Below are 288,358 nucleotides of genomic sequence, written 5' to 3'. Positions count from 1 at the left end.
CCAGATCCATAACCAGGCATCTGCTTCCAATGAAATGTGATCTTGGGCCTTGGTGCTTGGTGAGCAGCGGAGCCCTGATCTGGAGCCCATTAGCCAGCTTAACCAGGCAGGGGCCCACATGCTGTGGCGTGCGTGGCGTAACATTCACTTCAATATACACAGACTGGGTCGTCGGGCTGGTTCTGGGTTTGGAGTAGGTCACAGCTTGTGGTTAGCTTTGTGTGAACAAAAGTGGGTGGAGAGGGCTAGGTACAAACCACATGTCGGACCAGAACCCCTTTCCTTGTCTGTAATCTCTTCACAAGCCAAATGGAACCAGATGGCAGATAGGGAGGGCTGATAGCGCTCAGACAAAGCTCCTCAGATGTGTGGTGTTAGAGATAAATCAAAGAAAGGCCTTCATATTTTTATTTTTTAAACATTTACAACGTTACTTCAGTGACCACTTTGTAACGTTTCTAAATGTGTCTCCCATCTCTCAGTCCCTGCAAAGAGCCTGCAGACACATTACAGCCTGTTGGACTGAAAGACACAGATTTATGTGGAAAGGGCAGTTTAATGATCTGTTTTGTTCTGTTTTGTCCCAAGCTATGCTGTTTGTGGTTCCGCTTTGAATGAAGTGTTGACACACATAATTGTATCCATTCTCGGTGCAGCATTTGTAATTTTCTTTGTAGTGTGCAAATGTTAAACACCTGCCTTGTGCTATTGAATAAAAGAGCTAATGGTGATGGAATGCACCTGGTGTTGCAGGTAGCATCTGCTCAACTGGCCAGCAGTAATGTTTCCTCCTATTTGCTGTGTGACAATTTCCATAGTTGAACTGTCATAATTATTGGTTTTAATTTGAAAGGTTTGCTCATTCAAGTACCATGGAACTGTGATAGTAATGGACTGTATTTTCATGGTATTTTACTGGTTATGATACAAATAGTGTAATATTGCGCACGTACACTGAATATTTTTATTTTGAGACTTTGCGTACATAACTTTGTTCCTTCGGAGACTATGAAGCAGTTCAGTTTCAGGGTCCTGCTATTGTGCATGCTGGTTCACTGTCACACTGTCATGGCCTCCTGGGACATTTGAAAAGAACAGAGCCAACGTCTATGTTATTAGTAACACCTGCACTTTTTCTATTCCCTGACAAGTCAAAACGCTATGAAAAAGGCCTGTTGTTATAATATTTGCAAAGACCAGCACATTGTAGCAAGTAACAAACATTAATTTGTGTAAGTGTACACATCAGTGATGGTAGCTAAGCATTTTTCAATTTAGCTAGTTCAATATCAGTATCATAATAGTAATGTCCAGCAAGTTTTTGTGACAGTCCTAATTATTATTAGATTGAAAATTAGCTGGAAAATGGCACCTACCTTTATAACTAACGTTACCAAAAAAGAAATGTTAGCTTAGCAAGATTAGCTTGTGCAACGTTTATGTTACATCATTCAAACTGTAATTACAAGCAACTGAACAGGAAAAACCTTTCACATGAGCCTTCTAGTTGTATTTCTTATTGAAGATACTTTCTCTGACAGCTATGATATCTCCCACTTAGTGGAAGAAAATTACTGGAGTCTCTACAAACCGATTGGAAAGTGGCTGCAAAGCCATCATCTCTGGCAGTTAAGTATAAATAAAATCCAATATTAAAACTAATACAGTCAATTCAGCTAAAAAAAAAGAAGCTATACACTGTTGTAGCTGCTTGTTAACTGGTGAAACCAGATACAAATATGTAACACAACAAGCCACTTTATGCTGTTTGCTGTATATGGTGTGACTACATGGCTAGCAACAGTATGTTGGAATAATTTGTGAATGCTTGCAATCGGAATAACAAGAGATTTTCTTCTCTTTTCTTCTCTGTCAACATGAATGCAGCATTAGGGAAAGGCTAGGTTTACCATAGTACATTATCATGGTATTGATCAAATTGTCATGTCAACGGTATTACCATAGTACAGTATTGTTAGAAAGTTCTGTTCTTGTTTTGTCTCTCTCAGATTTGGCTGTACGATCTGTTGTGTGTTTTAGGTAAATTCACACTGTCTTGCTGTCTCTGCCAAACAATGGTTACTAGCAGAGGGTCCAGTAACAGCACTTGGCATGAGTTTGGCTGAGTGTCTTCAATCCTGGCAGGCTAGCAGAGCTAAATCTGGTGCAGATTGGTGTCTAATAGCAGGGCCTGACTTTATTTGGCAACCATTTGCCCCATGGGATGCATTTAGCTATCATATTATTGTAATTTCTCATTAAAAAAGTCAAGGTGGAGCCAGGAGGCTAGTTTTAACTGCTGCAGCTGTGACACGTGTAATGCCTTAATACGCTTGTGTTGCACAAAATAGATGCCAGGTGATGCAATGATGTTTCATACCAGTGAGACACACACACACACATTCACACTTAATTCCTGCCCTTACCAGTCACTCTCCTGTTTTGCCTCATAGCACAGGAACGTTTTATTGCCAAATAACAAATTAAACACATTTTAAACACATTTATGGTTAATTGTCAAAGATTCATTGCAAACACCGTTGTGATGGTTTGGCTCTCACATACACTCCTAGACACTGACACACAGACATACTTTTCCATTGACCATTCGGATTTTCATTGACCCTTATGTGAGATCAGCAAGGTGCACTGCATGGTAAAATAAACAGAGCATTCTGGCTGTCCCAGTAGTATTGAACATGCCATTCATGCACCTCATCAATCAACTACTGTCATTTTCTGTGCTGTTTCTTCAGTGAACCTGGTGAAAAAGCAAAAATATGTCTTGTAGGTTTCCTCTTTTATGCCTTAAGTTGAATTAATTTAACATATAAGACAAAGATAATAATTAAATATATTATTTATTTATTTATTTATTTATAACAAAAGATATTGTCCAGATATTGATATGACCTTTTGCATTTTGTCACCATGTCTTTATTAGCATTATATCATTTTTGCTTTACAGCACAAGCACTGGATTCTCAGTGATGTCTGCCAGTTGCTGTTATTGAAAATGTAGTTCTAGAGTTGTTTCAGATCAAACTACACCAACATGTTAACTGTACGAAGGAGTAGGTCACCAAGTGCAACAATATAGCGCTTTTGTGTGGTTTTACAGTTCTGGACAACAATACTGTGGCATGAAGGCATAAGCTACTGTATATCAGGATTTGGCAACACAGACATTAGTTTTAGTCTCTAGAGTGGATTTGTTGATACAGAAAAGGTAAAAGAAACCCCATTATTCTTGGATGTTCACTTAGTTGTACAAAAGCATAAAATGTCCTTACAGACTAGGAAACAAAATACTAAAGTGGAGGTTTTCTTCAGCTCACTTACTAAATGGCACCACCTTTTGGTCTTGGCCTTGAGGCATTTAAATTATTATTTTGCTTACATTCCTCAGTTTTTAGCAATGCCAGCAGCTTGGCTCTAGGGATGACAGTGTCAGTCCGTCAGTCAGTCCACCACATTGGTCCAGACTGAAATATCTAACAACTACTGGATGGATTGTCACAACATTTTGCACACACATTCTTAGTCACATTCTTAGATGAATCCTATAGACTTTGGTGATCCTGACTTTTCCTGTAGCGCCACCAGAAGGTCAGAGTTTTCACTCTTTGGGTAAAATATCTCGACCAAATTTTATACAGATATTTGTGGTTCTCAGGCAATGTATTCTAATTACTTTGGTGATCACTTAAATTTTCCTTGAGCCTCATCATGAGGTCATTTTTGATTTGTATTGAAACATCCCAGCAATTATTGAATGGATTACTGTAAAACTTCATGGTCATGACCTTCATGGTCCCCAGAGGATGAATTTAAAAAACCTTTGTCCCTTGACCTTTTATCTAATGCCATCATCAGGTCGAAATTTCTGTTTGTCCAATAGTTTGGTTTATGACCAAATTCCTGCCAAACTAATGACATTCCTGTCAAGCTCAGTTGTACTTTGTGTTTAGTGCTAATTATGAAATGTTGACACTAAACTAACTAAACTAAGATGGTGAAAATTATACATGCTAAACATCTACATGGCAGTATTATCATTGTGAACATGTTAACATGTTGACATTTAGCTCAGTAAAGCCTCAGAGCGTGGCTGCAGAGTAATGAACTTGCAGTCCTGCTTGATAACATGAATAGGTGTACTAGTTAAATGAATAGCTTGATAGATTGAAATGAATAGCCCATGACATGTTCGTAAATGTCCTTATGTCCTTTTCATGATGATGAACATGTGCAGATCCTTATCTTTATTGGTTCGGCTGAACTTGACGGATGACGGACCTGAGGTGACAACTCTGTTATGACTAACAGAACTCGAGCAGACAGCCAGAAGGAAAGGCTCAAAATTAGTTTTGTTTTGTTTTTTCTTCACTTTTCCCTGGTTGAACCTTGCCCTTGCGTTCAAACCCCTATCAGCCGCTGTCTGTCCGGACCAGTTGAACCTGTTTTACTTTTGTTTACTTTAATGTGATTGATTTGTTTTGAAGTCTTAGCTTAGTCCAACGTGTTGCCTTCACTGCTCACATTTTCGTCCAGACTGCTCAAGGTTTATCAGCCCTAGAGGATTTGGTTCTGGGGACCACAGGCTTTTTTCTTTATTCATCGCCTGCATGGCGCTGTGCCACTCCAATCAAAACAGCTCCCCAAACAGAAATGTTAGCAATCTTTTGCGCTTTTTGTATGAAAGTTTGCCGTTTTGTTCATGGCATGTCTGTTGGTCACATTAGGCCGTTCTTTAAGGATGATAGCCAGATGATAGCCAGCCAGCCTGAGCTGGATTTGGATTCATGTCAAACACATAAGCAAACTTCAATTCATATTTGTTTAGAAATGAGTCTTAAAAAAGTAATTTTCTCATAAGTGAGGAAGCCTGCCAGAGCAGTAAGAGTACTTCAACATGGTTTCAGTAGAAATCAGCTTGTTTCAAGATTTTATAGAAATGACTTTCCATATAAATAAGACTGAATCTGGCAAGTTGCTGCATTGGAATAAAGACAAATCAAACTTCTATACTTGAAACAAGTTCTGTGGCATTGGAAACAAAGTGAAATCATCTCACTGCCCTGGCAGATATTGTCAGTTGTTTAAAGAAAATTATGACTCAATTACAGACAAAAATGACTTGCAGGGCACTTTCATCAATATGAACACATATTGCAGTAACAACCGCTAGTTGTATGCCGGATACAAGATTCAAAGAAACTACTTATATATGATTATGGTCACCTCAACTAACAGTAAAGTACAGTCCATATAATTAGAAATGGGATTCTGTCTTTCATCTTTGCAGTGACTTCATGTATGTAACACTGTCTTCAACTGTAGATGTTGCAGACAGATGCACTGCAGACATTGCAGCAGAACGCACATGCTGACAAAAAAAGTCTGTGAACAATGAACAATAAAAAGACACACAAAGCAACTTATTGTACCTCTATCAGCTGCTCAGTCTGCAGTGCATTCTCAAGAGACATGAGATTATATGTCTGCGGACTGACATGTTACAGATAATGGTTCAACCAGCTACATTCCTATCACACTTAACATACATATTACCCCCCTTTCACACATACAGCCTCAGGGACTGCAGAGGCGACAGGATGCCTGTCATCGTGAATTGAACCTCAATACATGTGCTTACCCAGGCTTCCAACACTCCAGACAAAGTGATGTTCAATAGGGGGAGTTGAGAATGATCCAACTTGTCCAAAATGTTCTCTGATAATTGAGAGTGACAACCAATAGTGCTTGGAAGTTTTCTCCTTTATTCCACTACGTAATGATGCTTAAAACAAAATGGAGGAAAAATTCATCATAATGGTCTGCAGCTTCCATAGATGTATTATAAGAACTGGATACTTGACTCAAAAATGGTGTCTATTCAGTGAAAATTGCTCACCTGGCATGAGCCAAAAAAGTTTCTAGCTTTCGTGTTGTGCAGCCCATTGAATATGCACGGTAGTGGTTCTCCCGCCCACAAGTTAAGTAATTGACATAATAATACACATGATAATAGACCTTGTGTGCAGTTTGAAGTGCGGGTAAAGGCTTTTTGGGCCACAGGGAATTTATTTGCTGCAGTACTATGAGTTGCCACTAGGAAAAATTGGCAACAAGACTGAGCAGCTGCGCCATATCCAGCTCTCCAACGGTGTCATTATGTGCCAATATTGTGAAAACATCAGAAAACAATTGCCCAGTTGCAGCAAAGTATGTAAATCAATGTTGAACAAGCCAGACTCATGAGATGTAACAGCCAGTCTGCTGCCTTTGAATCACACGTTATGTGTGAGTGATATGGATACAGTTCTCTTTCTCAATATATATAATTCATATAGCAAAACCAGTGAAATACTTACTTGAATTACTTATTTCATTATTGCCATTACCATTTATAATTAGCTTCATTTTTCAAGATTGTGGGTCTTTTAGGTATGCAGTTTGCTTTTCCATATTATCTTTGCGGCTGCTACTGTAGAGTCTCTGATGTTCTCCAAGTTTCCAGTTTTTGGACCTGGTCGGACAATGTGGAGTGTGAAATTTAAATCTTAAGCAGCATTACTCGAATGTGGTTTTCGTGTTGAAATGTTTCACCAGGTTGTCTTTAGTCTCATGGAGTGCATTTAGCAGACTTTGTTGTTGCAACTCGGCTACATTATGTCAGTACCCCATATTAGCAAAGCCAGCTTGTTTATTATCAGTGCATAGGATGAATGTACAAGGCTGTTATGGTTGAATTTATGCTTGCCATGCATCAGTTGATGGAGAGTTTAGGTGTACTGGGATGCAGAAGAGACCAGTTGTTGGAGTTCACCTCAGGAGCTCACAAAGGAATCTCCACACCTGTCAGTGCCACCAGATGTCCCCAGTCCTGCGTAATAATTAGCAATTGCTTAATACAACCAGAGATATTAGTTGTAGCTGCATTTTCTAAAAACCTCAGTACAGCACTGTAGCAGTTGAAGAATTTCTCACAGTATATTGTCAAATTGCCCAGATATCTTTCCAGTTTTCTGAGTGCTTTTCAAACAGACACCTACTTGGCTAATTGCCTGGCTGTGAGGATCAATCCTCATCCATCATCGGCATCATCATCATCATCTCACTGTCTTTATCCCCATTTTCTTAGTCTTTCTTAAGTAAAGCAATGATAACCTCGTTCTTGCGACCCAGCTGTGCTCCCATCTCTGCTGATTAGGTGAGAATGATGTAATCGTCTGTGGTCTGTGCTGCTGACAGACATCAAGAGAAAACCACCGCTATCTGTGCTGCTGGAGGCCTCACGGCCAGATACGTGCCTCTCAGTGAGGTTGTCATTACCATGCTGCCAGGCTGACGCTTGATGTAGATTGAGTTTCTATCAGTCTATGCAAAACAGGTCAGTCTGAGGTTATATTGTACGTGAAAACTCATTTCCCAGCGCTCAAGAAACATTTCGTCAGAGTGACATCCCATTACATGTTGCATACTAAAGAGTCCAAGCTGTCATTTTGGAAAAAAAGTTGACCTCTGTTTTACCTTTGTGCTATTCTTTTTAAGATAGCTGTGTGTTGTCTTGGTTTAATGCTGTTACGTGGATTTGTATCCATCCTCGCATCCCCAACTGCCCTTTGCAGTTATCTAGTGCAAGAGATGTCTTTGTGCAATATGTCATGAATGGACAAAGTGTATTGTCATGTCTTTTCCCAGATCAACTGGGATTTCAAGAACAGTCCATTATAATCACTATAGCCGAGACATGGCTTTAGCATTTACTGTATTCCTTGTGGCTAAGTATCAGTATAAAGTCAAGCATTACGAACAAAGTGACACAGTTTAACACAGTTGACAGCAATGAAGATCAACATAAAATGGCGAAACGGTAGCTTTTACAGCTAGATTAGATAACAGGTGTTTCACTCTTAGAACGAATGCTGAATTTTGAGCACCTGTGTGTGAAATTTCAGGGCTTGACAGAGTTTCATGTATAGTTTGTCAGAGACACAGAAACCACAAGTTTGCAGCTGTAATTGAAATACAGCCTGCTTATTGCGTTATATCATTCAGGCCATTTTATCAGGCTTCAAGATAAGAACTGTTAATTGGTCATTCACAGCAAGCTAAAATTGTGCCACATTAATGGCATTGCACACCTGCTTTGATTCGAAAACAGTCAATCTGTTCCCTGCAGAAAGAGGACTCAACTCCCTCCTGCTTTGACAGTTGTTGCACCTGTCCTGCGTCAGGTTGATGTGCTGATGTGAAGAGATTAAACACAGCTGTTCACAGACAATAATGGTTGTTCATGGTTGATAATGGTGATGAAGAGCGCTGTCTCACATTTCTCCCCAAAATCTGCCATAGATGCTTAACTGGGTTGAGATCTGGTGACTGTGAAGGCCATAGCATATGATTCACATCATTTTCATACTAATCAAACTACTCAGTGACGCCTCTTGAGTTGTATGGAATCACCTGCTTTTGTTATGTTTCTTCACCAGAAACCGAAACAAAGAGTGTGACAGAGAAGAGGAATGGGCTTTAACCATCACTCTGTCACCGACTACACTGCCCTGTCATGAATCTCCCCTAGATTGGTATGACCTTTCAGCCAGTCCTTGTTTTACTGGAGCCCTGAAGAGTAACCAGCTCAACTGAACTTGACTCTCAGGGTCAGGATTCATAGAGCACAGAGCTGTGCAAGTCTTGTAAAGCTTTTTACTAGAGTTTTTTTTACAAGCACTTTAATGGCTTTGTCAATGTAACTATGGTGTTTTCTTACTCCATTCCACTGTGGCCTTCACAATAACGATGACCCTAACAAGACAGGGCAGTGGTTATGAGGGCAGTGAAGACTTTTGAGGTCATGGGATTCACCAGGCCAGTGTGTTGCCCATCGGAAAGAGGTATTCTCTGTTGTCTTTTTGTCTTTTTTATGTTTCTTAAACTTAAATTTGCAAGGGACTCCCTGCTAAGATTGAATATTAAAGCAAGAAATAAAATCATATCAAGTCAGAATGATGAAAAAGTGAGTTCCTACTCACTGGTCAAAACATTACAGTGTAGTACAATACAGTACACTGTTTAGGGCTCCATTTAGTGATTATTTTCATTATCAGTCAATCTATTGATTATTTCCTGACAAACAGATACAAATTTTAATCTAAAAAATGTTAAAAAATAATAAATTGTAAAATAATAAAGTCCAGGGTGACGTTGTCAAATTGGTTTTATTGTCCGACCATTAGTCCAAAACCAGAAGATATTCAGTTTACAGTGATATAAAACAGCACTAAAATGTGCTGTCATTTTATCTATTTACATTTAAGTGAAAATCGTGAAACTCCATGTTGTAATTTAAATTACAGATTAAAAGGAAGTTGTCAAACATTTGGGTGAATGAAAACCTTTAAAACATCTATATGTTAAAAAGCTCATCCTGTAAGTTTTAACAAGGTTGTAAACTCTTATTTCACACGTTAGAGATACACAGTTTTTACCGTCATGAGTATTTGACAGAAAACGTGTCTATTTCACACAATGTTTAAGTTAACTCTGCTGTGTTTGCCACATAAAGACAGGCGCAGAACAGTAGACACATTGCACTGTTTGTACAGTGGTGACAGCAGCAGCACTCTGAGTGGCGCTGTGCCAGTATTACTGTGCAGTTCCCATACACTGATAAGGCCTGGATCCTATTTAATTTGTCAGTCTGAAAATACAATGGTGTTCCAGCTTAAAAAGAAGACATAGAAATGTAACATGAAACATAGAGTAGATACAGTGTCAGTTATGTAATTTTGAAACTCTAATCTGTTTTTCTACCGTGGTTTCTGGCTATATGTTTCACAGGTAACAATAACATCCATGAAAATAAATCAATAAACATAAGCGGGCTATAAATTAAAACTTAATTTCAGTCTGTTGGGAGAGTGTTTGAGGCTGATATTAATGTTTTCTGTGGAAATAGAGTGGCATCCTTGAATGGGAAAAGATTATTTTTTCATCCTCTGGTCATCTCTCGGTGAGCGCTGGGGTCTGGCGGTTTGTCCTCGGTCCAACACACACCCTGTTTTACTCTTTGCGTTTCCACTCCAGTTGAGATGTGTCTCTCCCTCAGTGTTCCAGCAGGCTCATTACCTGACTCACCAACCTCCCTCAGCCATCCAAAATCCCCTCATCTGCTTTCCTCATCTCATTTAAAATACCAATTTACTGGCCGCCCAGCCCTCCTCGCCCTCTGCAGCTTTATTTTTCTAACTGGTATGTAAGACACATGTAACACAAAGGCCTTCCTCCTCCCATCTGTTTGCGTGTTCAGCCGACACATTCCTCATCTGGCTGTGTGGTTCTTGGAATTACAAAAAGGCGGTCAGAACATGACAAGAAAGAAACAATAATTTAAATCGTGCTAATGAGCATGTAATCACAAAAAATTACCTCATATTTCACATTTCTGTGGTTGTGAAGTTAAATCTCACTAAATACCTTGCTTGACATGGTTAAAGAACTTCTCATGTTGCTTGGTGCCGCACTGTAGGATACAGGCCAGCGGATTGCCACAGGTGCTGTTTATGTGCCTGGTCGGAGTCCAGCTTTGCAAAGTTGAATTCTCCAGATGTACTGCAGCTTGTCTGTTAAGGCCCTTTCACCTCTTTCATCTGTTCTGCAGCCTCCTAAGGTGGGGTCCAGGGATGTATCCTGTCCCAGGAGCTGGATGTGCATTGTGCCTGTGTGTCCACTCAGTGAGAAATGAAACGTCTCTCATGCAAAGCAAACTGTCAGCCGCACATCTGTGAAAACAGGCAGCTTATTTGCTTTTGTTGAAATCTCTGAATCTAATAAGAAGCACTGTGGCATCTAACATGCAGATCTAACAGTTTGAATTATTTCAGTTGTCATATATAATTATTGTAGTGGAGTTTCTGTAGAGCTACAGATTTCTTATTTTCATTGATTCTTCTGTCTTTTCTGATTGGTTAATTACAATTAACAATGAGTACTATTAGGTTATTGTTACAAAAGTCAAATTGTAAGAGTTCAGAAATCTTTTTAGTTGATAAATGACTTAATCAGTGAACTGATTTTCCTTTGTTTGGCCTTTAATTGATAGTTTACCAGATGGACAGGAGGATTTGTGATTTTTTAAAATTTTTTTTTACTGTTTTATATCTTAAAATAAATGGAATATCAATGAGTAAAATATCTTCTTTTTGGTCTGCTATAGCACATAGCAAGTGACTTTATTTTAACTTAACTATAAACTTGCTGTATATGAAATACAGCCATTTAAATGTTATTGAAACAACTGTTTTTTGTAACGTAGACATCCAAAATATTTTATTTGTATTTAACCTGGTTTTATCTGGACAATTTTGACCAGCAGATTATCAAGTCAGTACTTATTGTACATATGGTAACTGCACAGATTGCATGGAAAGATTTGCAATCACAGCAAGACCCTGCAAATGCTACAGATAGCCAACTATACACTATTTATAAGTATTGTTTCAGGACTGGCTTTAAATCAGAAATATTCTTTGGTTGTCCATTTAGTAACGCTAACATTGACCTTAACCTCAGTGAGGGTGATCATACTTTTGGGGGAGTGTGTCAAACAATGGAACAAACCTGTGATGGATGGCCTGGATTCCCCACAGTCAGACTGACTCACCGGTCTCTCTCCTGCCCTCTGCCCTTATGTCATTCACCAAACATGAGAAGCTAATGTTACGCCGTTCAGAGCTATCTCATTTGACTGTTTAATGTCTCAAGTGCAGTACCTGTCAGTACATTAAAGAAAGGGGAGAAAAAAAAAATCAAATGGATCATTAAACTTGGCTCGACTAAATGCCTTAAAGTTGCCAGTTTCTGTTTTTACTGGAGCAGAGTCCTGAGTCCGTTCCAAAGAAAAGATTCATCATTTGAACGAGCCCAGCCTCTCAGGTGTTACAGTATATATTCCACTTTTTTAAACCTGCAACTTATGCACAGCAGTATCTTGTAATTCCCTCAGCGGATTATTAAGTCTGACTATGGGAAAGTCGTCCAGGGTTTTAATATGTGTTTTACTCCTCAGCATTACGTGGACACTAAAGAATGAATGTTTGTCACACTGCTCTTATTGGCCAGCTAAACACAGTCAGTATGATCTGCAGGATTTTGTTATATGTATTTCACTTAGCTGGTGTAAACTCAAACAGCCTAATTGAGATGAATATTTGACACTGATGACACCCGCTGTCTGCATTGTTGTGATGTGCAAAAACACCTCGAAGCTCTACAGAGCTATAAACATATCATTTGTGCAATGCACTTCACTCCTGCAAAAGCAGTGGGGAATGTTGACCCAGGGGCATGTTCATCACTCCATCCGTTTCCTTTGGTGTCCTCTGATGAATTTCCAAACAGGCGAGTTTAGAAACAGACCAGGGCAAGTGCTGACTGGTGCTCTTCTACGTTTCCTCTCCCTGAAGGAAATTTGTCCTGAGGAAACTCGGGCATTGTCTCAGGGAAGCTGTTGTGTGTTGAAAGCATTAGCAAGTCTGTAAGCACAGTCGTTTTTCACCATGGATCCATTGTGCCGTAAAATGGCATTCAGACATTAACAAAAAATGTTTGGATTATCCGCACCCCTGGGTCGTACTTAAATATTATTCATCCCAAGAGGGGAAATGAGAAAATGTTCAAGGGGGCTCAGCTTGGTCTTGTGAGGAAAACCTAAGTTTATTATTCTCATTTATTTTGCGATGATGGATTTTCACGTGTTCTTCTTCTAAAGATGGAAATATTTTAATAAACTGTTTGTGATTTCACCTGAGTTTTCTCTTCTTATTGTGTTTTAGTGTTGTTCTATATGAAAGAAATCAACTTAATGTATAATACTCATACTAAACTTTAAGGGTGAGTTCACCCAGAACACAAAAAAACCTACCTTCACGCTGTCTAGCCATATCTATGAGACTTCTGCCTCCAACACAATGTAGAAATAAACAAACAGCTCGCACACTGCAGGGCTCCAATGTCCACTTAACTTATTGCACCAAGGTGATGTTTTCGAGCATCACTGCTCTTCTCAGACTCAAGACTTGAGTAAATTAGAAGTGGACATTGGAGCCCTGCAGTGTGCGAGCTGTTTATTTGGACTTTTGCTCATCTTCAGCCCACCACCTGCCCTCTTTGGTTTGGATGTGCGTGCGTACTTCTAGCTTCCAACATAATGTAGGTCAGTGGAAATTTATTTGTGGTGCTCAAAACCACAAATAAAATTGCTAGTGACTCTGTGAGGCTGTACTTAGTGGTGCTTTCATGAGCACAATGACAATGCGAACATGCTGATGTTTAGCAGGTATTATGTTTGTTCACCATCTTAGTTTGGCGTGTTAACAGGCTAATATTTGCTAATTAGCACTAAACACAAAGTACAGCTGAGGCTGACGTGGGAATGTCATTAGTTTTGCAGGTATTTAGTCAAAATCAGAGCACTGGACAAACTAAAATTTTGGCTTAACTGTGTAAATACGCTTATTTTAAACCAATCCTCCATCTTTCTCCATTATGTTACAGATTTAGCCACTGTAGAGGTTATCTGATATATATCTGTCACACCTGTACTGTGTCTGCTGTGTCCACTGCAGCCTTATTTAAATGGTTTCAGAGTGGAGCCCAGATAGCTATACACTGAGTAAAATTTAAAATCTCTTCAAATAGGTGAAATGCGTTACTACACTGAGTATATCTGTACTTCTGTGAGTACATATAATTCTCCTTTAGTGTTGCATGTTCTTGCAGTTTATGTATTAAATACAGGAACCTGTGAGTTAATGCCACTTTGAGCAATAAGCATCACACCAGGACTCCCCCCCCTCTCCTTTCACTTATGCCACCATAATGTTTAATTTACTTTGCCGATGACTGGCTCCAGTGTTCTTAAGGCACGCTTTGAAGGGATTACAACGGCAGTTAAGTGGGAGAAAAAGAGCACAGGAAGGTTTTATGTCTTTTTTAACCCTCTAGGACTGAGTGATTAGTTGCTGTGGATAACCACTCTGAGAACCAGTCCTGCCGGCTTACATGACCATCCATTGAGGGACAAAGGTGCTCTAAGATTTATTTAGCCTAGAAAATAGCGCAATAGGACACTATAGATATTTATTCCCATATGATTAGAGGAAGTAGACTGAAGTAAAACAGACTGAATCTAAATTTACTGTTTCCAGAGGTTCAGATTATAAAAATGTATATTAATTTACAAGTGTAATGTCTTTTACTTGCTAGTGCTACAACTCTGGTTTCAATCTAGCTGTACCTTTCTAACATCATTCCTCTTAAACATACTCCGGATGGCACGGTTAATTCCCCCCTCCAGACTGCGCAAATATTTCTTGATTTTCCAGATGAGGAAATGTTGTAGCATATTCTGAGCCAGTGTCTGGGCCTTGTTACATACATGCTTGCTCGCAGCTTACAGCATGGCTGTTATATCCATTCAGACCATTTAATTACCCCTGTGTCCTCCATTGGATTGTAAGCCCAGTTAACAAGCCTGTCTTCACACAAACACATTTTTTACATAAGCTCACTGTATCCTCTGTATGGGACACCTCTTGAAATAATATCCTAACATGGGATCTCTTGCTCTCTGATACCCAGTCCTCATAAAGTCAGAAGTCTCAGGCTGTACTAACAGACGGTATTTCCATTAGGATGCTGCAGATGCATCTGTGAGTGTTTCACAATCTGCAGTTCAGTTACAGTTCAGTGTGGCAGTAGGTGTGCTCATCACTCAAAGCTTTGTTGATGAGTGACTGATTGAGATGTTTAGGAACACAGAGTATCTATGTTTCCTGTGTTCACTCCGACTTTCCATCTCTCATTTCCTACTTATCTGACCCGGTGATTCCTCCACCCTCGTTTTCCACCAGGGCAGGTGGAAGACTTTAATCTTCTGCCTATTTTAGCTGCACCCCCCTCTACTACAGCAGAGCCCAGTAATTGTACCAGCACAGTAATTGAGCTATCTGTTGGTCCGTCCCAGCCTATTAGAGTAATGTGATCCCACCACAGGACGGCGTGGCAGCCGGCTCCGCTTCCCCTGATTATGGCTGCTGGAGGTCAGCCAGACTAGAAGGCTGTGGCGGGCGGGGAGAGTTTGATTTAGATTGGAAGGAGGATGTCTTATCATGTCCCTGGTTATCGCCACCACCATTAACCACTGGCATGTCAAGGACAAAGGAATGCCTTCTTACAAATAGAAGTTTTATTTCCAAGTGAGATACACAACAATTGGAAAAAAGAGTGCTCACACTACTTAAAAATGACTCAAAGCAGTTTTCAAAGTTGCGTGTTGAAGAGCAATATTGGCTTGAACAGTTAAAACTGCATTAAGTGTGGGGTGTAATAGAACATTACATCAGGCTGACAGAAGCTTAATTCCGACTTACTGTCACCTTGTAAAGCTTTTATTGCCTGTGCTAACAGAAAGTTGCCTGTTTACACATCCAGCAGAAACAGAGCAACATTATCACTGAAGTCCAATATTCACTCTCCTTTTAGCTCTGTTTGGTCTATTGAGCTAGCAACTAACTTCTGTCTGTCTGCCATTTTATGCTTGACAGCATACAGTCGCTTTTCCAAAAGCTGCCTGCTGCTGCTGCAAAAGGGGTTGATAAGAGCCGTAGCACTGAACAATACAAGAGATGTGAGGTAAAACCAAAACAGGGAACTAAAAGAGCCTGTGATGAGCTTTTACTATGTTTTAAGGTAAAACAGTCTGTATACAACTGACAGGGATCAGATACGTAGACAGTCAAGTCATGTCAGCAGCCACACCATAAAATATATCAATCTGTCTTATTTGTGACTATGATAGTCAACAGCTTTTAGTCTCACAGGTAGCCAGATTCACTTTGCCCAGGCTGCCATGAATTAATATGATGATTTATTAAGAGCTCCATTCTCTCAGTCTCCCTTGGGGTTCATCACAGTGCAGACTGTGCAGAGTAAAGGATAAACAGTGGAAACGTGCCTGTCTGTGTTCAAGAAGGAAACGGGGCCCCACTGATCAGCTCATAAAGCCAGTGTACCGTAGAGAAAGTTTGAAGCTTTGGTCCGAGGGGGGAGAACGTTCAGTGTTCGTGTCCTGTATCAGTGACCCTCTGTGCCCCCTGCATGCCAGGTCTGACCCTCGCTGACTGACACAGCTGCCTCACATCCAGAACTATTACTGACCTCACTGTGGAAAGTCCCAATAGAATATATAGTTTTAAGCTATAAGGCTTTGGCATTCATATGCTGTGAATGTAAAAAAGGCAGTGAAACAATTGTTTCTTTCTGCTGAGGAGTGTGAATTATTTTCAGATAACTGCACAGCTCTGATGAAGTGGCTTCATCATGGAGCTAGATTAATAGCTAGAAGGCTGCTTGTTTCAGCTATTACTAGGGTAAGGCTAATCCTGCCTGTCTAGTATGAAATTAACATTTATTGCAAAGCAACTATTATACAGTTTGGAGGAATTTAGATCAACAGAATGATCAACAGACTTCAGTGCATGAAATCTCTTGTTCTCTAAGTGAAGCTGCATTGTTCTCACACCTTCCACCTCTAAACCAGAGGATTCCTGAATTTAGCCTCAATAACCCAGAAAACCCAGTGAGTAACGTTAGCAAGCGAACTAAGAAGAGACTACATGTAAATAAGACAACGTTAGAGTGATCTGGAGTGGCATTTATCCTCTTTTGGTGGCAGCTAACCATTTCAACACACCTTCAGCCCTCCAGCAAGTTGGCACATACCACACCAGGGGCCTGTTTCATCAAAATTGCAACGTCATGTTCATTTTAACACATTTAACCAAACAAAAGAAACACCATACTTACGACACATAAACAGGCATGTGAGAGGGCCGTAGGACGCTCACATGTCTGCAATTTGAGAGTGATAATCATTTGTGAAACCAGTACCCTTTGTGATCTACATGTAAACAGTAATCACAAATTGCTATCATGATATGGGCCCCAGTCTGTCAACTGAACACACAGTGACCAAACCGATAGAAGCCCTCCACCAAACTACCAGTAAGACGGCAAACAAGTTATCCCCCAAATTTTGGAAGTAAATTAGTGTTACTGGGATTAGTAACTGTAATGTAATTACTGAATTCTCAATTATGATCCCCTCCCCTACACTACACTTCTCATTACTGAAAAAAGTAATCACATTACTGTAATGAGTCACAAAGTAATGCGTTACAGCCCAACACTGAATGACGCATAACACAAAATAAATAATGAATCTAAAAGTAAAATGTAATTTGACTGTTTAAATGCTGATATGTTTACAAAGTATTTAAGTTAATTACTACTGATTGTGGACTGATTGGTTACGTCTTTGTTTTGACCCTTTTGCCTATTACAGAACCTGACACCTACTTGCTCCTACAATCTTTCCCTCCGTTCAGAGTGACTTCAGTGGTCTGACTCAGAGCTGGGCATCAGCCAAGTGCGATAATTGCTGCTAGAGGAAGTGTAGACTGGCTTTATTCTGGCCTCATGCCATTCCCTATTGTTGGCTCAAGTTGGACCTGAGCTTTGGTACCTACTGTAACAGTCTGACATAAAGTCTGTAAGCTCCTTACATGCTTCTCGGATGTCTGAGCCAAAACTAAATTAGTGCAATCAAGAGAGGTGTGGCCAAGATGTGATGCTTAGGGGATCATGAACATGGACTACAGTGGACTGTACGGCTTTCCTTCTTGGCCTCACTCTGCTCCACAACTCAAAAGCTACTTCCAAAGAAAATCCTTTTCCAAGTGCTGGTGTTCATGTTCACGCTGAAGCATCATCCCTCTGGAATGGGAATATTTTAATATTTGAGGCTTTTTCACTTGGAAAAATGCAGAGCATGCTCAAAGATTTCCTTTCTTTCACTTATGTAAAATGTTTCTGGTTTGAAATGACTCCATCTGTTAAAAGTTTAGTTGAAGCATAATTGCTGTCAAAGTGATTTGTATCAAAGAATGGATGACAGCATTGTATGACAGTATTTTTTTCTTGAGGCTAATTTGGCATGTACAGTCTAAATGGATGATTTATATGCTGTGGTTACTACCTACAGTATACAGTGTGTTGAATAAGAACCTTTCACGGTGGGCATCATCCAAAGCCCCCCACCCCAAAAGCCAGATTACATTCTGAATGTCGTTTTTGTTTGTTTGGTGAGTCTTCTTGTTCACATATGCATGGGTGTGTTGTTGCTGTTAAGGCAGAGAATATGAGCAGCTCACAGCCCTGCAGTCCTGTTCTCTGGCAGAGGAACTGAGGTTAGCATCAGGTTTCACATAGCACCACTGCAAAACTATCTGGATGTATTGTAGCTACATTGTCAGATCGTGCCATGATTTAAAGGGGACTTTTCCTTATCAGTCATTTAATTAATGTTACAATGTTGGATGTTCATATTAAACATGGCCAAAGTTTCAAATAATGAGGTAAAGGTATGTAGAAGTAATCCCTGTGAGCAAAAAGCATGGTTTCCAACAGTTTTTTCTACTTTCAGCTTGAACCGATGTCAACTCATGACAGATTTCTTTATATGGTTATCTGCTCCATACACAGCATGCAAGTTCACTGCTTCACTCAGCTAACAGTATGATGTTTTTTCCATTGTTTTGGGGGCAGTCACGCTGAGCGATGACTCAAGTTGAGCTGGCACACTTTGATTGTCTTTCTATTACACAACATGCAAAGTAAAATAAGTAGTTTACCTGTTGGAGGTGTGATGGTCGTCTGCAGCTCTTCATCAAACATCATAATCACTGTGGTTGTTTCTGCTTGTACTATTCCTCCCTGCATTATTTGTAACTGATCACCTGAACAAATATCTCCAAATATCTCCAGATGTGGTTGTGTTGACTGGTTTTTAGCACTGCTAAAGATGCTCCGCTAATTCGGTGAGGAACACATTTCATTTCCTTTAAATTCCTCACAATAAAAGTCTCCCTTTATTTAGTCATTTTAAAGCTTTTAATATGAAGCAGTAAAACAGGAAATGTTGGGTTTTTATCAGCAATAACTAAACACAACTCTGTTATGGCTGCCCCTCGGCAGGCTTCCGGAAAGCTGGCCAATCAGAACAGAGTGGGTTCATCGGGAGGGGGGCCTTAGAGAGACGGGAGCTAAGACTGCCTGTTAAGAGACAGAGGCTGAACTGAGGGGCTGCATAAAGGGCCAATATAAGATAAATAAGGAGTTGTGAATTAGCAAAGCTACTCTTTCATTCACTTTGTGATATAGAGTAATGGGGGGAATGTTTGTCTTGTTTTACTATGAAAACTTCTAGAAAAAAAATTCTAGATTAATCAATTAATTATTTGTTCTATATAATGTAATAAAATAGTAAAAACATGCAACCCACAGCGATGCCTTCAAATCCAAAATCCAAAGATTAAATTTAAGAGACAAAGAAAAGCAGCAAATCCATAAACACCATGATCAAAAAGATCATAGATGAGTTACATGTGATCATCCACCCAGAGAAAGTTTCCAAGTAATATCTGTTTACAATCATATACAGTTCTGGACTATCATCAATGAGAAGTTGTAATCTCATTGTTATCTAAAATTTCATTCATTGTCAGATATCTATTGTCAGCAATCACTGAACTGTCTCAAGTGTTAAACTCTGGAGTAAATCATAGTGGTTCTGGCAAATAATTGCTGTAGTAGTTATTGAAGTAGAGCAAATACAGAATTAGTGGGGTCTCTTTACTATTTAACATCTCTGGAGGCTTTTGTATTCTTCTGTATGACAATAGTGGATTATCATGAAGGTTTCCATTTATTAGACTACTTTCTCTTCAGCAGAAGACTGAAGACATTAATGGAACAGATCAGGACTTGGCATGCTCACAAAAAAGAAGAGATGCTTCACAATGACCGGGAGCATATAAAGAAGATCAAACACAGCTGTTGTCTGTGTTGGGGATTTTCAGCATTGTCTCCCTAATGCACTGTTTTCTTTTAGTGCTTATCTATTGTGTTTGTCTGTTTCTCCTAGAAACAGCTTTTTAGATTTTACATAGGCTTATTTAAAGTGACAGTTTGATTGTTGCGGAACTGTTTTTCTGACTTATTTAGTGTCGTACATGGATGCATTAGGTCTCTAAATGCAACTTGAAGGTATGTCAAAAAAGAATTCAGAAAAAATACTTCCAACTATAGAACTCAGGTGGCACAATGTTAATGTGGTTACTAATGTTGCATCAAGGCAACAAGGTCCTCCGCCTGCTTTCCCCCAACTCTGTTAATTCTGTAGTTGTAGTTTGGAGCGCTACAGATGACATGTTGTACACATGTTGTTACCAATTGCTTTTTTTTACCTGTTGGCACTGAGCTTCACCTGGAGGATGCAACACTTGAAAAGTTCTTTCAATCCCCCTGTGAGTTGTAGGTGCATCAAGGATAATGTGAACAGTTGTTTTCCATCCTACGAACACAGGTAGTTGTGTTTGTCTGAATGCATAACCAAGCCAGAGGTGCCACTCCTGGGACTCAAACCCTGAGTCTTTGCAAAGCCTATTAGCTGTTTATTGTCTACGGTATGTGTTAGCCTTGTGATAGACTAGCAACCTGTCCAAGTTTTGACTTGCATCTCACCTGATGCATGATCGAAAGCAATGGACTGTGAAAAGAAAATGTAACATCAGACTAAAAGTATTACAATTAAAATTGTAAAGTATTACAGGGGGAAAATTGTTTAGATTAGATGATAAGCCATCCAGATCCTGCTGTATTTCATTTAGCAATCAATTATACTAAGTAGAAGAGGGCTTAAATGACAACCACACTCATTAAACCTGCATTAATTGAACTTTTGGCCACTTGGGGACAGCAGAAACAAGTTGTGAATAAAATACTTACAAATCATCACCTTTTAAGTTGATATGGCGAACTTCTCAGCACCTGTCCACCTGATGAATGTGAGTCCAATATTCTCTCCTCTTTAGCCTCTAAATGCCCCACTATATTCACCAGCTGGTCTCTAACAGTGCCTGTTTGCCATTTGGTGCTGAGCAGGTAGTGTACAGTGGGTTTTTAGAGCTTTTTCTCTGAAAACAGCTGCCTACTTTAGCCAAAAATGACAGTATGAGAGCACTGAGAGTGAACCAAAACAGCTAAACAATGAGCTGAAACTCGCTATAAAGCTGATTAGAGCGTCAGATTTGGGTGATAATTCTCTGTAGGTTCATCAATACACATTGTCATTTGACATTTATATTATAAAGAGTATTGATTATAGTCGCTTTATATATAAGGGCATTTGTCTGAAATTGCACTTCTGCTCTTTTTCCCATGAGGTTTATATTTTGTTACACTTTGTTTCATGAAATTGTATTCTTTTTTAATTTAGCAGAGGTGGTCAGCAGATTTTAGAGTTTACATCAGCACAACTAATGAGCAATCAAAATAAACTTTTCAGCAATAATAATATATCTTTTTAGGGCAGCCTGGTCACTTACACTTGAGAGTTACAATGAACACACATTATGTTCAGACAGAACAGAGATTAAAAAAAAATGTGAGAAAAAGGGACAAATTGCAAAAATACCCAAAGACTGAGCTAACCCTGAAAGTCTTCACTGTTCACACATTTCCTCTGATGCAGGACTCAAAACATCTGTTTTACTTTTGCAGGAAAGAGAACAGGCATGACTGGCAGCCCCCCCACCACCACGGCCCCTCCCTCCTTACCCTCTCCCCATCTTAATAGCTTGATCCTTTGATTATAGTGTTGGAAGGAAAGCACATGAGTATGTTCCTAGCTTTTCCTTGAGGGCACAGTGTTGGCACATGAAATGCTCTTTCATGAATACTCCCGCACAAGTGGGGCTTAATAAAGACCATCAGAGCATTAGGCCAGTAAGTGTGTGAGAACATTTTCCAGTTCCTGTGGCTAAAAATTACCGTTCATTAAGACATTGTAGCATCAGCAATCCCACACACTTCTGGATTTGACAGAGGAGTTTGTGGCTTGTGTGATTAATGTTAATCTAGTTAGTATGGTTCATTGCAATTTGTAAATTGTTGGGAGCTTGTGTAATTGTGGGTAAACACAAAGCCTGATAAATTAAAGATTTTTTGTAAACTATGCAGTGGACATTTGCTTCCTATCTAAACAAACATCACTGCAGACTGATCAGGTGACTCTGGCAGAATATCAGTGTAATCAATACCATGATCTTGGCCGCGTTATAAAGACAATAGTACAATGATTTATAAAATATTCGGAATCTGTTTGACTGTTACGAGTGAAATGCATATTTCTACCATTGAGGTCATTAATCGTAATCATTTCTCAGAATAGGCTTGTGTGTAATTACGTCCATTACTGTCAAAACATTTAGTTGAATAATTAGTTGATTAACAGAAAAATCAACAAGAAGATTATTTATCAATGGTTTGGTGCTTCCATCTTCTAAAATGTGAGGATTTGTTACTTTTCTCTGTTTTATGTCATTATAAATTGATTATATTTGACTTTTGGACTGACTAAACAAGAAATTTCAAGATGCCACCTTGGGTTCTGGGAACTTGTGATGGGCATTTTTCACTTTTTTTCTACATTAATGGTTAATTGATTGATTTAAAAAAACTCAAGAGATTAATTGATAAAAAATGAATCACTAGTTACAGCCCTAATATCCTTAAAGGGGATATATCATGCTTTTTGTGATTGTTATATTGGATGTCTATGTTAAACATAGACCCCTTTACACCTTGCATTAAAATGCATTTTGGGTAATTGGATTGCAATCGGATAGTGCTTGATCGCGTGCAAGTACAGGTGTAAATGCACCCAAGACGCATTGAGGACGGATTGTGATTAGATCGGCCAAGCCACCTCTGGAGGTGGTCACGGTTGTCATACAAGAACTATGTGGGTGGAAACATGTAATTGTGCGCAACTGTTCCTTATCAGCGAGGTAGCAGTCATTAGCCAGTTAGCAAGATAAGCTACTAGCAAGAAAGCAGCAAGAAAGTGGGTAATGGGTAATTTATTTAACTAAAAAGTACAACAGTAAACACAAAATGAACTAAGAATATCATGGGATGAGATCGTCAGTAAAGTCAGTGGTGAGGGTGCATGTATACATGAGTGCAATGTGACGTGTGAGGAAAAGATGTTGGATGGCTGAAAACAAAACAACAATGTACAGGGAGGAAGAGATCTCGGCCAGAAAGGTATGAAAGCACCGGGCCCAGGTGCTTCCAAATAGGATGATCTGCTCTCAGCCCTCCAGGTACCTGCTGCATTATAGAAACAGAGTATAAACAGAGTGTAAAAACAAGCCAGGAGACCGTCACAGAGCTGGACAGAACGGTCGGATCTCAATTGGATCTCAGTGTGCACACTGGAGACACACATTAATACCAGGTATACATGTAATCAGGTTAAATCATAATGAGAGATGCATTTCAATACAAGGTGTAAAGGGACTAACAGTCAAAGGTCCAGAATTTGAGGTGTATGTATGTAAAAATGCTCCCTGAAAGTCAAAAGTCTTCAACCTGCTCTGCAAAATTACCTCTAATTCCTCCTTGTGATGACATCAGATTGTCCATGCATGCCTGCAAACGGCTGTGAGTTCCATAGTCTTTGTTGCTAAGGTTCTTGCTGAGGTTGTTCCATGTGTTTTTCATGTTGTACACTTGCATATTTCATACACAGGTGAACAATCACACAGTGTTTGCTCAGGAAGACCACTTAAGTCACTAATCTGATTAGCATCAGCTGATTTATTCATACTTCACAATCAGTGGCTCCTTCACCTTCACCAACCTTCAGTTGACTAGGGATATCCAATTATATTCATGCAGATGTGCAGTGCAGACATAATAACCCAGCACATCTAATTTTTACCCTGCAGATATCTTCAGATATCACCATTTGATGCTGCATCTGTTCCCCTTCAGCCTACCGTGAGCTGAAGTGTTTCAGGGACAGAGCAGACATGACGTCTGCCAACATCTTAGAGAAGCTGTTTCTTTCGTGTAGTCACTAAGTCACTAATGACAGTTTTTGATCAGCTTGTCCCCTTATTATCCATGACGCATCTAAAATCTTAATTTTAAAAGCAAAGTTCAGTATGTTCTCATCACATGAACCCTTTCTGGAGCTACAACATATAATTGTCAGACAAGAAAGTGACAGTAACCTGCAAATGGACTACATTTATATATTTCTTTAATTCACACACAAATGGCAGAAAGTTATACAGTGTATATAAGGTACCAGCCAAACCAAGGAACCATCGGGAGCAATTTAGAGTTAAGTGTCTTGTTCAAGCACAAGGACTGCGAGTAATGGAGTAATGGTACATTTGTGGAGACATGAGAAATCACAAAATATAGTCATTATGGATTATAATCCATTGGCCTTAGTTTTACTACAATGCAAAATCAGATACACAATATATCATTCATGTGATCATGTTTATCACATATGCCCCTTGCAATATGAGTACCTCTTCAGCATGACAAACGTGGGACTGGAGCGTCATTATAGCGATCAAGATGCCAGTTTAACACTAGCATCTGCAGCCATGGTTTGCAAATTTCTTCCTTTTAGTGAAATCACTGCATTAATAAGCAGAATTCACTTACCTCATGCTGCATGTCTCTGTTGAAAAAACTACTTTAGCTGCAAATTGTGAGTCTGTCATTTCATTTACTTGCTTTTTTGTTTCTGAGCCCCTTTTTAAAACTTGAAAACTGACATCTTGTTTACCTGATTAGCAAACTATTTGACCTCACGGCTGTTAGCTAAAGGTTAAGAGTGCAAAGCAAACCATTATTCAAATCATTTTTTCTCTCTCTCTCTGTGTCTCATCCATATATCTTTGAGGATTCCTGGAACCCTGGAAGGCTGGTATGTTGGAATTTTTAGTGCGACACCAGATATGTTCCCTCAGTGCCATTCCTCGGGGCAGCAGAGTGTGACCACACAGCGCTCTGCAGAGCAGGGATTTGTCTGGCTGTGCTGTCGGGATGAGTGTAAAGAGTGAATGGGTCTCTTAAGGGCTGACAGACATGGATTCATTTATAAAAGTGCTCGAGAGGAGTGGGGTTTAATCTGCTTGAGTGATCCTATATCTTTGGAAAAAGTCCGGGGGCAGTCTGAACATGTTCATAGTGGTTAAATCCCAGAGATTCATGCTTAAGTGCTGCTGTTATAATCTTTATGCACCCTGCTGCTGAGATCTCTCTTACATGAGGGTCTGTAGTGAAATTGATTTTTTTTGTGCCTGTTACTCAAATGCACCCTCTCTGTTAGCCTAATTAGCCTCAGCCCCACCCTTACTTTATGACATTAAAATTTATGTTTAGAATGATCTCAGTCACTTTCCAGGTTAGAGTGTGATCAATATACAACAATACCCGTCTTTGAGTGGTGACTCACTTTCCCCAAATATGATGAAGAGCTGTATTCATAATCCTCAAGAGGAGTTAATCAACAAACCCCACCTGTGGGCAGGACATGACGAATGGCACTACCTGCTCACATGGGATAAAAATAAAAGACTCCCCTGTGTACTTATGGGTAATGACAGGAAATAAGCCACTGGGTGAGAGGTAAAACAATGTTTGGCACTGTAGGGCACCAAAAAAAGAAACAAGAAAACCTTGAATGGGATGGAATTTGTAGCAGCCGTCTGCAGCTTTGAAAGGCAATGGCCCCATAAGTGGTTTTCCGCTTTTTAGTTATGCCATCAGTGGTCTGTTCACAGCATGTTAAGTTTTTTCTAAGTGGCAGCAGAAGAATGATTTGGTTACTGCAGATGGTCGCCGCCTGGTTCCCTCCAATCCTGAAACACAGCAGATCTCTCTGATCTCAGCTGTCTCTCATTCATTAAGATGCATATATACGAACAATTTAAGTCCAACTAAAGTAATCCCTCTCTGCAGTCAAAAATCATAGTGAAATCTGTTGTTAATATTTTGTATTACTTAAAGGAGCTCTATGCTCCGCTCTGTTTGTGGGCAATTTTCGTTCACATAAAAGTTCCCAAAGAGTAAAAACACTGCTTCAAGCTTTAAGCTAAGTCCTGCTTTCAGAAATAAGCTGACAAAAACGTAACTAATTTAAGAGTGTCAGTAGTAGGAGATCCAAAACAATTACAGAATATGAGGGAATGCTTTTACATGAAGTTGGATGCTAAAAATCATCTTTCTAAAGCAAACTGGTCTGTGATGGGGCAGCTGTCAGAGTGAGAGAAGTTTCCCAGCTACTACTGAAATGTAGAGGTTGCTGCGCCAAAATAAACCAACAATAATCATAAAATCTAAAAAACCTTTCAATAAATTGGCAGCCATGATCATGATAATATGGTGAACAGAATATTAGTTTTGAGTTTGTTTTATTTATATATTTATTTTTTGTTATTTTCGGTATCATATTTACACTCAAAATTAATTCAGATTAAGACATTATGGTAGCTGAGACGTATCAAATGAACTGCATATCTGAAACGCTTTACAAATTCAAAAGACACAAGCGCATTAACGGAAAATACAAATGCAAAAGCCACAACGGAAGTGAGCAACAACTGGTGTTGACAATGAAACAGCCCACTATTAGTGCCGGCGGACTATTATTGCCTGCACATGTGGAATAGGAAAGTTCTTGCCTGTTTGAAACTCACAGTTTGTTGAAGAAAACCTGCCAGCGAGCAGGATAGGTTCACAGAGTCAGTTACCGTGGTAACTGACCCAGCGGCGCCGGAATGAGTTTTGAAGTGGGGGGATGTCCCATCCATCCCTTGTCTGAACAGGCAGAATATCAAGTTATAACCAATCAGTCTGATGTGTGTAGAGGTGTGTGTGTGTGTGTGTGTGTGTGTTCTGCAGATGCCTGGTGTTGTTTTCAGGTGATTTCATGAAGGTAAAAACAGTGACTGGTCGTGCATAACGGCACTGCGCTCTGGTGCGGCACTTCACAGAGGCTACAGATTTATCAGCATATCCGTCCAGCTTCCTTCAGATGCTGCAGGGATTTAATGAACTGAAGGAGAAGCTTTTCACACAGTTTAAACAGCTGTGGACAACAGATACTGTCAGAATCACCCAGATTTGTTTACAGATCAATACAGATGATTTAACATTTCATTTCTCACTTCACTTCTTCTCAAACAGGCAAGAACCTTCCTCTTCCACATATGTAGGCAATAAAAGTCTGCTGGTTTCATTGTCATCAACCATTGTTGCTCACTTCTGTTGTGGCTTTTGTATTTGTGTTTTCCGTTAATGTGCTTGTACTTTTTGGAATTTGCAAAGCGATTTGGATATGCAGTTTGTTTGACCCGTCTCACATGATAATTGCAAGTGTTTCCCCCTTGTGAAGAAAGGCAGAGATGATCTATTCTTGTACAACAGGTCTGGACCACTCAAATTTATTTCACACCTAAGAGAAAATTATAGGTTTGAGAAAATTGATGATTGCCACTCGTATATGCATCTTAAGAACAAATCTGAGTGGTTCTTGCATGAGGCCCAATGATTTCTCTGCTACTTACATAATGTAGATGGTGGAAATGTTGAGCAGTGTGGCAGTTTGAAGATATACTGGTATCAGCGTGTGTGTGCTGATAAGAAATTGCAGTTCACAAATACCAAAGATATGTTTGCACACCAGAGACCACTCTTTAATAAACAGATTTAAGAAATCCTTATAAAAAAGTTTGGTTGCATGTGTTTATGTTAAAAAACGAATAACAGCCGATATATTGGTATCAGATTTTTTACCTCTCAAATATTGATATTGTTATCTAATATTCCAAATTCTGATGTCCATCCAAAACATTTTCCAAAGCTCTTTTTAGTATTTGTGCCCTAATACTGTAGAACAAAATTATATGTCCTTGTTTGGGTCGATGGTAACCTTTTGGGTCAAACTCTTTTTCCTTTATACTATTAATATATAAAAAGCCTTTGTAACAACTTCATCTGTATTTTCTCTTCAACTGTCTCTCCACAGATGAGGTGAACATTCTGCAGGAGCTTTCTCTTCAGGTGTCAAACAGCAGTAACGCCTCTATGACTGTGGAGGACAGCAGGTGTCCAGTCCTACAGGTGGGACAGTACTCCACCTTGGCTCTCCCTCTCCGACAGCTCTTCATTGACGGGTATGGTTTCATCTACACCTCCGTATGTTAACTCTTTATAAACAGTGCCTTCCTGCTGTGTGTAAAAGTGGAGGCCTTTATGTTTGTATGGCACTTACATGGCTTAATGGTGTGTGTGTTTGTGTTTAGGTTTGCAGATGAGTTCAGTTTACTAGTGCAGCTGCGGAGTCCTCAGAGGGTTGAGCGCAGTGTCTTTACCATGCTGAGCCCTGACAGCCATGTTATGCTGCAGCTGCGGATCAGCGCTTATGCCGTCATCTTCATAGGAACACAGCAACGGCACTATGAGTGAGCCCACTTTCACATTTGTCATTCATTTGTCATTATCTTCTTTCCCTGCTGCTTGTGTTCATTCACCATGCAGTTATATAAAAAAGGGACATAAACAAGCAGTACTTCCTGAAAGACAGGTTAATATCAACTTCTCTCTTACATTGGCTGGTGCTATTGTTATGAAGTCTTTAGATGTGCTGTCAAATGGTGAACACCCACAAAAGGAGAACAGTGCAGCCCCAAATTGATACAAATGAGTGTAATGTGTCTACTTCTACTTCTATTCAATGCTATGCAAACTCCTTAGAGCAGCTTTAAGAGGCTTTGATTCAGAGATAAAATTGCTCAATATCTACCAGTGACAGAACTCCAAACAAGTACATGCATTTGAATTTGAATGCATTACCTAATAACCAAAAAATCCAGATGTCAGAAGGTGATTACCACATTCATCTCAGGTAATGGAGGGCCGCTCATGCCCAGTCCTGTTTTCTAGGCTTCAGTGTATGCAAATATGAAGGGCACCTCTGTGGAAGTGTATTTATTTGCAGCATGTGTGTATTTGTTTCACTGTGTGTTGCATGTGTGTTAGGATGTCTCTTTGGTGAAATGATTTATTAGGTGTGTCTTGGCAGGTTCCTCCTCTCCGGTAACCGCAGAGCTCAGAGCAGTATATCACTGCAAGGCAGCAAACAGAACTGGGCAAAAAGATAGACACGCATGGATACTGTACTTATCTTGTAATCTTAGCACATGGTTGATTATATTTTTTACCTTGTTTTCATTTCAAAGCAGCATGTCTGTTAAGCATGTTCGTTGGTGGCCTCCACCTACAAGGTTCAGTTGGGTCTAGAGCCCAGTATTGGCCCTGAATGTAAGACAAGCCTCCCCTTTTCAATGCCTGGAAAAAGACTGCTAGAAGATTGTAAAACTTCTATACTAGTCCTGTTGGAAACATTTCACAGACATACTACTGGTATTAGTCTAAGGAAAAGTATAGTCCTCATAAGCCTTTTCTGTAGTAAGATCAAAGCATGAATTACTTCCATTAAAGAAGAATGTAAATCCCACATTTGTATAGCTTGTCTATCAGTCACATACTCGTACTTTCTCCTGTCAGGATCTTGGAAGCAGAATGAATTTCTTTGTTTTTTGAACTCCTCATCATGACTTCTGGTGGTAAATCTCTCATGCAGTTCCCTGTATGTTTCTGAAGTAAAAAGATTGGAAGATGCATTTGACTTGTTTTTACACATTAGGAATCAATTTTTCCACTGCTGCAAAACATGTTATACTAGCCATCAGAAACTCACGCAGGTTAAACTGGACTAAACTCCTAGCAACACTGAAGCTACAAACAGCACATCATGAAAAACAATAACTACTGTTGTATATATGCAAATGTCATCAAATATGATACAACCCCCACTTTTTAAAACACAAAAACACAATTGCCAAGAAAAAAAATCAGCCTATATGTAGGCCAGTATGTAATTGTTAGCTATACTGAGCCTTGTAGCCTCTTTTAGCTCATTGTTTTGAATTTACAGCACATTTACTGTATGTATGGTTCAGTCTCAGTGCTCTCAGTGAGCTTGTTTCCAGCTGCAGCAGGCAGATATTTATAGCACATAAGCTCTAATAAATCCACTCCACGCTACCCGCCCAGCACCAAACAGCAGAGAAAATTAGCAACTTTCCTCACTGTCTAAATACTGTGAGGAAAGTGAAACATCTAGCAGTCAAAAAGACAGATTTTTAGTTGGTAGACACCAAAGCAAAGCTAAAAGGAGACTTAATATTGGACTCATATTCAACTATTCAACATATTTGAACTACAGCCGAAACCTGACTGTTGAAAAACGAAAGGTTCTCATGAGTTGAGAGAAATAACATTTGTACTCATATTAGCTGTGTTTCCATTAACTACTTTATGTGTATTTTGAAGTATTGCAGTAGAAAAGCTTATGGAAATGCCAAAATTCGAAAAAAAAAACGTCCTCAATTTCGCAAAAAAGTTTTTTCACGCTCGCTTGAGGTGGAGAAGAGTTAATGCGCAAAATGGGTAATGGAAACACATTTGTCAAATAAATAATGACGTAGCAAACGTTTAACTCACATGGCTGATCAGCTGTTTCCGCTCTTAGCATCTTCTGGTGTCCTCCCAGATATTCCATTCCAGGCGTGAAACATGGCTAATTACAACTTGTCCAATTGAAACAAATTCCTGAAGACCTCTCTCCATTTTTCTCTCATCAAAGCAATATAACTATTTGTTTTGTTTCAGGTTGGCAACCTCTACTTCTTCTACTCTGTTTACTGGCAGATTGTTTAAGCCTATACTGCCATCTTCTTATGAAACTATGTGTTGCATAGCCTAGTTTATTGGCTTCAAACTAGTTGATGGAAACACACCTAATTCGCATTTTCCATTTTGCGACATTTCAAAACTTCACTTAGAATTCTCTTGCAAATCCAAGGGAAACACATCTATTGTCTTCAAAACTTAAGAGGCCCTGAGAGTGATTTGAACTCATCTCCTAGATGAAGATGTAGACATTCATCTCAAGACAAACAGAACTGAAGACATGTGATTACATAATGCTTGTGTGTCTCTCTCTCAGGCTCCCAGTCAGTGGTCTGTCCGATGGAAAGTGGCACCATGTGGCTGTCAGTGTGTCTGCCAAGCGGCTGGCACTGTATGTGGACTGCTCTCTGCTGGAGAGTGTGGACTGGGTGTACCACGGCATGGGGATCAACACTGATGGGCTACTCATGGTTGGAGGCATCATCGAGGGTTTTGAGACTCCATTTGAAGTGAGTGGTTTCCACCCAGTTTTATGTATATCTGTATATGTGTATGTGTCTCTTTTTTCTTTTCCCACTGATCCAAATAGAGAAATGAAGGCACACCCTGGCCTTGACACCATCCCGTATAATTATAAACCCCGCACCCTATGACCGATTCTGTTACTCTGCCCATTTCTTTCTAAACATTTACAAGATGCCTAGACCCACTGACCTCAGCTGACTCAACAATAAACTTCAGGATGTCTGAATGATCCTTGTTGGATTTTTAAATCTCTACTTTTAGAATTTTGGCCCAAATTGTTGTATTGCGTGTGCGTGTGTGTGTGTGTGTGTGTGTGTGTGTTTGTGTGTGTGTGTGTGCAATGATACATATTATTTGACCAGATTTGTTTATTTGTTAGGATGCCCATAAGCTGTGCCCTAAAGCACAGCTAGTCTTCCTGGGGTCCACATAAAAAAACATACATTTAACATTACAGTCAACACAAATGGCAAACATAAGACATATATTAGAGAATAACATTAATATGTATGTGTAAAACATACACTGATGATGAGTTACCAGCAAAAACGACAAATCTGCATATGCATAGCATTCTACAAATGTGATGTTCCTAGGTGTTTCCTTATTTGCTTTTTGGCATTCACCCATAATATCTGGCAGTAATCAAGCTGCAAGAGTACTTAATACAAGTTTAGTTAAATCAGGTGTAAGGTATTTTCTGCATTGCCTTACTACAACTGATGTCTTGCCCATTCTATTGACAATAGTGTCAATGTGTTTTGACCAGGACAGTGTGTTGTCAAGGGTGATGCCCAATAACTTGGTTTCCTTTACTTGTTGGATGGGTGTTTTATTTATAAAGAGTTTAAGCTCTGGCTCTTGCCTTAGAGAATGATTTGAACCAAATGTTATGCTTTTTGTTTTGGATATGTTAAGCATCAATTTGTTTTCAAGGATCTACTTTCCAACAATATCTGGCTCCCTGTTCAAGATGGTAGTCAGATCAGCAGGTGTTGTTGTTGATCCATGTGCTGTAGTGTCATCTGCATACATAGTTAATTTAGCGTTTCTTAGTATGCAAGCTGAAAATGGAGTACATCAGTGGGCCTAGTCAGCTCCCTTGAGGAACTCCATATTCCACAGACCTCCATTAAAGAAGACTCTGTGATCTATTTACCAGATAGCTTTCCATCCAGGCAGCTGCAGATGGTCTAAATCCGTAACACTCAAGCTTTTCAAGTAGGAGCTTATGGTCAATAATATCAGATGCTGCCGTAAAATCTAATAGGACTGCTCCACATATCATTTTGTTGGCCAGATCTCTGTACCCATCATCTGTCATTTGCACTAGAGCTGTGCATGTAGAGTGTCCCTTTCTGTAAACATGCTGGAAGTTTTTTTTTATCAGATTATTTACTGAGAGGTATTCTTGTATTTGATCAAATACTGCCTTCTCCAAGATCTTACTTATTGCTGGTAATAAGCTTATGACCATTAGGGCCACTAAATAATGTTTTCATGTCTTTGGGCAGTAGAATAACTTTTGCTTCTTTATGGATTGTTATGCAATAGCCAGATGATATTTAAAACAACTGTTGCCAGACAATAAGCCACATGTGCATATTCCAGTTCATTTGTATTTAGTATGAAAAGAAATGTATGCCTGCTCATCTTTCCAGCACACAAACACACACACATAGGAAAGAACACACAAGTAGTTTTCAACCCTGTGGCCCTTTCCAACCCCAGTCCCTTTTCATCATAGACACAAAGACGTGTAGCCTCTAATGCTTAGAAACCATGTGTTTGTTTTCATAAAGTATGCGTAGAAATCCCCGTAACCAGCTTTAACCACAATTTCAATTACCTCCCAAGCACCACTGTTACATAAAATTATAGAGGAAACAATGATGAGTGTTTGGACAGAGGATGAGTTCAGTATCCTCAGCCTCCCCTTGTTCTCCAGACAACATGAGGACATTTCACTTTACTTTATTGTCCCTTCAAGGGGAACTCGCCTTGTTGTGGCACAATGAAGTCAAAGTGTAGATTAATTGGAAAAGTCTGCATTACGTTACCTTGTATGTTCTTAAGTTTTTCCTCTTATGGGGCAAAAACTGACACATTTCCATTAGAAGCAGATTTTGATGGCCCATAATGCACCTGGCTTTGTGTTGCGGACATGCTGTCCCGGTTACAACAAGCACTCGTATAGCCTGAGGATCAGAACGGGCAGTGTAACTGTATCACAATGGAGGTAAAGAGAAGCATTATTGAATCCGCATCTGGATTTGTTCTCAGCACCAGATAAAAAATGGATTCTCCATTGCCTCGTTTCCCGTGTTGACAGCGTTTTGCTGAGCTTCAAGGATGGAGCACTTCTTCACAGAGGTGGTGACAGTCTTGTCCCTGGACAATCTTTGGTGTAAGGCAGCACTAAACTATACGTAACTTTACTCTGCTTCTATTTATAACTCTCACTGTCATCCACTCCACTGCAGCACAGCTGGAAGGGTCACATTCTGGTTCATTCTTATGGCTTAATACCAGAACATGATATAACAGAATCTGCAAGGGTTCATGAAATTCAGCATATTTTATATTGGCTTGAGAATCATACAGTGCAATTTCAGTGATGTGGGCTTATATGCAGGCCCATAACTTTCAACTGTCTTGCTTACTGTAAGGCCTTTGTCACCTTTTGTCATGAATTCATTAAAGATCCCCTCCAGACATGTATTAAGACATATAAAAATACTTGGTTGGAACAAAAATGTGTGTCCAATATGTTTTTTCCACAAAAAAATTAATCAAATTAAAAAATAAAATCCTTTAAATGACATCTACTCCTTCTCCCTCATTTAAAATTCTGAATCTTGAATACAAGGTGTCTCCTACTTCACTACTCTCAGTGTATGTGCACTTCAAGTTTCCACATCACACTTCTGTATGTTGCATATTGGACCACGATTTGCTCCAAACTAGTTGTGATGTTACAAATCATGCTCATAAGCCCACCCCTTAAAATCAGATTTTCAATGAGCACAGAGGAACTTTCCCCCTTCAGCAGATGAATGTGAAAACAGCCTTCTAGTGTCAAACTCTGCACATTTATCATTCTGCACAGTGAAGCTCAAACATCCAACTGAAGTAACAAGAAGAAAAACTTATTTTTGAGTGGAGTGGGACTTTAAATAACAATGTTTTGGTCCACACAAGGTATTAAGATAACTGGATGCTGTGTGATGCTTTATTTAAACCCCCACTTAATAGTTGCCAGGGATGAAATTACAACTATGGATTGTTTCTCATCTGTCGCAAACTTCTTTTTTTTTTAGTGTGTTTACTTGATGTTCTCCCTGCAATAAACAAAGAAATTGTTCTGTGCTTGGTTGAATGCTGAGTCATGTTCACCTGCAATGAAACTGATTATATATACTCAATCTCCATAGTTATGTTCATGTATGGCATACATTGGTAGGACCTATCAGTTTAATCTTTGTTAGGTTGTTAAACCTGCAGTGTGGAACTTTTACATATAAATGAATGTCCGCTACTTTCAAGACCTTGCCAAACAAGTTCACACAATGTCGATTAGGCCTATCACCACCAGATAAATCACTCTGTATTTCACAGTATACAGAGTTTTTAATCTGGTGTCGGTGGCGACATTCACGCGCTACTCGGATGACTGCATACAGAGCATGTGCAGTAGAGACTTACACCGGCCAAGTCGCTAACTCCTGGTTAGCTGTCTGCTAACTTGAATGGAGATAAATTTATCTGGCTCTTCTAGACTTTCCAAATATTAACAGACCGAATGGATCAAATTCTGGTAGTCAAACAATGCATTTTGTTCGGGTTGTGTGACCCTCAAAACAATTTATCCACCTTATTACAGCCGCAACCGTAGCGATGGAGTAGGCTATGGTGGAGGCTATGACATAAGCACAGTGTTTTTGTAATTACTGCCAGAAGGGGGAGACAAGTCCTGCACTCCAGCTTTAAGTCTGTTTTATAACTCAAGATCAATCACCAATAAAAATTAATAGAAATTCTTTTCCTACATGGAAATATACAGCAGATGTATGTGTTTAGCAGGCCTGTGTGTTGTTGGATGCCTCTATTTTTAGGGTATCATGGGATTTTTTCTGGCAGAGGTGCCTGAGATTTGGTTCCTCTGCAGAGAACATGAAATATCTCCGAAACATTATCTTTCTATATACAGCAATGCAGCTGTGCATCAAATAAAAAAACACCACCCAGATGGAGTTCCTTCAAGCCTTTTATGTACGTCTCCCGCTTTCCACTTGCCTTGGATCTGTTGTAAGACACAAACAGCTTGTTAAAATGGGTTGTCGTTTTTCAATAATGGGCGTCTTTGGCACTTATTAGCTGTATGATATGCACCGACATGCCTCAAGTTGGCAAAACGATGAGAAATATGCATTTTAATATTACAGGTACAGTTCATTTAAAATCCTTGCATGGTTTCATCATTTCATCTTGAAGTGACGCTTATCTGTCTTTAAACATACAAATTCACATGACACATACACACATGCCTGTGCACACACACACACACACACACACGCACACACACACAGATGCTCTCTCACCCACCGTCACATTCTCATAAACAAAGCCTGGGGACAGAGCTTTTGAAGTAAATGTCTGCTGATGCTTTGTTTGTCATTTTTGGCCTGATGTCAGAGAGTTACTTGGAAAGTCAGAGAACCATGGAAACTGCAGTGAGGTATATGTATGACCTGCAGTAACCTCCCTGTGTGTGTGTGTATGTGTGTATCCAGACTGTGAAATGTTCTTCCGTTCTTTGTATATTTTGTTTGCATGCATGAAAAGCTGTACAGTACAAACACAGCACACGTACTGTGTGAATGTATCGATTGTAAGATACAGAAGGATAGCTTGGTGTCTGGAGGTTCAGTCTGATTCAGTTTGTTTACATTTTAACATTTCAAGAGAGAACTGGAACACATGTATCGTGACCTCCATCGGCAAAGGTGGAGATATAAAATAGGGATGGAGTGTAGATGTTTAGAGAAAGTGATTGTTCATTTGTCACCTTCAAGACAACATGTTCCTAGTGGTTATTTGCTGGTCAAAAGATGTCTAAATATCTAAATTAAAATCAAGCTGAATTTAGTTGTAATGTGAACCTTTTAGATGTCAAGGTTATATATAACTATAGTTTTAACAACATTCAAATGATATTTCAGTGTGAAGCAGCTTGTAACATCTAGATATTGAAATGTAGTCATTGTAATGGTATAAAAACAGTAGTTATGTGCAAGCTAAACCTAAAAGGCCAGTTTTAACAAAGATCTCTAGACTTCTTTTGACCCTGAAACCACCAGAATCACCACCATAATTTCTCATAAAATATCTGTGTTTTTGTAAAAAGCTGTGAAGAAAACACCAAACCTGCGATATAAGTTGGGTAACTGATGTTATGTGATGTGTTGTAGAGTCAAATGTTCAGGGTGTATTAAAGTAGATACACAGGTGTAGCCATCTGTATTCATCAATACACTATAACAAGAAGCATTAGGTTGTGAACGCATCTTTACATTGTGTGTGCTTGACTCCTCACACTGTATGTAACGTTTCTGTCTCTGCAGGGTCATCTCCGACAGCTGACCTTCCTGATGGGCGACCCAGACGCCGCCCAGCAACACTGCAGCCACCACCCGCCCCGCTGCGGTGAGGCTGTTTCCAAGCCTCCCCGCTCCCCACGCACCAACAACGCCCTGGAGGTGAGGAAAGATAGATGGAAAAGGAAAAAGAAGAGATCACAAGTGAAATGAAGTCTTAGCATTAATTATTCCTTTGATTTATGCACACAGTGAGGCCCTGACATATAACTAAGGTGTTTAAGGTGAAGCTCATAGATGTCTTTTGAAGCCCGCATCCCAGACACTGAGACTCCTGTAGTTAATACTTTTACAGCAGAACCCGTCATATCCTATGAAGCATGATAAAAGATCATCAGAGGATTTAAACAAAAACTGCAGACTCCTGTGGTTTTGATCCAGTCTGGTGTAATTTAACAACTCTCGAGTGTTTGGTTGTTCATCAGTTTCGCCATGAACTGTGTTTGTTTGTGGTTTTTAAATTTAGAAATTGTCCCCACTGTTCCCACACAGAATCTACTGCTGTCCTCAAATGACCTGGAGGACCTGCTGGGGGATCCCAAGAACGACTCATTTTTGGGCTTTGGCAGAACTGTGAGTAGAATATTTTGGTACCTAAACTACTGAAAAATATTACAGTGCTATTTAAAGCTGTGCTCAAAATTCCCTGTTCATTTAGGTGTTAAACCCAACCAAAATAAAAAACATGCAGATGCCTGGTTTCACAGCTACGTCGCAGAGCTGTAGTTTGAGAGTTTTGGCAGCTGACCAGTCGTCATGGTGATTAGATCCAGCTGTGGTCAGGCAGGCATCTACAGTCATGTGTACCAACCACTGGTCTGCTGGTACCACTGACACCGTTTTTTTTTTTTCAGCCTCTGTCTGTAAAACCGCCAGTCCAGTGTCTGTCATTAATTACCACTGTAGTGCAGAGCCTCAGGCGTCAGAGGCCCCAAACAGCCAGTCATGTCCTTGACTGACTGGTCCACTTTACATGTGTGTATGTGTGCATATGTGTGTGTCCTGAGAGACGCCTGTGTGCCTGACCTGTCTGCCTTCTGGTCCATCAGTCTGTGTCTGCTCACTCGTCTTTGTTGTGGCCTGCAAAAGGGTTCATCCTGGCGCTGAAACTAAATATTGATGTTGATTAATTATAGCCAGGGCTGATTTCTTGTAGCTTCTATTGAAAAAAAAATCCAGAAATTGTTTATATATATTAAGAAATGTGTAAAAAAAAAAAAAAAAAAGGGAAAATAATAAAAGAATGTAGCAGTGATGATGGACCATGTTGAAAGTTTTTTCCACTTATTCACAGGGTGTATGATCAGCAGCAGCTAATTTACATTTCTTCAGAGTTTCTTTTGGGGACAAAAAAGCTGGCCAAATTTATGAACTACTTTTTGAAAAATCTGGGTATTGTTCTGTAATCAGAACAAAGTCAAAACAATGAGCCTTAGGGCAGAAACACATCACAAGTGGCAAACTGAGTAGAGTGGCTTCTTTCTTCTGTGAGAGGTGGAGAATCCTGTGCGTGGAGGATGATGGTAGGTGGTATGAAGCGCAGAGTTCAAGTAAATGAACTGTGACCTGAAAGAGGCAGAAAAAATCAGCATGGTAACCAGTCAAACCTGAGACCAGCTGTAAACTGTATTTACCGTAAATTAAAGTTTATTGCAGCCTGTTATTTTACATCTTACATGGAACTTCAGATGCAGCTCCTACTGAGAATCTAAACAGCAACAGCTGCGATTTCCTGGCAAACGGTGCATCTTCAGTGGTAACTTGTTGCATTAGAACTAAGCAGACATTGTATGAATTAAGCCCACTTTTAACCACAACTAAATGTAGAAGCAGGCCACCTTTCGTTCAGATCGGCTGTTGTTTAATCCTCCGCTTTAGGGGGTCACCAACACCTGGTTAACAAGCCTGGTGACAAGATTTTCACATCATGAATGATCAATTGAACCATATTGTGTGAGCCCATCTTTTCTGCCTTTCTTCTTATCAAATGAAACTGACTTTATCACCATAACTGCAAGCCCATTAGTTTCTACTTAGGCCTGATCTCCAGCCCCCAAATCCTGCCTCAGATGGAAATGTACCATGTTCAGGAATTAATGAAAACTCTTTCTTTGATCTTTAATAGGAACTTGTGTTGATGATGATGAATATGAAAGCGATCAGTACATTTAAATTTCACAGCGAGCCTCAGTTATGCCAACTTGTACATTCAGAAATCCGTTTTGTTATGACTACGCACACAAACCGTAGTCTCAAATCTCAGACCAAACAAAATACAGTTTCTGAAATACATATGGTTGTTTACACTGGCACTGACAGAATAAACCATATTTCTGGAATCAGCACATGTTTGGAATGGAAACACCTGCACAGACCAAATGCTTGGAAACGAAGGAAAAGCAAAGCTGGTTTGAATTTACATTTTGATGTCTATGCAAAATGTTTGAATTAATCAGCGAGGATCTGCTTCTCTTTATAGTATACAGTAGTGTGCAGCCAGGGGAGCGATTGCAATCCTGACTGTCAAACACAGCAGACCATACTGTGCCGTGCCAACCCCACCAGGCACTGAGTTTATCCATCAGGATGGCATTGGGATGCCTGTGTAGTGATGTAAGAGACGGAGACCTCTCCTGCTGTTTTGTGTTGTAGAAAATGTTTGCAGGAACAAGCTGCACCAGATCTGTCTTAAAGGTTACCGAAATTTCTGTCAGCTGGCTGTGACTTGTTCCCATTATCTTCCCATTGTCTTTCTTCGTTCATCTGTTTCTGTTTTTCTGTTTTTTATTGTGTCTGAATCTGTGTCCTCTGGCTCTGTGTGTGTCTTTGTCTCTTTACGTTTACATGTCTCTGTCCCTGTGTCTTTGTCCCTGTCTCTTAGTTTTAGTGTCGATCTGTTTTTCCCTGTGCTCCTTAGCAGTGTCTGAAAATCACTCGACCAGTCAGCCTATTTACAAGTGCACTATTGTTAATGCACTATTTTTGGATTATCAGATCCTTGTAATACATTATAGAGATCTCAAGAATTTATTACATTGTTGGACAGCCAGAGTGCTTTGAAGGTAGGGAGGCATCATATTTTAAAGGTTTAGTTGTACTGTATACTCTGCTGTGCATTGTGCTTGTATTATTTTTGAGATGACAGTTGTTTTCAAAAATCACCACAGCGATTAAAAATAGTCTATTCCACGAACAGTATATCAAGCGTTCATATTCATGTAGCATTTCATAGTACTATCAGTCTGTGAATGTCCTACATAGTGCCAGTGTGTGGTAAAAGGACAGAGGGTCAGATTTACTCAGGCCTTTGTGACAGTTTTTCAGGCGCCAATGTGACGCATTCTGCTCCAAACATGTGAGAGTTTGCGAGGTCCGTCTCTTTCCTCATAACATATACTGTACATTTAGTGCAAATGGGATTTACAAGAGCAACAAGGATGGTTGGAGTGGGGAAAAGAAACATACAAACATGCAGAAATTATGCAATTAGGCTTTTATCAATGGATACAACATCTGATTACTGTAATGCAAACAAATAGTTTTTGTTTCAGATATGCTCTGCTCTGAGCTGCTGCTCTTCTGCCCTCTCTTTCTGTCTCTCTCTCTCTCTCTCTCTCTCTCTCTCTCTCTCTCTCTCTCTATCTCTATCTCCACCAGTTGCGATGGTTTGTGTATATTTTGTGCGTCTTTTATTTGCCTTATTATATCACTTAATCTCCTTTTCATTTCCTGTGAACGTGTTTAATGCCTCCTAATTTATGAATAATTAGATATATGCTAAAGATTATATTATCAGGAATTTGTAGCTTCTTAACATCCACTGGGTCGCTGGCGACCCACTTAAGCCAGTTGTAGGCAGCTTAGCATCACGCAGTAATGAGTAAAAGCAGTTGGCACAATTTGGTCACTTGGAGACGTTTTGGAGAGATTCAGGGACACCAGTGACAACACAAACTAAAAACTCCCTAGCTCCCCTAAGGTCTGGAATTTTATACAGGTGTGGTTGACAAGATGTAGAAGGTATGTGGTGATTTGCATAGTTCTGGCATAAAGCATGTCCTAGTTATTGTTATTCAAATATGACTTAAATATGAAACACTTTTTTGAGCCATATTTGAACTGATGTAATTTTGGTTGTGTTTTAGCCACATGCTAAACAAGCACAAATCCAGAAACTAGACAATGTTCCATCTCAAATGAAATCTAATACATGCATTTTGGCCTTACAGTTCTTCTGTTATAAGTTTTCCATTTGGGTATGCCAAATGGGCGGAATTTTTTTAAAAAAAGGGTGGATGTTAGGAGGATAAGCCATATTTTCAGTTATAGCCTGAAGGTTTTTCGGAGGTAGAGTTGGCCAAAGCAAATATTTTGGGTTGAAAATCAAGTTATCATTTCTTTTCTGAGCTCAGTGATCTCGTAGAAATCCCACCTCTTCTTGGAGGACAGTACTAGGAGATGACTGCAAAATGAGATGCTATCTTACAAAGTCAGACGCTAAAGGCATTCATATTGCAGCTGCAAACTCAATACAAACTGCTAAGCACATTTCTGCAAAGCCTTTTTCTTAGTGAATCTGACCGAGACGTGCCCTCAGAAATTCCCACAATGGAATGAAAAACACAGTGATCATGGCTTGTACTTTATTTTTTGGTGTGACACCAGTCAGTGATGGAGCAAAATTATCATTCATCAAATGACCAAAATCAAAATTTACAGCTCACCATAGAGTAAACTGTTGTCTAGAGGTTACTGTAGTGTATTGAATCATGTAGTGATTGATGAATCGATTACAATTATCACAGTACAAACACTGCTTTCAGCTTCTCAAATGTGTGTTATATCAATGTAAATTGCATGCTTGTGGTCGGACAAAACAATCTATTTGAAGACGTCATCTTGGAGCATTTCCTGAAAGTTTATAGACTAAATGACTAATCCATTCATCTAAACACTAGTTTGCAGATTAATGGTCAATGAAAACAAATGTTAATTGTAGGTCATCATGTTGGAAGTAGTAAACAAGGGAGTGATTTTAGAGGCAGTCCTTGTTCCTCTGCAGCCTGTTTCTCATTAAATCCATACAGACCAGAGCTGTGGAGGTGCAGCCGTCCTGTCTCTGACTCTCCTCAGAATCTGCACATTTTAAAAAAAATAAATCTACTACATTAACAAGATGTATTTCTCTTTCACTTTTCGCTAAGGCCTTCTGCTCTAGTCTTTGGTGCGTAACATTTCTGACTGTGGGGCCACGTTGTTGGGATTTCCTGACTTTGATGCATGTGCTGTCTGGGGCCACAGGCTCCCTTGACAGGTGCTCTCTTTAGAGACATGGCACTCGAGCAGTTAATCTACAGCTCCTCCAATGTGCACTAAGATGTTAAACACTCCTGGAGGTCAGGGACCTTAGCTAAACATATAAGTACAAAGCCAGAGCAATGAACTTCAGAGTATATTGATGGCTTTGAACCCTTGAAATTGATGTGTCCTATATTAGTCAGAATTTCTTGCGCTGGTAAATTGTAGTACTTATGTGTATCTTTTAAATTATATATCAACAAAAATTCCAAGTCTTTGTTGCTTCCAACTTCCAACAACAACATAAAGCAAATGTGACGTTATGCTACTTTTCTTTAGATTTATATCCTTGTAAATTCTTTCTTTATGTTTGAGACTTGTGGTTAACACTTTTGACATTTTTCACAGTTTTCAGACATTTTATAGTCTACAAATGAATCATTTAACCCCTAATGAAATGATAATGAATGATTACACACCTATTTAAGTGCTTGACAGTGATTAGCATGTGTCTGCATGATCAGAAAGTTTTCAGTCTCTTAAATGGTCTGTGTAGAATTGTGGACTTTTTTGTGTATATGTGCGGAGAGAAAGAGCATGACAGGACTTGTGTTTGATTGTTTTTTCTACACTGAACATCACCATGAGACCAAATCCAGTTGGTCGGAGGGCTTTCACTTTCATAAATAGTTTGAACAACGTTTACACTTGATCCCTGAAGCTGCATCTGTCAGAGAGACACACACGCCCCTGTAGTCGTAATAGTCCCTGTTCCATATCCTATCACAGTGTTTCCACTCCTGTCTCTAGAGAGGCCTCTTTCATAAAACTTGTCAAACAATGGCTTTTTACTAGCAAGCTCAGACAAAAATAAAGAGGTGGAATAAAATTATTCATCATTTTGACACTTTTCCATGACTGTCAATCCACCAGGGTTTTTACCTTAAAGTAAATCTGTCAAGAGTTTTTTTATATTAAATGATTTTACCCAGGGTGGAATTTTCATGTCTTAGCAAAGCTCAAGTGTTAAAGGCTGATTATTGTTTTACCTTTTTCTAAAGCTGCTAATTTACAATGCTCATGAGTTGGGTTATTTTGGATTGACAACTGAAAGAGTTTCAAATTACCAATTAGATGACACTCTTTAACTAGCATTGATCAATTTTTCAGCAACTTGAGGATATATTATCACATCTCCTTATGAAGTTGATACAGCATACAGCAGTTAGCAAACAGTTGCATATCGGCACATTCGAGTTGTATTTCTGGCCACCTGGTGAATGCAAGTCTAATATTCTCTCTATGTTTAGCTTTGTTTTCCTCCATCAAACTCATGAGGGGAATATCAATGTCTTTAGTGGCTAATTGCTTTACTATGATCACTAGCTAGTTGTTAACTTTGTCTATCAGCCGTTGGGTGAAACAATGTTCATTCTCCGTTTATCTCTGGTTTCATCTCCACCAGCTCCTGAGAGAAATATCAGGCTCTTTAGCCTGCTATGTTTGTTTGTTTTCTTCCCCAGCTAGTCAATAACTTTGTCTGCTTTTAGCTTAGTAGAGCCTTAAGGTAATGCTTTTTCGAGCCGTTGTCCCACTCCTCTCTGACTCTTTGTTTCTCCATTTGTGACCCCTTTTTCTCTCACTTTCTGGCCACACTGCTTAGGCTACTTGGCCGGAGGCAGCAGCTGGCTAAAGCTGAGGTCAGAGGTCAGGGCCTGGTCAGAGTCATCCAGCTGGGTTAGAGAGAGTGCGATGGATAGGGTAGCCTGCCTTCACCTCTTGTCCAAATAGTTAGGGGAGATGATCTGCACCTACAGGGCTATCATTATGAATGTCATCACTGAACTCTGGATATTGTACTATCTGCTTGTCAGGAGAGCTGAACCAGTGCAAACTGTGCACTGCTGTGTGGACGAAAAGCTGATATCATTCCTGAGCTGTCAGAGCTAGGATCAATCGGTCGATACCTTACATTCTCATGTTTGCATCATTAGCCAAAAACAACATGTTCTCATGCCAGCAGAGGTCACATTCCTTCATTGATCTCAATACTGTTCACTTTGTTCTGCTCTTGTTCTCGTATACTAGTGGTCACCAACCTTTTCCAAGCCAACATCACTTTCATGTCCAAATATAGGCCAAGATCTACCATTCAGAAATATAAGAAATAAAAGCCCACAGATGTTTAAATGGTGAATAATGCTGCCTCTTTTCTTTTTCTTTTTTATAACCAGTCCATTTTAACAATTTTAATTCCAACTATTGTATGCTTTGTCAAGGCAAAATATGAACTGAATACCCTCACTTTCTCTCAAAATCAGCCTAGAAGGCAGAAATTAAAATATGAATGACTGCAACACATTAATTGCAGTTTATTTCAACTAGATAAAGAGAGCAATGTAAATCTTCTCACTGAACCATATGCCACATGACAACAAAAGGGAAATAAACAAGCAATTAGGTACTATACACAACATTTCACTTCAAACTATGCAAAATCTCTCCAAAGTTAGTGCTCTGTAGTTGGGCCCATAGTTAGAGACACCTAGTCTCGCACAGTCAGTGGGTCCTTTGCTTTGTTTTTATTTTTTCATCTGTGAAAAAGTCATCTCACAAAGATAAGTGGAGCCAAAGTAGGCTATTACTTTCAGTGCACAGGAGGAGAGGAGAGGAAATTCTTTCCTGTTCACAAGTCCCCAGTATTGCTGTCCTTTGACCTGGCTTGCAATTCAAAGTCTATTTGCAATTATTTCTATGTCCATTCCATTTGGTAAGGAAAATGCATCCTGCAACTTTCTTCCCAAATGTCAATGGGAAGAAATGGATTTATGATGAATTTGACAATGTCCTCCATGACATGAAACTCCTGTCAAATTCAGCTGCCACTTTATCCAAATGGGCACAGAACTTTTCAGGTTTAGCCTCTCTCACACTCTGCGCCAGTCTCCCCAGGTTTGGGAAATGTGTCAGTCTCCCATATCTCAACTGAGAGGTCCACAGATGCACTTTGGCTTTGAATGCATTGACAGCGCTAATCATGTGTGCCACCTCTTTGTCTTGAGTTGAGCTCATTCAGTTTGGCTATCAGGTCTGTAAGAAATCCCAAATCAAGAAGCCATGCGTTGTGTGACAGTTCTTTGTGCTGCTCATTCCATGCCTCCAAAAAGGAGTGGATCTCGGGCAGCAGGTCAATAAATCACTGCAGCACTTTTCCGCAACTTAACCAACAAACTTCAGCATGCAGGAGCAAGTCATCATAAGCAGCATCAACAGTTCAACATCAGCAGTTCGTCCAGTAAAGATTTGAACAGTCTGTGCTGCAGTCCTTTTGCCTGTATGGAGTTAACAATTCTCACAACTAGCATCATTACATGGGAAAAATCCACAACTTTGCTTGCAAGTGACTATTGATGAAACACACAGTGATAACTGTGGAACTTGGGTCTTTGTGGCACAAAACAATAAAACCACAGTGTGTTCCCCTTATAGCTTGTGCGCCGTCAGTTGTAATTGCCTCTAACTTATGAATAGGGATGTTGTTGTCATGCACATACTGTTTGAACTCGTCGATGTTCTCACCTCTCAACCTCTCCTTTAATGGCAAAAGTGTGAGGAAATCTTCCTTCGTGGATGAGTCTTCAAAAGCCATCTGAGCAAACACCATTAGCTGTGCAATGTCTGTCATGTCCACAGATTCGTCAGATTGTAGTGAGAAGCATTTGCAAAGTGATAAATCCCTGAGCACTTGTTGAGACACATCCTCTGATAACGACTCTATCCTTCTGGCCACAATTGGCCAAGTGTTACACTCACGATCGCATTTTTAATAGTGTCTTTGTTTTTACAGTCTTTGAATAAAGTTTCAGCAATGACAGACATTGCCTCCATCAGTAAATGTTTTTTTGCATTTAGCCAAACGGTAACTTACATGAAAGGAGGCCTCCATTGCAGCCTTTCCTTTGTCTGTGGACTTGATAAACAGCAGCTGTTGGACCTTCAATGCTGACTTCAACTTGGACACTTTGCTGGAGCGCAGAGCGCCTTTGGGTGGGAAGTCGTCATTGAATTTCAGCAACTGCTTGGTTACAAATTAGGCAGATTGGTTTGTCATTGACAGTTCCCATACGGAATGAAAGTTGTAGGTTTTTTGCTTTTTCCATACATTCTCCTCCATCTTAACTTGCTAGCTGGTTGCCAAACCAACTGACAGTAGCTTCACAACAGTATCGTGATCCAGCCAATCAGAGAGGTGAAAAGAGCATTATGTCCTAACATTTTCAGAGTGGCTGGATTGAAAAAAAATGTAAATGACATAAATTCCGGTAGGATAAAACGACCTTTTTAAAATGTTATTTTACTATAATTATCATTTTTCCTCTAATGCTTTACAATCTCCTTTGAGCTTCCCAAAGTTTGGCAAGTCGATCCCTATCAACAGGTTGGTGACCCCTGTCCTATACTGTAAATGTTGCTCTGTCGGAGAATGAGGTTGCTTAACACAACAGTTTCCTAACAACAAAGGGAGAGGAGCAGGTAGATGTGCTGACAGACCTCCATTTTCAGATTATAACTTCTCTAAATATGTGCTGTAGCCAGCCAGAAAAGCTCAGTAGATGAGTGACTCATGTCAAGTCGTCAGTTTTTATTTTTAATGTTAGATGGTATTCTGTCAGTGTGCCAGGCTCGGCTCCATGATGATGGATCTGCTGAAAGGAGTTGCAATTCTCTCAGGGCTCTTCTTTTGTGTTTGCTGAGCTCTGTGATTACTGAGTGTCATGCTTTATGATCCAATCAGAGGCAGAGAGAAGCAGATTATTTTAAGCAGTGTCGATGATATTATGTTATAATGTAATATTCCCTTCAAGGACCAGTGTGTAAGATTTAGTGGCATCTAGCAGTGAGGTTGCAGATTGCAACCAAATGAATATCCCTGCCCTCACCATCCCTTCCAAGCGTGTAGGAGAACCAATGTTGGCTGCAAAAAACCTGAAAAATACAAAAGGCCTTCTATAGAGCCAGTGTTTGGTTTGTCCACTCTGGGCCACTGTAGAAAAATGGCGGTGCAACATGGCGGGCTCTGTAGAAGAAGACCCGCTCCCTCTGTAGATATAAAGGGCTGATTCTAAGGTAAGGAAAACACAATGATTCTTGTTTTCATGGGATAATAGACTAATTAAATTCTACACACTGCACCTTTAAATATAGTGCTGGAAGAGAACCGTGCATTAGTGAGTGTGTGCATCAAAGACGATAATAAGAAGAAAAGGTTCTCAAAAACTGAAAAATCTTTGCTTTAGAGAAACAGCTAAAGTATGTAAATGATAATAATGATATAGTTTACAAAATACAGTTACAGACAAAAAAATAAATGCCACATGAGTTTTCAGCCTGTTACAGCTCTGTAAGGAGTTACTGTAAGTGAGCTATTTTTAAAAGGTCAACACATTCAATTGCTTGTTTCAAAAACACATATTTCACGCTGCAAGTTCCTCAACCAAACTGTTGGCATCACAGGAACATGGTACACTGCAAGACGAACATGTCAGAGCAACAACAGAAGAAACACAGCAGGATGCAGGACTCTTGTTTCCCAATACGGTATAATGAAGAAAAGACTAATATTAAAATGATCCCCTAAGATCCATCTGGTGTGGTGGATTCTGGATTGTGGTGCTAAGACCATGTTTTTCTGGGGTTTCCACTCAGTTGCAGGACGCATCAAAGGGCACACAGGAAGGAAATATGCTTTGTGTTTGCTGTTTTTTTTTTTTTTAAAAAAAGGCTCTGCACACTGTCAGGCTTTTCTTTTATGCACTTTCCCATAGATTGAGCGGTAACTTTTCATCTGCTTGGCGCGGTTCATAACTGCTTCCATAATAAAATTAAGTAATTACAGACGAGTCGGGAGGCCCTCAGATCACGGAGTACAAGAGGAAGTGGGTTGTTGAAAGAGGGGAGGCTTAGATAAGAGAGAAGGAGTTGTCTCTTTCTTTTTTTGTCACTAAGCAGCGCAGAACCATTTTCGCAGCATGAGCAACTCCAACATGCTCAAACTTATAATTTCCCTCACCAAAACTGTAATTAAGGATGGCGTATCTATGCTGTGAAGATAAATCAGCTGCGGTTTAATGCTAGGTGATGGAACATTGTCAGAAGAGTGCTGCATCAGCAACTTGCAATCACTCTCCTTTCCGTTTCTTCCCAGCGCTAACACGCTCCGCCAGGACAGAAATCCCAACGCTGCAGGTCACAACTCTTTGAATTCAATGAGGATTATGTTTTCTGTGCAGACAGCAGAGATCTCTGGAAGCCATTATGTGGTGGGGAGGACGAAGATGTGTCAGGAAGTTGTTGAGAATTAAAAAGAGAGCATTGATTTCCCCCCACACATCTGCCCTGCAGTTTTAAAGCACCCATGGAGGTTGTGTTCACCCCGAATCAATCTCCCTCTGCTCTGGTTTATTTATATTGCTGTTGATACTAGACCACCTCTCCTTTTGTTCCTAATAGACATGAAGTAATGCTTTGTGTGATGGGAAACTGCCCTGCTGCTCTTGACTTTCATGCAGAGGAAGACTCCTCTCTGCTTCAACCCCAATCCAAGCCAATGTCAAAGAATCCTTGGTGAATATTTCCCTTCAAATGCTCCCTCAGCTGTGGTTATTTCACTCACTCTGGTCACTGTGGCTTTCCCCTCCTCTAATTTCCCTATAGAGATATTTTCTTTCTAGGTTTTGTGCAGGCTCCCTGCAACCAAAATCCATCCATGTGTGAAAGCAGCAGGGATTCCCTCACATAATCTTCGTCCCTGTTTTCCTTCGTTCTGCTTCCAGAAGTTATTCACTCCAGCAGATTTTTAGTTGCCCATGATGTTGCGGTTGGCATGTTGTGCCAACAGCTCGGTGCGATCAGATGTTCACACTCACCATCAATCTAGTTTGGTTAGCTGAGTGCTGGCAAACAAATTGGACGTTAATGATTTATAGCGTTGAGAACATTTGATGCATGCTGTGACTCCTTGTGGGTGAAAGTGATGGAATGTATTTATGATTGAAAAGACTTCGGGTTGTTTTGAAATATAAATTGTCCCAGATGATTTTACTACATTACAGTTGTCTCTGTCAGTTTCAGTTTTGCTGTGAGTTTCACCTTATTCTTTCTCTGTGTTCTCAACCACCCTAAGGGCTAATCACAGTCTCTTACATATGCCGGATCAGATGTATTGTTTAGGCTATAAAAGATGTATAGCTGATACTAGTGGAAGGGTGTGTACCCAGTAGGTGTGTGGGTGTGTCTGCTTGGAGCTGGATCAGCCTCTTGTGCAGAGGTCTGCCTGTGGGTAAGATGTGAACAGAGCTGAGGTGCAGACAGACCTGCAGAGTCTCCTGCAGTCATGCTCTACCATGTTGGATGGTACTTGCTCCTGGGATGCCTGCTGCTGGATTTAGAAGGACGGCATGTGCAAGGTCAAAGGCGACAGAAAGGAAAGGTACTGCCTGGTGTACATGTGCTGCATTTATGGATGTAGATTTTCCCTTTTTTGACTGTTCTGCACTGACATAAAGGAGGGTGTGTAATGCCCTGCACACCACTGTGTTGCACACTTCGTGGTGGTGCTTTTATTGGTTTTTCATGGCTGAACATGTTTTGCTCTTTCAGCATGGATGACATGTATGTGGTTCATTTATTGGCAATTGCATCTCTTGAGAATTTGACTTTGAGGCTGAAAGTTCAGAGCTGTAGTTTTCAGTTTTGTCAGTGACTGTAGGCTTCTAATTTTTATCCACTGTGACTGCTAATTTAAGCAGATTTGGGAAATTTGATCAGTAATTCCAGTTCTTGTCTTAATAAACTCTTGGTAGGAACCACAGAGTCTTGCACACTGTCAGCCACTGGTACTGACTTCATTAACGATGTTTCAGTCCTCACAACTTCATCAGATATTATTGAATCATTGATTTGAATTTGTATGGATGCTAGGAGATGCCGGAGGCATCCTCTGATTAGTGGGCACCTTCCATGTGAAATTTGAACACATTTAGAGGTTAAAGACACACCACTCTCTCTATGTTATTGGTATTCACAAACATAAAGTAGACCAAATAGCCCTCTGTATGGAGGCTCTCTGGATAACTAGTGTGAAAATGGTAAGCCTGCAGATGCAGTGAAAGCACTTTGGCTCAGGTGCAGGAGCTAGAGGTTGCAGAGCTTTTTTTTTTTTTTTTTTTTTGTATAAAAAAATGTCACGGTCTTTCTTTTCCCCTTTACACACGCTTCATGATCTTATATGCCGGGACCACCAGGACATTTTGACCCCAACCAACAGTGGCATTTCTAACATGGGTGGTCCTGCGGGAAATAAAATCCCATACCATGATGGTGTTAATGCCGTGCTCGACGGAGTCACGATAGAAAGTCACACGCTCACTCGTGCACATATAACAATGCTGATGAACACATACACACACACATAAAGTCACATAAATACACTTTTAAGTATTCACATGCATATTTATAGTGATTTGACACAAACAATGCAAGTGTTGGTGGGATTCAAAATTAGAAACACACAGAACGCACAAACACAACTGTCTACTTTGACCTCATTGTCTGTTTGTCTCCACTGTGGCAGGCTACTGTTGCTGTTCCTTGTTTTTGATTCAACTTTGCGGACGTTTGTTCCTTTGTCATAGAAAATTATCAGCTTTTCTCCACATTCTTCATTTTTTGTTTTACTGCCATGCACAGTGTTCCTGCCCTTATTCCTGAACCATCAGACCACTGCCATCATGTGTTTTTCCAGGCCAAATTGCCTACTGCTGTATGCAAGACCCAGCCAGTCTGAGAGTGTCTGCATACCTGTGTCTTGGCTAGATTTACGGACCTTGCCATTTGATTAGCCCTTTGTAGGAGCAAGTGTTCATTGTCTGTGTGTGCGTGCGTGCGTGCGTGCATGCGTGCGTGTGTGTTGATGATAGCACTCTAGCCTGCAGCACTTGTGTCAGGTTGGGAGGCCTCCATGGATTTCTCATTGCTCATAACAGACAATCTGTCATCTATACATGCAGACAGACTCCTTAGGATACTTGTGCTGATGGAAGGACACAGTGGTTCGTAATAAACATTAATCTAGTCCAGGTGTGCCCTGTGGACATCTGCCCTAATCCTAATTTATAGTTTTCCCACAAATGTTTGAGAGTTGTAGAGAGATTGTGCCCCATACTGACGGGCTTTTCAAATCATGTTCCACTGCATACACTTAATAATACTGTAACTGAGACAATAATAAAAGATCATGTGACAGTGGGATGGATTAGAAAGTTCAAGTCTCTGCAAGTTTAACCAGTAGCTACCTTGAAGGTGGGAAAAGTTCACTGGAAAAAAACAAAGCAAAGCTACTGTATGTTATGCTCGAGAGAATGATTTGCATGAATGTTAAGTGTATGTTTTGTAATAAATTACCTGAAATATTCAGAAACAATACAACATCATTAAAGAATCCGTTCAGTTTACTGTAGTATTTTCAGTTATGTGAGATTTGTATGAATTCAAATGTTTAAGTCAACAAATTTACCCACTTCATCGTCTGAACTGCCTCCTCTCATTTCAAGCAGCCTTTCTTTTGTATCCATAGTTGATGTCAGTCAGTTTACAGTCTTAACTCATGCTCACATTGATTTTTTCCTTGTGAGATTTAACTTAGTCAGAAAATCAGAAATGAGTGCAACAGTGTTGCACGTTGACATATTACCATAACTGTCTGATGAATAAGCTAGCTGTCAGTTCTCAGGACTTCCGTTTATTATGTTTATGGCAGTGTCGATTCTTAGTAGGCAAGTGCTCTTCACTTTGTGATTTAACACTTGTCTCTTCATCTTTTACAACATCACCTCATATGATTAACTATGATCAGACCAAAAAAAGACCAAAAACTATGTCTAAATATTCTTTTGAGGAAATAATAAAGACCAGCTTTTCCATTATACTATTATAAATCAGATTTTGGGGGCTTGAGGGTTAGAAAAACTGATAAAGCACACATGCATGGCTGTGAAAATTCAAATAGAGTAAGAAAAACAGGTCTATTAAAGAAGCACTGAGAAAATTGTTCTGTTTATCTGCCTGCAGCCACACATACTGACACACACTGAACCACTTGATACCCTGATTGTTGTTCATTGACCTATAGATTGTAGTGAGCCAAAACCTTACTGTATACATCCACATTGTGCCCCTGCTGTACGTTTCCTCTGTCAGAGTAAATGTTGTTAGGATACAAAGGCATGAAAACACACGCACACGCGCACACACACACACGCTTTGCCTAGACAATGTTCTTGCTTGCTTCTGCCTGTAGAACGAGAGCAAGTATAAACATTGTCTTGGCACATGATATAAAGAGTCAAAGAGTTACTTACTGAGATTATTAGAGTTTTGTTCGATGGGACAACTACTCAGATTGACTGTATCCAGTGTGTTCTGTAGATTATCTTTAAAAGCTGTTTAATTTTAAACTGTATAACCTGATGGAGTCTTTAGTTGTAATTTTTGACTATTGATGGCAGTTGCTTGATGAGAGCTCATAGAGTTTTCCTTTTTCCATTCAAATTGTGTTAAAATTTCATCAGACCATTGTCACTGAAGTCAGAGTTGTCATGTAATAATTCGCTAAAATCATGTTAAGGATATTGAAAAACTGTTAACTTACTGAGTGAAAAGTAGGTCCTTAAGATGGATTTATACTTGTGTTTTCTCCTACAATTTTGTGAAGCTGTTGGTGATTGTGATAGTGACGACAAGCATTTTGAATAAAGGCTCAGTAATAAAGCCTCAGATCGGATTGTTCCCTTCCCATAATGCCATCCAACAGCATCTTTCATTAGAGCTGTCTTGTCTGTTAAATGCCCTCATCCTTAAGACACCATGCTCCCAGTTTGTTACTGAGGATTTCTGTCAAATATCTGAAGTCTGACACCTAACTCATGATAATCTTGATGACATCATCAAGGTTATTTTCTCACTCTTTGGAAAGCCCCAAAGTCCAGAGCCACAGAAGATATCATACAGCTGTTTTCATAAGCTGAGTTGTGCTCCCCTAGTAATTTGACCTTTCTGTGTAAAATTGGTGGAATGCCCCTTTAAAGCAGGATACAGCCTGATAATGTATTATATCAGCGGTATCAATGGGTAAAATTAAAAATAAATTTCATGGAGTATGTCTTCCTTTGGTGAAAAATTGCAGTATTTGACAATTATCGGCTCCTGACTGACTGGCTAACGTGTCACAGTACTCCATCTAAGTATGGCCTGGGCTGGCATTCATGGGGATATCTAACAGACTGGAGGGGAGATAAGCTGAGGGGACAGCGTTGACCAGAAGAGATCCAGTGTCAGCTTATCGAGTGGGGCTGGCTGCCTGACTGTGGCCTGGGATAAGAGAGTGAGAAAGGGCCTTTGTTTTCATTTGGGGCACCTTGTTTGGTCTCTGGCCTATCTCATCCCTCTGCTGGCCCTCGAGGGCTGGGTTTCACCGCAGATACAGTTTTTAGGACTGACTATTGTTCTAATATTTCAGATTTGATGAATGAAAGCCAGGTTCAACTGATTATTTCTGGGTAACATTTGGACATATCATTTTTTCTGATAATACAATCAGAGCATGCTCAATTGATTTTTTTTCCTTAAAATGCCTTTAACCTAGTAGGAAACCTGAGATTACCTCTGTAATAATTGTAGTAATTCATAAAATGTGTATGGTACCATTTCATTCCTCATGTTTGTTACTCACTCCTACTTCCAACTCTGTGTGCTTTTCCAGTACAGACTTCTTTTTGTAGGTCTCAAAGATTGGTGCTATAGGGTATGGTAGAGTATGTGAGTAACCAGCATGCCTTCCGTCAAAGACATAAGTTGTTGGTGGTATGATGCTGTTTCTTCATATTCGATAACGAAATATCAAATTATTGTAGTATCGTGTAAATAATTCAATGTGTGAAAAATCAGATTTCAGACCTAATACAGTGTTAAGAAAACTGGTTAAATTTAGTATATTTTTCTTTCTGCTTGTTTTTTCTGCTTCTCTCTGCAATCTAATAGTACACTATTGTCAGTGTGAGGCTGTCAGGCAACAGTAAAGGAAGTCACTGTGCATGGCCAAGAAATAGCCACACACATAACCTCTCGTGAAAACCACAACATGCCCTTTTACCCTACGGATTAAACAAACAAGATATAACTAGTGAACTTCACAGGTGTTTTTGCTATCTTTGGACAGAGCCTGGCTAGCTGTTTCCCTCTACTTCCAGTCTTTTTGTAATTTTTACAGTACACTTTGGCTTTTGTACAGATTAAACAAACTAAATAATGTGTTAATTAGTGAGCTGGAAGGATTTTGTTACCTTAGGACATAGACAGAGTAGTTGTGTCCCCCTGTTTCCAGCCTTTATGCTAAGCTAAGCTAACTGTCTCCTGGTTCCAGATTCTTTTTTAACAGATAGACATGACAGTGGTATCTTGACAACCAGTGCTCCCTTTAGATAATGGTGGTGTTCTTAAGTGGTCACTGCTTTACTCAATGTTTTGCTGCTCATCTGAAAGCTATCCTGTCACATAATGTTACTGCTGCTCTGAGTCTACATCCTCCCTGGGAGGAAGTTATTATCATCAGTTCCCACTCCCTGCTGTGCTGAATGAACCTGCTACTTCCCTTTGATGATGTCAGAGCATAGATGCCAAACAACACTTTACATATTTTACATTCACATAACAATCCATTCCATGTGAGTTAGCTGACTAAATAGGCAAATAATAGACCCTCGTGAGATCTGATGGTTACCTTTTGATCCACCATAAAGATATAAAACAGTTAATTATTGTAAAAAGTACAAAACTCTGCCAGTTCAGCTAAGACTTAAAGGTCCTTTAGCTGATTATACCGGCATGCAGTTGGTATGTGATAGGTTCAGTTACTGATTATTGTGACTTATTTGGAACTATATCATATTTTGTTGATCTAGTGCAAACTATAAACCTTTGATGTAAAAGGTTTTGTTTTCAGTGCTGTGTATAAGCTTATGTACTCTAAAAGGTACAACTCTGCTCTACTTTTTCTCTGAGCAGACACACTCCTTCTGCCTCCCTCTCGCCTCCTCCTGTTCTCCTGCTTTCCATATGCCTCTCAGCTCCACTTTAGTGCTCTCCATTTCAACCCATTAGGGTCATCAAACAAAATTTACAGCCCTTTGGTCCCTTCCCCCTGAAAGGCCTCTCTCACTCTCTCACTCGCCACTGCTCCCTGAGGCCCAACATTTTGGTGAACCATGGGAATGTGTTTTGATGTGTGTGTGTTTGTACGCATACATGTACTGTATGTAATGCAATATGTCTAGCAAAGGAAAATACCTAAGTCCTGGTAGTTTGAGTGTTTTTACTGTCACCTCTTGACACCACAGAACTTCTTAACCAAAGGTATTTACAGTGACTACAATCATGAAATAGTGTTAAGTTAAGAAAGGTACAATATATGGGTTTAACTCTTGGAAAGAAGATATTGGAGTGTGTCGAAATGGTAGAAAGCAGGTTATGGTAAAAGGTATTTATCATAAGTCAGTTTTAATCCCGTGATAGAAACTCAGGAATGACTCTGCTGTCCTGCTGTAGAGGGAAGTACCTTCCACCAGAGGGGGGATAAGATATAGAAGAGAGAAAGATGATGCAGGTGTTGCATAACAGGAGCCTGGGACTAAAGCAGCCAATTGTGCCAACAAGGGATGATATTAAGGGCTACGTGGAGGTGTAATGTTTGGGCTATATCCCCCCATTCTCTTAGTGCATCCGGCCCATCTTAGTACACTTGCACTAACATTTTGAAACCACCTTTGATAGGATTAGTCACTCTACTGGCTAATTGACAGGTTGAAGACAAGGTGAAACAGGTGGTAGTGGTAGTAGTCCACATTGGAGGGGATTCAATTAAACTAGAAGCATGGATGAGTAGACACTGAAGAAGGGTTAGTTACAAGCCTGCAACCTGTGCAAACCTGCAGGATCCACAATATGGGCCGTACATGCAGCTTGTCTGAGTTGTCTTTAACCACAACAAGGCTATTGATAATTGGATATATGCCACTGTAGAGGCCTTCCAGAGATGATCTTCCAAAAAAAAAAAAAAAGAAGAAGTCAGTCTTGTCAAGATTGATGTTAAATTTGTTTAAAATCCACATAGAGATAGGAAAAGATGCATTTTTTAGCCCGAGTATCAGTTGAAGGATAACAGAGGTACAGAGTTTCAGGTATTACAGTGGAATTTCAGTTGTAGAAATATTCTTTCACAGTTCAAGAGGGCTTTATTTTCATTATCTACAACACAACAGCAATGGTACCTCAACCACATTGTAACAATGACAATGACAATTGACAGTGAGGGTCAAAGATCAAATGGTGGTTCTAGCTGTGTGGACAGCATATTTAACATACAATAAGCATAGTCTTACTTGATGTCCTCACTGGTTCAGCTCCAGCAACTCAGTGAGAAACCACTGACTTGTTAACTAGAGACAGCACATGCAAATGTTTTGGAAAGAAATAAGACAAAATCAGTAGTGGTGTGCAGTTTTTGATGACAGGCGGGTCAAGGGTAACTGTCTTGAAAAGATGAGAAACTAATTGACTTGAAGGCAGATGAAATGATGCCAGATGTGAGAAAAGAGCTGATGACAGTTTTTAAGAAGGGAAGCAGTGTTTTTTCCGAGAGGGAGGGCCTGTTGTAGGAGACATGTTTAAGTCTTTTAAGCAGGAATAGTGTCATTATAGTACAAGGCTAAGATTTCATTAATTTATATTTTGTGTGCGAAAATTGGATGGTAATGCTTATTATGTCTGTAGTCTGAATAGTAATTTGATTTACTGTGGGTCATAGATTTTTTCTGAATCTTTCTGAGTCCGTTCAATCTGAAAGATCCTGTTATAGTAGATTTTGTCACGCAAATTTTCAAGTGACAGTTTTGATTGTGCTTCACTCATTAGAGGGTACAAGGTCTATACTTAATATCCAGTATTTTTGATTTACTATTGGTTTGCCTGACTATGGGTTGTTTGGAAATTACAAACTGCACTAAGTTTGTAATTTGCAATAACGTTTAATTCAGTAATCTTTATTTCCTCAGAGAGACTCTCCCTTTACAAGTTCACCACAAGAACAAAGCCACACAATAAGACATCCATGTCCCATCAAACTATTGACATCAGAACATGACACAAATCAGAATCTGAATGATCTTGAACGAGCCCTAATTCTTGTTCTTGTTTTTCAGCACAATATGTTCCTGCGACGAGGGAGTTCTCGAGGGGACGGGACGGTGCCTTCAGGATCCAATCGGAAAGGATCAGCAGGCAGTGGGGATGTCTTTGTGGTGGACGAGGACACTGACTTGTTGGATCCAACCTTCCAAAATGGCGGACAGGTCAACCCTCAGTGGAAACCTTCTAGAAATGGACTCAAGGGAAACCAGAAGGGGAAGCCTGAAATGTCATCTAAACATTTGGAGGAGAACATTACCACAGACAAGAAGGCTGACTCCGGTGGGAGGACTTCATCGTCGTTCCCCAGAAAACCATTTGATGACATCATTGACCTGGACACCGGAAACACCCCTAAAAAGCCCCCAGTGGAATTTCCTGTAGTTCCTAAAATCCCTTTAGATCCCAGAACGTCCCCTGACTCCAACAGACTCAAGGAGGAGACAGATGAACAGGCCAGGACTGTCTCACTTGCACCTGATGTCATCATCTCTGGTCCATCTGTGAAGGCAGTAGTTGAGGAGGGGACACCCATCACAACTCAGAGCAGCACACACACTCATCATAGAGTTGAGAACAATGGTAAACATCCAAACAAAAAACGCCCTGAAATTGTGACCATTGTATCCAGAGATGGAGACCTGGTCCAAGGCTCAGATGGCAAAATGTACCGGCTACAGAAAGGACCACCAGGCCGAATGGGTCCCTCAGGGCAGGAAGTGAGTGGCACCCTTATTTTAATGCTACTGTTTGCATCCAACTGTGATCAATCCATTTTTTTTCCCACAACAGTACAACAAAGCAAAAGTCCTCAATAGAGAAAGTATTGTTTTCGCATTTTGTATCACTGCAGTTTTGTGGATATTGATTACGAAGGCCTAAGGCTTGTTTCCCACTGATTTAACAGTAGATCTGAAGTATCATATCAGAGCTATCTGTTGTTGAATGAGAAAAAAATGTCAGGACAAGTCTTGTGAATGAAGAAAGTGTGACGTCTGTTTATGCTTCACAGCTTACAAGAGCTGTTCTCCATCAGCTGCCATCTGAATTTGATCAAGGGAGGTTACGCCGCTCAAACATATGTTGATCCACATGTCTTTGATGCCGCATTCAGAAAACCCTGTGGATTAGAAACCTCAACATTTTATCATAGCATTACACAACATGACAATCATGACCTCCGGCTGCCAAGTTATCTGATTGGTGCCGAGGAGTAAAGTCGATTGATGCTATTCAATCGGAAGATTTACCTGGCATAAGAGGTGGGTCAACACAGGGACTGTGGGGCAGACAGAACCAGACCCAGATTGCACATCTGGTCATGTCTGGGCCGGTCTCCAGAGTCACGCTGCCATAAAATCCACAGGATCACTCAGCACGATTACTGTGATTGAAGACGGCTGTAGGGAACATGAAGGAAGACGTCCTGTTGGCTTGGAATACAGACCTTCTCTCCCCTCATGTGCTGCATCTCAGACCTTGCTTGCTTAGCAAATTGCAGTATCTGTTAGCTGTATCATTAGCCTCTACAAGTATTAAAACTATACTACATTATTATTGCATTACATTATTACAAAATACTATTTTGTGATTGGCTTGCTGGTGTGTCAAAATCATAAAACAAGACATCTCAAACGAAGATGTGGTTAGCGGTTTAACCACCATTAAATCAGTGTGAAAGCTGCAATGCATTAATTTGCGGAAAACCGTAGCGTCAATACTTTTGTTTGAAATGGACCTACCCGTGAGTTAAACTGACTGCAAACAAACTTTGTAAAATGGATCATGCAGTACACTGTGAGGGAAATAATGAACTCAGTGGATAAAGTGCCATGGTTTTCCCAGGGTTTCTTTCTTGTCTTTTATATTTGTATATCAGTACACTGCATCTTGCATTAATACTTTTTTATTACAGTAATGCCAGCGTACCTCCAACATATACACAACTAATGTATGTTACCTTTTAGCTCAAACAAGCTGCAGATAATCACCAAACTTGCAGGAATTCAGTTTTCAAACCCCATCAGATGCTATAGCAAAGATGTAGATTTACCAGATTTAGGAATTTGTCCAGATCCCACAGGAAGTTTCACTATACAAAAATGACAGTGTGTGCAGTGACACTGTTGCTTAAATGTACAATTACTGTATATCCCAGCCATACAATCTTAGAGTGTTTTATTGGCATAGGTGTTGGGAGCAAGACTTAAAAATGAATAGCTTTCACTTTTCAACAGGCAGTCAAATAGGCCACAAACTGGGAGGTTTTACAAGGATCCAGTGCTTTGCTTGTCTCTCACTGGCTTTTTGCCTCTAAGCTTTAAATTTCTGAGATAAATTGTTCAAGACACAGCAGTTTTACAGTTTGAGCAATGATTTACTTGTGGTTTTTCACAGGGCTGTCCTGGAGAAACTGGTCTGCCTGGGTTTAAAGGTGACAAGGTAAGAGAAGCTTGTTTATGACATAATAGCCTATGATGATGTGTTAAGTTATTCTACTTGACTTAAGTGCACCTCTGTTCTGTGCACCTCTGAAAAAGAAGGGCCGTATATTGTTTTAAAGCTCAATATCACCTGAGACATTTTAATACCAACTGCTATAAACTCCTGTCCCCTCCTCCATTAAGTCCACGTGGCGATTATTTATGCCAGAGCCCCAAAGCTGCATCAAATCACTTCTATGATGTAATATAAAAATAAGGCTATGCTGTAATACAGAGAGTCCCATATAAATTGATTTGTCTTGCTTTAACATACAACTTCCTTTTCATCTCTCACAGGGTAAGACAGGCCCTGAAGGGAGTTCAGGAAAAAGGGGGCAGACAGGACCTCCCGGACCACCAGGTTTACCAACCCTCTACCTGTGGAGGAACACTGGTGAGGAATGGGCTGCCTTCCAGGTAAGATGGTAACCACAACGTACTCCTTATATTTAGTGCAATACTGACAATAAGTTGTTTTCCTTCTTTAAACAGGTTCTGTCATAGCTCTCCAACAGCCAGAACTGTCATTACACACGACCATTACACACGGCTGTGCAGCCCTTTATAGCTGCACACATATCGTTAAATATATCATTAATTCATCACATGGACTGTAAACCATCGTCAGCAGTGATGTCTCAGAAATATGTTCAATGATTAGTTTGTAGCACTCATATCTAAACCGACTTTACAAGGTGTGACACAACTAAAGATAAAATAAAAAGAATATGAACAGGAAAATACAATGTTGATTCCTATGTAAATTAAAAGAATGATGAAATGAATCACACAAGATGTCAAGGGAGTCATAGGAGATGGACCCAAATGCAGGATGCAGCCAGAATGAAATGAAGAATGTTGCTTTATTTAAGCTTGAGTGCAGGCAGAGCAAAACTGAACTGAATAAACTGAACTAACAAAGCAGAAAACAGGATCCAACAACACTGAACTTAAAACCAGGACTTAAATACAAACTGAACTAATGAAACAACAAGAAACAGGTGGCAAGACGCAAGGGCAGGCTGGGAGCTGATTGGCTGGGGAAGACACAGGGGGAAGGGGCAGGGCTAACGAGACTGAATGCAGGGCAGGTGTGAAGGGAAAAGCAGGCTGAGGAGGAGTACATGAACACAGGAGGGAAACACAAAGCAAGCAGAAACTAAAAACCCAGAAAACAGAGTAAGTAAGCTCAAGAAAGCATAAAATGTCAGCAGGCCAAATGCAACCACAAAAATAATCTGGTCATTAAACAAGCATTTTCATTCTTAACTAGGTGAAAGCAAAAGTATTACAGATTACATTTAGTTCTGTTAGCTCTTCCAGTGGAGCACATGTATACAAACTAGGCAGTTAAATGTCTGGACAAAGGCTCTATACAATGAGCAACAGTATCTCAAGTGGTCCTTTAATATAATCTGCAACCTATCTTATTTGTCCATCTCCCACTCAGTCTTACAAACAGGGAAAAAGTCTGAGGGCATCTGGTGGACTGATGGATAATCAACATTACATTCGTAAATGCGCCTTTGATTGGCATTTTACAAATCTCTGTGTAAAAATCACACAATCAGTGCAGTTGGTTGTCAACCAAAACAAACAATGTTTTACCAAAAGAATCCATCTCACTTCATATTTCATCTCCACCTCATCACATCTCCCTCAGATAGCTTTAGAAAAACATATGTATGTCTGAAGAATACGTGAGGCATGCACATTCTCACTGCACATTCTATGTTTATAAATACCAGTTTATGTGCGGGGTATGGCGTACGCATGGTTTTTGTGTGTATGCATCTTTTATGCATCTGGCCCCTGAACTTTGGTCCCCTAAATTCTCAAGAAACAGATCATCTAAGGGCTCTGATTCAGACTGGCAGCTTACACTCAGCATGAGCTATCAGTAAGGCATGTTAGACAAAATATGGACCAAAGCTCTTTCAACTGATGGCTCTTTCATCTGTACCTCTATTTTTCTTACAAGTTAGTAAAAAAGATAACATCTGAACACATACATCCACAAATATTGGTCATAAAAGCAGCTACTTGTAGAAAGAAAACAGACAGATACTTACATTTGAAGGATTTTAGCCTTAAAGTTTTCATAGTTATTAGGTTTTGTGTCATTTTTCTAGTTCATTAGCACTTTTAATATTTGCTTAGATCTTTAATCTAATTTCTCTGACAGTGTTGTGGCTTTTACTGTTTTACTGATGTAACATGTTTTATTTTAAATTTTGGTGTTGGAAATGCAGCATTCTTAAGAAACTGACCTTTAGTGTCAGTGGATAATTGGCGAATATTCAGCTATCTTGTAGTGTGTATATGGACTGTGTCTGACATCACTTCCTATATACTATATATTGCACTACATTTACCCTAAGTCATTTTATTTTATTGTGTGAGTTCTGAGTGTGCACATTTATTCACTATATGGGCTAGTGTCCAATTCCACAACGGAGCAAAAAAATGCACAATGCAATGCTTCACATTTTATAGATGTGAAAATCAGATGACACTGATGAAAGACACAAGCCAAAATGCATTGGTCTAACAATAAAGTTGTTCTATATACTACAAGTGTTGCTGGACCTCTTTAGACTTTTTTCCCTTCTCCGCGCACCTTGGAAGTAGGTGAAGTTGTGCCAGAAACCCCTACTCTGCTTCTGTAGATGCGAAAATTAATATTGTGTGACTCTACAGCTGATATTGATGATGAAAAACTGATGATGATTAGTGAGTATCTGAAATCTCAGTTTGCTGCTCACTACTGAGTAACTAGTTAGTGTCTTTTGGGAGTAGTGAATGAGTGAATAAGGGATTTCAGACACAGCCATACAGTATAGGCTGTGCTTTTATATGTTCTGTAAAACACCCGGATGAAGGCTTTGTTCGGAAATGCGATGGCTGAATTAAGAGACAGACCTTTTTTCTAGGCAAACATTACGTCATTAGGCATAATTAATGAAATGAATAACGTCCTGGTTCAATTTAGCTATTTAGTTTGCAGGCAGAATACCAGACAAGTGGAACTGGAGCAATTAAATATTAACGTTATTACCGTAGTTACACTTTCATGTGTCCGACAAGTCAAAATGTGAGAAAGGTCTATACAGAGACAACACGACAACACAGTGTTTAGCCTAGCTTAGCACAAAGAGTGGAAAGGAACTGCTAGTCTAGTTTAAAGGGTTTGCCAACAACTCCAAAGCAGTCACATTTACATGTTGATTCTTGTGTATTGAACATGAAGAAATTAGATATTATGGATTAGCAAGTAGTTTGCATTACCATGCTGAAGGGTGCAACCTTTAAAAAAAGACAACTTTTGAGTTGTTGGAAGATGTATTTCCACTATTGACATATGTAAACTGTTCCCCCCTGCCTCTAGTTTTTGTGCTAAGGGATTAAATTGATATCAGTCTAATTCCTGGTAAACTAGCAGATTTTCTTGTGTTCCTTTAAGCCTCTTGCCAGTTGAAGTCTCCAGATAAGATAATTTTTCCTTTCTCCTCTCTTCCTTTTATAATTTTCTATTTCAGAATGGGACGATTGCTTATTATTTCTCAAGAACCACATATATATATATATTTATCAATTGACAAGTGTATCAATTAAAATGATAATGGATTTATAAATTAAATGGTTTAAATCCAGACAGAAATTTCACCAGTAAGACTAAACAGAGGTTGAAATGCAGAAGCAGTTTACAGCCTTCCATTGGTTGATTCTGCTGCCAATCAAACGTGTCTGTTTGATTGGCAGCCTATTGGCTAGTTTTACTGCCTCTGCCTCTGTTTTTTCTCCTGTGTATGCTTGTTCTTCCCTCTCGGGTAGTTTAACTGAGCGGGGTGTGTGCCTTTGTCCTGCTCAGCAAGCCAGAGCCCAGAAGCCCCACCCCACTGTGATGTGATGGTGTTTGTATCAAACAGCCCCCGCTGTACTCAGACACGGAGCTGAGCAGCTCGCCGTTCACTTATTTATTCAAAGCTTATTAATATTAAATATGTCGCGTGTCCAAATTGCATCAAATTCGACACTGCACGTCCTTGGGTCCCCACCAATACACCCGTTGAGTGTGAAGCAGATCAGATAAACAGTTCTCGAGATATGCAAAGGACATACAGACAGGCAGATGAACTGCAGTGCCCATTCAAAACGTGTCTGAGACATCTTGCAATAAGTCTTGAACATAACATAGTCGAGCTTAAGTCTCCTAAACTTTTTCAAGTCATTACCACTATGGATGTAATCCCCCATCCAACCACAGTGTTGATTGCAATAGCGGAGTGGTGCTGTCTGTTTGTTTGGAGAGGCAAACAAACGTTACCTAAAAGACACACTGGACATCAAATGTTCTTTTGGGCTAAGCCATTTTACCTCCACCCATAAGACCCATACTATCAATACGACCTTTGACCCTGCAGTTATAGTGCGTGCAAGCTGATGCTTTGTCCTGATCTGTTTAATCTCTCTGCAGTGGCCACAGCTGTGTGTTGTAGAATAAACTCATCAGTATGTCAGCATGATAGAGAACTGCAACCCCAGAATTGAAAAAAGATGAGAGAAATAAAAGTCTGCTAGTGGTTTGTGAAGGCGAAGTGCTTTGAGCTTTATGTAGTCAGCCTGCAGAGGTCATTCACATACTGACCCTCATTCAGGTTCAGTGACAAAGCAAAAATAGATTTTTAACTACAGAAACTATGGAATTTGAGAGCTCATGATAGATTTCATTAGAAATTAAGACTGATATCATCCATACACTCATTTCCTTATGTCATTTTCTATCAGTTTATTTTCGTTTTTGAAACTGTGACATATTCTGTTTGTTTCTATTCTTCCTGTAGCAAACCAACTTCTACCAGTTACTCCGTGCTGGTTGGCCTGTAAGTATGCTGTGACGATTAATATCCTTCCTTTGTTGGGATTTAGTAGTTTTGTAAAGTCCTGTTGACCTGAGGCTGGTTTCTTCTTTGTGAGCTTGTAGAGTAAAGAGGGCCCTGCAGGACCACCTGGAGAGATGGGCAAGCCCGGCATACAGGTTAGAGATGAGCTCTATTGACAATTACAAACACAAATGACAAATCTCAAAATATCACACATATTTAGAAAAATCTTCCTACATTGATTGATTCTGAATTCGTGAGCAGTTTGTATTTTTTAATGATCTTCCTTATCAGGGGCCAACAGGTGAACCTGGGGAACGTGGACGACCAGGGATGCCAGGAGAGATGGTAAACACCCAAACTATCACTGTCTGATCCACGATTTACCAGTTATCAATCAAAGCAGTGTACATAAGATTTAGTACATCCTCACTTCACATACAGTACATATATCAGAGTATAGGAAAATGTCTAGGTATGCCCACCCTAAAACATACTTATCTTGTTAATGTTAACATTATCTTGTTATTGTTAATATTTTTTAACCCTTTTTCCTCTTAAAGCTATAATATCATAATAATATAATAAGTATTCCACCTTAAAATGTCTAAAAACGACTAGACCTATGTTATATATTTTGTTGAGTTGTGTACTTACATTACTCCAAATGTTTCCAACAATTTTCAAGCCCAGAGAAATCTGTCATTTTAATCAAGGTAACGGTCCGTTTCATTTGGTCGCCTGTCAATGGTGTCATACCCCGTCTAACCTGTCAGCGTTGTGGTTGTCTGCCAGAAACTGTCATAAATTGACTTTCTTTCTCAGTTTTAAGACACACTTTTACGATAAGCTTTTTAGATCTTGGTCGTTTTATATCTTTTAACCGGATGAAGGATTTTAGTCATCGGATGTCTGGATCTTAAGTTATCAGAGAAACAAGCTGAGCAAACGTTCCCAGATGTCCTGTGCTCGCCGAACAGCATTTGAGAAACACTGATTTTTTTATGTGAAACTGCTTTATTCAGTGTTTTTACCTTTTTTAATCCCTGTGTATGCTTGTTTTGGTGAGGAGACCTCTGCGGATAATTCTGCTCCTGGTAAAAACATCCTGAATGATGAACACTGAAGTAATTTTAACCCGTAAGCTGTTTAACAATAAAGACAACAACTGCCACGATCCCACACTACCTCATAATGTTATCAAACTCCATCTTTTGTTATTGTTTTGATTGAGAGACCCCTAGCAGCTGAAGTTACATATTGTTCGTTAAATATCTTGAGTTTCTCAAAATTTTGAAAACTTTTAAAGATTTTGCGTTTCCACACTAGATGACAATATCACTAGACGGACTATCACATGGCTTTTCTAACCCTTCATTGAACCCACCATTCAAGAATGAAACATTTTCTGGCTGTACCATTACTTCAGATGGAAATACTGTGTATATTGGGCAATATTTCATGCTCATTTACCTTTAAAACAATTTGACATATTTAATGTCATTGGAAACATTGCTCACCCACACAACATAAGTTTGAAAAGATGGACCCACTAGTGGATCCAGCAGAATTTAACAGTTGAGTGTTAAGTTAAATTATGTATAATATAGCTGTTGGAGCAGAGTGAGTGTGGTTAAAGGGAGTGGGTGTTGGCAAGCCCTCTGTGCATGAAACTCCCTATGATGTAACCATTCAAATATTGAGAGAATAAGCAATGAAAGTATTTTTATTGTTAAATTAAGAAGTTCCATACTTTTTTTGTAAATTTGATTACACCTAGGTATAGTTGTACCGGTTTTTAAAATTTATATTATTTCACAAGTTTCACATTCTCTCACCAGGACCTCTCCTCCTTGGCATTTAGTGCTGAGTCACATTAAATTTAAGAAACCTTAGAGTCAATTTGTTTGAGTGAGCAGCTTGTAAAGCTAGAGGTCGAGGTAATTTGAACTTACATCTCAAAATACATAAACATGAGTCCTGTGGCCTCATGGAAACTGAAAGCCTGTGCCACTCATTCTGTAAGATCTCAGCTGAGTAATGAGTTGATGCTGAGGGCCAAACAGCGTGGTTTGGGATAGTTGGAAACACTCAGTCGCCCATAGAACAGCTCATAGTATCTGCTCTGTGTAGAGCCCGTATGGCAGAGATTGATTGTTTGTGTGTGAGTCACTCTGTAGACTACATGGGAAAAAAAGCATATTTCTGCTTGTGCCAAAATAACCAGAAATGTCCTGTGGGTGATGTCACCTCAGTGTCTGTCAGTCACATGCATGTTTTAAATTGTTGGCTTGTGTGATGACTTTATGGTCTAGACCAAGTGGTTTCCAACCTGACTGGAGGGGTCACAAGATGAATCTCAGAGGTTGCAAGCTGATTAACAGCATAGGAAAACAGATTTTTTTTTCAACTTTGCTCTAATCTTTGCTTTTTTACTTGTGAATAATTTTTACTTGCTGGATAATTTCACCAGCTCAGGCCTCTAAAAATATTCAAATAAATCAAGTTTAGGAGAAAAAACTCTTTGGCAAGCTGTTCACCACTTGTAGACATGTACAACCTATGCCGAGTGGCCTTAAATAGACGGTGCTTCTATTTAAAAGGTTGCGTGCCAAAAAAGAACCACTGTTCTAAACAAAGCTCCACTGAATGGTGCAGTCTCCAGTTCAATCCCCAGAACAGTCGGATGGATATACTACTTTTCACTGTTTTGTATCATTGTAAATTGAATATTGTTTGGTTTTTGACTTTTGGTCAGTCAAAACAAGAAAGTGGAAGGGGTCACCTTGGGCTGTGGATAATTATAATTATCATTTGTCAGTATTGTACGATATTTTAAAGGGATAAACGATGAATCAGGTAATCACTAATTAAAATAATTGTGTGTTGTGTGTAAATGTATGAGCGTGTAGCAGGGCATCACTAAATAAGATAAATAAATAAACACTGCTTTTAGTAAAACTACCGTGGTTAAATAAAGCTTAAACAAACCCAACTCATCCATCATGCCAGCCTCTGCATGTATAACATTGTATCAATAATCCTCCACAGCTTAAAATACACCAGTGTCCCATGCCAGCACAGGTGGTTTATCCATTCACTGTGAATCTGTACATGTTTTCCACCTGTCTTCAGGCAGAGTTATTGCACACCTCAATCTTCTAGACAGTATGTTGTTATTCAGGTGATGCCTTGCCTGTGTGATGAATGGCTCCGCTGAGTGGTGGAGAGGGCCAGTGTCTACACAGTACAAACATATAATTTATAATGTAGCTTATCCAGTGTGAAGCTCAGTGCCGCTGCAGACTATTGTGATTTCAATTCACTATATTTCCAGTTTGTTAGATTTCACATTTTCTTTGTTTTACTGTCAGTTTTCTCTTTTTGTGTTTAAGTATCTTGTAAAAACAGTCCCTAACAAACTGATAAAGATGCAGTTGGTGTCAACAGTGGCCTACCTCTGATGATTTATGTTGCCTGACAGGGTGAGCGGGGTCTCAGGGGCCCTCCAGGACGAGCTGGGCCCCCAGGGAGAGATGGGGAAAATGGAGAAGATGGTCAGCCAGGGTCACCTGGTGTTCCTGGATTACCGGTGAGCACATTCTGTAGATGTAAACTAATTTTAAAGCATGAGAGTTTTACAGCTGCTAAATTGTTTTTTTTTTTTCCATCTTGTCTCTAATTGACATCAGGGCCCGTGGGGCTACAGGGGAGAACAAGGGTCCAAAGGGGAAAAAGGTGATGAGGTGAGGAATAAAAAGGAACAGCTGCTTTTGTAAGGAAGAAAAGTCAGTTCTGTTAAAACATTTAATTTACTATCTGTGAAATTATATAAGAACCTATGTTTATATTGTATGTGGGTTGAGCAACAGCTCATGAACACTGTCTTTCTGCCATCTTTTAATGATTAAACATTTGTGCTGATATTCTTTACTTCTGAGTATTTAGCGGTCACTTTTATCCAACACAAGTTCAACTGACTCGACTAATCAGGGCTGGGTATTGTTTTAAGTTTTTTGGTACTAGTGCTAACTGATACCTTTAGCTTTGGTGTTGATACCAAAATTATACTTTCCATATGTTTCTTTGAGAAATATTAACATGTTTTTCTAAAAAACTCTTTTCTGATTGAACAAAAGAAACTAAAGTTCTCAAATGTTTAAAAAATGTCGAAACATAAGAAGCTGTACATTAATTTTGAAGAGAGGAAATTGAATATTTTTGGCAAACTGTTTGATTGAAATCAGGAATCTGACCAAAGATTAAGTTAACAAGATTATAAATCAGACCAGAAAGCTAGCCAGCTTTAAGTTATTAATGGTTTTCAGTGCTGCAGACACATCTTGGCCGGTACCAAAAGATTGAGGCTTGGTTAGGTTTCATCTGTTGAACTATTCATGACAGAGCTGATGATCTAGTAATATTTCTGCCTTTAAAAGAGAAGCTGGATTTGCAGCAGGATTCATGATCTAAATCTACATTTGATAAGGGCCTTGTAGCATGAGAACTCCCCTCAAAATTTTAACACGTTCATGCATAACTTCATTTTAAAACAGATCAGCTGCAGGACTTAAAAATTCTTAAAAGCATCAAATTGTGTTTCCTCAAAGAAAGACTTGTAATGTATTAAAAAGTTTTAAGTGTCATGTATAAAAGTCTGAAATATTTTCTCCTTCCTGCTCAAGGTAGTAGTGTTATTTATAAACATATGTGTTATATATGTGAATGCAAGCTGGCAGGGGACATTATACATCTATAAACTACAAAACTTAAATCAAGCTAAATGAATGAATCCTTTTTCATTGGTTACTCCATCCATATATTTTATTATACCTATCCAGGTCTTAGCTGCATTGATTTAGCTAGTTATATCAGTAGGAATTATTGTTATATACTGCTGGGAAGTACTGAAAAAAATGTGATACAGTAATAAATAATTTCAGGCCGTATCGTCCCTACTGGTTTTCTAGAATACATTCATACTTTGGCCAGTATGATTATGAAACGTGTTAAATCACATTCTATGTGGTATTAAAAAGGTCTTAAATGCGACTTGGTGAACCCTGCAGAAACACTGTTGTTGCTCATGTGAAATTGATTAACGCTCATGTATACAGGGTAGGACACGAAGGAAATTACTATCACACTATAGATAATTATTTTTTTCTCTTCTTCCTCAGGGTCTCATTGGCATTACAGGTCAAAGAGGGGAATCTGGGGAACCTGGTGAGAAGGTACTCTTTGGTGCAATTTAATTATTATCATTATATAAATTAGAATTTGATTTTATACATACATGATTCATCAAAGATGTGGATTGCAATATGCTGTAATGATCTTGGATTGTGTTTTTTCTTTTTATAGGGCTCAACTGGTTTGCCAGGCCCACCTGGTCCTGTCGGGCCACCAGTGAGTGTCTTGTACTCTCCCACTTCAGCATCTGTTTTGTTCCTTTTTATATGTGCAACATGCCAGGAATAAGTGGATGTTATTCATTATGTTTATAATCCTTGTAGGGAAAGTAGGTGGTTAGTAAGCCAGGAGGATTTCTCCTTTATTTGTGACATGAAGCAGCTCATACATAAAGAACATTTTCATGTACAAGTGCAGTCTACTGGACAAGATGCCAGCACATTACAGGATCAATTCAAAACAACAAGAATGAGAGTAACAGCCATCTTTGTGTAATACAGTACATGTATATGTACTATACATGTACAGTACTTATATATCCAACTGGTGTAAAATAAGAAGAACAGGACAAACAATCAGCCTTTGTGAAAGAAAAGACATGCGCTTCTGAATCCCTTTTAATCCCTAATCCAGTCCCCCTTTGAACTTTGGTGCTTCCAGCAGTCAGGCACTGACTTCCATTTTGCTTTTCAGCCTATTCTCGGGTTTATTTTGATTCTACTTGGCATGAAATCAGAATCTCTGCCTTGCAGTATTAGCACAAGCACTCTGACCAGTAGGCAGCCTATCTGCTGTATTAACCCTCACTTTGAGTACAATGTTTTCCATGTATTTTAATATGTTGTTATTAAGCTGACATTGATTATATCTTGAATCTTCTCTGCAGGGGCCTCAAGGGATCAGAGGTGGCTACGGGCTAGAGGGGCCGTGTGGTCCTGATGTGAGTAATGAGCCATTCCACACTAGTTGCACATGAAGTTAAGCTTTTCAAAATAAAAGTTGTCAAGTTTTTTACTTGGCACTTTGTACTATTACTGTATGATTGATTCGTCTTCAAATGAATATTGTTAGTATTGTACTGCTACTTTACTGAAATTGAAAATTCAGTTATTAAATAATCACCTCCATAGCACCTGGAACAACTGGGGCCAGATGCATAAACGATGCATACACACAAAAACCATACATACGCCATTTCCCGCACATAAACTGGTATTTATAAAGAATGTGCAATGAGAAGGTGTGCACCTCACGCATTCTTTAGATCTTGCATACACATGGTTTTGCTGTTAATATTCTTTTTATATTATCCTTAGTTGTGTCGCACCTTGTAAAGTTGGTTTAGTTATGAGCGCTACAACCACATCACTTTTTATATTTCTGAGGTACAACTGCTGACGGTGGTTTACAGCTCCATGTGATGATTGATTGATATGGATGCTATAAAGAGCTGCACAGCCGTGTGTAATGACAGCTGTTCTGTTGTTGGAGAACCTTGCCGGTGCAACACAATTGGTGAAACGACATTTCTTCGTCCCCATTTGTTTCATTGACAGGTGTCAAGTGTGGTGAAGCAGGCAGCAAACTGATATGTAAACAGCTGGTTCAGGGCGTGTCTTCATCCATTTATGACTAATAGTGGGAGTGGAAATGAGGCTTGTGCACATGTGCCCAGTTCCTCAATGACTGAGATTTATGACACAGAACTACTGCATATGTACAGCTCTATAAATCTGACAAAAAGAATGTGTATGCATATTTCCGGCTTTGTGTGTACACAGAGTTTAAGTCATGAATCTACACAGAGTTTTATGCACCTGGCCCCAGGTGTTTGTGCCAAAAACAAATGTGCAATAAATTAGCTCATGTAGTTATATGTCAGCCCCACGCTAATCTATTGAGCTTGGCTTCTTTTTGTGGTTTAGCTCCAAAGAATACATAAAATTTGTATCATATTTCTTTAAACATATTTGAAGAAGCCAATTCTTAAGGAAATCAATGAGGTAGTACTGAAACCACATTTTTCGTCATTTGGCCACTGAAGACCTTCATTACGCTGCATGAACAGCATAAATGGGGAAATTTGTAAGCATCTATCTATCCATTTCTAAACCATTTATCCATGGGGCTGCAGCCTATCCCAGCATGCTTTGCACAAGAGGAAAAAAGAGTAGTGTTGGACATTTTGTGCATTTTTTTAAGTTGTACTGATTTTTTTTCTCAATGACTTGAATGAAGGTTGAGATTGACCTATGCAGGCTTTGTTTGGCTGTTGTACAATCTTTGACTAAGACTAAATTAGAGATGAGTGGTTAATGCCTGATTATTTTCTATTTTGGGTGAATAATCCTTTTGAAGTGATTATACAGTTTTATTCATTGTGAGAGATTCTGAAGTGATGGACAAAGTATCATTCATGCTGTTATGTACATATTTGTTACCAGGGGGAGAACGGACTGGATGGCCCCCCAGGTCTGCCAGGGCTGACGGTAAGCAGACAAACTGATTAGATGGCAGAATATTTGCATGTTTGAGCCAATTATGAATATACTGTATTTATAATATTTTTTTGTTTGTTTGTGTGTCATAGGGTGCACCAGGTGCTACAGGACAAGTTGGCGCTCAAGGAGTTAATGGCTCCAGGGTAAGATCGCAAAAGTGTTTATGTAACTCATTTCATCTGGAAGTAATAAATGGTTTCCCACATAGGACTGTGATTAGGGAGTACTTTAACTGTCATTAATTTTTCAATTGAGAGATTTTTCATTACACTGTAACCGTTAAAAATTGTGAAAAGTGTCCATCACAAATTCCCAGAGCCCAAGGCGACATCCTCAAATAGCTTGTTTTGTCGAACCAATGGTTGATATTTTGTTTATGGTCATATAAAACAGAGAAAAACGTCAAATTCTCATATTTGAGAAGCTTGAAACAAAGAATGTTCAATAGTATTTCTATTTGATTAATGACTTGAACTATTAAAAAATAATTAAAACTGTTGTTGACTCATATTCGGTTGATCAAAACATATTTGTTGTTGGTGGTGTTTCAACTCCAGCTATGATTTTAAAAATAAGACTTTCAACATTAAAATAAAGTAAATGTTATCTTATTGATTTGAAATTTCATGTCTGGAAAGTTTCATAGATCTGAAACTGAGCATTCAAACTGAGGCTGCAGGTGACTTCCTTTGTGTATGAATGGTTTATTTTCTCTTCCAGGGGGACATGGGACCTGCTGGCAGTGTTGGCCCCAAAGGCCCACAGGTTTACATTTTGTTTGGTTATATTTATGCAGCAGTTGTTTGAAATGTTTAGAGACTGTGTTTTACATACATTTTTCCTTCTTTTTCTTTTGACTAGGGGCCTCCAGGTTTAGAAGGACAGATGGGACCTCCAGGACTCAGAGGACAACAAGTGAGTAGAGTTCAAGGCAGGACTGTCCATAGAGAGTTCTGATTGATGGGGTGCTGTTTCATTCAGTTTGCATCATGTATAGTGCAGTAGGTTAACGTCAATTTGTGCATTTCAACAGGGACATTCAGGACTGAGCGGTGCTGCTGGGCCTAAAGGAGATCCTGTAAGTTTGTTCTCATCATGTTAATCATGTTCTTTTGTTTTAAAACTGGTAGTGTATATGTATTGTGTATCATTTATGTTTGAGATGCTGCAAGGTTATCTAGTTTCTAGAAGAATCACTTTTACGTCTAAAACCTGAAAATCGTCCCAATGTTGTAAATTAATTTGGTTCACATGGAGACATGAGGGGGGGTTGAAATTTCCTTCTGCTTCTGAAGTCTGAGAACCACTGATTAAAGCTAAGTTGTATCAATTGTTAATTCTACAGATAAGGGTCGATATGTTCATCATCTGAAGTCTGACCTTCTAAAAACAAAATATACAGTATCTTATCATTGTTTTCCCTTCTGTGTTGTTTCTTTTTCTTTTCATATCAGGGGCCTGTGGGGCCCATGGGTGTCCGGGGGGATCCCGGCTTTGACGGGCCAATGGTAAGTTGCACTTGAACATAATATTCTCCAGGGTATTACATCATTACATTGCAGTTACACACATGCAGGTACACACTATGTATGAGCTGACTGGATGTATGGAAAAGCGTTAAAAGCAGAACATGATGTTGGATTCAGTCTCAGGGATTTTTAACAGGTCCTGTAACTTTTGTCACCACAGCAGCTGTACCTCACAGTTCACAATGAAAAGCTGTAAAATATATTTTCACATTGACCTATACAGGCATGCTGCTGAGAGACAGCGTGCTGCTGCCTTACAGTGCCATCTACTGGTGATAGTGACTCTGTGAGACACTGAATTCACAGTTCCTTATTTACAATTCATTATCTGCTGCTGGGCTTCACTGAAGCGTAACTGTTTGCAACAGATGTATTCATTGACAAACATCATCTGTCTCAATAATATGAAGTTATTTTTTGTAACTTGTAGTTACAACAAAGAACAAGTTGATGCCCTGCAAAATAACTTCCATCTTTATCATCATTGTTACAGTGGCAGTTTTAAACAATACATTGTACTCTTTGGCTTTATTTACAGGGTCCATCAGGAAGCCAGGGTCCTATGGGTTTTTCTGGAGTAACGGTGGGTGCTGATGATAGATATTGCAAAAATTAATAGCCACAGTAAACATTCCTTTGACCATTTTCTTCTTTACAGGGTAACAGGGGGCCAGATGGGGACAAGGGAGATCCAGGACCTAAAGGCGACAAAGTAGGAATCTGTGATTTCCTGTTTAATAACACTGATCAAAGAGATTAATGCAATGTTATAGAGCTACTTATAAGAATGGTTTGACATTTTGGGAAGTACGATTATTTGCTTTCTTGTTTAGAGTTAGATGACAAGATTGATACCACTCTCATGTCCATCCGTTAAATATGAGGCTACAACCAGCAGCCAGTTAGCATAGCTTAGCACAAAGACTGGAAACAGGGGGGAAACAGTTAGCCTGGCTCTGTCCAAAGGTAACAAAATCTGCCTGCAGTACAAGCAGCTGTAAAGCTCATTAATTAACACAATATATCTTGTTTGTTTAATCTGTACAAAAACCAAAGTAAAAATACATGTCAGAGTTTACAAGGGTTATGTGCAACTAGTTCTTGGTCGGGTGCAGTTATTTCCTGGAGTCTCACAACCTCACAGTGACAACAAAACTCCAACAAAGTCAATAAGCATATTTCCCAAAATATCAACCCTCCTTTAACATCTCATGGATCATTCTGAAAGGTCTCTGTGCCTTTTCTTAGTGAGATAAGTCTCTCTTTTTTATCTCAGGGTGTTCAGGGGGCAGCAGGTATTACAGGTCCTCAGGGAGAGAGGGGCCCCACCGGCTTCCCAGGTTTCCCAGGGACCAACGGCCAGCCTGGCCCCAAAGGCACTGAGGTACAGCATACAGCACTGCTATTAACCATATTCTGTCTTTATAACACTAATCAGAATCTACATTAGTAGCTGTATACAATGGATGTGTTTTGACAAAAGCACTTCCTCGCACTTTCCTTGCAAGCTAGTTAGCAGACATGGAGTGTTTGTTGTGTTAAACTACTATTTCAAAGGTCAAGAATTAAGTCAGTGGGTGTTTTGTTTCAGCAGGAAAGTCAAGCTTAAAATTGTAAATGAAAGAAATTAGAAAACAAGTTCAAAAAAATACACCATTGGTTTAAGAAAATCTGATTTTTTTTAAAAGAAAAAATTCTTGAAAGATGCATTGTCCTATTAAAGTTTATTATAACAAGTTGATTTACACAAGCAAAACACAAAATAAACTTGTCAACCCTTTACAACATGACATTACTTCTTTATGTTGACATTTTCCTGCAGCATGATATTGTATAACCTGAGGCAGCCTGGGGGAGGTGAAAAGCGAGATAAGCTTGACTGATTTTATATTTCTTCATTCAGGGCACAAATGGAGAAACTGGCCCTCAGGGAAAACAGGGCAGCAGCGGGTTAAAGGTCAGTGATGATTTGTGCGTCTGAAAACCAAGAAATGTCAGATGACTTCATATGTTGATCCAAACGTCACACTTCACTGTGTAACATTAGAGCTTTCAATGGCCTCCTGCATGAAAATTTAACAGTCAAATTTTGTGAAGTGAATGAACAGCTTTGACTGCAATAACATGAATTTAAAGCAGCTATAATCCATATTTTTATAATAACAATGGATTAAATTACTGTGTTTAATGTGAAAGGGGTCCCTCGTACTGACGTACCCACAGAGAATTATCAACCAACTCTGCAGTTCCCCTCTACAGAGCTTTATAGCATCTTTCAGCACACAACTCCAAATGAATGCTAATGTCATTTTAATGTGTCTGCTGGATGTGTAAATAGCCAGCTGTTTAACAGCTCTCCATATCACTTAAAAGGTGATAACATGTCAGTGTGGTGTTTACAGCGTGTTTCCTCTGCCCAGAAATGGTGAAAAAAATCAGTTGTTTTAGGTTTAACATGCTGCTAACGGTCTCTACAATGGTCAGTAATCCAGAGGAATATTTAAATAATAAAAAACAGAAGATGAATAAAGCCTTTTCCTGTAGCATGCAAGTAAAAGTGAATACGTCACTGTGAAGTACAAGTTTTAATTGGAATCACTCGTCTCAGCTGGCGTCACTTTCAGCCTTCTGTTTGCAAGTGTTTACTTATTTGTTAAAAAGGCAATGACAGGATGAATTATATTTTGTCTGAATGTCTGTCAGACGCAAAGTAAACTCTTGATTAAAACATTTAAAAACCCAACTATTAATCCACTATTTACAGTTTCTCTAAAGACTCCTGGGATGTGTCTAAACTGTTTTTAGCAATATTGGACAACGTGTCGACATTCTTTCAATTGTGTGATCATTTCTGAGAGATTCCAGATCACCTGCCATCTTTTAGTCTAAACTGAAATTAATATGGGTATTACATCAAGTGTCACCTTTTTTGACTTCTGTTAAGATGTATATGATGAAGTTTAGTAATCAGCATCGACTCTGTGACATAAGGGCAATTATACTTGTATCATGTGTCATTTCTACTTTCTAATTTCTGCATAATTTCACTAATTTTAAGAACAAGAAAGCAATACAGAAATGAACACAGTAAACACAAATGAAGATGGTTTCATTGTGGACATTTATGTTCAGTCACTAATATCTTAACTTCCTTGAAGGGGAACAGGGGACCAGATGGACGCAACGGCAAACCAGGACCCAGAGGGAACAAGGTACAACACTACTGCTTGTAATTTATTTTTGAGTTCATGGTACTACCGGCAAAAATCATGAGCTCAGAAAAAGGAAACAAATCTATGAGGGTACTGTGGCTGTCCTTGAAATAAAAAAGAGGAAAAAAACATTCATAAATTTGCCAAATTAGAGCTAACATACAGAAACAAGCTGTTTTTGGTAATTATCTGCACAGATGGACCATTTTATTTCCCTGACAAATTGTCTGGCTTCTGTTACCTGATGTGTAAGTTGCTTTGTATTCCAAAATTCGTTTTTTTGGCGTTGATCTCTTCCTCTCTCTTTACTTTTCTCCAGGGTCGGACTGGACAGAGGGGCCACGCCGGCCAACCGGGTCCATCGGTATGGCTCCGGTCAAATATTCAAAATGTTTCTTAAAAAAACTGTATGAGGTCATAATCTTAACATATATATCCCTAATATTGGATTTTATTTCCATTTTTTTAAAATCAGAATTAAGTTGTTTTTGGTCGGCACAGTCAGTGGATTTACACTTCTATAGGATGAACAGTTTGCGTGTGTGTGTGTTTGGTTGATTCCTCCCAGGGTTTGCCGGGGCCACCTGGATCAGAGGGAGCAGAAGGAAAGCCTGGTACACAGGTTCCCATTCTCTATCATATTTCAATCTCATGACCTGTAAATGCTGTGTGTATCTGTGTGTCTTCTACTATTCTGTTATATTTCAAAAAAAATAATTACCTAAACTGATTTCACACATATTTTATGACTCATCTTGGTTTAGTCCCAATCTTGTATTTTAGAGGGTGGAGGGCTAAATCTTTATATGAATATAGAGGGAAGAGACACTGCACTGTACATCATCACATCACTTGACTTCTTTAAAGAAAAACAATGCTTCTCTGAATACAAGATGATATGGCTGTTGGGTATAAATTTTAAGGGGTGATATACTAGAACACTGCTAAGATGGAAATGCCCTAAAAATGTCAAAACTGACTCCCTAGTTGAGTGGAGGTTTCTCTTGTGTAGTAATTGTTGGTGTAGACAGCAGGAGGCAGTCTTTGTACAGTAACACTGTAGTGAGCTGTTGTACATTTTCAGCTCTACAGTAACATGATGTTTATCTCTATTTCCTTTATTCATCACCATGTATAATCCAATATTTAAACAGTGTGAATTGCTGAACTTTTAAATCTACAGTCAATGTTACCATGTTTCTGTTTTTAGTGTGAAACCTTATTTTTGTTGAACTGGGGTAGTGCTGAAAAAACAGTTGATTCATCAGTTTATCCGTGGTTGTAATTTTGATAGTGATATCGATCATTTAAGCCATTTGTCAAGGAAAAATGAACATTTTGAGATTCCAGCTTTGTGTGAGATTTGCTGCTTTTCTATATTTTCTATAGTATTTGAGTACATATTGATGTATGAACCTATATTTGGCAATTTTGTGACATTTTATTGACTAAATGATTACTAATTCAATCAGAAAAATAATCCACAGATTAATCGATAATGAATGTAATCATTTATTTTATTTTGTAACAAATTTTAAAGACTTCAAGACATCGATTAAGAAACTGAATTCAAGATTAAATGGCTTGATATGATGGAAATTCATGTGTTTAGTTCATGCATTAATTGTTGAAAGTGATGATATTTACTATTTGCACTCTGAATGACCTCTGCTGCTGGGAAAAATTACATTGTTGGCATTTTCCCTGTCTCTGTTTCAGGGTCCGTTGGGCGCAGCTGGCAGTGCGGGCAGTAAAGGACCGAAGGTAAGACTGTTAGCCTCAGAATGACCTCATTATTCAGTTTATGGCATCATCCCTCCAGATCACCTTTTTTGGCTCTATGCCAAAACCTGCAGGGTTCAACTGAATAAAAACACGTTACACTTTTTACAAGACAGCCCAGGATTAAATGATGGAGGAGTTTATAGGTTTATGAGCAGGCAAAGACAACAAACACTGCCAAAAAAATTAAAAAAAACAACAGGACAGATCAGAATCTGCTACCAGCCAGTTAAAGATATCAGGTGTGTAGACTTTTAGGAGTGGCTGGGGCTGATCAGAGTTCATGTAAGTGCCTGTGTGTATGTATCACAAATGCTTACACGTACTATATGTCATATAGACACACTATGTGGCCAAAAGTATGTGGACACCTTAACATTGCACCTGCAGTACCAGTCAAAAGTTTGGATACACCTTCCCGTTCACTTGAATGAGAAAGTGTGTCCAAACTTTTGACCAGTACTGTATATTACGATTCCAAAATCATAGGCGTTCATCTACTACTATATCAGCGTTTTTGGAATTCGCTCAACTTTCAGCCACAAGAGCATTAGTAAGATTAGGCACTTATGTTGGGTGTCCCCTTAATGGAACCAAGAGCCCAATCCATGAAAAACAGCCCCAGATATACAGTAATGCCTTGCCCACAGACTAATATTTGTGTGTGTGTGTGTGTGTGTGTGTGTGTGTGTGTGTGTGTGTGTGTGTGTGTGTTAAAACTCTTAATCTCATGAGAAAAATGGATTTACTATTTTAAAAACTCCAGATGTACTTCTGCTGAGTTTTGTAATTCCAAAATTTACAGTGATCATTAATTGCATTGCAATTACATTATTAATTGCTTAAGTTATTACAGACAAATGTAGCCCATCGTGTCTTAAATTAAACTCTTAATCACCAATATATTATCCATAATGACTTTTAGGGAGTAGCCTCATAAAATCCCATCAAATGAAATGGCCAAAACACAATTAAATGGCAGATTAAGCAACTATTAGTAAAATACTGAATGAACTAATTTAAACCAACAATTTAACAGCTCAGTGCATGTCTGTTAATTGCAAGAAATAAATGACAGTTTATTTCACATTTGCACTTTTATATTTTTGGTCAGCTTTGCAATTCTCCATGTTTTCTCTCATCCCACTCTTTCCCTTTTCACTTACTTGATATTTTATATATTATATGCTGTCCTTTGCTACTTTTCCAGGGTTTTCAAGGAATTGCTGGTGACAGAGGAGCAGACGGCCCACCAGGGTCTCTGGTATGTTTCATTGTAATTATGTTGCTGTATAGTTTGGAAGACAAAGGAACTTTAAACTGTAACTATGAAACTGGGTATTTCAGAGTCAAGGCAGGTAGGATGTTTGATGGAGACAAACACTTGGCTGTTGTGTCAAGACTTTTGAGATGCTGTTCATTTTTATTTTCTACACGTTTAGCATACATACAGCGTACAATCTGTAAATACAGCTATAGATTTAGGCTGGATAAGATAGCAGTTTCCCCCTGCTTGAGTGTTTGTGCTATGCTAAACTAAAAACACTGTGATATTGATCTTTGTCTCTAACTCCTGCTCAGACAACAAACAAGCAGATTAATTTAAATGTATCACATGCTTGATCAGCAACATCCTTATTTTCACCGCCAATGTTGCATTAAGGTTCATGGTGTTTGGACAGTGGTATTGATTGGTACTTTGGCCCTTTGGTGATAGAGTTTTTTTTATCCGACAGGGGCCACCAGGGAAGACAGGACCTCCAGGCTCACCAGGACTCCAAGGAGACAAGGTGACTCTGCAGGCAGAGAGCAATCATGACCTCCTTCACATCAACACACAAATATTTGTTGTATAAGCGTATATGGTCATTGTATGTTATGTAGATCTTAGTGGACCTTGCCATTTGATTAGCCCTTTGAAGGAGCAAGTGTTCATTGTTTTGTGTGTGTGTGTGTGTGTGTGTGTGTGTGTGTGTGTGTGTGTGTGTGTTTTCAGGGTTTTACAGGGAAGCCAGGCATGGAGGGACCTCAGGGCCCAGTAGGCCTGTATGTAAGTGATTCTTCAGCAGGGCAGATGCAAGGAATGCACCTGTACTACCGTTTCACAGCATATACAAATGCATACACTACATGAACAGTATATCATTGCACATTAAGTTTTTTTTTTTTTTTTTTAATTTGTTTAATCCTTGACAAAATTATCAATGTGTAGAACACTGATGTGTGCAGCTAAACAGAAAATCAGAGAGACATTGATTTGACATTTTAAATTAAACTTTTATGCAAGTAATTAATAAATACTGTTAAATTCAGTTTTTTTCAGTAACTTTAATGTGCAGTGAGATGATCATTATTGCCCTCAAGCAGTAGGACACAGTGACTCTATTATTTGACTATGTTAATTACGTTAATCAGTTCATAGCATAAATCATTATTATGTTAATGTGAGTTGAAGTAATTCAGTTTTTAAGCTTCAAGTTTTTTATTGAAATACAGGTGCAACAGGATGGCTACAGTAACTAAACTGCATGGTCATTTGGTAGTTTTGTTTGTTTCGTTAGAAATCAAACTGTTAGTACTGTGGAATGAAACTGTCATATATGATGCATATATATATATAAACAAGAGGTTTTTTTCAGAAGAAATCAGACCGAATAAGATGTAATAATGATTCAGTGGTTGTGACTGTATGGATTTAAGGCTCATAGTTTTCATTGTAATACAGCAAGGTTTTCTACAAGGAGCAGATTGGTTTCAGTTGATGTTCCTCATGAATTTTATGTCACCATGCACCATTTGGTGTTTTTCCCACTTCAAAAGGACATTATCCATTGGACTTTACAATGAGATAATTCACAGCTCAGAAAATTCCTCTAGAAAGTGCAGAGGAATAAATGTAGATGAGCTGATGCACCACAGTCCTTCTACTTAATAAAAAGTTATTACAAGTTATTAGTATTTACCCTACAATGGTATTTTAAAAAAATAATTTCAATCAGACTGACTGTTCACTTTATTGCCCAGACTAAATTAAAATACCACTCCATATCAGTGCTAAATTTGAAGCTAGTAGTTTGAAGAAGAAGTTTGAAGCTTTTAGCTTAACTAGCATAAAGACTTGAAGCAGGAGGAAGCTATCCTAGCTCTGTCCAAAGGAAAAGAAAATCTCATAAATTTACATGTTCTATCTTGTTTGTTTAATTCATAGAAAACCAAAGTGTAAAATTGACAATTTGTGGTTTACAGTGTTATGTGCTGGAACTAGCTAGGGTTAGCTGTTTCCACCTGTTTCTTGTCTTTATGCCATGCTAAGCTAACCGCCTGCTGGTCCTAGCTTCATAAAGTACAAACAAAAGTCCTCTTATTGAACTCCCTGCAAGAAAGTTAACTGTATTTTTTAATACTCAAAACTCCAATTAATGTAAGTATTGAAAAGCCTACCCATAGTCTGTATGGTCTATAAACTGTCACATATATGGACACTAAAAAATGTTGCTTTCTTTTTCAGAATACTGCACAAGCTAATAATGCAATTTTCTGGCAACGGCTGTGTTGTGCTGGATGAACCTGACCTGACATTAAATGATGATTAATTACATTCTTCTGTCTGTTGTTGCTATTACCATCAGGGTATCCAGGGGACTGTGGGCATGCGTGGTCCTCCGGGTTTCACAGGAGAAAGGGTAAGGTCATCTTTCTCTCACGTATCTCTAACAACTTTTGTTAAAGTACAGACTTTTTAGATTTACTGTTGAAATCTCTCACATCACATTAGCTGACAAACAATCACAAGTAATCTCTTCTTTCTCTTCTGCGCCAGGGTGAGCCAGGTTTAAGAGGCTTATCCGGGCCAGTTGGCAAGCCAGGACCTGCAGTAAGTGTAGTTTATTTTGGTTTTTTATTTCTTATCTATCAACCTCTGAGAAGTGCTAAGAGTATAGGAGGTGCACTGAGTATTGTACAGAGGATTTGATTAAGAGCAGCTATGATGGGGTCACACCAAGGAGGGATTGATAGATAAACCAGTGAAGTGTGCAGCTGGTGTGCAGGGACTGCCAGTTTATGGAGGCAAACAGGTCACAGTGATTGATTTTGTAGGGGGCACTGGTGGCAAATATTATGGCAAAGTGAGATGGCACGTCTAGCTGATAGAGGGCAAATAACTTCTAGCCTGTCCCCTAATATCCAGACTGCGCTCTAGGTCAGATCCTCAATGAAACAGTTCACTCTACAGTCTTTGAAGCAGAAATATTGCTGTTGACATCAGGATCTTTATTGAGGTCAGCATAGTTTACAGGAATTTAAATGAAACCATAGAACAAACTGCAAACTGCAAAGACACACCATATACAGAGATAGTGTGCAAAAAAGGGAGATACCATGGAAACAAGGACAAAATACAATGGCAAGAGGTTACATAAAAGTTAACTTTGCCACTAAATTTGCAAGTTTCATCTAAAGTAGACACATTGACATGTGACTGGCCTGCAAATCACATAACGAATGCTTACTGGATTACTTTGCAGTTGCAGATTTTGGCTTATGAGGTGAGAAGGCTTTTGAATGCAGGAGAAGTAAGGGAGTCTGATGCAGACTATTGCTTCTCTAACACAGTTATAAAAGTCCATAAACATACACCTGTATACACCTGAGTGCGAGCAGGCAGGTACACACATACAAACCTCTTTGCAAGCTTGCATCCACAGATAGAAAAAGCAGAAACTTTAATGAAGCTATACACCTTTCTGTTGTTATTTCTATGATTATAATAATTATTCAATAATTATTTCTAAAATAATTTACCTTGTCAGGACTGATGGCTTTTCTTCTGTTTCTGTGCCCTATAAATCAATTCTCCTTTTTTCCGGTTGGTTAGACTTGGGAATAAGACAGTCCCTCCTGCATGGAAAGAGTTAGTGTCAGTCATGGAAGTGGGTTTTCTGAAGTTCACTTCTTTTCCACAGTCCCTGCAGTGTCACTGGACACATTCTGTGCTCTCTCACATGGTTGCCCACTGCTGTGGTGAAATCTATCAATCTGTCATAGAGTGAAGTCATACTGTGCTAAGACGGTAGATTCATCAGCTACTGGCATGAACACTAAATACAATGGTAAACTGAATGCTTTTGTGTCCACATCACTGAATTAACTGAAAGCTACACTCATCATGGTAGACAATGATCTTGTCATCAAAAGGGACAAATGGACAAGCTGAGAAAGGTTCTACACTTTGCTGCAAAAGTTTAAAAAATACATATAATTTCCATACTCTATTCTCAAAACAGTCCTCACATGAGACAGAAGTGAGAGTTGTGGGTGCAATTAGCATGTTCTGACTTGCCTTGTCTGTTTTTCTTTTTCAGGGTCTGCCAGGTCCTCCTGGAGAGAAGGGACCCCGGGGACCTCAGGTGAGAGAAACTGAAACCCTAAATCAGAGAGAACAAATTATTTAGCTTCCCCCACATATTGTTGATGGACCTAAACTGTAATGCTGGTGTTTGTTTTAATGATATCATTGTGATTATTACACAGTATCAATTATTGTCCATAAGGATATTCAGTTTGTAAAAATAGCAGAAACATAATGTATATCATACACACATTTACAAGCTATCATTCACAGCTAACATTCATATCTTCTTTTCTTTCTAATAATGCTCAGAGAAAAGACATTGGAACAAAAACATTAGGGCTGCAACTAACCATGATTTTTATTATTATTCCTTGATTAGTCATTTAATCATTTTTTTCTGTAAAATGTCAGAAATGAGTGTAAAATGTTACATTTTTCCAGAGTAGAAGGCATCTGCAAATGTCTTATTTTGTGCAACAAACAGTCCAAAAACCAAGAATATTCAGTTTACTATCATGTACGACAAAAAAGCATCAAATCCTCAGATTTGAGAAGCTGTCACCAGCAAGTGATGGGCATTTTTGCTTTAAAAAAATATTATTTATTTATTTATTTATTTATTTATTTATTCATTTATAATAATATTATATATTATTAAAATGATTATTCGATTATCAAAGTAGATGCCGATTAACTTTCTTTCAATTGACTAATTAATTAATCGACTAATCATTGCAGCTCTAAAAGACATGCCAAGCCATATTACAAATTTTAAGTTATCCATTGTGGAAAAGGAGAAAATAAACACCAATGTAATGCACATGAAGAAAACAACAGGAAAACAATATGTCAGCTTTGAACTTTTTAAACTAACTTCAGCGTTAGTGTCACACTCACTGAAGCTTCTTATTGGACGATCTAAGGGGTTTTGGAGAAATCCGATCAGACACAATTAAAAGCTGTCCATCAGATTCAGCTACAAAAACACTATATTAAATTCTGAGATCCAGTCTGAAAGGACTAATGAATTCACTGGGAAACTTTCTCCCATTTTTTCCTAATCAAGTCACTAAAGTGGAGGTTTTGTTGTTTCTCACAGGGTCGACCTGGAGATGAAGGACCCAAAGGGATACAGGGGACACCAGTAAGTTACTGTTCTCCTAGTGAAGGTCATAGGACTTCATTTTCATAGTGGCACATTGTGTATTCCAGGGTTTTTTGTTTGCCAAATAGCATTTTAATTGGACGTACACAGTTTTCTTCTCATCTTTTTATTTTGGTTTTGTAACAGGCCTCTTTCACAGCAGACATTTTGAAATGTCATAGTAGGAAAAGCACAGGTGTTACTCAACATTAAAGGGGACCTATTATTCTTTTTCTTATTATCAGTCATATATATATATGATGTTACAATGTTGGATGTTCATATTAAACGTGCCAAAGTGTCAAATAATGAGGTAAACTTATGTAGAAGTAATGTGAGCAAAAAGCACCAGCTTCAGACTGTTCTGAAGGTTTCCAACATTTTTTCTACTTTCAGGCCAAGTCAACGTCAACTCATGACAGATTTCTTTATATGGTCATCTGCTCCATGCACAGTGTGCAAGTTCACTACTCCACTCCGCTAACATTATGGCATTTTTTCATTGTTTTAGGGGTAGTCACGCTGAGCCATGACTCAAGTCGAGCTGGCACGCTGTGAGTGTTTTTCCATTACACAGCAGAGTAAAGTAAAATAAGTAGTTTAAGTGTTGGAAGAGTGCTGGTGCTGGTCGTCTGCAGCTCTTCATCAAACATCATCATCACTGTGGCTATTTCTGCTTGTACTATTGCTTCCTGCATTATTTCTAACTGATCCGCTGAACAAAGACTTCCAAATATCTCCAAATCTCGTCGTGTCGACCATTTTTTAGCACCACTAAAAAGGTTCTACTAATTTGGTGAGGAACATGTTTAATTTCCTGTAAATTCTTCACAATAGAAGTCTCACGTTATTTAGTATTTTAAAAGCTCTTAATATGAAGCAGTAAAGCAGGAAATGGTGGGTTTGCATCGGCAGTAACTTAACACAGATCTGATATGACTGGCACTCAACAGGCTTCCGGAAAGCTGGCCAATCAGAACAGAGTGGGCTTATCGGGAGGGGGGCCTTCAAGAGAAAGGAGCTAAGACTGCCTGTTAGAGACAGAGGCTGAACTGAGGGGCTGCATAAAGGGCCAGTGTAAGATAAATAAATATTTGAACTGTGAATCATGCAAAGCTACTCTAGTGGAGACCCAGAATAAAAATATAGAGCTGGAAATGAGCATAATAGGTCTCCTCTAATGATTGCTCTGTTCTATTCAAGTATCTCAATAATGATAGTGATCCAGAAAGCACAATAACAGGACCCTGAAACTGAATCAGCTAAATGGAATTCAGTCTTCATTGATTTTCTTATTTACATATGTGCTTTTCCTCCTGCAAAATGTCAAAATACAGTACCAGTCTTGTTTGGACACACCTTCCCATTCCCTTGAATGAGAAAGTGTGTCCAAACTTTCGACTGGTGCTGTATCTTCCATGAAAAAGGTCCATTTGACTATTTGATGTGTCTGTAATTATCCAGCAGAAAAGTATTTGTACGGGTACTGCCTGCCTGCCCAGAGGGAAGAAGTCTGTCACAAGCTGCTGTTGTATTCTGAACAACAACAACAACAAATAAATAAATAAGTTCAAGCTTCTGTATATTGCCTCATCAACAAGTCAGACTTAACACATTTATGAAGCTCCTTTTGATCAGTACACATGCCTCGCACACAGTGAGAGACAGAGAATTGAACCGAATCACTTAAAGAAAACATAAATATTAGTGCAATATTGTTTCAGTATAATGGATAAGATAAATACAACACACACATATTGCTTACATTAAGAGAGAAATCATTTCATCATGTCATTGCCTTACCCGAGTATAGTTGAATGAAATGAGAAGATTTCATTGATTTATCACTGTACTGTAAATAATGACTACATGTAGAATATTATATAATAACATATATAACAATAATAACACCTGTTGATAACATATAATTCACACTCATTGAACCAATTATCACAAAATTAAGAAAATGTCACCACCATTCCCTGATTGTACTGATGTGCATTATGATTCATAAAAAACAGAATCAATAGTTGTTTTACAGCCTCTTAACAGTTTGTGTGTATGTTTGAATATATTTACATGTCCGCTTACATGCATAAATAGTCCAGCTGTCAATTGCCTCTTAAAATTAGAATTGACTAAAAATGAGTCACTATTGACTGAATTTTATTGATAAAAAACACACTTTGAAGCAACAACAAACACAAACAGGAAAGATCGCAGATTAAATCAGTGGATTTTGACTTTATAGTCAAGAGAATAAATTATTTCCAACTCGCTGATTTTGATATTCATTTATTTTGACTTGTGACTGAAATTTGAACATTGATCTCAATCCTAACAGCCTTAATCTCTATACTTATGTTCTCTGATTTTCAGGGTGCTCCAGGTCTACCGGGCAGTGACGGGGCCATTGGGAAACCTGGACCCAGGGGAAGTAATGGGCCCCTAGGACCTCAGGGGCCACAGGGGCCAGCAGGAATCCCAGTGAGTGGGTACTTACCATCGACTGCTGTTTTTCCTCATATGTCACTTCTCATAGTCTGGAAAGATGAAAATCCATCTATATTGCTATTTAAATACCAGACACACAAAAACAGAATTACAAGTTATTTAACAGCATGTGTGTTGGGTCTCCACAGGGCCTACAGGGTGACGATGGTTTAATAGGATCAACAGGGGAAAAAGGAAGCAAGGTAAACTACAGTACAAACAAGTAATATAAGTTATATACAGTAAGTTGCAATAAAATATGAGAGTTTTGTTCATGTAAACTTAATGTATGTTCAATTACTGAACTTTAACTGTAACCTCCAGGGTTTACCTGGCTCACCTGGTGATGCTGGCCCCAATGGACAAGATGGACAACAGGTTGGTTTAGTTGTATAGTGAAGTAAAGAAACCCATTTTTTCATATATCTAAATAATAGTTAACTATTTATAAAATCAAGTTACAAGTGCAGCAGATAAAACACTTCAAATTAAAACCGCACAAAACTAGAAGAAAAACAACATACCGACAAACAAGATAATGATCATGTAAAAGTATCTAATCTAAAACAAAAAATGTATCTAAATTAAAAATAAAGTGTGTTTATAAAGCTGTAATTTAACACCTTACTTCCTTTACACAAGCATCAAACAATACCTTGATCACGCTGCATTTTCAGCCTGAAGTTTGGAGCAATTTGGATCTTACTGTAGGGTGCAACATGATCTGTACATGATTTAAAAGCCTGAGATTTAACAGGAAACTATTTAAAATATAAGAATGCCTTTATTGTCATTGCACATTTCCAGTACAAACAATCAGGCACTGGACATCACAGAACAAAGAATTCATTATAGATTTCATAAAGCACAGTGCAGACCCCCTCCCACTATTCATTAATGGAGACTGTGTGGAAAGGGTTCACAACTTTAAATTTGTGGGAACCCACATTTCTGACAACCTCTCCTGGTCTGCCAACACCACGGCTATTGTCAAAAAAGCACAGCAGCATCTGCACTTTTCTGAGAGTGCTCAGGAAGAACAGACTGAATGAAAAGCTGCTGGTGGTCTTTCATCGCTACTCGATAGAGAGCATTCTGTTTTACTGTATCACAGTGTGGTATGCCGACTGCTCAGCAGTGACAAAAAAGCTCTTCAAAGGGTCATAAATACAGCACCAAAAAATCACTGGCTGCCCTCTTCTCTCCCTGGAGGACATCACGAACACCTACTACCTTTCCAGAGCCACAAACATTGTACAAGACTGTTCATACCCTGGTCACCACCTGTTTGACCCGCAGGCACTACAGGTCATTCAAAACACAGACCACTAGACTCATGAACAGTTTCTTTCCCAAGGCCATCTGCACTCCAAACTCCATCAAAAAGTAATCAATTCAGTGTGCAATATGGCAACTGTCCTTGTGCTACAACTTAATATTTACTCTTATAAAGTACAATAATATATCATTCTCACGAATTTCACACTGTGCAATAAGCACATCTATTTATGTGCAATATTTCATATTACTCCAGTGTGTGCTACACATATTTTCATTGATACACTTTACCATTTTACTATGTTGTGTGTTTTTAATGCACCAACCAGAAGCAGCACTCCTAATTTCATTGTATCTACAATACAATGACAATAAAGGCTTTCTATTCTATCTCTATTTCTATTCCATTCTATAAAAACAGAAATAATTGATACAAATAGATAAATAAATCAATATAGGCAGACTTTCCTATTTGGAATAATATCTGTCCCAATTGTGGATAAGCTAGGTTTGATATCTCTGTTATATTTTGAGAGAAAACTGTAACTGACACAGACGAAAACAGTAAATGAGATGATGTAACTTTACAAAGGGTCGGTATTTTGGGTTTGATCATCAGAGCAGACTTTTGGATCAGATATCACCAGTTTGTGTCTATATCTAGTCATGTAATATGACCACACAGGACATTTTACTGTTAGTTGATGACTGTTTTGACCTTCAACTCATCAGGGTATCCCTGGCCAAACAGGCATTGAGGGCCCACCAGGAAGGAAAGGAGACCAGGTCAGTGATTGCAGCAGCATTATTCCTGAGTCTTTGCATCACTGTTTGTTCACACAACAAGCGACTTTAAAAAATCAGTTAAAGTTTGTTTGGTTGTTTGTTTTGTACAACATGTGTATGTACACCAGCTGACTGAGGCCAAGGCAACACACAGGCTGTGTTAGAAATTGCATACTTACATACCGCCTGCTACATACTCATCAGTATGTACTGCATACTGCCTAATAAATGAACAGCCAAGTATGCTATTGCCAGCAGACTGCTCACACTGAGCAAAGAGAAGTACACCCAAGCAAGACAGTAATGTGATGCAGTTATTTGGATAAACTGACTACATATTGGGAATCTAAATGGTTACTTTCTCACCTGAAAAAATATTAAAACTTAAAAAAAAATGACATATTAACAGCTTTTAGCCTGGCTCAAAATCTCTTGCAGTCTGAAGAGATGCAGTGCATTATGTGCAGTAAGCTCACGCCACATACTCAGAAATTCTTGCTAATCTAGTATACATCCGGGCATTTCTCGTGTACACAAAATCCACATACTATGCAGTCGAAACGCACTACATACACAATTTGACGTCATACTTAGAATGAATAGTAGATTAGTATGCAATTTTGAACACAGCCACGGCCGATGATTTGATCCGATCCGATTTCCTGTCTTCTTCTGCCAATGTGTTTGACAGGGGGACCCTGGGCCTTGTGGGAAACTTGGTCCTCCAGGGCCACAAGGAGAGAGAGGACTTGAGGGCCTAAAAGGCCAACAGGGACCACCTGGACCAGGCGGTAAAGAGGTTGGTACATTCATCTGCTGTTTTTACAAAGATTATCTTCACTTTAAATGATTACAGACCTTCACACACGTGCTAAACTGCTGTCTCATAAATGACAGAGCAGCTCAGGAGTTGATTTTCCAATTCAGTGAAGACATTTAAGTACATCATCACATCAGCATTACCTCCATCCTGTTTACTTTACAGCATCAAACAGACAGTCCATCCAAAGTGTGTCATGTTATGGTAAACAGATGTGCTTGTTGTGGTGTTTTTCTTTTTTATCATTATTTGTGGAATGAGATTATTGTTGACTAAAATGTCTAAAGCTTTTCCAGGTGTTCCATGAAATAGGTGCAAAAATGTTTTGAAAAGCATGAAACCACCATCACTGCTACATAAACCGTGAAATTAACTTTTTGTGATGATGCCTCATGCCAGTGCTTAACTCCCATGAGGGTTTTCAAATGCTGATGATATAGCAACAAGATGAGCAGAGAGCTGGCATGGTTTATCTCAACAATCTCAACAATCCCTTCACAAGGGGTGTCCTCACTAAGTTTTATGAAATATGTCCTGCACAACCTGTAAATTTACCACCTTGAAAGTACCTGAAAGCAAAACACAAAAATCTGCCTTCTTATCATATTTGTATATTCAAATATTTTTATAAAGAATGTGTTGTCAGCAGAATATTTATGGAAGCCAACATGGCGCTTGTAGAGTGTGTAATTGCCTTTTAAATTAGTTTTTAAACTCAAATGTCCAGCTTCTCTGGAAAAACAGAAAAATGTGGTGGTGGTTTGTCCTTCATGTTGGCTTCAGGAATGAACCTTGGATTTAAAAAAACAAGCAAAACACCAACAAGAGACAAGATTCAGACACAAATTAGATCGAATGTAGCATAATTGGCCACTTACAAACAATAGATAAGGTGTTTATGCCCTGATAAGCAGTAAAAAAGTTACTCAACTCCAGACTTGTGTTCCCTCCTCTGCAGGGTGATGTTGGGCATCCTGGTGAAGTTGGAGATCCTGGATCCAAAGGGGAGAAGGTAAACTTCGCTACTTTCATTTGTTGAAATCGGTGAATGGACAACGTAATATTCACTCTGTTCCCTTCTCTGATTAGGAGGATGATTGTGTTTGCAGTTTCTGATCAGACTGTGGTTGTTGTTGGCAGGGTGAGGTGGGACCTCTGGGTTTGTCTGGTCGAGAGGGCCCCTGGGGAGCCCTCGGAGAAAATGGGAGTAGGGGCCCAAAGGGGGAGAAGGGCCACATTGGACTAATGGTGAGCACAGTTTTACCTGTCACAACTGTCTGTTGTAATTAAATGAAATGAATGAGTTTACAAACATCAACAGTGTCATGGGGGGATATTTTTGGATTTGGGGAGCTACTGTATCAGGATAAAAAACAAAATCAGAGAATGTTGCTTGAAAACATCATGGCTGTATTCACATCTAGATGCTTGCTTGAAATATATCCACAAAAGAGACGCAGTAACATCTAAGAGTTATTTTAGTAATAACTATTTAATATTCCTGAAGTCTAGGGACTTGACATAAGCAATTTTTTATTGATTAAATAGAATAACAAACATCTTCCCTTTTACTCCTTATATGCTTCTTAGGCTGAAAACCCTGGCTACTACACTGCCCATGATGCAGATAAATAGACTGACTAAATAAACAGTTGGTCACACTTATAACCACTTCTTCTGTAGTCCTCTTCAGGATTAGTAAATTGACTTTGATGTGCAAAATACTCAGAGTTCCCTTTTTAATAAATTAAGGAGGAAGGAAGCAAAACCAAATTTAACATAGTGACCAGTTCCACTTAGCAACACAGTCTGGAATTTCAGTTTCCAATTTTCAGCATAAATGTAATATAATACTCAGATTGATTGAAGCCAGAAACTGTTCCTGATGTCACGTTGATCCTCTTGAACAGGGTGAACCAGGGCTGATGGGTGAAGTGGGACCTGCAGGTCTGGCAGGGTTAAAGGTGAGTTTGTTACCAGAACGTATTGATGCTGTTGATGACATGCTGCTCAGAGAGGCCTTTGATTTAACCTTTATTGAACAGTTCACAGTTGTGATCAACATTTATCGATCCATCCTATGGGAAAAAACATGTTTTTTTCCCCTGTTGTCAGTCTCAGAGCATGTCCACATATGTGCAAACTTATGTCAACTTGTGTCGTTTTTTTGTGGTGTGTTTGTTCCAATTTTAGGGAATGGCAGGTTCTCGGGGACCCACAGGGCTAGATGGACCTCAGGGACAGAAGGTAATATTATTTTCTTTCTGTAACAAGCTATCCTCACACTCACAATCTTAATCTTGTCTTAAAGTACTACAAAATAGAATAAAACAAGATTTTTGAAAAAGTTTACCTGTCAGTATGGAGTTCATTAGGATCTGAAAACCTGAGACCTGATGAGGTTCAAGTCCACTCAGCAACAAATTCGGATTTTCTCAATAGTCAAGTCTGAAATAAAAGCTGTGGGTGAAGTTTTTCTTGTAAGACAAAGATGCATCAACTGATGATGAACAATGTCGCAGGTCAACTAGGTCTTGTGATGTCACACAGCCCGTTTTAGATTAGAAGGAAGCAACTTTGATTTTACTTTGAGTTTAGTTGAGTTGAGTTAAATGAGAATAATGGGAATCCCAGTGAAAAAACTAAAGAACAACTTTCTCCTCAAGTCCATGAGTGTGGACTCGGCACTTTCATACAGTAAATGCTCCAGGTGGACAAACACTACAACTGCTGATGACAGAGAGTAAGAGGAACTAATCAGCACTGAGTCTCAGTAATTGCCTGGTTGAGAGGACCCCTGCCTCGCCAGGGACTTGCTGTTCTACAACCTCTTTTTTTTCATATACAGCACATCACCTGCAGTGCTCTGCTTGAATCAAATCAGTTAAATTAGAGGAAATCTCAAAGGAAAGACAATAAAAGGTTTTCATCCATCTCTCCAGGGGGAGTCCGGGCCTGTAGGAATTGATGGACCACCCGGGTCGGGAGGCCCTCAGGTAAACCTTTGATTCTATTTAACATTTTGTTCAACACGGTGTACTGTGTATGTGGAAAGTCATCCGTTTTATCTCTATATGTCTTATTCATAGGGAATAACTGGAGCACGTGGTGTCAGAGGAGACATGGGGAGGCTGGGCCCACCTGTAAGTGTCCACTAATCCACTAATGTTCACTAATATCAGGAGACTGTTCGCTTTATTTATTTGCGATGCGTATTAAATGCAAATCAGTATTTCTGTTGTACCAAAGTTATCCTCACAGTCTACATTTTTAGCCATGCCAGTGGCATGGCTCTAGGGATGGCAATGTCGGTCATTCCACACTGAAATATCTGGATTGCTAAGAAATGTTGTACAGACATTCATGATCCCCAGAGGATTAATCCTAATGACTTTGATCAAGCCCTGACTTTTCCTCTAGCTGCACCATGAGGTTGACATTTGTGGTTCAGAGGGAAATATCTCGACAACTATCTGATGGATTGCCGTGAAACTTACAAAACATGATTTCAAGGTCCTTAGAGGAAACATTCTGACTTTGACTTCCTGGTTCCTCTAGTGCCACCATGAGGTTGACATTTTAGCTCTTTTTTGAGCCTCCTCTATGTCCTCCATAGGAATATTATCAGTAAACATGTGGTGTTTCTCTCTGCGATGTTCAGGAATGGATTACTAACCATTTCTGATCTGAATGGCAATGATTATTATATCAAGACACATTGACTCATCTCTTGTTCTACTGTTTACTTCTATCATCTGACTGGTACTCATTTTCTCACTGCTCTCAACTTACTTATATTCTTTTATGAGGCTGCCCAAAAAACTGACTAATGTCACTGCCACCCTTCCTCTTGCTCATGTCCACACTCACTGTGAATGAAAGCTGACTATAATAAAACTGCTTAAACTTTAATCAAACAAACACTAAAACTATTTATCATAAGCAAATACAGCTATAAAGTATACTATATGAATATGCAATAAATGAAAGCTACTACTGTCTACATAAATTACACATGCAGCACAACATAAATGAGACACCTTACTCAGACTTCACATGGGCTTTCTGACAAATATAATGACATATATAAAGACATTAATGTTAGTTGAATATGCCCATGAGCACCATTGTTAGTCGTAGGTGGATGTGGGGCTAATTAACTTTCCAGGTAACTTAGCTCTTATCCCTGCTATCCTGTCTCCTAATAGTGCATTTGTGTTCTGAAATCGAAAGAATTCGGACAATCAAATAAAATGATGGACAGTAAATAGTTGGAAGGGATTTCAGGCAGAGTTTAGGCTGCACCAGCTACCCATCTTCATTTTCAACAATTGAAGCTCTGAAAAGATCTCCTAATAAAATGAAAAACTCTCTCAAAAACAAAACAAATGTAACAAAATGTCTAATGGTCCATCTGACATGTTTCTCTTAAAATACCAACAAGTGAAGATAATAATCAACCAGATGTTTGTTGCTATACTGACATACTGAATAAACAGTTATTTTCTTGGGACAGATCGCAGAAGTTTGTAGTTGTGCAGTATTTGATGTCTCATGTCTATACACAGATTTTACATAAAACTAAAACAAGTTTAGTTGCAGTAAACCAAGTCACAGCATCTCATCCCAAAGCCTAGTTTTGATTTTTTTTTTTTTTTACTCTAAATCTAAATTTAAGCCCAGATATAAAACAGACTTAATAACTTGTCATGGTGACTGTATTGTATTTTTTTCTGTGTGATGCTTGATGGCAGGGTCCAGTAGGACAAGTGGGACCTCAGGGAGACGATGGAGCTAAAGGGTATCCGGGGCCACAGGGACTAAAAGGAGAGCCAGGACCTCCAGGTCCACCAGGAGAACAGGTTTTGTGGTTTTCACTTTATGGCAATACAAATCCAATGAATATGACCTCAGTGCATGATTGCATGGTTATGCACCTTCTTAATGGATACATTTAATGTAAAACGTGTATATTGACTGTGTACAAATATCCATAAATTGTATTAATTACATGTCCAGGGTGAAGATGGTCTGCCTGGAATCCAAGGTCCCCCAGCTCTGCCAGGGTTAGAGGTGAAAACTAAATCACTTTTGAGTAGCATCAACAGTTTGTCTGATGTGAATTAGTATTGCTGAAGTTTTTTTTTTTTGTTTTGGTTTTTTTTTTCCTCAACAACTTTTAACCTGTCTTTTTTTCAGGGGCCTCCTGGAGAGATGGGACCCCAGGGCCCCCCAGGTCCCACAGGAGTTCCTGTAAGTGTGTGAATGTGTGCAACACAGAAACACAGCTGATGATGAAATCACATTTCTGCCATTACCAGCTATAATTATTACCAGTTGTTTGGAAGCGTTTAATTATTGAGAAATAAGCAAATTGCTTTGCAGGGAGTCCAAGGAAGACCAGGACCTGAGGGGAAACAGGGCATGAAAGGGGAGAAGGTAATGTCCTCATATTTTAGTCTGATTTGTTGGCTCTATACATCTTAATGTGTAATTTAACATTTTCACACATACTTACACATTGCATTTTTCCAGAAGCATTCACTGTTGAACAAAAGTAAATATAATTTTGTCCACTTCGGTGTTTATTATGCTTGTTTTAAAATACCCTATTATTACTTAATTCAATAAATCATTGAAACACGCATACATGGATTGGAAACAGCTTCAAGGAATAGGTTGACATTTTGGGAAATGTGCATATTTGCATGGGAAGATCAATACTGCTTTCACAGCTGCAGCCAGTAGCCAGCCAGCTTATAGCTTAGAATTAAGACTGCAAACAAGAGGAAACAGCTAGCTGTAGCTTCATATTTATCCTACAGACATTAGAGTGGTACTTCAATAGCCTTCACATCTAACTCTCTGCAAGAAAGTGAATAAGTATATTTCCCAAAATCCTGAACAATTTTTCTAAAGATGAATGAAACGTTGCTCTTGGGACTGTCTGCTTCTCCTACACACATTTGAAAATCAATCGTAGGTGGGGCTGGAGTAGGTGGCTGATGGAAGTAGAATATGAAATGGATGCCTTTCATCAATTTGGGGCGTAAATAGTTTTTGGCCACCAAGGTCACACTACCTCCAAATCTTCAGCATGATCTCATCAAAAGATACAAAATGACTTTTGCAGAATACTTGCATTTCCATACCAGGGGAGGGTAGCTAACTTTTTAGCTTATAAGTTTTTATCTGCATTGCTGACAACATTTATGCTATTGACACCATTTCCATATACAGTGTATTATTATGCAAATAGGCACATACACTGGTTGTTTCATACTACAGCTGCTAAAAGTTTCCTTTTCCAGTTGGAATTTGTCCAAACAGAAACAAATTTTCTTTTTCACTGATTACTTTGTGTATCACCTCTACAGGGAGACGATGGAAAGAATGGATCACCAGGAAAGACGGGTCATGTCGGAAGGAGGGTAAAAGCTTCAGTGTTGTTGAAATGTTGCAGGTGAAATGTGGTTCTAAACAATATGAGGATGTAGCAGAAGATCTGCGGTTGTGATGAAGTCCAGAGGGCCACAAGGATCAATATTCAGTCATTATTTCTGTTAGCAATAATATTGCTTTTTAAAGTTTTTACAACTTTTTGAAAAAAGAGTGATTGTTTAGTATTGAAAACATGGATTTTTATAGTGATATTGTAGCGTGAGTATGTGGTGAAAAGGTCTGACAGCCACTCCGTGAAGGGATTTATACATAAAACATTAGGTTGTTTTGTGTGTCTCCTCTTTGCTGTCTGTTGCCTCATTGAAAAACATGGGGAACTTGTTCACAGGGGAAACGGGGGAAGGCTGGAGTCAGAGGGACCAGAGGAGACAGAGGACCAAAGGTGGGATATCTGGAAACAAGGCCTCAGGCTCTGTGTATTTCTGGTTTAATTATGATGCATGAGCCAACAGTAGATTGTGTTTCGTTGTTCAGGGCGAAAAGGGAGACACAGGACTGGCAGGTCTCTCTGGGTGGCCAGGGCTCATTGTAAGTCAATTTATTTGTTCCCTTAACATCCCTTCATCTGTTTTATGTTAAAGCTGAGCATATCAGCACATGCATTTGAACAGTCAGTGATTTGATATCCACCTGATGATTGACTTTTTTTCTCATCAACAAGGGGATCCCTGGCTTACGTGGAGAGCCGGGGGATCATGGTGAAAAGGGGAAAGAGGTAAATAAGAACAGTGTAATGAGTAAAGTGCAGATCTCCGCCAGGTGTGTCTGGGGGCATGTAACTGTCTCAGTTTTCTTTAAGATGCATAGAACAGTGTAATGGTATTGTAACCAAGCATCCTCCTGGGTTCGCCTAACTGTATAAACTTAATAAGGCAACACTAAACGGAACAATAAGTCCAAACTTCTCAATTTAAACATTATTTATTTAGAACATTTTGTTGTAACACACCACACAAAATACCCCCCACCTCCCTCTCCCCTCCCAAACAAAGAAGAGTTGAATCTCAATTGTCCCTCCCAGCTCCCTTACAGTGAATATGGTGGCGAAGCACAAAAACAGGTATTTATTTATGTCGTATCGTGCCTAACTTTAGTGGATCATAACACATCAGGTACGGAATTAATCTGCAGATGCTCTGGTTAAAGATGAGACCAGACTTTTCCATGGATGTCAGTTTTTAAGCCACAACAAAGGACAAAATGTGGCCTGCAACAGACTTGTTTTTAGCCTAGCCAATTGCCAGAAATGCCTTTTGCTGCAGTTGATGATCACTTGTGGCCCCAACCGGCCAGTTAAGAGGAGTGAGGAGTCAGCAGTCAATGGCAGTATAAAACGCCTTATAAAATAGGTTTTTCAACAACTGTGAATCATCGCAACCACAAGAGGTCCTTGAGCATACAGTCATAAATGTACACAAAAAATATTAGGCTGATGGGTCCAGTAGTATTCGAGATTAGCTGTGGACAGATACACACGGACACACATGACCAAACACATGATCTCCCCCAGGCATACGCCTGGTGGAGATAATAAACTTCACACGTTATGCAGTGATAGTTTTATGATCAGGGCCAAACTCAGCAGGCTCTGACTGGATTCAGTTTGTTAAAATTTGATTCTAGTGGTTCATTTTAAGTTCAGTTGAGCCAAAAATTTTGCTTTTGTACTACTTCATACCTCTGAAAGTCTCCTTTTAGCTTTAAATATAGATGTGTTGTACCTTTTCTCTCAGGATAACTGGGGCTGTTTGAAAATGAAACATTTAATGTTATCAGTTGCAGTGGATTTTATATATGTAGTATTTAGGTCAATCTAGAAAAATCCAGTTCTAAAATGAATTTATTCGAGTGAAGGTGGAGGCTTGACTGCAGTGTCTGTGTCCTTAGGGTCAGAAAGGAGACATGGGACTACCTGGACCACCTGGAGGTAATAGCATGAAGGTAGGATCTGTTAATAAAAAGAAATACACAATATGTTTAACAAAGAATAATTTGGGTGATAACTGTGTTTTTTTGATATGATAGCAAAGCAGCCAGAAATAACATCTCTACTAATACTTACAGTAAATAAATATGTAATATTCCTGGAAATAATGTTTATCAATGCATGTATACTGTCTGAAAATTGCACATACGTAAGAAAAAAAGAATATATATTTGTGGCAAAAGCAGACACGGAAGATTGTTAGAAGAGTCACTTTTTCAATGTAAAGTATGTTAAATTCAGTTTTGATACATAAAAATTATCTAATTCTTAGTTTTTGTGATTAAAGCCTCATTAACTGCCACATATGTTAATAAGTGTGTGTGATATTATCTGTATCTTATACAAACAATAGTAATTTCTATCTCAATCATTAAATCAGCCTTGAAAATACATACACTGAAGAATCAGGATCAGAAAACTTCTAGTCTTCCATCACAAAGCAGTGAAAACATAAAAATTAAGAAAAATATGGCTGTACAGGAAATGGCAAAGTGCAAATATATGTATGTATTAGAGCACTAAGTCCTTCACTGCTTGTTAATCATGTAAATGCAAATTGGAATTGATGACTATTTGAATATATTTGACTGTAACTGACTGGGTGTAGAGACCTAAGAGTGATATTCATCAATCATGCAAGTGTTACTTAACTTGCATGACTGATGATGAGTTTTGATTTGTTTTCAACACAGAGAGAGTTGTACCAGGTCGTGATGTTGAAAGTGAGGAGTGATTTGTAAACAGCTGTTAAATGCTTTCCTAATGTTAAAGTACAGAGAGTCACTGAACTGAGAAATATGCTCTTTCATCACAGGTCATTTTGACTCGTGCAACATCTTGCAAAGCAACTGAAGAGATTTATTGTTATATTAACTAAAGAACGTATCTAATTGTAATTAAATGTTTGTTACATATTGCTTGTGAGTGACTTCCTGGAAACATTAAGTCAATCATGACAATTATGCCTTTTTGTTTGTTTCTTTGTTTTTTCAGGGTATTCGTGGTCCTGCTGGGTTGCCAGGTCCGGTGGGCCTAAAGGGAGAACAGGTACACAAAATTGAGATTGCATTTTTTCTTGTTAATATCCCCCTTGTGTTTTGAAACTTTAATATTTACTGCACTGAAATATGTTTTTATCTTTTTTTTCCCCAGGGAAATATTGGCCTGTCAGGGCCGAGGGGTCTACCAGGGATGCCAGGATTGCCTGTAAGTTTTCAGAATATAAAGTGACAAATATGAAATAATAAACTTCATCTTTAATTCACTTTGCAAAACACATTTTTACAAACACATGTAGCATATATATAATTGTGTATACAACCAGTATTTTGATTTTCAGTTTGTATTTTCTAAGCTGTTCTTTTTTGCAAAATAATTTGCAAATCTGTTTTCTGTCATCTGTTTGTAAAAGACATTTAAAGTATATTTAGCTCACGTATTTTTTTACTTATTCTTTTTTTTCTTGTCTGGATATTCTATATTTTAAATTCAAGCAGTTAATCTATCAGTCAGATACGTATTTCAGATTGTGTCTGAAAAATGGAGACAGTGTATCGTTTTATATAACCCCAGTCATTCCCGCAGACTGTTGTCTGTCAGCCAACTAATCTTTTCTTCAGCTGCCAGTCTGTTGAATCATTCACAGCTCAGCAGCACATAATGATTGTGTTCAGCCCCCTGTGTCTTAGGAAAAAAAGACAAAAAATCCATTGACTTGGGTTATAAAATCTGTGAAGCCATGGCTGATGGGTTCTTAATGCAGTAGATAAAAACACTCAGAAGCTCTTTGTCGATAAATGCACCTCATAGTGGAAAATCATACTAATGCCCTTTTATTCTCCTGTTCTCTCCTCTTTTACAGGGTTTGTTTGGATTAAAGGTATGATATCATCAACTCAAGCACTCTTATCCTGACAGATCAAACTCACTTCAGCTCTTACTCACTGTTATCTGAAACGAATGCCCTGGAGGATTTTTACATTAGGTTGCCCCGCCTGATGTTGACGGCACATATAATCGTAAAGCTGTCACATTTTGGAGATGGTGTTTGAATGTAGTGGGGTTTTGCAGCAGTATTTATTTCCTTATCAATGTATTTTATAGTTTTTGGTGTCGTATCACTGTGCAGAACAGTGCAGAATTGTACTGTATGTTGAGCTCATCATGTTTTCTCCTCTCTGCAGGGTTTGAAAGGCTATCAAGGTTTGCCTGGTGTGCAGGGCAGGAGAGGCCTCCCAGTAAGTTTACAATAGAGGATAAAACAAACTCTGAAATAAAGTTTGATTGGTTAAAATATACCCATTATGTTACTATAAAGCACTTAAGATACATGCCATATATCCAAATTTATACAATTATACAAAGATGTCTGCAAGTCTTGCTAATTCAACATGACATTACTCAATTTGAGACAAGGGAAACAGCTTAAGAAATAAACTTTTTCAGATCTTATTGCCTGATTGCTCACTCATTCTATTAATGTGCCATTTCTTTTTAAAGGTGGAATAAAAGTACTAAATGACTTCTCAAAATAAAATAAACATTTTTACTTTACATTTGTAAGTTTATAGTGTGTATTTTTACTCAAGTGCTATATAAAAGACATTTTTCCAATTTACCTTGTGATGGATAATGTTTTTTGAAATATGAATTTAGTATTGATATTTTTGTGATATATTCCCATTTGCTTGTGTAGTCATTTGTGCGTCTTCCTTGTGTTTTAGGGTCCACCTGGTGTTCCTGGACCTCCAGGACCGTCACTAAATATGACCTTGATACAACTCAAGGCAAGTCCTCCAATTCTTCATTATCAAATTAAATATTCTATTCAATGATGGATTAAAATTACAGAAGTATTTATCATATCAGAATCTGCAATACTGTATGTCTCCTGTTTCTAAACAGAGAGAAATGAAGTTTAGCATTGTTATATAATACTGAATAATATCAGTAACATGTTGTATTTGTTAGGTTAGCAAATAAAGAGAAATTAGTCACAAATACACTAAACTTATTTTTTTCCTAATAGAACACATCAACTAAAAGCAACTGATTGTGTGTGGGTTTTTTTTCTCTCTTCTGTCCAGGACCTGATGTATGTGTCCGATAAGCCCAACTATCCTCTGATCCAGACTCTGCTGGATTCTTTGCAGCAGGAGCTTCGGCTGCTGGTGGATCCTCCTGATGGCAGCAAAGAGCATCCTGCCACCACCTGTCTGGAGCTCTGGCTCTGCCACCCCGAATACAGCAGTGGTCAGTATACTAACAATAAATCCAAACTGTTTTGAAAATACCTGAGCTAGCTGAAGTTCCTCAATTATATATTATGTAGTTCCTCTTCCTCAATTATGGCTTTATTTTTAAGAAGTTTAAGAATTTTTCAGATTTGTAGAAAATCTCAATACAAGCCTGTTAAATATTAATATGACAAACTTGAAACTTGAAAGAAAAACTATTCTATAAATTATGAATATGCACACTAACCACAAACATGTACATAATTTGCCTTTTAAGATACACTTCCTGCTTATGTTTTTGTGCCTCAAAATTTTAAAATTTCCTCTCAGCTCACTGTTGATTTTTTTTTTTTTTTTTTAAACTCAACACAGTCCAGTTTTAAAAGATCAGAAATGACTTATGAGGCATGTGTTATTGGGCACAATAACACAACAAATTATTACAAAAACGTATGTACATATATACACATATATATACTAATGTAGGTAGAAAAAGAAAGTAGAAATGAACAGAAGTCAGATTTTCTTTGCAGATGATCGCCCTGTTTATATTTTAGATTTTAATCACTTCCAACCTTTTGCTGAATTGTTTTTTTCTTATCCCTGATCAAACTAAATGTCATAGATACATTGTTACAGTTACATAACTTGAACATCTTTTTCTATTTCTAACATACCAGTGATTTACAATCACAGCGAATACAATATTTTGTCTTAAATTAATAAGTTAATTTTTCTTGTATATGTATTCTCAATAGAAGACCAAGCTTTACCTCCATCAAAATCTTGTGTGTCTTCAGAATATTGTTATTAATGTAGATGTTATTATAATAACAAGACCTCCTTAGGTGCTTTCATTCTTAACAACACCATTACCTGTTTAACATCTCTAGCTATGAGAATAAGGATCCTCCTGAACGTACATGATGTGTATCGTGCCTCTGCAGACTCAGAAAACATACATAGTATCCTTATAATTCTGTGCTGCCTCAGGGGTACTGTGGAAGTTTTACTTCCACTTTGCTAACAGCCCTCAAGAGCTGGTGTCAAGTGTCAAACCTATCTGTCAGCAGCAGCCACCAAAACTGGATGGTTTAATTGTCCAGCAGTATCTTCTCTCACATGAACAAACAGCTGAGTTTAGAAATTTTCTTTCTAAAGCTCATGTTTTAAAATTAGATTCTGTATATTCTATCAGGATAGAATTGTAGTTTTTTGTCTGCTTGTTTGCTATAAAAGGTGTACTTATATAACATAAACACACAAAAACAGGAGAACACTCTTACGCCTATCCATATCAAATAGATAATTAATATGTAATGCAGTGTTTCCCCTATAATACTACAGGCCTGGTGGGCCACCAGGTCAACGAGAACCCCTGCCAGGCCAAAAAATATTTTTTTAAATGCCAAAAATAACACCAAATATCCATTCATTTGGAAATCAATAGCATTTGGGACAGCAGACAGCAAAGCCTAACTTTACTTTTAACATTACTTGTCATAAGTAAGTTGTCAATCTGACAGTAAATGTACAGTACAGACTACAGTGTGTCAGTCAGTAAATGCTGCAGCTTGTCAAGACCAAGAAAAGTCATGTCTGTTGTTTCCCCAACGGCTGGAAAAGTGAAGGGGGTTAACTCCTAAGTTAGAAACAATGGGTTAGCCTAACCTGCCAACGCTAAACAGAGAAATAGAGAACAGAGAAATGTGTGGCTGCTAATCACCCCCGCCCCCACCCCACCCCACCCCCAGGCTAAACCACTCAACCTAGGGGAAACACTGTAATGCTTCTGATTCTCATTTTATATCATAAGTGAAAAATACAAATTTTCTGTCCCAGTCAGCACACTCTTCAGTTGCTAGTTAGAGCAGGAATAAATATTCAGAATACTGAGAAAAAAATGTACACTGCAGTTTTTATCGTCTTTTATATTTCTTTACTGCAGTGCAATATTTTGTAGTGGTTGTGTTTCCAGTACTGTTCATGTCTTCTATCAGTGTGGAGTACAATACTTTTATCTCTGCAGATCTCATTGAGCTCTCACTAACCTTTATTTGCAGGAATGTATTACATTGACCCCAACCAGGGCAGCCCAGCCGACGCTCTGCTGGCCTACTGCAGCTTCTCTTCCACATCAAAACAGACCTGCCTTCATCCTCGTGACTCTCAGGTACAAAGATATCACCAGAGAAAGACTATAGAAAATTGCACTTCTGGATCAATGACATGCCTGCAAACTACAAGTTGCCCTGTTGTACGACCTGAATCTCAATTGTATGTATTGTCAGTCCTCTCACACTTCCTTGATGACTGAGACGTCTGCAGTGATGACTTGAACTTCAGCTTCTGACTCAGTCAGCTTAAAGCTGGAGTGCAGGACTTTTGAAGGGGGAGACCCTTCTGGCAGTGAGAGTAATTACAAAAACACTGTCAATGCATGCTTACATCATAGGCTCCTACTCCGTCGCTACTGTTGTGGCTCTAAAAGGTAACTGGTTGAGCATAACACAAAATGACTTGCTTCATTACCAAAAATTGATCCATTCGGTCCAAAAACCTTTGGAAAGTCTAGAAGAGCCGAGAAAACTCTGTATACTGTGAAATACAGGGATTTATCTGGCAGTGATGGGCTTAATTAGCATTGTGTGAACTCGTTTTGGAAGGGCTTGGATGTAACGGACGTTTGTTTATATGTAAAAGTTTCATACTGCAGGTTTAAAGGAAAATTCTAATCTAGTTTGGACATCGTTCCTACAATTTTAGTTATGAAAACATTTGATTCTTTAACTTCAATGCTGAGATCCACTGTATTGCACACACACAAACACACATATGCAGCAAGCTAAACACAAACAGGCTAGGCTTACTGTGTCAGTGGCTTTGCACTAGCAGCAGTCCGGATGAAGGAGCTGCTAACCAGCCTGAGGAAACTGCAACTGTGGGTCCCAAAAGGAAGTAAAACTACAACTGTGGGTCCATGTAATGCTTATCACTTTAATTTTTCATATAAAAAATGAAGTTCAATCAACCATATCACCTTCTCACAGAGGCGTGAGACATAGAAACCATAGAAATGTTTATGATGAAGGTAACATCTCTCCTCCAGCACACTAACAGGCGGGCACTGTGCCATGCGGCTACTATAATACTGTATGCAGCTACTATAGTAAAAATCACGGGTTCTGGTGTATAAATGAACCGTCCTTTTATTCCAAAAGTCGTAAAGAAAGCAAGGGAAGTACATTTTATAAAGCCCTGGAGGGCTGGAGTGGATGAACCCAGTTAAAGATAGGGGAAAAGCTCCATAAACACACTTCTAATAAGGATTCAAGACATTAGTTGGTCCTTGAAGATTTTACTGGAAGTAATTGTGAAACTGTGAAAACTGCATTTGATAAAACAAACAAATCCAAGGCTGACAATAACAAAAATCAGAAAAATATTTGATCCCGTAAGTAGGAGTTTGACAAAAGTTAAAAATGAATATGTAGAGTAACAAAAAAGAAGAACTCAAAAAAGTAAGGATTTAGTTACATTGTCCCACATGTCTGGAAGAAACAAGTCTTGCTGGTGAAACAACAGCATTAAGTCACATTAGGAAGTGCAACACAGTATTTAACCTAGTAAGTATACAGTAATAGTAAAAAATGTAACATCCACAGTTAGTCCAACATTACATCAGAAGTAACCTAGACTGTTGTATTAACGCAAGCCACACGTTAGCCTGAGACAGCTAGTGTAATGCCTAGCTTGGTTAGCGCTGAACTGTTTGCATTTAACTTCTCAAATTTAACTTCTCAAAATTGGTGTCCTAACATCACCAAGTAAGTGACCTTGTGTAGAGGTTTTTTTGTTTTTGGTCGAAATGTGGCAGTAGAGGTTGCGACTAGAAAAAAATTTCAACTGAAACCAAATTCTGATAGCAAATTTCAGGAGATGATGTAATCATGCAATGCCAGTTCAAAAAGTCTTTTTTAAAATCTTTTTATTAAAATCTTTCTGGTCAAAGTAAATACAACATATCAGGACCTAACAAAAGCCAAATATCTATAAAAATATCAAAACTGTATTTTTGTATGTTGTTTTAATGCATTTTAAATGCCTTTTTGTATTTATTCCTCCTTTTCTATGTTTAATGTTACACAAAACTGTATCTTCATAATAGTTCTTACAATTGAACAGGGACTGTTTTTCATCAAATTAAACTTCATGCAGAAGGAGGGGAGCTGTACATGTAAATGAGGGACCACATTCATCCAAAGGACATATCAGGACACAGACATTATTACTCTCTTCATTACAGCCTTTTTCTATGCTGCAGTCTATAAAAACACAAAACACACACTCACCTCTCGACTCTTCCGCTCTCCTACTAACAATCAGTTCCACATAAAACACTGACTCACTCACCCAGGGAATAATATGAGTTGTCTCAGGTAGCGTGAGGGGGATGCATCTCTCACCAAGGTAGCCAATTTCATTTTGGTTCATGCTTGAGCTGCATGCAAATCCAGAGTTTATCAGCAGCTGTCTGAACATTGTTGACCTTCATGAGTCTCCTATATGAAAGCAGGCCTTGCATACAGATTTGCAAATGTGTGCTTTCTTTTCTCTGCCTGCAGTTGCCGATGAAAGCCTGGGTGGAAGACGTTTCTGATGAAGGATCTTTTCAGTGGCTCAGCAAGCTGGAGCAGGGATTTCAGGTGGATGAATCCTTCCGGATGGAACAACTAAAATAAAACATTTACTATTAGGACTGGGTTTTACAAGAAAAGAACTAAGTGTTTTTTGCTGTTCCTGTCCACACTCGAAGGTGGGGTGAAAAGCCAGCTGTCACAGAGAGGAGTGAGATGAGACAGAAAAAGTAAAAGAAATTGTTGTGTGAAGAATGAAAAGAAAAGTTCAAATCCTGCCAATTTTCTCACTTCCACACACTGGGACAATGGCTCTGCGAAGTGGGGGCAAATGTCGGATTGTTGATTGCACAAAGTTACAGTTATTGTTGTACGCAGTCCCCCAAATTCTGACATCAGAAATGTAGGGTAAGGGGGTTTCCAAAGCTGTTTGACCATCTGATAAGCACTTCTGTTGGAGTTTACTGGCCCCATAATTTGATTACTCGCATTACTCCAGCAGTTTTATGATACCCATGTGCAGTTCTGAGCATTCATTAAAACTGCAATAATTTATGTTTCTGGCCACTGTGGCGCAGCACAAACCCAATCCAAAACAACCTGAGAAATACAGATATATACATATTATCAACAATTAAAGTAAATAAGATGAACATGTAAGCTAAGAGTTGCCTATCTAGACATGGAGTTACATTATGGTTCAGTAGGAGTCTTTGTCTTTGACATAAAGTCCAATATTCACTGTCTGCTGAGAACAGCTGCCTGCTGCAGCTTGAAAAGGGGTTGATGAGAGCCCTGAGACTCAACCTGCAGTAAATGTAGCCTAAAACCAAAGCAATGAGCTAAAAAGGCTAAAAATCTGCATTCAAACCTTTTCACATTACACGTTAAAAATTGGACATACTTGTCACAGTAGAAAATACAAACTTTCTACAATAATTTTTCTAGTATTGTTTCTCTGTCACACCTTCTGTATCCTACATGGAGACCTGGTTGCTTTGATTATGATTTGATTCATGACAGTTTGTCCATTTTCCATTTCCTTGGTTTTTGTTGTTATTATTATTGTTGTTCTATAATCACGAACCAGCTAACCATTACAATACATCAAGTTTTTATTCTTGTCTTCAGTTTTACTATGTAGGTGCCAACGTGGTCCAGATGCGTTTTCTGAGGTTGCACAGCAGCACTGCCGTCCAGAAGGTGACCTACTCCTGCCATCCAGGACACAGATTGGGCCAGACAGACAAAGACGTCAAATTCCTCACTGACACAAGGAAGCAAAGTTACCTTGGAGCACTTAAAGACTGTGTGGTATGTAAAATATTTTCTAAGCTTCCGTTTTTAACTTTGCCCCTCAGAGGCTTGAGGAAGTACTGGTCTTTACTGCTGGTGTTGTTTTGTAAAAGATTTTGGAGGGAAAATCTTGGCTGGCCTAGCAGTAGACAGCAACTTTTTACTTTTTTGCAAGTTGTTAGTTCTTGTGATATTTATTTTAAAATCTAGTATTGTAACTTTTAAAGGTATACAGTAGTTGCAACATCACAGCTCACAATGTAGACCTGTGAATTCAAATTAGACACCAGACCCCTCAGGTTTGCTATTGCTAAATGTTCATAGAGGTGTGTGCACTAATGATTAGTGAAAATAATGGATCCATTTGTTAAAGTTTTTTTATTTTAAAAGAATCAACAGATAATGGAATCAAAAAAAAATTATTCTGTTTTCTGTGTGTCAGCCTGAAGAAGAGATGGTTTCTGGACCTCGGGAGTCTGTATTTGAGTTCGAGGACCTCCATCTGCTTCCTCTGAGAGACGTGGCACTAAGGGGAGGTGGAAACTTCACACACCTGTTTGGCTTCACTGTCGGACCTGTTTGTTTCAGCTAGAGCGGGGAGACAGCTGAGCCCTTCCAGAAGACTTGCAGGTCCAGGAAGCAAACCTCTGTTCAAATCATGGACACCAAAGAGGACGACTGGAACCTCTCCTTCAATTTCTGAGGATGTCACTTCCTTTTCCTCTTGTATCCAGGGGTTTGATCTGTCAAGTTTAGTGACTCCGTAATCATGAATTTGAGAGGGCACGTGTGTCCCCAAGCTCACGGAGAAGTAAATTTTGTTTACAGAGACTTTTAACTTGTATTGATTAAATTAAAAATGTATGTTTTTTATCTTTTATATACAATGTTTTTTTTTAAATCTGTTTGACTTTTGTTATGTATTTTGGGCTCTTGTCACAGCCAGCCCACTGTGTATATACAGTAAAAGTCAGACTTTCCTAACTGACTTCTTAACAATGTGTTCTGCATGGGGGCACAGCTTCTGCCGTCCCATTGGCTGTAAGTAACCAGGCCAGTCACCTCTCTCACTGTAAGCCCACTGTTTTAGTGCTGTAAGTGAACTCATATGTGTCACTTTCCTCAATGTGCTGACCAAGTTTTATTTAAAAGCCCCACATTTATTTAATCCCCAAAACAATAAACGGGGACAGTCATATTATCTTATACATACTCCATACTGTCCGTTATCAATAGCAAGACAAAATCTCATTTTGTTAAAATATAAATCATTTTTTATTGTTTTTACAGTTTCATATAATTGTATGTTTTTTTTTACATCTCAGGTATGATATTTTGATGATATACACATGGGCACTGAAACTGCTGTTGCCATAGTATGTTGTGCAGTTTTTAGTTTAGCATGAAAACTTAAGAAATGTTAGGATTAAAAATGTTAAAGGACAAGGTTATCTATATCTTAGATTTTTCTTGTTGGCAACAAATCCTAAAACCAAACCAAAACCAACAATGAGCTGATCTGACTAACAAGTATTGTCTGTGTATCCAAAGTCTGATATATATATAATTCCTTCATTGTTCAAAAACTTTTAAAAACACATCATGAGCCACATTGTTGCACTGGGTCTCTTCTTTAGAAACACAAGTGTGTATTAATCCACAACTGACAATAGTCCCCAGTTTCACTATTTACTCCTGTTTGAGCTGCTAAAAATTACAATTCCAAGCTGTTCTAGATAATTACTAAACCTTTTTTTTTTTTTTGGAAAACATATTTGTGAGCTGTTTTTAAAGATTTGCATCTTTAGTAGGAACCAGTGGGCTCGGAGGCGAGTGCCACAGACAGGATAGGAGGTCAGAAAGCATTAAACACGTTGTTGGTTTTGGTTTTTTCATGGGATTTGTTGACAATAACAAAAGAACTCGCCAGCATCTTTCTTTAAAGCACTGAACTCCTGCACACTGTCAGCAAAAAAATTGTTAAAGAAGTTTCAGCCATAGACCTTTATCAGGCCCTAAACAAACAATACAATAAGCACCATATAGCACTGATGTTATTTCCCAGTGACGCCTGTTTCTGTAATTGGAAAAACAATCAAGCCAATCAGAGCTATGTAGGCGAGGTCAAGAACATCATTAGTTGTACAGAAACAACATCTCTAAACTTTGTGTATGTCTTCAACTGATGTGGAAAACATTTAACTGCTTGTGTGTCGACTGAAGATGACGTCGGTGGGATGCATGCCTCAGTCACTACTGATTGGATAGGGGCAATCGTGTCTGAATAATGATGTAAGATGAAATGGCAGTTCAGTCTGATAATCAAGCCACTATTTCCCCCATTTACCTGAAGGTCTATAACAAAAACATGGCTGCTGCTTTAATAGATTATGTGCTGACAGTGTAGTATGAGGGATCTCTTCATTATCAATAAATCAATTGATCATCTTCTCTTACATACCTGTCCAACAGGTTTACATTACAGTTTAACTATTTTAACAGTAGAAATGTTCAATTCAAGTGTGTTAATGAGATCTTCTCTTTTTATTCTCATGTAAACCAAAGAACCAAGTTAAGCAACCACAGCTTACAGATCCACACATTTCCTCTTAAAATAATACCGTAACTTCTTTCATCGTACTGTAAAGATCATGTATCAGTTTGGCTGTAGAGCAAATGCAAGAGTACAGTAGTACCCTGGCCCTGTAGTGCTTCTTTGGCCCCATGGTGAAAAAAAGTACCTATTACCACACATTTAAAGTCACGTAATTGCTGTTGACCTGAGTCTCTGCTTCATGCAATCTGAGAAGTGCTTTGGTCCAGAGAAAAGAAGCGAGCCTTGTAGCTTCTCAGCAGAATCAGGATTTGGTGTTTGTGTCCTAGAGCTGATCAGCGGTGAGTGATGAGTGGTGTATGTGCATCCTGCAGGGGGTTGAGAATACATTTGAGTGAGATCTCAGGGAGTTTGTGATGAGAGTATAGTCCACTAGCTCAGCCAAAACAGCAGCTCTGCAGCCGGAAAACACCAAAACTTAATTTTCTTCCTTGTAAGAAATTCTTAACTGTGGTAAACTAGAGGGCCTCTGTGGTTTTCGTGAGGCTGAGGTATGTCATTGCTATGTAAAATGTAACTCATCTTTATGTCAACCAGAAGACTTAGACTGAAGTTTAAGCATCTTAGTCACGGGTCTGCAGTTCTGACTTCATTGTTTCCTATTTGTATTTAGATTTGTTATATCATCATTCCATATGATTGCCTTAGCTGGCTGAGACTGATCATTGTTACTTGTTTTGTACAAATTAGCATTTTGAAAAGTGTGAAATGAAATGACATGCTGGACATCTGTCTTGTGTGATCCCTCCATCAGCTCATTCAAAGAATTTTTCAGCTGAATTAAAAAAAAATACATACACAACCAAATGTTGACTAAGTGTTCTTTGTTCTCAGATGAAGTAATCGGATTATATTTTCAAACCTACTGTAAATTAATTTTTTTGAGGTTTATGACATATTGTCAGCGTCACGCACCCTTCAGCGTTAGACATGCATTTTAAAACCATACATTTAATTTGTATAAATACTGCTCAAGGTTTTGCAAACTTTCCATTTGACAAAGAGAAACACTCAAAAAACACGTTTTGAATTCAAAGGCACAAAAACCTTTTTGTAAAAATAGCAGTAGCTGGGAATATTGGTGTTCACCACAGAATGTATATACATATATTTACATAGTTTTTCGTTTTCACGGGTTGTTAAGGGTTAACGCTCAAACATTAAGAACACGTGCTGACGTTACATGACGCACAGCATCATTCCTCGTCAGCTCTTACGTTTCCGTATGTGTCTCTCCCCACTCACACGCTAACTTTAGCCATGTTCCCCGCAGTTTCATTTTTTTGACATTCCATATAACAACTGGTCATTTTGTGTGACAGTCAGACGGACTATTGTGTCACATGTTGGCTCTTCTAGCAACCGAATAGTGCCATTTTCCATTCAAAAACACGCCGAAGAAGCGAGCATCTCCTGGCTAGCTGGTTAGCTTTCAGGAGAATAACGTCGCTGTGAGACGAAGGTGAGGGGGAGGCAGCTGCATGTTTAACTAATATCTCACTTTTTTTGGTAATTTTTGTGTTTAAACAGCATGTCAATGAAGTTAGGAAGGCAGGACAGAAAGGTAGCAAATTCGCCTATTTAGCTTAAATAGCTCCGTCGCTGTAGTTAATGGATACATTTAGCTTTTGTTGAGAATAGTGATTGCATTCCTGCAATATTTCTACAGTCCATTAATTATACCAACAAGACTTCTGCTTTAAGTAACAAGCTGCAAGACTGCAGTCCGTGTTATTGTCATTTAAACTCCATTTAGCTTTGCCTATCTATGATAAAGCTTTTTTACAAAGACTACGTGACTGCTTCAAGGAGCATCACTGTGTTCGAGATGAATGTTTCCTGATAACAACCAATATTAAAGGTATTTTTAAGAGCCCCTCCAAATTTATACACCTGTGTCTGGCCGACAGCGTCATAACGTCAGCTGTCCATGGTACTGAAGAGGAGGAGGATGATGATGATGATGATGATGAAAACATTGGATGAGTCTGAACAGCCACGAATATTTTATAAATTTTATGTCTTATATGAATAGATAATGAACTATTTACTCACCACAACGTCACTTTATATGACATACTGCATCACTGTACAAGTGTATATCTGTATATCTACATCTTGTATATCTTGTAACCTGCTCATAGTAATTTATATCATGCACACCAGCACTTTATGCCTAAATTGCACTCTGGCTAGATGCCAACTGCATCTCATTGTTAAGCACTTGTACTTGTTCAGTGACAATACAGTTGAATCTATAGTCTAATGCATTATTTACAAAAGCATAAATGAAGTAAATGTCGCAATATGTTTAGGTGACATAATAGGAAGCCTAATGCCCAATCAATAGTCAGCGTCACTGTATTTCATATGACTCATGTTACTGGGTTGAAGTGAGTTCAAGCAAGTTAAGTTGGTGGACTTTGATCAGTGCAGCTGCCGCTTGTGGCAGATGTTGCTCAAATAAAGTCTCAAATCAAACAGTGACAATTTTTGGCTTCCTTTTTGGAAAATTTCAGTAGTAAAATTAACATTTCAGTATTAAATATCTTTTTACCAACTGGAAACAGTAGCAGCATACATACACAGAATTTTAACTAAAAATGAAAATAACAAGACATCAGGAAACCTGACATGTTGGCCAGATGAGATGAATGTCCAATACTATATTCATCTCATCTGGCCAACATGTCAGGGTTCCTGATGTCTTGTTATTTTCATTTTTTAGGAACTAATCATTTCCTAAAACAGGCTAACTGTGTTTCTTCTTATCCGAATGCAGCTTCTATGACCTACGACTGTCTGCCCCGATCAGAGGATGTATCCGCCTTCCAGAAAGGACTTCATCTCTCTGACACTCAGTGACCCGCACAGTCACACGTACAACAACGGCAAACACCGGAGACAGTCCTGCTGGAGGGTGAGTGGTCCTGTAGTGCAGCTAGCACATCATGGGTTTTACTGGATTTGATGAATGACAATTCACACCAGACAGCTTGCTGCTGTTCTCTGGCTCTGGTCTATATCTGTAAGTCTGTACACATCATTGCTAAGCATCAGTGTTATGGTTTATGGTAAAAGTTAGCCATATGGATAAAATCCTCTCGCATATCTAATTTTGTATCAAGATTTACACACAGAGACAAATGAAAACAAAAACCTGAATAAATGAGTGGAGAAACATAACAGTTGCACAGTACTTCCATACAGGGCAGAGGGGCTCACTGAATGGATTCATATGAAACATCAATGGGAAATTAGGAGTGACGTGTTAGACAGCGCTCCCCACCACAATCATCAAAACACCAAATAAGAGAATGGTGTTCATCCCTTCATCACCTTACCAAGACACCTTATCTTACTTTTTCTCTTCATTTGTAATTAATCTTTATATTTTGACGCAGTACATTTTATAGAAATTCAACTGAGAAACTGCTAATGGATCAAATAAATTGATAGGAATCTGTGTTTTTGGTAATTAAGTGAATTAAATACCTGAGAAATCAAGATACTTCAACATATTCATGTAAAAATGCTATAAATTCAATATTGCCATGAAGCTGTAGTGCTCAGTGATTTGCAACATTGTCTACAACACCATAAAACAAGATATACTAAAATAACGGTTGGTCTGATATAAACAGAATAAATCTCTGTTGACAAATGTCTGCCATCTCATCATATATATGTCAGTCAGCCCAGCCCTTGTTGATGGATTCCTCAGTTCTGACTGATTGTGTGCTCTGCAAAAAAAGGCGTCCATTGTAAGCATCCATCTGTTCGGTTATGATTCTGTTCATTCCGCTGAGACAGATTGTCTGTCTTTATGAAATGTATCTTTTTTTGTGACAAATCAATTATTGGATTTCAGTCTTCCTTTCTCACTCCTCTTTTGTTGTACAGCAGCCTGAACTTTCAAACACTTTAGATAAAAGCATCCCCCGAGCGCACTCTGTGTCTGATTACTACAGTGAGATAAAACATGTTCTGTTCATCTCACCGTCTCTTCTGTCTCTAAAATCTCTTTCTAAAATCTTGTTTTCTTTACTTACGCTTCTCTCACCTCCTTATACCCTCTCACTATGCAGCCCCACCCCGCCCCCGCATCGTCTTTGTTAGTTCTGATACTCGGGTTGTACAGGTATATTATGTTGCACTTATTATTTCCCATCTCTAACTTTTGTTGCTGCTTTGTTTACTGGTTTCATCCTTCATACTTGTACAACTGGTCTTACAGCCTCACTCATAATAAGGTTGGTTGTCCACTGGTTATGTTTATGTAACACTGTTTTCATCAGTTCAGTATTCAAATTTAAGGCCTCAGATGGAAATGCTTCCAGTTTTTCACCAAACACACTTTGTTTTTTGAAGATATTGCTTTATTTTAAATATTGTCAGATGATCCATCAATTCTTTATTTTCAAATCAATGATCACTTTTATTTTTCAAAAAATTTGGAGTCTTAGGTAGTGAAATGCTCTGATATTTTCAGCTTCGTTCCTTATTTTGCATTGTTTTATTATCTTAAAACTGGTATATAACATCAAGTAGAATTAAAAGGATTTTAATTTGGCTTTCAAAAAATCTGCAGATGCCCGTATTAATCATCATTTCAATGTGATTACTTCTGTCACTTTTCCATAAGGGTAAAACCAGCATGGTCAGCTCTCATAAACACAATTCATTCTGTTGTCAGCGATATGAATTTAAAAGGCGAACCATTGCTTTCGTTGACTGATCTGTTACATTTTGCTTCAGCCGTATATCAACAGACATAAAACCAGCTTTAGAGCAGGGACGTCGATCTGGCTCGGCGCTCCCCCTGTACCTGTGCGTTGTCAAATTTGATCACGGTTTATGGCTCCTGAGAAAACCATTTTCCGTAAATCATATTGCTTTGAGTGGCTTGTTGGCTCAGTGTTTGCTCCTCAAACAACAAAGAGGACTTCTCTTAGTGTTTTAATGCTATTCACATTGGTTTTTCTTCAACATTTCCAAAGACATGCATGTCGGGTTGGAAGCTGACATGCTGACATGCAATGAGGTGTAGCACTCATTAGTGTGTATGTCATGTGTTTTTGTTTGGCAGTCAACCTGCCAAGTGAGTTTCTCAGCTTCCAGTCCAGTGCAGATAGAGCAAATGAATAATTGTCTCTTGTTCATTGTGCAGTATCCAATTTTTTAAAAGGAAAAATATTAATTACATTGTTGTTCACATAGTCAGTTGGCATGGCAGGGACAGACACAGTCACAACATACCATACATGCCTGGTTGATAAATTATGTTTCCTACATTATAAGATAAGATATTTTAAACTCAGGGTTTACTTGCCAGCTTTTTCCCCAGAGCTTTTGACAATATCTCACAGTTTTCTTCAGTGAATGGAACACGCTTAGGTATCATCACGTTACCTATGTTCACTGTTATCATGTAATTTAAAGTCCATACTTAGGTCACAAGACGACACCTGAGCAAATTTCTTTCACTGAAGAAGGCTGTGAGATTTGCCCGAAAGCCTCAGAAAACAGCTAGATGGTGACTGTGTTTTTGGGAGGGACAATCACAAAAGGCAATAAATCACTTTATATCATCGTAGTACACTTCTGAGCATATCGCACATTTTCAAAAAGCATAATATTGAATCATGAGTCCTCTGGTCGTTCTAAACCTAGTGTTCAGATAAAATATGTGCAAAACTTTGGACTGTATAAAATGTCTTTTTGCTGTAGCTTTGAGTATGTGGTGTTGAATGAGCTACGAAAGTAAAATAAAGCTATCCCCCCTGAGATAAAGTCTGTTGTGCGTTCTGTCGTTGCTCACAAGCGATGGCTCAATGGTTTCATGGTGTTGCACAGGTGTTAATTAGAGCAGGTAACAGAGCGGTACCACTCTAGCCTGCCTGTTAGCCTTCTCTCCTGAGAGATTCCAACTCTGTCCCTCCCTCTGCACTGCTGGGTTGAGCTGCTTAGATCGTTTATTTGTAAGCTGTCACTGGGCTTAATACATCAGGTGGAGAGAGATGTTGTGTTCATACAGGGTAAGACATACAAAGCATTTTGTTTTGAAAGCATTTTTTTTGGCCAAACATAAGAATTGCTTTTTTTTTCCTCTTTCATGCTGTTCTCTCAGGATAGATAAGAATTTATGTGATGTTGTTTTTCGATCAAAGTATTTTGGGATCTTTTAATTTTGATCATTAACCGTCAGAGAACGCCATCAGCCGTGTTCTTCTTACACTGTGCTGTTTCTAAAGGAAGCGTCAACACGTTTCTGAGATATTTTAGGGGGTGTTTGAATCTGCTGACAGATGCTTGTGATTTTCATTCAGAGCTTCGACATGTTTCAATGTAGTAAGTTCTGTTTGTTTATCCGCCTGCAGAAATGGAAGCAGCTGTCTCGGCTCCAGCGAAGCCTCATCCTGTTCCTGCTGGCTCTGCTGCTCATATTTGGACTGCTGTCCTATCCCAGCATCACAGAGCAGTGGAAAGGTAAGTGATGCTCACATGATGCCAGGCTCACACACACACACACACACACACACACACACACACACACACACACACAGAGGCAGAGACAGAGAGTCTGTCATTATTTATAGTTGTACAGGTTGCTGCATGACCAGTTGAAGTTGATGAGTTGGATATTTGCCTGTTGTTTGGTGGTCATGATGGATTGCAGGTGATTAGTGGAACATCATGAGATGCTGTGTTAGTTTCCTCTTTGTTTAGATTAGTTTTTGTGCATGTGTGTTTGCGCACGCCTGCTTGCTTTAAGTCTTGGATTGAAAGACAGTAAGATATACATATATATATACAGTATATAACATACATAGTCATAGTCAACCAGTTTGGACTGGAAGTAACTGGGCTGTGTCTGTGCCCTCTTGGCTCTGACATTGGTCTACAGGCTGTATGGTAACATGTACAGCAGCAACAGCTTCAGCTCTCCTTCACTGTCTACATATGATGTATCCAGGCACAGTACTTGTGAGTCCAACACACAATCACTGTAGTTACGCATTTAAAACAAGAAAATAGGCTTGAAGCCTCAAAAGGCACTTCAGGTTGATTACGAGCGTATTGCATGAATAAAACTTCAGCAGCCACACAGCCTACAGAGGCAACTGTATCGATTCAAATAGAGGCTCATCAGTTCTGTCAGACACATACGTCTGTTGTTTGCTGATTGAAAGGGGAGGAAGGAGAGTCAGTCATTTTCTCATTGTTTTGGGGTTTCAGTGTGGACGAGCATTTTCAGATTTAGCTGTCATAATGTGGATGTGGTGTTAGCTTGTTTACTTATTTATTCTGTGTGTTTGTGTGTGTGTGTGTGTGTGTGTGTGTGTGTGTGTGTGTGTGTGTGTGTGTGTTTGTGTGTAGGGTTGTCTGACAGGGAGGACTGGCTGGAACTGAATGATAGAGACTTAAAGCCTGTGCCTCCAGGTGTGAAGCCTGTTTTGGGTCCAGCTGCAGGTAAAACTCCAGCTCCTGTGGCGGGGCCACATCTGGGGCCAGCTGTGGTCCCAGATGCTGTGGTCCCAGATGCTGTGGTTCCAGGCGCTGTGGTTCCAGACGCTGTGGTTCCAGATGCTGTGGGTCCAGTGGCTGTGGTTCCAGATGCTTTGGGTCCAGATTCTGTGGCGGAGCTTAAAGGACCAAACATGCCTATTTTGGCAAAACCCCCCATCAAGGTTAGAGTTGTGTTTATATTTTTTATTTCACCATGACTTAAATGCTAGAGTTGGCCGAGGTTCAATCATTTTCATCTGCCATTCCTTGCCAGAAATTAAAATGACCCTGCCCGCAAATATCTATCATATTAAGTATATATCTTAATGTGTGTTGGTCTTACATATGAATTACATTCAGACACAATCTGACTGCCACAGATACAGTCAATTACTTATTTTTTAAAAGACAACTTACTGTGCTTGGGAGAAAAATGTCAGATGGCAACAAGACCTGACATCATCATTTGGGTACTTTGTGCCTAGCTCTAGCTGTTTGCTTATCCACAGAAAAAGCCATTCCCAAACAAGAGAGGTCCACCAAGCCTGCAGAAAGGTGGAAATGTTTCAGACACAGTTGGTGGGGAAAGGCAAGAACAAGAGGTGGTTCAAGATGAAGGAGAGGAAGAGGAAAAAGAAAAGAAGATTGTCAGGTGGTCTAATTGTTTGCTTATTTTCTCTATAAACAACTGTACAGAAGTTTTTGGAACTGTTGAGAAAAGTAGAGGGCATGCAAGATAGTGCTCAGAAGATCAGAATCAATTATTTTCCAGCTGCCTCAAGGCCCTGGACCAACTGTTGTTCCTATAAATCTATCAGAAAAGCAGTAAATAATTTAGATCTAAGACAGGTTTTTATTTTTGTCATGCAGCTGGCGAGGAGCGATGATTGAAGCCGATCAGGCCACAGAGCCTTCACCCTCAGCCAATGAGAAAGAAGCTGCAGCACCCCCAGCACCAGCCAACCCTGCTGACACCGTCCCACTGGCAGGTCAGTACTGCACTTATACTCATGCTAGCAGCATGGCTGTTAGCGTGGCCCAGAGGATGTACAGAGCACCACCATTAGGTTGACATTTGTGGATTAAAGTGAAAAATCTTGACAACTATTAGGTTGAATGTCATGAAATTTGGTACAGGTATTCAAGTTCTCTAGAGCATACGTTCTAATGACTTTGGTGACCCTCTGACTTTTCCTGTAGTGCCACCATGAGGTTACTATTTTGGTTTTTATTGAAATATCTCAACAACTATTGGATGGACTACCATGCAGTTTGGTACAGATTTTCAAAACTGAGCCTCTGACCTTTCTTCAAGGTCAACATTTTAATTTGTCCATTATTTTGGTTATATGCAATATTAAATGAATGAAATACCCATCAGCCTCAGCTGTATTTTGTGTTTAGTGCCTATTAGACTAAACGCTAAACTAAGATAGTTAACATTACAGCTACTTAACATTAACATGTTAACATTGTCATTGTGAGCATGTTAGCTTTTAGCTCAAAGCACTCCTGTGCCCAACTGCAGACTCACAGAGCCTCTAGCATGGCTTAGTCTTGTTCTGTTCTTCCAGGAGCAGAGGAAAATACAAACTTTTCATGCTTTTTTGGTTCTACTGAGAAACTTTTTTCCTGTCATACAGATTCTTTAATGTAGTGTTGGCCAGCTCTACTGGTATATGCTGTTTTAAAGACCAGCATCTCTTTTTTGCTTAAAATTCGAACACTTTTTAACTTGCTGTGCTCAAAGCAGCCACACATGGCACAGAGTATTCCTTCTACTGAAAATAATCAGAAAACGAGATGTGCATTGTTGAGAGAGCTTCCCAGAGGAAAAAGACTTTTAAGATTATGCTTTTATCTCTTATTCATTCCTTTGTGGGCCTTTGTTTGTAGTTTCAGCTGGAGCTGTGGACAGACTTGAGGCAGTACGTGATGCCTTCCGACATGCATGGAAAGGCTATAAGGACTACGCCTGGGGTCATGATGAGCTCAAGCCCATCTCCAAGTCTTTTGGCGAGTGGTTCGGACTGGGTTTGACACTCATTGATTCTCTGGACACCATGTGGATTATGGGCTTAAAAGAAGGTACTGTATATCTTCCCTGTATAATAGGGCTGGTAGATAATACCAATATAGTGTTTTGGGACAGACAACAAAAAAAAAATTTTTCGGACTTTGCGCTGCCATAAGGAAATCTGCATGCGTTTACTTGCATCTTTCCATTTACATGCTATGGACATAATTGTCCAATCTCTAAAATTTCCTTTTGGCTTGATACTTGACAGTTTTGGATGCTCATGCTGCAGATACATGTTGATCAGTGACTGAGGTTTGTACTCTGCCTCACTCCACACAGAGTTTGCAGAGGCAAAGGACTGGGTAGAGAAAGAGCTGTCCTTCAACAAAAACGTGGACGTAAATCTTTTTGAGACGACCATCCGCGTCCTTGGGGGCCTGCTGAGCACCTACCATCTAACAGGAGACCATCTTTTCCTAGAGAAAGCTGTGAGCCATTCTCACTGTCGTTTTTTCGTCTGTTTTGTTTTAGAACATAATGATTCCGTTTAGAGCTCTGAGTTTTACCAAAATACTTTAAATACAATACTTTACTTATAAAAGACAGAAAAGTTATTTTACCTTGTAATTCAGTTTCTTCTTTCCTTTTAAAGAAAGACCTGGGGTCCAGGTTGATGCCCGCTTTCAAAACACCCTCAAAGATCCCATTCTCAGACGTCAACATTGGAAAGGGAACAGCCCACCCTCCTCGATGGACATCAGACAGCACACTGGCTGAGGTCACAAGCATTCAGCTGGAATTCAGAGAGCTGAGCCACCTCACTCAGGACCCGCTATACCAGGTCAGGACACCTGGAGGGCCTCCATAACAGTAAAATACACTGTTAAAAACATTTCCTGGGTTGAGATAGAGGGTTTCAGTTCAGTTAAAATCAGACATTAAGAAGAGCTCGCAAAGACTTGTGTGATCAATTGAAGTGACAAGGTAGGATTTGCTTTAAATCCATCATGTTGTCAGTTTGTGAGTGATTCCAGAAACCAGAGCTTGTGCCTGAAGATTTTCAGCCCAGTCTGACATGAACTTGAATAATTTCTGTCATAAGTTGAGCCAAGCCTGTGAGACATGGCTTTGGGTGAGCCCAGTTTCATCAAAGTGTGAAATTGCTGATAATTTTCCAATGAGAAATTTCTTGTAGCAGTATTTTTTTTTTTATTTAAATATTCCCACAAATGTTCCCACACACCAGCGGTGTCATTATCTCATGTCTTGGTGTTAATGTCAGCTCTCTTTTTTCATATCTCCAGGAGGTTGTGAACGAGGTAATGAAGCTGGTCCACAAGCTTCCAGGCAAACATGACGGCCTGGTGCCCATGTTCATCAACACCAACAGTGGCCAGTTCACCCACAAAGGAGTCTTCACACTGGGCGCCAGGGCAGACAGCTACTATGAATACCTGCTCAAACAGTGGATCCAGGGAGGCAAGACAGAAGACGAGTAATTACAACTTTACATTTCTGAGTTGCTGTTCTGTGATTGTGAATGAAAACACTGGATTGTAAAAGCTGGAACAACAAAGCCGTGGAAAAGCAAATTTGGAGTATATTCACAAAGTCAGAATCACTTTAGAGCCAGAAAATAAAACATTAATGCAGAGACATTTTGAGGATAATATGATCCGACACAGTAGTCAACTTTTAGTGGAATGGTGCATTAATGATTTGCCATATTGTGATATATGTCGACATCTTTTTAAAAATGTGATATTGATATCAGTCTTATTGCCCATCCCTGAATATAATATAATATTATATTGTATCATATATTATTATACAATATTATTTATATAACTAACATGTCCTATTTCTTTTCTGTGTTTTGTTCAGCCTGTTGGAGGACTACCTTCAGGCTATTGAAGGAGTGAAAAAACACCTTGTGAGACAGACGGGGCCCAGCAGATTGACCTTTGTTGGAGAGTTGTCACATAACCGCTTCAATGCTAAAATGGTAGAGATGTTCAACGAAATTCAGTGTGCAAAATACAGGGTTGTCAGGGGGTCTTGGATCCTTTAATTACCTTCGGACCTGCTGAAAACCTCAAAATCTCATTTTGTGGTGATGATGTGTGTAGCTTGTGGCTGACATAGGCTTACTGTGATTTGGAAGTACCACACAGCACAGGACCCCCTGATGGTTACAGGGTATTTTGCACTCTGCCAAAACAAACAATGGCCGCCTTGTTGAATCAATCAGCCTTTGTGCTTTTGTTGAATCAGTAGCTGTACAGACTTGTGCAGTCACTCTATCAGCCAGTCCAATCAATTCCAACTCTCGGCTATCATCATTATCTCTCATCATTCTTCTGTCCCTTCCTTCCTGATTGCACCTTTCCCGCTGTCGCTCCCCTTCAGGACCACCTGGTGTGCTTCCTGCCAGGAACCTTGGCGCTGGGGGCCCACAACGGCCTCCCAGGGGACCATATGGATCTGGCTGTGCAGCTGATGGAGACCTGTCACCAGATGTACAAACAGATGGAGACTGGGCTGAGCCCGGAAATTGCACACTTCAGCCTGCAATCCAGTGACGGGCGCGATGTTGTTGTCAAGGTGAGGCTTACAGCAGACTGGTGGTGTTTGATCATCTTCCTTTTTTGTGTGTTTCTGTTTTCTGTGTTTGTGCACCATAAGTTGGTTTCTAAATGTATTCTCTTTAAAATTCAATTCAATTTAAGATTGAATAAAACCCCAAAACAGGCAATTTACTTTTAGAAGTGGACAAACATATTAGGGATCAGTAATGGTTATTTAAATGTCTTTTATCTTTTGCAGTGTCATTGTGTATTGGGAAGCACTGCTGTCATTTTAGTGTGTTGCTGATGCGTCTGAATGGAAATGCAAATCTGTATGAAAAAAGACTCTAAGAACCAAAAGGAGAAAGAGCCCATACCAGATTGAATGAGCCAGTAAATACAATGTTGCATAAAAATCAGTTATTTTAAATTTGTCATGGGAGTTGTGAACCTTCCCTACCCTCCTCAGCACTCATTTTGTTTGTCATTACCAGGTCTTGGTTTATTGAAGTGTCTAGTATTTTTGTAAGTATCTCCTCTGCTGCCTTCATTAACCTCAGATACATGTATGGAAAAGTAAGGGGGGGAAAGTAAAACAAAAAAAAAAAAACTGGACTATCGGGGATTGGCTGATACTGTGAGCTGTTTTGATCGACAGCTGAAGAATTACTTGTAAAGACAAGCTTTTCAGAAATTCCCTATTTCATTAATTGTCTTTTATTTTGTTTTATTTACTTAAGTCCTTTGTGCACAAGTCAGTGGTGCTTTTGTAAACACAGTACTGAACAGTGGGCCTACGGCACAAAGTATTGAATTTCACCTCCTGGGAAAAATAACTTTTTACAGTTTGTTTTAAAGTAAGCAGAGTCACATCTAGCACCAGGAAGATTTCAAAACATCAGTTTTGCTTTATTCTTTTCTTTTTGTGATCAACTTGTTATTGAATTTGACACATGAAAATCATTGTACACAAGATACCATGCAAACAAACAGTATGTACATATCACTATTGCCTTGCAAAAAGAAGTAAAAAGAAAAAAATACACCTACAAAAAAAGACGACACACAGACACTAGATAATGTGTGTAGGTCTCTTGCATTATATCAAAGTGACATATTATATCTGTGCAAGAAGTGTGGGTATGAAAGAGAACCAATGAGGAATTCATCAAAGTATTTAGCTGGTGGGGGCATAGGGATCATAGAAAAAAGAAAATTTAGTTGACTAAGAACATTCATTTTTATTAATTATTTTATTATAGAATTCTGTCTTGCCATGACATTTTAAGATTAAATCGTCTCTGGATATCGGATAAAATGTCCAGTTTGAGTCATCTTATGTGTTAATTTGAGGTAAAGACCTGGAGATATTGGTAAGGTAGAGTAATACCTCGTCCGCATACAGAGAGATTTTATGTTGTGTACTTTGTATACTGATAGGTGAGATGTGGGGATTCAGTCTGATTGTCTGGGCCAACAGTTCCAGTGACAGCAGAAAGAGACAATGAGCAGCCTTGACAAATATGACGCTGCAGGCAAAATGTTTTGGACAGAATATTACCTGTCTGTAAAACTACAAAAGGATTAGTGTGAAGTGTTTTAACCATCATATGTAGTTTCTATCAAGTCCAACTTCCTCCAAAACCACCCATAAGTATTCCCAAAACACTCTATCAAAGGCTTTTTGTGCATCTAAGCTGAACACAGCTGCAGTGAGCGCATCTGATTCAGATGCATACATGATGTGGAAAAGCTGTCTAATAATTCTGACACAAGTCTCCCCTTTATAAATCCTGTTTGGTCATGATAGTTTTTCTTGATTCTTCATGCTTGAAACCACAACTAATCTCATAAAAATGCTCTTAACAATTTTGTTTCTTTTTTTCCCTCCTCAAAGTGCTGTGAAGGCAGCATCGAAATATCTGGGACACTGCTGTCCTAATGTCTGATCTGCAGTCGTACACTGAATTTTGAATCTGAGTCTGCTCTTAACTTGTATTTAATCTTAACTGTAGCTTAGCTCATGTGTGCTCACTGTCGATAAAACGTTTTCAAACATTTTCAATTTCAGTGTGACTGCTTGGTTGAGTAAGGGTCAAGCTGTGAGACTGAACTTTATCTGATTACTTTTATTGATTTAAATATTTACTGACAACTTCTCCTTTATCTTCCAGCCTGCAGACAGACACAACTTGCTAAGACCAGAGACGGTGGAAAGTCTGTTCTACATGTACAGATATACTAAGGACACAAAGTACCAAGACTGGGGATGGGAGATACTGCAGAGCTTTAATAAGTACACTAAGGTACAGACAACTGACCTTAGACTAGCTTTAGTTTCATCACATTTTTTAATTATCCAGGAAATGAAATTATTTGGCCTGTTTCATTATTAAGAGGTAAGGTCATCCAAGTCAGGTATATTTTCCTACCTGCTCCAAGTGGTATCTAGTTTTATATTTGGTCATTAGCAGAGACAGCAGATGATTCAAAACCTCTACATATTAAATTTAATTTATCTGCATGGCTAAATACCACTGGGGGTTTGTTAGAAAATATGTTTGTTTTTTTTTGTTGTTGTTGTTTGTTTGTTTTTGGTTTTATTTGTGATTTTGGTGAACCCTTAAGGACACCCAATTATGGAACCACACATGCTGGCTGAGCTGTTTTGCTTACATATTTTTTCTGGAAAAAAACTTCCTGTATTTCATATCAGAGGTGCTTGTGAGAAGCTGTGCATAGATTTAAAAACCATCAGGGAAATACACACATACAACATATAATGCTATATACAGTGTTTATAAGTAAATGAGACATAAAACCACAACTTGACTGCATGACTTTTAATTTGGCTCATGTTTGACTTGTAATGGTAATTAATTCTTCTTTTGTTTTATTTCATGCTGTGTTTTCTGTGACTATTATTGTATTTACTACATGAATACAGTTTAGGTGTGGTTTTAAATCACAAAAACTCAAAATCAAGTTAAGCAAAATGAAAAGTGAAATACTGTAGTCGTACACCCGGGCCAGGAATCAAACTGTGGACATTGCAGTTATGTGGTATGCACCTTAACCATTATCTCACTGAGGCGCCCAGTGGACATACTTTTGACAGAGAAAAGAAAAACAGGTGATGCTCATCAAGCAAACACATCAGTCAAAACAAAAGTCAAGACAAAATAATTTGAAGAAGTCTATCTTGCTTTCGGGTTCTGGAGAGCTTTGTGTCTTTTAAGCAAATGTTTAACTTGCATCATTATTTCAATGAAATGACATTCAATGTAGCTTGTTTTGTCACCAGTTTCCCCAATATTTTTAATATTTGATAAAGATTACATTGGTTTAAAGGTGGACAGGGGCCATGTTTTTCTGCTTCCAAAGGGGTGGTATGACAGAAAAGGCTTGGGAACTGCAGCCTTTAGACCATCATAGATGTCTTTACGACACAACAGAAGTAACTGTAAATACCAAAATACTCTCTGAAGTTTTCTATCCAGTAACTGACCTAATACCTCCACCTCTGCAGGTCTCCGATGGCGGCTACACGTCCATTAACAACGTCCGTGACCCCGTTAACCCTGGGCCCCGTGACAAGATGGAGAGCTTCTTCCTCGGCGAGACACTGAAGTACCTGTACCTGCTCTTCTCTGACGACTTGGAGCTGCTCAGTCTAGACAAGTATGTCTTCAACACAGAGGCCCATCCACTCCCCATATGGCCCTCTCCACCAAAGTGATGTGACCATACAGGAGACATCTGTAAAGATCTGGCCCGTATGAGTCAATGACTGTAACGGCCGCTCAGTCAGGCAAGTCTACAAGCAACCGTCCAGACTGGACTGCTGTGTTTAGCAGTAAAGCAGATATGTGCCGTCCACCTGTACTTTGATACGTTTCCATGTGGAGGAATTTATTTTGGATTTTCCTTTTTTTTAATTTTTCCTAAGGAAAATGTTTGTGATAGAGCTGGTCTCTACTGTAAACAACTTTTGTAAAAATCAGTTTGGGCTTGCTAGGGCTAACAGGAAGCAAGAAAGAAGATTTTGGAAGGGCTTTATTACTTGAGTGGCTTGGATAGTTGTTCTTTATATGTATGTATGTGGGGAAAGCGCTCATTCATCCTACATACTGTAGTGAGGTGTCATGGCTGTGACTGTGGTGGTCGACCAATTCTTTTAATACACTAATGTTTGAAGGTGCAGTAACCAATCATGGAAATGTATGAAAGATGTTCAGATAAGCTTCTATTTAAACAGATTGCTCTAGGCGACGAATCCCTGACTACTTGTTAAAGTCTTTGCTTTGGCTACATTCAGTGCACTTAAGTATAAAACATACATTTAAAAAGTTCTCATTTTTAATCCCTCTAGGGAAATATATGTCCTGTATTTGTCCAATCATAAGTATTCAGGAGCAGCAGGCAGCTGCAGTGCAGCGCCCAGGAACCAGTTTCACTTCTGAGGCCAGTTCTTGCTGTAAAGCAGAGGAGTGAGTGTTCCTAATACCTAACATGCATGTCTTTAATTATATAAAGACTAGTTAAAATATTAGGAGGTTTAGGTACACAAACATTAGTAATGTACTTTTACTTTGTCACAAACTGCTTCTTTCCTGTTGCTTATTTTCTGATCAGCCCAGCCTCCAGGTGTTGAGCTCAGTAGATTCTCACCAAATTTTTTCCAGACTCCTGACTGAGTTTACCAAATGTAGGTTGTCTCTCTTTGAGGCCACCAGATTAAAACACTGGTTATAATTGTTACTAAGATGGAACATTTAAGCAACTGTGAAGCCCCAGAATGCACTGCACTTCAACTTCAAATTGATTACTTTATTGGGCACCACTGTCACACATATAGCAGTGATTTATTAGATGCTGACAGATAACAAATTACTGCACATTCACACCTCGTTGTGTCTTTAAAGGGAAGCCTGGTTGTTGTTTATATTTAATGTGGACGTGGCAGAAAAGTCACAGTTTTTAGGTCATGTCTATATGACCTAAATGTGTAAAAGTAAAACAGATGTACTGTATAGAGATGTAATGAATGAATGAGTCCTAGATGATTCAGGGCTGCACACATTATGACAGCTTGTTTTATTGATGAATGTAGACATTTGTTCTGTGATTTTTTTTTTTATTATTATTTTACATGTTTGTCATAGACATGCACCTGTCAGAAGGTACGTTTACATGCACTCTAGTAACCCGGTTTTGAGTCTCATCCTGGTTTTGATTACATTCAGGATGGGATGTGTATATGGAACACAGACTAACCTGATTGTCTCCGTATACATGATCCTAACATGATCAAGGTTTCTGATCATCAAAGTCTGGAGGGAAAAACCCACTTTGGTCTCTGGCCAACAGGACTTTACCACTCTGCTACATCAGCCTGATCACAACTGTAATACTGGTGTGCATGTAAACACACTCAGTGAGTGTAACGCTTATTTTACATCACATGAAGGAAAATGAATTAAGGCTGCTATGCCGTCTTAAATTTGTAGTTACTGTGTAGTTAAAGCAAAATAAAGCAACTGGGAACATGATCATTTCCTGTGTCAGGGACAGTATACATGCAGCCGTTCATTCATCCATTTATCACACCCAACTTGTATAAGAAGTGAAGTTTGTTGAATTGTTTTCTTCATACTCGAAGGAATTTGATTCATTGCTGTTTAGCATTCCCTGACTCCACGTCAAACATTGATGTAGAGCGGTGTGGGAGCGCTTGTTTTCCATATGCTAACATTGAAAAATCACTTTGAAGGACATATCTGTTGTACTGTAGCTGCTGTGTTGAAGATGGTTGAACCTACATTTTGTTATTGTACTATCACCTTCAATTCTTCAATCCAGTTTCTGTTTTGGTTGATTTTTCCACAGTGAAGACAGACAGTCAAGTCCAGGTTTTAAGCATCTTCTCTTGTTAATGAACGTCTGTCTAACAGAGAGCCATATACTAACTAACATCACTGAATGTGCACTACATTTGCCAATGCGCTGCTGTGCCTATTGAAACGTATATTGTGCTACGGTGGTTTGTTTCTGTTGTCTTTTATTGCTGCTGCATCAGTGGTGTTTATTTGTGAAGTGCTCTGAGTGAAAGTTTGATTTATGGCTCGTATTTTTACTCTGGATGTGTGGGTGACAAAACAATATGGATGTAAATATTTTGTGTAAACTGTTTCTAACCTGTCTGTTGAATCAAACGTGCATCTGCTGATTATTGAGCCCTTTCTGGTCTTAATTTTATACCAAGCGGCATTCATTTACAAAGACTGATGTCTGATAAATAAGTGATTTTCTGAGTGTGTTTGAATCTATTGCATCACACATCAAGGGGGAAAATTTAATATCCTAATTTAAAACATACATTTTGAAAATGACTCATTTGATGTAAGAACATCTGTTCTACAACTTAAAAATGACTCATTCATAGTATTTCATGGTTTATTAAAGTGATTTCAATTCCTGCCGCATAAGGAATGATAATTAGATGAGAAATTCATTACAGAGCTATAAGAGGGCTGAACGAAACATGAGCTTTTTATGTTTCTCTGTTCACTTTAACCCAGACATGACCTGTAAGGTACCACCAGGTCATATCTTGTCTAATCTAGTCTAGATTGTTGTGTGACTTTCACAGACAAACCACTCTGGGTACTTTTCAAACATGATGCTACTATATAAAATAGCAACCAGGTTCATGTCTGAAAGGGGCAACGGCTTTATGGACAATGCCAGTAAAAACTAAAGCCATTCCATCACCAGATCACGGGTGATGAGTGAGGAAACCAAACTGAATCTGTGTGGAATAACTCTTAACCAATGTTAATATGGTTTGAGTGTAATAGTTTTTGACAACAATATATATCAAGATATATCAGGCTTTGGATACTCAGGCAATATCATAAGATTTGTTGACAGTAAGAAAAGTTTATATTATTGCCAGCTTATCCTTCATCACAATGAAAGTTTCAGATGGTGCCACAAAGACAGGAGGGTGATTGTAATATCACATCAGTGTCTCATAGCAGGAAGCTCACAGGTTAAGTCTCTTCAAAAGCCAATTTTTATGATGTAAGAAAAGCAGCTAAGTCTTTAGCTTGACCTATATTCTTTTTTTTTCCTTCACTTGATTAGTATTGGCATCATAAACCAAAGGGTTGTACTATGTACTGTATCCATAGAGGGATAGGAAATCTCAAGTCAGAACTCAAAAACATTAAAATGCAATGAACGTCGGGGTCTTCACATTGATAAATGCTCTGCTCTCTCTGTATAATTGCCTCTCTTATCTTTGGCATCAATCAGCCTTTGTCAGATATTCATGATCATTATTTTGTGTAAAGAGACTGATGGTAACAGAAAAGATAAAAGACCAGAAATGACTCATTAAGCTCCCCAGTGAGCTCCCACACAAGCTATTTAAATTCACTTCAACTTGTCATTTAACATAGTCATTATTTTTCACTGCTGATTTTTTCCACATATTGGAATTATTATTTCTATTTTTTAAGAAAATTAGGCAGTCTGATCCCATTTTTTTATAAACTGTAATGGTCAGGAAATTGATTCTGCAAAACCTTGTTTAGAACTGTAAGGTTTTTTGAAGCAAAAGGAGGTTTTGATGTACAGTATTTGACTACTAATCAAGCATTTTGTCCAATTCAACACTTTTATTAGCTGATTGGCTGAATCTTCCACTTGTGATAATGTTGATAAATGTTATTAATGTGATTGTTATTGAACTCAAGCCATAGCAAAGTGACAACTTAACTATTTTACACAGATGTGGGCGACAAAGCATCAGTGTTGTTCATCAGTGTCTTGCCTGCAGAGGTTCCTGCTTCTGTGAGTGAGGGGCCAAAGACATGGATCAATATTGTTTTTAATGGTGCAATCGATTAATTGAGCCATACTAGAGGGGAAAAAAACCACATCTTGACACAGCGGTCACTACTCTCCGTGATGACAGAGCCAGTGTGCTAAGTCAATAACTCTTCTGGCTATTTTGAAGACAATGCAAAGTATTTATTTTAATTTGCCCTTTTGCCCTGTGTTCAGTTTTCAGAGCAGACACAGTTATAGAAGTTTCTCCTTTTCGTTTGTACTTTTCATGGTGCTGTGTTTGCCAATGTTTGTCTCTGCTGATTCCCAGCCATTTGTCAAATCCGCATTCACTGTACAGATGACTGATTCTGCACTTTGTAACTCAAGTTGTGGCTTACTGCAATGTTCACCAAATTCAAACTTTTTTCCTGCCTACTACATTTTTAAATAAAGGTTTTCAATGAAGGTTTTGAACCGTATCTTGTTTTGAATGAATAAAAACAACATAAGGAAATCCTGAAGAAGATTCAAGGCCTCGGTATGCCTTAAAAGGACTAGTGTGATGTCATATGATGTGTCGTCTGACCACATGTAGCCCAGTCAGAGCCTCCTTCTGGCTGTGTCACACTGCCTCCATGATCTCTCTCAAAGACTGCTGTGTCTTGTTTGTCTTTGTAGTCTCTCCCCTGAAATATTCATGTTAGGCTTGTTTGTACAGGCAAAAACTGAAGGAGGTAGTTGTGCGAGGAGTGAAAAAAGAGCTTGATCAAGGAGTTCACACACCAACACAGACCTCACCAATCGCCACATCAAGCGGCTGAAGTTACAAAAATTGTCAGACGCTGCCGCGATCCTGCTCTCGCAAGTGCTGTTTCAGAAGCTGGTAGATGATCTCACAAGCACTTCATTTGAAGAATACTGAAGCTGTCACATGAGTCATCAGACTGCTGCATTCAAAGCAGTGTCAGCTGTCATTTATTTGACATTGGTAGTCAGCTGAGTCGTGACCTAAGGAGCAAATTCCTGCAGACACGTTCCAAACTCTTGTGTAAAACCTTCCCACAAGAGTGGAGGCTGAGCAGACTGATGGTTATGGGTTTGGGGATTGCATGTTCATCAATCGCATACTAAAACATCAACTTGAGATGCCTTTGGCTGACTTCTAAAAACTAGAGATTGTCAGTACTCCAACACCAGGGGGCAGTAGAAACCATCCATCACTGTCTTCACCAGAAACACACACTTCCTAATGATCCTAATGAATGCAGTGGCTTGTACTGTAGTTGTTCATTAATGCACAAAGTAGCGCTCCATACCAGGAAGTGTTTTTCATCTTAAAAGAATAAATTGCAGAGTGTCTGCCTGTGTCAAGTCTTTGCAGCGGGTACAAAAGGAGTGTGATCAATAAAAAGAGAAGGACCATGCATATATATGCTGCTGTTGTAATACAGTGCATGTTATTGCAACAGCACTATATGAATAGAGTCATCTCTTCCTAATCTCAAAATAATCATTATTTTCCATTTTTTTAATTTCTCTATATATTTCCAATTCGTTTTTATTTTTCTGTGTCCAGAAGAACTTCAGGATCTTTCAACCTTTTGCAACAAGTGACTGTGTCTGTTTGACTGACATGCCATTAGGAGTGAACAGGCTACCATGACTGATGTGTGAACACGATTAGACTGTTTCTTCAGGACAGTGTTGACATTTGTCGTTGCTCTTTTCAGCGCCCACTTTCACTCAACTGTCCAAAAGATTTGCAGGTTCCTTGCTTGTCCGGCAACTTGCCTGACATGTCCTCAGACAAGCATTTTATAAGTTTCCATCATTTGAGAAAGAGTGGAGAGTTTTCACCCTCAATAAAAAAAAAAAAGTCAGTTTGAATCCTTTTTAATGGCATATTATTTTTATATTAACTCACTTTGTGTTACACTCCGTTAAGGTTGCAGTGAAGTCACTGCCCCTGTACTCAAATAAAAATGAAAACTGACACAGAAATTCACATAATAACATGGGAAGCCTTGATAGCATTCAAGGCTGGTGGTGAAGTATGTGACGGTCCTGCACCTTGAATCCTCCTGTGCAGCACAAAAAAAAAAAACCCACCGGCGATTTCTAGGCCCCTGACATTTATTGTGAGGTCTCTTATGACAGCTGCTACAGCAACGTGTGACATCTGACTGTCAATCAGTAATAAATGAATTTAAAGTAGAGACGCGCATCCTGATATTACATGTGTTGCTTCACAGAGCAGACCACCCTCGACTGAGATTTTTTTTTCATTTTAGCCTCAGAGAATATGTCACAGGTTTTGTTTATATTATTAAATGTAATAAATATGGATCAGGCTACCTGGAGGCTATAGCTTATTTATTTATTAATTTATTTATTTATGTGGTGGAGGAGTATTATAATGTAGACCTGCTGTTAGAAATTAATTTATGAGTTTATATAACAAACATGACAATGATCCCACTCTTGTATATAAATATCTTTATACAAAAGTATTCATTGTTTCACTGTATTTAATTAGGGTGTAATTATATAAGTTATGATCTGATGTGTTACTTTTTTCTGAATCATCTTAATGTGAAGAATATTCATAATCAAAATTGACTGATTGGTTAGGGAAACAATTGACCAATCAGAGCATAGTTAGCAGAATTAAGAATGATCTTGTCATCTTCCTCCATAGCTACGTAGCTACATTCATCAAAAAAGTGGGAGGAAGATGGTGACAAGCATAAGATCAACACTAGTGGAGAATTTTAACAACCACATTCACAAAAACAATACCAAGGACATGACGTCTGTGTCCTCAGTGTTTAGGCCAATGCTGTCTCTCAATTTAGGAGAGATAGCAGGTTTCTTGTGTTTTGAATATGTTGGTGAGCCTCTGAACGTGTCTTCAATACATGTTGATATGGTTTATTCTTGCCATGAATGATGATGTCAGTGGTGAGATTAATGTTAGATTTGCTCATAATTAACATCAATCAACCAGCAGGATCACTACAGTAGTTGTCAAGTTAACACAAGCACAAAAGAGAATCATTTTGCATTGATCCCGTTAGAGTTTGTAGCAGTTACCAGTGTGAGATATACATCCACAGCCAGATGGATTAGACTCCAAATATAATCCGGTATTTTGTAAATCTTCTGTGCATAATTACATTTGGGTGTTTCTCAGGTTGATGCTGTTGTTGACTTTGGGGATACTGTGTGGAAACACTGTAGTCATCTGTGGATTGGCTGTGCGAGTTTGCACAAGGCTTAAAGGCATACATACTGTGTAGGATTTGTCAAATTGCGGTTTGCAAACACAACATTCAAAGTTGGCTCCTCCACTGTCTGCTGCAGCCTCTCTGCTCTGTGTGTGTGTGTGTGTGTGTGTGTGTGTGTGTGTGTGTGTGTGTGTGTGTGTTTGTGTGTATAGCTGAGCCTCACCCTTGATCAAACACAGACAGAGAGCAGAGGAAAGAGAAAGAGAAGCAAACAACCCGCTCTCTCCCCACTAGCTCCCATCAGCTGCTGAAAGCGGATAAAGCTTGCATGGTTTGCCTTCGTAGTGATTATTATGTAGCTACAATGTGAAATTTCAGCAGAGGTGTTCATCATTTAGCAGCAGCGCTGTGCCACAGTTGAAAGCATTTAGGGGAAAGGCTGAAAACATAGTGATGTAACCTGGTCACAGTTATCGGCTTGGGGCCACATGCCCACTGCCCAAAGGTTGACGCCCAGAAACGTCCCAAACACAGCAAAATAATAAGAAAATAAGAAAATATGGGCAGAGTCTCTGTAGATACATACACTGCCACACACTTCTAGTGGGTCATAAGTGATGACTGAGAGGGATTATTTTTGTATGAGTCTATACATTGTTTTGAGGAAAATCCTACACAGTATACCCTTAAAGCTGCATCTCTCTTCAAAAAGAATATAAAGAATACATTTTTGGAAACTAATTGTAGCCCAAGGGGGAATTTGGAGAGATTTTCACTCAGAACTCACCAGCTGTCAGTAAGCTTTTTGCCAATACATTTGGTTGAAAAAGATTTACAAATGCTTCAGTTTCCCTGAAATGTATTCAGACAACCCTGGCGAGTGTTGCTGCAACAATTTAGTATTCTGCACTTGGCCTACAATATGTGTATATCTTCCTATCTGTTGGGAACGTCTCTGAATAAGGGCTGGATTTGAAGCTGGGGTAAAAAGGGCCTTTCTGATCTGATTTTTACTTACAGAAATATGAGAAATATTAGAAAAATACTCATGTGTACTGTACTACATGTACTGATCAAGACAGTATTTGGTGATATTGCCATCACCATCGCTATTCTGTGACTTTGAAGTTGTTTGGGGGGTCGGGGCTTGTCCTGGTGGTCTATGAGTTTAAGAAGCTGACCATCTAATCTCAATATCCCTGGGGCCCGTGGTTGCATGTACCATGTACCATAGGCCTTGGATCTCTCCCCTTTCTCTCCCTCACTCCCTGTCTGTCTCTACCGCATCATATCTAATAAAAGCAAAAATGCCCCAAAAAATCCTTAAAAACAGGGACACACATGTCATGTCCTTGATATATTTCTGGAAATTTTGACATTTAATTGTAGGATTACTAACTGTTAGTGGTCTAAGAGGTGCTAGAAGCCTGGTTAGGACTGTTATCATTATTATCATGGGTCTTTAACAGCTGCTGCAGAAAGGCAAACATGAAGCAAGACTGCTAGCTGGTCTCAACAAGGACATTAAAGCACTGGTCAACAAATATCTGGCTGGTTAATGCCACTGTACTCAGTTGAGTTAGGAGTTTAGTTATCCTCATAAACATATAATATATGTATATAAACATGTATATAATATGTATAACAATAGTCCCCTGCTGCTCAATGACTAGACCTCCCAAAGAAAGCTGCAGTGAAGTAGAAGTGTACTCAAGGGTGTGTCAGTACACTGTGACATCACTGTTAGGTGTGGTTTCAGGTGCAACAGAGCACAGTGACTACACCCAAACACATCAGAAATCCATCAGAAGTGAGAAATGTAGAGAATTTAGAATTTTAGATTAAACACTGCTTGTCTTGGAGTTTTTGACTGCTAGTACTATGGAGAGATGTTTTTACATGTGGGTTCCTGTTTTGTTTATTTCATGCAAGCGACACAATACAAATTCCTACTACCAGTTTCATGCCTTTCCACTGATGGACACTTCAGGATCTCAACGATACACATGATGCATTTTGATGACTGAATACTGAATGTAAACATAACTTTTGTTTGTTTACAGCAATCCACTAGGTACCTTTAACCTACTCTGGGAGAATCTACAGCACAGTTGCCTGGCTATAAAGAGTTATAAGACACAAAAGGTTGGGAAACAATGACCTAAATATTTGATTTTGATATTATGTTATATAATAAACTCAAACTCAGTAAGTCACCAAAATGACTTAACATTCAAACCATTAAAAGTCAGAAATCTACTTTGCTGTTAAATTTTAAATGCAGGTGAAACACAGACTCTGCACACTGTCTGAAAAGGTGAAAGTTGATCTTTCCTCTTCATCTTCCTTTCTTCGGGTCTCTTCTCCCCTCCATCTAAGTGTAGGATGATTCATGGGCGGTGCAGACTCACACAGCAGTGCAACTCCTCTGATCATTGAGAGCTACATTCATCTGAGCAGCCAGAGACCTTGACACCAGGCTGTGCTGTGAGCTGTTATCTATCAGTAAAATGTCAGCCACAACCCTGTGGTCTCAGATGAGAAATTAAAAGAAAAGCGGGGGGAATGACGAAGGTGAGGAAGGAGAGACGAGAGCAGCTGTGGTTGCAGTTTGCCAACATCATATTTGTTAGTTAAAATAAAATCTGATTCACAAAGATTAACTCAGGAGCTGTTCTACCTCAGGGAAGCTAGACCCACACCAGGCTATATACTGTCTTCATTACATACACCATACAGTCCTATGTAATGTGTGTAAAGGTTTTTCATAAGTAATATATATATATGGCTGTTGCAGATCTTGGTACTTGATATAGTTCCAATCAATTTTGTCTTGAAAGAGATACAAACCTTTTTTTACTGACAAGAACTTAGTTTTACACTAACTTTATATTTGTCTACTTATTTTTATTTAATTTTTTTTTTTTTTAAATTATTTTCTGTATATGTTGAAGTTTTTTGATCTTTATCGCTAAAATTCACACTCACAAACAAAAAGACCTCTGCCTAGTTTTTTGCCTTTTCTTCCACAAAGGTCTCCTGCACTCTTTAAGCCACATCAAGACCCACAACAGTTCCTTATTACTGTTTCAGTAAAAATAATGTACCCTTTTCACAGCAGACATTTTGACTTGTCAAAGCAGGAAAAGCACAGGTGTAAATAATAACATAAACAATGGCTCCATGCCATTAATTGTCCCATTAAGCCAGTGAGTGAGTGAGCATGCACAATACCAGAGCCCTGGAACTGGCTCATTTAAGTGTAGTGCCAACATTAATGTTTCTCTTGTGATGTTTGCCCATCTTTATGTACTTTTGTTTTCATTCCTGGTATTGTTTAATGTCTAGGCCTTGTTATTTTCATTGACTGTATTACATTTTTTGTCCAAAAAGTGAACATGGATAAAAGCCTGCATGCTAATTGAGGCATAGCCCCATACAAGTCAGTCTCAAATGGGGCAGATAACGCCAGTGTACAGCTACAGTCTTACCTGATAATTCAAATATATTTTGCAAATAGGCGTTTTTTTTTAACTGTAAGTGCTTTTCCTTCTGTTTTGGATCTCTCTGCTGCTGACCTGATCTTTTAACAAACTCTGCTTCAAACTCATTTATTGCTTCCACAGCTGTTGCTAATGTAGCATTTAATAGTCAAGCCAGCTTGCCAACAGTCTAGAGGGTTCGAGGAGGAAACTTTTGTTTTGCCTCAAACACCACAGGGTTATAAAAAAAACTATAAAAAATGGCCATAAAACAGGGTTCTATGTTGTATGTGGTCCACATTGTAAAAGGCTTCATTATTGGTTTACCTTACGAGGCTCGGCCTTGGCACTTGCGTAAGATCTTTGCACTCACTGCCCAGTCACGACATAGCAACCGTGCAGCACCTTCCCCCTGTAAAACCCCAGCACACTTGCTTCTAATCTCCCTTTTTTACTCACCCATGTCTGAGAATGGATAATCACCTGCAAACTTTGTTTCACCATCCGGTGTCACAGGAGAATTCATCATGTCTACTAGCAAGTCCTGCATGTTGTGTGCCTCACTTCTGCAGCCAGCGGATTCACATGAATCCTGTTATTGCTGCCTGGGTTGGCAGCACAAGGCTGAGGTTCTTAGTGGCTTACGAGCCCTATTTGACTGTTGAGGGCTGAGAGTGGGACAAGGGAGTACCTCCTATCGAGGATGTAGTCAGGGTCTGCCTCCTCCCATCTGCCACTCTCTGGCTAGGCGGTCAGTCATTGCTCCCATCTGAGAAGGACAGAGTAATGGCAAGCTTCCTTGACTGCTGTGACACTAGTGCCACTCAGGTGGTGGCACTGGCTGATAATATGGCTTTCCTGGTGGGATCTTGGGACTGACTCACACACCAGAGGACCAAGCTGACGGCATAGATAACCAAGGTGCAGATGACGACGGCCACTGCCCTAAGGCGAGCAGCACTGCTCATACAGCCTTTACCGCTAATAAAGCCATTCTGAACCATGGTGGCGGCCCAGCGTTGTTACAGAAGTGTAACGCCCACCCTCTGGTTCCTCCTCATGTCCCCCCGGTGAGTAAGTGACTCAACTCCTCCAGAACCCACTGTTCTATGGAATCCTATGGAATAAACTGAGGGATTACTCAAATTCTTTCACCCTCAAACATAACATCAACAATATCTATCAACAGGCATAAACAAGGAATTATGTTATTTTGTCCAGCTTGTGGTGCACTTCATCTTACAACATTTTTTATACTCTGTATCATCCATATATATTCAGTCTTTTTTTAAAATTTATTTAACGACTCTAATTTAGGGATGAAGGTAGACTACCTCGATCCCCTAACTTGCCCATAGGGAGTATTCTGCCCCTTTAACTTGGGTCAGTCACTAATCTAAATTTTTATCTGAATTTGTTGCAGGTGCTGATGCAAGGGGAGTTGTCTCAGTCCCTTGTAAAGTCACATCCGTAGCTAAAACTTTTGCCCCTGATGTGGTTTAGTTCTGCACCAGTTTAGGTAGGTGAACTGGTGTGTTGACAAGTGTATCTGAAGAATCCCCAAGAGACAGTTCCGCAGGCACTGGTGGGGTCTGTAGGAGTTGATCAACGTGTCTTCTCAAGACACGATCAGCAGTTTGGACTGTATAGGACACTGGTCCAGTTTGAGCAATAACAGTGGCAGGAACCCACTTAGGTTCGTCAGGGTAGTTCCTCACCAACACAGATTTTCCTGAAATGAAAACTCTGTCCTTAGCCTGTTGTTCTCTGAAAAATCTGTTTCTCCTGTTGATGTTGAGCAATGTCTTTCATCGCTGGGGGCTTCAAAAGGTCAAAGGTGGTATGCAGGTCTTTCTTTAGCTTCAGACTAGCAGGAGATGTCTTGGTGGTTGCATGTGGACCATTGCAGGAGGTTAGCAGAAAGTTGTGCAATCTCTGATGTAGTGTTCCTTGCCCTTGCAATGTTTTCAGTACATGTTTCAGGATCTGAACAAACCTAAACATGATTTTTTAAATCTATTACTTATATTAACTAGTGATTATTTCTAAGGTGTATTTTTTTTAATCTATGTATATCAGATCCAGGAAGGTGAATGTAGCAGCAGGGCAGGTGATATGTTGCAAACAAGTGGATAGCTGTGAGAAAATAGTCTGTGAGAAAATAACCCTACTTCTGAAGTGATTTATTACCTCAGTAAACACTTTCCTAATGAGTTTATGGTCTCAATCGCTAGTTTCAAGTCTTCTTCAATACAGCATGATGTTCATTTTGTAAATTATGGTCCCATTTAGAGTAAAATAGATGATAAAGTAGGGTATGCTTTAGGGCGTGTCTACATTGTGATTGACAAGTCGCCACCATGGCGGTGCACTGCAGTTGAACCCTGGGGAGCTCCTAACCCTAACCCAGCGCCACACTCTCGTCCAAATATGGTCACTTCTCATCACTTTTGGCAACATCAAGATGACGACAGTCAAAATGCCAAACTTGAACCTTCAAAATGGCAGTCCACAAACCAATGAGTGATGTCATGGTGGCTACGTCCATTATTTTTATATAGTCTATGGTTACAAATTTGGTGCTTTTATACAAAGTGAATGATTTTATGCTATTCAACTGCACTAGATGAGATACGTAGAGTATGTTGTTTTGGTATGTCTCTTCCCCTTAAAATTAATGTGAAACAGCTATTTAACAGCCTATTTGCAAAAAAATCTCCAAGGGGAGCATGTTCCTGGACCCCCCTCCATGGTTGGCCACCTCAACCCCCCAGTTTTCAACCCAGTTACACCCTTGAACACACAAATAAAACTGATATCATTTTTTCCCTGCTAAGAAAGCTCAAAAGTGTATGTCCCAAAATCAGAGTCAGAGTAGTCCTCTCACAAGTACTCTAAGATGCACCAAAATGTCAAACTTGAACCAGAATCCATGATCAAAAATGCATGAGGGTAATTCTTGTCACTGCTGCAGAACTCTGGGTACAGTTATCTGAATGTGCAGATTTTACAGCACACAGTCAACGCCACAGTGATTCATGATTGATGTCCAGCTTATCCCTGCAGATTATCTGACTAGTCAGTTGCTGTAAGCGAAATGATAGGCCCATACACTGCCTGTGTGTCTGTGTGTGTTTGTGTGAATTGTGTCATCCGTCCAGACACACAGCTGCCATTACTGCAGCAGCTCAGCCAACTGTGATCCCAGGTCAGATCAAATAATCTATCACAAACAAACACGGTGGAGCTATTTTTAGATGTCGATCAATGCGGTGTTGTGAAGTGAGACAAATCAGGAGTGGTTTGATGAGTAAAAAGGATTTTACCAGAATCTTGACACTTTAATATCTCGATGACCTCAATAGAAATGAGTTTCTTCAGCTAGTCCTAGATGTCCTCAATGAATATGTTCAATATCTGTTTATAATCAGACAATTTGAAGTTTTGCACCAGAAAACAAGTCGCATCTTCAGACTTTCTTTGATGATGATGGTGCCCCAGACTTCTTGAAGTTCTAAAATAAATAACAAGACTAAGAGTCTACAGCCATGCTCGTGACTCTCTGAGGCTCTACTTAGGACTTGTTAGAAAATTAAAGGCTGAAAATAAAAAACCCATTTCTTAACACATGTTCATTGTCTCTGGTTCTCCTTGTTGACGCTCCTCTTTTAAACATCATGAAAGCTTCACCACAGGGGAGCTACTCATGTAGAAAATGAGATAGACTAGAAAACCAGTTCACACAAGTGGTGCCCTTTTTATCTAAAGACCTGTTTATAGAAATTTAAACCATACTCTAATTTATTTTATGTTTATACCCAGTTTTTTTCTTTCTTTCTTTATCAAACTGTGTCAAAGTCATTTTTATTACTTGTACATACTTGTTACTGTATTCAGTGGCCTTACTTGACACATGTTTGAGCTAAACAAGGGGACATTTCAGGTTGGGTTAAGTGCAGAACACTTGAACAGCCACAGAAAAGACTGAAAGAAAATAATAAAAGAAAAAAGATTATTAAGAAGAGTGAAATGACCAAAAAACACAAAAATGATGGCAACGACTGGCTCCAATAGTTGTTTTTGAATTCGCCCTGGTGATGGAAAGCTTGAACACGTAACAGTTAAATGAACTGGACACAATATGGTCACAATATCTCTGTGAAGTTTATATAGTTTTCCATTTCTGTTGAGACTGACAATGGCTGGTGAACAGTCAATAACATTATCTTTAATACTTAGTATATTATACTTATTCTACTTGTGCCTTTTTCACATCAGACTTCTCCTCCTGCAGTTTTAACTCCACAAACACATATGACTCATAAGATGTAGTTCATTGAGGACACTTGTGGTAATAAAACTAGTGAATAAAGTTGTTTTCCCCCATGGAGACTGATGGGAAATGGATGGAAAGAATTGTTTTGGAGGCGCTTAAGTACAGTATGTCATGTATTAAAGTAGAAACTACAACTTCGAACAGTTGTCCACACTTTCATTGAATCACCTTTGTAACAGCTTTTGTACTTACAGTTAAGTAATCGTCACAGTTTTACACTTGTATATAAATAAATGTAAAAATCTAAGTGACAGGAGTTATGTTAAATAACTTTGTTAGTTAAATGTGACGCTGGAGCACTGAGTCTCCTACATAAAACCTAATGAAAACCTCTTCTTCCTGGTGAATAGCCAGAGTCATGTTTTAAAGGTAATCAGTGGGAAAAGCTCAATGTTGTGTGACTCATTAAGGTGCGCCTCCAGTCTGAGTGTGTTGATGTTTTCAGACACTCAGCACCATTTCTCTGCAGTCTCTCTGCTCTTAGAATCAGCTCTGCTGTTCCATGCTGACTTCATACCCTCTCTGTAAAAGTTTCTTGTATATTCACTTATTAAAAAGTGCTATGCAAAGATTGGACAAGCTATGTTCTGTGTTGATTGTGATGATGCTTTTTCTTCAAGTTGAGTGTCAGTATATGCGACTACAAGTATGAGTCCATGTTAAAAGAGATAAATATAGTATACATGTTCTGAATGGATCCAGGTTTATTTCCTGCTGCTGTGCTCTGATTATATGAACATTCAAAATAATTAATTATAATTCTTGGGTGTTTCTCACGTCAGCACCTGACAGGACATAATCCTGGCCTGAGCTGTTTCCTAGCAACACAAGTCAGATGAAATGGTTCATATATTAGGTACAAGTACAGGCAAAAGTGTAGGTTTGACTTAGAGGTGTGAGGGACACAATCAAGTCAAAAATCAGGGTCACCTTATATTTGGGCCAATACCGTATAAATCCAGCAAATAACACATCATGACAAAATAGAAATGTTATTCAAATTGCTGGATTATTAATTCACTACTAGACCAATATTCATTCTCCTTTTAGCTCTGTTTTGGTCTCTGTTAACTCTTGAATAAAATATCTGGCTCTTTAGCTGTTAAATGCTCCACCATCTGTTTGCCAGTTGGTACTGGGTGAGTATTGTACAGTTTTTTCACAGCTGCCTGCTGCTGCTGGTTGATGAGTGGTGAGAGTGAACCAAAACAGTACATTTGCAGGCTGTAAAACCAAAATAATTAGCTGAGAACTGCAGAATTGGGTTTTAATTCTCTGTAAGTTCATCATTAAAGGTGCCTTATGGTGTTTTCTTGTAAACAAACATCATGTTTACATTCACTGTTACTCACCAAAAATCATTGCGTGTATCCTTGTGAAATGTGTTGAAAGCATTTCTGTCCTCATAAAACATTTGCATAACTGTTTTTTAAAAAGTATTTTAAATCCTGCATTGTTTGCATCCATGTTTACCGACTTGCAGTCTACTTCTTCTCTGCCTTTGTTGGTGCATTTTTGTATTTCTTGGCACATTACAGCCACCTGTAGATCAGTGAACTAGTGTGAAACAATTGGTAGGACTGTATATCCTATCACATGCATGCATGACAAAAACAAAACAAGGATCCACTTATAAAAAACTATTCCACAGCACTACTAGAGGTCAAAAACTCCACAGGGAATCTTTAAGAGTGGGCCCTTTCACATTACACACAGTCATTTGACCCATTGTTGATATGAAAATATATTTTAGTGTACCTTTAAACATATGTTGCTTTTGTTTTAAATGCCCACCTGTTCAGAGGCCATTTATTCTCTCTTTGAGGAAAACTGATGACTCTGTTAAGCTTTTAGTCATACACAGTTAAGCCTATTAAGTGAAGTATTTAAGCCTTGTTAAGCCTTCAAAATGAATACAATTAACCATGAAATGTGGTAATTTAATTATGAGTAGGTAGCCTTCTTTATTTTGGGAAATCTTTTCCTGGGGCAAAGTGCCCTGGTCACACACACACACACACACAGTTACACACAGAGCTGTTATCATAATGCAGTGATTAAGCTCACAGTGGTCATCTCTACATTAACAAACTAATTGCTCTGTCACCATGAAAGAATTTATATTTGTACGTCCCTGGATAGCAGCGGTGGGCGTTCAACTAAGAGTTAAAATTGAAAATCACAATAACAGCCAAAATCACTGGCTCTGCGGGTGTTATTGAGGAGCTCGTTGTGTTCATTATCTCTCTTTTTTGTATTTATTCCTCTCTCAGTGTTTCAATTTCTTTCACATACTGAACTCTTTGTAACTGTCTCCTCTTTGCTGCTCTGCTTGTTGTATGTGTCTTTGTCCATTATAATACTGTTTGGCTTTCCAATGTTTCCCACTGCTGAACTCCTCTAATTACTGCCATCGATCAACCTCAGACACACACAGTCACACAAACACACACATGTGCACACACAGTCTCTCTTTTAACCCCCTCTCTGCTAAACAGACAAAAAAAAAAAGCTGTTTCACCATTTTTCATTGATTTCTTTTTTCACTGGCTTTCACTCCTAGCGTGTTAGCCGAAATCTAGGTGTCTTGTGTTTTGTTGACCGCCCCCTAAATTCTATTCACAGCATCACCGAAAGTCTTAAAAAGAACTTCTAAGCACAAAAATAAGATTTGACTGAACACTGACAAACTGTGATGTGATTTTTGTCTTAAACTCTTAAATTACTGCTTTCCGAGTGTTCAGTGTCATTGTCATTGCACAGTGAAAACCAGGCTCTTATTATTCACCTTTTATTGTCTGCCACTCTGAAAATTGTAATTCAAAACAGTTATTTTCAGTTACTGTAGGTTGCAACATGTCATCTCAACTAGACCATATTATTGGCCACTTAACGCTGAAATTACCGGCACGGCTGACCCTGCAGACCTCCACAGCAAACTCCTGTCATACACAAAGTGCTGTTAAAATTTGTTCTAGTTTGTAGTGTTGGATAAGGAGCTAATTTACAAAACCAAAACTCAAAACTATTTTCTTCCACTTTCCTACAGATGAATCCTAACCTATGCCTTGTGTGTAATTTCACGGTTATTAAAAAGATAATTGAGACTTTGTTTTCTCATGCACATTAAATTGCATTATTATATTGCCAGTTGGACTCTTCTGGACACAGTTTATGGTAATCATGGGTTATTCAGCACTGCCAGATTACCAGTGGACCCACAATCACCATACAGAATGCACAATTTGGTAGTTTTGTTGCCATTAGTCAATTTCTAAGTCGATTTAAAAAGTTCATATTCATCTTTTTTTTCGCCACAGAACACTTGCATAGCTTCATTAGACATCCAAACATGACTGCTATAGTTTATGTAATTGTTGACCATATATTAATTGAGCCTCCACTCAATATTTTAGAAGTGGCTTGCAGTCGACATTACATTTCATCCCCAAGATGTTAGATGAGATTGAGGTCAGGGCTCTGTGCAGGCTAGTCACGTTCTTCCACACCAAACTGTGAAAACCATTTCTTTATGGACCTTGGTTTGTGCAGGCTGGTGTTGTCATTTTGAACCAGGAAAGGCTGTTGGATCCTAAAAATCAGAGTGTATCTTCAATAGTGCCACAACGATTCATCGATTAATTGATGAGTCAATCAGTCAAGACAAACAATTTGAAGATGTTGTCTTGGGCTCTGTTAACTTGTGGTGAGCCTTTATTGTATTTTATTTTTTTACATTTTTTATGACATTTTCATAAATGATTAATCAATTAATTTGAAAAATGAAATGAAAATGAAAATAATCGGTAGTCGCAGCCCTAATCATTGTATCAAACCATCTTATCATAAACTGGAATGAACTATCACCATTATGAAGAAATCAAAGAGCTTGGAATGCTTATCTAGAAGAAGAAAAGAAAAAATAAAGACTTAGAGAGAAAAACCATTAACTGATAAACCTCCTCTGAAACTATGCATATGCTATCAGATGCTTTTTATCTGGCTGACTGTGTTTCTGTCTGGCTGACAATTCTGCTGTGACACTTTCAGGAAGCAGAGTGTTGACTTCATCTGTGATTTCAGTCGGCTCGGCTTTAATCTCATTTACTCCTCCGATAATCACTGCTCCATGTTATTGATTAATTTCCATAGACCATTTTGATTTTCCAAGTCTGTTTTCATTTTTCACTCACTTTTGCATGAGGGATTTTTATCACCCAGCGCACACTTGGTCCCAATTTCAAATTAAACCGACACAGTAGTTCTTTTTCTGAGAGCAGACAGTGCTCAGTTTGCCCCGGTCAGCCTTTCAAACACATCAGTTTCTGGTTAATAAAGCAGAATGAATATTTGGCTCTTAGCAGCTGCAATTTTTAATGAAGGATCAGCTCTGAAACTCTGCCAAAAACTGCAAAGTGCCATTTGTCAACACAGTGGCCTCAGAGCACCAGGCTTCATTTACAGTTGATATTCTCACCGTTTTGCACTTGTGATTGATCACTAGGGCAACTGAGTTCAACTCCACTTTGCTCCTTTTGGCTACGGCTCGAGGACTCATGGATAAGGGATTCCAAAGCTAGTTAAACTCTCACCACCAGGCGACCTCCAGGAAAAGATTGATGCTATCTGGACAATGGAGTGAAATCAGGCAATCAGGGAAAGATGCATGAATTCAATGTGATATGATATTAAATAAAAGCTGCTTTTTCACAATGTGGGATTTAAGGATACAAAAATGGCAAAGAATTTATCAGGAAATAGGAAATAAAGGTACAATGAAACCTTCTACTATAAGTTGAGATCTAATCATCTGATCTCATCGTGCCTCATGGTCTTTATATTCCATGTCAACATTAAAGACAGGTGAGATTAGCCTCCACCAGATGCCGGTTTAGCCCACAAGTCATTTTAAAAGTTGTTTTGGTTTCTGTTTAAGCCAGAGAATCTGAGAATAAAGTTTTCTGCACTAAAATGTTCTTTTATGCCATTATTATATGGCCACTCTGTGGTCAACTAACCAGTAGTGTACTGTATATAGTTGTAGCTTCTGTAGTAAGAGTTCAATAATGATAGATGATAAATGTAAGAAAATCTACACTGGCCACTATAGAGGGCATCTAAATGAGGAAATTTATTTGGTGAAATTGCAGTTTAAAAGAAAAAGGCTTATTATAATACTAATAATTATAATTATTAATCATATAGGTGATTTCAAAACTGTTAACCAGTTGTCTTTTGGGAAAAGGAGGCGTTTTTCATTTTGAGATGTCACAGTGGGAAAAGCACAGGTGTAAATAATCAAGTTAATGATGGCTGAAATCCATTTAGCTGCTTTGGCTTCAGGGTCCTGGCATTGTCGATTCTGGCTCACTGCCATGACTAACTGGTACACATGAATACAGGAGTCATCACTGATGTTTTTCCAACTATGACAACTCCCAATGTCAGCTTTGAAAGCGGTCTATTAGTAATGCTTTTTTATGTGTTTCTCTTTTGTGTTATTCCACAGTGTGCACTCTAGCAGCCACTTTGGAGTAAACTTTATGCATTATAAATTGTTGTAAACACAACAGCATTGATGAGTTTATTTACACTGAACAGCAGTTGTGAAAAAGAAACAATAGTAATATTTAAACAGAGTTTCTGGTGAAACTCCCTGGTGAAATAATGAGAGAAATCAAACTATAAAACGTTCTGCAAATCATCTTTTGCTGCATATATGCTATAAAAATACAAATTTAAATATAAGAACCGAAAAGTGGTGAATAAAAACAAAATTACAAGGGCATACTATAGGGTTTGTGCCCAGTTTGACTGATTGATTGATTTTATTTATGGATATAGAAGACAATGAATCCAAGGGATAACATGTAAAAGTGAGAACACTTGTTTCCAACATGGTCCCTGATGTCAGAAAAAACAGGACAGACAGTAATACATGACATCATAGAATCCTCTTAAACAATAAGCAAGAAAAATCCAAAGACAATCTTAATATAAAAACAACAGACATGAAACTGGAATCCCTGTCCCACTATCTTCCCTTTTAGTCACAATCAATACGTCCTAAAAGCAGCTTGTGCATCTCATGGGTTAACATTACACTTACGCTAACAGGCTACAAGCTGGAGCTAATCAATACGTAGCAATTAACGTCCGTTTAGCAACTTATTGTTCTCTGTAGTGTCGCGAGCATGGGGCCACGAGCGCATGTTGTTGGTTATAAATAACGTGTTGGCTGCACGAGGCTGCGTCATTTCCTGACAGAGGACGGTCAGAGGCGGGTAAGAGCTGTAGTAACGTCTGAGAAACGGAGACACCGAGCAGCGGGTCACCTCAACACTGCGACCGGACTGTTAACAGGCTAATAATAACATCAACAAACAAACAAACGGCTGGAATACACTGGTGGATAATTATTTTTGTGAACTTGACGTCGTTTGGAACTAAAACCGAGACCGGAGCAGGATATCATGAACTCCTCGGGACGCTGAGCAGGAGCAGAAAAAAATAACTTTTTGTCTTTTCTTTTTCTTCGTCGATGAAATAGCTTTTCTTTCTGAGTTGCGAACCCAACAGTGAACTAAATACAGGTAGTTTTCAGTTGCGGTGTTGTTTATTCCGCCTTGTAGTGGAGCTGTTGACGGTGAAGCGGACACCAGAGAAGCGGCGGCTCGGCAGCCACCTGACCTCCTGGAAAATAAGACCGCAGCTAATGACACGCAGGCTGAGATCCTACGTGGCTCATTGCTAAGCTCTCCGGCGGAGCGGGACGAGTTTTCCGCGAGGCTGTTTATCGCACGTCCAGTTTTGACGCACCGTTTTCCACGCGAAGTTTGCAGAATTCAAGTGCTGGTCTCTAAATGATGGTAAGTGCTAATTAACTTATGTCGACTGTGAAATTGAATTAGTTGGACTTAATTGCCTGTTGAAGTTGCCCTTCCGTCGCTCTGTCCTGCAAATTGCGAATAATAAGTGGAGCATCTGCTGGAGAGAGATGGACATGGATATAACCGGAGTGTGCGTCTTCCAGCGGTCGTGATGCCAAGCGCCGGTCTAATCCCGCGCCGCCAGCCCGTAATGCCAGCTCTCTAACCCGCACCAGTGTGGCGCCGTGTCCCGGTCACACCGCCAGGATGAGCAATACCGACCTGGAGCGCATGTCGCTCAGCTCCTCGGCCAACTCTGTGGCCTCCAGCGCGCGGACGCTCTCGGCCAACGTGAGGAAGCTGCACAACGCGCTCAACCTCCTGCTTAACGACTTCGAGAGGGAGCAGTTCATCCACTGCCTCAACGTCTACCACTCCAAACGCAACGTGTACGACCTGGTACAGACCCTCAACGTCATCCTCAACGCGCCCAGCAAGCGGCAACTTCTGCCCATGTTGCGGCTGGTCATCCCGCGCTCTGACCAGCTGCTCTTCGAGCAGTACACTTCGGAGGGCCTCTACTTAAAATCGGATTTAGTTGCGAGCAACGGCAACGCGGAACCCCCACCGGGCGACTTCCCCAGCGCCAGCCCGACTCCCCCGGGACATTTCTCGCCAAACAACCCGCCCGAGTTTCAGGTGGCACTGCGGGGCTCGCCGGACAGCTTCAGCACCAGTAGCGACGGGACAGCTCCCCTGGTGCCTCTCCTCGGGAGGAACTTTATCCACGAGCCGCCGGGTGAGTTGCGGCAGGTCACGATGAAGCGGCACAAGAGCAACGAGGGCCTGGGCTTCAGCATCCGGGGCGGCTCGGAGCACGGGGTCGGCATCTACGTGTCCCTAGTGGAGCCGGGGAGCCTGGCGGAGAAAGAGGGTCTCCGGATCGGGGACCAGATCATGAAAGTCAATGACAAAGTCTTCGACAAAGTCACTCACGCTGAAGCAGTTAAGGTAAGTTTTTTTTCTTTTTCTTTTTCTATTTTTCACTTACACCAAACTTGCACACGCACAGCTTTTACAGCACAGACCGCACATTCATGCTTTGGATAAATTAGTAGCCTGCAGCTGTTCAGTGAAGTGGCACCAATGTCAGAGTCGCGGGAACTGTTTGCACTGGCCTTGTCCTCTAAACATATATTATCTCCTGTGTATACTACGCTTCAGCCTCATATTAATTATGTATTTGACCTCAGCATCTAAAATGGACCTCTTGTTGCTAACAAGCCCGATTTGCTGAGGGGAATTAATTTTCTTGGCGGGAAGGAGATAAGGCTATTTGTAATATCAACGAGCAACGTGTTGCAGCACCGTAGTGTAAACTGTAGACTGCTACTACTGCTAGGACGCAGGCAGGTAACTAGACACTTTCAAAGCAGCTGGTAACCATAGAGGAGTGTGTGTTTGTGGGGAAGGAGGTGGAGGTTGGCCCCTTATGCTTTGGAGCTATAAACTGAGAATAAAGACCCAGGTCACTTTAGCTCTGAGCACTATTGTCCAGGCCACGGAGTGTAAAGAAAGCCTATTAGCAAATGAGGTGATACAAGAGTATGTCTGATCTGTGTGCAGTGAAGATTGATTTAAAAGGCTATATTGTAAGGACCTTGCAAGGTTTTATGAGTCCTATGAGCTGTCCATGGTGCTGGAAAGTCATCTTGTTTTCTTCTTCTCCTCCTAACTGTTTCTACCTCTCCCTTTCTCACGTCTCTCCTCCATTTGTTATTGATTTTGTGATTGTCCTCATTCACACCCATTTGCCCATGCTGTACACACTCATATTACAGGATTCATAGTTCTTAAAAAAAAAAAGGTTCAAGTCAGTTTTAAAGGATCTGGGGAATATAAGTCTTGGTCAGTGCTTTTGCTACTTATATATGGTTTTACCTTTGTTTTGGAAAACTCATTCTGTACCTGTTCATCTTAACTGGATATTACATATACTCTTTTCTAGCATATTATTGTTGCCGCAATGTTCTTGCTGTGCTGTCCTCTTGGCCAGATCTCTCTTGAAAAAGAGAGTTTAATCTCAATGAAACCTTTTACCCAGTCAAATAAAGGAAAAACAAAAAGAAGGTTTTGACAGATTTCCATCTACTTGGACAGCTCTGGCTCACACTTACTATGAGGGGATAGTTATTTATCAGTAAAAACAGATGACAATGCTGCCTAGACAAAGAGAAATAACTACAAAAGTGCTAACTATCTATATATTCAAACCATCTATAACCTGCTTTCTAAAATAGTGATCATTTGTGCGTAGTTGGAAGGTCAGTGGTTTGTTCCCTCTGACAGCCATGGATTACAGCTCAAATTAAGTCCTTTCTAACCTTCAGTGATCTTGAAAAAGTCATCCATGCTTTTATCTCTTCTCATGTGGACTTTTGTAATTCTTTTTATGCACAGCTCAGGCATAAAGCAATCCCCTTCCTTCATTTAATCCAAAATACTGCCTTATAGGCTCTTATCTAATGCCAAGAGATGAGAACATGTTACACCTGGCCTTTACTGGTTGCCTGTGTGTTTTAGAATATATTTTAAGGGTTTTACAGGGTCAGGGTCTTAGATACATTTCAGATATATTTATCCTCTATTCTACCTACTGCAGATGTCTTTTGGTTGCTCTACAAACCTGCCTGATTGCTATGGGTGACTGTGCCTTAATAGTCCAGGCTCCACTGTAGTCACAACTTTGATATGAACACATTTCACATAGTTTAATTGGTATTTTCTCATTGTATTCTGTTTGTAATTTTTGTGGTGTAAAACCACCACCTTGTTAAGCTGTTTATCTATCTATGAGTTGGACCCATAGCCCGCATATGTTCATACATGACTACTGATGGTGTATGGTAAAGTAAAGAGGTCATTGTTGTAGTTTTGCCCTAGGTGTTTCTCTACATCTGCTCTGCAACCTAAAGCCTTTAGTCACAAGACTGCAGCAGAACGTGTCTTCACTTCACATTGAACATGATCTCAAACTGTATTGGATAGAATACCAATGACAGAATTTACCATTCATGTTTTTTCCATCAATTTTCTCCATATTTAAAGTTGTCTCTCATCTGTGGATTACAGACTATTGATTGTTGTTACTGTAAATGAACACTTGGAGAGTTTTTCTCTTGAGGTCCCTTTCAGAGTGCAGGTAATTTCTTATGTGAGCAGCTGTGGCCTGTTTTGAGGTTAAGAAAGGTTAGCGGGTGAAAACACACACTCTACAACTGACCACTACTAGTTATACTGTTAGGACTGGTGCTTTACCTACTGCTGTTATCCGTCTTACAGAACAGGCACACAGCCAACAGGAGAGCAGCCGGCCTGAGATAAAATCCCCACTGGAGGTCATTAAAAAATGCTTGTTCAGTTATTTTTATGCATCCTCGGTTTAGTCTAAATGTTATTACAGGCCTTTAAAACTGCAATCATTTAACCTCTGCCTACTAGTGAATCCATCAATACAAACTAATGTTGTGTAGAGAAACATTGTACAAACCATCAGAATTATGTTATGTTATATTCAAATGAAGATACCAAATATGAATAACATGTTGCAGGCGACATATACCATATTTACACCTTATGTAATAGAATCTTAAGTTTAATGTTAATATTTCACTCAGTCTGTGCATCATGTGCCTTCAATGATGTGTTGGAACAACTGGAATATGTGATAATGTCACACAATGTGAAAGGTTCAATTTAAGGGTATACACTCATCGGCCACTTTATTAGGTACACCGTGCTAGTACCAGGTTGAGCCCCCTTTTGCCTTCAGAACTGCCTCAACAAATTTCTGGAAACATTCCTCAGAGATTTTGGTCCATATTGACACGATAGCATCACGCAGTCGCTGCAGATTGGTCGGCTGCACATCCATAATGCAAATCTCCCGTTCCACCACATCCCAAAGGTGCTCGATTGGATTGACATCTGGTGACTGCGGAGGCCATTTGAGTACAGTGAACTCATGGTCATGTTCAAGAAACCAGTTTGAGATGATTTGAGCTTTGTGACATGGAGCATTATCCTGCTGGAAGTAGCCATTAGAAGATGGGCACACTGTGGTCATGAAGGGATGGACATGGTCAGCAACAATACTCAGGTAGGCTGTGGCGTTTAAATGATGCTCAATTGTACTAAGGGGCCCAAAGTGTGCCAAGAAAATATCCCCCACACCATGACAGCGTTGTTTACGCCAAATTCTGACCCCACCATCTGAATGTCGCAGCAGAAGTCAAGACTCATCAGACCAGGCAATATTTTCCCAGTCTTCTATTGTCCAATTTTAGTGAACTCGTGCCAATTGTAGCTTCAGTTTCCTCCTCTTAGCTGACAGGAGTGGCACCCTGTGTGGTCTTATGCTGCTGTAGCTCATCTGCTTCAAGGTTTGACGTGTTGTGCGTTCAACAATGCTCTTCTGCATACCTCGGTTGTAACGAGTTACTGTTGCCTCTCTATCATCTCGAACCAATGTGGCCATTCTCCTCTGACCTTTGCCATCAACAAGGCATTTTCGCCCAGAGAACTGCCACTCACTGGATATTTTCTCTTCTTTGGACCATTCTCTGTAAACCCTAGAGATGGTTGTGAGTGAAAATCCCAGTATATCAGCAGTTTCTGAAATACTGAAACCAGCCCACCTGGCACCAACAACCATGCCACATTCAAAGTCACTTAAATCACCTTTCTTCCCCATTCTGATGTTTTGTTTGAACTTCAGCAGATCGTCTTGACTATGTCTACATGCCTAAATGCATTGAGTTGCTGCTGCCTGATTGGCTGATTAGATATGTGCTTTAATGAGCAGTTGAACAGGCAAACCTAATGAAGTGGCCAGTGAGTGTATTTAAAGCTTTTTTCACTTGGGGAAATTGTACACAGACCATTGAGCTGTTGATTGTTTTATAAACACTTAGTCCTTGCTTGAACAGCCTAAATACCGACTTTAATCAATAATTGAACTAGTGTTTTCTCAGTCCTTAAACAACAAACCACAACATAAATAAAAAAAAATCTAATTGTAAAAGAGATTAAATATATACAGTTTGAATAAATGTAATTTCTTCAATAATTGTATTCATTATAGTTTCTTCTTAAAATCATCTCAATGCATTACGACATTCTTTATTCTAAATTTTTAAAGTCATTTATAAAAGCCACCAGCCGAGTCTAAAAACAGCTTGGTGAAGTTAAGCTTCTGGCACATTTGACAGATGAAATGTCACTTTTGAATAAGCTGCTGTCTGGACGCTCTTGATGAATCCATTTGTGACAGCAATCACTGATCCAGGCTCCTCACCTTGAACTGAAGTCATGCTCCCACAGAGTATCCAATTTCAAAGCCCAACTGATTTAGTATTTTGATTCAAATCACTCTGTAATGTGAAAGCCATCACTCACTTGTGGCGACAAACCTTCAGAAAATTGTCACCCATCCCTAAATCTTTACAGAGATATTTGGCATCTTTTAGGTAGTTGTTTTGGTTTCATGACACATTTACTGCATGGTTCAATTTCAGCACTCTCATTAAGCTTTTTTCCAGCAGCAGCAGGCAGCTGATTTCAGCAAACAAGCTCTTATAAACCCACTGCACACTACCTGTCCATCTCCAAATGGCAGACATCTAGCTAAAGAGCCTGACATTTTTCTCAGGAGTTGGTGGAGACCAAAACAGAGCTTTAAAGGAGAGTCAATATTGGATATGAGATTGTATTCATCAGGTGGATCATCACATCCATGATGTGTAAACAGCCAATTTTCAGTGAACATGTCAGCCGTAAAATCTTTATAAGGTGATAATATGTCTGGGCTGTGTGTCTTTCAGATACATTTGGAATTATTCTACCCCCAAGTAGCCAAAAACAAGAATTAAGACCAGGTTTAGACCATAAAACTCAATCTGATATGAGACAAAGTTTAGATTGAATTTTGACTTTGTCAGCAGTTCTCGCTTATTTGCACAACCACAATGTTATTAGAAAACTCTCCTTCTCTGCCATCCAAGAAATGATAAATCACTAATCCCACACAAACAACAACGTTGGCTTTGAATAAGCCTTTGCAACTTATTTTGTGTTCAACTCATTACCCATTCACACAGTCCCCCTGCTGTATTCCTCCATTTATGCGTAATCCACGCCACTTTAGCAAACCTGTGTTGTCTGATGAGTTCAGGGATGGCCTCTGAAAGCAGCAGATTGTTGTTTTGCCCAGGGGACGAGTCAAGGGCTTACAGCTTTATTTCTTTCTGTCTCTCTTTCTTCTCTTCATGAGAGCCTGATTTGGCCCCAGTCTCTGGAGTCACTGCCAAGGTGAGCCACCCAGTCAGCTTATAGACATTTTCTTTATCATCTGCTCAGTAGTGTGTGTGCTGGGTGGTCAGGAGACATGATAGGGATAGGGGCATATATCCTGTTGTTTTGGAGCCAGAGCTTCAACAACAACAAGACAAGCATCAGCCACAGACTGTTGGGTCTCTCTGACTTTTTAATCTGATTGGTCTCAAGTCTTAGAGAGTGTGAGAGGGAGAAACAAAGGCAGAGTGATGACATAAAGGCACAAGAAGAGGAGTTGGAGATGACCTTGTTAGTGGACATGTTTTCCTGTCTTCCCTTTTTCTTTTCTTTGTTTTGAACCATGTCTACGGTAATTCTAAGAGATACTGTAGTTTGGTGTTTTTGGGGCGGCAGTTGCTATGACCAGCCTGTAAGGGGTGAGTGGATTAAAAAAAAAAAAAAAAAAAAGAATGAAGATGTGTCCGGTCTTCATTGGGTCGACACCTGGGCGGCTGCCAGACACATTGACATGCAAAGACTTGGCCACAAGTCAGAGAAATGGGAAGCGTATGGCCTGGCACAGCTCTGCAGACTGCTAATGGTCAGTGTGTTGATTAGATGGAGGGAGGCAGATAGAAATCTCATTAAGCTAGAGGACGGTATTAATTGATTCATAGCTTGGAGCTAAGGCTGTGACGATAACCGCATTACTGCAATACTACAGTCATGTGATGCTTACCATGGGGTTGAGCTCATTACCATCATCACTAAATTTTTTATTTTGTTAAATGTTAACTACAACTGTCATATGTTGGTCTGATGTGCTTGCACATGTACTGTGTGATAAATAGTAATATAGTAGAGATGTAGGAGGTTACGTGATATGTTGGAGAATCTGTGTTTCCTGGGCTTGCTCCAGACACCAGGCTGCAAGACCTCTGCATTCCCTCACGAGAATGACCACCCAGGGGCACGCTGTAAGTGGTGTGCGAGAAACTGGAAGCATGGCAAGCAAGCTGGCATCCAAGCTAGGCTAAAGGCTAACACCAGTCAACCAGCTCTCCTGTCAGTCTTCCTCGCCAACATCCACTCCATCGACAATAAACTAGACTACCCAAAACTGCTTCTGACCTCCTGGAGAGAAATGACAAACTGCTTATCTTCACTGAGACGTGGATGCACGACAGTATCCACGACTCCGCCATCCAGCTAGCTGAGCTAACTGCTCCGCAGGTGGACAGGATTACAGGGGTGGGGTCAGTAAACCGCCAAACCAAGGGGGTACGTTGCTTTTTCACCGCAGTTAAAAAAAAAAAAAATCCATACCATCACAGCCCTACTTGGAGCTGAATCCGCGGTTTTGACAGAGGTTCGTCTTGCTTGATGTTGTCAACATATAAAGTTGCTCCAGAGTGCTTGTTGTTGCAGTTGAGCTTGTAGTTACTTAGCTCAAAACCTGAAATATCCCAAATATTTCTATCATAGGTTGACTGCTATAAGCAGCAGAATAACATTGCATGTTATTACGCAACAGCCAGAATTCACACATCACCACTGCACATTATTTGAACTTAATGTAATAGCATCTTTATCACCTTAAGGTGATTTGATTCCTTTTGAAACACGTTCATTCTAAACTGCAATTGAAAATCCGTTAATGAGTTTGTCTGCTGTTTCCATTGTCAGACACAGATACTTCGATGTCTCAGAGGGACAACAGTCATTATTTGCACAACCACAAAAGGTCGTCTAAACATAGATTGTGAAGCATTTCCACTAATGATTGTTGTTTTTCTGGCTATTATAGTGCCCAGGATGAGAGTACCACTCAAGATTCACTGTCCGCTGTTCGAAGAAGTTAAAGTGTACATTTCATAGGGTCTGTGTCTGAGTTAATAGACATATAATGTTTGAATATAAAGGGGAGAAATACATTCCTGTGAAAAGTGAAAACAAATCTGCACTGCACTCAGTCTGCTAGCTGATTAAACACTGCAGTGAGCAGATTGGAATATATAAGGTACAGTGCCTTTAGGCCTGCCCTCCGGGCTTGTGTTTACATATGGGTATTTGTATGTATCTAGTTACATTGAGTAGCAGAATTGTCTGTCAAATCACCAAAGAAGTTTGGAGTGCAGCTGTCTGTAAACGTGGGGGCTGATTGTTGCCTAAAGGTGCCCTAAAGATTATACAACACCACAGTAAACAGCACACATGTCATGCTGGTAAGATCACAGCAAAGATGAATTATTTCTCTTCTCTCCTTTTCTCCTCAACTACTGCTAATGTGCCCTTGAGCTAGACACAACTGATCAAGTGATGAAAATGTAGGATTTGCTGTCTGGTGAATTTTTTGTTGTAGTGTCATTGAATATGGAAGGCAGTGCTAAAACATGCATGCTGAACATTCCCTGGATAAATAAAATGCTTACTAAATAAACCTACCAATAAACTAGCCTCCTTCTGCCATAGTCCTGTTTTTGTTGTTGTTTTTTTCAACTGAAAGCCATGGGTTTACAGCACATAACCACTTCCCCAGGGTTTCAGATGGCACTTTATTTAACAAGAAACTCATTTCTGTGCATTGTGTGCTGCCATACAAATAATATATGTATACAAATCATGCTGTGCTTGCTATACTATGATTTATATGAAAGGTGTACCTAAGTAGCTAGAAGAATGCAGTTGTCATTAGAAAAAGTCGCCTCCGTCTTATAGCAAATACATTTCATTGAAGTGTAAAAGCTGCAGAAACAGTCATGATGAAGTGAAGGGACCTTTGGCTGGCTTTCAAATGTTTCCTGTTGAAGATTAATGGAGTTATGTAAGTCTAACCTTTTTTTAAAAAAAATCTCAGCACGTGTTGCTTTAGTCACAAGGGGGTTTATTTATTATATTTGGCTTTCTTAACACTGGCAATATCAATGAGAATTGATTTTCAGTGCTGCAAAGACAAAAAACATTTTGGCCAAAAAAATCAAGGCTTGGTCATTTTTTTCCCTGGAAAGTGTAATTTTTTTGTTTAGAATAATGACTCCAGCAACAACAAAAAGGAGATAATGCAATATACTCCGTTTTCAGTGTGAATTAGTCAAGGGGATTTGGCAATATAATTTAAGAACTTTTCATTCATCTGTCATAATTAATTTAATAGTGGTACGGTTTTTATTGTAGTACATAGTTCATATCTCAAGACACCAATTTTCATTTATTTTATCTTGTAATTAGTTCCCATATTATTTATGTTTTGTGAATTGGTTTTCTGGGTTCTCTGATGTATTATTTCTCAGAATAAAAATGTGCTAAAAACTGGGCCACAACCATCATCTAAACTGGCAGAAAGGCTTGATTTTCCCAGTTTTCCCAGTAACAGAGCAAGTGTAAAGTAAATTTTGCTCTTACTGCAAATTCCTTCCTGTTTGTTTTGAATGACAGTCAACAAATTCACATGGAAAAACATTGACAGATAACATTTTTTCAGCGAGTGGTTCCCAGTGTTTTCACTCCTCAGCTGAGGTTAATAATATAGTTAAATTATCAGCAGTTAAATAATGATGTACTGCTTTCTGTAATACTGAATTTTAAAAGTAAATTAAATGCTTTTTCTTTAAAATCATATTTTTATAGCTCTCCAAATCCCATAATTTCCTGCCAACTCAGTGCTGTTTTGGAACTCACTTGTAAACAGCGTTGCTATGACAAAATTAAGGGGTGTATCTTTAATACGGTATAATGGGGACTGAAAAATTGGACTGTCAAAATGTGGATTATTCTATTTGGGTAACAGCAGGATATAATAGAGCAGAGCAGTTTGAATTGTTGAACCAGCTGGGAAAATCTGATTAAACAAAATGAACGGGTGCTACTTCAAAAACTACCCTTGGGGTGCCCTTGAGCAAGACACTTAAAGTAGCATCTAACGGCTCCGCTGGCCAACAGTTATTTGGCCACCGGCTTGTACTGGCCAGCTTCCAGATGTGACCATATGTGGCTGTGAGAGTATGAAACGAGTCATGGCTGAAGTCTGGAGGATCAGCACTTCTTCTTCATCATCTTAAATTTCTGGCAGCCAGAACTCTCTGCCCAAAGGACAGAAAAAATGGATACAGTCCCATGGTGTGTAGATACTGAACACATGCTATCAGTTGGCAGTCCTCATATTGGCCAAATAGAGTTTTGAAGAAATCCCTGAATTTGACTTTACCCTGAACAATGCCTCCTTTTGTGTTGTTTAATCTCAGAACTACCATTTAAAAAAAGCAGAAAGATGATAAACGGATGGAACAGTGAATAATGATGTGTTGTCTTTAAAGCATAACAGTGGAACAGTTCAGTACATTCATCATCAATTACATAATTTTACACATTGTCATATTGTGATAAATATTTTCATTAATGATTTTAACCGTATTGTTCAGCCCTTCCATGCAGTGCAATAGCTCAAACTTTACTGTGGCTTCTCAGTTCTATTCTTCTCAGTGATTATCATGTGAAATATTTATTAATTGCTTTAATTAAGTAGGTGGAGGCCAATTCTGACTGGCTTTTGTCTTGTGGCATGCTGCACTGATGAATATTGAAATGTTTACTGGTGTTGAAGGGTAGACTTGAAGACTGAGTGGGAGATGATGGAAACCCACTGAGAGGAGTCTTTGCTGCAGTTTATACTTAGTAGCAGTCAGGGTAGCATGTTTAAGCTGTTATCTTTCATACTTATTGATGTTTTATCCAGCTATTCTCTTTCTCCTTATTAACCTTCGTTAAATATGTTTGTTTTTCATTTAGAAACACATTCTCATGTCACAGACAGAAGATAAGATCTTTTACCTTTTTGCCATCACTCACTTTTTGATAGGCCATGCCACTACCTGTACACTAATCTCTTATATCAGCGTAGGCTCACACATGTGCACATAAATACACACATGCAGTATTAACCCTATGAGCGGTTCATGACACTAAATAAGGAATGTCTCTCCTCTTTCCTCCCCTTTGGTGTCAAATACAGTATCTCATCATTTCTTCTTAAGGCAGTGTTTTTATTCTCCTCTGGTAGGCCCACTTGGGGTCTGTTAGACAGATTCACTGCCAAAGTGACTCTATTGTAATGGTCTAATTGTTTTACAATGGAGCCGCCAAACGCTTCAGTTCACAGAGAAGGTGTCCTCAATCCATCACCTGGTCTCCACAGCACTAAATCACCGGAAGCAGCCATTAATATCCGGTCAGTGAGCTGTATCCCTCCGTTTCTGGTCACTTCTGTCTGCATGCAGGAAATGACTTATTACATTATTCCCCGGAGTGCTCTGAGTTTAACAGACATCAGATTTAATTATTGAAGGCCTGTGGTGAAACCAGTCACACCACAGGTGAAAATGAAGTTGTTTAAATTAGTGGTATTAGGGACACTGAAATGCCTCTGGATAATTACTGAGCTGTCAGTTTATTAGGTATTCCTGGCCAAAACAGTCTAAATACAACAGTCCTGTATTACTCTTCTTATATTGTGAGTCAACTGGATTCATATGATCATGACATCATAAGATCATGCGAAAATCCATCTTGTCGGGTTTCAATCCAGTCAGCGTCCTATGAAGACTCTTGCGTGATCTTGTGATCCAGCTGCCTTGCAAGGTAAAACGGTAATAGACAGATGGTTCATCCAATCACCTGCCAAGTATTTTTTTTGACAGTGCCTGCCCTTTTTCAAACAGTTTCCAAGCACGACTTCTCAGATGGTTCTGTGTAACAAACAATCTGGTGCGTCAGGTTAGTACTGTTCAGTTTTTGTTAAAATGTTTTGGAGAAGTGTTGAGTAAACATTTTGATGGAAGTAGAGTGTGGTGCTGTTTAGTGTTGAAACAATTACTCAATTTGACAAAATTGTAACTTTAAAACTATATAAACCCACTGGCATTTAAGATGTTTATAATTGATGACAGCAGTTGGAGGGGTGGGGGAGGGGGGGTGAGTCTGGTGTTAGCACTGCCTAAATTAGGTTAAGAAGTGAAAGTGAAGATAAATACATTATTTTTAATCCCAAAAGTTTAAAAAATAAACTCCTCCTGCCATATGGCTCCATTAGAGCAGAATCCAGTGTGACTGGTGTGCAGTGCCGCATACGCAGAGTACGCAGAGCGCGTGGGGCCTTAAGTACCAGGCGGGGCCCCCCAAAATTAAGGTTAATTAATGTAATTATCACATTATTACATTTTAACACAAATTGAAAAAATATATAAATTAGTTATGGACAGGCCTACCACCTGCCTCTCGCCTGAAGTTTGCCATATTAGCCTGCTTTATCAAGCTGTTTTTGAATGAGGCCATAAGCGGAGCGACCGTGGAGGCAGAGGGGGCAGCCGCCCCAGGACCTACGCTCAGTAGGGGCCCGCTAGGGACGTAGCGCTCGACCCCGCGGGTGCAGCAGGAGTAGGAGAATTTAACTCTCTCAGCTTCTTCCATTCATTCTCTATGTTAGTTCTCAACACTATGGGTGTAATTCCCCCTCCCACCACAGTATGGGTTGCAATGTCAGAGTGGCGCTGTCCGTATTTCTACTCGTTGACTCTGCGGGTAGTGAAGACCGCAGAAGCAGCGATTCAAAGTTTATGACTAACTTCGCTGAAAACTTTATCCAAAATATCAGATATTCGCGTCTTTTTATGTTTATGGTGAATGAAACTTGCCAGATTAAGTTTCAGCCTTCTGAAGCTCATTAAGAGCCATTTGCGTTCGTGTGTGGATGAGGCCTAACTATCCAACCTCACTTTACTGTGTGTTGAGCGGGACATAAACACTAATAAGGACTAATAAGTGGTTGGCAGGTTTGCCACCGTGAAGGAGAGGAGGATGAAGTTTTAAAACGGACCGTGAAATGTACAAAGTTTGTTAAACTGTTCGGATTATTTTGTTCCATGGAGGATGGAGAAATACACAAATGGACTAGCGTTACACTAAACTACAGCAGTCTAAGCAGGGACAACAACTGGTGAGTGATACATCCATAATTAGTTTTTATTAACTTAAAAGTTGGTTATGAAGAAATCAGTCAAAATGTTAGATTAATGTGTTGTTGAACTCCATGCTTACCGCATCTCAGCACCTGTCTGTGTCACTGCCTGTGGTGCTGTAGACTGTTCACTTTGTATTAGAATAGGCCTTGTAGTGTTGTAGACCGCTGTGTCTATTTTATGTCATGTTATTGAACTGTTCGTCAGTCGGTGTATGTAGAGCACCACATGCTGTCCTCAGTGCTGAAACATTTGAACGCGGCTGGCAACCTGTTTTCTTTTTTGTTCTTCAGAACAAGCTTGTCTCAAAGTGGCTTCACTGTATGTTTCCTGAGACATAGGCTTGCATTTAGAAAGGCCCCTTGAGAATGCTTTGCCCCCTCTGTGCTGAGAGTCCAGCTCCGTCCCTGAATGAGGCATAATAGCAAGTAAGAGACAACATTGCATCATTCGTGTTGCATAATTCACATCATTTGCATTTGATATCTGCCAGCACTGAGTCTGATCTGATATCTTCATTTAATTTTCCTATGAAAGATAGATGCTCAATATATATTAACATGTACCTACAGTACTGTAGGCTAAGATTGAAATTAGTAAAACAATTTAGATATGTACTGACTGCTAATTGATTGGAACCAGAGCAAACAAACAAATGATCAGAAATTAGTTTGGATTTATATAGCCATTACTGATTCATGAAAAAATGCGGTCCTGATCCTTTACATCAGCTCAGGACATCAATATGTGTCATTATGTCGTGGTTAACTGCAACACTGGCAATTCTGCACGAGTAGGCATTGTATTAAACCTTGAGTTTTTGAAATAAATAGACTTTGTCTGGCATGAACTATTGAGTTTGTATTATTTATTTTTATTACATAAGTATGGAAAGGAGAAAAAAAACCTTAAGAATGAATCAAAACATGACATTGTTAAGAGTGAGGAAGTTTTTAAAGCAAAGTAATGTGTTCTTTTAAGTGGATGTTTGTCAGTGGGTGATGATTGATGGAGGAGACTTAGTGATGCCCTCCAGACTGAGCTTTTTTTTTTTTTTTTTACAGTGTAGGCTGAAAACTTTGATCAGAGGTGGTACCACTATACAGCTGCCGTGACCTCAGAAGGGATTTATGGTAGAATTGAGCACGTTGGGTATTTTCTCTAAGGCTTCATCTCAACCATCGTAGGAGTTATGAGACTGCAGGAGGCATGCTTTGAATATCAATGAGGATTTGGAAGGTTCATTGTTACTTTGGTTTTGTCTGTTGCTCCTTGACAGGTATAATTATGAGCCAGGCACAGGAAGAGGAGTGTATGTAGCTACCACATACATACACACACAGAAGCTCAGTGGTGATCATTATCCTGCAAAGGGTGAAAGAGAAGAATAGAAATGTAGAGACCCTCCAGAGTGACAGAAACATAATTAAGGGAAGGTTCTGCTTTTTTTTTTTTTTAACCACTGGACTTTATTTGAAACCTGAGTGATCAGACAGATTTGAAACAAATTAATTTTAACCCAACTATCTAAAACGCTTAGTTGAATGTGAAAATGAAGGTAAACACAAAGTTTCATTAGTCAAACTGTGTTAAGAACTAGTCCATTTCACAGAGCTATTATGTTATTCAGCTTTGTCCTAATCCACTTACTGTACTTTAGTTGTGTGTGCACTGTTGTGTACGTGCATTTTTACATGGCAGGGGACAGATGCTGGAAATCTGAGTCCCAATGACCTCAGTAATCAAGCTGGTTATCAAAATGTTATTATAATACCTACAGGAAGATAAATAATACTTCTCTGCTTGTGTGGTGACTTCTTTTAATACACACCTGACTGTGACTGATAAGCTGATCTCTTTACTTTCTCACCTTGTAAAAACCACATATTTTTCATTTTTTCCTCCTGACATTGTGACATGTGTTGTTTTATTTCATTACCGCGGCGCGAATATACGACGCGATCAATCTATTATTGTCACCTCCTGAGCTGATCAGAGCGGAAAGATTTTGCTCTGTGATATTCTCTTTTTTCCTTCAATCTTCTTATAATATTTAATAAAAGTGTGATATTATTATTTTCAGGCGAGGTGGCACAGCTCTGCTATAAAATGTTACGAGAAACTCTTTCATGACTTTATCCCCGATCACTGTTAAAAACAGTTTCAAGATTTAAAATGAACCCAGTTATTATCCTGATCATATAATCATTCATATAGGTTTAGTGTAGCTTTAGTGTAAAAAAGATATCAAAGCTTAACTTATTCAATTTCATAAAGATGTGGCAATGGAGATGACTTATCTGCATGGTTATATATGATCTTAAGAGGCTTGGTTATTGTAGGAGGAGCTGGAAACTTTTTTGTTTCCCAGTGATTGAGGCTCTACTCCTCTCGTAGAGAGACACACACACACACTCAGAATCACACACATCCTGGCAAATTTCCCTTCACCGCCTGATGCAAGCCACCATTCAAGGATTGCTCTACTGGAGAAGGAAGAAGAGGAATTTAATGGAGTTACGTAAGCACAAGAGGGGAAGATTTAAATAATCTCCTCCCGAGAAAAGGACTTCCAGGGAGGTTGTGAAGTCCTCTTATGTGTAAGTTATCAGAACAGGAGGGGAGAAAAAAACACTGAACCTTCAGAGGAGAGCGAGAGCAGCGTGTAAATCACATGGGTGTGGTGAAGATCTTTATAATTGCCTGCTTTTAATCACTAACATATTGAGATAGTGACCACCGGCAGAAATCTAAATCCGCTTTTGTGTGCCTGTCAGATTACATTATTTTCTTCCCCACAAACACAGAGAGGGCCAACGGTGATCCGTTAGCCGGCCCAGATGTCTCTTTTATGTGTGCAACAACCGGAGAGGAGCCCTGCAGGTCACCTGATACCATGGATCTGCCTTACCTATCTCCTGCCTACACACACAACTAAACACACACACACACACACACACACACACACACACAAACTCCTCCATACCATCTGCTGTTTGCCACCGCTGACTCTTTCAACACCTTAAAAGAGACGCATTAACACAGAAGGATAAGAAAGAGGAGTTGAGAATGTGGGAGAAGATGTGAAGAAAAGGGGGAGAGTTAGCTGGAAGTCTGTCGCTGTAGGTTGCACATTTTAAGTGATGCATGTCATTTCTTGATGTGTTGATTTTGGAGCACAAGCGACATTCAACATGTGCTCTTATCTGCTGGAGTTACATGACCGGCAGCACAGCCTGACGAGGGTTCCTGAGTTTAAATAATTTAAGAAGAGAGAGTGTTGTCACCTTGAGAGTACAGTTGACGTCTGTAACACAGAGATTGGTTTTTATTGGAGCGGTGTGCAGTCTCAGGACTCACATTGTTATGTATCACTCAGCGCAGCAGTGCGGAATTCATACAAGCCGCTACACACTCTCCTGGATGAATCATCAGTACAAAAGATTAGCAACTGTGTTAGAAATATATATCACTCTTTTAATAAGAAGCGAGTACAAGCTTATGTAAGTAAGAACTTGTTGAGACAAGTTAACTATGCAAACGTGCATTTTGGTAAGAATCAAATTCTGCTCTGTGCAGGGATTGTTGAGCCAGAGCCTAAAGGTTACACTTTGAAGAGGAAAAATTATGATTTCTCAGTAATTAAGTAGAAATAATTCAACATAATATCAGCCAATTGCTTTGGTAAATTGCCAGGAGACTCTTGTGTTTCTTTGCTAATGAACATTGATGATATCATTAAAATAAACTTTGAAATGAGATTTGACAGCGGGGGGAAAATAGGTCCAGCACCGGTGGCTCCTCCCACTTCCTAACTCTGGAACTCGGACAGAAAAAAGAATAGTTTTAAAGATATCAAATACGTCAGACATTTGACACCAACTCAAACCCTGAAATGTCTTTTTTTTTTTTTTTTTTTTAATTACATTGTCAAACCATAAAACCTTTGGCTTCCCTCAGAAGGCAGAAATCCAATAACGCGGGAGTTGTGGGGGAAAAAAAAGAAAAGAGGGCAGAGCATTTTGTACTCTAACTGTTCTTTCTTTCACCATTTCTACCTATTCTCTGCAGTCATTTGTAGAAACGACTGCTTTCCCTCCCCGGGCTCTGCTTCCTCTGTCTCTCTCGGTCAGTCACTGCCGGTGATCAGAGCATGTAAAACTGCACACGGACGCACAGAATACAAACAGAGGGGAAAGCTACATCAAAGAAAGTCGCACTAACACACACTGACACTCGCACAGTCATAAAACATGCAGTATGTGCATATCAAACAGACGGTGCGCAATCTTGTGATGTATTACGGGCTCACTTATTGTAATGTACTCCGGTGAGAACCATTAGTTTGAAGGTTGATGGCTGGTGAAGATTTTTTAGCTCTCACTGTGTCTAGCTGTGTCGGGGATTTCCCACCAAGCTGCTCCAGAAGCAGCCTGAACAAAAATCCATATTCTTATGAGGACTGGGAAATAATTACTCGCTTATTCTCTTCTCTCCTTCTCTTTGGCACATTATGCACGTGTGTGTGTGTGTGATTGTGCAGAATGAAGAGTTGTAGTAATAGTAGTGATGATGATATACAGCACAAGTTACAAAGCCTTGGTGTATTTTTTGTTTAAGTTATGTGTGAACTTTTTATGTTGGAAGTGAACAGTTTATAGATATATCAAATAGTAAAGTTTTCTTGTTATGTTGATTTAAAAAAAACATAATCTGGGAGGCATTAAGTGATTACTGGATCCCACTCCTTGTGTAAAGCAAGTTAGAAGTTACATAACACTGATAAACATCCATTTCAGGTAGTTTTCCATTCAAAACCCTTGTTTTTGTCTCCCTCTTAAACCATGGTAGTGGAGCTTGATCTCTGCCTGCACTGCCACACGGAGGCAATTATCCTGAGAGAAGACGATGTCTTATGCAGGGTGCAGGGTCTTAGGAAGATTGAAGACTGAAGGACAATACGGGTGGCATCACATAATTCGCTCTCATGCTGTAACACTATCTAGGGTGAAGCCCCATCTAATATCTCTAACATGTCCTCTATCAGACTATCAGACAAGAGAGCTCCGCAGTGATTGGTTCCCGGTGGCGGCAGAAATACGAGGAGCATTAACTCTCCTCTAATATTTCCAGGGTCAAGCTAAGCCGCCGCGGTCGTGATAAATGTCGATTCGGCTCAGATTATGATTCTAGACAAGGTGGCATGTTTAAAGCCTTAAAACCAGCCGCAGACAAATAATTGACTCCATGTTGAGGGAAGATGAGATTTCATCTCTGGATTGTTTCTGGTGGAGATGCCTTTGTATTAACGGATTGCAGCGATGGATCGAGCGGACAAGTGGAAAAAGTGAAACAAGAGAGATGAGTTGGAGGGGGGAAAAGGGGGGGGGGAGAGAGGAGAGACAGCAGGAGATTGAGCTGGACCTTTTTATCCATCCACAGCTGGTGTGTTTTTGTCAGAATCCAATACACAATTATCACCAGTGTCCCGTTCAGTCCTCTGTGTGTCCTCTGCTGATGTGATCCATGTGATCTCTGAAGAGTAGTGAGTGAAATGAAAGAGAAAAGGCAGGAGAGACGACTGTATACTGTATTACTGAACATGCAATACAGATATGTCAACATACCATTCAACACTTTCATCAAACTATTATATTCTTGTTTTATATTCCCTCAGAAGTTTAATTTAGTGCAGCCACTACCCATTATTTGAATCAATTATTGGTTAATCTGTTAATAATGTTTGATTACTTGCATAATTTAGTCTATTAGATGTTAGAAAATAGTTGAAAAAGCCAATTACAACAGTTTAACATGTTTAATTTAAAATGATATAAATCAGAGAAAAGGCAGCAAATCCTCACATTTTAGAAGCTGAAACCAGTGAATGTGTGATATCTTTGTTTGATAAATGACCTTAATGATTAATTAATTATCTAACTTCTTGGACTTTGACTGCTGGATTAATTGACTATTTTAATTTAGAACATTTAAAGAAATGTCAGTATGACTTTATCACACACAGTATATTCTGTATCTGCTCTTTATTGAAGCAACTTTACACAATGTTTATATTGAGAAAAATAATCAAAACCAAGATGCCATGTTGCTTTTAATGGATGAACCATCGCATCGAGAAGTTATTCTGTAGCGCTGGCGGAAATGGAGAGGACAAGTATGGCTTGAGTCACTGGTGAGTCCAGCAGAGGTTACGAGCTGGGACTGCCTCAGATCACATGGTCTGCTTTCCACTGGCAGCAAATGCAAATTGAAAAGGAACCATGTGAGCAGTTGGGACAGAAATCCCTTTTATGTATCATATCAGGTGTCTGTATCAACAATATAAGACAGTCTGAGGTGTCAAACCCTCAACATGTTTAAACTTTTTGAACATTATATTTACCCTCACCTAGGCTGGTTAAATGTTTTAGTTTTTTGTTGTTGTTGTTATAAACTGCTTCCTTCTCACTGCCAACAGTGAGGATGAATGACAAGTTGAGTAGTACTTAGATTGGTACTTGTATCAGCTGATAAATGATAAAATAAAGTTAGGGCTCATTATTTCATTTTTTATTTGAAAGAAATGAAAGAATCTGTCAGTTTAAAAATAGGAAAAATACTAATACAAAAGTGAAGTACTCTTTGCAAACAAACAATTCTGGTAGATAAAGCTCATCTGCTCTTTCTCCCAAATGTTCCCCTCATGTCCTACTATCAGAAACTACTTACATGGTCACTGTTTTGGTAAAAACCAAAAACAATAGAGAGCCTTAATTTATCTTCTTTTAGCAAAAGTCTAAGCTGTCATTGTTCCCTCCAGGCTGAGTGAGCAAACCTATAGATATCACAATGTGTTCCTCACTTTTCTTTTTTTTTTTTTTTTTTTTTTTTTTTTTACAATCCTTGACTCGCATTGTTTCTATTTTGGAGGAGGCTGAAACTGTCTCGTCTCTGCCTTTTCTCCTTTCATATAGAATAACAAGATCTGTGTATGTGCCAGGCTAGAAGCCTGGGTTGTAATGCAGGCCTCGTCCTAAGCTCGTCACCCCATTAACCCTGACTGAGTGTGTGTGTGTGTGTCTGCCATCAAGCTTAGTCAGCAAGCTAGAGTGTACCTGCAGTCCCGCAGCTGTGCGTTTGTGCAGATTTTGTAATGTAAGTGTGTGTGTCAGTGTGTGTGTGTGTGTGTGTGGAGGGCAGAGAGTCAAGTTCAGGTTCAGGACAGGTCAAGTGTTGGGGAGATGTAACAGTCTCTATGGTGCTACTCTTAGGCTTTATTACCTTCACTCTCCGCGCCCAAGGCTATCAGCTCCCCAAGAGTTATTACACTGTACACAGGCCAGCACACACATATACACACACACACATAACAAGACACTGCACTTACAAATACACGGTGCTGTGAAACACCACACTTATGCACGCAGTCCTCCAAAATCTCCATTTCTGGTCATTCTGCTTGAGTCTCTGTGGGGAATTTTCTCATTTGCGTCTCATGTGTTCAGTGGAAGTGTTATGAAAGCAGTTGGACGTTGCCGTTGCCTGTGGTTTTAACACATCAACGCTTGATGTTCTGCTTTGACCTCCGCTGTCTTCCATTAGTGCCTGCTTGTCTGGAGAGCCCATCACACTGTGAGAGGCTGGGGCCTTCTGTCAGCTCTTGTTCTCCGTATGATCAGGAGAGGAGGTTTCATGGGAGCAATTGCTCTCACAGATGCTCTGATAATAGCTCAGTGGACCTTCGATCATTGGCTCCCCCAGTGGAACAATTACACTATTCACCGCCCATTATACCCTCTCTGCCCCGGCCATGCACACACATGTGAACACCCACAAGGATGCATGCTTATAGACGTACTGAGAGAAAGCTTGTCCAGCCACATTTATGTAAGCTAAAGAACTGTCTCTGCTGTTTTACTGTTGATTCTCCCTCCCTGTCCACTTACCTGCATAGTTAGTGGGGGGGTAACAAGGGATTGGTATATTTGATCAATAACTGTATCAATGTTATACTACTCATCCATATTATAGTAGATTGTTCTCCATCATTTAACAGTAAACAGTGCAGAGACACATGCTGAATTACTACCAATAAACTCAGTTTAAATACATATCACTACTATTGTAGTAATAAACTGTGTAATAATCGTGGAGCACTTTTCAGAGGCCGCAGGGTGACGCAAAATGTGTCATCCGGCTGCAGTCAGGGAGGCTGCTGCAGCAGGAGCAGTGACCAGTGAGGATTATCAAAGAGAACAGAGACAAACTGAAAATTCTGCACTGCAACAAACTTTGCGGTGCTTTAGTAAACCTGACTTTGTTTTCTGACAGAATATTATATGGACTTTACCAACTCTGAATGCAGAACAGGACATCAATGACTGTGTTACCTGTCATTTGCGGCTGCATCCAGCTTTGAGCACAATCCGGTCTGGCTCATTGTCGTCCAAATAGGTAAAAGACAGCAGTTAATGTTAACACTGGTATGATATATCCAGACTTGATAAGGAAAAACGTTTTGTAAAGAAGCCTCAGTAAAGATATGTAACGCTGCTCACTGGAAGCTCATTGGACAAGATGTGTGCAAAGCATTCTGGTTGTTGTAGGATTCCCCCTTAAGAGCGGTTTGGGGAATCTACAGCCTTTTTCTCAGTTTTCTCTTGTCATAGGGCACTAATTTCAAAAATAATTGCACATTTCTACTACATAGGTGACATAGTTTTAAGAAATCATCATATTCACAGCGGTGACTTTTTCCTTGAAATAAGATAAGCATGTTGCTACAGTCTGCAGGGTTACCAACATAAATCTATAGTGTTTAAACTGAGGCTGGCAGTGATGTCTTGTAAAGTTAATAACTATGGAGTTTTTCTATCAGATAAATGACTTCAGGTTGACACAGTCACTTTATTTTGGGAAGTGGGGCCGCTTGCCAACTTACTGATGCTTGATAGTGGCACCGTAGCTGCTTTGCTTAGAAAACCAAAATCCAGCATATTTGAGGCATGTTGCTCCGTTAGGTCATCCACAAATCATTTATGTACATACACTTAGACATCACACAAACAACTGCACCTGCACTGTTTTCTATGTAAATGTGCACACATGGGAGGATTTGTCACTTGTGGCACTTGTTTTTTCCAGTGTTGACAGAAAAGCAGTAATTTGATCACATTCACTCAACACATCGGCACATCCAGGCTACTACTGCACCATGACTACTTCTTCTGTCTATATAATGTGAATGCTACTGGTGTCAACTGACACAGCTTCTGTCCTCCGTCAGTGTCCACTTTAGATCAGTAAGTTAGAAAAAAGTAGACCTGAAGCCTAAAAAGAGGTTTTGGGATGCAGTTACTGTAAGTGAAGCATGAATCGAAAGATGAAAGATGGAAACGTCTCTTCTGACAGACGCCCTTGAACCAGACAACTGAAAATCAGATGAGATGCATCCAGAGGAGAAACAGTGTTAGCATTAGCTTAACTTTCATTCATTTTGCTAATGTGAGCCCACACTTGTTTTAAACTGTCCACCATGTTTAGAATCCACAAAAAGTGAACAGAGTAACCATGCATCAAAGATGATGGTTCAACACACAGGCTCCCCTGGAACAAAATAGCTGCAGGATGCAAACTGAAGGCTCAGCAGCTATGATAGAAGGAGTGAAAGTGAATGACATTCAAATACAAGTAACAGCAGCAACTGCTCAGCAGCCCAGTAACATTTTGATTCTGATCAAACTGAAACCAGCACCAATTGAAGACTCCAATATCTACAGCTCATACTACCTCTTTATTTTTCTCTAAAATTGCCGTTTTGCCTTAATTAGAAAATAACAACAGAGACACAGACTGAAAATGCAGCCAGAAAGAGAGAAAGATGACATGCAATGATGGTCTTCAGCAGCAATTAAACTGGGGATGCTGCAGCCAAATGGTTTGAGTACTGCTGTTTTATAGGCTCTGGAGGCTTATGGTGTGTAACTTGGAGAGATGCTGCTAACCTTTGCCAGTGTTGTTGTGGGTGTGGTTTTCTTTTTGGCTGGATGCCTCCGTCATAATGGACCCAAGGGAGAGTAGAGACAGCTGGATAACGGGAGGCAGGAGGCTCCAGGCTCCAGGCTCCAGGCTGCTGTTAGCTTCTGTGTTTGTGTGTGTGTGTGATCTTGTAGGCAGGCAGCAGACACACACATACAGACACATACACATATACGTATATACACAGACACACACACAGGCCTGGAGCACCTGCCGAGAGGCATTTGTAAACGACACCTCTGGGAGAGAGAGACAGGATGGATGAGGAAACGTTTAGTCAGTTTCTCTGCGACAGCTCCTGGTGACTTTCTTTGACTCATACGTGTTGTCTGACCCTCATAACTCTCTCTCTATCTCTCTCTCTCTCTGTCTCTCTCTCTCCATACACACACACACCTCACGTAATAAGGCAGACAGCAAGTGCTTGACAGATGAAGGCTTCAAGAGGGAGGGATGGACAGAGAGTGTAAAAGTGAGGATAAACAAAAAGACGAAAAGAGGATGAAAGACAGAGAGATAAAAACAATGGGCAGCTTTTAACTCTGACAGCATTTCATACCCATCGTTGCTCTCTTGACAGTAAGATTAATATGTTTATCTGAAGTGCTCCACTGTCAAAGTTTCCAAACCACCTCAAATCTCATCTCCACAGTACATGATCCAATAATAAGTTCACCTTGTACATGCTAATCTTGACAGGATCTCTCAACTGTTTCAAGTGGAATGAAATGAAAGTTATCAGATTAGATTCGTCCATTTCCTTTGGCTAACTTTATTATCCAATGTATTTCATGACGCTTGTAATTGTTTTTATTTTTTCACCTTGTGACACGACTGTTGGTCCTGATTTGACTGTGGTCAATGTTTCCTGCTGGTTGTGTGTTTGTATGTTAAATCTTACTTTTTGCTCAGATCAGTCCTGAAAGGGAGACGAGACAACATCCACACTAGTATATCTGGTAAAAATAGATGAATTTAAAAGGGAATCAAAGCGCACTGATGGTATATTGATGATAGATTGGTCAAAAGATGAGAGTGGAACAGCATTTCAATATCTTTATTTCAGTGCGAAGCAGGTTGTAACTACATGTTGAAATATAGTCATTTAAATGCTGTTGAAACAACCCAGACGTCTAAAAACTCACCTCAGAACCAATTTAAGAGTGACTCACATTTACACAATCACTCAGGAAGAGCTAAGTTTGAACCAAATTGCCCAGAATGTAGAATCATGTGGAATAAATCAAAGATACAACCTGTGAGGAAGGTATGGATTTCTAATATAGAAATGACTTCAGGGTGAATGTTATGACATTTTGAATACAGCTATTCCTGCAAAATCATAAACACCGTACAGATCTGTGAAACTACAGAGGAGCTGTTAGCACAGTATATACTGTATGTACCTGGTGTAATGAATGCAAAATGATGCAGTTGTCAGGTTCATTATATCATAAAAGCCCCTTGTTGGCACTCTGAGCCGTCGTCACCCACTCCCAACACTGTTCTCCTGCTATAATGTAACAGTGTCACCGCTCAGCTTTCACCGAGTGCTTCACATGTGAGTCATGAGACTGGAAGTCGTAGGTGTATGTCTGTCATGAGCGAAAGTGAGGAATTTTAAGGTATTCATGAGGATTATGCCTAAATGTAACCAACCGACTGCTGTTGAAGTGTGTAATAATATATGATGTTGAGCCGTCTGTTTAGTGTTTAGAGTATTATCGTAATATGGGAATGACATTAAAGGTTAGGCTTTATATAACTACATTATCTACCATGATGATTATATGGAGCTGTGCGTCATTACAAATTGTAAGAAATCTGTGCCAATAGTTACTAGACCTGCGGTTCAGATAAATAAACAATCTTTTTTTCACAACGTTACTTTGAATGTGTTTTTCTACAAACCCCTTTATCTTCATTTAACAAAATAATTCAAAATTCTCAGCACATCTTTAGAGCTTTTCCTGAATACAATACAGTTATGGACACATGAGACAAGATTTAATACCCATCCTGATAACTAATGTCTTTATATACTAAGCTCCCTTTATTTCCTGAGGCTAACCTGTTAGTCATTCATTGTATGTAATGTAGCATGTAGCTCCCTTTCCTTCTCTTTCTCTTTACTTTTGGATCATTGGTTTAATGTCCTCCTAGATGTCATTGGTTGTTGGAGCTATTCTCAGTTTAATCATAAAGGATTCAGGTGATTTATTTCTTGAGAACTGTAATGTGAGTCAATGTAGGCCCCTAAAAGATTCATAATGTTTGTAATAGGCCTTTTTCATGGAAGACATTCTGTCATATCACAGTATGAAAGGCTCAGGTGTTACTAATAAAATGGATGATGCCTGAATTCCAGCTTCAGGTTCAGGGTCCTGGTTAGTAACACATGTGCTTTTACTACTCTGAAAAGCTAAAACGTGTCAAAATCTAGTTTTATCTTGTTAATTGTTTTAGTTCATATTGTGCTCATTTGTTGCAAAGTTGTGTTTTATCAAACTGCACACAGAAAACTGAGGGTATTATTTCATCATAGTACTGTAGGTTACAACCAATAACTATTGTCACTATCAATAGATCTGACAATTATTTTCTTTAATAATCGAGTGATGTTCAGTGTATGAAATTACAGAAAACAGTGAAAAATGCTGATAATTATTCCCTGAAGCTCAAGTTAACATATTCAGATGACTTAAAAACCCAAAGATGTTGAGTTTACTGTCGTAAAAAACTGGGAAGACTAGCAAATACTCACGTGAGAAGCTCATACCAGAGACTCAGATAGCAAATTGCTGTGGCCCAGATTCTGCCCACTCCTGACACTTTCAGCACTTTCATCCGGCCCACGTACAGAGTGGAATGATGGCACTTGGGTGGTCCACTCCTGTTTCCCAGATCTGGGCCACAAGCAAGCCATAGCAATGTTGTATGTCAACCAAGAACAAACCAGATAAACCAGACCTGGCCCACATGTAGTGAGAGCACAGCATCTTTACCAAAAAAAGGCCCACATTTGATTTTGGATATTTGGGCCATATTTCTTATTTTACATTTCAGGATCACATCCATTTTGTCTGGGCTAGAAGAAGACCAGCAGTGCCGCATCATTGCCTGAAGTGGCCCACTTCCGTATGCTATCTGGGGAATTTCTGACATTTTTGCTCAATAAATTACTTAAATGATCATTTAGCCAAAATTGTTGCCAGTTAATTTTCTGTCAATCGACTAATCAATTAATCATCCAATCAATCCAGCTCTAGACTACTGTTATGTATAGTGGGAGTCAAAAGGGGCCCAACAACAAAGTTTTGCTCCAGGGCCCCATAGGAGGTTTATCCAGCCATGTGTCAACAAGCTCTATATACAGTCCAGCAGAGCAAGGTGTGAGCCTAGTGTGATCACTGTCAGTTTTCATGAGTGTGTGTGTGTGTGTGTGTGTGTGTGTGCATGCATACGTGCTTTTAGGGCTTGTGGTTTAAGAGCCACTCAAAGTGAAGTGGTGCTGTATGAAGGACCTGCAGAGCGACCAAGACTTCCCTGTCTCTGGCTTTCTGTCTTTCTCTCTCTCTTGTGTGTGTGTGTGTCGAGTGCATATTAGTGTGTGTGTGTGTTGGATAGAGGCAGATGAATAGAGTGTTTTTTGGAAATGACAGCCTGCACATCTGTCTGCCTGTGGGAGGATTTTAAGTTAATTAAACAGGATTAGGAACAAACCAGGGAACGTGCTGCTTCTTTATTTCTCTATTTCTACCTTTTTTGGCAGTCAAACACCTGTCTCACATCTCATTCCCTGTGTTCTTTTTCTACACTTCCCCAAGCTGCTGGATGCTGATAAATCCTTACTCTTGTTCCTCCATTAGATTCATTTCTTTTTGTCTTTTCTCTCTGTGATCAAGGCTTGGGCGGTGTCTATTTTTTAATACCTTCATACCTTCCTGATATTTCACCGGGGTATACGGTATATGATGGTAATTGTGTTTTAAAATAACAAAAACAAAACAAAAAAACCTGTAAAAGCTGAGCTGCTGGTGACAGAAGTCATTACAGCATGTAAGACATTGTCTAGTGATAATACCTGCACCCGCCCGACCCGTTATGAGAGCCAATCTGCACTGCCCATGTCGCAAAAATATGTGTCAATCAACCACCCGAACCCGACCCACAAACCGCCAGCTGCACAGAAAATCCGTTATGAATATGAGCACTTCGGTGGAAGTACAAAGCAAGTTTCATTGGCCAAAGACACAAATATCTCATATTTTGGCTTAAGTTTTCAATGTTACTTAGTCTTTGCTTCCTGCAGAGTCAATGAGTGGAGATGTGGACAGCGCCACTCTGCCGTTGCACCCCCCATTGTGGTCGGAGGGGGGATTACATGCTGCCTTCAACACACACACACACACACACACACACACACACACACATTGGAAACTGCCGGGAGCTAATCAGCTTAACTCTTGAAAAACTGGCTGGAAGGAGCTTTGTCTGGAAGAGATTTTAATGTTTTTTTTTTGTGGAGTGATATCAATGTTTGAGGTTGTGAGATTTCCTTCTCAAATGATTTCTCCCTTCTTTTTACAATTATAAGTCTGAGGTTGATAACTTCATAGCAGGGATTTAGTTTTATTTCCTTAAGGCTAGTAGTTTTGTTTTACAGTATGTAAGTACATAGAGAAAAGGATTTACTAGATGAGTTTTAAACCCCTCATCCTACAAACACACGCATTTAGTCATACGCATATTAAACCTCATGAAATGTAGAATTCTTGGAAAACTGTCACTTGTAGGAACACGGTGATTCTATAATGACAGTCTGTCCTCTCTATCAACACAAATAGTAGAAGTAAAGGTACAATTTCATGAAGCTGTCGACCATAGCTTAGAATTATGTGCATGCAGCTATTTCATGTTACATTACACAGCTGCACAACATCCACGGCTAATGTTTTTCACGTGTTTTTACTACAATAACTGCAATGCATCTACAGTAATAAAAGTGGCTATAATCAATATTTTTATATTAACAGTAGATCACATTACTATTTGTGTGTAAAAGGTGTGGCTTGTAGTGACAAACCCACACATAATGATCACCTGTAGTTACCCTCGGCTCAACAGAGCTTTAGAACGTTTTTCAGCTCATCGTTTTACTGTTTTTGCTTCACTCTCATCACTCTCATCAACCTTGTTTCCAGACGCAGCAGGCAGTTGTTTTTTTAGAAAAAAAAGCCTTGATGAAACGACTTAACCTGCCCAGCACCAGACAGCAGATAGACAAAGTTAGTGACTAGCAAACATAATGCAGCATTTAGCAGCTTAAGAGATATTTTTCTCAGGAGTTGGTGGAGAATAAAAACAAAGATAAAAGGAGAGTGAATATTGGACTTACAAGAGGCAGGTACACAGGAAAACAACTCCAAATAAATGGTAATATTGTCAATTTTAAGATTTAAGATGAGGTTACTCGCTTTGCTTTTGTTTTTGACATTATAGAGGGTGACAGGAAATGAGGGGAGAGAGAGAGACATGCATATACAGCATAGTGTGTCTTAAGTAGCAGAAGTGAGTAGAGTAGTGTCTAATAGTCTAATGTGTCATATATAGAGTCTTGACAGCCTTCACAGGGAGCTGAAAAGAAAAATTTGACACAAAAAGCTGCAATTATGTTGCTTCTGTCCTCTTTGTACTGCTACACTTCCCCTATTGACTTTACTCACGGCCACACACACACACACACAAACACACATACTGACTCACAGATACCCGCACAAATTCTGACCCAGGCCACTTTATTGTGTCTGCCTGACAAATATGGAACATGATATCGACTAAAAATGTGTTTCATCGCTGCGTCTCTCTGCTCCTCTGAATAAAACCCTTTTATGGATGGAGGGGCAACATATGGTGGCAGACAGGAAGTGGGAGTATTTAGAGCAGCTCAGTCAAAAAGGCACTACGTCACTACATGTCAGTCAGGGGAAAATATGCAGCAGCCAGCCAGAATACACACTCTGGTGCCTGTTTCCTTTTATTCAGAACTTTGATTGAGATACATTCTGAAGTATTAGTATCAAAGAATCAATTATTGAAAAAGAAAATGTCATTTGCAGCACAAACACTGTAGGGTTTTAGTTTGCTTTACTTATTTAAAGGTATTTTGTGTTTCTGCCCATTTTTCTCCTCACTTACTGCTACGGTAAACAACTCTGATCTGTATCATGTTGCCGCAGGAAGCAAATCACCTTTTATATGATTGAGGACATAAAATCCTAGTGAAAATCACTTTTTTTTGCTGCTCCTGATTAAAAAAAAACAAGGTATTTTCCAATGAAAATAGGTAAAATCTGAACATAAAGAATGTAAAGAGGATACAGTCTGCTCAGTATACACAGAGGAAAACTGTGCACATGTCCATGCATCTAAATCTATTTGCACATGCACTTGTGTACGGACATCGAAACATCGTGTTTGTTTTGCAGAGTCAGTCACATGCTTTGTCGTTTTTTTTTATTTTTTTTTATTGGTTTGCCCTCTGGGCTTTGTGGCGTCTCTCTAAATGCACCCAGGAGAAGTAGGCCAGGCTCTTAGGCCACTGTTTGTCGATGCAGTCAATATCTGTGCCAGGGCAGAACATCCTCTCCACACCAACCGGGCCATTAGAATCCACCAGCTCAGTGAGAAATGGATTTGGCTGTGGCTATGTGGGCCATAAAATCATCATCACCTCACCTCAGCAGAGGGCAGTCATCAATACAAACGCTCTCATGCACACAGAGGCACACATCGCGAAAAGGACACCTTCGTATACACAAACGCACGTGCATGGTCCGGTGTCATGGCCCATCAATTACTCAACCGTCGTTTTTTTTTCCTTTTGCAGAGGAGCAACAAGGTGTTATATTGACTGTGTAGTAGTTTGAGTTAGTGGAGTGTGGTCAAAGCTTAATTAGCTTTAGATAATCACTGTTACCAAACAGAATGAAAGGGAGGGCAGCACAGAGAGAGAAACAGAGATCAATGGCCCACAATTAATCAGACCACATCTGTGTGACATCGTCATGCAAGGTTTGTTTAAATACACATGCTAAATGTATGGCTGCAACCAATGGTTGTTTCTTTAATTATGGATTCATCTATTGATCCATTTTTTAATTTATCATTTAATTCAATTATTTATATATTATATTATTCAATTTATAATGATATACAATTGAGAAAAGCTTGATAAAAGGACTTAAAGGGTTACTATTCTGTTTATCAATCAATAAATCAAAGTCATTTCAGCACCGATTGTGTACTTTAGTTATATTACTTGGCATATTATATTATTTTTAACCAATATTCAGCATTAGATGATGTGGATGCAAGCAGTGAAACTGCATGATTTTATGGATAGAAGTAGAAAGCTGAACTTGAACTTTTCGCCATCACTCTAGTAAGAGTTGTGAAGATTCATCTGTTTGTTTCGATTGGAACTGAGAGTCCATAATTGCACAGAAGTGGAAGAGCTTGACTCAAAATCCCTGAAGAGTCCTTCTCTCCCGCCTCTCATTCGCTGTCTCAAAAGTCTTTATAACCTTGATTACTTGACAGAGCGGATCCCAGTGTGTACAATTTGGGCTCAGGTGTGGTGTAGAAAAGCAGTTTTGAAGGTTTTTTCTCTCGTTGTTGTTTCGCACTTTTTTTCCCTTCAGTGTGCCGGACTAGATCTGCTGTGCCTCTCTTGATCTCACTCTACATTTTCCTGCCTGGCAGAAGAGGAGCCAAGCTCGGGGGTCAGGAAAAATACTTCCATTTTAACTGAAGGAGTCAACGTGTCAGCACAAACCCTGAGCTAAAAATGAGAAATTGACTCTGAAATGAGGAATGGCCTCTAAAATGGATTAACTTAGCAGAGTGATATAACAGCCACCGTACAGCTTTTTATTTCACTGTAATTACAGCCATCGAAGTTGCTACGGATGAGTGTCCAAAAACATGAGTGTAAAAACATGGCCGTCTTTCCATCTAAAGTGTCAGCGATCTAAGAGCGCCGTCCTGTGTGTTGCAAGTTTGACTCGAGGGTGCGCCTGTTTTTCCCCCGTGAGAAAGTTCTGCTTCCCTGTTTGACTTATCAGTATCACAGGACAGGACTCATGAGGCTCATCATAGTAGCTGTCTGGCTCTAGCAAGTCAGACCTGTTTCCCCATGTGTAATGTCAGTGTTGACCCTACGCTCTGATTCAGTGGTTCCCAACCTTTTCCTTAACGGATCCCTATTTTACCACTGAGTAAAATACACACACACACACACACACAAACACACACACACACACACACACACACACACACACACACACACACACACATACACAGGCACATTACAAAGGGAATAATAGGGTACTTCTTTTGACATATTTTATGGATATTACATATTATGTTCAGTATGAAATAGTAACAGTACAGAACATGTAATAACTGTACAATGAACCCAAATAGTGAACTCAGTACCTGCAGGAAGTTTGTGTAAAACTAGTAATTTGGTAGAAATTTTTAATGAATTAATTCCTGTGAGTAGTGTAGTGCATCAGAGATGAGTTTTCCTTACATTTTTAGGAACTTTTTATTCAATTCTATGTCTGTATTATTATTTTAGTATCATACATACTGAAGAGGCTTCAGTGTTTTTCTCTCCCTGACACTTGACCCCTGTTCCATTAGCTTTTTGGTTGTTTTAACTGTGTACTCTTGTGCTGCAGGGATAGGCTTTGAGCTGGCTCGCTCCCATCACACTAACTAGAGATACAAAAAAAATTCTTACACCCTTTATGATCAAGAGGGCCTCGAGACCCCCTGTAAAGCTTTGGTGACCCCTAGTGGGAGTCAGGTCCCCTAGGGTGGGAACCAGTGCTCTAATCTACCAAACTAAACATACTTACTGTATCGGTTGGTCATGAAGTGCCAATAGGCTTGGTTATTAAACCTCAATACTTTTTGAGTCAAGACTGAAGTGTGTTTGTAGCACAGATGATTTAAAATTGTCAGAAACGATACATATTTTCTAAATTCCACACTCTACACATTATTATGTTGTTTTTGCCTCTTGACTGTTACATTATTCTGCACCTGCTCCCACCTGCCTGCGGAAAAATGTGAAGTCTGGCACTGAGGTACAGGCCGCCTCGAGACACTTGTGAACCAGTCAGAGCCACATGGCAGCAGCATGCTGATATGCAACACAGTCTTACTGCAGTGATACTTGTTTTCCTGAAAGTCCAACAGAGCTGACGCCTCAAATTTACACATGACAAAGGAATCCTCTGGTTTCAGCAGCTGGTTTGATTTACACCGGACTTGACTCGTGCAGGTATATAAAATACAACAGGAACAACAAAAAAAGCTGGTGTGCTGAAAAGATCAGAAAAAATATTTCCTTAAGGGGAACACCACTAAATCACACCTTTATGTTATTATCTGTCCTCTCCCCTGGGTGGAAGATATAAGGAGTTTATCCTGCTTTTTCTTCTGTGAGGATACTGTACAAGATTTAACAACCTAGTCAAGAAAAATATAAAAAGAAGACTCTCTGGGACTCTCTTTACCAAGTTAGTCGTTAAGATCTGTTAATACAGCGGTTTTGCCAGAACAGGTTTTACACAAACTCCTCAACCAAATTAGCACTTTGTTGCAGTAATGCCCCCATGTTCACTGATATCAGCAATTACTTAGGTTAGTACTAAGATACCAGTACTGACTTGTACATAGAAGTGTAGATAGACATGCTGCCAATCATGATGCTGCTCATCTCATTTGTTAATTGGATTGTATAGTATGTAAAATTATCTTAACATTCCCAATGGATTATCTAGTCCTCTGAAATACGTGTTTGTGTGTGTGCGTGTGGATCAGGTATTCTTCATGGTGTCATGGTGTGGGGACTCACCTCCCTTATGGGGAGAAAAAGCGAGTCCCTTTAACATGAATCTTTAATTGAATGTAAATCATTCATTTTAAGGTGAAGACTTGGTTGAAAGTTAAGAGAAGTTTAGGGTTATGGCTAAGGTCAGGATAAGTCTCCAGGAAATGAATGTAAGTCATTGTACTGTAAGGTCCTCTTATGTGATGGAAACACGACTCTGTGTGTGTGTGTGTGTGCGTGTGCATGCTGTACCTCTGCTTTTTTTAATGAACTTGAGATTGATTTAATATGTTATTTTAATTAGCTGCCTTTTAATATAGACATGACAGACATATTTACTAGCACACACACACACACACACACACACACACACACACATAGAATCTACCAACAACAGCAGCACATTAAGACATAAATCACACAGCGTGACAGACATCAGTGTAGCTGGCCAAAAGTTTCCTGGTGGGAGAAACGATCCACAACTTCCACGTTAGTTGTTTGAACATCATGATGCAGGGGAAGCAAACAGAGAGGATCTGTTGGCCTCTTCCTTTGATGTATTCTCAGCGATAGTGTTTGATGTCTTCGTTACTATGCTTACATGTACACTTGGGTCCTGAATTAGAGGAGGTGATTTCAAGCCTCTATGTGGGCACAGTAGGTAACTTAAGGTAAAGCAGCTGAAATGTCCTTCAGGGAAGCTGTCCTGGTTCTCTTGCTACACTCTGGCCTCCCTGTGGATGAGGGCTCTCAGCTATTTGGATCTGAACTAATTAAAATGGTCAAGTAGTCGAATCTGTAGCCTGGATTCATTTCATGTTGTTCCAGCTACGTAAAGAGTGCCATACATTAGGCTCCATTCGTGAAATCTCATAAAACCACCAGACCAATCAGCTCAGAACATTTTGGTTTGAATGTTTATTGAGTTGGAGCTGAAATGACACGATGGCGCTAAAAGCTAAAGTGTGCTCTGTTGGCTTTTCTGCTGTTTGGAAGTTTTTTGTTTAGTTTTAAATTCATGATCTATAGAATCATTTGCATATAATGGTCACATCTCTCGATTGCTCCACCAGGGGCTTTTTGTGAGGCAGAAAGCTTGAATATTTTTAAGTTGAGTCTCGCAGCTCTGTCACAGGATGTCAGTTTTAGTATTCACGATAGGACAATGTTCTTGGATATATCACGTACTCGTGATGACTCTAAAACTTTATCACTCTGTTTTCTCTACTTGCCTCCTCCACCAATATTTTGGGTGAAAATCACTGGAAATGATGCCTTAAACTCAACCTAGTGCTAATTAACAAGCTACATTTAAAAACCTGAAATCTGTTTAGCTCTTTTCAGTATATGTAAAAATGCATATGTATCTGTTGCTAATGACACTGCAACTGTCAGTTAAATAGATAATGTCACTTTGAGTTATGGACTGAAAGTCTGTACTTTAAGAAGATTGGTAAGATGATTGATGAATGACAGTCTTCCTGCCTCCTCTAGAGTCAACAATATGTTTTATGAAGATACATATTGCATCAAAACTTTACTCCTTGCACATAATAAAAAGTGGTTGAAGAGTAACTTAACCTTGGATCCATTTTTTTGAGTTAGTAAATTATGAGTATAGTCAGTTTATTACTGTATCAACTGATGCTGGGACCAATCTGTGTTCATTACAACAGAAGTTATTTTCCTTTTTCAAGAGAAAATCTAGTAATTATATTTTTAGACCCTCCCAAAAATCTATATATGCAATATATATATATATATATATATATATATATATATATATATATATATATATATATATATATATATGAAAAGAGCCTTGATTAGTTAGATAATTAACCATGTTGGATTATCCAAAAACAGACATGCTTGTCTGCTCTGTCTGGTTTTATCAGTTGAATTTCCTGAAAATGTATTAGATGTTATTTATATTTTGATAAAGGATTCAATCATACTGTTCAACATTATTTACCCACTTGATTTGGCTTGTTTTCTGCTCAGTTAACACTTTGACTTTTTTTGCAGTTCATAGATGAAGCCTCAGGGTCAATCCTTCTGCAAACTAAAATATATGTAAGTCAGAAGGCTAAGAGTGAAATAATCAACATTAAGGCAGTTTGTGGCAAGCAGACATATCCGTGACTAACTTCAGTCTACATTTCAAGTAAAAAGGATTTGTTCTGGACTCTCACACAGGATTGTGTAGCGCCTGGTTAGCTGTACAGTGAAGCAGTGTCAATCCAACTCCCCTTAAAGAGAAGGCTTGTACAGGTCTCTCATTAAAGAACACTGTCAGGAGCTCTTTGGTCCAATTACTTCAATGTTCACAGTACACGGTCTAATATTCTCATAACTGGAAATCAAAGTGACATATTCACCCATCAATTTTCCACAACACCACTGTGCTTTGCAGGCTGGAGGATGCCCATTTTCTCCCTCCAGTGATCTAATGCTGGAATTAAATTGTCATGAATTAAATTGAAATGTCTGAAAGAGACATTCAGAACTCCCATAGGGCAGAAAGCAGCAGCTTTGAACTGACTTTGTATTCTTTATGTTCTTTCCTCTTATTGACAATTCTGTTGTCAGGACAAATACATTCAAAGACATACTATACAACATTATTTTTATATTTTTAACAAGCTTTTATGTTTTGCTTTGAAATTCTTTTCTTCCCTTGTTTGACACGCTTCATCTCAAATCTTCCTCTCAGCCTTCCTCTTCTTTTTGTTTCAAAAATACCCTGCAACCCCTGTCTTTCTTCTTCTCTCATTGCTTTTTTCACTCATCTATTAGACTTGATCATCGTAGTGACTGTCAGGATGCTGTGTCAGCTGTACTTTTAATTGGCCAAATGGTTGCTCTCTTAGTTATATGTCTATAGGCACTCTATGAACACAAGCACAGGTTGAACAAGAGCAGTATATACACATAGTGCTACTGTAGGTCTTTACATGCAAACACAAAACCCTTTTTCTAACCAGATTATCAAATCATAGCTTCCATGGAGTCACTCCAGTTCATTTTGGGAAGAGTTGTAGCCTCTGGGTCGTCACAGAAATAGATTAAAATGGAAAATATCTGATCAGGAAGATCAGGTATTAGAAATTAGAAAAGGAGCCATTTTTATGTCTAGTGATAGATTTCACAATGTGTAATGCAACTTTATGTAAAGCACTTGGACTAAATGTATTAGATGTTTTGACACCACTGGTGAAGATGTTGGTTGTTGGGTTGTAATGCAGGATCTTGTGTGTATGTAGTCTGTTCAGATGTGTTTGTTAACATCATAATCTAGAAATTATTCAGAGCAGAAAAATTACAGCATTGGTTGTTTGTTCAAAAGACTTTTCTTGCTCAAACAAAGGCAGAAGTAGCATCAAATCACAAAGCAGATACTGACATAAGACCTGCTCTATCATTTAGTTTGGAGGACCAGCTATTTATCTGCCTTGTTTGCTTGTTGTAGGAACACGATGTACACTTGAAAAGTGGAGAGGATGTGTATTAATGTCACAGTGTGTGTCTTTAGTTTACAGCATGTCCGCTTTGGATGTACTCTGATTTATATTTAGCAGATGACCTTGGACAGTAGTTGGGTTTTGCAGAAGTAGCTGTGTTATTTAATTGGCTGTGATCATCCTGCAGTGAGTCACACAGGATGACATGTGTCCCGTTGAGTCACATCTCTGGACTATCTAACCTTGTTTCAAAAGGCCACCACTGACGGTGGCACTGTTATGATGATAAAGTCACCGTCTTCCTGGTAGCTCCTGCTAACTGGCTGAGCACAAATTTTCCCCAGTCGTCCTTCAATACTCCTTTGTCCATCCTGCAGAGCTTGAGTCTGATTAATGGCTGAAGATGTCACCTCTACATTACATCATCAGAATTTTCTGTCTTTGCTTGATTTACCCTGTCACTGACTGTTGTTGATATGTATGAAATTATTTCTTCTAAATGGGACTGCACTATCTTACTGTATTTGTGTTCAATTGAACTACATTTTAATTGACTGTGATGTCCAATAACATCCTCAATTTTAATCATGTCTACACAAGTTTACACTAAGACTTTAATTGTAACTATTAAGTAATAAAGCCTTAAATGCATCATCTTCCATTTTAATAAACTGATGACATCTTCACCGTAGTGAAATCACCCAACATAGTGGAAATCACTTTATGAACCCACTTTCTTCATGTGCTCTACTTCAACACTCATTCACAGATTTTGAAGGAATTTAATCAGGAAGAGTCCCGGTCGTGTATCAGAATCAGATGTTTTATGATCAAACTTCTGAGTATGTAGCGTTCACATTGTCCTGTTTAATCAAAGTAAACCCTGGAGAGCAGCAGCTCTCTTTGTGTGGTAATGAGGAAAGATATCTCAATGATCAGATTTTGATATCAAGGTTTAGTTTACAATCCAGAGTTCTTTTATTCCTCTGCCTCTCTCGCTCTCTCTTTCTCACACACACACACGCACACACACACACACCTTGTGAGGAATATAGCTGTTGGCAAAGCAATCTGAGAAATAATACGCTTCAACAGTCCTTTTAATCATGTGTTGCTTAATTAATTCTCCTCACTGGATTGTATCCTTTGAGCTAATGAAGCGATTGGAAGGTTACTCTTCATACTTAAGATATTTGCAGACAAGTAATAGAATATGTACCAAGTATATGTGTGTGTGTGTGTGTGTGTGTGTGTGTGTGTGTGTGTGTGTTTGGAGAAGCTGCATATTAAAATCATTACAGTTTTTGCTTTTCATTTAATACGCACATCTGGATTCAGCATGACTGATTTTTGTAACATTTAAACCAGGGTGAGCCCAGAGGAAGCCAGCGACAAATGTAATTTTAATATTAATGTCGCGGCTTGCTGGAAAACACAACTCTCTGCGTCAGAAACATTTCATAACAAGTATTCATCTGAGTAATCAGCCCTTGAGGTCTTGGTAGATACAGAGATTTGTAGTTGATGGGTCTAATTTTGTAGGTAATGAGTGGAAACTGGCTGACTGAGAAATGAAACTCACATTTGGCATCACGGTGATGTTTAAAAATACTCTTTGGTTTGTAATCAGCAGTAGATTTTAAGAGATCCTTCTGCATGCCTGCGTTCATCTGCAAAGGGACAATAAAACAGGACTGATTATTTTAACTGATAAAAAAACATTATGTCTAAACTGCTTTAATTAATTGGATTGGTATCTGCGCTGATAATGACCTTAGCATTTGGGTAGCGAGTCCATTTACTTTATTATTGATATTTTCTCTATCATCTCTCAAATATGAAAAACTCTAAATCTACTGCAGTGTCCTTTGACAAGAATGAATGTAGAAACTGTGGTGTTTTATGATAGTTGAGCTCTAATTCTAGTTAATTTTTGGAGACAGTTGCGTAAAAATTACCTGTAGGAAAACTGCAAATATGTAATCTCAGCAAAATGCTATTGAAACTGGAACAACATTCAGCTCTCTACAGTAGTTTTTACCACAGTAGTGGGAGGAATGGCAACCCTGGCAAGCAATGGCAGAAAAACTTAATATAACCAAAAACACACTTTGAAAAATGGTTGTCTTTAATGTATTGTACATGTAACAAATGTCTGAAATCTTCAAAACCAGCGGTATGGTTCTTTAACTCAACCTGCATTTCAGGTGGAAACATTCACATATCAACCTCTAGATTTATAAATTCACACACTCAGCCACTTGTGTAATCATATTTTGAGGCCAGGACTTTTCTATAAATCAGATCAGAGGTGTAGAACGGTTTCAGCAGCCTAACTGTGTTTGGGCAACAGGACATTTTATTGTCTGTTTCCTAAATCCGTGTTTTGCTGTTGGCTGGTTGAGCAGTATCAGGCCCAGATGGGGCCGTCTCTCTCTGTCTCTCTTCGGGCCCATTAGTGTCAGACTCTGGGTTTTCAGCTGGTGCCAGCACCCATCTGTTTCTACATCCCCTGTCCTCCCACGTCTTTTTAGACCTGCCACTACCATGAGTGTGTGTGTTGTGGAGGAGGGAAGGAGCTCACAGCGACAGGCACAGCTGACAACAGAATGAAACACCGTGCCACCATGTCAGTGAAGACCTGCCTGGCATCACACTCACCAATGAGGCAAATCATTTGAGACATGATGTTTAGCACTGGAGTGGTTTCTGGGGCTGTTCCCAAAACCAGAATTTTCCGAGTCGAATCACATTTGATGTGCAAGTAGTTCTTGTATTTTGTTATTTATTGACCACTATACCTGCAAGTGTTATAATAAGAGTGTAATATTATTCATGGTCTGCACTTTTTAGGCAAAACCAAGCTGTTAAAATAGCCTACTCATGAGTTTGAACTGGAGACGTTTGCAATTACACGGTCAGCTGATTAAGCCCCCTGGTTTTCATTATTTATAAATGTCTTTTGGTTTTAAAAATAATATGTAATACTTAAGTACTACAATAACCAAGTTGAGACAATATTGTTTTTGTTCAACTTTGTGTGCATAACTGTGGAGAGTGATAGAGCTCACTGGTACACGGTGTGAGAGGCTTCATATGTAAAGACAGGAGACATGTAGAGGGAGCTAATGCATGCCTGCAAATGAAATAGTGCACAAGTGATTGACTGTCGCTGATGCGGAGGTGTGGATGGACGTTTGATGGTGAAAGGGTGTACAGGAAACGTCATCTTGTGTGTGTGTCTCTGTGTGTGTGCGTGCAGGAGAGAGACGAAGGAAGAGAGATGGAGTGAAATGGATAGAGGTGGGGACTGTGTTTAGATTGGCCTGTGTGGATGGGCTGTTGCCGCTGGAGTTAATTTTCTGCATAGCTGAGCACTGGAAGCATGAAAAACAGCTGCGTGTTGCGGTGAGAGGCGCTCGTAAGACAGAGCAGCACCGCAGGATGCTGGGAGTGTTGTTTGATAAGATACGGACGCCCTGAGGAGGTTACTGCAGTGCTGCCTTCTCAGAGGTCTTTGAATTCCCAGGACAATGTCACGGAGTGTGCAGAGGTACATGTCAAACAGGGTCAGCCAGGGATTGTGACAGACTTTTTCTTCTTTCTTTTCTTTTTTTTTTTTTTTTTTAGCACAGTCATGAAATATCAGTGGAGTTTGAAAGCTGGAATGCATTTCAATGCATTGAATGGTGTTTACACAGTAGTTATTACAGCCATTTAAAGAAGTGATGTGATTGGAGTCATTTCAAGAATAAATTGAAAGGAGTCTTTACCAATGTACATTACCTTTGAGATCATATTTAATTTCCTCATGAACTGACATCTTAAAATGTTCTTAAACTATTAAAGCTGTACTAATAGTTTTATATCAACAGTAGAAGAAATGACAATGTAAAATGTGAAAGGTGGGAAGCAATAACATGGGGGGAGGACACTTCTACCAATAATTGAAGTGTCAGATGAGCTGCAGTATTTCTATTTTTGTGTACTGAAGTAGTATTATAAAGACTATAAAGACTCCTTGTCCCATGTCAGAGCATTAAGATGCTTATTTGTGCTGAGATTGACTTCAGCTCAAACCGAAATGAAACAGGAAATGAGACAGAAATGATGACACATCTCAGATTAGAGAGTCTGTTTTGGTTGCAGGGAGCATCGTTCTCTCTGTGTTGCTTGATCAGCTGATAGAAGACTTACAGTCTAGATGAAGCGGCTCACTTTAGAATATTTGAAATCATTCAAGGCTTAAAAAGTCCCTAACGGGGGAAGGCAGAGAAGCTAATTACTTCACTGTGAGAAATAACACAGAGGCAAAATCTCAAGAACTCTCATATAAGTCTGTATTGTTTTGTTGTCATCTAACTTGTTTCATAACATCTCTGAAGCAGTTTGGCACCTTCATGTCAGTTTGTATTGCATTATTTAGCTACTTTGTGCAGTGTGAGGCTAGCAGTGATCAAACCATGAACCCCAGACTAGGCTGTGCCTTTTTATCACTTTGAGTTAATTGTCTTGGTACCCATTTAGTTTTGACAGTGGTTACTATAATTTTCCATACTGTCAAGCTTTGATGTCGCAGATAAAGTCTCATTAAGGAAAAAAAGACATTTTAATTAATGTGGCTGCCAATCAGCTGACTGTGAGTTTTGAAACACCCACCCGCCCTTTTCTTCAGTTACTCTCGCACGTCAAATTTTTGTAGCTGTTCACAGAATGAAGCCACCGTGACCCCTAACAGCAAAATGTGTCAGCATGTCGACTATTAACACTCCCACACATACATATCCTCAGTTGTCATAATTCATGTCATATAGTTCAGAAACAGAGAGAGAATATTGATTCTTTGTATCAACATGAGAGGACACTGTTTTTCTGGTGAGGACGGTCTCAGCTTTATTAAATAAAACTGCTGATCACTTTCTTTTTTGAAATTGGATTAGGATAAGCAATAGTGAGCCTTCAATTGCCCTTTTCTAACTGACTTTCCCCCTTGAATTTCTCTAGACCGTAACTAAATGAAGGTGTTTATTGTAACATTTCTCTCTATTGCAGTGTAATTTCAATTTTTTCTTTAGCCTCATACAGCAGCCCATTGTTTGCTGGTGGACACAGGTGGAATACCTGCGCAGACTGTGAAGAAATGCACTGGTTTGTGCAGCATTATTCATGACCACCTGTCCCACTCAGCTGTATATTTTAATTGGCTATGACGCTTAAGTGTCCTTCATGGACCTGGACGGTATCAACCCCTGCTCGGTCTGGAGCAGTGGTTATTTATTGGTGCTGACTGCAGGATTCTGACTGCTTGCCCAGCCTACTAAACTGGTCCCATAAAAAGCTTCAGTACGTTCATAAACTCATATTGAATAAAAACGCTAAATGGCTTTTAACTTGCCAGGCACATGGGGAACAGAGAGCTCATAAAAAAAAGTTGTATTTTTAGGGGGTTTCTCAGAACAGGCACATGCGTTCTGATTCTCAGTTTTATGTTTTAGTGGCGCAGCTTCACCCCGCCACAGCGCTTTGTGTTTCAGAAAGGTTTTCCTGTCGAAATTGTTCAGCAGAAAGTAGATCAAGTAGACTTTGATGACATTCTTGGCAGAGGATGATCAGACGTGTTTATTACCTGGATGCTTGTGTATAGTTTGGCTGTCCCTGCTTCTCTTTATCCTGAGTTTTACAGGAGCTCAAAGCGTCTCAGTGATTCCTCTGGAACTACTTCAGCTCTCTCTCTCTCTCTCTCTCTCTCTCTCTCTCTGTCTCTCTCTCTCTCTCTCTGTATCTTTACTGTGGCTGATAGGAAAGAAGACCACGGGGAAAAATGAGACACAAATATATGAAGATAAACCGACCGTGCAGTCGGTAGAGGCTTTCGGTTTCCTGTCAGTCATCAGTATTGATTAATTTATGGTATGGCTGATTAGGACAGTAGAATAAATATCATGAGAGCGAAGCAGAGGCCCGTCACACGAGGATGATTTTATATAAATCAATATACTATTGAAAAACAAATGCGTAATCTATTTACGATTGACGGATGTTGCCGGTGCAGTGCAACGGCTTTTACATGCAAGAAAGCTGGGCTGCTGCACAGCTGCTCTCCCTCAAACAGCAGCACGCGTTTAATAAATGATGCAACGTTATAACAGGATAATGCAGAAGCTCACAGTTCACCGCTGTGAGTCCTCCTTGTGGCTCATCATTTTCTCTGATATACAATGTAACAAAAGACGTGAGACTTCAAGGGAGTAAGAAATGAGTAAGTCTCCTCTCCTTGTACTCATTTGCATCACTTCTTGTCTATTCGATTTCTTTGCTCCTCTTTGCTGTATGAACCTAAACCAAACACACAGTGAAGCTGAATAATAAATCAAATACTGTTATAGAGGTTCAGCTGGCCTTATAGTATGTTTTCTTTTATGTACTGTGGGAAATCGTATTTGTTCAGTGTGATGGGAATCCATTCCTTTCATACATTCTTTACAGACTGCGTCTACACTTCAGGTTCACCACTTCTCGATCTCGATTTTGATTTTGTTTTTAAAATAGCAGTTTCACCTCGTTCATCCAAAATTTGTTGTGGTTTTCTGCTATAGATTATAGTAAACAAGGTCAAGCTGTGATGAGGACAGCTCAGAGTATGTGTACTGAAACATGATATGTTGCTATTTATTCCCCCAAAGTAAGAAAAAAAAATCAAATGGTTCAAATGCAAAAGTTTTAAAAAATGTATACAATAAAAAAATGTGTGCTTTCGGGTGTCATTCAAGTGTTGCAATTAAACATGGAAGTAAGTGATTGTACTTAATTTTGTAAAAACACACCTACTCTTATCCTTAAAATGATGCAGATAATAAAGCTCCACATGCAGGACTCTTTGGTTATTTCATCATTCACTGCATTATTGTGTCTTAGTAATTATCTATTATTTGTTTTCAATGTCACATGGCAACACTGTAGTGCACAATAAAGGTGACCTAGGAAAAAGTCTGCATACAGTATGCATGTGTAGGACTGGTTTGTGTGTGTGTGTTTGTGGTATGTGCCATTCTCCCCATTGATGTCAGACCTCAGGGATCTCCTGCAGGCTCAGCTCGCTGTTTGACCAGCATGCTGATGAGAAGCCTGCAGCCGCTTATTTCCTCTCTGCTCTGCGGGATAAAGGCGACTCTTGGTATCACTCCTATTTGAAATTTTCATGCTCAAATCCATCTGAAATTGCAAAAACAATCCCTTTTTGCAGTGAAAAATACTGTAAATTGTTTATACATATATATATGTGTATAGTACAGGAAAAAAGAAAAAACAAAACAAGTAGATATCAGAAAAGTTCATTTAGGCTCCAAGCCTCTGAGTGGGTGGGCTGGTGTGTTGTGTGATTGACAGGTGAGCCAGTAGGGCACAGAAACACAATGTAAACACACCAGTAGTTCACAAACAGAGTAGCATCAAAACTGACAGATGTTGGCATTTGCAGTAGGTTCATAAGCTGTAGTGCTATAACAGTGCTCTCTTAAATGATACGTTACATGAATTTCACTTATGGGGAAGACCTACTTCTCACTCGTCGCTATGTCAACACCGTCTGGCAAAGGCCTGTTAGCATTTCTTAGCAAGCATTGTGTAAATAAACAATGCATTTGTTTTGTCTTTCTTTTGTCTTTTGTCCTTCTAATCTGGTAGGGAAGGGTTGTGTAAAAGTCGAATTCCCGAAACAGCAACAATTATTATACACGCTCATCTTCCCGTATCTTCCTGGTCCACCATCAAACCACTCCGTCAGTTTCACTACACCACTTCCTGGCAAATACTGTCCTCATTTGCATGACAAATTGTATGCCCTGCGAAATGATTCACTCATGTCTCAGAATATGAAAGGGGGCAAACTTTGCGATGCAATGCGTTCATCGGGTCTTCACTGTTAGAAATCACAGACATGACTGTTTGTTGCTTGGGCTTTTCTCTGAGCAGCTCCTGGCTTGTTCCAGGTGACATGTTTGCTGGTGGTTGTGACTGTTAATGTTTGCACTGTGTGTGCTCTGTTGGGTGACAGTGTTTCAGGTAAGTTTGTGGTATTTCCTGTTTTGGTTGGCACATGTTTTTGGCAGAGTTTACAATATGTGGTCAACTCTGTTGCAGTCGGACTTTAAATAGCCAAAGTTCTGCCACATACACAACGTCTTTTTACCTTGTTCATCCACAATATCTCCTTTGTTTACGGTGGTCGCGGTCACTGAGCTGTCACTTTCTTCATCGACACTTGAAGTTTCCTCTGAGGAAGCGTTCATCTCTTTCAAGACTCTCTTGTATAATCAAAACAGTAACATGTGGTTTGTTCAGCTAAGTCAACCAACCGTTCTGTGGGGTGTGTGCTGTGTAAAATACTGCCATATGATTGGTTACAAATAGCTTAGTTCCTGTGATTTGATAGGCCGTTGTGCATCGTCAGGAAATGTTTCCTATCAACAGTTGTATCGAAGTTTGCATAATGCATAATGTGACTATCTAGACTTGTCAGTAACACAGCAGCTCTTCAGGCATGAGAAAGTTCTTATCCAGGTACCACAGCTGAAACTTTATTGCCTCCACAGTCTTTTGATCCTCCCACACACAAACAAACTGAAAACAAAGATAAGCACACACTCACATGCAGCTACGGAAAAACACACACAGACATAGAATAAATACTGACACACACTTGCAGACACTCACAGTTTAGTTGTGCGTAATGAGACCATCTTATACAACGTTCAGACACGCACAAGCTCCTGCTAGTGTCTGTTCTCCATAATTCATGTCTCTCGCCTGCAGGAGTGTCTCTTAAGGAAATGAGGACAGATGAATAAAGTCTTCAGATAGAGAGGCTGTTAGTACATTTGTGGGCAGTGAGGTAGCCTTCTGGATAGAAAGGCCGCCCACTGACAGAGGAGTCACTTGTTTGACCCCCAGTGTGTGTTCTTCCTCAGCAGTGACTGCATGTGTTCTGTCTGCAGGAAATGTCCTTCATCAACAGACTGTAAACTCTATTCTTGCTATTGTTGTGTGTTGTAATGGCCACATCAGCTAAATGTCTGAAACCAAGCCAGTATGAAAATTGGCACATTAATGTCCTCCACAAGATGAATTGGTGATCTTCTGACTTTTTGTCTTGCATCATTAATAGGTCAAAAATGTAATTTGTCTAATACTTTGGTTTATAATTAAATGCCTGCAAGATGGGAAGTGACAGTCACATCAGCCTCAGCAGTGCTAATTACCAAATGTTAGCATGCTAACACACTAAACTAGATGGCAACCATGGTAATTATTACACATGTTAAACATTAGTATGTTAGCTTAATTATTGTAAGCATGTTTCCATGCTGGGTTTAGCATTTTACTCAAGTACAATTTCACAGAGCCACTAGCAGGGCTTTAGACTCTCATCTCTTGCTCTCTCTCCTCTCTTGTTTTCTGCCCCATGGCCTGACTTTCCACCAAATCTGCAGTTTTCACATCTCCTGCAAACAGACAGACCAAAAAAAAAAGGAACCAAAAGCATCCTTCATGCATGTCAAGTATTTTTTTAATATCCAATTGGTAAGACACAGTCTGATATCATGTAAATTATTCTTCAGACTGAAACTTCGAAATGAGAAAATTAGACATGTAGTCTGGCTCCATTATGCTTAATGAAAGAACAGGTTTGGCCTAATTTACATTTTCACCCTAAGTTAAGCACCTTCACTTCTTTACCCCTATCTGAATTTACCATTGTAACTGCTGTAAGTCAATTTGTCCTGGCATATCCTTTAGAGAGGCTCCAAGCCGAAGCAGTGATAATTACTTAAAACCATTCCATTTGATATCTCAGACACTTTTCCGATGGCTCCAGGCGGAGCTCCTGTCTGAATGCTGAGGTACATCAATGCATCCGCGAGTGGAGGAGCATTTTAAATTGATTCGGTTTGAGCAGCGGAAACAGACGCCATTGCCACTTGCAGGTCAGCTTTTGTATAGTTTAGAATAAAAGAAAGTCCAATGTTCCCCCTTTAATTGTACAGGCCACCAGGCCAATGGGAACCCCCACTAAGCCAAAAAAATGATCTTTTTAATGCCAAAAATAACGCCAAATATCCATTCATTCAGAAATCAATAGCGTCAAAGAGCCTCTGTACAGCTCTGTTCCAAAACGTGGGTCAACCTCTGTGTCGTTGCCTGGAAAACTCTTGGTAGCGTATCTCCTTTAAGGAACAGGGCAGTGTGTAATGTGTGTGCATATCGAGTGCGTGGTTGAGCGAGTAACTGTGAATGCGAGCGGAGCAGAGGAAAAGGTTAGTAGTAAGTTGTCAATCTGGCAGTAAACGTTCAGTACAGGCTACAGTGTTTCACTCAATAAATGCTGCAGCTTCTCAAGACCAAGAAAAGTCTTGTCTATTGTTTCCCCAACAGCTGGAAAAGTGAAGGGGGTTAGCCCCGAAGTTAGCAGCAATGGGTTATCCTAACCTGACCAGGCTCACTTTAAGTGGACTGACCTTTAAGGTGGACCAGCTATTCTCATTTTAGTGTCAATCTCAGCCACTTCTGGACAGAGAACGGTTTATGTTCAATGATCAGTTATGTAAAATTAAATCTTCTGCTGCTTGTCAAGGGTTAGTACCAATTCATTCTTTCATACCCAGCTCTATTAATAATGTGACATGAGAGCTGATTGTACATGCTTTATGAAACATGAATGATGAATGCAGCTGTTCCCAGGTGTACAATATGAAAGAGAGAAATCTATTTATATTTAGATGCAAGGATTTAAGCGGAATGTGTCTAACTCGAGCAGAGATTGAGCTCTGAATCGGCCTTCACCGCTCTTACTTTTGCTTTCTCTCACTCTGAGTAAATGCCGGTGAAAGACGTCGGGCATCTGTGTCCGGGAGGAGGCGTCGTAAATTACAGCTGCTGAGAGATATGGCGTTCAATACAGGAGATATGAGAGGGAGGAGAGGAGCTATAGGAGGCAGGTTTGATTAATGAGCTGGTGTGAAGGAACGAGTGGGGGGTAGATTGATCCATGGCCCCACCAGCCATCTTGACAGTCTTTTTCTTTTTGAACAATTTCAAGTAATTCAGTGTTGACTACTGTGTAATTAGGACATTGTATATCCCCTTTTAACACTTTGTTGCAACAGTTTGCAGTGTTGTTTCACAGCAAGGAAGTCCAAAAATCTCAGGTTCCTACGGTGTGAAGTTGGAGTTTTCGTTACATGTTTTTGTGGATTTCTGCCCACACCAACAGATACTGTATGTACTTTGCTGTATGTAACACCCACAGCATTTATTAATAAATATCACTGAATTATAAAAGCCCTTTTCGATTTCTTCAAGATTCCAGGAACCTTAGCGTGTACTTCGAATCGAGTCAGGTACATTTCAATAGCCCAATATTACATACCATTTCTCAGAGGGCTTTACAGGCCCACAATGGCTCAGATTTCCAACCAAGCCTGACCTCAAGACAAAGAAAAACTTCTCTAAAATATCTCTTAAAGTAAAAATAAGAAAGCACTGTTGGAAACTTTTTAAAAGGCACCCGCAGCAACAGTACTAAAGTACCAATCCAATATAAGACTCAATAAAAAGTCCAATAAACAAGTACAATTCTGAAAATTCTTCACCAATTTCTTTCCTTTTTGTCTCACCTTTCATTTTTCCTTTACACCAGTTAACGTCGCCTGTGCAACATAAATACAAACATTAGTAAATTACAAAGACTATGATGAGTCTGGTGGATGTCACATGCAAAAATGATTTTATGTCTCAAACAAATGTGGTCGTTTTAAAACCATTAGCGGTCTATGTTTCTTCAGATGTTGCTGAAACACAAGCCACCAAATTCTGGGACTATTTGCTTGTGGTGGCAATGGAACAGTGGATTCATGGATGTAATGGATGTTTGTCAGAACAACCCTGTTAGGGCTACAACTAACAAAAACTCTCCATTTTATTATTTTCTAACTCAACGTAACATTCGTCATTGTGCGTACATCTCAGACTCTGCAGTATTTGTTGACTAGAACTCTTACATTGTTGTTTTGTACGATAAAAAAAAAATTACAAGTGTGTTTTGAACCTTTTGTCTTCAGTGACACAGTGATAACAGTTATGTATATTATCCACCCTGTTATTTGTAGAAAGCCAGCATAGATCTCTCTCTGTGTTCACCTTAAAATGATAAATGGCAATAGTCTAGAAATATCAGGGACTTGTAGGCATTATGATACATACCTTAAGGAGTGCTTTCTCTAAGTGTGATGAAAGGATGGACTCAACAGCAGAAAATAGTGAAAAGAAATTGCAAGGTGGTTAGTGTTTATACCGACCTGTTAATCACTACATTTTGACTCTTCTCATGCTTTCACTGTCGGTCACATTGTGTTATTTGTATTTTATACGCATGCCCTATCCTGCAGTGATGTATGCATACGTGTGTGTGTGTTTCTGCAGGTGGTTTGTGGCATTTATTCAAATTACAGAGAGATACAGAGAGTGAGAGATGGATTGGGGAATGGGAGGATTAGTGGAGATGACTTGGGCAGAGCATTGTGGATGTTTCCCTCTAGCTAATCCCTGTGATTGATGACTTGCCTCCATTAAGTCTCTGTGTTGTGGCCTTGTCAATTACTCATTAATCCTTCTAAGTGTTTACTTCATTTGGGGCCTAAACTGCGTCTCTGTGTCCAACAAATGTGCATGTGCATGCTCACACACGTGGCAAAACAGTACACACAAATACTCAGTATACAGTGCAGTCAGAACATACTAGAACGACATGGACGATATTTTGTCCCAGAAATAATTGTGATAAACAATATTATTGTCATTTTAAGACCATTTCATTTTATGCCACTGATATAATGATAATATAATAGCATAATAATGCAAGTACACCCTTTCAAAGAGCAATGAACTTTTAAGTCTTATGAATATTCAGACATTGGGATTGGAATGTGAAACAAGTCTTTCCCCTGATCTGATCAAGGTCAGTGAGGATTGCTTGCACATGGCTCCCACCTCAGACACGTAGTAGCTAATGTCCGGGCAGTAATGGCGGGCTTCTGTAAAAACATTATTTATGGTTAATGCCATATGAGCAGCACCGCTCACTTGTGCATTCCCCGCTTGCGACGTGAGCAGTGAGGAATGGCGGCGACTGCTTGGCCAGTGTGACATGAATAGCTTATCAGCCGCTAATTTGGAGTGTGGGAAATCTGCCCATGATGTGGAGGCTGAGGAAGAGCGGGCCTCATTCGCTGCCTTCCTCTTTTTTTAATTTTAACAGCAGGAGCAAAAACTGTATCAATCAAAATGCTGAAACTTTCTGGAAACAACCTGCTGAAACAGGTAAACAGATTATTTGACTCAAATAGACCACACACAATAAATAATGCTGTTTATTCTGGCGAAAATGTTGGTGACATTCTTATGTCCATGCATGTAAACACAGTGGGCAATATTGAGGCGAACATGATCAAGGTCATGTCCATATATGGCACGATATGTCAATATATCAACATGATAATGTCTGTGATTACATTATCGTATGATAAGTCGATAATGTAATTATCCTCACAGGTCTAGACATGTTCCTGAAGATGATTCATGTCTGCATGTTTTCAAGTTGTAAAAATAGGACACACTGGTCAATGTTAATTGACGGCCGCTATGCAATATGATAAAGGTGGTTAATTGCTCTGCAACAGTTGTACAGTGAATTGTTGTCATGACTAATATGTTGTCATAAAGGACAGAAATAAGAGAGAATAAGTTATTGTTATTTGGTTTCTTCAATTTTCTCAGTTTATAGCATTTAACTGCAGTAATTAAGGGCTAATTTGGTGAATTAAAGACATCAGTTATCATTTATTCACTTCAAAAATATTTCACCTGCTAAAATGTCCTTACACTGTGGGACTGTGTATAAAATGTTTAGTTTGGAGTCCTAAACGGTTCACCCAAAATGCATGTGAACACCCTCGAATGTGCTTAAAGCAAAACAGTCCACTGTGCTTTTTGAATTCAGTTTTGATCTGTATTTCCTTCTTTGAGCTCAATAAAATAGAACAAAAGAAACACATTGTTTTCCGAAAGTATTGTGACTCACTGTGCTGTGAAACCAGCACATTGCGGTTTTTACATGTCAGTGTGACACATGTAAACTCAACCCATGTGGAAACGAGCACATGTGATTCCCGCGTTTATTCTTTGACCTCGATCAGTGTCAGAGAAACACTCCATCGACAGGCTCACAGGCGCACTCGTTGCCGGTGACACGTTTCGCCCATAGGCGCAAACACATACGGCTGATAGATGGATCGGACTTTGAAAATTGTGCCAACGCTGCATCGATGGCTATGATCCATTCACACCGCTGACAGATCCGCTTGCCTCCCAGCCGCGCTCGGATTTCCAGCAAGCCATCAAACAAACGCATTCCAGTTTTGTTACAGCTCGCTTGCTCTCCAGAGCTTACCGGGCCTACCGTCACTGCTGGGTGTTGTAATTGGACAAACGCACTGTGGAAACCACAATGCAGCAGTGCCAGCAAAGAGTATCACTCCTTTTTAATCTCCTGACTGTCTTAACGCTAACAGGAGTACAAGAACGCCATCAGTGTTGTGTGTTGCAGTTTTGTTTTGTGTATATTTTTTATGTGTCACCAGCTCTTCCTGCTGTGTGTGTGTGTGTGTGGGAATGCTGCAAAGATATCTTGAGTTTGATCTTGTGGTTCGACACCATTGTTGTACGTTACTGAAGCCAAATTTTGCAAAAAAAAAAAGAGTGAGCCTGGTACAACTGAAAATGAACTGCCTTTTTTGTCTACTAAGGCATACTGTACATATCTGCTCTGTAAATCATTTGTCCTGTGTTCTCTTTTGAGAAAAAAAAAAACATGCCATGTTGTGGAGCACTTAGTTGATACAGGGATAAAATCATTCAGACGCAGCTTTTCCCAGATAATTGAGGTTTAACGTAAAAGTGTGTATCCTTATTGTGCATGCTTAAGTGTTCCACTGTGTTTAGCAAATGTCACGCTGCTTGCAAGCTTGTTTGCGTGGTAATTGGTTGGAATCAGGACAATGTGAATGTTACTCCCTTTACTTGATAACATTTTGCTACAGGATCTGAAAGTATGGATCAACACAGATATTTTTCCAGTCATCCACATTCTTGAAGAGCATGTGATATACTGAAACTGTACATATTTTAAATATAAAGTTTAGGTATTGTGCTTGCAGTAGACGTGAATTCATGACATTAGATTTTTCTCATAAATATCACCTCTGTGTGTGTGTGTGTGTGTGTGTGTGTGTGTGTGTGTGTGTGTGTGTTTATAAACTAGATCCCTGGTGCTCGACTGATCCTTTCTGACAGCACTAAATGAACAGGTGAAAGGCAATTTACCTGGTCGTTTTTTGGTGTCTTGTTCTTCGTATGTCTGTATCAGTTTCTTACATCAGATCTGTGTGTTTTCAGGTCGGTGTGTTTGTTGTTGTGTTTGTTGGTGTGTGTGTGTGACTGGACTGTGTGCTCAGATCACTTGCTTTGATTCACTTGAATTCACTTGTGCGTTATGAGTGTTCATGACAACTTATTAAGTGTGTGCAATCGGCAGGAACAATTAGCACTGAGTGGTTTCAACTCTGCAGCCAAATCATCTGACAGCACCACAGAAGAAATGCTTTTAGCCGACGACTGATGGACTCTTTTTCTTTTTCTGTCATAAATCCACCTATCTGAAACAAAACCTTATCCAAACCCTCATGAAAGCAGAGACTTTTTTTGTTTTAGTATAGGACATCAGGTAGAGCACTGGGGGTTTAATTACATTTGGGGCCTTGTGTTGCCAACTTAGCAATGTTTTCATTAGATTTGGTGACTTTTAAGACACATTATCAGTTTTTTAGAAATGTTTTTAATGAAATGAAAGAACTTTTGCCAGTAGAGGATTTGGGGACATTTATTGACTACTTTCCCTTGAACAAAGTTTCCAATACTCCTCAGTGAAGCTGCACTTTTCTCGCTGTGAAAAAACTTGAATATATGTGTAGGCTAGTGTCCTATAATGTCCAGACACTCTCCATTGTTTGCAATGGAACTTGTTTCTAAATGTTGTGCTGTGTATATGGCTGTTATACATCACCTAGTCTTTACACTAGCAGAGGGCATAGACTGCCTTCATATAACTGATTTGATGGCCTGGGGAGTGTATTGTCCGTTAAGAAAACCTCCTGTATGTTTTCACAGAATAAAATAATGCTCAGAATGTGTTAATCCCATTGAATAACTTGTTTTCATTGGTGGTAATATACCAGTGATAAAGCCTAACCTTCTAGCCAAACTGCTCTTTCATCAATAACTGTAACAGCAGCGTTGTTCGTCCACTCGTGCACCACTGCGCCCGACTTTATCGTCTGACCTCACATTTCATAATAATCTCTTTATTATTTATGTATCTCTGGCAGGTGTGGCGATGCACCACAAAGGGGCTGATGTCAGGGGAACACCGCTAACACATTCTGATATTCAAATAGTTGTGTAGTCATGTCACACTTATGCAAATTGACACACATTATCATCTAATGATTTCTGATGACTTTTGGAGATTAAACTACTCCACTGATAAGAGTTAACAACACCGTTGGGCCATTTAATACATCCTCTTTATATAACCAAGTTTATGGTTTAATCCCTCACGTCTTATACTGTAGCTCTAAACCTTCTACAGTACACAGCATGTGACGTACATTTATGAGTGATGGAATTGGATGGCCTCTACCGCCGGGCTTTGTGCAGTCAGCTTTTGTGTATAAAATGGATTGCCTGGACTCTCATGAGAGCATATTGTTTTTTCCGCAGCATCGTCTGAAAGCAGTTTACCTGCCGTTGCCATTTCCCATTACGCTCTGCTATATTTTCCATTATTTCCCCAGCGCTGTTTGTTCTGCTTGCGAGCAGAGCCGAGGTTCATCAGCCCGGTGTCATAATCAGCACTTTTCCTCCAGGGATGACGCATTAGGACCACTGTACCACGGCTGCTTCGTCGATTACCACTGTTTCTTATTCACAGGACAGAGCAACCTGTTAAACCCGCTGCCCTTCCTCCATCGCCTCCATTACCCTCCATCTTTCCTTTTTCTCCTTGTCTGTCATGTTGCCCTGACTCCCTGCGCTCTTGCTTCCCATTGCATCTAAACACTGCTCATTTTGACTTCTTCCTTCATTTCCTCTAAATGCAGTTAAATTTCTCAGACCAGCACACACCATCATGGAGCCTGTTTGGAATAATCAATCAAAGTGATGCTCTGTAGCTGGTTGGGAAAGTGTCTAAGAGAGACGCCGGTGTCCATGGATCAAACAATCACCAAAATAAAGAACCACACCAGTAATCTCTCTCTAATATCTACGTGAGAATGTGGATGCTGCAATGCCATTAAAACTTTTTCAGTTCAATTTGTAAAGATCTATATCATCATCCTCCCACAGAAATTTCAATGCTGCTCTAAAACAACTAATTATAACTGTGGCCCAATTCCATAATAATAGTGTACAGTTTATCCTGCATACTTGTGTTTTCTTACATAAATTATACAGGTTTTTCTATTAGTATACAAGTTAATATATTTTACTGCTTTGTACCAACAGGAAGCCTTAATCAAACTGTGGCTTTGAAACAGCACCACCAATTAAACTTCCATATATAATACTTTAGTTTTTGTATTCTGAGATCTCCTTGAAGCTGTCTCATCACCTTCCACATTCACATTTTTTTTAACCTTATCTTCCCTCTTTGCTATATGTGCGATATGTTCAATCTGCAAATGATGCCATCCTGATTGCATTTCGTTTCGTTTTCGACCCCCTGGTGATGTCTGGTGGCTCAGAGACATGTGACACATGTCTTGTGCTGGTGATGTGTGTTGTTCCAACAAGGAGATGGGCTTTGTCAAAAATCTTGGCACCATAGTGTCAAAATCTTGACACAGTTTCAAAATCTTGACACAATAATAAAATCATGGAGACACGCAATTTGCTTTCTCGACTTCACGCTGTGGGTTTTTTGTGTGCCTCTCTCTTTCTCTCTCTCTTTGAATAAAGGCTACTAGCAGCGTGTGTTGCAGAACTTATCTCCTCTATACTTTTATCTACAGTTCTGCATTGATGCGGTCCGTCAAGAGGGGAGGAGGTGAAAGAGGGAGGGAGTGATGACAGGCATTTTGGTCCAGTCAGTGATCTCCACTGCTGACAGGGTTTTGTTGTCACAGAATTGAAGTTATTATCTCTCAGCACAAATCAGGATCGTGAAATTGATTCAGCTAGATTGTCATGCTCAAGGAGACGTACCTCCTCTGAAATCCACAGCACGCTGACAAGTAATAATTTGAATTGTTGCTTGTAGCATAGGCATTTCAACAGATGCATTTAGTAGTTTTCTTGCAAGTATTGTAGGAAGAAGACAGATGAAAGAAGACTAATGTGAGGGTTAGATGTATTTGTGGCTCAATAAAGGAGAGAATGGAGGGATATTGTGTTCGGTAACAGCATTCACTTGGATTCCTGAGGGACACAGAGCTACCCCAAGAAGTCATTTCACCAACCTTGCATACAGAGTAAGCAGGAAATGACTACTGGAGATTCATCATGATGTAGCCTCTTAGATTTATTTTGCACTGCATTTTTCATTGAATACTTAAAAAACAGCATGAAACATGTATGTGTAGGTGTGGACAGTAGGCACATGTCCCTACCAATATTGTTGCTGAATTGTCCCTACTGATATTTTTACCGATCTCAAACAATCTAGCTGTTTTAACTGCACATAATGTTAATGGGAAGATCTCTGTAGAGTTGCCAGGTTTCTGTGTTTTCTGCAAAAAAGTGCGCTATTATGATAAAGAGTGAGAGAGCAGGATATGGGGGATACTCAACCTGATGATCTGGCAACCCTCAACTTCAAGCTGTGCACATTGTTGACTAGCAGCAGCCTGGCAGCGGCAGCAGCAGCAGCAGCAGCAGCAGCAGCAGCAGCAGCAGCAGCAGCAGCAGCAGCAGCAGCAGCAGCAGCAGCAGCAGCAGTAGTAGTGGAGTCGGTGAGGTGGAGAATCTGAAGAGGTTCATGTTTATAGTTTAAATGATCCAGATGTCACAGAATTGAAAACAACTTCACAGGATAAAACTAAGATCATTTGATATTATATTTAATTTCAGGCTTTAGGTGTTGTTAGTTAATTTGTGATTGTTGCTCAGACATGCTGTTTAATTAAACAACTTCATTACTGTTGGTGAAAAATCCTCCCAAATGCAACATCTAGTCCTTTTGAAAGAAGAACCAAAGTGTCAGTAACAGTCTTATTACTTAATTAATAAGAATGTTCTGTAATTAGTCCAAACATTAATCTTTGAAATTAGTGGGAGAAATATTTAGTATTTAATGCCTTATCTCCCCCTTTCCATGAGTGCATCAAGAGCAGAGTTATTATTGCATATGAACATTATTTATAAGCTAAATTAGCAATAGCTTGTCCAACTGATTCCTTTGTGACTGTCAGTCATCATTTCATTATTAATATCCTGTCAGCAGCAGCACAGAGACGCACAGACAGGTGAGCCGCAGCCTCTCAGGTGAGCTCTGATGTCGTAGTGAAAGATCTAGCCAGAAGTTCAGGATAATACAATTAAAAGTTTTGGAGATGATTTTAAAGATAGGTTTGAGCATCACTGATTCTGAATTATGAAACTCTTGAGTGGATAGAGTGATAGAGAGCAAGTACACATACACAATGATTTTGCCCATTCAACAAAAAATATCCCTACCAAAATTAAAGGGGCCATATTATCCCCTTTTTCCACAAGTTAACACAGTTCCCTGGGGTCTTAATAAAATGTCTCTGACTTTCTTTGGTTAAAATACCACAAGGATCAAGCATCACAGCAGCCTTCTCATCTGGTGTAAACAGCCCTGTTCAGAACAGCTGTTTTGAGTGCACCCCACTCTTTTTTGCGGGGTGTGCTAGCTACCATGGCAACTGTTGAGCATGAAACCCGGAGAAATATGGTTGCCAGAGAAAACAGCGGTGCCAATGAGCAGTGCAGCAAACACACCTTCTGTTACTCGCGCGACATTGACTGTGTCATTTGCATTTATTCGCCCCAAACTGCCAGCTAGTCCCCAACCAGCGCGGTGATGTTACTGAAGCTCAGCCTGAATGAACCCAAAATAAACTTAGATTTTGCTGTGGTCTAATTGAAATAAATGGATGCCGAAATAACTGCATCATGATGCCGATTTCTAAAAAGTCTGAATTCATGCTGTCAGGTCTGTCTGCAAGATGACAAGCAAACAACTTTTAAAATGCTTGTCTTCTCAATGGAGTTCAGATCAATCAGAGCCGTACTAACATTGTAGCTGTTCCATCCACACTCTAATGTCATCTAAAGGCATAAATATGGCAGCGGCGTTATTGTTTATACACACAGATATCTACTTTAAGATTATATAAACTCACCAGCATTTAAGATGTTTATTATTGATGACAGCAGCTGAGGCGGTGTGTGAGAAGCGAGTATGAAGATGAATCCACTTAATCCCAAAGGTTTAAAAAATAAACTCCTTCCACCGGTAAACTGCTCTGGATTAGAGAAGAATCGGGTGTTTATTCCTCCAGATGATGAGACAGCAGCAGCAACACAGGACTCTTCGGTTCTGCTCCCCGGCTCTCTCCTCTAGAGCTGGACGATGCTCAGCAGCCATCTGTCAGCTAGCAGCGGCTCTGTCCCTCGGTCCAGCCCTGCGATACGCACACATTTTACGCCCTTAGCCTAGCTTAGCTTAGTTTAGTTTAGCCAGGTCTTGGCTGACGTTTGTGAGAAAAACATGGCAGACCTCAGGAAATTTAGTAGTTGGAGACTCAGATAGAGGCATGGATGGGGGGGGGCAGTACAATTTCAATGAAGGCCCAAATGATGTAAGAGGGGGCATCAAATCTGAATGGCCTGTTGAATCACAAGAGTACAGAGCAAGCCAGCCCACACCAAACTGGCTGGGATGTTTTATTTCCAAGTTTGTGCATGAATAAGCACAGCAGAGACCCAAATATATACACACAAGCACTGAAAAAGTGTTTTTCATTATAAGGCCCCTTTAAAACCAAACCTATGCCCTTGTATGTATGAAACATTACATATGGGACATTACACAGCAGAAATACATAAGGCTGTACAATGCACCTGCAACAACAACAATAATAATAATAATAATATATTTAATTTGTACTGGACTTTTCATTCATAGTGAAAGTCAAGGTACACCAATAGTTAATATTTCTCTCAAACGTAACATTAATTCAAGCAATTGACAGCTATGAATATATTTAGCATAGAGAGAGTTTTAAATGGAGAGAGAACAAGGACATTTTCATCAAGTAGAAATGACAACACAATGTGTTTGTGGTTTTCAGGGATGTCAAGCGATGACTGATCACCTAAAATCAAATCAGTAAGCATTTAGGTTTGATTTTATCCAACAGAAGGTCAAGAATGTCCAGAATGTAGCTTGTATTTCAAGTCTCTCTGCAGTCTGAGCTGTGAGGGGTGCATTTTCATTTGAAGCATAGATTTAATCACGTTCAACATTAGTATTGTACATTAGTAAGTGTGCACCAAGTCACCCTTCGTGTTTGCTGGTTATTCATGTACAGGATGTCAAGGCAGCTGTGGTGATATCTTACCTATTTGCAGATGATGTTTTTTTTTTTTATCAGATTGTGATATCTGATGTTCCTTGGCTGCAGTAACGGAGGCTTTTTACTTTCCCAGAGTGGTGAGAAGAGAGCTCTAAACCTTTCGATTGGTTCTATCCCGCGACAGTGCTCATGAGATTTTGGTAAAGACTGAAGGAATGAGATTGCTGATAGAAGTGGCTGGAGATGGAGCTATAAATAGTTACTGGGTAAAAAGATGCCTTGCCTATGCATTCTATTGCAACTAAGGCCCCGACATGGAGGAATAATTTTGATTTGATATGTCTGTAGTCTATAACACACATTGATGGTCGCAAAATGAAGCCTTTCCATATAGAGACCTTTCCTGTGCTTTCAAAACTCATGAAGTGGTTGCTGCAGGAGTAAACTGTCTGTTTGTGATGTCAGTTTTGAAATCAGGAGTGTTCGTGATCATTTTTAGTCTGAAAACAGAGGTCCTCTTTGTGTTTCTGCTGCAGAAAGATGGTTTGAGCATTAAGACCTTCAGCCCTGTTCAGTCTGATTTCTCCAGACCACCGGGCACATGGGAATATATTGATCTGCGGAGGGATTGCACATACAGCAAGCTATCAGAAGGCAATGAGGCACAGCCAACAGCAATTTTCAGTAGAAATGTATTTGTTGTGTGTGTGTGTGTGTGTGTATGTAGGTAGGTGTTTGGTCATTTGGGGTTTGGATGGTGGAGAAGCATCGCAAAAATGGATTGTTTCTATGTAATCTTTAATTTTCTCCTAAATATCCCTTTCAGCCTTTTTATGTGTTGTGTCTCACTTCAATATTCACTGCTGCAACCACACGGTGTGTCTGGGCCCATGCATGTATGTGTGTGGGTGTATGCTATGGCTTTATAAAATAAGATAAAATTGATTGACATGTGGATTTGTGTGTACTCACATGTTCTGAGAATAGAAAAATGTTTTACTTGTGTTTAACGTGGGCTGAATCTCTCCTCTCCTCTCCTCTCCTCTCCTCTCCTCAGGTGCTGAAGGGCAGTAAAAAGCTTTGTCTTTCTGTACGTTCAGTCGGCCGGATTCCAGGCGGCTATGTCACCAACCATGTTTATACCTGGGTTGACCCTCAGGGTCGGAGTGTGTCCCCTCCTCCTGACCTGCCTGAGCATCGGAGTGCCACCCTGAGAAGAACTGACAGCCAGCGACGCAGCAACATGCAGCTACTGCAGGACGGAGATGAAAAGAAGGTGAGACAAAACATCAGGGTGCTGGAATAATGGAGCAGCTTGTGTTTCGCCTCCATTTTTTTTTTTTTTTGCACAACAGTCAGTTGCCCCCTCTTATGAATAATACTATCAGGAGAACACAAGCAAATATTCTACTTTTGGATAACATATCCACAGATTGTTTATGATTATAATTTATAAGTTTAAATCATTTATAGATGACTCCGATATTAACTAATAAATAATTTCATACACTCAAAACATTTGACATTCCTTACATCCATTATGCACTTATAACAGTTTCTGCTTGCAAAAAAAAAGTTGCTTACAACATATTACTTACATGTATAATTTCTCAAATTTCTTTTAAACTTTGAAAATAAACACTGGAAAAATAAAATCAAATATTCATGAAGAATGTAAAATGGTAAGAATAAATTAAGCCATGCTAAAGTAAGCAACGAAATCTAAAACAGTTTGATCCATTAATCATAAATATTGTAACAAACATCCTTAAAAAGTCATTTCCAGCTTTCTCTAAGGGCATCAACTAAAATTTTGCTTCTGTAACCGGCGTCATGCTGTGAAGCGGCCTCGGGACTGAGAAAAGAATGATAACTCTTCTGTTCACATTCAGCCTAGTTATGGACACTTCTTCACTTTCTGATGGAGTTCAACAAGTCCTTTTCGCTGTGCTCTGCCTTTGACTCTGATCTCCACTTGACTTAACTCTATCATGGAACTCCTCACACTCCAACTCTGTGACTGCAGGGCCTGGTTTTGTGCATGACTTCATAATATTTTTTTTAATATGAACTTGAAGGAAGGGAAAAGCAATCATACAACTTTAGCTTCAGTCATTGCAGTCCATGAATGAATCAGAGAATAAAGTGAACATGAACTCTTGTTGAACTTGAACATTGACATTAACCATTTGTTCACCTGACTGGGCAAACACACAAAACGCAGGCTATCATCAGTCCTCGCTTTTGATGTTTAATCTGGCAGTTCTTGAAACACTAAATTTCTCCCAATCTACCCACCAGAGCCACATTCTTTATATATTTGAGAAAAAAAGGTCATGCATTTGTAGAATCATGCTGCAATTATATCTGCAGAGCCCAGTTTTAATGGCTGTTAAAGAACTTAGAGGGTCGGCAAGTCACGTTATTATCCGCTCCCAACATGTCCAACCGGGGTGACTTTGAGAGCAGCTGGGAAGAGCAAAAGCAAATTATAATAGTAAGACACAGTAATGGACAAAAAATGATGGATGCAGATTTTTTTTTCAGAAACTTAAACAATAACAGTAATTGGACCTTCAGTCCCACAAAACTCCAGCCTGTCAACACCTGATGACCTGCAGGGAAGGAGCTGTCAGAGCTGTTTAAAAGATTTATTACACTAGAACTTTCAATTTTTCATCACTTGAAAGCCAGGCATTAATCTTGCCAGCTTCAGCTCCGTCAGTGCAGACTGTAATTAGTGCCATGCAGATAACATTTAGAAAATATTAATCTAGTGTCAAGTAAATAGTTTCAGCTCCTTGCTCCTGTTTAAAAAGAAATTAATATCCATTTCTGGGTTTGAGGTGGAGGAGCTGTCTGAAATTTTCAGGTGGTTGCTGTTCAATCTGAGAGAAAAATCTGTCATCTGAACATTTTCAGTCCACTTTCTGTTGGAACAGTTTCCAGGAGCTTTGTAGTTTAGGGGTGACTAAAACGCTGCGTTATATAGGACACAGTGTCAAAGGTCAAAACTGCTGCTCCTATTTCTTTCCTGTGCTTTATGTAGCAGTAGCAGTATGTCTCTGGTGTTTGGGGGGTAAATTGCTAGAAACAAGGCTAGCTCAGGTAGCTTTTTAGCATGTAGTAATTGGCTATCATGAGGGGAAACGTCCTGTTTAGCTGTTCAAACATGCAGTGTTAATTTCACTCAATATGAACAATACACTTCAGGTGATTAAATGTCTATCCCAAACAAAGGCTCTATGAATGCCACCACAGATTCCATTGCTTACAAATCAGAGACATTAGACCGCTGGGGCTCCTTTTTAGAGAGAAAGAGCATATTTCATTAATTCCATGATAACAGCTGATGCCAGGGAACACTATGAACTATAAGAGCTTCTATGTGCTGCCAATAACAGAAGGATGAGTCAGATAATTAAGACTATTTTTCTATGTCCTGCATAAATGTCACAGAGAACATGAATGCCTCCATATTCCCACTCAGCAAAGGTTGCTGGCTTACCTCCAATATGCAGATAGTTGTTATTAAAAGAGAAGAGCTGCAGTGCCATATGCACTGAATGAAAGCAAGATTTCAGTGCCAGATGCCAAACCTACACCAGCAGGAATATAAGAGGGATGAAATTGACATTGTTTAATAGAGATATTTGCACAGCTTGCAGTCGCCAGAGTGCAACTGATTCCCCCTTTTCAATCTTGGCAAGAGACAGCTGTATTAGGATCACACCAAGTAATCAAAGCCTCATTGTGCTGGAGAAAAAACTCAATTTAAAGTTTGGCACTGCTAAGCTACCGCTAAACCTTTCCCAGTGGGCAGTATAAACTTAAATGTGGTCTCTTTTCTTTCCAAATGTATATTCTGAGGTGAGCTCATCCAAACAGCCAATAGCGAATGATAAATGAAGTACAAGACAAAGATGTTTTTTTACTTTTGATGTTAAGGTTGGGTAGGCACCTTTAAATGTCATTAAGAAGTATTGTGCAGTGCTTCATGGCAATTATAGTACTGTATAGGTATCAGTGCAGGTGAGAGAGGGGAACGTTTCAACTCTTAAGTTGAGGTGTGTGTGTTCCAGGTAAAGAATTAGAAATCATCAACCTGTAATGTTGTGTGCAATGAACACATATAGTATGAGAAGATTACCAAATTACCTAAAGCTAAAAGCTCAAGGGCCAAAACACCTATAGCTGCAGAGTTAAGGGACACCTCTGAGGAACTGACTGAACAAAGCATATCATACCTGCCATCACTACCAGTGGGATAGAATCAAACAAATCAACCCTTCATCAAACCCTACAGTTTCCCAAACAGACTGCAGAAAGGGTCAAACCAGTCAAAGGTTTCATAGATCAATGTATGTGACAGCAGCCTGGAGGTCAACTTATTACATTATGAGAGCCAATATGACCCTTGATAAAACTAGCATGATCACAGCAAATAATACAATCTAAAGATCTATAAATGTTAGTAATTTAGTACTAAAATAAGTTAATCAAGTCAATATAAAGATTAGTTTTAACACAGAATTTGAAAATATTAACAGATTGATCGGCTTTCACATTGTTAAATAAATTGCAATGGAAATGAAACCATTAGAGCTAACAAACTGTGTACGTGTTGAAGCTGAAGATCTCCAAAATGTAAGAATTGTGATGTGATGCCTCTCGGTCCAGGTCCTCGTCTGCATGCCGAGTGCTGTTGCTCTAGTCCTACCTCCTGCTTGTTGGACTCACTGTCATTGAGATGTGTCAGGTCCACTCTACCGTTAAATGCATCACATCTTGATTTGTGAAGTTATGTCTGATGTGTGCAGAATGCAGAAGAATAGGAGTGGGAGGTTGCATTGATCTGTGTTGTTTGGTTATATCTTCACCGCTTAATCATAACTTTGCAGATACTGAGAGTGAAGTTGACTTTTTGTTTGATTCAGGCATTGCCACCTAAGCTAAATTTTTAATTGCCATCTTTCATTGACATGCTGCACATGCTGTACATGACAACATGAAAACTTGTTCTGCTTTAAAACAAGTGAAATAATCTGGCGTTGCTGTCCACCTGTGTCCACATAATTTATTAGAATTTCATTTAATTCAAGACGTTTGTTTAAAGAGGTTGAATTTTAAACCAGTAAACTCATTTTGCTCTAATTTCTGTCGTTTTTCCAGGTCAGAAATGACTGACTAAATACAGTAAAAGATTAAATTACTTTTTTAAATAGACAGTATTACAAATGCAGTAAGTAGATTAATCATTTTGGTACAGTCATGTATTTCCTGTAGGTATAATTAACTCTCTGCACCAGTATGTTAATAGCAGAGATATCTTGTAACTATCCAATATTTTCAGTTGGTGGATTATTCCTTCAAACAGCATCAGATATTGTCCGCACTGCTTATCAGGGGGAGTGGTACAGACGAGCCCTGTAAATAAACCGATTGACCAATTCAAACAGTCATTCCTCCAATCAAAACAGATTCTGCCTCCTCATTACTGGCTCTGAGTCACCACATTGAAGTAGCTCCTGAAACTCTTTATTTTTGCCTGCAAATCCCGGCTCAGAGCAAAGCTGTCATTTCCTCTATGCATTGTGTTCCACATCCCTTTCATTGTGAACAGCCCGACACCGCAGGCAGATCTGGCAGCGCGTCAGGCGACACAATTGAGACTGCAAAATGCCATTTAAAATGTTGATATTTAAGAAGTGTCTGTTTCACACCGTTTCAGATATTTAACCCCTTGCTTCTGCCTTCTTTATCTATTTCTCTGTCCGTCTTTAATAGGTCAACTTGGTTCTGGACGACGGCCGGTCTCTGGGTCTAATGATCCGGGGGGGAGCTGAATATGCTTTGGGTATTTACATCACGGGAGTGGACCAGGGATCAGCAGCAGAGTGTGGAGGACTCAAGGTATCACTTCAATCTATCTTTTCACTCGCTGTCTCCCACACACTCTCACTTTGAAGATGGATAAGGATAGATAAGGATTTAGTTATTGGCATGATTTGCTCTTTGTTGGTGTGCTTGCAGGGGAATGCACACTCTAGCTCTCTTCCATAATTGGCCTATTATTCCTCTTTTTCTGAGGCATCTCACACAGTTTTGGTGCCAAATACATGTATGATATATCAAAATATGAGTCTCATTATATTACTTTTGGTTGCATGTCATCTTATAACTTTTGCAAAATTAGCATAAATCTTGTTTTTTTTCAGGACCATTTAGATTGTCATATGCCCTTAATACCCTATCAACCTATCAAGGCTTGCATAGAACAAACAGCAACATCCTAGCAGCCGCTAAGCAACTGCATCAAACACACAAAGAAACCACAGAGGAACCCCCTACAGGTCACTTCAAAAACAACCAAACACAATGAGCTACTACTCCAAACCCCTCTGCTTCCACTCTCTAATTCTCTAGCAGTCACCTAGTAACATCCCAGTAACATCCCCTAGTTACCACCTTTCAACATATTGTCAACTAACTACCATGTTATTAGCAATAAAATAGGAGCTTTTAAACTAATTCAGCATGCATTATAATTTTTTATTTTACAAAAGTATTGTTTCCTGACAAGAAAATCTTTCCTTTCATCTGCTCTCCTTATAAGGAAGTCAGGTTCAAGTACAGAGCATGCAATGAATTAAAAGTGCCAAACAGCCATCGGTGTTCAGGGTGTATTAGCACTGGATCTATCCATGATTAGATCTCTCCAACCGGTGGGACAGCCCTTAGTCTTAGTTGGATCAGATTTGCACTTCACGCCTACTGTTTGTTCTGTCTAGAATACAGACATCTCAGACTGGTAGTGAAATTTCCTGTTTCCTGATTCTGTCACAGTGACATGACAACAGAGGGAAAGTTATTCCGATATGCCACTTTCTTTGATGTATACACTCACATTTCCTACTACTTTAGGCTATTCTTTGCCAACCTGCTGTTCCTCTTTTTCTTCGCCATATGGGATGCCAAAAATAATTGCTTTAAGGGGTTTGAACAAATTAGAAAGTAACATATGCTATTTTCTTTGATACGCTGTGCTGTGACTCTACTCCCTACATTTTTGCAAGTTTATTTGTATTGATATTTTCAGACAAAAGGAGTGGGTTGACATAGGTAACATTATTGTTGTCTCTTTCAGTGACATATGTAATGGGTTACATCATAGACACATACAGTACATTTCAGTTTTTCCAGTATTTTACATATTAATCATATTAAAGTTTTAATGTAAGGGTCAGTTTCTCCATATACAATAGCTGTCAATACTATATAATAGATAAAAATAATGTAAAATAATGTTGAAGTAAAACAGCTCAGAGATGACCACTTAAAACTGAGATTTTTATCAACTTCACCTCTGTGACAAATGCTTTTATTCCTTGTGAGAGTTGGTGGCAAGGAAAGGAATGAATGAATGATTTAATGAATGAATGAGTGAGTGAATGAATGAATGACTTTCATAACATGAGTAATTAACCGGGAAGGTATTTTGGCATGGGGGTGTTATTAGACATTGTAACAAAATCACAGTCTTTGAAAAACAATTTATTTCAGTGCCCTTTAGGGAAAGAAAAACTCAATAGCTCTCCACACAAAACCTCTTCTGTTGTTGTTTAAATGATAACATTAAGGCAATAGCAAACACAACTTTTTAGTTCACTAACATACATGTTAACACATCTCACATATACTGTAGAGGCTTGTTTCAAATTGCAGGTGCAGGATAGATGTACGTATTAGACATTTTTAGGCAGTAAAGTATCCATCCTTAGAGTGCACTGCTTTGTCTGGTTTGCTTACATACGTGTGTTTGTCATGGTGACATGGCAACAGAAGGAGAGTGAGGATGTCTCCCCGAGCTCCTCATCTCATGCCTGTTAGTTATCAGCACGTCAACCAGCCAATTACACAGATACCTATTAGAAGGCCCACACAGGTGCACACACACTGAGCACAGCATCTTGATGTGGAGTGTTGTTAGCGACTAGAAAGGCATCTTATTAAAAAGGATGGAAAGAAAACACAGGAGGTAGAAAAGGCTTTAATATCCTGTGATATGACATGTGCTTGTCTTGCCTTTTTTCTGTTTCTGCTCTTCTGCTGTTTTTTTTTTCCCCCCCGCAAGTTCTTTTCTTTATTTCATATGTATGAACTATTTAACACTGCTTCTTATGCTGAGCTGCGGTGTGCTTTTGAGGAATGTGTTTCGGAAAGTGTCAAACCTGAGTCTTTAGAGCTTAGACACCCCCACCTCCCCCCTCACCCCTCCTTTTCTGTTTTGGTGCCTCGTAGCTCGGTATTTGATGTGGAATTTCATCATTTGTAAACACTGGAAAAAAAAATACAAGGTAATGCAGCTTCCAGTGCAAGAAAGCATATCCAAACAGGCCAGTGTTCAGTGTAAGAAGCGAAGATTTAAATAGAGCACATTTTCCTGTCTGGTGTGATGTGTTTCAGCAATGCTTTTGTTGATTTGGTGAGATGCTTCGGTACACACCTGGCTTTACCCGCAGGGCCAGATGCTGTTCACTGTCTCAACAGAATGAGAGGGAGGTTTGAGAGAGAGAAGGAGAGAGAGCGCAGACGTTGACAACTTCCCACATTCGGGCAGAGACATATTTTGTACTTAGTGTGCACACACTCACTCAGGTAGGCAGGAAATAGGTGAGAGAGACATAAATATTGAATAATAATACTCAGAAAAATCTCAGGTCATGGTATTTAACGTCTAGCTGAACTGTCCATTAATATGGATCTGGAGTATACCTGTAGAATATCTCTAAGGAGCTAATTATTCAAAATAACTCTCCCTGTTGACATCAGCAGCGAAGGTGTTTAACTGGTGTTTCTGGCATTGTTTGCGCCCCAAGACAAGATCATTAAACAATGTGTCTTGTAAACAATGTTCTTCCGGATATTTAGAAAATACACAGGACTTGATATTTAGTGGATGTGAATATAAGCAATTGTATTCAGTAAAATCCTCTATGAAGTTGTTGTTGGCAACCTCAGTCAAGCTATTGATTCCCACTTTGGCCTTCTCGGTTGATGTTGGCGTGGTGATTGTTGTGCTTTGTTATTCTACAGTACCTGTTAATGAGAAATAATTGCATGCAAGTGGAAGAGATGGCTGCATATTATTTTGCAATTACTTCAATGTAAAATGGAAAGAACATTTAAGGGAATGTAATTAAGTTTCAAGCCGTCAGTTTGCCTTGTTACTGAAATAGTCAGTTGGGAATTTGGAGAACAGAACCGACCCTGTTTAATCAGCTGTATTTTCTAATCAAAACTAGATTTTTGGAAAATGTGTACAACATTAAAGTGATGTCAGTGTTGATTAATTCATGCCTTGTTGTCAGTGTTTTTATATCTGCATTAAATGGCAACACTGATAACATTTGGACGATGAGCCTCTTGCTGCACGGTGGTCTATAGTGTTTGATCATCCTGAGCTATGCGGCTTGTGTGCAGTCGGATCCCTGCATGGTCATACATTCTTTAACAAAATTAGCATTAACCCAGTACTGTGGCACCAAAGCCTACTTGAGCCTGCATCCTCACCAGACAGTGAAACAAGTGAGTAACATCAATATGTTAACATCCTCACAATGACAATGCTAACATGCAGATGTTAATCAGGTTCAATTTTTTACCATGTTCACCAAAGTGGTGGACTGACTGAATGACCAACTCTCCAACAGAGCCATTCAGGCTAAAAATATCACATATTACACCTTCATTGAGACTTATTTTAAAGCAGAAACTTTTCAAATAAGGTACAGTGCTGCATCTCATCAAGCTGATGGATGTCTGGACATAATCTTGTCAAAACAAAATAGGTACCATGTGTTCTTTTAAAATCCTGAAAAAGACATTTGATTTGCTGTGAGGCAGAAAACTAGCTCTGAAATGTTTTGTCGAATAATCAATTACTCAATTTTTGACTAGATATGTTTTTGTTTGAAAGTATAAGAAATATATAAGGAGTATAAAGAGCATATGACACCTCCTGAACCTTTCTAGCTGAGCTTCATGAACAGGAGGAATGGCTCGTGTACAGGTTTTACTTTGCAGTTAAGACTTTGACATTGTAATAACCTGAGAATAAATAAATGTGATAATTATTCACCTTCAATATAAATGACTTTTTTCATATTCTTAAGTTAACTTTTTTCTTATCACAAAAAGAGCCAAGAAGCTGAGCCTGAATTTATGTGTTCTTTGTGAGATAGCTCAGAGGGCACCGTTGTGCACCCTGAATAGTGTCAGGGCAGAGACTCATACAGGCTTAAGACGTCTCTGATTGTCAGTCCTCAGTGGGAGAAGACGTTTCCTAACCCTACAGTAGACTGTCTTCACACTCTGCTTCTTGGTTTTCATCTAGCTTGGATGATTATGGTAGATGGCTTATATGGCTTCAAGGCTTCTGTGATCATCACACTGCCAAGATGCCACTGCCTCGATCTTCAGTCTCAGAGAAAATGTTACTTCATCGCTTTGCTTGCCTGCCGCTTCCCCTTTCAACAGGAAGCCTCATAAAACCTGTTTTTAAAATGTTATTTAATAGTATGTAGCAGTAATGTGGCTTTGTAGTGAGGAGGGATGTTAATGGATGTTGAAAATAATTGCAAAGACTGACCATCTTACCAATTAAGGTCCACATTCAGATGTGTGTGATAATGCATTTGAATATATGCATGTGTAAGTTTGGATGAATGCAGGCTGTAGTTATTTGTGTTGTTAAGTGACAGGACAGACTTTGACTAGTTACTAATTTCCCCCAAATTGCACCTCTTCCCACTCACCACACTCAAAAGGGGGAGAAAGGTCAACCCTGCCCAGTGCCCTTTTGTTGACATCTGCCTGGCTTGGTTTAATTTGATTAACGCAGAGGGAAAAAGGTCATGTCTATGGTGACGTCAACACAGTGACACACATAAAAGTAAGAGGAGAGGCAACTGGGCGCTATTGAAAGTCTGTAAGAAGTATTCAAGTGCTGCTATTTCATATTGTTGTAGGTTCATCAAGCATTTGGTAAATTCATAATTAAAGAGGTTTTGTTTAAGTCAGCAAGTAAGAATATATGTATTCAGACCCACTTTCTCATTGTTTGCCTTTTACTCAAATGTAAATACACACATATAAGCTGTGTACACACACAGGCTGTGTCTAAGTGAATAAAGAGAGCCCCAAACACGTAGATGGATTAAGGCCAAGTATTTTCAATTTGCACAGGGGTGATTTTCCATCCTCTCTGATGATAAAGCAATCCTGCTGAAAGAGCATAAAACAAATCAGGACAAAAAAGGGACTTGGCGAGCAACAAGGTGCAGGTGTGTGTGTGTGTTATTCTCTTTAACCACAATGAATAGCTGAAAAGGTCTTGCTTGCTTTAGCCATCTAGACAATGGAGAAACATTATTGCAGCTTAATGAGTTTCAACAATGTTTTAGTTACTGACAAAGTAAATGTCCTTGGTGTCCTCGGTGTGACCTGAAGATCATCAACATCTCCACGGATTGTCTGAATTTTTTGCACAGTAGTCAGAATACTAAAATGAAACTGAAATCTCATGGCTTCTTCTTAAAGAAAACTCCATACAAAATTAAAAACTCACACTCAAACAATATAACTTGGAGCACCTCAGGGTTTGATTGTAGGTCCTATATTTTTTCCAAAGTATTTCTATTTCAAAGTATCTCTGCTACACTACACTGCTACAAAAATCCTCATATTAAGTGTTTGATGTTGCAGCTGGTTTGAAAAACTAATTTAAAATATGGATTAGTACTATTTACAAATGTAATACAAACATTGGAGTCTCCCAACTAATGAAAAGATTTTAGACCAAAGAATAATTTTTGATCATATTTGATACTGACCAGCCTTTGATGCACTATTCTTTTACACAGTCAAAAAAACATTTCCAAACACAGCAAGCATGTTAAGCCACTGAAATGGTCAGGGGGAAATTCAGTTAGAGTCACTTTACTTCCAGTTCATAGGAAAAGATAAAAGGGTATAAAAACGAATCTAAAATAGCAACTTCTGGGTTGTCCTGGTGGCTCTGCCATAATGGTTTTAAATTGACCTGGATCCTTTTGTTGCTTTGTTACATTCCCTCTTGCCCATCTTTTCTGTCTCTTTTCACTGTGAGTGGTCCGATAAAGCAGACATTTTATAAATATAGTCTTTAAAAGAACATTTTTCCAAAAATGGCCTTGAGAGTCTGATGGTTCCCCAGATCATTTCTGGTGTATCTAGGATTGAGTGTCTGCATATCCTCTATTGCATGTGAAAATTTACTAGAGCTGCATTTCTGAGCTCCCATCAAAAGTAGTTATCCAATCTAAAAATCACAGGGATATATGAAAATGAACATGATGTTGAACAACTAGAAAACTTTCCCACCATTTATCTATCAAAATTAAGCCATTTTTATCCTTCATGTAGACTTTGTGCACCTCTTATTTGTTTTTTTACAACTGGCCTTCTTACCAACAGACTGAAAAAAAAATCTGTAATGCCTCAGGAATGAGTGCAACACTTTGGTGTTTATTTGGACAATTTTTATATTTAGTATATGTTTAAAACCAAATCATGGTTCAGCCGGTGGTTACTTGATAATATCAGAAATGAAAGACTGAAGATTTTGGTTTTGAAATGATCTCATGAACTCATATTAGTGCATCCTCAGATCCCTAAACAGGGACAGTGTCACAAACATGCAAAACTTAAATGGTTTAGCATGTTTAGCAAATTAACTACATGTATGTATTATATGAATCACATGACTGAGAATCTGTGACAACCTGAAAAAGATGAGCCCAACTCATTAACATAAGCATGAATAGATAACTGTATTGTTTTTGTTTTTCATATTGGCCAAGAGGCCACCATTTGATCTCATCACATTTAACTCAGTAGTTCCTCGTTTTCTGTGTAAATACCTGACTCATTGATTGTAGGAGGTTGAAGGTGATGTACAGACTGTGAGGTGCAACTGACTTAAAGGTTTTGAATCATATCAGGATCATCTATCACAGCAAAACCAGGGAAAAAAGATACACTTCATTTTCAGCATGTACTGTTATTGTTATTATTATTATTAACATGTGTGACTTTTTGCAGAGATCCAACTCTACCCCACAATGTTTTACTGTCCTTTGTGACAACACTTGCATACAACCACAGTACAGATTGATCAGTGTTAGTTTACAACATGGTAGCTGGTACTTGCAGGTGTTAAGTATTAGTGTGAAATACAGAGATATCTTGAGCAGTGACCACCACAGATTCAGTATCTCTTTGCTGTGTTATTGTCTTTTGAGACATATTAAATAACTCCTGATAAGAACAACGTAGACTAATATAATGTGGCCAAAGTAGAAGAGGAAAGATTTATTGTCCCTTGAGGGGAACTTCTTGGACTGAGTCTGCTGCTCTTGAAGAGAACATCAAAACAGGATTCAGCAGACATGGACAGAAATAATAAAATCCAAACAGCAGCATCAGTGTAAAACATACAGACAGTGCAGACATTCAGTGATTCAGTGTTACCTGCAGCGGTTTTTCTCCTTCATACCACAAATGATGTTTAATTTCAGTTTAATGAAAGGTTGAAATGAGGGCAGCTATTACAACAAACAAACTTTACACAATTAATAACATAAATCATTAACAGGATTGCACCCATGGTCTTTTTAATAGTTACGTTTCCATGAATCATTAACTATTTGCTGCATATTTGTCTCAACTCAAACTTTGGAACTGTGATCACCTTTAAATAGTTAAAAAATATGGACTATATGCCACATTCATCACTTGTTTTATCGGCGATATGTCAATAATTGAGCTTTACTTTGTAGTGTACAATCATGATATTCTTGGTAAAAGTGTCCGATTGGTCAACATTCACTTGACAGAACTTAAAAATAGGTGTTTCATTGTGAAGTGATAGAAAAATAATGGAACCAAGCAGACACCATTTCAGTCTATATTTTTATTTTTGATCAGGCATCTAGATTTAATACACATACTGTACACTGGATTATACATATGCATAGAAGAGACTATATACACACTGTATACTTAACATTAACGTTACAGTCTAAAACGCACATAATAACAGCCACTTTATACAAGCCGTCATAACTACATATATATACTGTACATGGCAGTATCTGGCAGGTTGGTTGAGAATAAGGAATGCTATATTAATCCGTGGTAAAGAGAATAACAAACCCTGCTGAGCATCAAGCCCCATGTGTTTGTGCACCAGCCCTCTCCAAGGACAGGCATTATCAACTAGCTGACTTTAGCTAAAAATAATTTATAACAGCACTACAGCCATTTGCTCGCAATGTCCTTGTGTTTGTATCTGTCCTTGTAAAATAAACATTTCATGAATTAATATTCATAAAAACAAGCTGATCTCCACACTGCCTATAGAAAATATCAAGGCCCTGTGCTTCAGTAGTACACACAGACTGCAGGTACACATACAGTAGAAACTCTACTTCTATGTGTCTGCTGTGAAATGTGAAATGGAGATGGGCTCTACATTAGACTATTTCTGGCTGCACAGCTGGAGAGCACTTCAGAAGCAAAGCAAGCCATTTATTTCCACTTATTATAGATATATGACACTGCGCCCACACCAATAGAAAAACCCTGCTGTGCTGGCAGAAAAGAGAAGACAGTTCCTTATTTCCTGCTTTAATAAACATGATATTCAAATACAAATGCACCAACAGCAGATCACACGGACAACGGAAAAGTGTGATTGCTACCCAGAGGCCCATTGATCAAAGTCTGGCCTGTTGACAGGCACCTGGACTTCCTCATTTTCCCAAATCACCAGGGACCATTGAGGAGTAAATAACAGTTGCTGCTCTTCACATAAAAACCATGCCAGTAGTTGCCCACTCTCTGCTTTTTAATTTTTTTTTTTCTTTTCTTCTCTCTCTTGATGTTAAAGTCTTTTCATTTTAAATGTTGTTTTGTTCTTCTTGCCTTTGTGTAATTTTGTGTAATTATATTTCAAGTTTTTAAACCCACAGTGTGGAACATATTCACATATAAATGAATGTCTGTTACATTCAAGCCCTCGCCAAACGAGTTCACAAAATGCTGATTGAGCCCATCAATGCCAGGCAAATCTGTCTGTATTTCAGAGTATACAGGATTTTCATTCTGGTGTTGGATTTGACACTTGCGCTGGCTGGATGGATGCATACTGCGCACACTCTATGGGCAGAGTATGCGCACCAGAGACTTCCGCTGGCCGAGTGGCTATCTTCCGATTAGCTCTCTGCTAACTTGAATGGGGATAAAATGATTTAATCGTGTGGCTCCTCTAGACTTTCCAAATGTTATTGGCAAATACTGATAGTGAAATTAGTCATTTTGCGGGGGTTGGGTGATGCTCAAAACAATTTATCCACCATTTTACAGCCGCAACAGTAGCAATGGAGTAGGCTATGGCGGAGCCTATGACGTAAGCACGTGTCAACAGTGTTTTTGTGATTACTCTTACTGCCAAAAGGGGGGAAGAAAAGAAGCAAAAACTGAAAAGTTATTGACACAATTTAAAGTCCCCCTCCACTTCACACAAAGTCTGTTTTGCTTATCGTTACTTCACTTGGATGTTTGAGCTTCTCTGTGCAGAGTGATGTATGTGCAGAATTTGACACTAGAAAGCTGTTTTCACATTCATCTGCTGAAGGGGGAAAGTTTCTCTGTGCTCACCTAAAATTTTTTCAAGTTTTAGACATACCAACATGATTTGTGACATCACAAGTAGTTTGAAAGCCACTTGTGGTCCAGAATGCAACTTACACAAGTGTGATGTGGAAGCTTGAAGCCTCCAGCGCTCAAACACTGAGAATGGACTTTACAGTGAAGAAGAAGACAACTAGTGTCCAGCAATTAAACTTTTGAGATAAAAATTTGCATTTTCATATATTCTGGATTTTTGAATGAGGGAGAAGGAATAATTAGTAATTTTAAGAATTTCTGATGAGGTAAAGGAGTAAACCTATCAGAAGTTATTATCCACTCAGTAAAGTACATCTTTTATATGTCTTAAAACATGTATGGAGCGGATCTTTAAATAAGGAGAAGTAAGGGGGAAAAAAAATCCCCAAAAAGAATGGCTGCCTCCCCATTAGAAAATAAACTATACATTTCACTTAGACAACATCACACTGTTCACACTTGCTGGTGATGAAGGGTTAACATGCTTACTGCAAAAAAAATATTGTTAGACTCTCATAACACAGAGTTTCACACTTACAGTACACCACACAGACAGTGTTAAAAGATATAAACAGGATGCTGACTCGCATGAAATGTTGGTTAGCCCATTGTCAGTGTTGGGGTTTAGAATTGAAGAAGTCAGCATCCTGTCTTCTGTCTTCTTTCCCTACAGCTAAACAATTGCTCTTACAACAATATCTCTTAAAAATAAGTTTATATACTGCTCATCTGCACTTGCAGATACAATATATTTTGGAGAAACTGAATTACGTTTGACTGCCTGGATGACGCTCACTGGCAAAGTTTTGTTTCAGTACAGGAATGTTGACTGTCTTATAATCAGGGAGAATCAGAGGGAGGAGGGTTGGGCACCTGTAATGGCACTGTTAGTTGCCAGAAGCAGAAAAAAATGGCTAACACAGACAGTGAACATTTTGTAGACACATTGAATAAAAAAGCTGAATCTTTATGTTGATAAAAACACGTCATCTGGGTGGCATTGTGTTTCTTACAAAACATATTAGCTGCTGCAAATGAGTTGTATCAAAACTTTTTTTTTTTTTTTTAAACTTCTGATGTTTTTTTGTTCTCTACAGTACACACTCACACATTTCTGCTCAGGCCAAGGGAGCAAACAGCAATACAGCCCATGTGTTTTGTGATGTGATGTGGCTCCTGTAGAGCTCTCTCAACATTATAAGTCGCCCCACTGAGCCAAATACTGTTGATTGTATGGTATCTGTTGGCACAGACTACTAAGTCACAGCAACTGCTCAGACATACAAATGGCAGACAGGACAAATAGAAAATAGTCTGGATTTTGAGAAGGTGCCGTTTATAAATGCAAACTGCTCGTTTGCTGTGAAAGTGACTGTTAAAGTGCTGTGATGGTCATGTTTGCCAACTGAACAGATATATATGCACATCTCACACTGAGACACACACACAGATGGAACAAATGCTTGCTCCTTTTCATTTCTCTTGTTTTTTTTGGTATTTTTGCAGTATACAGTGGGAACATGCATGTTTTTATGTTCATCTCAGAGGCAACATTTATTTAAAATATACACATTCTTAGCGTGAGTATATCCCCTTTGAGCCACATTCACTGCATGTTTTTAAATTCATGTTGATGAATATTTTATCTTCAAACAAGTGGATACTTTTGATCACCACACAATGCTGATGTGAGAAGGACAGAAAATCTAATACGGAGAAAAGAAGGCTGTGCACACCTAGTAGCAAGTATTTAATGATAAAGGAAAGCTATCAAGGCAAATGTTTGACTAAAGGAAACCCAGATCTTACTCCTCCTGAGATACACATATGGAAAATGCCTTTCATGATAGGCCTTTTTCACAGCAGACATTTTGATTTCTCACAGTGGAAAAAGCACAGGACTGGTGTTACTAATAACATTAACAATGGCCCTGTTCTATTCAAGTGTCTCAGTGAGTCATGACAGTGACATGCAAGAAATTGAAACTGGAAATGAAACTCAGACAGCTAAATGGAATTCAGTCATCATTCATCTTATTTTATAAGATGAGGTGCTTTTCCTACTGTGTCAAACTTTTTTTGTGAAAAAGGTCTTTTGTTGTTCCCAAATTCCACAGAATTGCTATACATACATAATAAACAAATAAACCCATACACACACACACATAAAATACAAAAAACTGAGGATAAAACAGGATAGGTGAAAACCAGTGAAATCTTGGTGAGTGTATAATATAGAGAATATTTTGTTATTTTGTTTGACAGTGTTTGACAATTTTTCTTCATCCTTTGTTATAAATCGATAAACCTTCAATACTCAAAAGTATTCAAAATTCATGATGGTGGTTTATCTGATTTGATAGTAACATCTCCCATCTGTAACATCAAACGAAACGCCCAACAGCTGTCATCGGATTTCGATTCTGACTCTTTTATTGTTGTCAGTTTTGGTTAATTTTGCTTTCAACAGACAGACATCCATTAAACTGTAACTATCCAGTTAATTTTTAAGAAAAGTTGTGATGTAGCTTTCGTTTATGAGAGCTGTACAGCAGTAGGTTGTCAGAGCTAGCTTGTCTGACCTGGTTAGCTTGACTTTTAGTCAAATCATTTAGTCACAGTAGCTCTCGGTGGCATAAAGTAGTTCGAGGTATCAAACTAGCTCTTTCAATCCCTCACCCTCTACCACACTGATTGGCAGCATATTGGTCTCAGTCATTCAGCACACCAACTGGGTGATGGCCTTAGACCACTGCTCATCACACTTCCCCCCCCCGGTAGCAGCGATGTGATCTTTGGCTGCAACGGCAAGCCATCCTCGGACTGCAGCCGGGTGCTTGTTCTTAATGTGGTACAGCATAGTGCTAGTACCATACCATATTGGCCCAGATTCTTCAGAAATTCCTGCAGATTAAGCTGGACTAACGAAACACTTTTAGGGCTGACTGACTAACACACATGTTATAAACAGACTTTGAGACACTCGCTAGCCCAGCAACATTAAGGCTATCAGCCAACATGCGTAACTGGTCAAAAATATTCTCAGTGGTTAACCAATTAATGGTTAACTGTTGACATCCCTAATTGTTACATTCTGATTGGTCCATGGAAATACCTGACATCACCTTTTTCTTACAGAGCCCCACCCACTCCACACCAGTCAGAAGAATCTCCTGTAGCATTATGTGGAACTCCATCACTTATAGCAAGGAGCTGATTCAGAAAGAAGATTTTCGGGGCCTAAATTAACCTCAACAGATGTTTCCAGAAAATACATATTTCTCACTGAATGTGATCAAACTGATTTGTTACAATTGATCACCACACTGTGTTGTGACTTATTCATACAATGAGAAACCTTGAAAGCTCTCAAATAATAGTTTATCAGACCAAGCAGCGAGTGTGACTAAACTGAGCTTTCAGCAGCACTTAGCTCACTGTTCAACTGAACGCGCGAGAAACCATAGAATAGAGAAGAATAGTGAACAGATGTTGTGAATTTATTGAAACAAGCAGGTAATTTGGCAGGTCACAGGTAAAAGACAGTGTGGTACAGTGAATAAGACCCTCAGGCCTGACAGAAAGCAGCTTATAGATCTCAAATTTCCTAGTCAAGGAGGACAAAATACTAACATTTCACTTATGTGTTTCAGCACAGGGCCTTCTTCAGAGCGTTTGAAGTATACAGGTTCAATTCGGTCATATCTACAAGGGCAGAGTTAATACACAGCGGGGAGTTGGACCCAATTATTTAGGAACTAATCACTTTTCTTATCCCATGGTTCTAGATACAAGGACCAATCATAAGTCTATAGTTAAATGTGATTTAAACCCCATTATATACAATATAAAACTTAACAAAACACTGTTTCTGGCCATCATTGATTCACTATTAAGAACATGCACTAGATGGCAATAAAGGGACATACATTTTACAAAAAGTCTTAACTTAAAAAGCATATTAAGCTGAAGTCATCATTAAGTCCATTTGGTGTCGTAGTGTTGAGTGTGTCTGTCTGGGCCAGTTTCTTCAGAACATCATCTCCTCTAGTAGGCATCATGACTTTCTCAGTCCCAAAGAATTTTAATGAAGAGGGTGAGCCGTGATTTGCTTCAGCATAATGTTTTGCAATTGCATAATCCATGTTGGCTGTACATATTGCAGTTTTGTGCTCCGATATTCGTGGTTTAGGGGGTCGTTAGGGTTGTCCAACGTAAGCTAGACCACAGGGATATATTAACATGTAAATCATATGAGTCGACTCACAGTTTATAAATTCCCGAATAAGAATTTTCCTTCAGGTATAGGGGTGATTGAACACTTTCGTATTTGTTTTATTGTTGTTGCCGACACAGTTACCACATCTATAAATGGCAGTTGTGGTCAGCCATATGGTATTGTTATGAGTCATATTTTTGTACATGACAATGTTTTTAACTGTGGGTGTTCTCCTGATTGTTCTGATTGTTCTGCTTGAAGCACATGCCATTGTCTCTTGAGTATCCCTTTTATTTGTGAAGCACTGACACACACACAATGATTATATTCAGTAGAGAAACAAGCCTGGCTTGGATTTTTTGTTTTTTGCGTATTAGATAGATCAGAGCGGGAGGTGGTATTGGCACGTTGCATGGCTTTCTGAATAGAGTTCGAGACATAGCCTCTTTCCTTGAACCTGGTAGCCATGATGATTTTTTCGCAGTGATATTCATCAAGATCTGAGCAGTTGTGTTTGAGCCTCAAAAACTGACCCACTGGGAAATTATCCTTTAGATGTTTGGGATAATTGCTAACAGCATGCAATATTCAATTGTGTTCCATGTCTTTTCGGTAGATAGAAGTGTGAATGGCTCCAGTTTCATCTTTGTATATGATTAGATCGAAATAATTGATTTTGTCAGTGCTTTGTTCACAGGTTAATTTCAGGAAACTTGAGCTGTTGTTAAGATATGACACAAAGTCCATCAATTCCCCTGCATCCTCTCCCAAAATAACAGGATGTCTTCAGTGTACTGTTTATATAGTTTATCTTTGAGTGATATGGATTGTTATTGGGATCATATATAACAGTTTCTTCCCTTTTTCCCACAATCAATCCAATCCACAGAGAGAACTGTTGCTGTCCCCGTTGCAGTCCCAGCTTGCTGGAGGTACCAGTTGGATTCATATTGTATATAGTTGCGACTCAGAACAAGGTGCAGTAGTTCTAATAGGAATGCATTTGGAAGACTTTGTGTTGTTTCTCTCTCGGGTAGGTAATAGGCAGCAGAGTTTAAAGCATTTTCATGGGGAATGCAATTTGGGCCGGTAAATCTTTCTCAAAGTCTTTCAAAAAGAAGTCAACATATTTTGATAATGGTTCAGTGACAGAGCCTCTTCCTGAGACTATTGGACTGAGAGGGGGCTATTTGGTATGTGTGGATTTTGTGAAGGCTATAAATAATGGGGGTGACTGGGTGCTGGTTATTCAGGGAGGGTTGTTTGTTTTTTTGTGATCCAGTTTGATTCAAATGCAACTTTCAGTAGATTGTCAATTTCAGATTTAAATTAATTCATAGGATTTCTCTCTAGCTTCCTGTAGGTGGGACTGAAAACTGAAACTTCTGAACTGAAAGTTCAAGCATTTTCTGATGATCGTATTAAGACTGGCCCAGAGAGAAATGTTTTGGATATACACACTCAACACTATGACACTAAATGAACTTCATGATGACTTCAGCTTAAAATGCTATTCAAGTTAGGACTATTTGTAATCTGTATGTCCCTTTACTGCCATCAAATGTTTGTTCTCTCACTCCTTACCTGGGAGTGAGAGATGCTTTGCTGAAACACAGTGAAAAACACAACGTTAGAGATCTTTTATGTAAATATGAGAAGTGTAAGCAGGGAAATAGACATCACCTGCAATAGTTGCGCACAAGCACGTGCTCACAACGCGTGAGCACCAGGATGTTGACTACAACTCATTTTACGGCCACAGGTGTCACTCATGAGAAGGAATTTCTGATTCCTACATACAGAACCACTATCTCTGCCCTTGTACATATGACCGAATTGAACATGTATACTTCAAACGCGCTGAAGAAGGCTCTGTGCCGAAACACTTTTCCATTGTGATGTGAGCCAAATAAACAAGTGAAGTGTTGGTATTTTGTCCTCCTTGACTGGGAAATTTGAGATGTGCTAGGCCTATATTTATATTTTTGGAACATGCTCACTGGATCTCGACTAAGAATCCCATTGTTGAAGCGCAACCTCCTTCTCCAATTCAGCTTACAGATCTCTCATGTGTAATTTATTCTGTGTATAATAGACTCTAAAAACAGTAGATCTAAAATAAGCATGATTTTTTATCCCTAAGTAGTGTCCTTGTGTGCTGTGTCCTTGTTTTTCTGCTTGTATTGGTCTTGTTTTTCCCACAGAATAAGGAAATCATCTTTGGGGAAAATGTTCTGTGGGCTGTTTTTATTCTTTGTTATCCTGGGAGGGCTACAGTTTACAGTTTCAGTTACCAGTGATAAGAAAACAACTTTCTTTGCCACAGTTTTAAGTGATCCAAGAAATGAATCCCTTGAAATGTTTAACAGGATTACAAGTCAAAATAGGTGATCAGCATCCTCGCCTGTGATCTAATTAGGTGAGGTCTAAACTCCTAAAACTCTCATTATGAATTTGGTTGAGGGTACTAGTCATGCTTCAAAATAAAAAAAAAATAGCTAAAATGCAGACTTCATTCACAGTCACGAATTTCTTTGAACAAATTAAGAGTTGAACCTTTAGTTGTTAGAATTGAAGGCCAAAACCTCCTCACTGCTGTTTCCAGACCTGCCTACTAGCTGTAATCTATTGTGGTGAGAAAATATATTTCTTTAAGGCATTGTGTTCATTTCAGGGAAGTTTTGAGAGACCAAGGTGACAGGTCTCCATGAACAATGCATGAAAACATTCAGAACTGCAGCTGGATATCTGCAAGGCTCAGAAAAGAATATTGGAATTTATATTATTCAATTTCAAAGCCTTATATAGTCTTGAGTACAGTTTGCATAGTAGAGGAGAGGTGTTTGTATGTGCTGACCTTTGTGTGAGACGTTCAAAGTCATGCATCCTATCTTCAAATACGTCAATATGGACAGTTGCCTTCATTGTCTAATTTTCTATTGATAATGTTAGTTTTACTTTAAATTCTGACGTAATGCAAAAGGTCATGAAAGATCTAAGTTTATTTAAACTGAACTAAAAGTTGAGCTTTCTGTGCTGAAATGATTAATGGTTAATCGATTATCTGATCCACAGAAACAATTTTGATCAATGTAATTTTGAAAGGGGGGGTGGGGGCCCTCCACCATAGCATTTTCAGATCCTAAGAGGATTTTATTTTTGAAACAGTGATGTCATCCTCTCAGTAGGATCAGATCAGAAAATACGTGTCGTTCTGAGGACATGAACCAACCAATTACACAGTGGAATCAGGGTGAACTCAGTGTGATTACTGTGTTCACACCTTCCCAAACAAATCGCACCAAGGGAAAAAACCAGACTAAAAAGTGCAGGTGTGAAAACACCCTTAGAGGAGGTGGTCTTGATCTGGTCCTAAACAAACTCTGGAGCAGTTTATTTGAGGTCGGTACGTGATCCAACTTTGATCTGACCCAACTACTAGGTGTACTCCGCAAGTTTGAGCGAAACAGCTCCCATAACCAAGTGCGATTTGCATACTGGGATCCTCCTTCAGGACCGTCTTCGTTTAAGTTCTTGCTCCCTCCTCAGACACATCTGAGCACGTGGCTTGTGGTGCTGCGTTTTGGCTCGCTTTGATTTTTCTGTGTGAAAAGGAGCCGAACCAAGGAAAACACACCAAGTTCACCAACTTATCCGCTCATTCTGACCAGAGTAAACAAACAGCCCTAACACATCACGGTGTGATGGAGTTATTATTTGATGCACTGTGGTTGTGCGGGTCATTAGCATGCTCGGGCAGGATCAGTCAGTCAGGCTTATACACTCAGATTTCACTCAGCGTGTCTCGCTACACAGCGCTTCACTGCTGTCAGAGTTGCATCATTAAGATGTTCTTTCTGCTCTGCAGATCTAGTTTTTTTTTGAAAGAGGAGCAGTGGTGAAAAGTGTTCCAAAGACATTTAACAATATGTAAACATGTAGTGTGGGTATCTTATTTCACTGTGTGTATAAATGTAGAGGTTGCACAGACTACAATAAACAACAGTAATCCCTGTGGTTTATGGAACAGAACTCCATCGTTTTCCACCTTAAAAGCCTCCTAAATATTTCATAATAAGGTTAGGGTTATTTATAAATATGGACCAACGAACATTATGGGGTAAACTGATTGAAATGGTTCCTTAAAAGACCAAAGTGAAGCCCTAAGTGGTGCTTATGCTCTGCAGTCTGCTTTTACATTAATGGGTAAGATGTCCCTATTTTGCATCTCTAAAAAATCAGATTTACTGTTTACCTTTAAGGTGGGCTGAGTTTATATTAAGGGGTGTATTTGTGTATAGGGGTGGGCAATATGACCAAAATCTAAATTTAGATTTTTTCCTTTCTTTTTCAAAGTCACGACTAACATGTTTTACATTTTGTACAGAGCAGATGTGCTTAACAGTTAAGCAGGTGCAAAACAGATGTGAATCAACTATTTACATCCTGTTGAAAGTTTTCATGCTGGAGAAATTAAATCAAAGTTTGCATTCTGCACTTTTGGCAGCTTGTTTCACTTTTTGGTCAAACAATAATCAAAATATATCTAAAACTGTAAAAGGATTTATGTTTAGTATGTAAGTACATACTGTGTAATTCTTGAAGTATCATAGTTTGATTGTGTGACACAAGATTAACAGAGATAACTGTTTATACTTTTAAATAACCTTTAAAAGGTTTACAGCTGACACACGTGACAGCCTTTATTAATTTATGTCTACTTATGAGCGATTAGTAATTCATAAAAGTTATAAGAAAAAGACGTTATTGAAATCCGTGACTCCAGAGGGCTACTCTTCGTGACAATTATCTGCTTTTTGGAGTGTGTTGGTTGTGTAGTCAGTTTGAAAAATGTGGTGACCTTTTTAATAAAGCTTCATAGTGGGAACATTATGGCTGTGAATCAGTGCACCAGAAAACAAATCAATATCGGGTTTCTCTCATTACTGCACTCTGCTGTATGAGAATAGACTGAACCTCTGTGACCTGTGAACTCTCTCTGCTTTATTTGGCTGTGATGTGGCGCTAAATGCAGCATGATCACGAAACATGAACTTTAGAGGAAGCTTTACTGAAGTGGCTGACGGCTGATGAGAATGCCTGATGATAGATGGCTGCACTGGAGCTGGGGAGCTGAGCGGAGCTAGGACAAAGGGAGAGAAATATAATTAGAGGAAAGAAAAAAGATTAGTGGAAGGAGAGAGTGTAAGGTGAGGGAGAGGGATAGAGAGTGTGCTTAGGAGGAGAAAGTTATGTGTAGTAACCAAAATCAAGAAATCACGTGTTAAAAGCAGCACAGATACTAATGAGAAATACAAAGAAAGGTAAGGGAGCCAAAGGGTCTAATTAGAGTTTAATCATTTCCAGTGAAGGTCTCAAAGTGAAGATAAATGTGTTGTCTGGACTTTGGTGTAATCTGTGTGTCCGTCCCTTTTCATTTTAGAGGAAATTACAGTACATCTGAAAACTATTACAAGTTCTGCCCGCAGACAAAGGTATACAGTAAGGAGTTGGACGGATGCATACAAGTCGATATCTAATCTCTCCGCTGTTCTGCCAAGGGACGGAGGCAAAGTGAAGGAAATGTCAGGCCAGTTGAAGTATGAGAGGCAGCCGGCCTACGCAGTGTTTCCCACTTTCTAGAAAACAATACATCTTGAATGTAAAGTAAACGATGCAGTGCTCCTCTCTAGCTAAAACAAAACATATCAGACACAAATTATTATTCAAAGCAAAGTACTTTGCCAACATGTTTTGGGGGAGATCTTTTAAGAAGAGTTGAAGAAAGCCTTATGATAACTTTGATCAGAAGGGGATTTTTTTGCAGTATAGTCTAAAAGAAAGAAACCTTACAGACTGGTCTAACAGATTATTGTAAACAGTCATATACTGTACATGTAAATGAAAGTGAGGAAGCAAAATCTGATAAACATGCAGTCACTCTAGATAAATCTGAAATATTTGGAGTTTGGTCCGTCTCAACCAGATCCAGACAGAATTAGGAAATATCTTGATAAAGCATGATACATCTGAACAACAAGACACACACACACACACACACACAGATCTGAGAGACTTAGAGATGGAAAAGGAAGCTTTTAAGTGAAAGAAACACCAAAAGACCAGATAAAACTGCTTCACTGTTCTTAATGTAGCTTTAGGGATTAGTGGTCTGGAGCTGCCACTTTATCCCTCTATCTCCCCTCTATGTGTCTGCCACCGTTCGGCACTGAGCTGTCTGACCCAGACTTTTCATCAGAGAGCTCTGATAATGTCAGAGGAATCTTTGACAATAGTCCTGATCAAACAGCTTGAGCAGGACAATTCAAAGGGAGCATAATAGTCTGTCTGCTTGCCTCTTCCGTCTTCATTCACTGCTCTGCTCCAGGCTTTCAAACAGACATTAGGATATGTTTGTACTATCCACTGCACATTTGGGATTTATGAAATACTGACACAGATGTGTAAACTAATGATTATAGGATCTCGGGATACTAATTGAAACATAAAAGTACTTGAAGTCATTGCACAGGGAATAAACCATATTCAATTTAATTTGTATTGCCAGTAAGTCTATCTGAGTGGTGGAGTTTGCTAAAACACATTCATTTACACATTTACCTGTTGGAGTCGCTCTCTGTACTCCACTATTTACAAATGCAGTAGTTATCAGCTTCATTGAGTACAGTGTTAAGTGGTCAAGAATGCCACTTTGTTTTGTGTCATGGCATTTTGTCAAATTAGTCTACTATTTATTTTTAATTTCAGGATATATTGGACTACATTATAGCATTTACCTGGACCACCAAAGTTTAATATTAGCTTGTATACAGTCAGTTACCAGTGAGAGTTAACTTGTAATATAGCATGAATCATAATTGTACGCTTTCTATGTATGTTCACCTTCAGATTCATATCATTTGTCCGCTGATTTACAACAGCAGTTAAATTGTTCACCATAGTATGTTTAAGGTGTAATAAATATTTTCTTTGGCCGTTGTATAAAGTCGTATTAAGATCAAATATTCGGCAAGCCGTTTTTAAGGAAAATAGGCATTATGTCCATAATGTTCCTGTGATCAGAGTCATTTTGTAAAAGCAAAAAGAAAAGAGAGCTGAGGAAGGAGCCAGAACAGGTTTTTTTGGGGAGCAATTAGTGTGAACAGAAGAAGACAGGGGATATGATTCATCACTTACCACTTGCCAAGTGATGCACTTGCATTTGCATTTAAATCTGTCTACAAATAGAGAGAACCCTCTTCTTTAAAGGATTATTTGTTAGGCAGTTAGCACAGTGGAAAGAGGTAATTAGTAAGTTGTTCTGCAGTCTTGTGCCAGTGACTTATATTACAGAGTTTACTAGTTTATTAGTGTTATTATTGCAGATTATGTTGAAAAACCCATAGACTAGTCTGCCAGCTGACGAATATGTTGCAGTCTAGTGATGTTGGCATTATTGCGGTGGGATAATGCAGTGAAATGCAGGTTCACAGAGTAGAATGCTGAATTGCTAAGGGTCAGTAATCACCTCCTCTGATGAATAAAAGTTGCATATGTGAATGTGTAGATGTTTTTTCAAAGTTCAAGTTTGCCATTTTGTTGCAGCAGATGATAACTAAATTTAGTTTTCTTTACATTTCTTTGTGTATAACTGCTATTTCTATATTTTTCTAAATGCCAGCACATTCCATGAAAAGGCCATTAGTGTGAGAGTGGCTCATTTATGTGTTTTGAATACTTTAAGCAGTGACTACTGAATGTGTAATCCTTTAAAACTGGTCACAAATATATAGTTTTCTTTTTTAAAAGCTAAAAATCAGCTGGGCACTGTAGTTTGTCACAAATGTTACTCAAACATATGTTTGGGGCTATTTTCAGCCTCAGATTGACACACATTTAGTGCTCTTGTTGAGCATTTCTAGCAGCAGGATGTCATATGTGGGATTGACTCAAAATAACCTACGCAGGCCGTGTTCATGGTGATGAAGGAACAAGTCACCCAGTGCAACAGTGTGGCTCATGTTTTTGTTTTTGGACACAGATGGGAGTGTATGGCAGGGAGGAATTCATCTTTTTCATGTGAATTCCTGAGAATAAGAAAAATACAGAATATTGTCCTTTAAGGAGCATTTTGATGCCTATATTTCAAAATGTATCAGGTGCTACTGGACATGATTGTTGGCAAAAGCTGTACAAAAGCTGTTAAAATCCTTTACATATGACAAGTGATGTACCACTGCAGCGCTGACAGTGACAGACAGTTTACTTCCACATACTACCCTGGATTAGTCTGTAGAGCCACTGTGATACCACAGAAACTTTTCTCTACACACTTCTCACTTCTCCTGCCTGGTGAATCCTCAGTCACATGCAGGTGTGTGTTCATTTTCAAGGGAAAATCATTCTGGACATACAGAGTTTATAATTGGGAGACTTTCAGTAAAACTATGTGTGGTATTTCACTGCAGTCAATCGAACCACACTCTGCAGTCTGAGTTATTTTCCTCTCTGTATGAAGAATGTGTTATTATTAAACAGCAGCATTGATTAGAGATTTAATCATAAACATCACAGCCGCTGGCTGTTTTTTAATTGCCCAGAATGCAGCGCTGCGACGGCACCTCCAGTGTGACGCAGAGATTGATCTCAAAAAATGAAGTGCTTGTGACTCAGGACAGGGCCCATCTACTCTCAAATAGAAGTATAATGAGGGAGAAGAAGGGGGCATACAGGAGCAGAATAATGAGAGAGAGAGAGAGAAGGAGTGAGAGAGTGGGAGGAAAGGAAAGATGTCATTTGCGAGTTGATGATGCAGTCGAGTGAACCGACTTTAACCACATAAAGCTGCTTATGTGTGTGTGTGTGTGTAGATCTAATGTGTATATATACTACATAGTGTGTTTGTTTTGGAATAAAGGTTTGATAATGATTAACTTATCACTTGTCACTTCTTACACTATATGGCCAAAAGTATATGGACAGCCACTGCAAAACATGCAGTCCCATGACTGAAAAATGTCATATTGTTCTGAATGTAACAGTCAAATCTGCAGATCAGAGGATTATGCTTGTTTAAAGTACATCATAAAAAAGGCAAAATGGATTTTCATGTTTGTCCCTCAAATTATTAAAAAGGACACCACAGATAACTTACTGTAGGAGTGGAGGAGTTTGTGTTCCAAAATATCGATTGATCCGTCGTGAACCATTAGAATAATAGAGAAATTTATGGGAGGATGAACACTGCGTATTGGCATTCTCTAATTCGTCCCTGTGTAATTAACAGTGTGGTTTTGAATGAGCCTCAGAGGGTCATAAAACTTAATCAGCGTGTAATTAATCAAAGTTCCATTTATTTGTCAAGTACAACAGGTGCAAATAATCTGACTTGATTAACTGCTGCAGACACACAGCACTTCTTTTACAAACTACAGGACTGAAACAGTACGGGCCAAAAAACACACTAGACTTCACATAGAAAAGATGTACAAGGTTAAACAATTAAAGCAGTATGTGTCCATTCATACTGTATGTTTTTGTTCACACTTTTAACAACCTGAGAGGAAATGCAACAACAGATTTTTCTGTTTCCTGCTGCTTCTACTTTTTGTAGAAGTCGTTCCTCCACTCTACCAGAGAGTCAGAAATAAATAAAAATTCAAAAGTGTGGGTGTTTTGGGGGTGTATCACTGAGTTCCTGAGTTCCGGAGTGACTTAGAACTCGAAAATTTCTGACCTTAAAAAGGTCTACTTGAAAAAGGATGATGGAAAGGCTGTCAAAGTTGGAGCTTCAACAGGGAAGCTCGGACGAATTTCACGCACCCTGACTTCACCGAAAAACAGAGTCCATTAATCCATCGATGTGTCCAATTAAGCTCTGCTGACGTTGGTAATGTCCGACTGGAATGACACGCACCACATGGCTCTCATCTCAAGTTTTAATTCCAGACTGTGGACTTTGTTTTATGTCACCCTGCTCTTTGTCACCATAGCAACTAACAGGATTTTTTCACAGCAGATAATTTGAGTCGTTACTTTAGGAAAACACAGGTGTTCCTAATAACATTATCAATGCTTCAATTTCAGGCTCCTGGGCTGTGTCGAAAACTCTACAGTGAGCAGTAAATTGAGATTTTTGACATGTATAAATCCTCCATCCTCCAATCCATTTAGCGTCACCACTGTAATGTCAGAAAGCAGAAAGTATCACACATGTTATGGACGCTACTTTTTAGCTCCATTGTGGGAATTTTTGAGGGCACTATGTGGTGCATTAATTTCACACTCAAAATTTGGATGCTCAAATAAAAAGACCACATTTTTAGTGCACTATAAAGTAAGTAAGGAGTGATTTCAGACACAGCCCTGGTATTTTGCATGCTGGCTCACTGTCACACTGTCAGACCATACTTGCACACTTGAATATATTGGAGGCATCATTAATGTTATTAGTAACACCTGTGATTTTCCTAATATGACAAAATGTTAAAATATTTGCTGTGAAAAAAGGCCTACCAATTTCTACAAGTTATCGCAATCTCATAATCAAAGCAAACAAGATGCACCTGAGCTCAGTTTGGAGTGACATGACAAAAGGTCTGAATACTTGTAAATAACATGTTGCTTTGCCATTATTGCCGTTATCTTGTGTAGAATTACTTGCCAGAAAATGTAAATTAAAGCCATTTTAAGGTAAAATTATAACATAATGGAGTGGGTAAAATGTGAAGGGAGCAGTCATTTCAGACTTTTCCTTTAAAATTAGACCATTAATATAAACAAAAAACACTTCTTTTTATGAAATAATCACAATAGTAGATGCAATAGTATAATATTTTTCATAACCAAGTCAGAATGCCATTTCTCCTCAAGTGACGGAGATACAAACAAAAAGGAGTAAAATGGTGTTGTGTGTACATTTCACAGCCATGCTCTCACACTGTGTCAAATCCAAGTGAAACTGAGATGAATCTCACAATACACTGAGCTCCAGGCTTGACAAACACTGTACTAAGTCCATAAGAAGCAGATTATTGATGCAAACAGCTGGAACAAATAGCTTGTAATCTGTCTTAAAATCTGTCTCTCATCCCAGAGGCTTCAGCTCAGCCTGACAGCACGAATAAGGACTGTTTGCTGTGGCGGCAGTACGCTAGTTAGCATTGATTGATTGATTGATTGCATCTATAAGTGCAATTTTGATAATGTGTCCCTGCGTTTGCAATCAAACGGCCCTACCACAAAGTATTACAAATTGTGCCACTGCAGAAGCTGCATGTGGAGAGTATCCTCAGCTGCCTCAGATGTGCGCTAGAGGTACTGCTGTGGATTAGTGTGCCAGATCTGGTGTTGGGTTACCTCAGGTTGTTGGAAAACACCCAAGAAAATGAAACTTATGAGATTCTGATTGTCTTTAATCACTAGTTTGTATTGGCTGCTGCTTTGGGAGAACATTGAAATCGTTGCAAGGTTTGGTTGGCTGACCAGAGTAAGTTGGGAATAAAACAAAGAAACAGAAAGTGACATTTGGAGACTTTTTTCTAAAATGCTAAACACTATATCAAGTCTAAATGCCAGCCAAAGTAATTTACAAGTCCAACGACTCTGTGCTGTTTTATGAAGGAGGAGTGTCGAACCTGTCCTTGAATTTATTACACAGTTATGGTGACAGATAAAGTTCTTGAGTCAGTGTGAGGCACTAAGATGACCAAATCACCTCATCTTAATTTCTTGACCCAAATATTTCTTTACATTTGGGGGACAAAGGACTTTTACAATTGTCAGCACTGTGACTTTCGCCCTGCTGGTCACTTGTAATATCAACACATCTTGGTATTTTCTGCTCTAGCTCCCATTGTGACTTGCTCTAAATGAGAGTTTTTGCTACAATAGACATCTGATATCTAAATTGCGTACAAGGAGACAACATAGAATGAGATGAGCTTCAGGCTCATGGAGGTACTGATTTGTTGTGAAGTGCTCTGTATAGTGTGATTATATATAATAGGTTATTCAAGCCCAATGGGTACACCATTGAAAGATTGAATTGAGTTGTCTGAGTCTGTGCTTAGCTGTCATTAATGCATTAAGGGAAATAGGCAGTGCTTAGGATTGGTCAATTGCTTCGTACAAAATGTGCCTAAGGTAGGGGGATTGGTTGTTGCTGGAGCCCCCTACATGACAATGTTTCATAGTATTATTATCATCAGTCATTTTAAATTCAAATATTCATTAAATGGCAAATTTCATAGTCAGTGCTTCAAGTAACGGATATTCTGAATAATTCAATATTATTTTACATTGCAGGTATTGCTCTTCTTTTGCTCCTTCAGTACAGGCATAATGAATGAATTCATGATGGTGATTTGACAGACCAAGTGCTACAGATCTAATGGGAACTGTGTTGTTATGTTAAAGAAACATAAGTAAAGTATAAAGAAACACATGAACAGTCACACACTGACTTTTTTTGCATGTTTAGGAAGGACTACAACAGCCATGCTTCAAATTAAAGACTTAATTGCGCTTCTGTTGCAGGGTACAAACCTGATCATAGTGATTGAACAGCTCTGTTTTGAGGCTCATTTTATACCTAAAAAACACTGTAAGAATGATAACAAGGAGACCACAGAGTATGAACAGAATACATCCCAGTCATGATTGATATCTGTCAGATTAAGGTCAAGCAAGGCAGACGTGCAGATCAAGCATGTAGGAGAGATGCAGTTTAAGGTTGAGATGGTGCTTCAGCTTCATTCAGTGCAGATGAGGTCCGCTAGAACACCACAGGGAGCTGACCTCGAGGTTAAAGCTACAATATATCAGCTCATTACAGGAGACAGGAGGTACAGTCCAAGGTGGTGTTTAGTATGGACATCATTATACTCCTTCTGCCACTGCTTCCAGGCTCAGCCTTTTGATAGAATGTGAAATTACATGTGAATTCAATTACATATTAAACACTTGTGGTCTTGAACTTTTCAGTCAGCAGAGAATATTTGAGTCTTTGTGTAATTATTTCTGTTCGCTGCACAACCTGAAAGGGACGCAACTTTTAACAAGAAACCTACAACCTAATCATCTCACTCTGATCTATTTAACATTTCACACACTTCCACCACCTCCATCTGTTATGTTACCTCTGTCTGACCTTTGACCTGTGAACCTGTGCATGTGACAGTCTCTGCCTAGTCCACTCTCGCCGCCTTGCTCAGTCCCCCCCGCCACACCTCTCTGTTCCCTCCCGTCCCCACAGGTCGGTGACCAGATCTTGGAGGTGAACGGCCGCAGCTTCTTGGGCATCCCGCATGACGAAGCCGTCAGGGTTCTGAAGTCGACACGGCACCTGATGATGACGGTGAAAGACGTGGGACGCCTGCCGCACGCCAGGACGGTGGTTGGGGAGACCAAGTGGATCGCCAGCTCGCAGATCGCAGAGAGCTCCGCCAACAGCAGTGTGGCAGGGTGAGTTTTGATTGGGCCCCAAATAGTCTGTTACAAACTTATCTGTGAGAACAAAAAAATGTACTGTTACTCTACTTGCTAACATTCAAAATTAGTCTGACTTTGGGGAAATAACGCTTATTTGCTTTCTTGCCAAAAAGAGATGGTGAAGACAAGACTCCCCCTGTCCAGTCTTTGTGCCAAGCTAAGCTAACCATCTCCTGGGTGTAGCTTCATATTAAGTGTACAGAGTGGTATCGACCCAATCCAACTCTCAGCAAGAAAGCTAATTAGTGTATGTCAAAATATTACATGGAGTCCTGTAATGTGCTGTTCAGTCCAGGCTCAGAATAAAAGCTGAAGGAGAGAAGGCAGCCCAAATAAAGAACTGGTTGTAAGTAAGGTTCCTGATTGAATAAAAGGGTGAGAAAACTTAATTAGATCTTCTGAAGTAAGATTAATGTATCAGATGTTTGGGATATTGACAAGGCATGCAAGCTCTGATAAAATGACCTGAACTGTATATAAACAGGCTTTAAACTTGTAAATGTAAGTTAATTTTCTTTACGTCACGTACACATCAGATGAGATATTTATTAAGCCCGCCTTGTTGCAGGTGACACAGAAATTTAAATGCTATGAGATTACCAACAAGGGAAGAACTACCATTAGTCACCTTATTAGTACAACAGGAGGAGTTTCACATTTCATCTTTTCTTTGTCTTTGAGGTAATACGAGGATTTGATCACTAATATTTAACCTCTAATATTAGAAATAAATAATCTTGTCTCCTTTACTCTGCCACACATTAACAGATACCTTTAGTCAACCCAGTTTTTTAAAAATGAGAGTATGCTAATTTCAGCGTTGAAAACTGGCACAAGAAAGAAGCTTGGGACTTGTGCAGCGCAGCAAGAAACAGACATCACAGAGATAATGAAGAGAACACCCAGAAAAACATCCCCTCCTTCTTACAGTCAAGTCACAGTCTTTAACCATCTAATGTGATCAGAGGCCCTTCTCTAAGATGGCAGGACTCTCACTCGCACCCTTTTTGCAGAAAACAAAAAGCAATACGCAGCTCTGTTGGGAAAAACAGAGAGCTCCTTTCAAAATGTCACACCTGAGCAACTCATCTGCAGCTCATGACCTGGTGGGGCCTGTGCTACGAAGCAAGTTCAACATACCCAGGATAACTTTTCGTTAGTTGGCTTCACTGAGCCTAACATTGGCCGTCCAGATAACCAGTACTACGAAGCTGGCTATCAACTAGCTCAGTCAACTCTCAGTTTTCCTATCCAGCTATGAGCGTGTTCATGTGAAAGAATGAAGTACTGAATATGATATGAGATGAAACGGCGATACCAAATACCCGCAAAAGTCATAATCAACCAGGTGAAATGTAAACGAGCCTGTAATCATACAACAGAATAAGAAGATGTAGAAACACTAGAAATAATTTTCCAATATTAAAAGTAGGCTAAGGCTTAAAATACATGTAGGTATTATTATATATAACTTAAGTATACAGTGAGTATTTTTTGCTATTTAGTTGGATGATGAAGAAACCATTCTGAATATGTCACATAAAAATACTTAAAAGTAATGCCAGACTGTTTCTGCTACTGAAGCAAAGAGTGGAGAAGTAATTAATGACTGATGAGGTCTGTCTGACCCAAATGTTGCATTTATAATCATGGGAGCCAATTAACAGTGTGTGGATTATTTTTCTAATAAAAGACAATCTTTCATTTTTATTTCCAGTTATCATCACATAGTTGTCTCATGTTATTCTGAGCTGCAGTGATGGAATCAGAGTGTAAAATCATCCACACTGTCAGCTGGCACTCTGGGGATAAAATCAACTTTGCACAATTAAAATGCAGCTAAAATCATCATTATGTGTTTAGTGTTGTAAACGATCTCTCTGTTTGTTAGAAGCTCTGTTTTAAAATCAGAGTGGAAATAAAAAGCCTGGAACAATAAAATGTCTCTACTGACCTATAAAAATATATATTGCTCTTTTTTACTTGTCACTTTATTGTAAACTCAGGGCTTTTGTCCATGTCGGGATCCTGTAGGAACAATGACTCTTTATTTCCAGTAATCTGATTGGTCAGTGGTCGAGGTGTTGACATGTTGTGATCCGATCCTTTGATGTTAACTTGCTCTGGAGAAGGTTAGCTGTTCATGCTACGTTACCATGGTGATGTACCCGGTAAGAAGTGAACCATCGTCGTAACCCTGAAAACCCAGAGTTTAACCTGAAGTTACCTCACTAACCCCACATCCTGCTTCGTAGCACAAGTCCCTGGAATAAATGTGATCCCCAACAACCAAATTAAAGTCTGATATAAATGCCAGACTAAGTCAATAACACACAACCAGCCAAAGCGACAACTCAGAGCTTGTAATTCCTTGCTGATTCTTCAAACAAACACAGCCATAAAGGTATTTAATATTTACATCCACAATGAATTTCTGGTCGAATCTCCTCTCAGATGTATATCATGGTTATTTTATTGTTTCTCGCAGAGGCAACACAGCTGAACATTATAAGAGACAGATGGCTGTTCTCTGTGTGTATTCATTTGTTTCACTGTGGTGTCTCAGTGCTAGAACATAAAGACATACAGGAGTTAAAATGCCCTTCTTTATTTAAATACATTTACATAAATCCCGTACATACATTTACATAATTTCCACAGTCTTGAATTTTAATTTCACATTTTTAATAATCTAAAAAGGAAAGATTTGGAAGGTGCACCAGGAGGCAGGTAAAAAAAGTTAAGACTTGAAATGCTGGGTGCTTGAAATAATGTTTTCTTGTTTCTCTTTGCCTGTGTCTTTAGCATGTTGGATGCATAAATTTACATAAATTCCAATAATGAATTTACATAAATTCCTATTTTTTTACTCCCAGTATAAATGTGAAACAAATGGAATATGCACCATTTCAAACCGGTTAAAGAGTTTAAGGGTTGAAATGTGTGCTGTGCTGCCATAAAACAATGGTTATCAATCAATTTGTATACATACAGTTGCATAGTTGCTTGTGTTCTTACCATGGTGCATGTTTTATATTATATTACAGCACTCATTTGTTGACACATTCATAAGTTAAAGCGTGTCTCGTCGTCTTCTTACTGAGGGACGTTGCAATAGTATTTCATTTAGTCTTGTTCATCTTGTCCTTTAAAGACTATCAATTATCTGTGAGTACAGAGAGAACAGCCAGGGAGGAGACATTTAAAAAAGCAGTAAGAAGAGAGAATAAACGGCTGAGTTGGTCTATCAAGTCAAAAGGGCTAATTCAATTTGAATCGCAAAACAGATCTCCACTCTAAGTTTAATGTGCCATTGCAGGTGAGACTGCAGTGTTTTTCGGACTCTGGTTTAATTTTTTTCCTGCCATTTGTAGCCCGGAAGGCAGCGCTTTGAGTTGTCATGTTTACTCCTGGATTTAAAGGCTATTACTTGGTGAGCACTTGAGGATGTAAAGACATCCGCTCGACTCATTTCGTTCTGGCATGAATATGGGTGTGAAAAAAAATGACAGATGTTTCAAAGCACTCCCTTTTATGGATTCAGAGAGAGTGTTGCTGTGTGTGTTTGTAACATGCATTTTGATATATGTGCTTTCAATTTATTGAAAAGCCAGACTGAGAGACATGCACACCTCACGTTTTCCTGTAAAAATGCTTTTCTGTGCAGAGCGGTTTGTGCCATGTCACTAAGAAACATGAAAGCCGTGATGAATCTGTGGTACTGTGCATTTTATTAGCCTGCGATAAATGAGAAATATATTCAAAAAGATCAAAAGCTGTCAGTCAAGATGTTTCAAATCCTCTTTTCCATTCATCACTCGTGTGTGTGTGTGTGTGTGTGTGTGTTTGTGTGTGTGTGAAAGCTGCCTCTGTGGTAGCAAAAATGCTGATTAATGATTAGTGATGTTACTGCAGAACATAGAGTGACTAAAATCTGTGTGTAAGAGAGCGATGAATGTGATTTAGTGAGAAAATTGGTGAAATAAAATGTTCACTACAGTATAAATGAGCCTATCCTCCAAAGAGAAACGACACAATAGGTCAGTCGCCCAAAAACGACATATACAGTAGTTACGTTTGAGTGACAGATGTCATCTGGCGGGTGAAGTAATTATGAACCAGAGTGGTGGCACATTTCAGATGACGTCTGGTTCCTCATATGGAGGTGGTGGGTTGGGTGGATGGATGGTATAACCCAACAGTAGACTTTGCCACAGGTCACACTTGTGTCACACCGTCCCCCAACCTTAACCCTTTGGTTATTATTGTAGCCATGATGATGAAGGTGGCCTAACACCAAATGTTTCTCAAGCCTTAACAAAGTGATCATTTGAACCCAAACCATGATCTTTCCCCAAACCTAAACAAGTGTTTTTTGTGCTTAAACCTAACTAGACCTTAACCACAGCGTTGTCACACCATAAAATATCATGATTTTTTAGCAGTAATTTGTAATGGTTTTGAAAAGCACAGACAAATGATGTTGTCCTGCAGATTTCTGCCGATAAGAGCCGTGTCGTTCTGGAGTGCATGATCAAACGACCTATATGGTCATTTAATTTGGAGGACTTGTTGGTATTAATGCACTCTTAAAGTTTGCTCTTTGACTGCATTAAAAGCTCATCATGAGGGACTCCTGTGTATGCACTTAATGTATATACACATCAGTTTGCCTATTTTTATAGCTTTGAACATTGTGTGTGTGTGTATGAGTGTTTTGAAGTGCAGTCTAAAGGTACCTTCAATATGACAAAATTACCTGTCACCCAGCACTAAGAAAATATGTCACGGGTCAGATGTAAGGACGCAATTATATGCACATCACGTAGGTGCAGGGCTTTTAAAAAACTCCACCAATTGGAAGAGAGTAAGGCCTGCATGCTTACTCTAAAGCCACAATTTTAACCATGTTTCAATCCAAGTTGGATCAAGTCAAAAAGTTTTAAAGAATGAATCCCACAGGCTCTATGGCGGCAAGTGTAGGTAATCATCCAACCTGCCCAACATCTCAAATCAATCAACAATTATTCAAAAATTCAAAAAAGGGACATCTCAAAAAAGGTAATACATCAGCATATCAACAATACATCAAAATATCAATAATAATTTTAAGCTAGAGGAAAGGGGGACCTTAAAAAACATCCTTGAGAATACATATCCAACCCTAAATAATCACATCAGGTAATTCTCCATACATATATTGTATTATTATACTGATATACAGAAATATGTGTGTCTCATGGTCCAGACTGTGAAGAGATAACAAGAGGTTACACCTTAATTAATCTGAATATTGATTTACAAAAAGTGGACCGTGGTGTCATTACACATTCACTAACAGGGGACCACCAAGTCTCACCTTGCAAGGCAGCTGGATTCGCAAGATCAAGATATCACAAGATCACACAAGAATCCATCTTGTCAGGCTTCAAGTGTCCCAACAATCAGTGTCCGAACAATCAGTGTCGCCAATCCAGCTGCCTCGCAAGATAAGACAGTGATGGACAGATGATTCATCCAATCACCTGCCAAGTATTTTTTGAAAGTGCCTGCCCTTTTCCAAAAGGTTTCCAAGGACGACTTCTCAGATGGTTCTGTGTAAGAAACCATGCGGCGCATCAGGTTACACCAAGGCAACAGGGAACATTTTGCTGGTTCCCTGTTGGTCATGCATTAATAATGATAAAATCATGTTTAAAGCCCTTTGGTGAAATTATTTTAATTTTGGCCAAGAGGGGACCGGCAAGTGTGTGAGTTTTAAAGCTCGTACTCAGCAGTGCCCCTGCAGGCTGGAGCAGGGATTTTAACAACCCACTCAAACACGTTGTTTATTCACACTCTTCTATTGTTTGGATGGCTTAAAGTCCCAGGGAGGCTTTCAGACTGTAGAGGGGCTATTTAACAGGCCACTTCAGAAGGGAACAGTCTCTTCAAACATGATTTGATCTTGTGTTTTTGTAACAAAGTATAAAGGCTCAACTTTAGTGGATGTCCAACTAGTTTCAAACTTCACATTGTATTAAAATTACCCAGACACTAGGGGAATAATAAGTATTTAAAAATAAAAGAAAAAGAAGACCAGGATAAAATTTGTAATAAAATGGTCAGCAGTAAGATAATTTCTTTTCTTATCATTTCTTTTGATAATTTCTTTGTGTGTGTGTGTGTGTTTGAGGACTCTTGTCCCCCAGTGGCTAATTTGTCCTCTTCACCTTTTTTCTGCAGCTTCTCTATGGATCAAGGAGCCTCTGCAGCAGGAAAGGTGAGATTCACAACAAGCTATTTGTCTTTGTGTGTGCGTGCGGGTGTGTGTGTGTGTGTGTGTGCGTGCGTCTGTGTGTGTGTGTGTGTGTGTGCGTGGGTGGGTGTGTGTGTGTGTGTGTGTGTGTGTGTGCAGAGTAAATATAGATTGTGTGTGTGTGTGTGTACCAGAGTTTCTCTCTTTAGGCATAATTATCTATCTATCTGTTGGTCCATCCATCTGTCCAGTCGTCTGTTATCACCACCATCCGCTCTTGTGTCAAGTCTTCTGTCATTGATTGGGAATGAAGGAGCTGTACCTGTCCAGTCTCATGTTTTACTTGTCAAACACACATTTTAATGTCTCGCCTTAGAAAATCTCACAGATTGCACATAACCACATAACATGAGCATTTCTTTCTATTTTTATTAATGTGTAATTACAAATTTCAGTTAATCAATGTACCAATAAATAAATAACAAAAGGACATTTTTGCAGCACTGAAAATGAATTGACAACAATTTTGATTTTCAATAGATTTTTATAGTCAAGTTTTAAGTAATTTATCAAGCAAAAAGGACAACCATTTGCTTGTTTCACCTTTTCTCTGTTTTAAATCATTGCAAATTCAAAATCTGTCTGTTTTGGACTGTCGGTCGATATGAACAAGCAATTTGAAGACATGACCTTAGCCACTGAGATCCTATGATAGGCATTTCCCACTATTTAAAATATTTTATAGACCATGAACAATGTAAAAATAATCAAAAAATGAATGATTAATAATGAAAATAATCATTAGTGTGGATCCTAAAGCGCTGTAATCCTACTTCAGTGATAAATGCAGATGAGCAAGCAGAACTGGTGTCATGCTTCATTGGCTTTGTTCCTAATACGACTGTCATATTTCAGAGATAGTGATGGCTCTGGCCCGCAGGAGAGGAAGCACTACTGCAGTCATTTCCATTGTTTGATAGAGTTTTGGTCCATTGCAGGTTTTCTGCACGCACTTGGAGTTTTATATATGGATTGTATTCATTGGATGTCATGTTTTGGCTCTTCATTCAGCTTGGTATGCTTACTGTAGTACAGTTAATGCAACTAAAGCTATCAGATACACCCCATCAGCAAAAACAGTCTTGTGTTATTACCTTATATTATAAAGCTGTCCTCAATTCACTCACCATACAGCCTACTCCCACTGTCTTCACTGTTGACTTTGACTCTGACTTTGCTAAGTAAGAGAGGGTGTGTTGGAGGAAAGTTGGAAGAGACAGCAGCTGACGGTGGAGAAAGAGAGGGGACAAGAAAGAGGGGAGGAAGGTGAGAGGGAGAGCTCACTTTTCATTATGAAAGCCCTGATGGACAGTCTTCTCCTGACAGAGGAGGGAGACAGTGTAGCAACACTGTGAGAGAGAACAGAGAGTGAAGACGGAGGCAAGGGGTATTTTGAGCGGAAGACATACATTTCCTCCACACTTGTGTCTAAAGATGGTTTAAAAGTAATTTATAGACTTTGTTTTAAACCATTTGCTGAACAGCACTCCGCTGGTGTGCACAGTAGTGGAGTGCCCTTTTTGTCAAAAGTGCTCTTTTCAGACAGAACAGCTAAGATGAATTATACTGGGGGCAATGCGAAGTGATCAGGAGCTATGAAATAAAAGGTGTAAAGAATTTGCAGGACATTTCATAAATGTTGCAGTTTCTCCACTATACGCGAGCTGCCAAATCCATCAACTCACCAAACAAACAAATCTTCATATACCTAAACTATGAAATGAATTCAAGACCTGGTTAAATTAAGACTACTAAAAGTATTTGGTTAAGGTTAACTAAATGTTGTGTTTGTGGTCCAAAGAATCCAACACTGAGGTTGCCTTGGTGGCTTAATGGTTAAGGTGCATAACCGCACATAACACATAACCTCAATGTCCACAGTTTGATTCCTGGCTGGGGGATCCGTGTTGCATGTCATACCCCCCATATATATTTATGTGTGTGTATATATATAAATATATACATACATATATAATTTTATTTGTGAATGCCTGCAGCTTTACAAACTGTGTGGTAGTCATGTGTGAAAAGCATTTCAGCAGCCTCCACTAGTCAGCATGGAGAATTTATGACCACTTGGTTGCCTTCATCCTTTCCAAGAATTTACAGGACACTTGGCTTCCCATCCAGTTCCTTATCCAGTATGTGCAGAGCAATAAGTCCAATTCCCTCCAATGAATAACTGCCAGAACTGTGAGAGGTACCACACTGCAACTGTTTAGGTGGACTGGACAAGATTTGGCAGTGTTAAAGACACTGAATAGATAAATAGATGGATAGATAAATAGAATACACAACACAAGTCTGTATTGCAAAGTCATAAATACATTTTTCCAAGTTAAATTTTCCCCATGAGACGTTATCCTAGTAAAAAATTCAGCAAAGTTTGTTCTTCTGGAGAGCATCATGCGTGGGACCTGTAGCGTTCCTATGGAAATGCTGTTTAGATTGTTTGGCATTTCTGCTTCTTTCCACAGTTCACAGTGAAATCAAGGTGACATGACAAAGGTCCCAGGCTGGATGTAAGCCTTTGATGCTGCATTTATATAACTGATGTCTTTGCATATGAAACTGGCAGAACACCTGGGAAATGTGCTCTTACAAGTTTTCACACATGCCCCCTCAGTGTCTGTGCATCACTGCCACATAGATATAACGAGAGGTAGGAATTTGATACAAAGACATGATTAAAAGATTCCCAAACTCGCAAACATACAGCACCCTGACATCTCTGATTTGAGATACTGCAGAATATTCCATCCATCCCACATTTTGTATAATTAAAAAAAAAAACATGCATGCAGATGAGATTTTGAGTCTGTCCTCATTAAGGTGATGTAGAGGATAAATAAGCTTTATCAGACATCATGCAATCCTCTCAGGTTTGAAACCAAACCCTGACATAAAAGTTTCATCAGATGTGAGACATTACACCGATGGTTCATTTAGAAATATCTGAATGAGCAGAGAACAAAGAATAAGCTAATCCTGAGATTAATTCAATCATGAGGGTCAAAGCTAATTTTTCTCTCTCTTCTGCAGTGCAGCCATCAAAGAAGCATCATGAAAATACAGACAGTTACCTTTATTAATTTCACTCTGCTATCCAGCCCTTATCTTTCTTATTCACAGCAGAGCGGGGCAGTTGGTACACTTGATAAAACAGGAAGGTATTTAGTATTGTGAGCTATACATGTATAGTTCACAATACTAAATACCTTCATTATGCTGAGCCCTTGGACCTCACAAATAGCAACATATCAGCATTTTAACTTTTTAGAGACATTTTTACTCCCACTATAAAGGTTGTAATGCCCTACAGCAGGTCCTTAAAATATTGGTTTGAGGACACCTTTGTCTTCCAGTATTACAGACAGCATATCATTGGTTTATTGCTACATTGAATTCTCTAGTGACTGAAACAACAGTGAAACAGTGGTATTTCTTATATTTTTTCTCATACATAAAAAAGACAGAATACACTGATTTGTACGGTAGATGGTTTGCCAGTGACTGTCAACACAGTCAGCATGGCAGGCTTCTGTCCTTCTCTCTCCATGTGTGGCAGTGTCAATATCCGTAAACCAGCAGCTTTAACCTGCTCCACTGTCCTGTGCAATCCCCCTCCATGCACTCCTCATAGTCACTGAAGTGAATTTGATACAGACTGTCATTAAAGTGTCAACAATATGATATTGGTGCTCTAGTGTCATGCTGTGTCAACCATGCTGTGCATTCATTTCAAAGCCTCGTCCTATAGACTGACCTTGATCAAATGCATGTTGTTTGATGAAAGTGGTGCCTTTTGATGTTGAAGATGAAACAATCCTTAGAGGGCAGAATCAGTGTGTGTGTGTGTGTGTGTTTATGTGTGCATCTTAATGTGTACATGTATACTGTATGTTTGCATGTGTTTGCACCTAAGTGGCTGTGTGTATTATGCTTTTTATGTATGTGTAAGTTCTTGAAACCATACTGGTTATTTCACATGATGAATGTATGTATTTTATGACTTTTTGTGCCTTAGACTGTGTTGGAAAGGTAGTTTTACTAAGAATCATAACATGATGTAATTTGGCGGATTGTTTGCTTGTGTTGCCAAAGAGGTGCCACTTTACATTAAATCTAATCAAACCAAAACCTCACAATCCTGATGACAAACATTACCTGAGTTTTCTTATTTTAGGTAATGTATAATTAAAGGGGATGTATCATACAAATTTCTAGGTCTATATTTATATTCCAGGGCTCTGGTAAATCAATGATTTACAGTTCAAATCCCTTATTTATACTTATACTGGTCCTTTATGCAGCACCTCAGTTCAGCCTGCATGAAACAGGCTGTTTTAGCTCCTGTGCTTTTTAAGGCCTCCTTCCCGTTGAGCCCACTCTGTTCTGATTGGCTAGCTTCCAGCAGCTGCCCCTCAGCAGACTTCCACGGGCTCGGGAGGCTACGTAAACAGACAGTAGTAGTAGGATTTCACTTCTTTTTTTTTTCTTTACTCAAAATATAAACTTCTCAAATAGATCTGTACTTATTTGAGCCCAAATCCAAGTTATGCAAGTAGCCAATGCAAACAACTCATGGAAGAACCTTGGCAACAAACTTAGCAACAAAGACTATGGAAGGAACAGCTGTCTGTGGTCATGCACGAACAATCTGACATCATCACAAGGAGTGTATACTTCGTATACTTTTGTGTCTGGGCTGTTTTTCGTGATTTGGGCCCTGTAGATAGAGTGAATGCTACAGCTATGTGATGCACTGCCAAAACATTTCGGCTGGAACTCAAGCACTAGAATTATTGTTCCGCATGTCGGAGTAAGTGGATTACAGGTAATGCAGTAACAAAAATTTTAAAGAGCAAACGGAAGCAGATAAGAAAACAAGGAGGCCTCATGCTAAATTATGAGCAAATATACTTATCAAACAGAGGGAATCAGAAATAAAGACCTCTCTCTAATATAAGCCTGCTTCCAATAAAGGACTGGTACCCTCTGCAGTTGAGGTAAATAAAGGCCCTAGCCACCATTACCGATATGTTCAAAAAGAAAAGCAAAGACAGAAATCCAGTTTGGTGTGGAAGAACTTGACTGGCCTGCACAGAGGCTTGACCTCAACCCCATCCTCAAAATCTATGAGATAAACTGGAACGCCAACTACAAACGCTGGCTGCAGCCATTCGCTTCTTCCCGCTGCCCATGTTTATGGAATGAGATGTTCAACAGTCACATTTGGATTTGATGTTCGGGTTTTCACATACTTTGTTTGGGTCTCCACATATGTTTGGCCATGTAGTGTACCTAACATTTAAAACTAAGTTTTCATGTGCTTTAGTGAAAAAAAGCACCAAGCCCTGCTTTTCAATAACCATTGTCTTATTGCTACAGCACCTCTAGAAATCACTAAGAAGCTTGAAAACATAAGTAAGAACACCACATGCTCTTTTAAGGGATAAATGTGGAGGAAATGTCAGAAATGAAACCACTGTTGTGATTATGGAAGTCAGCGTATACAAGCTCAGAGTAAGCCAAGACTACTTAAGTGCATGCAGGTGGATAGCCTGCAACTCTCTGTGTGTGAACTAGTATGATTGTGTGTGTGTGTGAGAGTGACACACCAAGAGAAAGAGAGGGAAAGAGGAGGCATTAAGAGGGAAAGATATGTAGCAGCGGGGCTTTAGGGCTCGGCTATAGGGAGGGAAGTGATAATTCACAGCTCTGCAGCTCCTCCATGTGAGCCAGGCAGCCTCTGTTAGAGTCGACCCCCACTGCTATCCTCACACTATGTCAACATGTCCTCTACATAAATATTCATCTCTCTGAGAATGATCTGCCAGTGATTGTCCTGTTTAAACAAGCAAACAGATTTGTGTTCATCTTATTATTTTCTTCCTCCTTGTGTTATCTCTCCCCCAGCTGGTGCCTTTAGATTCAGCGCATCTCAGTGGTCACATCCCCTGCCCTTACACACACACACACTCTCCTCCCTTTGGCTTTCCTCTCTCCCTCTATCCTGTAATTGCAGCCCAAAGGCCAAAGCAGACCGATAAGCTAATTAATTAAGGATAGGTCACACAGCAATTCTCAATCATTAATTCTGTTCTGACCCCATTTGGGCCCTGATCTAGAGCAAATGAATGTTGTTTGAGATACAACAAAATGTATTACAGCAAATAACGCATGTGTCAGTCAAACCTAATTTGCAGAGATCACGTAAATTTAAAGGCACAGCAGGATTTTTAATAGGCTGAGATGCCCAGCGGTCAGTAAACTGAGCATGGATATTATGACAGTGAAAACAACATCATGTTTGTTAGTTTTGTTAGCAGGAGTGCACATACAAGCAAACACAGCTAAAACTGAACCACTTGAAAATGCTCAAACCTCAAGGCATTTAAAGATAAACTCCTTAAATTCAAAAACTGCTGGTATACAAAACTGAAAGCTAATGAGTTGAATCTGAAGATATTCTGCTTTATCATCAAGATAAGTCTAACTTTGAAAACTGATGGTTCCCAAAGCTGTCTGGCAAACAAGACAGTTGTAATTCTCAGATCTCTCTTGTTTTGCAGCAAAAAGGTAATTTTAGCCACTCCAAATGAAGTGTCACTGCAAGCATCCAGAATTCATGATAGATTCATTGTATTTTCCAGAGGTTTTAAGAGTTTTACAAAACCGCATGGGGCAATAAACAATAAAAATTGAGTACTTACGTTGGATTTCCACCACTTTAAAAGAAATGAAAGGCTGAGACTGAATTAAAGGATGCAGGCATTTTGTGAATAATGGTTAAATAACATCGACTGGCTTGAATGGAATGATAAATGCACTCACATGGGGTGTAAATTGTGCAAACCCAAATCCAGCACACAAAATTAGTATTTACCGCTAGGTTTCAAAGAATTTCATTCAGGTTTGAAAAATAAGAGGACAGGACATACTGCATCACACAGGTTTGTAGTTATTGCAAATGAATGTGCGAGTCAGGATCAAATAAGATGGTAAAGGGTTAAACTTCACACCGAGGCTATCACAGTTTTTTTGTTTGTTTTGTTTTGTTTTGTTTTGTTTGGGGTTTTTTGAAATTCACAAAATAAAAAGCAGCCTATGAAGTGTTGGCATTCTTTTTGGCTGGACTGGCTATGGACCAGCCCTATAACCCTGAATACCTGTCTGTCACCGACTGACTGACTCACTGAGTGATGAAGTTACATCATTGGTTAGCCAGCCCAGTATTGGAGTTTCTTCATTGGTCGAAACATTCAATCATATTTATGATTATATTTGTATGAGAAAAGGATGTTTATTGTGATGTGAGTAAATTTTACTAATCAGAAAGGTTTGTATAGAGGCATGATACTAAAAATAATAAATAATAATAATAATAAATATGGGAAATAGGCCAATTAAGTCTTCTGACAAACAGGGCATGTCAGATTGTAGTGTGGAAAGACCATTACCCATGTAGACAGCAATTCTTTTTAGAGTTTGGCAGTTCAGTGTTGCTTAAAGCCAAGTCAAGACACATACCGAACACAAAGACAAAGTTGATATTTTGAGATTTTCAGGATTGTTGTATATGTCACTCTCTTGAACTGAAAAAAACAAACCTGCCATACCTTTGGCAACACAGCGACTATAACATGCTGCAGAAATGTTTGGGCAGCTTTTCTGTTGACAGACTGCTAATGGAAATCAATGTGGCTTAAGAAAGCACAAAGATATCTGGCAGCATGTTTGATGTATTTCTTCACTTTACTTTATATAACATCAAGATTATAGATATCCAGATTTCAGCTGTGCCAACTATAAGCTTGTAGTATTGTAGTGATGTAATTCCTGTCTCAGTATAATCAAAACCAATAGATCTTGCCTGTCAGACAGTCACACTTCTTCTGCACTGATGCACATTGATTTGTCCAAGACGACTGAAGCAACAATCCAAAGCCTGCTGCTGAAATCTGTCTGCAGACAGCTTATCACGGACTGAACCGAAGAGCAGAAAGCACATCAGCTGTTGAAGAGAGCTTAGGTGCAATATAAATACTTTATAAATACTTTGACAGTGAGTCTGATGAGGATTTATAGAGCTTGTAAAAGTAAAATCTCTATTGGTTCACTTTGGCACCATCTTGGTAACGTCCCCAAGCAGCAGCTTTGTGACTATAACAAAGCAAGTAAATCTTTTTCAGTAGGAGTCGTCTGAATCTGGAGCTCTGATGTACATGTTCATTTCATATTTTGGAAAACTGGTAGATTGTTTCAACACTGTTAAATTACTAGTTTTCCCACCTACTGCTTGTATGTGTGTGGTATCGTCTCAGTGAGATTACGACGTTCAGTACAAGTTTATGGCAGTCCTGTAAATGTCCTTAACATGGTATCAAGTCATGTTATACATGTAGTCCAGTTTTTCGCCACCCTGGCACTATGGCTCTAGTGATGGCAGTGTTGGTCAGTTGGTCCACCACTTGGGTCCTGAGTGAAATATCTCAACAACTATTGTATGGATTGCAATGAAGGTTCATACAGACGTTCATTGTCCCCAGAGGATGAATCCAACAGACTTTTGATGATCTTCTGACCACGAGGTTGACATTTGTGGTTTTTAGTGAAGTGTTTGTGTAAACTATCGGCTGGATTTTCATGAAGTTTTGTACAGACAATCATCATTACTTTAATGATTCTAAGACTTTTCCTTTACCCCCACCATGAGGTTGACATTTATAGTTTTGCATGAAATATCTCATCACCATGAAATTTGGTACAGATATTCATGTCCCTCTCAGGATCAACTGAAATAACTTTGGTGATTACCTGACTTTTCCTCTAGTGCCACCATCAGGTCAACATTTCAAGTTGCCCAGTACTTTGGTTAATGACCAATACTTGCACTACTAACAAACTGTACTTTGTGTTAAGCACTAATTAGTAAATGTTAGAATTCAAATATACTAAACTAAGATGGTGACATTGGTAAACCATCTATTCTATATTCAAGCTGTCATTGATACCGTAGATTGCGACTTGTATTATTGAGTTTGTGCGTGTATGTTTCCTTTTGAATCATGTTTGGAATGTAGGGAGCTGATTTGCATGATCACAGCGTATTTTAGTCTAACTATTGTCTTTGTTTAACCATCAGCTCCATCAGCTGACATATGCATGTCATAAACATCACATTATTCTCTCCGCTAAAACGCTAGCAGAAATAAGAGAGCTCACACAAGTCACTGAGGCAAAGACAGAGGCAGAAAATATGAAGGAAAAAGAGGATGATTAAACCTGAATTTATTGCAGATGCATTGATGATCGCAGTAGATGTTACCCCTATGGGTGTTGTATCTATTTGGTCAGCATCTTTGTATTTGTAAGAGCTATTTATGATACTTGATAGCCTCTTTACTAAGGTATTATAAATTAATATCTTTATAATAAATTAACACTACTGTGTCAAAGGAAAGCTAAAACGCAGGCTATTTTTTATGATGACCAAACAGGCGTTCATAAAAAAAATATGCAGCATATCTTACCTAAATTAGTCTGCTTTAACTAATTGTGAGGTACTTGAAATGTGCAGTCTGTAGCTGTATTTTTCAACAAAATCAAAACAAGTGATCAATCTTTAGTAGTGGCACATACTCAATATGAGATGCCTCAGACTGGCTGTGGGGAAAAAAGCTGAATGTAAATGCCAGATCACATCTGTTACTGCTCATTTCAATCGTATACAAATTATCTTCATCTTTGTTTATTAGTTAAATGTGTAATTAATATCACCAATCACGGGCAGCGGAGATGAACTGTGGTTCGAAATACTGTCTTATAACCAAAAGTTCATCTATATTCTGGCTACACACTGTAAATCAGTCAGCCCTCCAAGAGCGTCAGGTTAATTGCCCAAAACATTAATTTCTGATCTGGTCACATGTATTGATTCTGTCGCTAATAATTTATTTTCTGATGCATGAAAGATGTGAGAGCAGAGAGGGAGAGAGAAACTGCAATAAGCGACCACTATCTATCCACTTGATCAAGATTATTAACAGACCTAAGCTGCGATAAGAGCAGGGTCGATTTCACTTCTTGGTGGAGTGTGCAGAATGAGACTGAAGCTGATTTGAGCCTCAGCATCGAGCATCGGACAAGATCTGACTACATTGCTCAAACATCTGATACTGTTGACTGTATCAATTATGCACTCTCATAACTCCATCTGATGGAGGAGCGTTATAGTATAATAATATATAATCTCGTAATGTGATTAAATCAAAACACAGTCACCCTGGGGAATAAAGATATCCGTCATCTTCAATGTGCATAGTGCTCATGATGTAGTAAATGTGTCTGTTGTTATAACTTCCTGATGGGATCAAGAAGCTAATTTATTGGGTGTTTCTAAGGTGGTTACATTGCAACATGGCAGAGGTACACTTGTTCTCTCTGTAGGCCTCAGGTTTAAATACCAGAATCTGCCCTGGGAGGTCAGACCCAATCTGTGCCACCATCATATGCAATCAATTTTTATAGTGTTGGCATGGCAATCTTTCCTCTCCTCTCTTTCCTAGGGTCTTCCTTGTCCTTTTTCATTTTCAGAGAAAAGGGCTTAAACTCCCCATGAGAAAAATAATGTCCTAATTTTGTTTGCAAACATAGACCGAGTGCAAAGAGGTTTGATTTCTCACAGAGAAGGATGTGAGAAATCAAAGGAAGTTTCACTTAAGCAAAAGTGTGTCGCCCTTGCAGGATCTAGTTTTCAGATAGTTGTTATAGGAAACGAGATAAAAAACACACACACACAAACTCTAAACTGGCGGTGTATTGTCTTTGGTTTGACTTTTCTAAGTCTACATAATGATTAAAAGTTGAAGAAGTGAAATTAATTCCTGTCTGACTGCCTTCACCAGTTCAGTCATGGTTTGCTTCATTAAACTGAGGCTAGTTTAAAGGAGCATATCTTTTAACTTACCTTGACATTTTAACAAACAAAAGTTGCAACCTCTGTCTCTATTCAAAGATGGTCTTTGGTGTCAGGTGTTAATAACCTCCTTCATCTTTCTGTCAACTGAGCCGTCTCCGTGACAAATGAGCCATCTGCTGACAAAGACTGAGATGCGGTTGAAAGCTCTGAGGAAAAAAAAAACAACAAAAAACAAATGAGTGGATTTTGAGTTAAGATTATTCATTGATTTAATCAGAACAATTTCTGAAGTCAAGAATGCACTTTTACACATCGTCAGGTCAAAATTTCACTTTGTCCACTGCTACCAAAACTGGTGATATTACCATCAGCCTCAGCAGGACTTTGTGCGTAGAGTTAATTAGCAAATGTTAGCAAGCTAACACACTAAACTAAGATGGTGAACATGGTCATCATTACTTGTTAAACATCAGCAAGTTGGCATTTAGCTCAAAGCACCACTGTGCCTTTGCCTCCCAGAGCTTCTAGCTATATCACTCTTGTTTTTATTCAGGTTAGTTTTAATTATTTTTCATTGTTATTATTTTTATTTTATTTTCATTAAATACTGCTTATGTATTTTCTTTTTAAGGTTTAGTCTCTTGAGGGTTGTGATGTGTATAAAATTAGATGCTTGTGTAAGTGTCTTAAAACTGCTTATGGATCAACAGTCCCAAAACCCAAAAGTAATTAGATTTTAATGGCATGTTATGAGTCACTCTCCTCCTTCAATTCTGGAAGTTTGTTTTGGAAACCTGCTTGAACCCAGCAGTGTTAGTCATCCCATTAGCTTTTTGGTTGTTAGTACAAGGAGGTCTCTAACTACCGTGCGGGCCTCTTCCGCCAGCCATTTGCTTGGTTTTTCTGGGAGCCTTTGCATTAAAGCCCTTAGATGAGTTATTGTTAGCGATGTTTACGGGCTAAATATGGTGCAGTGGAAGTGCTTTAAAGTGCACAGGGTTTTGTCTCCCATAAGTTAATGTTAAAATCAATGAAGGTATGATACAACAAAACATAGAGGAGAATAGTCTCATATCTATTGAGAATTCTCTTTTTTTCCTTTTATCTCACTTTTTTCTACTCTTTCTATTGTTAAATAAAGTCAAGCTATAGCAGAGATAAGACTGCTCTTCTCTTGTGATGCGCTTCTCTTCTGTACTTGGCCAGTTTTTGATCCAGCTTTATCTGATTTGTTCTCTATTGATTGGATGCCGACAGCAGTAGTTGTTGTTGCTGGTCACTGTGATAACAGGGTCAGTCAGTTTATCTGGCATTTGACAAACCCAGCTAGACAATGACCTCAGAGATGGAACGTGTCCAACAAACAGACCAGCGTTACCGGATGTCCATTACCTGTAAAATCATGGTCTTACAGTAAAATCGCCCCCTCTCTGTCCTCCTGCACCGCCTTCTTAAGCAGACCTCATTAGCAGGAGACTGCAGGTGTTCCACTCCAGTTGAGTGACGACTGATTTCATTAGCTCTCTCAAGTGCCAATTTGCCCTCTAAAATGACAGCGAGAGACATACTGACTGTTCAGATACCTTGTGTGGTTCTGTTGGTTCACTCCACGGCACCCTTGAGTTGAGTAACCGGGACACCGATGCTTTAGAGAAATTCTGGTGGTAAGCATTGCAGTGATTAAGATTCAGGCAGGGTAGAGCCAGAGTTCACCTTGGGCACTAAACAGTTGTTGGCTCTGCTCAGACCGGGACACTGGAACAACAACTGCTGATAATACAGACGGACCGGTGCAGGCGAGACTTTAGGATGAGGTGAAGGCAGAGAGAAGAGGAGGAGGAGGGGGAGGACAGCATCGGGCCTGTTTCTCCTGTTTCCGTCTCATACAAATGCAGGCAAGGCACAGACCCTGAAGCTGTGACTTTGAAGTGGTGTCTTTGATTAAGGAGTTAATTAAAGAAAAGCCGCATGCTAGTGAACAGATAACTGAGAAAAAGCGAAGAAACAGGCAGTGGGAAAAGCAAGGCAGATATGGAGCGGAGAAATGATATTGGCAGCTCATCAGTTTTTGAAGTGCCGTCCTTCTGATTGGCAGGGAAGCCAGCTGGCACATTGGGGACAGATTTGAAAGCTGCAAACAAAACAAAAAAAAAAACCTGTCACCCACACGTGTGAACGACACAGTTTCTGTCCTGCAGCAAGCTGTGGTGTTAGCGCCACAATGCATTAATGATAATGGATGATGGTAGGACAGCAGGAAGTAGGAAGTAGGATGATAATTTATACATCTGGGATGAAAAGACTGATGGCTGGTTCATTGTATGTGGGTGTAATTTATATTCTTGCCCCGATTGGTCTCATGCCTTTGTCTCCACTTTAAGCCCCCCTCCTGCTCCACCTTCACCTCCGGGTTTTTCTAGGCCTCTCACTCCTCGCTATCCATCACCTCTTCCTCCTTCATCCACCATCATCCTCCTTCCGGTTTTCACCTCCTGCCATGATTAACATCTCCCTGCCATCTTCCCAAACCCCCTCCTCTCATCTCTTCCATCCGACTCCTTTCTATTTTACTCATTTCTGTCTGCCGTCATTACTCACATCCCTCTTTATTTCTTCCCATATTTCTCCCATTCTTCCTCACCCTCCTACTCCAAAATCCCTCGTTCTCCTCACCCCAAACCTCCTCTTTATGTTTTTCTCCTCATTCTTTTCTAATCTGCTGTCATCCTCTTCTTCTTTCATTTCTTCCTCATCCTTAACATCATTTTACTGCCACCGCCACCACTCCTCTCCATGACCTGTTCTTGACTTCTTCGTCTCAACTTCCCTTCTCACTCCATCACCCGTAAAACATAAATAACATGATTAACAAAAAAATACAAATCAATTTTAGAAATAAATCAATGAAAATAACAAATTTCTCCATTTCTTCTCTTTTTTTATTTCAACATCTTTCTCCATCTACACCAGCCTGGGTTTTATAAGGGCGTGGCGGGCTCACAGGTGACCCTGTCCAGCCTGGTGAACCAGTCCCGGGCCATGCTGGAGGAGCAAGCACGCCACTTGCTGACAGAGTCGGAGCGGCAGACTATGGGCTACTACGTGGAGGAGTACCGGGACGGACACATCGGTGTGGAGCAGCTGGTCATGGCGCTGTTCGAGCTGCTCAACACGCACGCAAAGGTGAGGGACAAGGAGGCTTTTGTCAGTTTGAGAAATGAAAGAACAAAATCAAAAGAAACTATATTTTCTTTGTGCAGGAATCTGTACTATTGTACAATCTGTGTGTATGATTGCTGTGAGGTTTGAATTGAAGTTTTCTCAGCCCATTGGAGATTAATTCCCAGGCTTTTTGCCGATGCTTACACTTCTGTTTAGTTTTTCTTTTCTCCTCGGCTATTAAAAGTCTCTTGATCTACTCACAGTCTGCAGTAGTTCACCTTATAAAAAAACACAATAAATCAAAGGCATTTTATTTCCAATTTCCCAAGTACACTGCTGAAAGCTTTTGCTGTTGCCTTGTACTATATTTAGAGCTACTATACAATTTCTGTAATATATGGGTTGTTTTTGGTTTAGTTTTTTTGAATTGTACAAAAGTACAACCAGAATGAATCTGAACTTAGAAAAGGGTTAATCATGGTTCAGTGAAACTTAGTTGAAATCCTACATAAATGCATAAGATTTTTGACCAGACAAATGTTATTTGCACCAGAAAGTTTGCTTTTGAGTATTAACTGGTTACATTAACATTCAGAATCATTTTCCTCATTGGTCATCGCTTTGATTTTGCTCAATTCATCTAAAAAACCCAGACGCTTTAGAAGTTAAACCAATTACAGCAGTTGTCTGTTTACTGTTGATCAGACTTTAAATTGAGGTGAAAGTTGGGAGCAACACAGTTGATTTTAATCTGGTTTACAGATGATTACACCAACATTTAAAATAAGGTTTAAAAGTTAAGTTTGAAAGAAGGTTTAAAAATGGTGGCCCTCAGAGCTCAAACACATGTATATAGGCAAAACACAATCAAATGAAGGAAATATCTTCACCAATCTGACAACAAACATGCAACATATAGACACACAAAAACAGACAACACAACCAAATACAGATATGTTGTAAGAAGAGAAAAGTTACTAAATGAAGTTTCCGGTGGACACTAAACACTGATGAACATGCCTGGGAACTCGAGTCTCAGTAAGACTATCTCATCATACGTGTGCCCTCTTGTTTCTCCCCCCACTGTACCTTCCTCCCTCAGTTCTCTCTGTTGTCGGAGGTGCGAGGCCTGGTCACCCCGCAGGATCTGGAGCGTTTTGACGGGCTGGTGCTGCGACGTGAAATCCAGGCACTAAAGGCGCGGCAGGGCACAGCTGGAGCCACAGCGCTCCAACCGGACTCCCTGTCCATGGTGTCGTACCCAGACACCCTGACCTCGTCTTCAGCCAGCTTCATGACCAACACCACCCTCAGCTCTGCACGGGTACGCCAGGTTTACTAGTTGGAAACTAATCTGGCTCTTCTTGATTTAGTGTGCACTTGAGTTAGCTGAGATAGGCAGAGTTTTTGTGATTGTTTCCATCTCTGTTTGGCTGTGTGTGTGTGTGTGAGAGAGAGAGAGGGGGGGGTTGTGTGATACATTTCCATGGATTATAACAGATTCTGCTGTAGAAAAGATCCCGTTCTGGCACGGACTTTGTCGGGCTGAACAATGACATGTTTCACTGCCTTTCTGTTGAGACTGAAAAGTCTCTCCTCTGATATTTGATAGGCTGTGTTTTTCTTCCATCGCAATAACCCCCTCACCTCCACCTCATCCCTAAAACCTTCCCTTTCCCCCCCTCTGTGCAGGAAAGGCTGCTCTGGCTGATAGATATGATGGAGGTAGGAGTGATGAATGCCTTTAAGTACAAACTCACACATAGAGGACATTAGAACAAGGAGATGTTATGTTCCCTGTGGGCTGATGTGTACCAGACACTCAAACATACACTCCAAATCTCACCTCGGTTTGTGGTTTTGCAGTGAATTTGTTTGCAGTGTTTTTCTTCTCTCTTGTTTTTTCTTTCTCTACCTTGATTGAGCAACACTATAGTAAGTGTTGCTCCACAGATACTATAGTTTCAGCAAAAAGTATAGTTCTTATAAAGAAGTGAGGTGTCTCTTCACAGTCCTATTAATTGTCAATAGTCTATGTTGTAATGATTGCTGTACAGGAGATGTCTGGCTGTTTCGGTGGAGGAGATCAGGGTTGCAGCCATGAAAACAGGAAGAAAAGGTCACAAAAATAACTCTCCTTGAGAGTTTTATAAAGAAAAAGATGGAATAAAAAAAATTTCTTCTATTACCAAAAGCTTTTCTGAGCTATGCTCGTCAAAAGAGATCCCTGTAAACTGTAGTGATGATCAGTGTCCTCTTGCAGACGAAAACACAACAGAGTTTGGGTTTTTGTGGACATGAAATCCACAAACATTGGTATAAACTTATTTTGTACTGAAAATCTGGGGTTTTTTTTAGTGGAACATGAATCAGTCTGTGTCCCAATCACTCCCTTATATGCAAATATACTATATTCAAGGGGATGTAACAAGATATAATTAAGACTTAATCAGCACCAGTGGCTGCTGATGGACCTAAGCACCAAGATATTTTCTCTTCACCTAGATTCCAAATGATAAAAAATGAATATGATTTGGATCTGATATCATGGCTCTGTTTGATATGTTTGAGATGAGATGTCTGATCGTGCGTGATAATTAGAAGCGTTAGCGGCTGGGAATTAGTCCGAGGCTGGCGGACGTGCAGAGGAGAGACAGAAAGCTGTGTGCAGGATTATATGGTGTGCCAAACAGTACACCTTTAAATCTGTTAACCAAGGTTGGTAAATGTTTAAAGTCCACTGCTCACTGATGTGCGGGAGAGAGAGAGAGAGAGAGACAGCTGCGTGCGTCGATTTGATTTCAGGCACCAGGTGATGTGTGTAATCGAAGGCAACAGTTCAGTTAGCTGCTGAAGAACAGATAATAAAGTGTGTGTGTTCACATCACCGTGTACTGAAGAAAACATGCGTTAATTAACCGATGATATTAACGTTCCACACTGTAAACAGCAATGATCAGCATGTTTCATCTAAATTCACCCATTAGTAGGACAAGTTGGCAGCGTGTGATGCTGACCTGGAACTTTTTATGATGCATTTTACTTGACTGTAGTTCTGTTTTCTGCTGTGATGCAGCAGTGAAGACGGGAGCCGCTGTAGGCTCGTGAAAACGGGGACACAGTTCAATCACTAACAACTACAAAGATCCAAATCCTGACACATTAATCCTTCTATCTGATTTCGATGTGGAATATAAAGCCCTGATACAGAGGCAAGTTTCTTGTCCTTTGCATGTGGCCAAGTGCACCTTTGTGACCTACGGTGCACAAAAGAGCCAGCTTTTTGATATACACAAACCACTTGATCTTTTTACAATACATCTCACAATGGATGGATGAAATCTCAATATAAATCTGGGACAAGAGAAGGTTAAAACCCTCCCACACTCTCCCCAAAATTGTTTGACTTCCCTCCCTTCAGTAAAAACAAAAAAATACATAATCCTCTCCCTTTTCCAACCCATCGTCTTCCCTACTTAATAAAATTCATACAATCCCCAACTCTGATACATCTTAATGCTATTCTTACCCGAGATGGATTTGTGTTTTGTTTTTTGTGTGTATGCTATGATTTTCTTTTTTATCAGCCACTATAGTGATGAAGGGGAAGGTGACATGCAATAAGGCCCTGTGGCTGCAGCGTTTCCACTCTGTTTTTTTTCATGTGCACACTGAAAATATGCATAAAAACAGGTGGATGGACACATTACATAACAGTCTTTTGGCAGATAATTTTTACAGACTTAATGAGCTTAATATACTGTGAGACATGCCGTAGCTTATCCTCAGAGTAAAACTTTTGTTCCAGCCATGCATTTCAGGCCCTTCAGAGAAATACAATGAAGCACAGCCAACTCTCACTTTTTAAATGTTTATTCGTGTGATATGTTTTCTTTTGTTTTAATTTTTCTACTCACATCGGTAGTTCAGTTCGGTGTACATACAGCATGTCCCAAAAGCTTGAACACAAATGTGCCAGTATGTATTAAATGTGTCAGTATCCAAGTGACGACTGATTACACATACAAAAAACCCCCCCACACGCGTACACACAGTGTCTAAGCTGACAGTGGAGATAAGCTGTTGACCGTCTGCAGATTTTTCCACAAATAGTCCTTCTCATTCAGATGCCTCACATGGGTTTTCTCTGCCTTTCTGCTCTCCCCACCGAGAAGCGGCATTTACATGTGTGAGAGTGTGTGTGTGTGTGTGTTTGTGTGGTCTGTATTCTTCCCGTGTGTCTGTGTGTGTCTATTTGTGTTGTTTTGGACCCATGGGTGACTGCTACCACTGCTGTGCAAAGCAGATTAGAGAGCTGGGTGGGTTTGGGAGGATGAAAACACTGGATTTCTGAACCACACTCAAAGCCAGGTATATTGTCAACTGCATACCAATGCAAACACACGCACACACATGCACACACACACACATACAAACACATATTATGGAGATAGACACAAACATAGTTGCAGCTTGAAGAATATTAAACAGCTGTTTTTTAACATTCCATGTCAATTTAAAAATAGATTATTCATACTGTCATGTGGAGACGGGTCAGAAAAAACAAATCAGATCAAATACAACCTCATGGATGTACTATCCAAACTCTACTTCCTGGATCACATTGCATCTTACATATTTTTAACAGGGCTCTATTTAAAATCTAAATGTTGCCTTGACTAATCACTATAAGACCACCAAGTGCCATAAACACCTTCTGCGGGCAGATCAATAATGTTTGTTATCACAATTGCTTCCTATTGTTGCAGTGTAGGGTCATGTGTTTTATTCGAGCAGTAAATTAATAAGCCTCGGCAGCTATGATCCCGTCATGGTAATATTGAGTCATTCACTGCTTCTCATGCAAAATGAATCAGGGTTACAAGGTCAGTCTAACTCGCCATGTTCGGTCAAGCCGCACCAGTTTAGACTGCACAATTTTCTCTTTAAAAATGCTCACCATGTGAGTTAAGGTGATCATGGCGCTCCTTCCTGCCGTGACAAAGCCGAGAGACGTGTCAGACTATATGTATGACCAATTATAGCTTGTAGTCTGTCAATAAGGGCAAACAAGAGGCTTCTTTGAGGCTGTCTTTGGGTGAGCTGGCTTCACTGAGCTTTACATTGGCCATCCTGGAAAACCAGTAGCACAAGCTGGATATCAACTAGCTCAGTCAACTCTCGGTTCTCTTCTCCAGCTACAAGCACGTTCATGTGAAAGAGGTGGGGTTGTTAATTACGAGCAACATCATTAGAACCATGAATAAAGTACTTCATATGACATGAGATGAAATATTTAAACCAAGTAGGCTACCTGCGGAAAAATTCTGTTTTAGGGACAGCAAAAAGTCATAATCAACCAAGTGAAATGTAAACAACAGCCTGTCAAACAGAATAACAGAATAAGAAGATGTAGAAACACTAGAAATAATTTCCAAATTTTAAAAGTAGGCTAAGGCTTAAAAAATATGTATGTATTATTATATATGATTTAAGTATACAGTGAGTATTTTTTGCTGTTTAGTTGGATGATGAAGAAACCATTCTGAATATGTCACATAAAAAACTGCCGGACTGTTTCTGCTTCCAAAGCAAAGAGTGGAAAAGTAATTAATGACTGATGAGGTCTATCTGACCCAAATGTTGTATTTATAATCATGGGAGCCAATTAACAGTGTGTGGATTATTTCCAGTTATCATCACGCAGTTGTCTCATGTTATTCTGAGCTGCAGTGATGGAATCAGAGTGTAAAATCATCCACACTGTCAGCTGGCACTCTCGGGATAAAATCTACTTTACACAATTAAAATGCAGCGAAAATTATCATTATGTGTTTAGTGTTATAAACGATCTCTCTGTTTGTTAGAAGCTCTGTTTTAAATAGAATAGAAAGCCTGGAACAATAAAATGTTTCTACTGACATATAAATATATATATTCCTCTTTTTTACTTGTCACTTTATTGTAAAATCAGGACTTTTGTCTATTTCGGGATTCTGTAGGAATAAAGACTCCTTTTATCCAGTAATCTGAATGGTCAGTGTTCGGGGTGTTGTGATCCGATCCTCTGATGTTAACCTGCTCCAGAGCAGGTTAGCTGTTCAGCATAAGTTACCATGGTGATTTATCCCCATTTATCCCTAGTAAAAGTGAGCCAACTTTGTTGAGAACTTGAGTTAAGCCCAAAAATACCTGGGTAACCTGCTAATGTGGCTTTGTGATAGAGGCCCAGGGGCAGACCTCCAGAATCAGGAATATCAACAACCATGGTGTCTCAAGTTCGACGATGTCTATGCAAAGCATGAAGAGGAAAATCATTCCCACACATTTTTGTGCCCCAAACCCAAAAGTTACCTTCCAATTCATCACATTGATGAATTAAGCTGATATTGTGCTGTCTGATCCCAGCAGTGCAACATGCCCATCAATATCTATACTGTTATTTTTCACCACCACTATGTAAACATGACACTACCTCCTGTATTTACACTGGATGTTGGCATTGGTTGTGAGCCTTGTTCTGCTTAATTGCATAATATGATTCCTGAGTAGGCTGAGACACACATGCTTCCACACACACACACACACACACACAGTCTTCGGATTGTAAATGTGGATGAAGACGATCATACATACACAAACACAGCGTGGTCTGACTGCTTACACTGCAGAGCTGCGTCTCCGCATGTAGAAAGTCGATTGACTCTTGTGATAAATAAATTGTCTGTAAGTGCTCCCTGTGCAGCAACGACGGGTAATTAAGCTGAATTGATGGGGCTTTTGTTTTGGTTTAGTGGCAGAGTTAAATGAAGGGCAACGTTTCTCTGAACTCAGCTCCTCTGCTCTGAAATCACTCACAGATCTGCCGCAAATTACCTTCTCTCCACCATGCCGGTGGAATTGAGCTGCCAAATCCTGCTTTGAACTGAGCTGATGGTTCTTTATCGATTACACAGCATGTGTGTTTTGCTTGTGGAAGAACACATGATAGGTGCGTGTGTGAGCATGTCTTATTTGCTTGCCTTCCTTATAGACTTTGAGATTGGCAAGCAAATCCAAACAGATATTTACGTCTGTCCTTTTTTCTAGGAGAGGTGGAACATCCACCAAATCTAATTTGGCATTTGTTTTGGGATAAACTCACATCTTTGTTTAACATCTGCTCCAAAGATTTCTCCCTCTCACTTTAAATCCCTCTCTTCTTCCTCCTCCCTCTCTGTTTTTCTGTCTTTGCTGTCTTCTCATCTCTCTCCCCTTTTTCTCTTTTACTTTTGCACCTGGTGTCCCTCTTCCTCTGTTTCTTTCCTCCATCTCTCAGAACGACAGCGTGGTGGAGAGTAATCAGGAGGATCCTCCGGAGAGCCTGAACACGCTTCTGACCGACATCTCTCTGGTGAGCCTGGCAGGCAGAAAGGCAGGCACAGCCCGGCTCTGGCCTGATAAAGATGGATACGGCACAGGGGAGAAGTGAGGAGGGGTGGGAAGAAAATAGAAAAAAAAGAGGAGGGGAGACGAGGTAGGGAAGGATTGAGGTACTTGAGACAAGCTGACCCGCAGGCTTTATATTGTAGACTAAGGTGGAGTGGAACAAATGTTTACACCAAATAAGAACCAGAGAAAGAAAGAGAAGTTGAGGTTTGTCAGCGTAAGTGCTGGTGTAGTCTTTCTTCTTTTTTGTTGTATGGGAAGAGGAGAGTAGACGCTGAGCACTATATGCCCCCCGGCCTGTTCAGGCCTCTTCCTACCTCTCCATCTCTGCGTGATGGGGTTTAAAAAAGACTGCACAATTTCCAAAGCAACAAGAGATATCAAGAGGTCTCATCTGTTATTCTGAACAGCGGGTGAAAATAAAGAGGTCAAGGAGAAAAGTTTTAGTTTGCCATCGCCCAAGGCTGAGTGCCACTCAAATCATACCTTACTTTTCTTTTGTAAACTTTCTTTTATGCTCATTTTATGTCTTACTCCATACACTGGCGAGCCATTCATGTCTCAGTGTTGTTCATTCCACTGTTCAATTTGTGTTCAAGCACTCTTACCTAGAAACGCAGGATACCGGCGGAATCTAATTGGCAAGAACCAACACGTATAACCAGGTTTGGATGTGTTGAACATCTTCAGGTCAACTATTATTGTCACTTAAAGTGGTGGCATGGTTAAACAGGTGTCTAATACAGTTGTGTGAGTGAGAGAATGAGTGGGAATTGGTGATAATCATGAGGAAACAATACAAACACCGGCTTTAAACTTTGTTTTTTAATATACATCCTCTCTTAGGGGTGTAACAATACAGTCAGCTAATTTTTTGGTGCAATACACGCTTCACGGTTTTATTCACTCTTGATATTTTTAACAAACTGTGAATGTACAAAGTCTGCACATTTTTACCATGCTTAGTTTTTTAATAGGTTTTTCTTCCAGGCTTTAGTGAAAAATGTAAATATTAGAATGTCACAAAGGGTAATTTCCTCCAAATTACCAAAAGTATATTTTCTCATTTACCTCCCATGAAAAAAAGACATTTAAAACATTCAGTATCAACATGTCTTTCCAAAATGCTGTGACCACCACAAATTAAACTCCATTCACCTCCACTGTATTGGTGTAGCAGCAGAAATCTCAGATATATGCATATGTATAGATAAAACCCAAACTACATACAACTAGTGGTAAGTGAGAAAAGATGGGGGGGGGGGGGTTGTAACATGATTGAACCACCTCAGCACATTTTTATCTACATAGAATTAAAATGAAGATTATACAATGCCTTGAAGTCCTCATATAGATAAAGAGTAAATGTCTTGGCTTGAGTAACATTCACAAGATGTTCACACATCTTTACACAAGCTGATTTTATAGGACCTTTTTTTTTAAGACTTAACGCTTGTGAACATTTTGAGTCATTAGTTGAAACCTCTGACACTTACAGTGTTAATGGGTGAAATGCAATTGCACCCGGCATTTAATTTATGCAGACAAAATAAAGAGCACCTTCTAAGAGTCAGAACTGATCAGATTTAGTTAATACTGCTTTCAGTTTTTCAGCTCCGTGATGCAAATGGTCACATTTTTTATGGCGGTACATTCTGCCACAGTACATTGTTACACCCCTAATCAATGATGATGAAAATATCCTCTCACTTCAGGATGATGTACAGTCCACCACAGCTGAATCTCCCCCCTCCTTCAAGCCTCCGCCCCCACCAGGGGGGCAGAGGCGCCCAAGTAGACAAGACCAGCACAACAAATGCCCCTCGTCCGAATCTTCCCACTCAGGCTTGTACTTCACAGCCCCGACCTCCCACAACCACAGCAAAGACCCAGGACACCCCCCCGCTTCACCCTCGCTACACCACAAACGAGAGCATCCCAGGGACCCTTCTCGGGACTACGCCCCCATCCGAAAGAGAGAACCCTCAGCACCTTCCAAGAAAGAACAAATAACCGCAGCTCAGTTGTCCATGGTCTCCCAGCACAACATCGGCCCTTTCCCCAGGGTCCAGTCCCCCGGCAGAGGCACCAAACCTGCAGCCCCGTCCCCCTCACCTCCGCCTCCGCCTCCACTCCCTGCACCTCCTCCGCCTCCTGCTCTGCCCCTTAAGCCAGTGTCTATGTCCAAAGCCTCCGCCGCCTCCTCTCCTGGCACTAAACAACAGTTTGTTACAGTGGAGGTTCACAGGCCCAACGCAGAGCCCGACGTCAATGAGGTGCGGCCCCTGCCCCAAGCTCGAGGTGAGGAAAGTAGGGCACAGGAGGCAAAATGTACAGACCCAACATGTATTAAGTTAACATATAAAGATTTTGATTATTTGTGTCCTCTTTAATTAGAGGTTTGTGCATACAAATGAACAGAACAAAAAAAAGTTTCATAAAATATATTTAAAGGATGTCAAAGATATCACAAAGGTACGTTCAACAGACAAAACCTGAAAAACACATATTGTACATATCTCAGGACAGAAAAAAAAACGTATTCGTGCACATAATAATCCAAAGTTATGAATTATTAATTGGTACACAAACCTTTTCAAAGATTTTACACCTGACATCTTCAGAAGTATTTGCTGTATCTTTCTTGATTGTGAAACATTCAGATTAGATAATGCAGTTTGGATTCATTTCCTAACACTGGACAGATGCTGAGGCTTGATGATTGTCTCTGTCTGAAGTTGCATATAAATGTCAAGTGTATAATCTCTCCAAGTACATGTTTACTTGGGCGTAATGTGCTTAAATGAGCAATTACCCAGAACACTCTGTGCGATCGCGACTGCGTGCAAAAACATCACTAATCTTAATAAGCTTTTAATCTTGTATTAAGTCTTAAAATCATATTTTCTTCAGAACAAATGTAAAAATCTTCCAGTGCTGATTGAGAAAGGGTTTTTTTTATTTCTGTGTAGTTTCACATCTTGATAAGAGTTGAAGTAAAAGAGTAAAACCAACAGATATAAAAGTGTTTGAGTACTTTCACACATTAAGATTTAAAGACCAAACAATGTGTTCATTGATATTATAAAGGAACAATGTTTGCAGGTTATTTACAGCGGGAGAATAAAGCGCTGATATCCAGTCTGCCTGCTCTCCCTCAGGTGGCGCCCTGTCTCAGCTGTCAGACAGCGGCCAGACTCTCAGCGAGGACAGCGGGGTGGACATAGCTGAGTCAGGACATTTCAGCAAAGACAGCAGCTCCCATTCCACACGCACACGCCACCCCCAAGACACCCAGGGGGGCGGGGGGGACAACCCCTCCAAACCGGTGAGGGAGTGATTTGGAACAGCTGTGAGCCAAACATGGATGGATGAGTGGATTAATTGTTAAACTGTGGGGAATATGAAATGTATTTAATTAATTAAGGTGTGTGTGCTGTTGTATTTCTGTCTTTGTGAGGACCAGTTTGAGTTTTAGACCCTGAGAGAAAGTAAAGGACATTTTTTTGGTAAATTGAAGACCTTTTTGAAAAGTAAGAACATATGTGGTAAGTGAGGACATTTTTAGGAGGTTAGGACATTTTAAGAAAGTGGGGAATATTTTGGTAAAATAGAGATTTTTGTAAAGTGAGACAATATTTAGGAAAGTGAGCCTGTTTTAAGAATTAGTACATTTTATCCAGACCTCACTCCCTCTAAAGGGTTTCTGAGGGCTAAGACTTTATTTTAGGGCTAAGGTTAGAATCAGTTTTATGGATTTGGGAGGTAGAGAATGCATAATTGTCATTGGGTCCTCATAAGTATAGAAGTACAAATGTGTGCATCAGCTGAAATAGCAGAGAGTTGATGGACTTTATTGCTTTATTGCTAATCCTCCTCCAGAATCTGTTCTCAATCCTAATAGTGATCTCTTCTCTCCTCCCTCTGTTTTCTCACAGACTGTTGTCTTTGTTTCACTCATTTGTTTATTTCTCAGTCATGTCATTCATTCAGCCAAATGTTCCATCATTTATTTCATCACCCACTGCAGTGTAGCGTAATGAAACTCTGAAATCGCTCTCTGGTTCTTATTGATTGATGGAAGGAGTAACAAGTAAGGATGGAATAGCCTGATTGTTTATGATGAGAGGGCTGTGAGGGTCAATGTCTGTTTTAGATGAGAGTTATTAGGCTGGAAAAGTGGAGCTAAATGGATAATGGAAATGCATTTTATTGCCATGGAGCAAGGGATTTAAATTCTGTTCCTGTATGACTGTCAAACAAGAGTGTGCTGGAAAGAGCAAAATGATATGCTCATAGAAACTCTGATGAATTTAAAGAAGACAGTTGTGTCTTTTTTATACTAAGTCATCCTTATGTCACTCAGAACATACACCTAGCTGGTGCCAAATTGTGGGTTGCGGGCAAATATGTAAATTTGGTCCAGAGTCACTGAAGAAAATTTTGCATGTCACTTAACATGTTTTGGAGAAGGCTGAAGTGACAGTAAGCTAACTGGTTTGTGAGCCTCATCTGTTAACTAGCTTCTGTTCTACTAGCTTCTGCAGCCTGTAGTTGAGTTTTCTCATCATGGGGTTTTCCAGGTTGAAAATTATCAAATGACTCAGTAATGTGAAAGGTCATGTATAGTGATTCATTCGCAAAGAATGTGCAGCTCTATGGAGATTTTTAGCCATACTGCTTTTTTGATTTTTACAGGACATTAACTTAATGGTGCAGAAATGATGCAACCGGAACGCTGCAGTTATATGGCATGTGTCCGATTCACTACACCACCAAGATGCTTTTAAATAGTCATTTAAATTCAGTTCAACTTTTTAAATTCAACTTTGTTAAATTCATAGAGACAAAAGCTCCACTGAGGTACAGAAGCTAGTGGAACAGAAGCTTTACAAGAGCTGACATAAAACTGACTAAAGAGAAAACAATTACAACTTAGATGTTGTTAAAAATGAGTGAAGTGGTTAAAAAAATATTTCTTTTGTCCTTTGAGTTGTGAAGCTGTTTAACATGATTGCTCATTCATGAATATATTACCAGGACCGAATATGTACGTGTATTACATATAGTCAGGACCTTTATGAAAGTGTAAATTATTGAAAAGACTCTTGAGCATTAAGTGCTTCTTGGAATAAATAAAGGCAGGAAAATGTATGTATGCATAGTGGCACAAAGCGAAAGCAGACAATGGGAGGTTGTGTAATGTTATGAATATATTCAGGTTTTTTAAAACATGTATAAATGATGTTCTTATGTTATGATTTGTACCATTCTCTCTCTCCCTCCCTTTAGCCAGGGCTGTTGGAGCCCACATCTACACTAGTGAGGGTGGCAAAGAGTGCCAGCACCCTGGGTATTGCCATTGAAGGTGGAGCCAATACTCGACAGCCACTGCCAAGAATTGTCACAATACAGGTAAATGAGGAAGATAATACAAGAAAAATAATAGGAACATCTTACTAATTCAAATAATATCACCATAAGGTTGTTTCTAACGTCTTTTTAACCCAGTATTCTTAACATGCAGTTGTCTACAATTTGTTGAATACTCTCCTCGTATTGTCGGCTGTGTTTATTGTGCTTTTTTGATTCTCTGCAATGATACCACATGCCAACCTTCCAGGTGGGATTTGATGTCCTTCAAGGCTTTATATGGATTCAGACTGCAGCTGAACTCACACTGAGAATCCTGCTAATTTCATCCTCATTGGGGCTCTTACAAAGATGATTTCAACATTAATGGCCTCCATGAGAAGGCTTGACTTCCTGTAGATTTTTGGCAATTAGTTTTTCAGAGAAGGCAGTCTGTGTAACACGATGTTGCTATTTAAGGATAAAGGCAGAAGGTAGAGTCATCAGCAGCACCTAAAGGAGATTATCAAGCACCTTTTAAATAAAAGCTAAGAGTTAGGCTCAGTTCAGATGTGTACATTTTTCATTTAAACCTGCAGTGCAGAACTTTTACATATAAATGAATGTACGTTACATTCAAACCCTTGCCAAACGAGTTCAAACAGTGCTGATTAAGCCTATCACCGCCAGATAAATCTCTCCATATTTCACAGTACACAGAGTTTTTAAATCTCAGGTGCAATATTCCCGTGCTGGCTGTTTGGCCATTAATCATGCAGCTCTTCTAGACTTTACAAATGTTATCGGACCGAATGGGTCAAATTCTGATAATGGAAAATAAAAAAAAAAGTCATTTTGTGGGGGTTGTGTGATGCTAACAGTTTATCCACTGTTTTACAGTCGCATCAGAAGGTTACAGCCAGTATGTACTGGCCATCGAGCTACTGGGACAAATCCTGGTGGGCTGTCAAAAAATCCATAATACATGTATGTAATAATAAATAAATATATCTGTTTTCACCGGCTCTCTCTGTGTGCCTGTCATTCGGGGTGCGCACATGTCAGGCGTATTCAGACCAAACCAGGTGTTGCAGTGCACCGCTGCACGGTTGAGTGGAGTAAGTGGGCGTGTTTGTGCTCTAGAACGTAACTGCTGTGAAACAATCAGTAAATAACATTTCATTGATCTGATTCACTAGCTTTCTCGTTACCACCGCTCCCTCTCTTCATTCACTCTCTAGCTCACTCAACCACAGTTGCTCTCTCTCTCTCTCTCTCTCTCTCTCTCTCTCTCTCTCTCTCTCTCTCTCGCTCGCTGGTGCTCTCAGCTCTCTCTCTCTCTCTTTTTCTCTCATCTTTCTTAAAATGAGTCAGGAAGCCGACTGAAAAATCTAACTTTGCTTTTAACGTTATCAGACGAAGAGAAATGTCCTCCCCTCGTCCTAGTAACATCTTTGTACTCAGGCAATCACAGCCAAGCGCCCCCCTTTACTCTCTATGCCAGAAGGAGGAGACAAAAGTCCCACACTCCAGCTTTAATGATGAGGCTGAATAGATTGTAACTTGAATTTCTTACATTTTTAGCAGAGATCTTACATTTAAAGCATGTTTATACTGAAAAATGTTGGAAAATTTAGATCTCCAGGCTACACAGAGTGATATCCAAATATTGAAAGCTTAGCTAGAAATGACAGGTTAGTCACCTTTAAAGGAAGCTATTACGGTGACTGGGTGTGCGTATATCTGTCTGGCATGGCAATTTGCGAGACATCAAAGCCTTAGCTCAGGACTATCTGTAGAACTAATCATTTTCTAACCTCAGAGAACCAGGGAGTTACAATTTTAAGATCAGTGCAGTGAGCAGCTACAGACGACAGTCCACACCCCACTCAAAGCTGTCTCTCAGCCTCCCACTCCAAAGAGGTGGTGATTGAAATAAAAAAGGCTTGCTGATTGCGAGAGGAGGGATAAAAGGATTGGAAATCAGCACATTCAAAATCAAAGAGTGCACTGGAAGAAAGGATGGCAAGAGTGAGTGAAGGATGCAAAAGAAGTGAGAACGGTGTTAATAGGGAGAGGAGGGATGAGGATTTATGCAGAGGTCTGGTGTTGTGGGTGGGTGCAGTATTTGGGTGTTTGGTGGCTGAGTAGGTGGGAGGAAGGTTTTTATAGGCTAGGGTTGCAGTGGGACCAAGTAAACAAATCCCAAGACAAATGCAAGAAGATGGAATATCAGGTTCTTTTAAACTTTTTTATCTTATGCATGTGCTTCTGGTTTTGTGAGAACTCAGCTTGGCTAATTTTATATCACTGGTGTCTCTTTGCTACATCATTGTATGAACCTCATCTTAGCTTCATTCACTCAGCAGTCAGAAAAAAAATCAGAGACATAACAATAAGACAGAAGACATATGATCAAAGCATCTGTCAGAAGAAGAAGTGGTAGTATCAGGCACTAGCAGCTGATCTTCCACCAAACGGTATAGTATATATTTTTTACGTTTATAACAAAAATGTTACCAAGCCAACAAACTATTGAAAGAAAGTAGCAAACATTAACTTGTCACTTTTCAAGAAGGCCAGCACTGCAGCTGTGTCTTCATTCAATTACCATACCGATATGCAAGTAACAAATCCTCACTTCAGCCCAGGATTGTCTGTGACATCAAATGTTTTATGAGCACAGAGAGAGAAAAGAAAGTTACGCTCAAGAGATGAGGCCACTGACTTCTAACCAATCCCTCTAAACCTCACAGACACTTCACTGAAAGTCTAAAAATAAAAAGGCAGCTGATTGCAATGGATAATAGCAGAGGAAACTTTTGCTTTCTCACTGTCGCATGGATTTTTAGGACATGAGAAGGTCCAGTGCAGCTGCCTGAAACAAGTTTAAAACACATTTCAGAAGCTTAGTTTAACAGAGTTAATTTAAACCATTCAGGCAAGAAGATTGAAATTTTAATCAAGTTGAAGTTATTTATGGGTCTCTAATTACTGCTTCACATTTTTGTAATAGCATAGACCAATCCAAACTTTGGTTTGCCGAGGTGCAAACTTTATTGATTACAAACGAGAGGAGGCCACAGTTACATGACACCGCTGCTACATCCCCGAACAATAACACTGTAGCGCTTCACAGTTATTTAGGGACATTAATAACATGGCAGCCTCGAGGTCACTTGTTACGGAAAAAGCGAGAGACTTTCTGCATGTTCCGTTTTCAAGGTGGAAAAGTGAGCTCTGAAAACTTTGCCCTGTTACCTGGGGAAAGCTAACTCAATGTTATTAGGCCCTCAAGCAAGGTACACAACCTCAGTACTTCTCCCAGTCAGGACCAAGCATCAGAATGATACATTTGCCTTGAGGAAAAAAAAGGAGGTAAAAAAGGTTAATTTTGTTTTTGGCTTTCCAAGGAGCATTGGTTTTATTCAGGGGACAGATGATGGCATCACATCAAAGCCAGTGCCCTGTATTATACTGTCTCTCTGCATCATTGGAAGTAAGCACAGTGGAGTTGAGATACAGCAAACCTCTGGTGTCTGATTTTCCTATCTGTTTGGACACAAGGGCTCTCGCCTCAAGTCACCTCGATCACGGCTGCTAAGGGTGAAGTACAGATGAGTAAGCAGCTGCCTGCTGGCCGGACGTTATCAGTCCCCATCACCCCCTCCTGAAGCGACAGCCTGTTATCACTGCCATCTTCCCATCGTGACGACTGACTGTTCCTGTAGCTCAGGGTAATTGTTCTAGACTCAGTAAATAAGATAATGCAGTCCTAAAGGGGAAGGCACTGCTGGTGTTTCTATAGCCATCATAGTGGCACATAATGAGGTCAGCTGTCCTGAGGAGGAGGAGGAGGATGAAACTGGCAAAAAAGAAAAACATGATGTTATATCTTACTTGATGTGTTATTAAGACCACAAGAAAATGGAGCCTGTATAGCTAGGCTGGTAGATTTGGGGGTTTAAATTAAGTTAAAAGTTGCTGACAGTTACACAGCTATAACAATTTACTGCCTGACAAAGTTGATATGGCTAATGTCTTAGCAAAACGCAGCATATTTACACATCCAAAATAATTAATTTCGAAAAGTGTTTGTGTCCATCTGATTGATGAAGTCCAATATTCACTCTCCTTTTACTGTAGTCCTGATTTGGTCAAGTCATGAGAAAAATGTCTGGCTCTTTAGCTTCTAGCTGTTCCACTTTTTTCTCTGGCTAGCAGCTAACTTTGTTGGATGAGACTTTGTTGCTGCAGGTAGCATACAGTGTATTTATCAGATACAGTATGTTTCAGGTTAGGCCGAGGTAAGGACACTGAAACTGCTTGGTTAAGGCTAAAGAAAGATCATATTTATAGTTCAAAAACCAGCACTAATTGCTAGTCTGAGACAGGATGTGAACTCTGGTTTCTAGCATGAAAATCACTTGTGCCATAGTGACCTCCGTGGCCTTAAGGTCTCAGCCTGCCTATGTGCCCATCCATACTTCATCTCTTCTGTGGCCACGTGCAAACTGTATGCAACCATTGATGCGTACTGACTGCTGCGCAAGAGATGCCACCACAATCTTGACACTGTATTGGGCGCTGTGGACAAATCTACTGCTAGCACACCAGAAGGTCCACTGGGAAGGAGGCAAAACCATCTTCATTCCTTTTGTCTCGAACATATGGTGGCTTCCTTTGGTGCTGGTGTGTTTTGGAAATAGGCAGAGGAAGAAGTGATTTGCTCAGGGGGTAGCACAGCCAATCTCAAGCCAGGCATCAACAAGGAGCCAGATCCTCACCCAAGCTGCTATGACATTATTGCAGAGGCTTGCAGTGGCATGTGGATGAGTGTGTAAAAAGTTGTAAAAAGAGTAAGAAAGAGGCATGCAGAGGTCATGGCTTGTTGCCTTTCAACATAAAGAACCCACTACTTCTTGCACTGGTGCTGAATGTTGGCAGTGGATATAATTCATGCACTGCAGTCATCCAAAATTGAAGAAGCAACTTCACTAATTCTCAAGTCGATTCCTATGGTTCTAATACAGGAAGTACCTATATTTGAATATCATTAAACTTTCCTCTGTCTTCCCTGTATTAAAATATCCCTCTTCATCCAGCTGCAGAAGTCCTCTGGAGATCTGTCTTGGACTAAAACTACACTCATTTTTTATAGTGGTGCCTTCAAGCACTGCCAAAGGGGGGTCTCCAAACTCAGGGACCAAAACAATCTGTTTGCCATATTGCTTTCTTGCTAGTGATAGAGAAAAGCAGACACTAAAATAGCAGTATATTTGGAAGAAAACTAGTTTCATGATGTCCCTCCATGTTGGAATCAGAGATGTGGAGCTACTGTTATCAGGTCGATTATCATGCCATGGAATCAGACACAACAGAGTATGGAGGTGGAAGTGACCACTGTAGCTACGTTAACAGCTGCGGCTGAAAGAGAGGTGCTGCGGCTGAAGTGGCTTTGCAACATCGACCGGTGCCCGGTGATGACTGTCAGAAAGAATGGAGTCAGAACTTTACACTGCAACAAACTTCACAATGCTTTGGTATCTGACTGTGTTTTCACACAGAGTATTATATTGGACTTTGCCAACTCTGAATACTACTGAACAGCACAATGGCAACTGTGTGTTACCCGCTTCAGGGGCTGAACCCAATTAGGTCCCTGTGCATGTTATACCCCTCTCTCTACCCATGTTTCCTGTCTCACTACACTTTTGACCGTCAAAAAGAGGTGAAAAATGCCCCCCCACCTCCATCCCCCACCAAGGAACTAAGCTGAGACTTACTCAAGAAATTAGACCAGAGTCCTTCTGTGGTTTGTGAATAGACAGCTCACCGTGTCCTGTGCATGAATGCCTCAGGGTGTCAATAACAGAAAACGTTTTTCTGATCACAGATGTGTTAGAATGTGCGAGGATGTAACTGTGCGAGGGTAGTGTTGCCGGTGAGGAGGAAAGCATTTCATTTTGGTGATCACACGCTTCTTATAGAAGACGTGAGGTTGCATATATTTCCTGCTGAGTTGTCACTGTGTGCTTTGAGTGCCAGACTGCAGGGGTGAGTGTGTGTATATTTAAGTATCTGTGTGTCTGCGAACGTGTTCTTCTGTGACAGGATGTCTCTATTTCTGTATGCTGATGAGGTACCTGTCACATTTATAGTGCAATGTTTAAATTTTAGGTGAGGCACTGAGAAGACCTCATTTACTTGGTTGTAATAGAACAAAAGTAAGGATCTCAAACTGTCATAAAAACTCTTTGCAGGGCCCCTGAGCTACAGAGAGAACAAGTCTTTATTGGCTTGCTAGCCTTGGAACTGAGCTGCAGTTAGTCCTGGTTCTTTTATTTGATGACCGCTTTTACCTTTGAGACAGACAGAAGCTACTTTTTTTTCTCAGTGATAAATACAAACCAGACTTTGAAAAATCCTGCAGGTTGTTTGACAGCACTTATCAGTTTTTTTGATGCCATTTCCAAACCCATCCAAGACTCTTCTATCCTGCTGGTAGCAAAAATATTTTTCAACTGCAAAGTAAAGTCGATTCTCTTCTCATAACCTGTAACCACATGCCTTCAACCAAACAAAGATGGCAGCCAGAAATGATGTATAGTACGTACAATATGTCCTTGCTCAGTTTTATGACACAGCATTAAAACAGAAACTTCTATCAAGTGATTCAATCTATATGACTCTCATTTTATTTTTTAATATTTTCCTGTACAAAATGGAGATAGATGTGTTTTTTGTTTTTTGTCATTCCTCATACATGAAATGGGGAAAGTTTTGTGTATTTATTTGGAATAGCTAGTCATGACAGTAGATTTAATGAGCCTCATGCAAGAACATTTTTATTTTCTTATCCTTAACCTTAACTTTTTTTCTGTAAGACTTGGCTTGTACAAGTCCACCAAGTCAGCAGAATGTTAGCAAATGTCTCATTTCAACTTGATGACTCTCCCTTGTTTATAAGTAGGTTTGTGAGATCCAATTATTTTTATAGTCGACATCACTTAATTGACTCATAAAGTTACCTGTTTGTGGGCAAGTTTTAATCACAAAAATGTCACCCAAGAGTAAGATGTAGAACTCTAAGAAGACTCCAAGTTCTGTTGTTATAAATATGCAGACAAACTTTATCCAAATGTATTCAGATGAAAGCACTATAATTTTTTTCCCACTTTGGAGAAAGATACACTATCTGTATATTGTTGTACTTGTACAGGCCTGAACCTTCCATTAATTTTGTCCATGCCAAAGAGAAATTTCTAATTTTGAGAAAATTACACGAGGCCCATTTATTGTTTTTTTTTAATCTGTTCTTAAAATTAAAACAATTAAGTTCTCTTAAAATTCACCTTGTCTTTTTCTATCTGTCTTTCTCTCTCTCAGAGGGGAGGTTCAGCTCATAACTGCGGCCAGCTGAAGGTGGGTCAGGTTATCCTGGAGGTGAACGGCGTTTCCCTGAGGGGCCGTGAGCACAAGGACGCCGCACGCCTCATCGCTGAGGCCTTCAAGACCAAAGAGAGGGACTACGTGGACTTCCTGGTGACTGAGTTCAATGTAGCGCTATAGCTTAGTAGAGGAGGAGAGGAGGACGATGACGAGGGCAGCAACAACGATGAAGGGCAGACGTTCAAGCGTCTATTGATTTAAATGGCACAACTCTTTTAGACAGACATAAACAAACCACCACCAGATCTCTCAGCTCTTCTCCTTTCCCATGAATCCACCCCTGAATCTGGACACATGATACTCACACTTACCAGGCATTACTTCCGCTGTGGACTTTGTTCAGGATTTTCTTCAACGTGTTACCTCCCCACTGTGAGACTTTATGCACTACAATGGAAAATAGTGAAACCTATATCTTTTGTTTGTTCTCTCAGTGTTAAAACTTGTGGAATTGCCACCGTTTGAAATCACTGGAACTCCTCTTAGCACTCTCACCTTCCCCTGGTCACTTTATTTGATCAATTTTTTTGCTTCTATCTGAGAGACAACCGCACATCTAAGACTGATTCACGCTCGACTTTACAAGCTTGGATTTATATATGTAAAAATGAACAAATGTAGATACAGATGCATATATACTGTACACATAAAGATACTCCTATATGAATTATAAAACCCGTAACCTCTTTTGCATCATCAACATATAGTAATATATTTCGAAGATGATGATAATTCAGTCAAGCTTAGCGATGCAGGACTCTAACCATTTGATGCTACCGGCCTGTTTGCATATTACCACCCTTTCATTAAAAAGGAAGGTTAGGCTAACGTGAAAACTCACAACATGCTCATATTTTGTTTGATAAAATACTGTACATGTGAATGATGGCAATCTTTTTGGTCACCACACTCATAAGCATATTTCCTGTTTCCCTCCCACTTCCCTGTGTTTTAACTGTACGTGTGTTTCAGACTACATCCACACTAAGCCAGCTAATTTTAAAAAATGCAATACAATACAAACAATAGAATTCATAAAATCAATACAGCCAAACTCACAATTAAGTTCTCCTTGACATATCTTTCTGTTTCTGTTGTCAGACAACGGTGCGGGCATAAAATAGTGATTTGATCAAGGTTGACAAATGCTAACTGTTAATCAGATGAACAATATTTCCTGAGCTGCCTCTCTGAGGCATCAATAAAATCATTATTTTATGATCACAAAGTCATCTGACAACATAAACGTTGGTTAATAACAACAGCTGTTCTGTAGTCAAGTTTCATCATCAACACTAAAACACGAGGCTGGCGTATTCAGATTCATCCACTCTGTGCAGTGATTTGAAAAGAGATATTAAAAAAAAAAGGCAAAGATAAGTTTTCAGATTTGGCCCACTTAGTGTGGATGTGCTCTCAGTGGGGATAAAATCCCTCAGCTCCTCGCTCAGACTGTTCAGCTTTTCTTCTGCTGCTCCCCCTGCTGAATAACAATTGATGATTTTATTTTGTAATTTCATAGTTTTAATTATATTCTCCCTGGGGAGCTTGCTGAAGCCATGCTTGGTGCAGCAATTACACCCGAGAGGGGAGTAATGAGACATTTAGAGGACGACACTACCAAAGATTTTAGAAACACTCCTCCACACATGTTCACACATGGAACAAGCGTGCACACACACACACATTTCATCCATTTATAGAAAAGCAATTAGGAGATAAGCAATCAGGTAGAGTGAGTGATGGAGCGAGAGAGAGAGAGAGGAAGAGAGAGAATGAGAAAGCGTCTAAAGTGACAAATAAGACGTGATTGTTGTTGTGGAGATGATTTGCTTCCTCAGGAAGAGTGCGAGCGTGAAGAGGATGTATCACTAGAGCAACTCATTATGCTGCAGGTAGAAATATGAAGTAATTAGAGGAATTACTTTAGGTTTTATGTGTGTGTGTGGATATGGTTTATGTATGTGTTTAATGTGAGTGATGTGTGTGTGTCTGTCTGCCGGTTAATGGATGTAACGCAAAAAAAAGTGCTCAAAACAAGGGGACCGCAAAAAAGACAAATGTAAATGTCATCAAGGTAGCTGCTGCATGTGACACACAAGGAAGCGAAGCAGGAGTCTAGGCTATTTGAAGAATATCAACAGTGCTACATTGTGAGAAATTGCCATCAAACACGGCTGTATCATTCGGGTGACAACTGGAAGAAGAGAACACCATATTCATGATTTGTTTTTCCAACATATCCCTGCTGTCAATCTTTAAAATGTCATGCTTTAATGGAGTAAAAGCAAATGTTAGGGATGCACTAGTAGGGTTTTTTTTTTAAAAGGTCATACCCATATACGAAATGTTTGTACCTGTAACGACCAATTATACTAAAATATATATTTTTTAAAGAATCTATCAATTTTTAACATGAAAATCAGATTAAACTATTCATTTGTCAAATTACAGTGTTTAGTTCTGTTGCTAATTGGACAATTGACAAGTAAACACTGACCAAAACAACTCAACTTTTCTAGCTGCATGAATTGATTCAAAAACAAGCCAACAGACACACAGCTGTGAGATATTATCACCTGATTAAGTTCCATTCTTTGATTTATTTTGAGTCACATTTCTGTCCACCTGATGAATGTCGGTGCAATATTCACTCTTCTTGTAGCTCTGGTTTGGTCTCCCATGAAAAATATCTGGTTCTTTAGCTGCTAGATGTTCTGCTTTCTTCACCAGCTAGTCGCTAACTTTGCCCCGTCTGTTGTTTAGTGGGTAGGCGGCGCATAGTGGATTTATCTGAGCTTGTTTGCTGAAAACAGCTTTTGCTGGAAGAACCAGACAATAAATATACTGTAAAACCAAAACAGCAAGCTAAAAGAGGCTAAAAAACTCCATAGAGCTGCTGAGTTTGTGATAATTCTGTGGGTTTTTCTTTCGCATTACACAGTGTTAAGTTAAAAAAATATTGATTCTTGTTCCTTGCCAACATACACTCTCAGTGAATTCCTAACAAATATTGTTTAAAACCTCCCTCACCTCAGACAACCATAGAATTCCTCCATTTATGTAAAATTGGGCAAATTTAGGTTTTGTCCAACTCAACACTGACTTTCCACATTCAGAAACATTTTGCTGAATGTGACTTTTGTTGTAAGTCACTTGTTGTGTCAAATGTGTTTTCTAGGGCTCAGGATCAGGAAACATGCTGTACAATACTGTGTGTATGTACTGAATACTGAAGGACAACATACACAACAACGCAAGACAAAACTCGCTGGCTGCCTTCAAAACCAGACAGAATTTAGTGAAAATGTCCCTGTGCCTCACAGATTTAAGAGCCAGTCGACATAAAAGTATCGATATGATACAACTGAAGAAGTGATCCAGTTGAGATAAATCCTCTGTTTTGTGTTTCTGTGTTTTGTAGGCTTGTAAAGGACGACCTGGACCTGTAAATCATAATAATATTACAACAATTAAAGCTTTAACGGTAACGGTAACTCCTGTCGCAGGATTCATATAACCGTTTTGTAGGTGATGTTGTGTATTAATAAGTCAACAGCCTTGATGAAAACAGTCAGCAACTGTATTAAAGTGCAGCACCCGTTTAAACGCATAAAAGTTTTGATTAATATTTACAAGTGTCTGGCTTTTGAGTGCATCCATTAATCTGATTTGGAGAAATTAACTGTTTACATATTCAGTACATGATGCAAGCAATATTTGGAAAAGAGCGTAATCACTCCCACCACTCAAAACACTTAAAATTCAGGATGCATCAGCGTGTGTGTGTGTGTGTGTGTGTACATGAGTGTGTATCCGTGTGAGAACGAGAGCTTAGATGGGAAGACAAGAGCGAGATAGAGAGACAGTAAGACAGATGAGAGCTGGAGTGCGTCTTCTCAGTGGAATTACTCTCCGTTAAACAATCTAATGTGGAAGGAATCCCAGCCAGACGAAGGCTTTTGTTTTTCTAACTTGAGCATTTAAACATCACATGACACCTCCCTTCAGACAGAGAGGAGACAAGGAAAGAGTGTTCATTGTCAAACATTACAATGGACAGCCTTTTGATGGAATATGATAAAAGGGTAAATCTGTCCTGGGAAAACCACGTACTATATATCTCCAAATTTGATTTAATCTAGATTTTCTTTTTAATGTCTTTCAAATAAACTTTTGAAATAAAACTTCTAATTAACTTCTGAGATCGATTCAATTTTCCAATGGGTTGAGGGACTTGGTTTTAATGCTAATAAAACCATTTTGGATTCATTTAAAACATGCTGTGTCACATTATAGCCGGGTACCATTTGAACATTTTCCTGCTGATAGCATACTTTGGTTTCAGTACCAATATTGTTTTTCTGCAAAGCCCTTTAAAGGATAAAGCTGATGTTGTTCTCAAACAAATCCCACGAAAAGACCAAAACCAACAGTGCATTAGTCTGTCTCTCATTACTGTCAGACATCTCCACTCTGTCTGTGGCTCTCAACTCCAAGCTCACTGCTCCTCAAGCTCCTACCGAAGATGTAAATCTTTAAAAATGGGTCACAGTACTCTAATTTAATTTCCTAAGACATCTGGAGTTTTTAGCAAACTTTACTCAAACAGGAGCACACTTGTCAGGGACTGTTTTCAATGTTGGGTTCATTCACATTTGGCGCTCTAGCGAGTATTTACTGCAGCAGACGCACACACACTGTGACTCAATACAAACTGCAATGTGCATTTTCATGGGCGTGAAAAAGTATGTCAGCCAGGGCAACAGTGTGACTCACTGATGTGTTTAGGTTTTGGACAACAATGGAGCTTTATGACACAGAGGAATAAGATAGATCAGGCTTTGGCTACACAGACAATACTTGATAATAGGATTGTTGGTTCTGGTCTTTTCATGGGATTTGTTGACAATAATAAAAATATAGAATAACACCAGACTTATCACTTAATAAGAGAAGCCAAATTCTTAAATGCTAAATGTTGTCTAAACATGCACCATCATGTAAGAACTTTGCCTAAATACAGTCTAAAATTAGTAAAATTATTATTTAAATTTGAAACTCTGATCAAAGAATAAGTGAAGAATACAAATCTGAACAGTTTTTGATACTCAGCACCTAAAAGTTATTAAGGTTTGATACTCAGCTCTTTAAAACAAGGCTGATTTCTTAGTACATGAAAATTTGACATTTTGGAGATTGTTGGTTTTCACAGGACTGCAACAAAATGCAACAATTACAGAGGACAAGACAGTTGCAACTTTCTCACTTATTTTATCACTTTATTGACATCACACCAAATGAGGTAAACATTTCAGTGACCTGAGAGTCACTGGTTCAATCTCTGCAACAGCTACATGTGTCCATCAATGCCAAAGGTCCCTTGAGCAAGACACTGAACCCCCTGTCTGCTGCTGGCTTTACCCTGCTCAGGTGAAATGTAGATAAATGCAAATATGTCTCAGAGAAAGTCAAATGTAAAATATTGATGAATGAAGCTCTGCGGGAAAAGAAGCAGCCATTATTGTGTAAACCCTATATTTATTTATTTAGACATTAATTAACCATATTTAAACTGCAGGACCATCCCTCCTTGTCACAGAGCGCTTAAAGAAACGTTTCATGACTGAAGTCCATGATGACCCTGTCTTGTAGACAAGTGCCGATAACTGCTCGGCCTTCTGTTTGACCTGATATTAAAGGGCCGTCCAGGATGGAGGGATGATGGAGGGAAGTGATGGCAGCCGCTGACAGTCTCATTAATCAAACGCCAAGACAGAGAGGTGCTGGCCTTGGCTCTGACAGGAGACATGACGGCTCAGGCATGTTGCTGGCATTGGTGCAAGGTGTGATGGTTTGCCCCCACCCCTCCACCCTGAAACCACAGCTTCCCTGCAAAAGTCAGACTCATAAACCAACCAACACAACCTGTTGACTCTATCAATAATGTTTATTTGTTTCACTGACTGTGCCTCCTGCTTTATTAGCTGCACAAGTTGATTTTGTTGGTGTTCATTTTCCACCCTGCGGTGCTCTTCAGCAATCTCCTTTTGCTTTTGTTTTCCTGTCAGTCAGTCCATCCTTCTTTTTTGTCTGCTTCCTGCACATTTTAACGAGGAGTGTTGTACAATGACATGCTATTTATACAGAAAGTGTGTTTAATTTTTCAATAAAGATAACTGCATAAAAATAGCAAGCTGTCTGCTTTTATTTGAAAGTTAGAAACATAGCAATGTAGAGGGGTGGTCACTGATTTAGCCCCTCGGTCTGGAGTTGTTTTTCACAGTTTGGGCAAAGCTCCTTAGTTCCAATGAAGGCAAATCTTAATGCAACAGTGAGCAATCGTGTGAAAGCACTTTCCTTTTTCAACATAAAGCCAGCTCTATACCTAAATGGTTTTCCCAGTTTGGTGTGGAAGAACTTGACTTGCATGCACAGAGCTCTGACTTCAACCCCATTCTACACCTTTAAAGGTGCAGTGTGTAGGATTTAGTAGCATCTAGTGGTGAGGTTACAGATTGCAACAAACTGAGTACCCCGTTTCCCAAAAGTGTGTAGGAGAACTTATGGTGGCTGTGAAACTCACGAAAGGCCCTCTCTAGAGCAAGTGTTTGGTTTGTCCCATCTGGGCTACTGTAGAAACATGGCGGGGCTCCGTGGAAGAGGACCCGCTCCCTCTGTAGATATAAAGGGCTCATTCTAAGATAATGAAAACACAACAA

The 288,358-nt window shown here is 39.3% G+C and overlaps 3 protein-coding genes across 5 annotated transcripts in view; all 3 read left to right on the top strand.

Moving 5' to 3' along the window:
- The window catches only part of si:ch211-196i2.1 (collagen alpha-2(I) chain), a 120,714-nt gene extending 9,426 nt beyond the window's left edge, over positions 1-111,288 (top strand). Inside the window, exons 2-68 of the mRNA XM_067574489.1 lie at positions 28,031-28,178; positions 28,308-28,466; positions 31,076-31,268; positions 36,909-37,043; positions 37,434-37,514; positions 57,551-58,255; positions 59,934-59,978; positions 60,317-60,436; positions 64,864-64,902; positions 65,004-65,057; positions 65,197-65,250; positions 68,387-68,494; positions 68,595-68,648; positions 70,083-70,136; positions 70,267-70,311; positions 70,982-71,035; positions 72,540-72,584; positions 72,686-72,739; positions 73,317-73,361; positions 73,458-73,511; positions 73,630-73,674; positions 74,051-74,104; positions 74,664-74,708; positions 74,784-74,837; positions 75,402-75,509; positions 76,029-76,082; positions 77,284-77,337; positions 77,657-77,701; positions 77,906-77,959; positions 79,057-79,101; positions 80,330-80,383; positions 80,856-80,909; positions 81,116-81,169; positions 82,749-82,802; positions 82,940-82,993; positions 84,483-84,527; positions 85,572-85,616; positions 87,996-88,103; positions 88,259-88,312; positions 88,434-88,487; positions 90,120-90,173; positions 90,865-90,972; positions 91,952-92,005; positions 92,134-92,241; positions 92,904-92,957; positions 93,187-93,240; positions 93,936-93,989; positions 94,083-94,136; positions 95,748-95,855; positions 96,013-96,066; positions 96,193-96,246; positions 96,379-96,432; positions 97,371-97,424; positions 97,784-97,837; positions 97,930-97,983; positions 98,117-98,170; positions 99,343-99,396; positions 100,436-100,489; positions 100,595-100,648; positions 101,304-101,321; positions 101,626-101,679; positions 102,166-102,228; positions 102,529-102,694; positions 104,742-104,851; positions 107,304-107,384; positions 108,447-108,629; positions 109,054-111,288. Of these exons, the coding sequence (XP_067430590.1) occupies positions 28,031-28,178; positions 28,308-28,466; positions 31,076-31,268; positions 36,909-37,043; positions 37,434-37,514; positions 57,551-58,255; positions 59,934-59,978; positions 60,317-60,436; positions 64,864-64,902; positions 65,004-65,057; positions 65,197-65,250; positions 68,387-68,494; positions 68,595-68,648; positions 70,083-70,136; positions 70,267-70,311; positions 70,982-71,035; positions 72,540-72,584; positions 72,686-72,739; positions 73,317-73,361; positions 73,458-73,511; positions 73,630-73,674; positions 74,051-74,104; positions 74,664-74,708; positions 74,784-74,837; positions 75,402-75,509; positions 76,029-76,082; positions 77,284-77,337; positions 77,657-77,701; positions 77,906-77,959; positions 79,057-79,101; positions 80,330-80,383; positions 80,856-80,909; positions 81,116-81,169; positions 82,749-82,802; positions 82,940-82,993; positions 84,483-84,527; positions 85,572-85,616; positions 87,996-88,103; positions 88,259-88,312; positions 88,434-88,487; positions 90,120-90,173; positions 90,865-90,972; positions 91,952-92,005; positions 92,134-92,241; positions 92,904-92,957; positions 93,187-93,240; positions 93,936-93,989; positions 94,083-94,136; positions 95,748-95,855; positions 96,013-96,066; positions 96,193-96,246; positions 96,379-96,432; positions 97,371-97,424; positions 97,784-97,837; positions 97,930-97,983; positions 98,117-98,170; positions 99,343-99,396; positions 100,436-100,489; positions 100,595-100,648; positions 101,304-101,321; positions 101,626-101,679; positions 102,166-102,228; positions 102,529-102,694; positions 104,742-104,851; positions 107,304-107,384; positions 108,447-108,629; positions 109,054-109,203 (5,393 nt within the window). The 3' untranslated portion in view covers positions 109,204-111,288. The remainder of the gene's footprint in view (positions 1-28,030; positions 28,179-28,307; positions 28,467-31,075; positions 31,269-36,908; positions 37,044-37,433; positions 37,515-57,550; positions 58,256-59,933; positions 59,979-60,316; positions 60,437-64,863; positions 64,903-65,003; positions 65,058-65,196; positions 65,251-68,386; positions 68,495-68,594; positions 68,649-70,082; positions 70,137-70,266; positions 70,312-70,981; positions 71,036-72,539; positions 72,585-72,685; positions 72,740-73,316; positions 73,362-73,457; positions 73,512-73,629; positions 73,675-74,050; positions 74,105-74,663; positions 74,709-74,783; positions 74,838-75,401; positions 75,510-76,028; positions 76,083-77,283; positions 77,338-77,656; positions 77,702-77,905; positions 77,960-79,056; positions 79,102-80,329; positions 80,384-80,855; positions 80,910-81,115; positions 81,170-82,748; positions 82,803-82,939; positions 82,994-84,482; positions 84,528-85,571; positions 85,617-87,995; positions 88,104-88,258; positions 88,313-88,433; positions 88,488-90,119; positions 90,174-90,864; positions 90,973-91,951; positions 92,006-92,133; positions 92,242-92,903; positions 92,958-93,186; positions 93,241-93,935; positions 93,990-94,082; positions 94,137-95,747; positions 95,856-96,012; positions 96,067-96,192; positions 96,247-96,378; positions 96,433-97,370; positions 97,425-97,783; positions 97,838-97,929; positions 97,984-98,116; positions 98,171-99,342; positions 99,397-100,435; positions 100,490-100,594; positions 100,649-101,303; positions 101,322-101,625; positions 101,680-102,165; positions 102,229-102,528; positions 102,695-104,741; positions 104,852-107,303; positions 107,385-108,446; positions 108,630-109,053) is intronic.
- A 1,116-nt stretch (positions 111,289-112,404) lies between these two features.
- On the top strand, positions 112,405-131,625 carry man1b1a (mannosidase, alpha, class 1B, member 1a). The gene is made up of 14 exons (XM_067574289.1): positions 112,405-112,687; positions 114,008-114,145; positions 117,606-117,714; positions 118,606-118,916; positions 119,244-119,386; positions 119,605-119,723; positions 120,631-120,822; positions 121,094-121,242; positions 121,407-121,595; positions 122,059-122,249; positions 122,639-122,759; positions 123,164-123,358; positions 125,496-125,627; positions 126,851-131,625. Exons 2-14 carry the CDS (start codon positions 114,044-114,046, stop codon positions 127,058-127,060), a joined length of 2,163 nt encoding a protein of 720 aa, XP_067430390.1. The 5' UTR covers positions 112,405-112,687; positions 114,008-114,043; the 3' UTR covers positions 127,061-131,625.
- Positions 131,626-148,028: 16,403 nt separating this feature from the next.
- Positions 148,029-287,828, top strand: whrna (whirlin a). 3 transcript variants are annotated; one of them, XR_010924608.1, is made up of 14 exons: positions 148,029-150,085; positions 208,597-208,815; positions 213,327-213,452; positions 240,785-240,993; positions 247,246-247,282; positions 261,213-261,425; positions 262,507-262,728; positions 263,097-263,129; positions 268,723-268,797; positions 270,548-271,133; positions 271,994-272,160; positions 274,125-274,247; positions 277,752-277,921; positions 281,574-281,663. XR_010924608.1 is itself a non-coding variant. In XM_067573883.1 (13 exons), the coding sequence occupies exons 1-13, from the start codon at positions 149,342-149,344 to the stop codon at positions 281,754-281,756; spliced, it is 2,937 nt and encodes a 978-aa protein (XP_067429984.1). In that variant the 5' UTR covers positions 148,034-149,341; the 3' UTR covers positions 281,757-287,828. The 3 variants fall into 3 exon arrangements, 2 of the variants coding, with proteins under 2 accessions (XP_067429984.1, XP_067429985.1); XM_067573883.1 differs by lacking the exon at positions 277,752-277,921 and having other exon boundaries at positions 148,034-150,085; positions 281,574-287,828; XM_067573884.1 differs by lacking the exons at positions 263,097-263,129; positions 277,752-277,921 and having other exon boundaries at positions 148,041-150,085; positions 281,574-287,828.
- Positions 287,829-288,358: the final 530 nt, after the last annotated feature.

The sequence above is a fragment of the Thunnus thynnus genome, chromosome 19 (assembly GCF_963924715.1).
Source record: "Thunnus thynnus chromosome 19, fThuThy2.1, whole genome shotgun sequence".
NCBI lineage: Eukaryota > Metazoa > Chordata > Actinopteri > Scombriformes > Scombridae > Thunnus > Thunnus thynnus.
Note: the sequence above shows the minus strand (reverse complement) of the source record. Positions and strands in the feature narration are given on the sequence as shown.

Excerpts from the sequence above, each read along its gene's own strand:
- whrna (XM_067573883.1), top strand. The coding sequence starts at position 149,342 with ATGAGCAATACCGACCTGGAGCGCATGTCGCTCAGCTCCTCGGCCAAC. Across the intron at positions 208,816-213,326 it reads AGGACGGAGATGAAAAGAAG|GTCAACTTGGTTCTGGACGA; the intron begins GTGAGACAAAAC and ends CGTCTTTAATAG. Across the intron at positions 247,283-261,212 it reads GAGCCTCTGCAGCAGGAAAG|CCTGGGTTTTATAAGGGCGT; the intron begins GTGAGATTCACA and ends CATCTACACCAG.
- man1b1a (XM_067574289.1), top strand. The coding sequence starts at position 114,044 with ATGTATCCGCCTTCCAGAAAGGACTTCATCTCTCTGACACTCAGTGAC. Across the intron at positions 117,715-118,605 it reads CATCACAGAGCAGTGGAAAG|GGTTGTCTGACAGGGAGGAC; the intron begins GTAAGTGATGCT and ends GTTTGTGTGTAG. Across the intron at positions 118,917-119,243 it reads TGGCAAAACCCCCCATCAAG|AAAAAGCCATTCCCAAACAA; the intron begins GTTAGAGTTGTG and ends GCTTATCCACAG.